At 36.6% G+C, this 270,709-nt stretch overlaps 3 protein-coding genes and 2 pseudogenes across 5 annotated transcripts; 3 read left to right on the forward strand and 2 right to left on the reverse strand.

Annotated features, from left to right (window-relative positions):
- Positions 1 to 15,572: 15,572 nt before the first annotated feature.
- SNX13 (sorting nexin 13) lies at positions 15,573 to 135,463 on the reverse strand. Of its 3 annotated transcripts, none has more exons than XM_047751956.1 (26): positions 135,336 to 135,463; positions 96,250 to 96,362; positions 91,347 to 91,449; positions 88,725 to 88,814; positions 87,291 to 87,412; positions 69,587 to 69,708; positions 69,395 to 69,496; positions 67,484 to 67,572; positions 67,064 to 67,147; positions 62,571 to 62,709; positions 62,086 to 62,174; positions 59,299 to 59,398; positions 57,764 to 57,957; positions 55,089 to 55,193; positions 54,370 to 54,502; positions 49,558 to 49,595; positions 44,725 to 44,794; positions 39,122 to 39,261; positions 33,354 to 33,461; positions 31,358 to 31,468; positions 25,420 to 25,581; positions 24,981 to 25,052; positions 22,235 to 22,380; positions 21,935 to 22,003; positions 20,270 to 20,382; positions 15,573 to 19,095 (listed from the first exon to the last, which is right to left on the reverse strand). In XM_047751956.1, the coding sequence occupies exons 1-26, from the start codon at positions 135,345 to 135,347 to the stop codon at positions 18,848 to 18,850; spliced, it is 2,874 nt and encodes a 957-aa protein (XP_047607912.1). In that variant the 5' UTR covers positions 135,348 to 135,463; the 3' UTR covers positions 15,573 to 18,847. The 3 variants fall into 3 exon arrangements, with proteins under 3 accessions (XP_047607912.1, XP_047607911.1, XP_047607913.1); XM_047751955.1 differs by having other exon boundaries at positions 39,122 to 39,294; XM_047751957.1 differs by lacking the exons at positions 96,250 to 96,362; positions 135,336 to 135,463 and having other exon boundaries at positions 39,122 to 39,294; positions 87,291 to 87,329.
- LOC125111279 (phosphoglycerate mutase 1-like) lies at positions 83,221 to 85,567 on the forward strand (annotated as a pseudogene).
- Positions 135,390 to 136,724, forward strand: LOC125110595 (uncharacterized). The gene has a single exon (XM_047751958.1). The coding sequence runs from the start codon at positions 135,390 to 135,392 to the stop codon at positions 136,053 to 136,055; it is 666 nt and encodes a 221-aa protein (XP_047607914.1). The 3' UTR covers positions 136,056 to 136,724.
- A 30,673-nt stretch (positions 136,725 to 167,397) lies between these two features.
- LOC125112164 (acyl-CoA-binding domain-containing protein 5-like) lies at positions 167,398 to 168,479 on the forward strand (annotated as a pseudogene).
- A 40,401-nt stretch (positions 168,480 to 208,880) lies between these two features.
- On the reverse strand, positions 208,881 to 209,984 carry PRPS1L1 (phosphoribosyl pyrophosphate synthetase 1 like 1). Its single transcript, XM_047752987.1, has one exon. It carries the CDS (start codon positions 209,881 to 209,883, stop codon positions 208,927 to 208,929), a length of 957 nt encoding a protein of 318 aa, XP_047608943.1. The 5' UTR covers positions 209,884 to 209,984; the 3' UTR covers positions 208,881 to 208,926.
- Positions 209,985 to 270,709: the final 60,725 nt, after the last annotated feature.

The following is a 270,709-nucleotide window of genomic DNA, read 5'->3' on the forward strand; positions in this document are numbered from 1 at the left end:
AGTACCCAGTTATTCTTTTTTGTTTTACTAAGTTGTAAATTGGCTCTTGGTAGACTTAATTCCATGACTACAACTCAGCAGAAGTAAATCAAGTGACTCCATAAGTTGAAGGCTCTATTGTTGTAACCTTCATAGCAGCAACATGATAAGGTGGCTCTAAGTACCAGTGGCCAATGGACTGAAGGAGAACAGAATCATGACTTCTTTACCACTTATTATTTGAAGCTATTCTATCCATGTAAGAAAATCTCACAAATTAACATGTAAAACCACAAATAATTCAAGAAATAGAAATGGCTCTGAAAAAGAATGTGTGGACATCATCTAGAAAGCCTAGCTCCTGGAGTTCCCACTGTGACTCAGCAGTAATGAACCCAGCTAGTACCCGTGAACATGTATCAATCCCTGGCTTTGCTCAGTGGGTTAAATGATCTGGCATCGCAAGCTGTGGTGTAGGGCGCAAACATGGCTTGGATCCTGCGTTGCCATGGCAGTGCCGTAGGCCAGCAGCTGTAGCTCCAATTCAACCCCTAGTCTGGGAATCTCCACACGCCTTGGATGCTGCCCTAAGATAGACAGATAGATAGGTAGATAGATGATAGATAGATAGATAGATAGATAGATAGATAATAGATAGATAGATAGATAGATAGATGAAACAGAAAGCCTCGCTCCCAACAGGTGAAAAGTCTCAAAGGGAAAATAAATGACTTAGGCTAACAAGAAAGTAACTCCCACAGGAATGCACACAGGGAGAGCCAGAGTCCAAGCCCTGCTGGGCCTCACATCCACCAGGGCTGTGCTTGCCAACAGTTTGCAGGTGCTCAAGATGTACACCGAGATTCAGAGCCCCAGGGCACCAAAGTTGCCCTGATGAGGTGAGGAGAATCCATCTCAGCTTCACCTCTGAGCTATGCTCTCATTTACACGAGTCCCAAATAACTGCTATGTGACTCCAAGGCTTTGCAGAGATGGTGGGAAGGCCCCTCTTTGAGACGCCCTCTGTATTGTTACCCCTGTATGATCACTTGGCCAGTGCTACCTGACTGAGCTTCTAATCCAGACCCATTCTCTTCCAGCAAGTTCTTAGGGTCTCTCCTTATCAATTACCTGTGCCTGAAAGCATCTGAATTTCAGAGTGAGCATAGCAGCGGCTCAAGGTGGCTCCAGCTCCAGAATGACTTTGTGAGTGACCAGGGTAATATGGCCAGTGGGCTATAGAACTCCCTCTGAGTCTTATTGCAATTCTCTTTCTCCCTCTGCTTTCCCTCCCTGCATAGTGCCTCCCTCTGTGACACAGCACAAGGCAAGTACAAGCAGGAGCAGTAGTCAGGAAGGAACAAGGTCTCACTATAGCTAATGAAAGATTATCTTTCCCCTCAATTACCCTTCAGCAGAGGGGATTAATTAGTGAATTCCTTAAAAGCTGTTTTCTATGTACCGACTTCAGACAAGTGTAGTTTTGGCGGGATTCCTCTTGCAGTAGGAAACCAGACCTGGCATCTAATCTTTAGTATATTATTAACTACAGGATTGTATGTATCATTTAAATTTTCCTCTCCCTCCTCAGAGGTAACTCTCTCTTATTATCATATCTCATAAATCTCATAAATGTAAGTAACTGTCTCCTATGAAGATATGGATGCCAAGAAGTTGGATAAGCTTCTCCAGAGCACTCTGGGATTGAGGCCTGGAGTATGAAAATTATCTTGACTGCCCTCTCTCCAAAAATGCTTTTCCTACTTTGCCCTTGCTTGTAACCTGTACTAAACAGGGGTTTGCCATACTTGGGATGTTGGCCATGCCTCTGACGTCTATGAGGAATCTCTGTGCCTCTGGTGCCCAGGTGAGACAATCAGCTGTAGGTATCCATGCTCTAGACCACAGGGCACTGCCAAAATGACTAGACAAAGACTGGCTCCTGACCCAAGGGTGACCTCTCAGGTGGTCTGTCCTGAAATTTCCATCCAACAGGAATGCCCCAAACTGGATGCTCTCTCCTTGAGCTGATCACAAAGAGACCAAAGAATAGAAACAAATCCCATAAATGTAAGATGCCATCAAAAGAACAAACTGAAAAATAGAGGAAGAAATGAGAAATAAATGAAGATTTTTTCCAACAATAATCAATACATAAAATCATTCCAAGCAAGATGAAAATAACATGTGTGTACACAAACACATGCACACACACACACAAATCTGGACAAATCAGTCACAGATTGCAAAGCCAATCTTGAAGGCAGCTAGCATTTAAAAAAAAGGGTGCAGGAGTTCCCGTCGTGGTTCAGTGGTTAACGAATCCGACTAGGAACCATGAGGTTGCGGGTTCGGTCCCTGCCCTTGCTCAGTGGGTTAAGGTTCCGGCACTGCTGTGAGCTGTGGTGTAGGTTGCAGACTCGGCTCTGATTCCGCGTTGCTGTGGCTCTGGCATAGGCTGGTGGCTACAGCTCCGATTAGACCCCTAGCCTGGGAACCTCTGTGTGCCGCAGCAGCGGCCTGAGAAATGGCAAAAAGACAAAAAAAAAAAGGGTGCAATGTATACAAAGAACCAAAGAATTACATCAGACCTATCATCACAAACAATGCAAGACTGACAATAAAGTGACATATTTTTAAAAATCATTAATAGATTTTTATTTTTGTTAGCAGTTTTATATTTACACAAGTAGATATAGTACACAGAATTCCAGATATCCACCCTCTCTCCAGTCTGACCTTCCAACTCTGCATGCAGTTTTCCCTGTTATTAACATCTTACATCATAGTTTATATTAAGGTTTACTCTTAATTGTAGTTCTGTGGGTTTTGACACATGCTTGTGACATGTATCATTATTGGATATATAAAAAATAGTTTCTCTACCCTAAAAACTCCTTTGCTTCACCTATTCATCCCTCCCTTTCCTCCTCCCAAGTTCCTGGCAACGACAGTCACAGGGATATTTAAAATTCTGGGGGAGAAAAGAAGCATAAGCAACCCAGACGTCTATGCACAATGAAAATACTGTTCAAAAATGAAAGTGAAATAAAGACTTTGAGTTCTCAATGATAGGAGATGTGTATCACAGGAATGTTAATTTAAATTTTTCAAGCAGGAGTATTATTACCAAAGAGAAACTTAGATTTGCATAAAGAAGTGAAAAGTATCATAAATAGTAAAAATAAATATAAATATACTTTTTCTTTTTTTTTAACTCACCTTAAGAGATGTTTGGCTAGCCTAAAATATTTAACAGTTTACTGATGGGCTTATAGTATATGTAAAAATAAAATGTGCAACAATAAAGGCAGGAGGAATTGAAAATACATTGTTGTACAGTTCTTACACCATACATAAAGAGGTTTAGTATAATTTTTAGGCAGCTGTGCTAAGTTAAAGTTGTATATTTTAAACCTTAGAAGAACCATTAATTTTTTTAAGATATAAAGATAAAAGTCACAAAAGAAGATAAAATGGAATCATAAAAATAATCCAAAAGAAGAGGAAAATGGAAGAAAAATCAAATGGGAAAGATAAGAACAACAAGTAAGATGATAAATTTAATTTAAATTCAGCCATTTAAGAACTAAAGTAAATTAAAATAGTCTAAATGCTAAAATTAAAAGGCAGAGATAAAATATAATACAAAGAAACCAACAAAAACAGTCAACTACGTTGTCTCAAAAAGAAACCTCTTAACACAGGGATCAACATACTACAGCTCATGGCCTATATCTAGCCTGTAGTATTTATTTTTTTTTGAAGACCTTTATTAACATCAGACAAAGTAGACAACAGAACAAAGAATATTAGCCGGGGTGAAGAGGAACACCCTTTGGCAATGATAAATGGGTCAGTTCACTATATAGACATAAAAATCTTAAATATGTATGAACAAAGCCTCAAAGACATGAAGCAAAACCTGACAGAACAAAAAGGAAACACAGAATCACAACTGTAATCGGAGACTTCAAAAAACAACATTCCTCTTTAAGTAAGTGAAATACAAAGCAGGGGAAAAAAGTAAAGATAAGAAACACTACAACCAAACAGCTTGACCTAGCCAACAATCATTGAACATTCCACCCAATTACAACAGAACATACATTCTTTTCAGATGCACAAGAATGATTCATCAAGATAGATCATATACGGGGCCATAAAACAAACTTCAACAAAGTTAAAAGAATGGAAAGTATTTAAAATATGTTCTTTAACTAGAATGGAAATAAACTAGCAATCAATAGCAGATATATGGAAAACCTCAAAATGTTTAGAAATTAAACATACTTCTAAATAACCCATGTGTCAGAAAAGGAGTTAAAAAGAAATAAACTATCTTGAACTGCATGAAAATGAATAAAAAATACAATTCCAAATTTATGGGATGCAACTAAATCATACTTAGAAATTTATAGTATTAAGTGAATACATTAAGAAATATATTAATGAAGTTTTCAGATTAATAATCTAAGCTTTCACTTTAAAGAACTAGACAAAGAACAGCAAATTCAACCTAAAAGAAGCTTAAGAACAGAAACAGTAAAGAGCAGAGGTAAATACAACTAAAGGCAGAAAAACCAATGAAACCAAAAGTGGCTCTTTGCAAAAATCAATAAAATTAATTAAACTCTAGCCAATCTAATGAAAGAAGAGAGAGGAGGCAGAGCAGGAAGAGGAGGGAGAGAAGGAGAAGACACAAGTTAACAACACCAGAAATAAAAGGAGAAACAGATCCTGCAGATATTACATACATTAAAAGATAGGGGCACTGTAAACCAGCTATAATGGAAAAAATAAAAATCATTATATTAAAAAAAAGATAGCAGGGGGAGTTCCCGTCGTGGCTCAGCAGAAACAAATCTGACTAGAATCCATGAGGATGCAGGTTCGATCCCTGGCCTCGCTCAGTGGGTTAAGGATCCCGAGTTACCGTAAGCTGTGGTATAGGTCGCAGACATGGCTTAGCTCTGGCATTGCTGTGGCTGTGGCGCAGGTCGGCAGCTATAGCTCCGATTCAACCCCTAACCTGGGAATCTCCATATACAACAGTTGTGGCCCTAAAAAGACAAAAAGATAAAAACATCAAAGATAGGAGGGGAATACTATGAGAAAATTTATGCCAGGGAACTTGACAACTTAAATCAGTGGCTCCCAACCAACGAGAAACACTTAGCAAAAATGTGAAAACACAATTGGAAGATTTGGTCTTGGCATCTAGTGAGTAGAGATCTAGGAGGCTGTTAAGCACCCTACTATGCACAGAACACCCTCCCACAACAAAGAATTATCCTGTCCAAACATCACTTTGGTTGAGGAATCCTGACTTAAATGAAATGGACAAATTCCTTGAAAGACTAGCAATCACTAGCAGATATACAGAAAACTTCAAAATGTTTATAAATTAAACACACTTTGGTTTATCAAAAATTTAAGAAGAAACCAATAACTTGAATAATTCTTCTATGAAAGATGCTAAATTCACAGTTCAATATTTTATACACACACACACACACACACACACACACACACACAAAACCCACAAGACACAAAAACTCCAGGCCCCTGTGACCTTACAGGTGAATTCTAATATTAGGAAGAAATAATGCCAATTTTTATACCAGAATAGAGAAACTCATTTTATGAAATCATTACCCTGTTACCAAAACCAGACATTACAGGAAAAGCAATGACTAATACACTTCATGATAACAGCCATAAAAACATTGAATAACAGTGGTTCAAATGCAACAATTTAAAAAGGATAACAAATGATGAGCAATGGGGATTACTCTCAGGAGAGCATTATCAATGCAATTCACCGTATCAATAGACTAGAAAACAACAATCATATGATCACTGAAAATAATGCGAGCAAAGCATGTGAAAACCTTCCACATCCACTTGTGATCAAAACTGCTAGCAAAAACAAAAAGAATTCCCCTCTGTCTGATTAAGAGTATTTACAAAAAGCCTACAGCCCACCTCCAAACTTAATAGAGAAAGAACAGCACAGGTGTATCTGCTCTCATCATTCCTATTCAGCAATATGCTGGAGTTCTTGGTGAAGTAAAGCTGGTTAGGGTGTGGGGGGGAGGGAGTGGGAGGCATACAAAGTGGAAATGAAGACTTAAGACTGCCATTATTAGCAGATGACAGGAATGTCTATACAGAAAATCTCAAAGAAACTTTTGAGTAGCAAGGTCACAGATATCAAGGTCAACATAAAACATTGTTTCTCTATACTAGCAATGAACAATTGAATGTTAAATACAGTACCAACGATTTGTGTGACATCAAAAAAAACCCCAACAAACTATTAAATGTAACAAAAATGTAAAACATTTGTTCAATGAAATAAGGAAACACTGAGAATTCATATCGGTTCATGGATTGAAAGTTTCAATATTAAGATGTCAATTCTCACCAAACTGAGCTATTGATTATATACAATTCCAATCAAAAGTTTAGTAGGGTTTGGAGAGGTGGGGGAAGTTATTTTGTTTTGTAGACAAGCTGATTCTAAAATCTGTATGGAGAAGCAAAGGAGTCCAAACAACTAAACTATTTTGAAAACTAAAAACAAGTTAAAGGACTCATACAACTGAATTTCAGGACTTACTACAAAGCCATAAATTATAGTATTGACAAAAGATAGATATAAAGATCCATGGAACAGAAATTTAGAAATAGAACCACACAGGTATGGTCAATTGATATTCAACAACATTCAGCTAAAGTGCTAAGGTAATTTAATGGGATACAGAATACTCTCTGCAACAATAATGAAGGATTAACTGATCACTGATATACAAAACAAAGAATCTTAACTCACACCTCACAAAAAACTTAATTTGAGATTTACCGAAGACCTAAATGTAAAGCCTAAAACTATAAAATTTCTGAAAGAAAACACAAAAGTATCTTTGTGGTATTGATTAGGCAAAGTTTTCTTAGACAAGAAACAACAAGGAAAATTTAATAAATTATACTGCATCAAAATTTTAAAATCCTGTTAGTTGAAAGGATTGTGAAAGAAATTAAATAAGCCACAGACTGGGAGAAAAACTTTGCAAAACACACATCTGTTAAAAAACTTATTTCTATAAACAACCTAAATGAATGAATTAAGATGTTATACACACACACACACACACACACACACACACACACACAGCAGAATACTACTCAGTCATAAAATAGAAAGAAATAATGCCATTTGTGCCAACATGGATGGAACTAGAAATTCTCATACTATGTGAAATCAGGAAGAAAAAGGCAAATGCCATACAATATCTCTTAGGTGTGTAACCTAAAATATGGCACAAATGAACCTATCTACAAAATAGAAACAGACTCAAACATAGAGAACAGACTTGTGGTTGCCAAAGGGGAAAGGGGCAGGGGAAGGATGGATTGAAAGTTTGGGATTAGCAGGTGCAAACTATTATATAAAGCAGAATGGATAAATAACATGATCTTACTATATAGCACAGTCAAATATATTCAATATTCTGATAAACCATAATGGAAAATATGAAAAAAATGTATATATGTATACAGTGAACATGTATGTACATGTATATACACAGTACAAATTTATATATATATATATATATACAGCGAAACTGCTGTACAGCAGAAATTAAAACATCACTGTAAATCAACTATACCTCAATAAAATAAATTTTAAAAAAAGTGTTTTCAGGAGTCCCCGTCATGGCGCAGTAGTTAACGAATCCGACTAGGAACCATGAGGTTGTGGGTTTGATCCCTGGCCTTGCTCAGTGGGTTACGGATCCAACATTGCTGTGAGCTGTGATGTAGGTCACAGATGCAGCTCAGATCCCACATTGCTGTGGCTGTGGCGTAGGCCGGCAGCTATAGCTCCGATTAGACCCCTAGCCTGGAAACCTCCATATGTTGCAGGAGTGGCCCTAGAAAAGGCAAAAAACCAACCAACCAACCAACAAAAAACTTGTTTTTAGAATGTAAAAAAAGAATTTTCAGGACTCATTAATAAGAAAGCAAACAACCCTATTAAAAAGAAGTGAGCAGAAGATTTGAACACACACTTTGCCAAAGAAGAGATAGGATGGCAAAGAAGCAAATGAAAACATGTGCAAAATATTAGTCATCAGGAAAACACATTAAAGTTACAAAAAGAGACAGCTATACACCCATTAGAATGGCATCACTTAAAAAAACAAAAGTCTTATAATATCAAATGCTGACAAGGATGCAGAGAAACTGAAAATCTTCTACATTACTAGTGGAAGTGCAAAACAACTACAACTGCTTTAGAAAATAATTTGGCAGGAGTTCCCACCCTGGCTAGTATCACTGAGGACACAGGTTTGATCCCTGGCCTCGCACACTGGGTTAAGGATCTGGCGTTGCCATGGGCTGTTGTGTAGGTCACAGATGAGGCTCGGATCTGGCATTGCTGTGGCTGTGGCCTAGGTTGGCAGCTACAGCTCTAATTCAACCCCTCACCTGGGAACCTCCATGTGCCATGGGCGCAGCCCTAAAAAGACAAAAAGAAAGAAAGAAAATGGTTTGGCAGTTTCTAATAAAATTAAATATACACTTACCATATAACCTAGCAATCTCTCTCCTAAGAATTTACAAAAGAGATTGAAAGCATATGTCCACACACACACTGTACGGCATGCTTGTTCTAACACCAGCTGGTATACTACAACACAATTCTGATGCTACCCTCTAGGAGTTAACATCACATTCCACAAATTTAAAGGCACATCTCCAACAAGACTGCCCTTACTCCTGATGCTGGCCACATTTGGAAGTGCCCAAGTCAGCTGTACTTTTAATTGTCTTAAATATCTAGGAGTTACCACAACACCCTCAGGTTTGATGAGGCACTAGAACTATTCACAGAATTCAGAAAGGCAATAAATTATGATTACATTTTTACTGTAAAGGATAAAATTCATGATCGGTCAAATGAAGAGACACAAAGTGTGAGGTCTGGGGAGATCCCACTATGGTGCAGTGAGTTAATGATCTGGCTTGTCTCTGTGGAGGCACCTGTTCAATCCCCTGCCCAGAACAGTGGGTTAAGGATCCAGCGTTATTGCAGCTGTGGAGTAGGATGCAGCTCTGGCTCAGATTTGATCTCTGGTCCAGGAAATTCAGAAAAAAGGGTGAAATCTGGGAGGTCCCACAGTGTGAGCGTCCATGCTTCCTTTGCACGCATCAGGGTGGGTGGTAAGACTACTGGCACAGCAATGGGCTCTCCAGCCAGGATGATCTACTGAGCTTTGATGTCCAGAGTTCTTATTGAGGTTTCAGCACAGAGATATGATTGAAATCATTGGCCATGTGACTGAACTCAATCTCCAGTCTCTACCAACTCCAAACCTCTATAATCACTTGGTTGATCTTTCCGGTGACAAGCCCCACCCTAAGTCAACTCATCTCCTTAGTATAAGATGATTGAAGGAGCGCATGAATAGTAAAGACAATTGCTCATGAAATTCCATGGATTTAGAGTATGCCTTGCAGGAACCAAATTCTTTATTATACGTTTATAGCAGCTTTATTCACAATTACCAAAATCTTGAAATAACCCAAACGTCCTTCATCTGGAGAGTAGGCAAAATAATTGTGGTATAGCCACACTATACTACACTATATGGAATATTACTTAACAGTAAAAAGGATGAGTTATTGATATATGAAGCAACAGATGAATTTCAAAAACGTATGACATGTTTTATTTTGTTACACAGGCATTGTAAATTCATTAACATTATTTTATGATCTGTAACATCAGAGGATTAAGTCCTTGTTTTTCTATAAAGCCATAATAATTACATTTAGTTCAGTGTTTTGCAACCTCAGCACTACTGACACTTTGGACCAGATATTTCTTTGTTGAGGAGTGCTCTAAGATGTTTAGCAGCATCCCTCCTTAAGATGCTAACAGCAATTTCTCTAGCCCTAACAATCAAAAATGTCCAGCTACTCACAAATGTTCCATGAGGATAACTGCTAATTCAGTCAAACACAGTTTTTACGATCTTAAATATGTTGTGGAGACAAATGTAACTAACTTAATCCATTAAATCAGTGTAGGAAATTTATGGCATTCAAGTTATGCTTTCTAGAGGAACAGTCATCTGAGTTTTGTATAAATTAGAAACTTTAGTGTAATATTACTTTTGCACTAAGGCAAAGACCTATAGTTGTTTTAAACCAAAATTATTAAAACTATCTGACTTGTCCAAGTATTCTCCTTGTTTAGTAATATTATCTGATTTTTCTATATTTATAAACCTAATTATTAAAATAAGGACTAGCATTTTTCCTGGTGTTATTTTTTCTTGTTAAACACATGTAACATATGCACAACTTTGTTTTTTTTATGTTTTATCCTAGCAACCAAGGCCATTAATTTAAAGAATGGATTTTTCACCCACCTCCTTCCATAAATATTTGAGTTTCATTAAAGAGCTAGCAAACTTACACACTGGACTATTTTTTTACTTTCTAAAAATTAATTCATTCTCTTTTTTTAATTTATGTAAACCCTTAGTCTATTTATGCGATCAAACTTAAGAGTTCCATTAAACTTTATAATCTAACATTAATTATCTACGGAGATAAGCAAAGGTATGTAAGTCTATCAACAAATACATTTAGAAAATATTTCATACTCATGTGATAGAAGAATTTTATCCAACTCTTGAGCAAGCTAAGGGAACTCTGGAGTTGAGTGGTGAACTTCTTGCTATTTTAGTATATATGTGTGTGTGGTTTTTGTGTGTGTATGTGTGTTTTTAGGGCCACACCTGAGGCCTATGGAGGTTCCTAGGGTAGGGGTCTAATGGGAACTATAGTCACCAGCCTACATCACAGCCACAGCAATGCAGCGCCTGAGCCAAGCCTGCAGCAGCTTACGCCAACGCCGGATCCTTAACCCACTGAGCGAGGCTAGGGATTGACCCCACGTCCTCATGGATACTAGTCCAGTTCGTTAACCACTAGGCCACGATGGGAACTCCATGTGTTTTGTTTTTAATGTAAAGCACTTTTTTGAATCTTTATCTGGTTCATCATGAAGTTTTGTTTGTTTTTAAAGAAACGAGAAAGAAAAATGAGGCTATTCAATATCCATCAGGCTGCATAGGAGGTCATGAAGCTTGTAACAAGCCAGAAGTAGTATTTTCCATTCAATCTGCAGTCCTATTCCAACACACATTCAACTCATTGATAAAACTGTTATAAAAACCAAGAAAAATTCTTAATTTCAACCACTCTTACTCCATAACTATATGAAACTCATTTCACTTTTTCAGAAATTCTTGTTTAAATTCTCTATTTGATGGTTAATCTGTGTATCTGAATTAGATATTCTCAGTACTGCATGTAAGTGATCGATTTTTGTCCTCAATTTCTAGAAGTTGAGAAACAATAAAGTGGCTGAATGCCAGCTGCAAAGTACTACTTTATAAACAGACCATTTGTTAAAGGCTAGCTGCCTCTCTTTTAGACAGAAAAGATTTTCCCCCATTTATGAGCAAACACACAAACACACAGAAGTAGCAGCCTCATTTAAACAACTGCTTGTCTCTTGAATCAAAAATAAAGAACGAAACTCACCATATTGTTGCAGCAGCTTTGGAAGGAGGGAAGTCAGAAACACAAAGGATTGCAGGGAGCCACTATGTTTCATGCAGGCACAAAACCTTTTTTTTTTTTTTCAGCTTATTGTACTATGTAAATACGACAAACACGGAGGCTTCTACCTCTGGCAGAAGAAACACCATTATTGGTGTAGACTACAACGTGAACTTAATCCCACAGGTGAGACCAGCAAGTGGCCTGCTAAACCTACTCTGAAAAGCCAGTTAAGATATTTAAGAATCCTCAGGACAGGCAAACAAAAAAGGCAAATGGCTGCTTGAGAGAGAATCACAAGGTCAGACTATAAAACATCAACTTCCCAACATTGCTTTCACCAATCGAGAAACACAACAGTTGTGCTATGGGCTAAATCAAAATCAGAACCAGGTAGTTGCCATAGTGGTGGTTCAGCAGTAACGAACCCAAATCAGATCCATGAGGACATGGAGTTCTATCACTGGCCTTGCTCAGTGGGTTAAGGATCTGGCGTTGCCCTGAAGTGTGGTGTAGGTCACAGATGCAGTGTGGATCTGGCACTGCTGTGGCTATGGTGTAGGCCAGCAGCTGTAGCTCTGATTAGACCCCTAGACTGGGAACTTCCATATGCTAAGGGTGTGGCCCTAAAAAAAAAAGCAAAATCAGAACTAGACTTGACCAAGACTCAGGAAAAGAACCAGAGAAAGAATGGGGGTGGGGGGCAGGAGTGGAGAGGGGAAAGGAAGCAATCAGCAAGGGTGAAAACACCAATTATTGAATGAGGCTCATCCCTGGAGGTTAAGTCAGTGCAGGTGAGTCACCTGGGCATCCAGTGGAACCTTCACTTGTCGAAGGAAAACTCAAGACACCAGAGCATTTTAGGAAAGGCTTTTATATACTTGCAAAGAAGTCTGCAAGGTATTTTTAGGCTCAAGGACTGGCTTACAGAATTAAAAGGACAATAGTTATTTGAAAGAAAAATATCCCACGAGTATGTTGCTGAGTTAACAACCTGGTCATTGGAGTAAAACAGCAATTTTCCCATATATATCATTAATCTCACATCTTTAAACATCAAGAAAAACCTCATTTTTCTTGTTTGTATCTCAGTTGAAAAGTCCTTCTCTTCCCCTCCTATTCTCCCCTACTATGGGATGCTTATTTGAATCAAGACAAGATAGAATATTTTGCTTTGCTGCTTCGAGACTTATTGCCCTCTTAAAGCAGAGCTAGGTATGCCACTGTTGTTGCTACAAGACCAGCCACAAATCTGCCAGGTGACTGATTTCAGAGAAAAGACACAGATACCCAGAATTAAAGCTTTTGGTCTCTTTATCTCATTTTTGTGACTGAAAGCAGAGATCAGTGGTTCTCAACTGGTGGAAACTTTGCCCCCAGACATTTTTGGTTGTCACAATGGAGGGTAGGGAGATGCTACTGGCATCATCTAGCACGTAGAACATAGTGATGCTGCTAAACTTTTTAAGGGTCAACAGGACAGCTCCCACAAAACAATTATGCAGCCCCAAACATCAATTATGCCCCTGGTGAGAAACTGGCACCAATTCTAAAGTGAGAGCACCTGAGATTTCAACCTGATCACTTAACCAGGTCTGAAATGTTGGTGTGCTTGAGTTTTCCCATCTATAAACTGGAGAACATAATAGCAGCTACACCTCCAAAAACTGTGATAAGTGCTATAGAATTGTTTGCTATGAAAATCTTTATTGGAAATACCCAAGTATGTTCCTCCAGCTTCTTGGATTGCAATATATGTTCATAACATGACCACAAACTTTTTTTCCCTTTTCACCTGCATCTAAATTTTTTTTTGCTGTGTTTCCACTTCTGGGTGAGAGGCTTCTACACAGGATAATGACCTGCAGTGCAACTCATTACCTCTATTAGCCATTTTTTTTGATCAATATAGTCAACAGTTGCACAGAAGTAAGTTACCACAGTAGTTACGACTGCTATCCTTTGAAAGGCCTGCTTATAAGGTGCCTAAGAACTTAGATTTGGGGAGTATTCCTACCATTCCCCAAACTGATTAAAACTGTAGGCAGAGTTTTGAATGAGCTTCCTTGGTTGGCCATATTGCACATGTTATCACAACACATTGCTGGGGGGAATTAAGTGTATCCTGCAAGATTGCATTGGGAGAGGAACTTTGGAAGCTAGTGCCTAGTTCCCCTTAAAATTTTGCCCAATACACCCTTTTCCTTTGATCATGTTCTCTATCCTTCAGCTATAAGAAATCTTTGCTGTATGACTTTAGACCAAGTCCCGAGAGCCTTCTGGTGAATCACTAGGGAGTAGTCTGGCGTTTTCCAACAGACCTACTATTTTATTGCACTCAATGACATGTAAAAGGTCATGTTTACCAACTTGAAATATATCACATTTCGTACAATTCTCATACACTGTTCATTGGTCATCAGAAATGAGATTATTAAATAAATTCGTTCTATTAATTTTTTTTTCTTGTGAAGTACTGGGTTCTTAGCTGTTGCCATTGTTCCAAGATCAAACATAGTATTTGCTATTATGTATGGGTCAATGTCTGCAACCCTTTTTTTCTTTTTTTTTTTCGGTCTTTTTAGGGCCACACCCACTGTATATATGGAAGTTCTCAGGCTAGGGGTTGAATTGGAGCTGCAGCTGCCGGCCTACACCACAGCCACAGCAATGCAGGATCCGAGCCATGTCTGCGACCTACACCAAGCCCCTGGCAATGCTGGATCCTTAACCTACTGAGTGAGGTCAGGGCGAGAACCTGCATCCTCATGGATACTGGTCCAGTTCGTTGCAGCTGAACTGAGCCACAGTGGGAACTCCTGCAACACATTTTAAAAACTGAACTGTATGATGTTTCTCTCTCCTCTCTATTTACTCCTAGGTACTATTCTTGGGCACATCAGCAAGATCCTTGGCAAGTATCTTTTTCACTTCTCATGAAAGACATTTATCCTTCACTGAGTTCATCATTCTGGTACTCAGGGACAATTTCAACTCGAATATCTGCTGTCAATTTTTCAAAGTCTCCTTTTTCTTTCAAACACTGAACTTTCCATTAGAATGGACAGGCTAAAAAAAATACACAACACCCCCCCCCCCCCAAAAAAAACACTGTGTCCCATTGGTTTCTCTGTCTAGTTTATATTCCCTAATTAAAAATGCTTCACCTCTTCGCTCTCCCCTAAGATTTTTTTAAAACCACATTCCTTGGGAATACTGTTCTCGAGCTATTAATATGTGTTCATGACAAAAATACATATTAACTAAGTTTGGGAAGTCAGGAAAACAAATTGAGCTATTACAGAATTTTTCAAAATTTTTGATACGATCACTTGAATTGTGAAGGAACATTTTATGGTTTTGGGTAGTATGTAGATTTGCATGAGTTACATGAAAGCATAAAATTATTCCTCCAGGAACATTTTAAAGGGACTAATATATTACAGTATGCATTTTGAGAAATATTCTGCCTGCTCCTGGTAGGGTAGGAGTAATACACTGATGTCTGAAGAGTCTGTGGATAAAGATTCAAGAAGGCTGTAAATCCTATGACCGACTAGGCATAGCTACATTGGTGAGTACTGAATCTAATTGGCCTTAGAACCAAAACTTTTAATATCACGCAGACTATGAATTTAAATTGAGATTAAACAAATATCATTAATGGATTATTTACTGAACCTTCCCTCTATGAGAAAACTATAATTTGGTATGTAAGGAAGTATTGTTTCTTTAATGTTTTGATGGTATAAATTACTTGCCCCAGAAAAAGAAAAATTAAATTCAGTCAGTTTTAAATCAGTAATCACTCAAGAGTTCATCTATCAACCTGGAACTCGAATTGCTTGATTTCTAAAATGAAAAGAAAGGAAATAAATACAGTTGCTAAAAGTAAGGAAACTGGGCAAGCATTTTTAAAGTAATAAAAATGCATCACTACTAAATAAATTCAACAAAAAGGTTTGTTAATACTTTATTAGTATTTTCTAATGGACAGAATATAACGCAAACCAAAAAAATCTTTAATCTTTTTAGTTCAATAAAAATAACTGACATTCTGATTGTTGTTTCTTCTTTGTTAAAGAAGTATTGATAGAATAGTTAGGCACACAGTTGACACTTACTGTACAATGATATGCACAAGTTATCTTTTAACAATTATAACCCTAAAATGTGCTCTTTGTATTTTTCCCTTGTAATAACAGGAGCCATTCTCCTATAAGCAAAATTTACTAATAACAAAAGAATTTTACAAGGAGTGACAAAAAGACTTTTAAAACAAGTCCTTAAATAAAAGGATGCAGCAACAACGGAATGTAAGTTGTTGGGTTAAGTAGACAGTTTAAACTAGATCTCAAAACATTAAAAATTCATTTATTTTACAATTACTCAAATACACATGCATTAAATGAAAATATTGCACAAATTAAAATTTTAGATTGTGTAATTTTACATTGTTCTTCATTTTTAAAAAGTTGGTACACTTTCTGGGTAGCACTTAACTGATTTTTTCCAAACATCAGCAGCACAAACTTTAAATTAGGGAAATGAAATATTTAAGAAAGTTTTAAATGTTTTCTTAAAAAAAAAAATTAAGGCTAACGAAGTGCATCCATTGGTCAATGGCACAATTACTTTCAGCAACTATTCAGAACACTCTAATTGTAGGAAATGCCCATCTGTTATATTTAAATCATACAATCAATTTCTTAGGTGAATGAAGTTAGTAACTAGTGACGGTTTCTAAATAGTTTACGTTACCTGAAAAATCAGAAAACCCAAAGAATGATTAATTCTGAAGTTTCTTGCCTAAAGGCACCACTGACTTAAAAACACATTCAAAAATCAAATATCAGAAGACATAAAGCCTCTTCATGTATATATCGATATATGCAAATGCATTAAATGTAATGACTTTATTAAACATAGTACTCTGTACTTGACTTATGGGTTAAATATTTTACACACAACATGACCAAGTCATCCAAAAAGTATCTCTAATTTTAGCATGACCATGGCTCTCTGATGTAAAACACAGATGTGCAAATGGAAGATGCACAACCATTTACACAGACTACCATTTGACATTTCTGCTTTTGAAATATAAACTCTTTTAAACAAAATTATTTAAAAAATCCATTTACTCAATTTTTGGTATGATCACAGTTATCTTGCAGGGCTTTATGAAAATTTGCAATCCTGCATGACCTTTCTTTCCCTGGTTGATGGCCAGCATTCCTCCCATTATCTAGAAATGCTTTTTTACATGTACATGCTAGGCTCTTACATGAATTCTTTATTCTTAGATTTATTTATGTCAAAAATATACTTGAAATGGACATGGGTATATTTAAAAATCATTGCACTTATGGCCATGCTGATGCTTCCTGTAGACATATTTCACATATCTTTTCTTCCAAAGCCTGAGGCATGGGGAGGGACCAGGGCAGGAAGACACACTGAGAAGAAATATTATTTCTTCCACCAGAGTAGATAAGGATCTTTTTTCATTTGCAAGTTTAAATGAAAGGGATTTCATTTATGTAATTCTGAAGACATGCAACACAGGCTGAGTATATGCATACTATAAGTATGCACAACAGCATTATTAATAAATATGATTATTATTATTATTATTATTATTATAAAGCTTTAAAGGAAGGCTTTATGCTACTAGGCTTTGCTTTCAAAGTAGGATCTCACTGAGAACAAGACAATAATATCTTGTTCCAACCTTAAAGCTCCCAAACAACTGGGATACCAATACTCTGTCCCTTTATCTAAGCACCTGGACGTTCTCTTAATACCAGGATCTTGGCTCAGTGGTCTGATAAATAGCTTCACTATTTTAAGGTTTTAGTGTTAAATTTTTTTAAAAGAAAAAATGCTGACACACCCAAACCCTTGGTCACTCGAAGTATTTAAAACGATGCAGAAATCCTACATACAAGGGATATGAAGACTTCCAAGATGGACGAGTGGAGAATGCGAAACTATAGAAAATGCAGAGGTTTCAAAACTGCAAAAGGTATTTTGCTGTTGGTATAAAATTATTTTAGGGACTTAATGTATACACCGAGGGATTTTGCCAACTTGCTTTATTTTGTAGAGTTTTACATTATGCAAAATATAAATAAAAGCATATTTTAAAAAATATTATAGTTCTGTTTTCATTATTTTCATATATGTACACTGTAATAGAGTTAGGAATTTGTTCACATATGACTAATAAGCTCATTTAATCCTCTGATTTGCTGTTTTTGCAATCACCTAACGTATGTCTAGATCACACAATTTAAAATTAGCATATAGTAACTTTCAAAAGAGTACTAATTTTTAAATTTCCCTATTTTTATAAGTATTTGGCAGTTCTTTCAACAAATTAACCCCCATTATGTAATCAGTAATCTCTTAAAGAAAACTGTAATAATTTCAAAACTTAAATAAGAGCCACCATATGCTTCTTTTTGCATACAGAATATCAAAATAAAACTTATAACTGAGGACCATAAGAGCAAAATAGAGCCCTTAAGACACATAGCAATCAATTAAAATCTGTTTTCTACCAAAGAATAACAAATCCAATCAAATTTTGGTTTTGATTGGTTTTACTACATACTTGGTTTTTATTTTATGTCACAAAACTGTAATTTTGGTATAGTGTTACTTCATACTTTAAGGGCATTCTGTCACTTTCCCCAGACCTGAAAGAGATGTTCTAAAGATCGTTCACCTAGCTAATCTACACTCTATCAAAATTCTGACAAGACCTATAAAATCATTATGCAAAACAAATCCTCCCAAACAGAACATTGCACAGTTTCCCACTGTTAAACAAATTAGCCAATTTATCTGTGAACCATTGTTTTGTGCTTTCCTTAGCTCTCATATATACACTCTGGCACTTTGTCACTGCTGGAGAATGCTGATTAGTTTGAAACGGAAGAGACCAACGGCATTCTTGCTTGAGATGGGGGCAGTATCCTCTCAGTGCTGCAAAAATATGCACCAAATCATTTAAGACACAGAAATCTCTCTTGGTAGTGGCTGGATTATAGACAAGGATGAGAAGAACCACAGTCTTATGGATGTATTAATAATCTATTTTGAGACACTAAAAGACTGGTGCAGACACAACAGTATATGAATTAAGCCCCAGAAGATCTGTTCATACCATTAGTTCTGGACAAAATGAACACCAGCTTCATAGATTGGAGTGTCACCTTTTCTGTAAAGAAGGCGCTTGAGTAGTCTGAAGTTTCTGTTTATATTTCTGCATCTGCTTTGACCGTGAATGCAGTTTGTTGAAAAGTTCACGGAATTTATACTGTGGAAATAAGGTTTCCAAAAAGCCTTCCAAAAAGACATAAACCATTCTCCTGTTTAACTGGTTGTGTTGAAACATTTCAAAAACACGAAGAATACCCTTTCGTGTGGTCTCAGCCCCAATAATGTGCTTCAGTTCATCTAAATGAAGGGGAGGGGAGGGGAAATATACATAATTCATTACTCAAAGGAAATACAAGGCCTAAACTATGCTAAGTTAAAGCATGTAAAGTACACAGCAGGTAACTGATAAATAGTAGGTGTTCAGTTAATGTGTTTCAGTTATTTAACATTGACTTAAAATGTGTATACATTTGCAAGCATGCATGCATGCATCCACTTACGCAATAGATACTGGGAGATAATACAGCACAGGGAGAAAGTAGGACCCAGGCTCGGAAACCCCAAATTACAGTTATAATCTTGTCCCTTAAATATCTATAGGATAACTTACCTACCCTGAATCTCTCTCCTCATCTTTAAATGGGGATTTATAACAACCAATATCTTTATAACTGCAAGTTTATAAAGCTTTGTTTAGGGGGAATTCCATTTGGCGCAGTGGAAATGAATCTGACTAGCATCCATGGGAATGCAGTTTTGATCCCTGGCCTCACTCAGCAGGTTAAGAAACCCAGCATTGCTGTGAGCTGTGGTGTAGGTCAGAGATGCGGCTTGGATACTGTGTTGTTGTGGCTATGGCTTAGGCCAGAGGCTTTAGCTCCAATCTGACCCCTAGCCTGGGAACTTCCATAGGCCCTAAAAAGACAAAAATAAAAAAATTAAAAAAAATAAAGCCTTCTTGAGATAACATAAAAAATGGTGTGTGAACTCTAAAACACTATACAAATCTTACTTTGTCTAATAAACAGTGAGAAACACTATGAGGAAATAGGTAAAAGCTGATCTATTACCTCAAAAAACTCGTAGGACTGTAACAGTACCATTAAAATACGAAAAGCATAGAGATGTTTACAGAAAGGAGAAATGTTCCCTTCATGTAAGTAGACTTTGCTACCTGGGAAGAATTTTGATAGGTGCAAACAAATGAAGGATTGAAGTCCATGAATGAGCAAATGAGCACCAAATGAAAAAAATTAAAAACAATAACCAAAAAACAGTTAATGGTGCCTAGGCTTCATGATACTGTTAAGAGGATTAAAGATATATGAGAAATGCCTAGCACAGAGCCTGCTATATGATAAGCCATCAAAAGATAGTTATAATGAAAAGACAGCTAAATTTAGCATGCTCAATGCCATAAATTCAGAATAACTACAAATCAATGAAATTTAAACCAATAATGTTTACTTACCTGGCATAATGGAAAGTAACTTAGTTTTTCCTGCAACTCTTGTTCTCATTCGAATAGCTTTATCTCTGCATGGAACAGACTCTGCTAAAATGCCATTTGGCCAAAAGGCATCTCTATTTAAGAAGATTAAATAAATTTTGTAAACATTTTCATTTTCTAATGATACAAGTTGGTAAAATTATTCCAATTTTCTACAGAAAACACAAATGTAAACAGAAAAAGAAAACACTTCTGAAATTTTATATAGGTGTGATAGTCAACAAACATAAACTAAGTGCAGGGTTCAATTTTAGAGGTAAAAAGATATATATGAGAAAAAAATATGAGTCTGCCCTAGAATAATTAAGCCAATATAAAAAAATTCTGTCCCCGCCATCTTATCGCTATACTGATTACAATGTTTCTTTCACATTTATAATCTATTCTCCATTACTTTCACAGTGTGCTTGATTCCTGTTCTCCAGTTCTCAGGCTAAAGGTAAGAATTGAGCACAATAACTAAGCTTCCATCTGGGAATCTGGTCTGAGAGAGACTCCCCAGAGCAGTCATTCCTGACTCTGACTACACATTAGAAACAACTGGGAGTTTTAAAAGCTCTTAATGTTCAGTCCTTCCACCAAGTTAATTAAGTCAGACTCTTTAAAGGTGGGACCCAAGCATCAGCATTCTTCACAGCTCTCCAAGTGATTCCGACACGTAGGCAAGGTTGAGAATCGCTGCTCCAGAGCAACGTTTACCCACCCTGAAACAGAATGAACGTGCCCAGGCAGGTGGTCCAGATCTTAGAAACGGTATGGTAAAATGAGGAAAAACTGAGCCTCAGATTAGAGACACCTATTTCCCCACAACCCTTTCGGCTTAACTTCACTAATCCTCAGTTTCCCCCAATAAAATGGAAAAATCCCTATCTTGTAAAACAGGATAAAATCAGAAAGTGTACATTATGTAGTTGTTGAACAGTGCCAAGTTAATAGTTAGTGTATGGTATTGATAGTTCTGTTCTTATTTCTGTTACTTGAATGTCTTGAATATTTATGCCTTGCTTATCTCTCCCTTTTAGAAAAGAGGTTTATTTCTCGGCCATGCCATGCTTTCCTTGCAGGGACTGAATCTTATCTCTCAGTCCCCAGTGTGGGGGCCAGACACAGAGGAAGCGCTCAGGATATTTTTGTGGAATGAACATATGAATTGGAGTATCACTGCTCTTAATTTGTACTCTCTTCAGAGGTTCAAATAATTAATTAAACATTGGAACCTGGCCAGGGACATACAGATTTCTAACATTTTTCATTTAAAATCGAGGTTAGCAAATACAACTTAGAAAAATTAATCCCCAAAACTAGGTCATCTGATTACATGATCAACATCATGTCTACACTAATATTTCATTTTAAAGCCACATTAATATTATAAAATGTAGCCTAATATCTTAAAGATTTTTCATTTACACTTTTTTCTATTTTGGTTTAAAAAAACAAAGGTTAATAGGTGCATGGGACAAATGTTTATTATAATTCTTACAAGTCTTTTTGCTCATCAGCGATGACTAAAACCAACTTTAAGGCCAAGAAGAAAGGGAATGCAATCAAAGTTAACTGTTCATCAGTGATAACAATGCTCAACTCTGTACTACCTGAGAGAAGTGACTGTGTCTTAAGATATACCTGAAACGTTTCACTAAGTCGGCTACTTGCTCAGGTGAGGTCATCCAATCAACATGGTCAACTATTTTCCTGAAAGCAGAGAAATTTCAATGAGCATGGTCATGATTTTAGAAGGTGAATAAAATAACATGACTTTCATTGAGTAGGCAATTTAAACTGTATGTAAATTATCTGAGAACAACAGACTGTTTTAATTATCTCTTTCTTTTAAAAGCTCCAAAGAAGGAAATTCCCATACAAAAGGTTGAACCATCTACTTCCAGAAATAACACTCTAAAAGCTCTTCAAAAAAAATAGTACCTATTAATAGTATCACCATATGTGGCTCTAATAAGTTGTTGAAGTAGGTTTTTGATATTCCTTCGCAACCACTGATTTCTCTCTTTTAAGTCGAATACTTCATCCATGAGAAGCAGCATTACCCTAAGTGGAATATTGTCATCCACCTGACAAAATATGGGAAAAAATACAGATACGTTTATTTGAGTTGACCATCTACTGTGAATGGCTACTTTTGCAGCTTTTAACAAAATGACTGCTATTATTTCACAATCGGAGAACAAGTTATACTAAAGCCTTCATAGGCCAACATTTCATTCTAATTTAGAAAAAATACTTTTAACAGGCATTTGACAGAACACAGAATCTGACAACGCTACATCCATCAGTATGTATTACTTCATAAGGCAAATGCTAGCTCCTCTGCCTACTCTCTGGGACACCGTTTTCAAAAGGACAAAATATTTTCAGTATTTCTCTTTATTTAATAGAACAAAACACAATTTACACAGAATTTGTTTTGCTTGGTTAGTGAGTTGTATGTATTTAGGTATTTTTAGTATAAAGAAATTGAAATAATATCCAGTCACAAGCTAACACTACAAAAGGTGCCTAGATTACCTGAATTTTCTTTGAATTTTTACCAAGTAAAATTTTGCATACTTTTATCATGGGAATATACAATTAATGATATTAAATGAAAGAGACAACTAGAATGCTTTGATGTGGAAATACATACATAAAGCAAAAAAAACAAATAAACAGGTGTAGATTTAGAACTGCAACAACACTGCCTAACTGCAGTAATTTTATAATTCTTTCATCACTAAGGTAGTCTTTCCAATCATTTCCTCATCAATGTTGTAATTTAAATATTGAGAAAACAGCATGATTCATACATTTTTCACTGTGTTGTGAACATTTTCTTAGTGCACCTTCTCTTTCGAATATTGAAAGCTTACAGATTAACCAAACTGGGGTGTGGGAGGGAGACCCAATTTTGAAGGCAAAAATCATTACTGTTCTATTCTTTAAATGTATTCCTGAGTTTGGTGCAACATGACCACTCTAATAAACAGTTAAATTGTAAACACTCTTTTTTTTTTTTTTTTGGTCTTTTTGCCTTTTCATAGAGCCACAACCACAGCATATGGAGATTCCCAGGCTAGGGGTCGAATCGGAGCTGTAGCCAGTGGCCTACGCTAGAGCCACAGCAACATGGGATCCAAGCCGTGTCTGCAACCTACACCGTAGCTCACGGCAATGCCGGTTCCTTAACCCACTGAGCAAGGGCAGGGACCGAACCTGCAACCTCATGGTTCCTAGTCGGATTCGTTAACCACTGAGCCACGACAGGAACTCCTAAATTGTAAACACTCTTAACAAAAGGCATAACATTATGGACATCATATGACTATAATGCATAATACACATTCTAAAATATTCTTGAAAAAACAAAAATATCTTTGTTTAAGCAGTTCACTATAAAAAATCCAATGAGAAACTAAAGGATGATAATTATAATTATTTAAAATAAAATAAATCTGCCCAATAGAACAGAATACAGACCTCAGACCCAATACATAAACTATGTGATTTGTGATAAGGAAGAAACATACTCTGGGGAAAAGAGCGCCTTCTCAATAAATGGTACTTTAAGTCAACTGGACTCCTACCTCATGCCATACAATCAGTCCTACATGAATGGCAAATCTAAGTTCTGGCATGGTAGACAAAAACGATTTTTAAAGAAAATCATAGGACATCTTTATGACACTGCAGTAGGTGCAGATTATATATAATGTATCAAAGCACACAAAGTAGAAGATACTCACAATACGCAAATAGTTATATCTGACAAAGAACAGATACTTAGATTATATGACACACTCTTATTAATCAAAAAGACAAAGACAGACAAACCAAAGAAAACTGAGGGAAAGAGCTGGAGAGACAAGACAGGACGCCTAAATGACCAATAAACATACGAAAAGGGGTTTAATATTTCAACAGTCATCAGAGAAATGGAAATCCACATGTGACACAACAATCAGAATGGGTAAAATTAAAAAGGTATAACATATTGAGTTTTTGGCAGGCTATGAACCACTGATATTCTTTCTCATGCATTGCTGATTGCAGTATAAATGGAACAAATACTTTGGAAAACTATTTTGACAGTATGTATTAAAACTGAATGTATCTATAACCTCTGACCAAGCAATCCCATTCCTGTGTATAGACAGAAATGTGTATTTAGTTTTTTTTTTAATCAAAAAACATGAACCAGAATATTCACAGGAGTACTATTAAGCAAATAGTATAATACAGCAAATAAACTGTATTTCCAAAATGTAGTACTATAAGGGCCACAAGAATGAAGAAACCACAACCGCACAAAACAATATGGAAGATCATCACAATGTTGGGCAAAAAAAGCCAGACTTAAAAGCTACATACCTTACTGTTTCATTTATATAAAGTATAAAAGCAGGGTAGAAGTCAGGATAGTGATTATCCTTGGCAGGGGAGAGGATAGTGACAGGAAGAGAGCATTAGGGACTTTCTGGGGTACTGGTAACATTTCTTGTTTAGAGTGCTGATTACATGGGTATGCTCAGTTTGTAAGAATTCATCAAACTTAATGTTTACAATATATGTACATTAATGATAGGTATACATATTATATACTTTATTAAAAGTTAAAATGATCTGTCAAGTACGATTTGAATTTCAACAGAATGCTACCAAAATAAAATTAACTCACAGTATCATCAAGTTGAGCTGAAACTCGACAATGTTCAGGATCTGAATCAGTCTTCGGAATTAAAGGAGGCACCTAATATTTAGGAAAATCAAAGGAAAAAAAAAGTAAAGACATTAAAGCAGAAAATGAAATAAACCAAAACAAGTATCAAATATAATGAAGAGCATTTGATGTGATTCGGGGGACAATATATAAACAAAATGTATATGGTATTAACAAAGTATTAATAATTTAAAATTTGAAATTAAATATAAAGGGCAATTATTTCATTATCAAAAGATTTTTTTCCTTTAGTTTTTTTATTCTATATGAGAATATGTGTCTAGAAAGCTCTGGATTTTTGAAGAGATATTTCTCTTAGGTATACCTAAGTAAAAGCTCAATAAATCTTGGTTGACCTAAAAATAGTTTGCTTTAGACATTACTGAAAACATCTTACCTTGAAAAATGATTGCCTTATGTCTTGACCTAATCTTTCTGACATTTTGCCCATGTTGTCTGACATTTTAGTCATTCCCTCTGCCAAGCTATCAGGAAGGGATTTAACTGCATTTGAAACATTCCTCATAGAATTTCGAAGTGGATTTACAAAAGTGTCCATCTAAAGGGGAAAAGATATTATATTATACCATAACTTTATTCAACTGAGAAGCCTGAGAAAATATGGAAAGCAACACATGAAGATGTAATGATTTTCCAGTCTTTAATATTTCACTGTATTTTAAAAGAACAGAACTGCTGTCTTCAGTATGTCTTAAAAATGTATTTTGAGATACAAATATATCATTAAAATTTTTGAATGAATGATATGGTTATTGGTAGAAAATGAATATAAACTTTAATTGCCTTCTTAATAAAAAAAAAAACTCTGAAAAAAAAATTTTTCCAAAATAGAATTTGATGCAAGTAGAAATAGCCACAACATACTTCTGCCACAATTCAAGGCAACAATGACATAGATATTTTGAGGGGAATACTGAAAAGAAAACAAGCAGATAAAATAAACGGAAAGCTCAAATAATTAACAAGTATCTAAGATTTATTTTTCAAAAAAAGAACTTAGGATATATTACAAGCTCAATTAGAACCTATGGAAGGAATCTGGAATTTATTAGGAAGAAGAGAAGCTGCAAATCAGACATGAAGCCACATTTTAGTAAGGCAGATCAAAAAAAAAAAATGAAAAAATGCTCAACATCCCTGAGTATTAGAGAAATGCAAATCAAAACTACCATGACTTACCACCTCACACCAGTTAGAATGGCAGTCATTAAGAAGTCCACAAATAACAAAGGCTGGAGCGGGTGTGGAGAAAAGGGAACCCTCCTGCACTGTTGGTGGGAATGTAAGCTGGTACAACCACTATGGAGATTAGTATGGAGATACCTTAGAAATCTATACATAGAACTACCATGTGACCCAGCAATCCCACTCTTGGGCACATATCCAGACAAAACTTTCCTTAAAGAAGACACATGCACCCACACATTCACTGCAGCTCTATTCACAATAGCCAAGACATGGAAACAACCCAAATGTCCATCAACAGACAATTGGATTAGGTAGATGTCGTACATATACACAATGGAATACTACTCAGCCATAAAAAAGAACAAAATAATGCCATTTGCAGCAACATGGAACTAGAGACTCTCATCCTGAGTGAAGTAAGTCAGAAAGAGAAAGACAAATACCATGATATCACTTATATCTGGAATCTAATATAAGGCACAAATGAAATTTTCCACAGAAAACAAAATCATGGACTTGCAGAATAGACTGGTGGTTGCAAAGGGGGAGGGAGTGGGGTGGTTGGGGAGCTTGGGGTTAATAGATACAAACTATTGCCTTTGGAATGGATTAGCAATGAGATTCTGCTATGTAGCACAGGGAACTCTGTCTAGTCACTTATGATGGAGCATGATAACATGCAGAAATAGAATGCATATATGTATGTGTAATCGGGTCACCATGATGTACAGTAGAAAAAAAAATTGTATTGGGGAAATAACTATTAAAAAAAAAAAGAAAAATAAATGTGATAAGAGATATAAAAAGGAATAATCTCAGAGGGATATAGGAAGCATTAAAATTGACATTCTGAGTGCATGAATGTCAGATAATTTCAGTTAAAAAAGGGAGATCCGGAGTTCCCGTTGTGGCACAGTGGTTAATGAATCCGACTAGGAACCATGAGGTTGCGGGTTCGGTCCCTGCCCTTGGTCAGTGGGTTAACGATCCGGCGTTGCCCTGAGCTGTGGTGTAGGTTGCAGACGCGGCTCGGATCCTGCATTGCTGTGGCTCTGGCGTAGGCCGGTGGCTACAGCTCCCGATTAGACCCCTAGCCTGGGAACCTCCATATGCCGTGGAAGCGGCCCAAAGAAATAGCAAAAAGACAAAAATAAATAAATAAATAAATAAATAAAAAATAAATGTGCTTTAAAAAAAAAAGAAAGGGAGATCCATCTAAAGAAACCCAAGTAGATACATATAGATCCTTCTGAGATTTGTTAAAAGACAAAAACAAAACAAATGAGAGAAAAACAGGGGAAGAGGAAGGAAGGGAGGGAAAGGGAAAGAGGAAAGAAGGGAGAAAGGAAAAAAGAAAAAAAGAAAAGGAGACTCAAAGCTAAAGTTAAACAAAACTATAAGAATATCTTCTACAATATGTTGAATATTAAAAAAAAAAAACTACCACAGAAACAATGTTCCATGCAAAAAGAAAAAAAAACATAATAGCAAAAAAAATTGAACCCCACTGATTAAGGAACACAATGTTAATAGATGATATCAAGAAGACAGAATTCCGGGGAGTTCCCGTAGTGGCGCAGTGGTTAACGAATCCGACTAGGAACCATGAGGTTGCGGGTTCGGTCCCTGCCCTTGCTCAGTGGGTTAACGATCCGGTGTTGCCATGAGCTGTGGTGTAGGTTGCAGACGCGGATCAGATCCCGCGTTGCTGTGGCTCTGGCGTAGGCTGGCGGCTACAGCTCCGATTCGACCCCGAGCCTGGGAACCTCCATATGCTGCAGGAGCGGCCCAAAGAAATAGCAAAAAGCCAAAAAGCCAAAAAAAAAAAAAAAAAGACAGAATCCCTTCACTTTAATATGCATTCATGGTTTCCAACAAGAAAAATTTTTAAAGGTGAAATAGGTACTATAATAAAAATAAAAAATGAATTTCAAGATAACTGTAAATGTTTCAGTAATTCCTTCGCTTAAACCAAGCCAAGAGTGATACAGATATATATACACACACAGACACAGCCACATTTATGTGTGTGTGTGTATGTATATACATATGCATGCTAGAATATACAACCTTTAAAAGGGACAAAATTCAAACTAAAACCAAAGTACAGAAATTATAATGAAGAAGGGCTTGAAAACACACTACTACTGGTGAAGAGAGATATGGAGACCAAAAAGAGTGAAAAGATGATATTAACTCTCTGATGTGTGCACATGCACTTGTCTGTAAAATTACATATGTGTACATATAATTACAATATATGTGTGTATGTGTTTGTATGTGTATGTAATTCTAATTCCATACATAGCAGTTTTCAGTCAATCATAACAGTGTGTTCAAATCAGGATATTACTTCCAACACTGACATTACTGCCAAGTTTTTGATTTTGGTTTTTTTTTGTCTTTTTTATTTAGGGCCACAACCACGGCATATGGAGGTTCCCAGGCTAGGGGTCGAATCGGAGCTGTAGCTGCTGGCCTACACCATAGTCACAGCAATGAGGGATCCAAGCCACGTCTGCAACCTACACGACAGCTCACGGCAACGCCGGATCCTTAACCCACTGAGCAAAGCCAGAGATCAAACCTGTGTCCTCATGGATACTAGTCAGATTCATTAACCACTGAAGTCACAACAGGAACTCCCCTGCCAAGTTTTTTTTTTAATTGTAGCAACCAGATAAATAATCTAAGTCATGCAAACACAGCAGACTTATTAAGAGAGATAAGCATGATAATACCACATTTAATATGTACAACTTGAGGGAAAACTGCCACCTCTCTACTGAGTCATTATGTTCACAGATGAGGTAAAGTATCAGAAGCATACAAGCATGAAATTCACTTTAATCCATAACCTACATTAAAAATTGTTTGAACACCCTCTAAAATATTTTAGAGTTTTATACATCTTACACTTCACAGTAGAAATGTGGGTTCAGCTAATATAACTTTAGTTAGTTAAATGAATAAAACATCAAATGCTGTCTGTGTATGGAACTAACTTACCACCGATACTCTTTCAAAATAAGAGAACCTAAATCTGTATCATGAATTAGATAATAATTAAAAATAGTTGCTTGTGCACCAATCCCAGACCTACAAAGTGCATTTCTTTTTCCGTTCTCTTTCCTTTTCTTTCTTTCCTGTTTATTTTCACTCCCCACCCCGTCCCAATTTCTGAGGGTGAAACTTCAGCATCCATATTGGGGGTAGAGAATCAGGGAGCAAAGGTGGGGGAGGGGTGGAAAAACCTCCACAGCTGACTACGATGCTCAATCCTGAAAGAATTACAATTTTAGAAGCATAAAAGCAGTCTATCACACTACAACACTTCCAGCAACATGACCTGTCTTAAAAAAGATGTTTAAAGTGAGAGAAAAGTTGCAAAGTACCAAGTAGAGGGGTAAAGTACTAGCAAAAGTGTACACTTAACCTGACTTACAAACATTTTGTCTATTCATTCAATTATCACCTCAGTTGAGTTATCTGTATTGGTACAACACAAACAAAGGAATTTTAACTTAAATTTAGGTCCCTAACTATAGCTTAAAAACCATCACACCACAATACACAACGGGATAGAAAGATACTCTGTGCACAAAGGAAAAATGCTTGTCAGTTACTCCTTCTAGGAATTGGCCAATAGATTTTGCAAAGCTAGACAAATTGTGTGACCAAGTTAATGTGTTATAAAGTATTATTTCTCAGGCTCTGAATAGTCACTGATAAAATGTTTGCAGATTATTTTCTCTAACAGCTATTTCATTTCCAGTGAAACATAATTAAAGAAAAAAATATTAAACTAAAATTTAGCCAAAGAGGAAATGTAGCTGAAAACTCCTAACTCTTGATATGCATGAAAATTATTCTGACAATCTAAAAGAGCTCCAGATGAACTTGGTAACTACCAATATGATTTATGAAAAATGCGTTACTATGGATTTTAAGAAATGAATCTGAAATACATCTCTAATGACAAAATATCCATTTAGAGTTGGAATTTAAACTTAATCACTTCAATCATGAAATGCAAAGATAAAGCCACTGTACTGTGCTTCAATCATTAAAAGGTACATAACCTGTAATTTCTTACTGAAACAAAACATTCCACTTAGAAATGTTAACATTCACTTGGGTGTTAAACCACAGCATCATGAAGTTCTGATGCTTTACAGTTGTTAATTCCTACTCATTTTGTAACAATTCCTTAATCTTTAGTACACAAGTTAGTCTTTTCAGAGGGGACGAATGGTGAGGAAGTCTTTTTTTTCAAACTTTCATTTTGAAATAATTTCAAACTTTTAAAAAGTTGCTAAAATAACAAAGAATTCTGAATATTCTTCACTCAGCTTCCCCAGCTGCTGCTACCACCCCTGTTACTACTGCTACTATTTCTAAAAGCCAACATTTATTTAGACATGCACTGTAATGAGATTATCTCATTTGACTCAGCATGCTCTAAGCTGAGGATTAACACCTTCAGACTCAAGAAAACTGAAGGACTAGAAGGTTAAGTAATATTTTGCAGGCAACAGCTAATTAATGACAGAGTGGAAATCTGAACCAAAGGCTGCCTGCTTCCAATGTCTGTGTTCTCACCCACTGAGCTATCCATGCCCAATTTGAGCAATGAATCTTTTAGTGTCTTAAGCTAGCATCTTATTTCAAGTATTGGCCTTATATCCCCAAAATTTTAAATAATAAATATTTCACTCAAATGCATAAAATACTTTTAGGAAGATAGCCTGTCTAATGTTTTTCTTATCCATACTCCAAGTAAAAGACATTCCCTCCCAATAAAAAATATCTCTTCTCAAGTTAATGAAAGCTTGTGACCTTAAGGCAAACCCTCCTTACTGCATCTTCTCAAAAGTTGGGTTTTTTTTTTCCTTTCAAGCTTCTGCTGGATTTTAATCTACATACAAAAGCTGGAGATTACACTTATTAGACACGCCTATCAATAGAAGGCTTAATAAAGCACAGAAGATAAACATGCCAAGGAGCATTTCATAAAATTTTCTAGTTTTAAAACATACACATAAATATAAATTTATTTTCTTTTTTTTGAAAACCAAGTATGAAAACAAGACTCATAAAGAAAACCAATGCAATGGTCTGCTTACCTTGCGAGCAAAATCCCCTTTCCCTTTACTGTAGGCTTTGTTCTCAAGAAAATCATACACATAGTGAGCCAAAGCTGGAGATGCTTTCATCATCTCAGGAGTTAACAGTAACTTAATGGGGAAAAAAAAAGAGATATCTTACATTAATAAGGTACCAGGAATGAATTATTATTTATAATTTCATCTGCTAAGAATGTAGACTAAAAAAATGTCACTTATTTTTCTACTTCCAGGTTTTATAGCTTATTTTAAGACGTTCTACATAAGTAAATTGTTATTCACATTCTAATTCTAAAGTTAACATTAACAGAAAGTACGTAAATAATTCAAACAAAAACTTTTAAGTGTTACAAAGAAGGCCCAAAACAAAATACTGCTTTAACACTGTTAATGACATAATCTAATATTCTAGCTTAATTCCTTCAATAAAACATGTTTTGACATAATAAATCATTAGCCAAGAGGTATACAGTACAGCCACAATTAAAAAATACATTTATGGCACCAGATTTCAAAAAAAGGTGTTTATTTTCTAAATCTTATAAGTAACTGATAAAGATTTTAATGCAATTGAAGTTAATACATTTTAAAAAAATCAAAATGTTTGGAGTTCCCGTCGTGGCTCAGTGGTTAGCAAATCCGACTAGGAACCATGAGGTTGGGGGTTCCATCCCTGGCCTTGTTCAGTGGATTAAGGATCCGGTGTTGCCATGAGCTGTGGTATAGGTCACAGACATGGCTCAGATCCTGCGTTGCGGCTGCAGCTCCCATTAGACCCCTAGCCTGGGAACCTCCATATGCCACTGGAGGGGCTCAAGAAAAGGCAAAAAGACAAAAAAAAAAAATCAAAATGTTTAACAAGAGTCATATAAATGATACCAACTATTTAGCCTTAAGCCAGAAGATAAACATGAATGATAGCAGAGATTTATATGTTTTTCCTATCCTTCCAGGAAATAATAACACCATGGAATTACAATCATGATTATAAACAAACCCAATCAAACTTACAAATGTTTAAGAGAGAGAGAAACCTTCCAAACAAAATATCAAGTATAGTATTAGCTAAGTTTCATTAAATACTAAGGCATGGTCAGCAATTTTTTTTTCTGTAAACATTCAAATATTAATTACTTTAGGTTCTGTGATTCAGAGCATCTCTACTACAACTATTCAACTCTGCTGTAGTAGTAGTGCAAAAACAGTCATAGGTAACAGTAAACTCAATAGGTGGTTTTGCTCTAATAATACAGTAAACTCTTCATAAAACAGGTGGCAGACTGGACTCTGTCGACCCCTGCTGTAAAGTATGAAGTAGGAAGCTAATAGATGAGAAAACTTTATAAACCATTCATTAATAAAAAAAAACCATAAAGTGATATTATTAACATCTGGCATCTGGGTAACCAGGTCTAAAACAAAATTAGTTCTGACAGTCCTAACAGCTTAACTACCTTAATGAGACAGGTTTTATTATTCCATAAGAGAAACCTACATGATTAGGATGCTACACTTGAGAAAAGTCCCTTGAACCAATTCTTCTCTTGAATTATCCCAAAATCTGAGAAGCCTTAGATCCATTCCAGACCATGTCAGGCAGTTATTTACTTTATCTGAGAATAAAAATCTACAGCACAGGGAATTATATTCAATGGAAAAGTGAATTAGAAACATTTAACTGTCCACCATAAACTATCTAGACTTTACAGTAAGGAAGAATGGATGTGTACCTGCCAGTGTGTGTGTGTGTGTGTGTATGTATTCATCCAAACCTGAAGAAGCAAAATTTCTAGCACTGAGGGTCCAAAAAACTTCTAAGTTAATCAGTAAACACAGAGAATATTTATAAATTAGATTGCATGTCACATCCCAGCACCTCAAAAATGGCTGCTATCACACTATTATAGAGTGAAAACATTTCTTAATAAAGAAATCAACTATATTTGTGTGCTATATTAAAATGAAAATCTATGAGTAATAATAAACATGAACTTACCTGCAAATATGCATTTAGATCCTTTTTTCTCTTTTCTAAAAAATCTCTATCCATATTATTAAAAGTCTTTTTACCAGGAAGCTTTAATATGCTTGACAGATTTTCAAACTAGAAAACAAAATGCATTTAATAATCTTAGTTTACAAAAAGAGAACAGTATTTTCCAAGTGACAATTTCTTTACATATCAAAAGCATCTTGAACAGATTATTTTGCAATGTACTTTATTATATTAAGTCAAAATCAGAAAATATAAAAAATATTGTCCAAATACATCTAAACCACAATTCTATTATTTATTATAAAGAAGTTATTTTCTAAGAATGATAAATGTGGATAACTGATGAAGATGGATGATGTCCACATGGAGTTTCATTTTAACAGTCTCTCTGATTTTGAGATAGCTCAAAATTTTCACAATAAAAGGTTTTTAAAAATATTTTGCTTAAAAGTTCCTGTGTGGGTTAAGGACCTAGCATTGCCACAGCTAGGTGTGGTGTGGGTTCAATTCCTGGCCTGGGAAATTTGACATGCCACAGGTACAGTAAAGAAAAAATTGTTTTGCCTAACCTTTGACTTATGAATAAAGTATTAGCAAATATATTTTTAATAATCAAAGTTACAAATTCCTGGGTTGTTAAAAAAAAGTCTCATAAAGATTTTTATATTGATGAACTCAAATCACTTACTCACTAATAGCTAATTATTAAAAGTATAAATGGCAAATTTCAAAATATAAATTACAGCTACATTACAACTCTACATATGCAACTACATTACAACACTGATATTTCCTCCCCTACATGAAACATGAAAAATAAACTCATAAATTAGTCATAAATGACTAAGAAAAAAAACTGAAGAGCTACCAAGCATCAAGCATGTATCTTCGTAAAGCCACAAAGTGTAGATACTTGAAGTCTAACACTTACAGACTTAACTTTCAAGAGTCCAGCTATGTAGTGATCTACTGCACCTTGCTGAAGCACAGATTTTAACCATACTAGCCAATAACACAGTGCAAGAGCAAGTCATTTAGGGAATGATTGTGCTGGGCCAACAATACCTAGCATCTGAAACTTGAGAGAGAAGTCTCAGTGTGATGTATACCCAGAAGTGCAACAAGCCTTCTAAAACCACTCTGTTTAAAAACGACAATGCTTCTGTAAAGAAAACTAATCCCTGGTGCAGATATTAAAGAGAAGAAATGAAAAGGTGTAAGATAATTTTTATCCCCAAACTGGAAGATTCTAATAAACTATTATATGGAATGGTAAATCAGATGGTTGCCTGGAGCTGTAAGGTGAACAAGTTCGGCATACGTTAGGCGTGAAAGTTAAAAGCAGTTCTTTTACCCCAGCCAAGGCACAAAAAAACAGAAAAGAGGAGAGGTAATTTACAGAGAAAATGTTATGCTCTAGTAGGAATCACAAGTTTGGTGGTTCACAGAAGTCTTCAATGGGCCCTCAATGAATATGAAAGGTCCAATATAGAGCACCTGGTTTTATGAATTAATTTTTTTTAAATCACTACCTTATAGGAGTAAATTTACATTTTTCAAGATGTCCTAAAAGACATTCAGTTTCCTGGAATAGGACTTATCCACAGTATCTTAAACTACTGACTCAATTTTGTAAAATGCCGGTTTATTAAGGCATTATTTTGTTAAGGGCTGACTTTTACTCCCACAAAATTCATATGCTGAAGCCTTAACATCCAGTACTTCAGACTATGACTACATTTGAAGATGGAGCCTTTGGAGAGGTAATTAAATCAAAATAAGCCCTTTTAAGAGGAAATGTGGACATACGGAGAAACACCTGGGATGCAAGCACACAAATAAAAGTCATGTGAGGCTACATCAAGACAGGGGCCATCTAAAAGCCAAGGAGAGAGGCTTCAAGAAGAAACAAACTTGCCAAAACACCTTATCTTGGACTTTTAGTTTCCAGAACTATGAGAAAATCAACTTCTGTTGTTCAAGATACCCAGTTCATGGTGTTTTGCTATGGCAGCCCTAGCTAACTAATATACTGAGAAAATGTAACAGTACTCAGTAAAACAATGATTTATTTCTGAAACTTTAAAATATTAAAACTTACTAATAAAAACATAAATGTTGCAATAACAATTATTTCCTTTCTTTCTTTGCTTTTTTTTTTTTTTTGTCTTTTTGCGATTTCTTGGGCTGCTCCAGTGGCATACAGAGGTTCCCAGGCAAGGGGTCGAATCGGAGCTGTAGCCACCGGCCTATGCCAGTGGGATCCGAGCCACGTCTGCAACCTACACCACAGATCATGGCAATACTGGATCCTTAACCCATTAGCAAGGCCAGGGATCAAACCCGCAACCTCATGTTTCCTAGTCGGATTCGTTAACCACTGAGCCACGACGGGAACTCCAACAATTATTTTCTTAAAGTCTAAATTATCAAGCTCCTTTTTAAATTATCTGTCTGGAAGAGATGCACTATTAATTTTTCTCAAATATTGCTATTTTAAAAGTAAGGAAAAAGTGGGAAAATTTATAACCTATATTAACTTCTTATAAGCTTGGTATTTAAAAGAATATTTACAAGTAGGGGTGTAAGCACAACTAAACAGTAGCCCATTCCCTAAAAAGTAATATAATTACCTCTGCCAAAAATTCACAGAAATATTTTTAAAGGCATGTAAAAGAAATTAGAAATTTATTTAAAGAACTCACATAAATTAAAAAGTATTTCAATGTTCACAAAGAACTCAAATACTATATAAATCATAGACATTCCAAATCAAAGATCTTTCAACATTGAATATGTCAGGTTTAGGATCCTAATACACTTCTAGAAAAGCACACTTCAAATTTTTTATCAGGATTCAAACTTCATTTCTATCTAGGCACATAAATACTATTTTTACTCAGTTATCTTAAGGCATATTTAATGTTTTTAAATCACTAGTCTTTTTATTTATCAGTATGTTGTATATTTATAAACAATTCACTCAATAAAATAGGAAAGCATAGTTATCCACTGGAATGTAAGCTGCTAGAGGCAAGGACTTGGTCTGTCTTTTTCATAGTCATAAACTCAAGACTAAGAACAGTGCCAGGGACATAGGAAAAGCTCAATAAGTATATGCTGAATAATGAATGGGCAAAATTCAGACCATTTCTAAAATAATACATTTAACATTTTAATTATTTTCTTTTAATCTCCTAAATCTTCATCCATGAATATCAAATTAGACTATAAAACTCTTAAAAGAAAATAAATGATAGTTCATATATTTAGACTGGGGAAAAAAGTTTACATCACTAAATCAAAGAAACAAAATGAAATCTATTTTAAAATAATTTTAATATTTAAAGATCTCTATAGAGTCAAAATTTGTGTCTACAGGTTGTACCGTTGCCAACTGGTGATAGCTCACTTCATTTTCTTGTGCTCTTTTATAGCAAAAATATAACCCCATATTTTTATATAGGATTTGAGTTTTTAAAAATATAAATAAGGCAGAGCTAAAAGGCAAATAGTCTGAGTCTTATTTACAGATGTTTATTATGTTCCTTAAACCTAAATTTTCACCTGAACTTAGTTTTTCAATTTCTTAGGCTCTATAAAGCATTCTAGATACTTAAGTAATTACATACCAATGTGAATTTAACAGATCCACTTTACCTGCAATGAGCACTTCAAAAATGAATTATGCTTTATTCATTTCATTTAATTTTTGTGCTGTACTAAAAAGGAAATTTTCTGTATGAATTGTTCTATCAATAAAGTTTGTAAAAAGTATGTTCTTCACTTATATTTGTTAATATGTAAACATAATATTTAAAGTCCTAGCCTTGAACATTTAATATAGGCAGTGACTATGTCTCTAAGCAGTAAAAAAATTACAACTATTCACATAGGAAAATTTCCTCTTATACCAAATTTCCATTAATTTGCAAATAAATAAAACTACTCTCAGAAATTCAAATTATGTTAAAATATCTCATATTTGGTTGAAGTGTGAGGATTAAAAACAGAGATATTTGAGGTATTATGATTTTAAAACAATATCAAATGGGTAATATTTGAAAAAGTAAATAAGGCAATTATTTCTCTATGTGGGAAATTCTTTCACCCTGCAAACAAATCAAGCTAAATATGAAGAAAAGATCCATTTGACAAGAGAAGAGATATATCCAAAGTGATGAACTTTCTTACAAATACAATATAAAACAGTTCTCTTAAAATGAGCTTCTGAAGTTAACACTAACATGGTTTCTAAATACTATTCCTAAGCTATTAAAAGTTTATCTCACTTTATTCATAAAATATTTCAATCAGATAATCATGTGGTTTCAATCATATATTTTCCACTATCCTAACTAAAAAATTATTTTCCAGTTACTAAAGTAATAAAATGTTATTTCAAAGCTTTAGTCCAGCCAATCAACTGTCATTATTATTTTACTGGTTTAATAATAACTGTATATTTAAAAACCTTGAATGAAATAAAAGATGCTCAAGACAAACTTCTTAGATCATCTAATCCAATTTATCCAGTGATAATTTACTTTCTTCTAAGTTAAAAAGAAGAAAAAATATTTAATAAAAATATCAGAGAAATAATTTGCTTACATTTGTTATGTTTAGGAGTCCTGATACTTCTATGAAATAAGAGGGTTATATGTGGTAAGAATTAAAAACATTATTTGGTTAAGACTTCCTGTGTGGTTCACAACATAACTACTCAGCATTGCTTCTACAGTGGCTGTGGCTCGACCCCTAAAAACATTATTTGGTTAAATTAATTTGGTTATTCAGTTTTTTTGTTTGTTTGTTTGTTTGTTTCTCTTTTTGCTATTTCTTGGGCTGCTCCCCCGGCATATGGAGGTTCCCAGGCTAGGGGTCTAATCGGAGCTGCAGCCACCAGCCTACACCAGAGCCACAGCAACACGGGATCCGAGCCGTGTCTGCAACCTACACCACAGCTCACGGCAATGCCGGATCGTTAACCCACTGAGCAAGGGCAGGGACCGAACCCGCAACCTCATGGTTCCTAGTCGGATTCGTTAACCACTGCGCCACGACGGGAACTCCCCAGTTTAAATTATTAAATTTAATTTAGCTTACGGTTGTTTATATAACAATAGATTAAGGATTTAACTGTTAACACTGTTGGAAAAGGATGCCATTTAAAATAACCATAGCCTGAAATTTTACTGCTAAAAACAAAAACCACAAAATGTCTCACAGTGAAATTAAACCCAAATACCTCTGCAAAACAAAACACACACATACACATACTCTTAAAATTAGAAATACACTTTTTTTTTTTTTTTTGGTTTTTAGGGCCATACCCATGGCCTATGGAAGTTCCCAAGCTAGGGGTTGAATCAGAGCTGTAGCTGCCAGCCTATGCCACAGCCATAGCTATGTGGGATCCCAGCCACAGCTCGGATCGTTAACCCACTGAGCAAGGCCAGGGATCAAATCCACATCCTCATGGATACTAGTCAGATTTGTTTCCACTGAGCCATGACGTGAACTTCCTACACATTTATTTTAATTTTCCAATTTTTCATTGATATTTTAGTCCTCAATGGTTAGGACTGGTAAAAATTTGATTAGTTACATGATCAAAATCATTCCAACATTTATGTTGATTATAAAAAAAAAATCTTAACCTTATTTTCTTAGCTTTTGTCAATACCTTAGCACCACTCAGAACAATTTAAAAATCCAACATGGAATCTGAAAAAAATGTAAAGCACACAAACTGAAAACCTCATTACCTGTTCAGTGATCCTCATGTGGAAGTCATGGAAATCACTATAACGACGGTAGGTTTTCCACATCTCCTCACTGTTTAGATTGCGCCGGTGTACAGTGATGGCATATAATGCATACGTCTTGCCATGATCATTACAAACGCCTGCCACAGCATATGGGTCATAGTCAGCATATACTAGTCATTTAAAACAAAATAAAGAGGAACAAAAGACACAAAAAGGAGGAAGATGAAGAACAAAAACAAACAAAAAGGACAAGGTGAAATGAAGAATTTGAAATGAAAGACTGAGACAAAAGGATGTCACCAAAGGATAGAGATTCCCATCTTCTGTACTCACAACCATAGGGTGTTACATAGGATGGCCCCATTACAAAATAAACTATAAGTTTGTGATGATCATACCAACCACATAGTGACATCTACCCTGGACTCTCTTCCCAAAGAACTTTCATTTATTATTAGTTATGATAACACAGTACCACCTCATAGCACAGTATTAGTCTCTTAAATTCAAAAGAGAAAAAATAATAGAAACAAAATAATATCCTTCTGTACCAGCCTTCACTATTCAGTTGTATTTCCATTAGTATCTCTTTAAATAGAAAGCAACAGCTATGGGATAAGATTTATCTGCTCTTTCAGCAAGTTTCTTTCCTGTTTAGATATTCAACAACTCACAAGTGTAGTTTATTTGGAAAACTTTTTTCAGAAGTCATTGTCCTACTGAATCACCACAAATTGTCCGAGTCAGGTACTCTCTAAAATCAAAACCTATTCCTATTTTGCACTAATCTTAAGAGATAAACTTTGAATTATTTTCTTTGTCTTTCTGATTTTCCATTTTTTTCTCTTTCTCTGTTGTATTATATTCTCTGTTGTATTATATTGGAGCTCTCCAAGTCTCCAAAAAGTTTACTGAGTCTCAACACATCTGTATCTGGTTTATTTATTTATTTATTTATTTAATAGGCAAGAAATAGATTAAGATAGGATGCTTGTGAGAGAAGCAAGCAGGCAGGCAAGGAAGACCTTGGTCTATTTCTAAATTCATTCACTCACCTTAATTTCTTTTTCTTTTTTATCCTAAGGGCTGCATCTGCAGCATATGGAAATTCCCAGGCTAGGGGTCAAATTGGAGCTGAAGCTGCTGGCCTATGCCACAGCCATGTCAACACCAGATCCAAGCCACATCTGCAACCTACACTGAAGCTTGCGGCAGTGCCAGACGCTTAACCCACTGAGCAAGGCCAGAGGTCGAATCCCCACTGTCTAGAATATTAGCTGAGTTTAAACTGCTGAGCCATGGTGGGTGCAATTTTAAAAGGTACTGTATTTTTGTATTCCTGTTCTAATATTTGATTGCTAGTACACAGAAATGTGACTGATTTCTGAATGATCACACAAAATCTGTGGGATGCTGCAAAAGCAGTGCTCAGAGGGAAATTCATAGCAATACAGGCTTTCCTCGAAAAAGAAGAAAAATCTCAAATTGACAACTAACCCACCACCTAAATGAATTAGAAAAAGAAGAACAAACCTGGTCATGGTGTATCATATTTTTTATATGTTCTTAGATTCAGTTGGCTAATTATTTTGTTGAGAATTTTTGCGTCTATACTCATCAAAGATATTGGCCTATAGCTTTCTTTTTTGGTGGTATCTTTGTCTGGTTTTGGAATTAGGGTGATGGTGGTGCCATAGAATGTCTTTGGGAGTGTTCCTTCTTCTTCAACCTTTTGAAAAAGTTTGAGGATGGGTATAAGTTCCTCTTTGTACGTTTGATAGAATTCCCCTGTGAAGCTATTTACTCCTTGACTTTTATTTGTAGGGAGTATTTTTATGACATATTCAATTTCATTTCTAGTGATCAGTCTGTTCAGTTGATCTGTTTCTTCTTGATTCAGTTTTGGCAGGCTGTAAGTCTCTAGAAAGTTGTCCATTTCTGGTTGTCAAATTTGTTGGCATATAAATTGTTCGTAGTATTCTAGCATGGTTTTTTGTATTTCTGGTAGTATCCATTGTGACTTCTTTTTCATTTTTTATTTTATTTTGGTTTCTTCTCTCCTCCTCTTGGTGACTTTGGCAAGAGGTTTGTCAATTTTACCTTTTCAAAGACCCAGCTCTTGGATTTATTGATTTTTTTTCTATTGTTTTTTGAATCTCTATTTTATTGATTTCCTCTCTAATCTTTATGATTTCCTTCCTTCTGCTGACTTTAGGTTTGTTTGTTCTTCTTTTTCTAATTCATTTAGGTGGTGGGTTAGTTGTCAATTTGAGATTTTTCTTCTTTTTCGAGGAAAGCCTGTATTGCTATGAATTTCCCTCTGAGCACTGCTTTTGCAGCATCCCACAGATTTTGTGTGATCATTCAGAAATCAGTCACATTTCTGTGTACTAGCAATCAAATATTAGAACAGGAATACAAAGATGCAATACCTTTTAAAATCACACCACCAGAAATCAAATACCTGGGAATAAACCTGACCAAGGAGGTGAAAGAATTATATGCCAAGATCTATAAAACATTAATTAAGGAAATTAAAGAAGATCCAAAGAAATGGAAAGATATTCTATGCTCCTTTGGTTGGAAAAATTAATATCGTAAAAATGGCCATACTACTGAATGCAATCTACAGATGCAGTGCAATCCCTATCAAATTACCCATGATGTTTTTCACCGAACTACAACAAACAATCCAAAAATCTATATGGAACCACAAAAGACCCAGAATTGCCAAAGCAATCCTGAGGAACAAAAACCAAGCAGGACGCATCACTCTCCCAGACTTCAGGCAATATTACAAAGCCACAGACATCAAGACAGTGTGGTACTGATACCAAGACAGACATACAGACCAATGCAACAGAGTAGAGAACCCAGAAATACACCCAGACACCTGTGGTCAATTAACCTTTGACAAAGGAGGCAAGAGTATAAAATGGGGAAAAGACAGTCTTTTCAGTAAGTGGTGCTGGGAAAACTGGACAGCCACATGTAAGTCAGTGAAACTGGAACACACCCTCATACCATGCACAAAAATAAACTCAAAATGACTGAAAGACTTAAATGTAAGACAAGATACCAACAAACTCCTAGAAGAGAAGATAGACAAAATATTCTCCGACATCGACCTTACAAATTTTTCTCAGGTCAGTCTCCCAAAGCAACAGAAATAAGAGCAAAAATAAACCAGTGGGACCTAATCAAACTGACAAGTTTTGCACGGCAAAGGAAACCAAAAAGAAAACAAAAAGACAACCTACAGAGTGGGAGAAAGTAGTTTCAAATGATGCAAGTGACCAGGGCTTAATCTCTAAAATATGCAAACAACTCATACAACTCAACAGCAAAAAAGCCAACAACCCAATGGAAAAATGGGCAAAAGACCTGAATAGACATTTGTCCAAAGGAGATATACAGATGGCCAACAAGCACATGAAAAAATGCTCAACATCCCTGAGTATTAGAGAAATGCAAATCAAAACTACCATGACTTACCACCTCACACCAGTTAGAATGGCAGTCATTAAGAAGTCCACAAATAACAAAGGCTGGAGCGGGTGTGGAGAAAAGGGAACCCTCCTGCACTGTTGGTGGGAATGTAAGCTGGTACAACCACTATGGAGATTAGTATGGAGATACCTTAGAAATCTATACATAGAACTACCATGTGACCCAGCAATCCCACTCTTGGGCACATATCCAGACAAAACTTTCCTTAAAGAAGACACATGCACCCACATGTTCATTGCAGCACTATTCACAATAGCCAAGACAGGGAAAAAACCCAAATGTCCATCGATAGACGATTGGATTAGGAAGATGTGGTATATATACACAATGGAATACTACTCAGCCATAAAAAAGAACGACATAATGCCATTTGCAGCAACATGGATGGAACTAGAGACTCTCATCCTGAGTGAAGTAAGTCACAAAGAGAAAGACAAATACCACATGATATCACCTATATCTGGAATCTAACATACAGCATAAATGAAATTTCCCACAGAAAAGAAAATCATGGATTTGGAGGATAGACTTGTGGTTGCCAAGGCGGAGGGAAAGGGAGTGGGATGGATTGGAACTTGGGGTTAACAGATGCAAACTATTGCCTTTGGAATGGATAGGCAATGAGATCCTGCTTTATAGCACTGGGAACTATGTCTAGTCCCTTATGATGGAGCATGATAATGTGAGAAAAAAGACTATATTCTTGTATGTGTAACTGCGTCACCATGCTATACAGTAGAAAACTGACAGAATACTATAAACCAGCTATAATAAAAAAAATTAAAATCATTATGAATTCTTAAAAAAAAAAAAGAATTTTAAAATCTTGAAAAAGTAAGGCAATTGTATCAAAAGCTAGAAAGAAAAGCAACAAGACCCTCTGGTTTTATTGAGAAGAGTGTTACCTAGTGATCTTTAAAAGCAATGTATGCAGTGACTATTTGTAAAATATAAAGGAAAATTTGAAAAACAATTATAGATAACTTATTACAGAAATGTGACTAAAAACAGAATGCAAAATGAGACTCTAGCTCCGGTAAAAAGTGAGAAAACAAGATTTTAAAAAATATAGATGCAGGAGGTCCCATCATGGCACAGCAGAAACGAATCCGACTAGGAACCATGAGGTTGTGGGTTTGATCCCTGGCCTTGCTCAGTGGGTTAAGGATCCAGCGCTTCCATGAGCTCTGGTATAGCCACACACACAGCTTGGACCTGGCGTTGCTGTGGCTCTGGCATAGGCTGGCAGCTACAGCTCGGATTAGACCCCTAGCCTAGGAACCTCCACATGCCGCGGGTGCGGCCCTAAAAAAGCCAAAAGACAAAAAAAAATTTTTTAATTAAAAAATTTTAAAAAGAGTAAATTCAAATGATCTAAAACTACATTTATACTATTGAACCTCTTTTCAAAGTATCTAAAATATAAGTATGAAATTGAACTGAGGTATTTACCACCATGTTCATACTTTAGTATGTCATCTGACAAACACACTCCTATATTGAAGGAACAGTGAGAGGCTGGATAAGAAAACAATCATAATCTACTACTCACTGGAATTATCTAATAACTCAATAGCAATGACAGAAATTGATTTTTTTTCACCCTCAATTCACTATTTTGTACATATGCAGATGCAGTCACAAATCTCACCTCATCCAAGCATTTCTTGAACTTCTATAAACTCCAATACCAGAAAGCTTCAGCTATCCAGATAGCTAGTCTGACTGTGCAAGTATGAAAACAAATATTAAACTAAAATCTGCCCCCAAACAATTAATAGGAATTATACAGACAACTATCAATCAGCTAGACTCAAAAAAAAAAAGAGATTGCTTTCAAAATTTATTAGCAATGACAAAATGCTATGACTTTAGGCTACTTCAAAATGATAATAGTGATAACCTTAAGGCAAGGAAACACCCATATAAGAACAGACATCACAGAATTTAATGAAGAACATGCTGCAGGGGGAAAAAGTAACATAAATATATGACTACAGAACAGAAAAATGGTTTATAAAAATAAATGTGGAAAATAATGTAATAATAATATTATTATTAAGTAATAATTAAACCATAGAGTCTCTTACCAGTGTCTGAAATGTAAGCATGAAGTTGTACTGAGTCATCAGAAGATACATTTGAAAGGTCATCTAAAGACTGGGGAGAAAACATACCAGAAGACAAATTTTTTTAATTTTATAGGAAAAAAAGTTTTAAAAGAATTCTACATCATATACACATTATTAATCTTTGCCCTACGTAAACTTTATATTATTTGTGTCTTCCCTTCCAAACAATAACCCTCTTTATTTATACTAATAGGAGAGAGAAAAGCAAAGATTAAGATACTTTAAAAAAAATTGTGATATCAACTTAATCATTAGATTATTTCTTCCTTTATTACCTATCCATATACTATAATTTGCTTCTTCTCATTTATATTCAATATGTGGCAAGAAAAAAAATGCAGATAAAAATAAGTAGACATATTGTTAAATTAACATTTCAATTTTTTAAATGCTAAAATGTACTACAGCCAACTGTGCATTCTTTAACACTTTTGTTAACTCAGAAATAATTTCAGTTAATTTCAATTTCTTATCTGTAAAATGAGGATAATCATACCTTTATCAAAGGGTTATGTGAGGATTAAATGGAAACATGTAAAACATTATAAGATTGCCTACCAAAAGACATGCTAGCTATTACATAGTATGATGATTACATATTAAAAGAAGTGAATCTATAGTTTAAGATATTTTAAGTAATTAATTTTCAAAAATGAATTACTGATTGATTCAGAATTAATTTTTTTAACTATGGACTTTGGGGCTAAATTAAAAACCCTTCTGTTACATATCCAACACCCACACATACACAGAAGGGAACATAATCATATCATAAGGCAGACTGTATGGAAAAGAGTTAAGTCAAAGGATTGATGTTGCTCTCCTTAGAGATGGTTATTTGTAAGACTGGCCCTTGAAGGTACTCAGGAACTTAGATTTAGGAAACATTTCCACCATTCTCTAACTGCTTAGAGTGGCTCCCTCTACCTCAACTATTTCTACTAAACTACTAGAAACTTATGCCTGTATTTCTCTGGACTTTGCCCCTTGCACCTTTTCCCTTTGCTGACTTTGCTTTATATCCTATTTTTTTTTTTTTTTGATAGGCAAGAAATGGATTTATTAAGATACGATGCTTGTGAGAGATGCAAGAGGGCAGGCAAGGAGGCTCTACACAGCTTTATATCCTTTTGCTATAATAAATTCTAGTCATGGGTATGGCTATGCTGGGGCCTGTGGATCCTCTTAATAAATCAATGAACACAGGAGTGGTCTTGGGGACCTATAAAACACAGACATTACCAAACAAATTTTACACTTTAAAAACCATGGGACCTAGGTGAACTTTGGAGCCCTTAATGTGATATTATCAGTTATTACTAAAAGAAAATGTCTTAAATGGAGCCATCACATGACAAAGTCATTTAAATTAAGGCAATTACATTCTAAGAAAAAAGCTAAAATTCTACCTACTAATTCTATCTACATCAGGAGAAGCAAAATTTGGTAATTCAATACAGATGATCCACAAGTCAAATGGGAGAATCATCATACTTGAAGAGCCATAACAACTAGACTTTCTCGTATCTTAGTTTTCCCAGTGGCGTAATGGTGTAATACCTGTTCTACAACTCCATCAGGATACAATGTAAAAGACAATACTTTGAAAAAAATTAGAATGCACTTACTTATTTTTTAAAGACTCATTTGACCTATGTCATTTTGATAGAAACAGTACAACTTTGTATTACTATTACTTTTATAAGGAAGATCGAGGTCCCAGAGGAAATGGAATACCTTACAAAATTTAAGACTTATCTACTACAATCTTCTTCTAACTATAAGGTAGAACAGGAACAATAAAACATTCACCTTTTTTTTCAAAAAAGCATTATTACTGGTAATCTTCTCTTGTAGGTAACCATTTAAAAAGCTAAATGTTACTTACTTATTACTTTAAACTTACTGGCATCTTACACTTTGCAACACAGAAACTGGTGGCGGGTTGTTTTTGGTTTTTCTTAATCTTTTGTCTTTTGAGGGCCGCACCAGCAGCATATGGAGGTTCCCAGGCTAGGGGTCTAACTGGAGCTGCAGCTGCCAGCCATAGCCACAGCCACACCAGATCCAAGCAGCGTCTGCAACCTACACCACAGCTCAAAGCAACACCAGATCCTTAACCCACAGAGCGCAGCCAGGGATTGAACCCACAACCTCATGGTTCCCAGTCGGATTCGTTTCTGCTGCATCATGACGGGAACTCCACAACACAGAAATTGTTTAAAAAAACTTTGTGTATAAATGTCTTTTTAGCATATTTTAAATATGGAATAAGTACTATTTTTGTTAAATATGAAAAATGCAATGACGTCTCTTAAACATGAGTCACAGTTATAACATACAAATATCAAGTAGACTATATATAAAGTTACAACTGATGAAATAATATTAACTACAGAACTACACTGTTATTTAGACCTATAAGTACTGATTAGTAAAACAAAACTGTGATTTCAAAACAAGTGCTATTACTGTTGTCATGAAATAAAATACAGTTTGTAAAATAATGCTTGAGGTAAGACTCTTGAACTTCTCAGAAAAAAAAAAACAAAACTTTTTTTTTTGTAACATTATACTAAGATAAAAACTAAAAATCCAAATCTACTATGATAATCATTTCAGCAAACACAACTACAATGGCACTTCCAGAAATCTTTATAATTTATCTGCCAATCTTAATCATGAAATGAAAACTACTACACTGAATATTTTCTTTGCTTAGTAAACTGGAATAAACTATCATGATGTAGTTTATAGTTTTAATACAATAAATATTTTCATTAAATATGAAAAAATATGACCATTTTTGAAACTTTTTTTTATAATTCAACTTTTTTTTTTTTTTGCCATTTCTAGGGCCGCTCCCATGGCATATGAAGGTTCCCAGGCTACGGGTCGAATCGGAGCTGTAGCCACGGGCCTAAGCCAGAGCCACAGCAATGCGGGATCTGAGCCACATCTGCAACCTACACCACAGCTCACAGCAATGCCGAATCCTGAACCCACTGAACGAGGTCAGGGATCAAACCTGCAACCTCATGGTTCCTAGTTGGATTCTTTAACCACTGAGCCATGACGGGAATTCCAATTAAACTATTTTTTAAATTCAGCCATTCATTAAAATCTGTCTATAGATTTTTTTAAAAAAGAATCCAAAAGACTTAGCTATTCAAAAGCTTGGATTCATCAGATTTATGTGAATAACAAAATACTGTACGTCACTGACCTCAAGTGTAATCTTTTTTACTCCAGAGACTGTTCTGGTTTATATTACTATGTGATCAAATGGATCCCTTTATTTGAAAAAGCATTTATTCCAGATAGGAAATAAAGACAAAATTATGTCTTAACTAGTGCTCAAACACTTGCAAAAGCACTACAAATATACTAAAAAAAAAAAAAAAATCCAACCAAGAAGAAAAACTTTCATCACATTTAGCAACTTTTTCAATATAATGAACATTATATTGCTAACATTCTTCATGCTCTAGGAGCCATTCGTTTTAGTTATAACACTATGGAATATTACAAGTAAATGGCAATGATACCAAATAATTCAGGAAAATATTTAAAATGTTGTAAAATATCTGACATAACGCCATGGCTGATTGGGCTTTAGTGTTTTGTTAAAGTTTATGTTTTGCACAAAAATTGAACATTTATACAGTAAGGTAACTTTAGAAATAAATGTAGTACTAAGGCACATAGATAATGGACCTCTAAACTATTTAGCTATTACAAAAAGTTTGAAAGAAAATGTAATGTAAGGAGTAGAAGGAAAAACAAAGCGAAAAATCTCCCCCATGCCACATGAACTCTGGACTGAAACATTCATAGAACAGTAATATTTCTTTCCGGCAGCATTTTTATGAGATAAATTATTCAATGACAAGCAAGGATATATAAAAGAATTGAAATGTTCACTATTTCACACTTCACCTTAAATATATGAAATGTTAATGACAGTTTATATACTAAAAACATGTCATTCTTAAACCTGTAATCTTAATTCCTGTAAAACTGACCAAGCTTAAAAGATGGGTTTTTTTTTTTTCACAATAACCTGAATTTATTATAGTGTAGACTTTAAGAAGTATCTTTAAGTTGTCAGATATCCCAGTTAATTTTATATCTCTTTTCTAAATATACTAAGATAAAACTAATTCCAATGGAAATATTTAAATGTCACGAATTTACTGTCGATTATAATACTAATCAGTCATCTTCAAATACTCAATATTCAGGTTGATCATAATGAAATCATTTTTATTACATTGAATTTAGTCATGCAGGAGTGGCCTAAGCCTATTTTTAAAAATGAAAATAAATTTCATTTAAGTTCTAATTCACAGATCCCCATGTGAATTTTATATTTCTTTAAAAGCATAACAACTTTTTGGAGTTCCCGTCGTGGCACAGTGGTTAACGAATCCGACTAGGAACCATGAGGTTGCAGGTTCGGTCCCTGCCCTTGCTCAGTGGGTTAACGATCCGGCGTTGCCGTGAGCTGTGGTGTAGGTTGCAGACGCGGCTCGGATCCTGCGTTGCTGTGGCTCTGGCGTAGGCCAGTGGCCATAGCTCCGATTCGACCCCTAGCCTGGGAACCTCCATATGCAGCGCGGAGGGAGTGGCCCAAAGAAATAGCAAAAAGACAAAAATAAATAAATAAATAAATAAAATAAAAGCATAACAACTTTTTACAAAGGATCATTTGGAAGCTCCTAAAATATCATTTATTTATGTACATTAAGGCTTTATCTTTCATATTAAAGTACCCATAATAGTACTTACCAAATTTATGCTTCCTGTAGGAGACCCATTAAAAGATTCTATAGGAAGAGAAATTCAACTTAGTATACACTCAAAAAGCTTCTGAAAATACTGCTTTATCTATCTAAGGTTCAAACACTAGAATGAAAATCACACAAACCAAGACATAACAGAACTATAACCTGTGGTACACTATGCCCAAACACCTGTTCCCATTTTCCAAGCCATATATTTCAGTGAAATATGGAAAGGAATTATTATGTATTTTTCCTCACCGTATCATATTAAGTTCTCTAATATAAACATGAGGCAAACACTGCAGAGTGAAGTCCACTAGGAAATGTCAGAGGAGTTCTGTTATTTCTATCTCACTAGATGAAGAAATATTACAAATAAAATTATTCTCTAATATGAAGGATAAACAGATTGATTTTTAATATATCTATGAAGGCCACCTGTTCACAGATATGGATCAGAAACAATGGAGTCTAGATTCTTGAATCAACATAAAATTAACAACAAAATATATGTAAAATTCCACGTGTAATCATTTAATTTAAAAGCAATTAAAATTATTTTTAAAAATTAATGTCAATTATACATTATGAAAATTAGTATCTTCTCCTTCAGAATTTGTCTATCTATCTGATCAAATTAAAACCAATTAAGATGCCCCTTTGGGAGTTCCTGTTGTGGCTCGGCAGTAACAAACCCAACTAGTACTCATGAGGACGCAGGTTCAATCGCTGGCCCTGTTCAGTGGGTTATGGATCTAGCGTATAGGTTGCAGATGTGGCTGAGATCCAGTGTGGCTGTGGCTGTGACGTAGAGCAGCAGCTGCAGCTCCAATTCGACCCTTAGCCTGGGAATTTCCACATGCCCCAGGTAAGGCCCTAAAAAGACAAAAAAAAAAAAAAAGATGCCCTTTGTTAAAAACACAAATTAATATATGGTAAAGCAATTTTCATGAACAGTTTAAAAGATATGGCTTCTAGCACTTAAGAGATTAACTATGGATTTGGATCTCAAAATAGGTCTTTAAAGCAAACTTCTATTATTTTTCCAACTTCAACAATTCTCAATGCCCAACAGCATTTCTTGGTTCCTCAAATTTTTGGCCACAAAAATAGGAAATTCCATCTAGGATTAACAGCAAGGTAATAATTAAAGTGAGTAAACAAACAGTTCCCTATCTTCCTTATTCAATTATATGCCTCCTACCTCCTTCTGTGGTCGGCCCACCTCTTAAATCTTCCCACCAAATACATGTCATATCAAAGAAGACTTTAGGAGCAAACAAAGCATAGTTTGCTTTCTTGATCAACGATAAGATACAAAAAGAGACTCTAAAGCCAATCGAGGTCCAACCTTAACCAAGAATTCAGTAACTGCCTCTAAATATTAGAAAACAAAAGAAACTATTGTTTGAAAAGATGAGAAAAATGATGTGATTGAAATTTAAAAGAGAGTATAATTTAAATATTCTTAAAACACTGTAAGACCCAGTTATACATATATATACATTCTTTTTCTCACATTATCCTCCATCACGTTCCATCACAAGAAATTAGATATAGTTTCCTGTGCTATACAGCAGAATCTCACTGCTTATCCACTGTACAGCAGAAATTGACAGAACACTGTAAATTAACTATAAAAAAAATTGTAAAAACATAAATAAAATAAAACACTGTGAGAGTATGTTTTAGTAAAGGAGAAAATAGCTACTCTTAAAATAATTTAAAGCTGAACTACCTAAGAAAGCAACCATGAACAAAGAAAAAAAGAAGGAAGAAAGGGGAGGAGACTAGGAAAAAGAGTATGGGTAATAAGCAAGTCATCCAGCTACCTACCTACTGAAGTTTAGTTAAATAGATATGAAATCTCTTCCCCAGCAATAAAAACCACCGGAAGATATTATTACACATAGTAAGATTTGAACCATTAATTTGGGGCTCAACTGTGGGCTGCATTTTTCAAAAATCAGCTACATATTAAACACTAGATTACAAAATTATTTCAATGTATAAAAAATAACCAAAATTTCAGGACTTTAAAAAGTATACAATGTGTCAGGAAGCTTAATTTTAAAAATCAGAAAATTAATTTCTATCAAAAAAAGTGGGGAATGTCAGTTTTTAATTAAAACAATCTTATAAAAAGACAACAAAATCATAAACATTATTATCTGAAAAAATTGTAAGCAATTGCCTAAAATCTAAACACCAACAAATAAACCTAATAGCCATTTTTAATAATAATGTTTCAAATTACAGCCGTCATTCCACACACTTTTCTCAAATGCCTTAAAAAAAGTTAGGATTTCTTAGTTATAAAATACATAAAAATTCATCAATTAGGACACTGAATGTTAAAAAAAACAGCATCTTAGACAAAAAGTATATATGTATGTACTAATTCCAAGCTACAATCAATGATTCCAGTGTAAGGGACTATTCAATAAATGATATATGAGAAGTACACTTACTTCAGATAAAAACCAGTTGCAAAAAAAACGTTGTCTTTTTTTTTTTTTGTCTTTTTTAGGGCCACACCCACGGCATAAGGAGGTTGAGGCTAGGGGTCTAATCGGAGCTACAGCTGCCAGCCTACGCCAGAGCCACAGCAACATCAGTCACATCTGCAACCTATATACCACAGTTAATGGCAAAGGATCCTTAACCCACTGAGCGAGGCCAGGAAACAAACCCGCAACCTCATGGTTCCTAGTCAGATTCTTTTCCACTGTGCCCTGACGAGAACTCTGAAAAAAACTTTTAATCTACTTTATGTGTTAAATAGGTATGTGGTTTAGGCAAGTTTGAGATGACATAAATAATTTGCTTCCATTAGTCATATATAAGAAAAATATGAATGGAAGCTAAAAGTTAACTTAGGAGATTCTGGAAGAGTTCTGACACTATAGTATCAAAATCTACTCCCAAAGAATATATTGCTACTATCATCATTTTAAATTATAAAATATTTAGATGCTCATAAATCAGCTGATTATGATTCAATTTATCTTCTTTCATTCTGAGTCAAATCCATTTACAATATTAAGGAAATTTCTAAAACAATTAAAATAGACACCAAAAACAATCACAATAATCCTTTTTTGAATTAGAGTTTCTACTGCAAATTTCACAGCAGCTCTGTAAAAGAATTTCAACACCATAAACACAGATACATAAGCTTAAGATACACTGAATTTTACTATTCAGCTCCCTCGGAAATGCTCTTAAAAAACAAAACAAAACAAACAAAAAATCCCAGGAGTTTCCATTGTGGCTCAGCGGGTCACTAGGATCCATGAGGATGTGGGTTCCATCCCTGTCCTCGCTCAATGGTTTATGAATCTGTCATTCCCATGAGCTGCAGCATAGGTCACAGATGTGGCTCGGATCTAGTGTTGGTGTGGCTACAGTGTAGGCTGGCAGCTTGCAGCTCCAATTGGACCCCTAGACTGGGAACTTCCATGTGCCACAGGTGTAGCTCTAAAAAGAAAAACAAACTTCTTCAATTATGCAATCAAATTCAGTTAATACAATATTATACCAATTTTACAAATGACCAAGATACTAGCTCAGTGATCAATATGAGTTATTTAAACTCAAATGCAAACTTTTGTAATTAGATTTCATAGATTATTTAAAAGGTAAAATCTCACTATTATAGACTAGGAAGTGGGGAAGAGTCAGGAAAAAAGGGGATACAAGGAAGCTTCCATAATAGAGGCATTTTTAAAGCAGTACTCATTACCAATACAACTCTTATGTCACCACCTTCAAGTAGTCCCATCCATAAAATCTATTTATAAGTAAATGCACTTATAATTTATAATTAAATTGTAATTTATTTAGTAATTTATAAACCAGTATATTATAGTAGTAATTTACAATTAAAGCGCTCTCTTAAAATAATTATTGAGTCAAATCTTTCCCATTTACTTTGAATTTACATTGCTTATTTGCTAGAAAGTTTGTCAATGCCCAGATAGTGAATTAGAGTTTAAGGAAGTATTTCTGAACTGGATCACAAGTAAAATGGTCACTGGGCCTAAAATCTGCAAACTGTGCTCTACTATTCTTAATAACTGAATATTTATTACTAATAAAGACTGATTTTTGTGTTTTTGATTATAAATCATTTTTATACATAGAATTCCATTAAAATCAGATTCATTCTGAGGAACATTATTCATTCTGAGAAGAATATTATTCCAAATTTACATTTAAGAAAAATGAGGCTTAAAGAGCCATTTGGACAACATCACACAAGTAATGATGTAGTAGGAAAGGAGTAAAATCATTAAGTCTGATTTCTTCATTATACCATGTAAGAGAAAAAAACCAAAAGATTGGAATAAATGACTCCTGTAGCTTCTTCTGGCTTATACTGCACAGGATGTGGAAAAGGATACAATTAAAGAGAGAAAAAAAACCATTTTTTTACAATGTTTTATTTTTTATGGTACACTTTCAGAATCAATACTTGTTATTTAATCTTCTCAATAATCCTCTTGTTAGTCATGAATATTATTACTTATAATGAAAGGGAAACTACCATAAGATATCTGGGTGACATAATTAAAAACGAGCTTTAAGAATTGAAGGTTTCTATAGTTAACGTCTAATCCCCTACTAAATTTCAACATTTTAACTTAGTATAGTAAGTAAATTCTGTCATTTACTATAGATTTTAAATATATTACAATTTATATTTGGTCTTCAAGAACATTTTTTAATCTTGTTTGAAAGGACTTTCTTTGGTAAGCAGAACACACATAGAAATATATACATATATACAAGTGTACAATGTGTACCACCTTACCTCCATCCCCATCATCTGATCCTCTGAAACTAGGATCTTTTAACATATCCAGCTCAGCTAACATACGCACATAAAGTGCATTCTGTCTGAAGGAAGGATAAAATCTTTCGTCTCGTAGCATCAATTCATATACCTTATTCAAAATAAACGAAGATATTCAGTCATTAATACAGATACTGTACTAATTCCCACTAATAGGATTTCAACAAATCTAGAGTTCTTTCTGTAATGAAATATAGCTCCATATTTACAAGCTGTCAGCAATAAGACTATGTCACCACTAACAATTTTTTTCTGGTCCCTCCGGTACCTGAATTGCACTAGAAAGGGTCCTACTGCAACACAAGTCACATGACAGCCGGTTATATATAGGAAGTGGTGTTCTCTAAGAAACAAGTCCACATAAAGGCTCAGGGCACACAATGAGTCATGTTTTTCATACATCATCAATTCATAAAATTCTAGGATCTATACCTGGCCCTTCAGCTAGATTCAAATTTAACAATCCAGCATAATGATTTTCCTCACTTGTCAAATGAATAAATAACAAAAATAAAAAACTAGCCTGCCTTTTTTGTAACTGTGAAGTATTATTAATTCATCTTTTGAGTTACCACTATACTTTTCTTGTTTCAAAACCTTTTTATAAATGATTCATAAATATAAAGAAAAAAACCATTTTTAAAGAAAGATATAATGATCAATGTTGTATATAATACCTTCCTTTGAATGTCATCAAAGATTTCAGGAGTTGGATCTTCATGATTCAAAGTATCTGCTAGTTTTGCTACCAAATAGTCATCAACAGTAACCCTTGGAGACGCCTGACAAACAGAAAAAAATAACAGTAGCATTATTGCTCTTTGGAATTTTTAAATACAAGTTAAGCCTTGACAGAAAGAGAATTAAATAACCGAATCATATTATTGAAAGTAATTGGCAGAAAATCCTAGGTTTGTAAATGACACTTTGATGTTTAAGGCTAAAATGTGAGTAGAACCTTCTTGTCATCAGGCACTACATAGTAGACTATTAGACAAACATGGATTTAAGTCTTGACTTTTTCTAACTTTGCTAAGTGAGTTACCTCTCGTCTTCATTTACTCAATCTGCAAAGGAGAACAGTACACATGGTTATTATGGGATGAAAAGAGATTTACATAGGTATATGTGTCTAGCACACAGAAAACACTGTCATTAGGAGTTAGTGTTGAGGAGTTCCCATCATGGCACAGTGGTTAATGAACCCGACCAGTGTCCATGAGGATGCAGGTTCAATCCCTGGCGTTGCTCAGTGGGTTAAGGATCCAGTGTTGCCGTGAGCTGTGGTGTAGGTCACAGATATGGCTGGGATCTGGGCATTGCTGTGGCTCTGGCGTAGGCCGGCAGCTACAGCTCTGGGAACCTCCACATGCCGTAGGAAGCAGCCCTAGAAAAGGAAAAAAGACAAAAAATTAAAAAAAAAAAAAGAATTAGTGTTGAGCACTCTGTAGACTTGGATGTGTATTTAATATAACTACCAAAAGAATAAGCCATTTGTAACTTCTTTAACACTAGAAACGATCCTTTTTGAATGGCACTTAAAAGAGATTATCTTTATCCTAATTTGGTTTTATAATACCACAGTAAAGTTCCAGTGTGATACAGGAGGGAATAAATCTGAAAGGTTAATTTGTTCCAACAATTTCCATCTCAAAATGCATATTGTGGCAGACACCACACAGAAAGATAAAATGTGATGTTCAATACTTTATTGAAAAAAAATGCTGAGAAGCTAGAAATACGGTCATCTTTGGCATATCAACTTTTGAATTTTTAGTTCTGAAGACTCTGAGTGATAAGGATGGTAACTTTCAGAAAAGTACCATAAGAATGCATTGTTTAATTACGCTATCTCACAGAACAGCTAAGGAACAAAACAGATAAATTAAGAAAAAGTAAACAGAAGGGTCTAAATGTGAAGCAAAAGGCTACACAATTTCTAATGCTCCCTTGATAATTCAACACTCTTAGTAGTAAACCCAAGCAGGTTGTGTGATGATTGTTTTGGGTTTTATGGGGGTTTGGAGGGGAAGGAGGATACTTGTTACTTGTTTGTATAGGTGTATGTTTATCCTTAACCCACTGAGTGAACCCACAACCTCATGGTTCCTAGTAGAATTTGTTAACCACTGAGCCACGACGGGAATCCCTGATTCACTTTTGATGTAGACACTATTTAGAAATGTATTAATTTTCTTTTTTTTTTTTTTTTTTTTTTTATCCAGCACAAATGAACGTCTCCTCAGAAAAGAAAATTATGGACTTGGAGAAAAGATTTGTGGCTGCCTGATGGGAGGGGGAGGGAGTGGGAGGGATCGGGAGCTTGGACTTAATCAGACACAACTTAGAATAGATTTACAAGGAGATCCTGCTGAATAGCATTGAGAACTTTGTCTAAATACTCATGTTGCAACAGAACAAAGGGTGGGGGAAAAAAATGTAATTGTAATGTATACATGTAAGGATAACCTGATCCCCTTGCTGTACAGTGGGAAAATAAAAAAATTTAAAAAAAATGTATTAATTTTCAAATATGTACAGATTTCCCCCAAATTCCTTCTGTTCTTGATTTCTAATTAATTCTTTCATGAGAAATGGTCATGCTTATATATGACTTCAATGCTTTTTCAATGACAGTTGTTTTATGTCTGAACATATGATCTATCGGAAGAATATTCCACGTATGCTGGAAAATAATGTACATTCTACTATTCTTAGAAGTACTCTACAGATGTATTATGTCTAATTGGTTTATAGTGTTGCTTAATTCTTGTATACCCTTGGTTATTTTCTAACTGTTTATCAGTTTTTGAGAGTGGGTATAGAATTCTCCAGCCATTATTGGTGAATTATTTATTTGTCCCTCAATCCTGTCAGTCTGTGTTTCACATATGTGTGGGCTTTGTTGTTTTATCATCCAGATCAATTGACCCTTTTATAATTATAAAATGTTTTTCATTTTTCTACTAACAATTTTTTTTGTCTCAAAATCTATTTTCTAATATTAGTATACCCACTCCAGTTCTGTTTTGGTTACTATTTGCATGGTGGACCTTTTTCCATCCTCTTAATTTCTACTTATTATCTAAAGTGTGTGTGACCTTGAATCTTAACTCTGTCACTTAGTATATGCATGACTTTGGCCAAGTTAATTCAATTTTCTAATCGAATCAGTTTCTTCACCTATAAAATGAGGATAATACACAATAATACTATTATCAGGATTAAATAAGGCAATACAAGGCAATTGTGCATAGCAGCATAATGGATATTTACAAACTTATTAAAATCATTATTAATGATACTGCCAAAGAAGAAAAAAAAAAAAACAGTAAACAAAATATATCCTCACCTTTTCTGATAAATATTGTTCATAAATTCCAACAGCAGCTGCTCTTAAAAGACCCTTGGTTTGGTTGGTTTGATGTTTTCCATCTTTCTGCCGACTTGATAAAACTTCCAGCTGCTGTTGGGCTGTAACGCGGTACCCTTCCACTGTCATCCAGAAGAAGAGATGTGCTTGACCTCCAGTTTGCTGCATGTAATCTACCAAACAAAATCCATAACAACATATATATTAATGTCACATTTTGAGACACATACACCTGTATGACAAATTAAGAAGGATTAAACTTTCAAATACTTAACACTTCACATTTCAAACATTTAGCAAATGATGCTTGAGGTTAAGAAAAGTTATAGGAGTTCCCATGGTGGCTCAGTGGTTAACAAATCCGACTAGGAACCATGAGGTTGCAGGTTCGATTCCTGGCCTTGCTCAGTGGGTTAAGGATCTGGCATTGCTATGAGCTGTGGTGTAGGTCACATATGTGGCTCAGATCTGGCGTTGCTGTGGCCGTGGTGTAGGCCGGCAGTTACAGCTCCGATTAGACCCCTAGCCTGGGAACCTCCATATGCTGCAGGCGCAGCCCTGGAAAAGATTAAAAAAAAAAAAAAAAAGGTTATAAATTGATTAAACTAAAAAGATCAGTTACAGAGAAAAAGATAAATGAAGTGCATATTACAAAAAAAAAAAAAAACTGATTTTTCCTGATCCAATCTCTATGGGAGAAGCCTTCATCAGAAATACACTGCTTCAGGAGTTCCTGCTGTGGTACAGTGGGTTAATGATCTAGCTTGTCTCTTTGGAGGTGCCGATTTAATCACAGGCCCAGCACAGTCAGTTAAGAATCTGGCACTGCTGTAGCTATGGTATAGGTCACTGCTACAGCTCAGATTCGATCCCGGGATCCCTGGCCCAAGAATTTCCATATGCTGCAGGGGCAGCCGAGAAAGAGAAAACAACCTACTTCACAAACATTCAGCTTCCATTCTCAATATAGATGATTAATCATAATATTACTATCATCATAAATATTAGAAATAAGGTTTGGGCTTCAATAAGCCATTCATTTGTTTTTGATAGTAAAAATGAAGAATTGGGGAGTTGTGCTGAAAACGTTCCCCAGGTAAAAGCAATTTTGATGTAATATTAATAAAATTAATAAATATATTTTAAAATGGCATAAAAACAAAGTCCTTATCCCATTCATGCACAAAAATGATATAAAGAGGTTACATATGTATTTCTGATAAAGTACTCCTTCTCAAATAATTTTTTTAAATCAAGTAGAATCTCCTGGGGTTTATTTAAAAGGTTAGCAAATGCACATGTTAGCAAATGCACATGAATTATAACAAGCATTTTTTCCTTGAATATAAATCTCACACCCCTATGGTTTCCAAAGAAAAAGGAACATTTCAGAAAATGAGGGGAACAGGACAGATATATATGGGATGCCTAATATCAAGTACTTAAAATTTAATATTTATAATAATTAAAAATGTCAAGGTTTATTATTATTTTTATAAAATAGATTTACCTACCCATAAAAAATTGTAGTGCAACATTGTCTACAAGAATGCTGTCCAGGGGGACTGTGCAAAGTTTCCCAAAGTTTGCTGCAAGTTTCACAGTATTTATTTCCTACAAATACAAGTGAATGCAGGTTATTATTTCATCTATTTACTCACAAGGTAAAATTAGTAAACCCTCACTACTGCCCTTTTCAAAAAAACCCTGAGCTTCTGGGAACAATTTCACCAGCTTCTCTCTATTCCCAAATTCTTATATCACAACCCACTATTTTATAAAAAGATGCAAGTTTTCTGAAAGTTAGATAGGCTGCTTTATTCAGGGGCAGATATTAAATTAGGCATAAGTGGCACATAAAGGAAAGGAAGACTATTTGAAAAAAGGAGAAAAATACTTCCTCTGTATTTATTATTTATTTCCTCTTCATGTAAGTACTTAATAATAACAGATCACTGACCTAAAATGTGCGGCGTAAAGCAATCTAGTACCAACACGTGATTTCTCCTATCTTAGTCTTCCTTCCTCAAATTTTATCACCTCTTTCTCCTGCCCAGCAGCATCTCTATGGATACAGGATGGGGAAAAGTATTCACTATAACTCTGTTTGTATTAAAAAGAATAAAGAGTCTCTTAAGATTTTAAGATGAGGGGCTTGGTTAAAAAAACTACATCTCTGTGAAGATTCTGAGTTTTCTTCCGAAGGAAAACCTATGATTGAGCTATTAAAAAGTAAAGCTTGATATTCAAAATGATAAGAATTGATGGGCTTCCAAACAGGGTATCTAAATTTTAACAGGCAATATCATAAAGTGTTTAGGTAAGTAGACTTTAAATAACGATGCTTAAAGATCATTAATCTAATATCTAGATAAGGTAACTATATAAAGAAATACTAAGCACAATGAGATCATATTATTCTTCCATTCAGAGTTTACATGGGTATATAAACTCAATTTAAAATAGTTACTTGAAACAAGGACATACAGACACACCCGCACACACATGTATGACAAATGTGGGTCTCAAGTAATAATTAAACTAGCATACTAAAGTCAAGATTTTTAAAAATAAGTCTTCCATTCCTTAAGGAATTTAAGTACACTACAAAATTACAAGAGAGTCACAAATTTCCAATAGAAAACAAGCATGAAAAAGGCGACTACACTAAAAACTAAAGGTAGTAAAAAATTTTTTTTTTTCCCGTTTTAAAGGCCCAAATTTCTGCTTTTCTTTACAAAAGCAAACAAATAGCTATCTATAATCAGTTTCTAACTCATCTCTTCCCATTTTCTACTGGACTGACTTCAATCAGGGTTTCTCTCCACCATTCCACCAAAATGCTATCATTAATCACCAGTAATCCCCCTATAGGCAAACCCAATAGTCAATTCTAATTCTTAATATTACTCAACTTATTAGTAGCCTTTGACATATCTGATACCTGGTCCCACTTCTTCCTTTTCTCTCTCTTTCTTTCTCTCTCTTTCTTCCTTTCTTTCTTTCTTTCTTTTTTTCTTCCTTTCTTTTTTCCATTTTTCTGCTTTTTAGGGCTGAACCTACAGCATATGGAAGTTCCCAGGCTTGGGGTCAAATTGAAGCTACAGCTGCCGGCCTACACCATAGCCACAGCAACACCAGAGCCGATCCATGTCTGCGACTTACACCACAGCTCATGGCAATACCAGATCCTTAACCCACTGAGCAAGGCCAGGGATTGAACCTGCATCCTCATGGTTACTAGTCAGATTCGTTTCAGCTGCACCATGATGGAAACTCGAGTCCTTTTTTCTTTATCATCCCATATTTAATTCATTAACAAATCCTGTTAGCACTATATCTAGTCTCTAATTACTTCTCCCAACCTCTATGTACAGCTCTTACTGAACTAAAACAAGAGTCTTATAAATCACCTATCAGTTTTCATTCTTGCCCCCACCACTCCACCACAATCTATTCATCACAAAGAGCCAATGTAATCACTTTAACTTACAAGTCAGATCATGTCACTCACCAGGGCAAATCTCTGATGGATTCCTATCACCATCAGAATATTAAAAAAATCTTACTAAGGCAGGTAAAATTATTTATGTTCTAACTTCCAAGGTTTCTCTCCAATTTTATTGCTACCACAAACCCCTCTCATCCACCCTATCCCAGCCACAACGATGTCCTCTAACTCAACAGACAATTTTCTATTTCAGGGCCTTTGCATGTATTCTAACCTTTGCCTGAAAAGATTCTTAAAAATAAAAAAAATTTTAAATTCACATGACTCTAGCATATTATGCAGATCTCTCTATGCTCAATGTCATCAAACCTCTCAACATCTATCTAAAACACTCCCAGATATTCTCTATGACTTGACTTTGCTTTAGTTATTACTTTTTTCATATTTTACTTATTTTTACATTATATATCAATTTATTTACTGGTTTACTTTCTGATTCTGCAACTAAAATTGAAGCTCCATGAGAGAGATTTGTCTATCAAGTCCATCTAAAATGGTAACCAATGTACAAAATTCAATAGAAACTGAATTTTGAATAAATAAATAATACATGAGTAGATAAATGAATTTAGAAATAAAATCTTTAACTGTTTCAGTATTTTTCATGTATCATTTTAATCTCTTTGGTTTGTTTTAACAAATACTTCCACTATATTGTATAAGAGAAATTTTTTCCTAAAAGTTGTTTTGTAGAGTGCCACACTGGTTAATATTCCACCTCTAATCATTCACTAGACATTTTAATCAATATAAAGTATTTATAACTAAATATTAATTCAAAAGTACTTACTTTGCCTGACTGCAACCGTTGTATTCTTGAGTCACATACTTTTTTTACAAATAATAAGCTATTGATTTGATTTTTGATAGTGTTGATATCTAAAAATAAACAAATTGATTATGAAGTAGAAAGTGGCCATGTTACTTTGAAATACTTTAAACATGCACTTACTGTAATTTTACATAATAACCAATGAATAGAGAAATTACTTTAATGGAATAATCAGAAATTTTATAGTGAAATTAATTAAAATTAAACCACTGGAATTATCTTTACTTTAGAGATAATTGCAATAATAACAGTCTCACATTCAGAAAATTATTGTACCTTATACTCAGCACATACCAGCATAATAAGAGGCAAATTTAGTTAAGGTAAAATCAACTAATAGCATAAAATGACATTAGGTAAAGTTTCATTTGAAGAGATTATAATCATTAAAGAAGTAAAACACTCTTATACTTAAATACCATCACCAGAAATAAATTACTTACCATCACCAGCTGTATCTAGAGATCGAAGATACTGTAATTCTTCTGCTGCTTTATCTCTGACTGCTTCTAGCTCTCCAATATTGTCACTCAATTTAATAATGTTCATAAAGGCCTCATAATTGCAATTAGAATCACGGATCTGAAAATAAAGTTTAAAAAATAGATGGAAGGGGGACTCACTTAAGGGAAAACAGAATCTTGAGTGCCTACCCTGGGCCAGGCATATCTTTCTACATACTCAGTATTTATAACAGGACACAATGAAAATCTCTATATCACAGCATTTAAATTCTCATGGGTCATAGACTATTAACAAAGTAAGTGAAATATACAGCACACTAGCAAGTACAGAGCATGTTCAGAATGTCTGTTGATAGCCAGGAAGCCATGATGGCTAGAGCTAAACCAAAGGAATGTAGAATAGTAATGGAAGTCGTAAGGAAGGGCAAATACGGTAGGGTTTAGTATATGTTTTGGCTTTCACTCTGAATGAAATGAAAAGTTCCTGGAGAGTTTTAAACAGAGGAGTGGCATTCTCTGACCTATATTTAACAGAATCACTGTGATGACATGAATAACTGTTATTTTATCTTTTCTCCAGCCACTTGCTCTTTAAATTGTTATGGAGTAAAAGGTTCAGTTGGACTTAAGCAGAGTGTGGTTTCACTAAGAAAATAATAGTGACAGAGAGAAAGAGAGTTCAGGATGCTGTGAAGGAACTAATCATATTATGACTGCCAATAAAATTTGAGCTAAGTAAAACAGTAAGGGGATATAAAGAGGCAGCCAGCTTAGGATACTGTCCATTCTCAAAAGGGAGTCAAGGTATTCGGGACTGTTTTAAGTCCAGAACTACGGAACAAATGGCCAATAAACACATGAAAAAGTGCTCAAAATCATTAGTCATCAAGGATATGCAAGTTAACTGCAACAAAATGACAATGCCAAATGTCAATCAGAATATGGAGAGACCAAACTCTCAGTGTGTATGGAAACACAAAATTATAACACAACTTCTGAAGACTATTTAGCTTCTTCTCTCAATAAAAATTGTACTTCAATAATAAGAGAAAAGAAGTAGGTTAATAAAGACCTATTTTTTTCAAAGAAAACTTTAAAAAACAACTAAATAGCTGTTCACTTATCTGCTCCAGGGGGGATAAACAATGTGAACCAATTAGGTAACCTATTCCACAGTCAGAGACATGACTTAACATTAACTAGTTTGTCTTAAAAAGAAATAAAATATACATTTTGAGATGAGAAAGGCAAATATATCCATACTGTTTTTAGAAATGATTTAATAGCTTAAAACTATTGTTGGGTAACATGAACACTTAATATAGAGAGAATATACGTTACTACTACACTGCTCTAAACTTTTCCTTTCAAATAGAAATAAACTATACAATTAGATACCATTAATATGAAAGTTACCTGCATGAGAGAGTAAGAACTGAACCAAATTTAATATTCATTATTAATAATAAATACCTATGCATAAAGGATTTTCCATACAAATATCGAGTGTAAAACCAGACAACAAAGCAGCCCAAAGATCTTTTGATGTTTTTACCCTTTCTGATTTTTCTCATATTTTATAGCAAAGTACAACAGATCAATTCCTGTTCATTAAAATAACAAAAAGACCCAACCACCATACACAATAATAATACAAGCCTACCTATGGGGAAAACAAGTAAAAACTTAGCTGCCTGAATTCTCTGAGTATGTGTTAAGTCTGCCCAAAATGTTTTTAACATATAACTAATTAACATAAGCTAATTAACTAATTAACATAAGCTCAGCAAAAGAAAAATACGAATATGAATAAAAAATAATTCCTAATCCCAAGAGTGAGAGATAATTATAACATTCTGGTAAACATGCATCCATTTCTGCACTATAGTTAAAAGATTATACAGTATTGTACCCCAGTTGTTTAAAGTTAGTATACAATATCCATTTTTGTGTGTTACAATTCAATTTTACTCTTAAATGTTTTTAAATTTTACCCGTTTTCCTACTTAGAAAATTACTTTTTGTTACATAACCAATACTCCGTGTAAGTAAAATATATAAATAAAAGAGAAAAATTAAAACTTTCATGATCCCATCTATTAACAATTCAGTCAGTATATATCCTATTAAAATTATAGTCATTCAAAAATATATAATTATTTTAATATTTATTGTTAAAGGATTAGATTTCCACACACATGACATTTTTAGTTTTCCTTTTCACATAAAAAATATAAATATCTTTTCATATTCGTAAAGATACACTACTTTTTTGTTTTGTTTTGTTTTAGGGCCACACCTGCAGCATATGGAAGTTCCCAGGCTAGGGCTCGAATCAAAGCTACAGTTGCCAGCCGACACCACAGCCACAGCAATGCAGGATCTGAGCCGCGTCTGTGACCTACACCACAGCTCATGGCAACACCGGATATTTAACCCACTGAATGAGGCCAGGGATCCATCTCGCATTCATGGATCCTAGTCAGGTTCATTAACCACCGAGCTATGAAGGGAACTCTCTACTATTATTTTTAATGGCTGCACAGTACTCTACTGTATCAATATAGCTAGACTATCCATCTGAGTAAAACATTTAAATTGCTTTCAATTTTTTAGTATTATAAACAACACTGCCACTAATGGCCTTAAATACACAGTGTTGCACACTTGCTTCTTATCACTTTACAATAAATTTTAGGAGTAAAATTCCTAACCAAAGGATATGTATTTTTTTTAATTTTAATAAAGTGAATATGAACAATTTTAAAGCTCTTGGTAGAGCCTAGTAGGACTCTAAAGAAGCTGACAAAGGAAAGGAAAAGAGCTTCCATGAAAGGCCCCAGGAATACAATGCTAAGACAATTTCTGCCTGGAAGAAACCCACAATCTGGTTGGAGGGACAAACAATGCAACAGTAACAACAATAATAAAAATAGCAAGTCCATAAAAACAAATGAAATAATGTCATTTGTGGCAACATGATTATTATGCTAAGTGAAGGCTGACAAAAGAAAGACAAATATCATATGATACCACTTATATGTGGAATCTAATAAAAAATGATACAAAAGAACTTATTTATAAAAGAGAAACAAACTCATAGATCTCAAAATCAAACTTTGGGTTACCACAGGGGACACCACTGGGGGGAGGGGTAAATTGGAAGAATGGGTCTAACATATACACACTACTGTATATAAAATAGATAATTAACAAAGACATACTGTATAGCACAGGGCAATCTACTCAATATTCTGTTAATAACTTATATGGGAAAAAAGAATGAATATATGTATATGCATATCTAAATCATTTTCTATATCCCTGAAACTAACATAACATTATAGTCAATCATACTCCAATAAATTTATTTTTTAAAAAATAGCAAGTCTGATAATGAATATGATAAAACAAAAAACAATCAAGTGGTTCCTTCCTAGGAAAGCTAGACTGAGTGAACAGAAGAGACTGAGGGGAAGAAATTCCAGATTCAAGGAAATAAACGCTAGACCTAGAAACACCTACCAAAGTAATTCCAGCAATAGCTTACTTACAACTCTTCCTCAACTATGAATTTATTGAGGAAAAGCATGTATAACCAGAAGAGATACAAAGTGAGAAAAGAAAAAAATCAGAGCTAGTAAACTTAATAACTACTAACTCTTTGATATGTCTGATGGATGAGAAAACTATGAATTATTCAACTTATAGACATACAAAGCAACTTAGAGAGATTTAGAACACAGATCTCATTCTCAATCTAGGTTCTTTTCTCCGTATTTTCCTCCACTATTTAATATGAAGAGTAAAGTACTATTTAAGTAGTTCAAATCACAAGTTGTAGTTAAAATCAAATAGCAGTTTTTAAAAATGCTCATCATCTATACACACAGGCAATAAAATATCCTTTTTTCAGTGCTCATCATCTATATACACAGGCAATAAAATATCCTTTTTCCAATTTAAATAAGTAGTAACAGCACCAAAATTGCAGGGAAGATTATCCTATTAATGAACTTTCTTAAAGAGAAGCTGGCTGGTACATTCAACGTATTAGCAAACAGTAATATTGGAAATACAAAAATTAGATATAATTTTACTTAACTTCTTTAATAAATTATTGCCTCATCATCCTGACTTCCAAATCATATTTGTACACTTTAATAAAGTATTTTAAAAAAAAGAGTTGTGGAGTTCCTGTCGTGGAGCAGCAGAAACAAATCCAACTAGGAACCATGAGGTTGAGGGTTCAATCCCTGGCCTCGCTCACTGGGTTAAGGATCCAGCATTGCCATGAGCTGTGGTGTAGGTCGCAGACGCGGCTTGGATCTGGCATTGCTGTGGCTCTGGCGCAGGCCGGCAGCAACAGCTCCAATTAGACCCCTAGCCTGGGAATCTCCATATGCCGCGGTATGGCCCTAAAAAGGCAAAAAAAAAAGAAAATAAGAGTTGTAATTTTAGAAAATACATACCATCCATATGATATATTGATTAATATAATCAGGATCACTGAGTTGATTTATTAATGGAAGAAGAATTCCTCGTGCAATGATTTCCTGGACAAAAATTTCAAAACACAAAAGCAAATTTAATCTTATATACTTCTCAAATCAACAGCATAATATAAAATTCCGAACACAATGCTGCTCCTTGAGAAAGGAACATGATGCTGTGATATCATTAATGCAATGAGTGCTTGTGTATTCCTGTATTGCGTAATTTCTTAGTTTTAATTTATAATGTGGTAAATATTGACAGATAAAAATAAACAGAGGCTCTTTGGGGTTCTCAATAATTTTTAAGAGTATAACAGCATCTTGGAACCAAAAATTTTGACAATTACTACTCTAAACTGCTTTATAGCCATTTATTTGATATGAGTTTAAACTTACCCTGACAAAGTATCGCATGGTCTTGTTCTGAAAATCTCCAGGAGGTAGCAATAAATATAATAAGACCTCACATAAATCCCTTAGGAATCCTAGAAATAAAAAAGTAGCTATAATAACATTAGAAAATATGAAGTCCCCACCTATTCTTGATATAAAACACAAATAACAGTAGAAATAAGCGGAGTTCCCATCATGGCCCAGTGGTTAACAAATCCGACTAGGAACCATGAGGTTGCAGGTTCGATCCCTAGCCTTGCTCAATGGGTTAAGGATCCAGCGTTGCTGTGAGCTGTGGTGTACGTTGCAGATGCAGCTCGGATCCCTTGTTGCTGTGGCTCTGGTGTAGGCTGGTGGCTACAGCTCTGATTAGACCCCTAGCCTGGGAACCTCCATATGCCGAAGGAGCGGCCCTAGAAAAGGCAAAAAGACAAAAAAAAAAAAAAAAACAGAAATAAGCAGTCTCCTGATTACATTGCTTATTATCTTAGTAATTAATCTATATTCATTAAAAATTCCTTCATTATTCTCCAAATAGCAACTATTCATTAATCAAATATTTTTTATTCTGTTCTGTTCTACACCACATTTTGAATTGTTGAGAAACTTCAATTACAAGTGTTTTCCCCAACAAAATTTTAGTTGTACCACATATTCTACACTTCTACCACACACTACTTTTGCATAGTTAATAGTTACCAGTGCATTTAAAAATATACTAATTCCTTTTTCAAGAAAGAAACTCCACTATTCTAGCAGGGAATAACAAGATGAACATGCTCTTCTATTTTACTTATTAATTAGGGCTTGATTTACATAAAAGGACTACACATCTTTATTTCTTAAATTTAGTTATTTCAGACTAGTGCTAATGAAGCAGCAATTAAAAACTTAATTACACAATAAATATAAAAAGGAAAGAAGAAAATAAGGGAAAAGAGGAAAGAAGACAAAGAAATAAAAAAAGCTGGGCACATTTTAAAAATCTGACGATTTCCACAACTAGAAACACTTTTCCGTAGTTGTTCATAGGCTGACACATCCTGGGAACATAATTACATAGCTGATCTTGTTAATCAAAAAAATGTGCCAAGTAGCACAGATTCTTAGTTGTTGTAAAATTAGGAAAAGGCAACATCCTCAGGTAAAGCTTATCTGGTTTAATCTCTCAACAAAGAAAAGACAAGCCCATTCAACTCTATAAATTTTATTTGAAATTATTATAATCATTCCCTTAGAAAATATTTTAGGGTAGCAGGAGCTCTCTTGAAAAATTAATAAATTCAAGAGGAAGATAAATGACTAATAAATTATTAATAAGTTATAAATAACAAGTAACCTGACAATTATAAAACGTTTGGGCTTGCTATATTTTAAAAGGTAACAAGAGAGGTACTCTGCAAATGCTATCTTTAAATTGTATAGATGACCTTTAAAAACAAAAAAGAACCGGAGTTCCCGTCATGGCGCAGTGGTTAACGAATCCGACTAGCAACCATGAGGTTGCAGGTTCGATCCCTGGCCTTGCTCAGTGGGTTAACGATCCAGCGTTGCCGTGAGCTGTGGTGTAGGTCGCAGACATGGCCCAAAACCCGTGTTGCTGTGGCTCTGGCATAGGCCGGTAGCTACAGCTCCAATTTGACTCCTAGCCTGGGAATCTCCATATGCCGTGGGAGCAGCCCTAGAAAAGGCAAAAAGACAGGGAAAAAAAAAAAAAAAAGAACCTGGAAACTATTTCTAAGAGTTAAAAAAATAAAATGGAATGAATAGTAACAGTGTTTTACTATACTGCCTGTTGTAAGAATAATTTCACCCTTAGATTTTACCCTTCTATTTGTTCACTAGTTCTGCTAATTTGTTTCTAACCAACTTGAACAGTGACTATTCTCAAAAGAGTTAAGTTGAAAAGAAAACCTTCTTCATCTTTGGGAGAGGTGCACACTAGATCACGGCAAACGTCCTTCTCCATTTCTACTTCAACTTCAAAGAAGGTATCTATAAGATCTTCTGCTGTACCTGGACAAAGAAGAAATAATTCCAGATATACAGAATGACAAAGAAAGACAGATTTTAAAATCCTAATTTTCAACAGAATAAAGACACTACCTTTCACTTGATCATCTTTCTCTGTTATCTTCTGTTGAGCCTTTCTGAATACTCTTAAGTGTGTGCCAAAATCGTCTACGATGCGTGTAGTAAAATAAGGTTGCCAGTCTATTTCTTTTGACCTTATAAAAAACACATTACATAAATGCATTAAATAAATGCTTTTTAGTCAAGATCAATTTAATGACTAATGAAAGACAACATTATCACAGAGACTAGATTTATTTATACTGAGATTTTGCTCATTTAATTACTATTATATTTAGCATTCCCTTCCACAAGATCCAAGGTACATCAAATCTACCTAAGCCCTCGAACAGTATTATTTGAGGTACTTTATGTACCAAAGTTTAACAGTACTAAGTGCTTAAAAGAAATTTTTAAAAATCCAGTTAAATCTGAGATGAGTCTGACAACAGGTATATCATGCAATTTCTCATCCTGCACACAATAATAAATTAGGAATTCAGAATGGTTTTTCTTGCATTTAAAAGAGCAGTTGGGCCATTTCCTGGTTCCTTCTGAACCCTTTTTGACTTCTCCACATTCTTCTTTTTAGTTACAAATACCTTTGGTATGTGCCAGAGGAGTTTCTGTTTGCATATAAAAGCACTTAAAAACGTGATTATTAGAAATAACTATAGTCTTAAAGAATGACGTAAAATACCACATTTAACCCACGAAAAAGGTGACTACAAATTTTATTAAGTTACCTAGTACTAGAGTAAAAGTAACTGACCTTGAGAAACATTGCTAATTTAGTATACCAGTGAGACAGATAACAAACACAGCAGATAATCAAAAATGGTTTATACCTTTCCTTGGATTGAGTGATATATATTATATATACTATATTTATAATGGTGACATATACTTCATATATATGTATGTATGTGTGTATACATATATATGTGTGTGTGTGTGTATATATATATATATATTTTTTTTTTTTTTTTTAATGTTCGCACCAGCAGCATATGGAAGTTCCTGGGCTAGGTAGGGGTCTAATAGGAGCTGAGGCTGCAGGCCTATGTCATAGCCACAGCAATATCAGATCAGAGCTATACCTGGGAACTATGTAGCAGATTGTGTCAACGCTGGATCCTTAATCCACTGAGCAAGGCCAGGGATCTAACCTGTATCCTCAAGGACACTATGTAGGGTTCTTAACCCACTAAGCCAAATGGGAACTCCTGGATTGTTATTTTTAAACAAACATTTTTTTTTCAATGCTGTTTTTCTTAAATTAGCACTAAAATTAATTCACCCCTTTAGGAACATACCAGATAAAAGACAAAGAGTCTATTCATAAAGATGCTGGGAAATGGGAGAGCAAAAAAGTATACCATAATTCACTATGCTAATCACCCCACACATGTACAATAAAGAAGCTGGTGAAGGAGTTCCTATTGTGACGCAGGAGAAACAAATTCAACTAGGAACCATGAGGTATCAAGTTTGATCCCTGGCCTCGCTCAGTGGGTTAAGGATCTGGCGTTGCAGTGAGCTGTGGTGCAGGTTACAGACGTGGCTCGGATCTGGCATTGCTGTGGCTATGGCACAGGCAGGCAGCTAAAGCTCCGATTCGACCCCTAACCTGGGAATCTCCATATGCCGCACAGGTGTGGCCCTAAAAAGCAAAAAAAGAAAAGCTAATGAATAAACTGACTTGATTACTATCTTCTGAGAAAAAACTTTTTTTTTTTTTGTCTTTTTGCCATTTCTAGGGCTGCTCCTGCAGCATATGGAGATTCCCAGGCTAGGGATTGAAATCAGAGCTGTAGCCACCAGCTAAGCCACAGCCACAGCAACACAGGATTGGAGCCCTGTCTGCAACCTACACCACAGCTCACAGCAACGCTGGATTCTTATCACACTGAGCAAGGCCAGGGATCGAAGCCGCAACCTCATAGTTCCTAGTCGGATCTGTTAACCACTGAGCCAGGAACTCCGAGAAAAAACTTTTAAAGGTGGTGATGGCATTGAGGAATACAGTTGTCTATTTTCAATTAAAAACGTAAATCACTAACATAACTTTTAACACAATTATGATTTTGTTTTATATATGTATAATATAATGGAAAGAAAGGGTAAATCATAAGTACATGAACACAAATCAATTTAACAAAAATAAAGGTAATCTAAGCACAGGGAACTAAGGAGGGGTTACCATTTTTTAGAATATAAGAGCCATGTATATAAACATATGCTAAGTTATTAACAATACTCAGCCTCAACATAAAACCTAAAATAGGGAGTTCCCATCGTGGCGCAGTGGTTAACGAAGCCAACTAGGAACCATGAGGTTGCGGGTTCGGTCCCTGCCCTTGCTCAGTGGGTTAACGATCCGGCGTTGCCGTGAGCTGTGGTGTAGGTTGCAGACGAGGCTCGGATCCTGCGTTGCTGTGGCTCTGGCATAGGCCGGTGGCTACAGCTCCCGATTAGACCCCTAGCCTGGGAACCTCCATATGCCGCGGGAGCGGCCCAAGAAATAGCAAAAAAAAAAAAAAAACCTAAAATAAAAACTTAAAACCTAGAAATCTCTCGTCTCTTTTTTCATATTTTAAAAAGAAAATCACAATCTATACAAGCATCTTTCAACAATCTTTACATGAATATTTGTACAAAATCACCCGAACTTGAAAATTTCATAAAAACAAAATTTATTTGGTATAGGCCATTAGCTCATTTAATTCTTAAAACGTTCATTCTAGGAAATTTAGAGGAAAGTAGAATATATAATCTTTCAAGTTACATGTGCTCTGTTTCATGGTAGAGTGCTATTTATAGAGTTTACTGAAAGTTTCAAACAAAATAAAATTCATTAATTTTTATTTTTTAAAATTTTTTTTTTGCTTTTTAGGGCCACACTCAGGGCATATGGAGGTTCCCAGGCTAGGGGTCAAACCAGAATTAGAGCTGCCGGCCTACACCACAGCCACAGCAAAGCAGGATCCAAGCTGTATCTGTGACCTACACCACAGCTCACAGCAGCGCCAGATCCTTAACCCACTGAGCAAGGGCAGGGATCAAACCTGCGTCCTAATGGATACTAGTCGGGTTCATTTCTTCTGCTGCACAACAGGAACTCCATAAAATTCATTAATTTTAAAAGGCATTTTTATTTTTTTCAGATTTAATTTTTCTTAATTACTTAATAAATTTTATACATTATACATTTATAGATGTATAACAATCATCACAACCAAATTAAAAGGCATTTTTAAAACCTATTATAGAAGATGTAATGACATTTAAAACGAGTGACAGTTAACAAGTGACATAGAAAAGTATAAAAATTATTTTAAGTTTTAAATATAGATTTCTACACTCAATATACAAATACATTGAAAGTGGGGAAAACAGGGAACACAGTGTCATATCCAAGGTCATTATTTTCCCTCTACATTGAATACATGCAAATCTAATGTAAATCTCAATTCAAAGGAACCTTTCTAGGTTAGGAAGATAAAAGCAATAGTAGTACCTGGCTTCCCGTTTATAAATTAGGAAAATATATATTAACAATTTCTAGTAGTTTCTGTCTTATAAAATTTGAAAATATTTTGGTGACAGTTAAGTACTTTCTAAAAATGGTACATAGCCCATGAACAAATATTCAACATCACTATTAGAGAAATGCAAATCAAAACTACAATGAGGTGCCACCTCACACTGATCAGAATGGCTATCACTAAAAAGTTTACAAATAACAAATGTTGGAGAGGAGTGGAGAGAAGGGAACCCTTACACTGCTAGTGGAAATGTAAACTGGGTACAACCATTATGGAAAACAGTATGGAGGTTCCTCAGAAAATTAAATAGAGAACTACCTATGATCCAGCAATCCCACTCCTGGGCATATACCCAGAAAAAACTTGTATTCAAAAAGATACCTGCACCTCTATGTTCATTACAGAACTATTCACAATAGCCACATGATATCACTTATATGTGAAATCTAAAATATGGCTCAGATGAACCTATCTACAAAGCAAAAGCAGACTCACAGACATGAACAGACCTGTGGTTGTAGAATAGCCACGTGAAATACCGACAACAGTTGATTTTCCACCCCTTAAAGTTCTGACATATATTGAGAAGCTCTTTTTGCCTCTCCAAACTCTAAAACTACTTAATGCTAATGCCTATAAAAGGGCAATGAATGTGCCAAATATGTGGCCTGAGAATGAGATTACATAAATTGCTTCATTGGTTCCAGCTCATCATCAATAACACTCACATACACACAAACATGTAAAGAGCAATGGACTAGCACACATGTTTTTGATTCAAGTAAAAGATACACCATTCCATTCATTGTGAAATTCAGTAAGTCACATCACCTTCCAGGGTTTTTCTCTAGGGACACTTACAGCTTTAAGAATTTCTGATTAAATTTCCAACACACACACACACACACACACACAGGAACACAGTACATGGAAGAGTGGCAATTGCTAAGTAAATCAAAATATTTGATCAAAAGAGAGAATCATGAACTATGTCATTTTAACTTAAATCATATAAATCTTTCAGCATAAGACTAAAATAAGACCATTCATTTGACTAATGTTTTGCTAAGTGCTATTAATGAGGCCTTTGTCTTGAGGAAACCATTCTCATTGAGAAAGTTATAGTTTCCAGTTTCTTTTAAATGGTATAACAACAAAACACATTTGTGAACAAATCCAAATGCAGAGTCCTTCAAGGCTTTTTATGGCTGCCTTTTGCACACCAAATTCAACTGCAATCTATTTAGCAACTATACCCCGTTTTCATAGGCACAACTCTGCCATACTCATATTTCTTCAATCTATGTGGGAGTAAATTAAATCATATGATTATAAAAAATATATAACTACGGTACACAGGCTCAAAACCAAATACAACTTCCTTTTTTAACACACCTAATTGTCCTCCCCCTCTAAATTAAGCGCAAACCACAGACCAATTATGTCAGATTTTATGAGCCCAGGAATCCACCAGCAACATTTTTTTTTTTTTAACAGCTGCACCCACAGCATATGGAAGTTCCCAGACCAGTGACTGAATCCGAGCCACTGCTGCACCAAGGCCAGATACTTTAGTACAGGGCTTGAGATTGAACCCACACCTGTGCAGCGACCCAAGCTGATGCAGTCTTATTCTTGACCCATTGCACCATAGCAGGAACTCCCTATAAGCAACTTTTGCTAAGCTCAAATTCAAAAGATGGGGAGAGAAGTGAGCAGAGGTACTAGAAAGTAGTCTATTATTAGCTTAGCTTTAATGCTAGGGGCATGAATTAGAACATCCTATAAAGGGAAAGGAGAATACTGGCTATTATGTATAACATACAATACATATATTGAATACATATATAATATATTAAATATATACAGAATATTATTATAAAGTATAATACAGAATTGGTACCATTCCAAAAACAGCTTAAAATTTTGTTGACAATACACACAGAATTAAGTATAAGTAAATGCTATAAGTCAAAAAAGATTAAAGAGACCACATTTTTAAAAAATATCTTAATGAATATTATTTCAATAGGAAAAAGAAGGATATAGTAAAAGCAAAAGAAGAGAATGATTATGGTATATGCAAGAGCTATCATGTAGACTTGCCTAACCAGAAACCAGGTGACGCTTGGCAGTAGAGGCAATCTTCACACACTTAGCAGACTACTTACCCAGAAAAGGTCCTTTATATCAAAGTGATAAAAGTGAAAATTGATTTTCCCTCAGAAACAATCTTATAATAAATGTTGCTCCAGATGCTATATTATTTTTTCACAGAAATAACTACTAAGACCTTATTTACAAACAGTAAGAGTGACACAGTATACTGTATACTGCATAGCATTTGTGTTTTATATATGTACATATACACACTTACATAGAAAGGCTTTTTAAATGTCTATTAATCGATAAGAGTGATATAATAACCAATGGCATAAAATTACAATAATATGTATTAATCTCCTATATAAGGTCTTTTACCTCTGTGTAGAAAAATCAGACATTTAAAAAAATCATTAGTATAGTAAAATTCCTAGTTTCTCTGTGTAGATTTTGACAAGCATGTTTGAAGAGATTTGGAGAAAAGTTTTATTCCATTCAAAGGTTTTTTGATCAACTGACTCAAGACATCTTTTGTTGCCAAGAAAAAAATTCCTTCCTTGAGTCATTGAATCTGATAGTAACTTTCCCCTCAGAATTCACTACTATAAAGAATATACTCTCTAAAATACATAAACCTTTATATATTTTCCATTCTTCAAGAGTCCCTGAGGGAGTACTCTGTTAGCATCAAAAGCTTCAGCCTAAAATTGAATTTGAGCAATATTTTAAAAGCACAGAATTATAAACTTGCTCCTAAATACATTAAAAGATTTCCTCTTCTTCTGGTCTCAATATGCTCATAAACACTTCACGTTACCGTAACCACCTCCCTATAGCACCATTGCTTCCCTTTTTAATTCTACTTTAAATAATTAGTTGTGAGGATTGAGTGAAAAATAATAAAACCAATTTTCTTCACAACATTCCTGAATTTACATTAAATTTACTATTACTCTCTACCATAATCCTCAAAAATATACAGAGAATTCCTCTGTCATGGAAGCTAAATTAGCAACCACAGGAGGAAACAAGTTTCATTACTTCATGGTTACTAATCTGTCCTTTCCTTTCCTTCAGCTGGATCTCCTCCCCTTGGAGTGCTGAGGTGGGAGTGCCAACTGCACATCTCTTCCCTAAGCCCAAGTTCAGTGACTTCATGCTGACAGCTTAAAATTAACCATGGTGGGAGTATTTACACTTTGCAAAACATAAAGTAGTAGACTTAGGAAACTACAAATTTGTTGTTTTCAGTATTCTATAGAGAACAGCAGTAGTCTGCATAAAAAAGTTTCATTGATACAAGACTTTTAACAACAGAGAAAAGAATAATCTTTCATGTTTGAAAGCACGCATTCTTTCTGATCATGTAGAAATATAATAAAAAGTTCAGGAGTTCCTCTCTGGCTCAGTGGGTTAAGGACCCAACTAGGATCCAGGAGGATGTGGGTTCGATTCCTGGCCTCACTCAGTGGGTGGGTTAAGGATCTGGTGTTGCTGCTGCTATGGCACAGGCTGGCAGCTGCAGCTCCAATTTGACCCCTAGTCTGAGAACTTCCATATGCTGCAGGTGTGGCCCTAAAAAGACAAAATAAATCAATAAAAGGTTTAAATAAAGTTTATCATCATCCTACTCTAGGATCTTCTACCAATAAAACAAAAGACCAGAGCAGTACTTTAATCCCAAAGTAAATTAAATCTAATTAGCAACCCCACACACTACAAAAAAAATCACTCCCCAAATGGTACTCAAAATGTAGGTGTAACAGAGAGTGTGAGTGAGTGTTTCAAAGAGGAGGAACAATAGAAAACAAACAAATCAAGATGTCAAGGAGTTCCCGTCGTGGCGCAGTGGTTAACGAATCCGACTAGGAACCATGAGGTTGCGGATTCGGTCCCTGCCCTTGCTCAGTGGGTTAACGATCCGGCGATCCGGCCGTTGCCCTGAGCTGTGGTGTAGGTTGCAGACGCGGCTCGGATCCCGCGTTGCTATGGCTCTGGCGTAGGCCGGTGGCTACAGCTCCGATTAGACCCCTAGCCTGGGAACCTCCATATGCTGCAGGGGCGGCCCAAGAAATAGCAAAAAGCTAAAAAGCCAAAAAAAAAAAAAAAGATGTCAAGTACCAACCTGACCAGGGAATCTTAGTATTTTAGAACTGAAGAGATCTGAAATAATTACTACAAGCCCCTACAATTACAGAGTTAGAACTTAAATTACTTATTGTAGATTATATAGTTATTAAGTTCAAGGCTATGTTAACAGAGTTCCTAATTTTTAACACGGTGTCTTCTCTGCACTTTTAACATCATGTAACCCTGCAACTCATAAAAGTTATAAACAAATTGGTAGAAACAGAAAAATTTAGGCATGCTATTTTATATAACCATAGTAAAGAAAATGGTATTGAGTGAATTCCACATAATAAGTCCATCCAGTTCTACATATAACAATGCTTCAAAGAGGTCAATGATAAAGATTTCTAAGGAACTTGGATCTCTGAATATAAAGAACAACTCAGAGGAACACACATGAAACACACTCACCTATTTTAGGGGTTGAATATAAACAACACAGAGCTAGAAGCTTTAATTAAGCTATAGGAAAAGAAAAAAAAAAACCTGGGGCTAAGTGTGAATCCTCTTAGGTATAATGTTTACAGTAAAGTGTTAACAGTTAAAATCATGCTATTAAGTATTTTAATAAGATTTTCAGTGTAATTTACATGATAAATCGAACATTCCTAGACCGAACAGTGAAATATATTAAATTTTGTGGGAAAAAATTAATGGGGAAGTCATAAGTGAAACTCAATTAATAAATTATTGAGTATTCACTATCCTAACACACAAAACACTACATTAAACATTAATTTCAAGATCACTTCCCAAGGAAATAAAGATACAATGGCTGCATATACAAAACCATGTGAACTATAGCTGAAACAAAGATTCTTATTTATGGTGTTCATGAGAATATAAGAAACAGAAAAACTGGAAAATGAATTTAGTTGAAAAAAGACATCCTAGATATTTTTATTGCTAATCACCAAATGTTTCTATCTGTCTTGGGCTATAAGATTAATACATGCTCATTTTCTAAAATGTAACTTCCTCCTTTAGATTTTCTGCATCAGCTATGAATCAGTCATAAACCCACAATCCAAAGCTCACTTTTAATATTTTAGTCTCTTTGCTATGCTCACATATTTAATAGCTAAAATCATATACTACTGTGCATGATTTTTATTCTAATACGTTTCCTATTTTTAAAAAAATACTTAGTATTTTAATGGATGTAAATCTATGTATTCCAGGGGTCAACGAACTCTCTAAAGAGCCAAATAGTAACTATTTTAGGCTTTGCATGCCACTTCCTCTTGATCATCATTAGTCAACCCTGCCATTGCAGCAAAAAGCAGCCATAGACAAAATGCAAACAAATGAGCATGACTGTCCAATAAAACTGTCTTTACAAATCCTAGCAGCAGCACAGTACACTCAAAAATAAAATGACAAGTAACCCAGTTTTAAAATAAGGAAAAGAGCAAGTTCTCTGATGGCCTAGCGGGTTGAGGCTCCTGAGTTCTCACTGCTGTGGCTCTGGTTGCTGTTGTGCGGCATAGGTTCAATCCCTGGCCCAGGAATTTCCACATACTGCTATGTGGCAAAAAAGAAAAAAAAAAAATCCAAAAAAAAAAAAAGAGAGGGAGTTCCCGTAGTGGCTCAGTGGTTAACGAATCTGATTAGGAACCATGAGGTTGCAGGTTCAATCCTTGGCCTCACTCAGTGGGTTAAGGATCTGGAGTTGCCGTAAGCTGTGGTGTAGGTTGCAGACACTGCTTGGATCCCGCATTGCTATGGCTCTGGCGTAGGCCAGCAGCTACAGCTCTGATTGGAACCCAAGCCTGGGAACCTCCATATTCTGTGAGTGCAGCCCTAGAAAAGACAAAAAGACAAAAAAAAAAAAAAAAGTCCAGATCCATACAGAGAAAAAGTATGTAATTGACTGCCTAAAGCTAGAAGCTTTGGGGGAAATCTGAGGAGAAACTGATAGAGAATATCAAGTTTCCTTGTGGGGGTCATTAAAATGTTCTTAAATTGACTGTGATGATGACTACACAACTCTGTGAATACACTAAAAGCCGCTAAGTCTAGGTGGGTGAATTGTATGGTATGTAAATTACAAAAAAAAAAAATATATACAATTAACCACCAAAGGTCTATTCTATAGATGTAACTTTAACTTATTTTCTCCCTTTTAAATATTTAGATAGTTCCAAAATCTTTTTTGCATCTTTCAGATTAACATCTCTTTTGAGCTAAGTTTTCAAATGGCAAGAATACAAAATGACAAGAGGAAGAGTTCCCGTGGTGGCACAATAGGATGAGTGGCACTGTCTCTGGAGTGCTAGGATGCAGGGGCAATCCCTGGCCAGGCACAGCAGGTTAAGGATCTGACACTGATCCAGGAAATCCATATGCCTTATGGTGGCAAAAAAAAAAAACAAAGAAAAAGAAACAAATAAGGAAATAAAATAACAAGAGTGTAAAACTTTGTTGTTGCAAATGTTCATTATTTGGGTTGTATTTGCCTTCTGGACAAGCCTAAGAACATATATGATTTATATTTCTATAGCAAAAGGTAGTGAGAAAATTAGAAAACTTCCAGAATGAACAAATCAAGCAGGACTCTATGGGGAAAGAATCCCCTGGCCCCATGTCCTCTGTCTGCCCCTTGTCTGTAAAAGAACTTTAGCCAAAAACTAAACTTAATCAGATAAACGAGAAAATACAGAAACAAAGAAAAATAGTCCAACATGACAAAATATAATAGCTTGGTTATTAAACAAAGTTGAGAACCTTTCATTCTTCCTCAAGGGCTAAAGATAACATCAAGCCATGTCCTTCAACCTGTTTTACAGATAGTAAAAGCCCCATCAGGTGGAAAAAGTTAACTACATGATGACCAGACTGCCATGATATAAACTGCTCCATCTTACACAATTTCAAGAAATAGCCTCAAGCAAATGGAACAGGAGTTCCCGTCGTGGCTCAGTGGTTAACGAAGCCAACTAGGAACCATGAGGTTGCGGGTTCGGTCCCTGGCCTCACTCAGTGGGTTAAGGATCTGGCATTGCCCTGAGCTGTGGTGTAGGTTGCAGACACAGCTCTGATTAGACCCCTAGCCTGGAAATCTCCATACGCTGCAGGAGTGGCCCTAGAAATGGCAAAAAGACAAAAAAAAAAAAAAGAAAAGAAAGAAAATGGAACAAACAGACCCTGACTAGCCTTAAAACAACGAATATTATGCCCATCAGACCACATGACAGTTTCCAGATGACTGTCAGAGCTGACGATGCTGCTCTGCACAAAGCCCCCCTCTCTCCACCTATAACCCTGGAACTTCCTTTTAAAAGCTCTAGCCCCCAGATCCCTTGATCAACAGTGTGCAGTTTGCTTTTGGATGGGAGTCCACTTTCTCCCCAGGTTGCTAGCTTAAATAAAGCAGCCTTTCCTTTCCAACCAACATTTGTCTCTCAATTATTAGCTTTTAAGCACAAGCAGACAGACCTGAGTTCAGTTAAAAAAAAAAAAAAAAAAAAAAGCCTGTCATTCCAGAAATATACTATCAGTAGCAGAACCACTGAATCTTAGAACCTACATATCCATATGTCCTTCCTCCACGGGAAAAACCCTTCAAGAAGGAACAGAAAATCATTAGAATACATACTCTTTCTGCAAATCTTACAGTTCAGAGGAACAGAGGTGTAGAGTTAGCAACCACATTTCACTTTCAAGAACAAGGTTCCCTTTCACTTGTACCTCCTCACACACTAAGCTTATCCTCCTTCTAAGAACTGTGACCATATTACTCCTCCTTCCTAAGATGTCCTCTCTATCTCAATATACTCATTCCTAAGTCCAGTTTTGGTCTCAATCCACATGAGGTCTTCATCAGTTACTCTGGTCCATTCTATTTCTAAATTAAATGCTCTAAATACCACACAAATGGCTACTTTATTTCTCTCCATTTCATGTATTTCAATTTTGTTTCCCTTTCCTTTCCCCCTTAAAAAGAAATAAAGCTAAGAAGACAAGTTCAAAAAAATCTGTTATATCTCCTAGGAATACAGTAAGTAATAAGAACAATAACAACAACAAAGTTAACATTTAATGAACACTTACTATGTGCCACTTACTGTGGTGTTTTACATGTCCTTTCCCCCCACATGATCATTACAACAACCCTATAATTATCCCACTTTACTGATGTAGAGATTGAGGCAAAAGAAGTTAAATAACTTGCCCAAGAAGTCATTTATTGGTTGACGAATACCTTATGAAATATTTCACCCATATAATCTCCTTTGCCCCTCAAAACTCAGAGTTTATTACAAGTATCAGTACCACTGTTTTACAGAGATGTTACGACGTTTTCTTTTAAGACCCTGTAAATTAACAGTACAGGGAGAATTATAATACAGATCTCCCAGGGCTGTCTATCCTATGTCATGATATCTTATCTGGAGAGAGAATTTAAAAAAATAAGTTATCACAGATTCATCCCTTAAAACTATGGTCTAAATTATACTCAGGTTCCAGAGAGAACTCAAGAAGGTTTCCTTCTAGGAAGGTTTCCTTCCCCAAACTGCCACTAGAATATCAGGTACTAAGGTTAATCTGAGGTGTTTTTACAAAGTACCCTCTCACATGTGATATCATTTAATCCTAACAGCAACCTGTAAATATGGGTTATCACCAGACTCAAAGAATTTATGTTTTTTACCCATTCAAGACCATAGAGCTTAATAAACAGGGCTGAAGCTCAAAAAATCAGAACTTCAGACTCTAAGTATATCCTTTTCTTCCTGTTATATCTCAAAATTAGCATTTTGTTTTATGCTTGTATCATCCAATTGCTTTCCCAAGTTGATAAATAAATTTGGTGGTTCTAAACCTTTTCTGGGTTCATAGGCCTTTTTCGAAAATGAAGTCTATGGAACCACGCAACAGGAAAAAAGGCAGAGACAATTTTGTATACATCTGCAGGGCTTTCATGGACCCCTGATGAAGAATCCTACACAAGACTGTAATTTGAAGGAGAGCAGTAATAACATGTTTCACAGTACACAGCAGACAGCACAGAACAAGAATTTTAAAAGTATTTAAATAACCATAACCAGATCTAAATCTCTTGATATTGGTATTGAAAATAGTCATGGAGTCTCAGTAAAGAATACATTTTAGTAGTAACAGAAAAAAAACAATTAAGGACAAAAAGTCATTCACAGAGAAGGCACAAACAATAAGTGAACTTCATGTATGCTACTGACTTTGTCTTATCACTTTTATCCTGAAAGAAGCCTCAAAATTAACTTAATTATTATAAGCTTTTTAGAAATAAGGAAACTAAAGCTTAAGAGAAAGTGACTAATTTGCCCAAAAACTTAAGACCAATGACAAATCAAAGATATAAATTCAGATCAGTCTAAGATGGAAGAAGCTTGGCTCTTCCTATAATCACTCAAATATTTAGCTTGATAGTATAGAATGTTAGAAAAGGGGAAAAAAAAACAGGAAGTTTAAAGACAAGGTGGTTAGAAGATTAAAAACGGCAAAGATATTACGATGAGACAAAAGAAAGGTGGGGAAAATCAAGATGAATAATCTAGATCATAATATACCTGATCGGGAATGAAGGAAAGAACACTGTTAACAACAATCTGATTCTACTTCTTACCCAACTCAAAGGATAATCTTGGACTACACCACTTAATGTTCCTGGAATTTAGCTTCCTTGTCTGTGAGATTACAGATGCTGGATGACATGAAAACTTAAATTTTTAAATGCCTTCATAACTTTAAAAATATTTTCACAAGTATTATTTTCATTACATTCCTCTGAACAGGGATCTTGTCTTATTCACTGCTATATTCATGGCACCTACCTGGTTCAAACTGACACAAAATATTAGCTGAATGAAGAGATGAATTTGATCCTGACAATAACTGTGAGGAATGCGGCAGGTATTATTATGCATATTATGAGAATGAACAAGGTCATATGAGAACAAGGCCATATGAGAAAAAACAAGGTCCAAAAAATTTTAAAAACTCACTCACAGTCCCACTGCTAGATGGCAGAGAGGGATACAAACAAGTCTTCCAATTACTAGTTCAAAATTCTTTCCTGGTCTAAAATTTATTACATTTTAATATACTCTTAAGCAGTCAGACATAAAAATAATGTATTCTTTTTATTCTCGCTTTTCCAAAGGGAAAAAAAATCATTAGGATGGTGTTACTATAAAAAAGCTGTGAAGGACTGATTCAGAAGAGTTCTTAAAAAATACCTAACATTCAATAATGTTACATATGTGAAATATTGGAAATAAAATACAATTTCTGACTTTACTATACTTTATTATATTTTCTGTGTTCCACAGTGAGTCTAGACTCATAATTATGGCTGGCTACTTTACAAATGTTTGCTGTTAGTTGTACGGTGTTAATCATAAAGGAGAAGGAGCTCAAATCTATCTCTCTAAGTAAGGTTATAATTCAAACCATGAATCTTACTAAAGGCCTCTTCAGGCACCTGAGGCTGAAGAACTCACCTCCCATTCTAAAGCTTAAGACCAACTGAATTATAGAAAGAAGTCCTGACAGGGCAGCATGAGCTAGAAATATCTAAGTGGACAGAGCTGAAAACACAGTTAGAGCCCTAGGGCAAAGCTCTATTCTTCAAGACTCTCAGAAGTATAAAACTATAATTCGGGGGGTAGGGAGCTGTGCTTGGGCTGTGGGATGGAAATCCTGTGAAATCAGATTGTTATGATCATTATACAACTACAGATGTGATAAATTCATTTGAGTAATTAAAAAAATGAAAAAATAAATAAATAAATAAATAAATAAAACTATATTTCAAGAACCTAAGTGGAGAAGAAGGCGAGTTAGCTGGAGAATAACACCTTCAGATTTGAGAGTTTAGCCTCCTGCCTTAAGTTGACAGGCTTGTAGGAAAATCACTGTGTGTATTGGGTAGCAAAATCTTTTACTTAAAAAAAAAAAAAATTCAAACTTATCCAAACAAAAAATCCTTTATTTCAAAAATAATTTCTGGGAGTTCCCTGGTGTCTCAGTGGGGGTGAGGATCTGGCATTGCCACTGTTGTGGCTTGGGTCACTGCTATGGAATGGGTTCAACCCTGGCTCAGGAACTTCTGCATGCTGCAGGGACAGCCAATAGATAAACAAATAAATAAATCTGGATATGACATGGCCCCCTCAAAACTCAAATAGCTTAAATACAAGGATATAGACCAAAACATTTTGTCATATAGGAGGCAGTGTATAAGTAGGTTTTGTAAAGTAAGAATTTTAGTCTATTTCACAAAAAAAAAGTTTCTTAAAGGAAACACATCAAAATAAATTTCTCTTTTCAAAGTAAATAAATAAAATTATTCTCCACTGATCTATGTTCCTTTGGTTTCTTCTTCCTCTAAAAGGACTCCATTAGGTATGTGCTAAAAATAAGTGAGCAGTTATAATGAACTATTTCTATAGCACTCATATAAAACAGTATCGGGGTGATTTCAGAATCTCAATAAGCTCCATGCTGAGCCCAGAGCCATTTCCATGGCCCCCTAATCAAGGTGGTGCTGAGCTCACATAAGGAAAGTACACAGAACCTGAAGAATGGCTTCAGGGGCTGGTGCAAATCCAATCTGAGCCCAATGGGCATGAAAAAGTGCAACACTACACACAGGTACTATAAGATGCTGGCTATGAGTTTGACATCTGCTTCACCATGGTGCAGAAGGAAGCAATATGGACCCTCTGGACAGTGCTGGATGCCACTGACCAACGGTGGTAGCCTGTAATGAGGACTTGGCCTCAATAAAGCAGAAACTGCCACCAAGCCTAGGTAAAGATCTGGAGATGCTATCATGTCCCACCACCTCAGATGAAGCTCAGCCATCCCTCCTATAGCAACATCAACAAGGACTGCTGGCAGGAAGATCTCACTGAAGACCAGTTACCCTCCTGCAATTATCTGAAGGACACTACTGCCAAAACTGTGCCCTTGTGGAATAAAAAAAAAATAGGTTCCCAATGGAGGAGGAGAAGGGCATACTGAAAACGGCCCATGGCAACAGCCTTCAAGACAATGTAAACCATCTGGATTGGAGGGTCTCTCTGAAGAGGCTATCACAGAACTGCACCTGCCCACTGATATTCCAACTGTCTATGAATTGGACAAGAATTCAAAGTCAATCAAGCTCATGGAGTTCCTGGGAAATGAAATGCCCATGTGTAAAGTCATGGAGAATATGGCTGCCCAGGCCAAAGCCAAAAGGTAAAGGCAAGCAGGCAGACTACTTTTCCAAGGACACCCTCCCTACCATCCCATCCTTTGCACCTGTTCTTAGCACATGTCACACTGACCACATGTGTAGGCATCTTAAGTTGTAGTTCTAGATGGAGATTAGTGGCTCCCAATTTCATTTCAGCCGTTTTGTTTATTACTCCTACTCCCTTAATCAATCTAATCAGAACAGCATCTATGGGGCATGGGTCCTCAGTCCAAGACAAGGAAAGACTTAATCAAGAGGATGGAGAGGCAGTAACTCAGGGGTTTTTTGCTAGTGTTTTGCCTATTACTAAGGCCCCATTTGATTAGCTGATAGGGAGGAAATATGCTAATGTGTGACCAATGAGGAGGAGCAAGACAGCTTAGTTGTGTTCCCAAAAGCCAGTCCTATAACATTCTGTAGTCAGATGACTGTTTGGGAGGCTTTAGCTACTCCAGTAGATGAATGCAACCTGCATGGTGATTCAAACACATGTTTCTTCCCTTATTCCAGGGGAGCTGGCTCCAGAAGACTGGAATCAATCCTAAATGTTTTATGTGCTGCATTTACTTTTACCAAAAAATACATGCATGCATACATACATGTACATTATGTATACACATGTATACATGTGTATGTGCATATGTGCATACATACATATACACATATATATGTCTATATTTGTATATATATTTTAGATATTAGACATATTAAGTAACATATCGTTCATATGGTATTTATATATAAATGTAAATACTAAAAAAATACGAACAACAAAATAAACCCTCTGGGGTTTTTAGTGGTGGTTGACATCAGAAAATAAGCCATTCCTTGTATCAACACGAGATAAGCCCCTTGACTTCTAAGGTATAGGACTTCATCCTGCTGTGTGTTTTAGAATCCCTTCCCCATATTACTATTTTTTTTTGTCTTTTTGTCTTTTTGTCTTTTCTAGGGCCGCTCCTGCAGCATATGGAGGTTCCCAGGCTAGGGGTCAAATCGGAGCTGTAGCCACTGGCCTACGCCAGAGCCACAGCAATGCGGGATTCCAGCCACTCCTGCAACCAACACCACAGCTCACGGCAACGCTGGATCCTTAACCCACTGAGCAAGGGCAGGGACCGAACCTGCAACCTCATGGTTCCTAGTTGGATTTGTTAACCACTGCGCCACGACAGGAACCCCCACATTACTATTTTGTAACAGTGAAAATGCCTCCTGATCATGTCCAAGTGTGTGTTTCAATATGTCAGATTTCTGAATCATGTTCCAGTTTTTCAGCCCTGCGGCTCAGCCCAGTACTCATTTTGCACATAACTGTACTAAATTTTATTTCCAGAACAGTAAAATAAAGGAGGGATATGCACGTAAAAATAAAACATAACTAGAGTATCTGGGTAAGAGGGGAAGAAAGTATTATCAATAAGTGGGATGAAAGACTGCGAACAGTCACATGACTGGACAATTGGACCCTGAGGAAGAAACTGACATACAGACTAAGAGAACGGGGATTAATCAAGATAAACATTCTATAAATGGAAAGGTTAAGTTTAAAGGTGTAAAGGCTTTTAGGGCTCTAGTTCTATAATCTAAGATTTATCCCACAGAATAATCCATAATTATACTTACCTTGTAATAAACAATTTTCTCCTCCCATTTAAAAGTTATTTTCACTATTGATATAAACAATATATTTAAATTTTTCTGCATAAATACAATGCAGTGACCTTACCTAGTAGCAAATTGAATGAGTGCATTTTGAAGAGTCTGCCTAATTTCAAGAAGAAAAGATTCATCGTCACTTAATGTATAATACCAATACTGGACATAATCCCTTAAGGAAAACTGGATAACCTAAAACAAAAATATGGGGAAAAAATACAAATTTTTAAGGCTTAAAAAGTAACAACAAACTAAAACCTAAAAGAGTTCTTTGCAATTTACATTTATTCTCTACATACTAAATTGTGGTGGTAAATAACTCCCTTCATTACAAAAGCATCAATATGCTAAAAACCATTTCAAAAACATTTTAATTATCTTGGTAGCTCAATTCATCCACAGCCCAATTTTTTTAAAAAATTAAAGAATTATTTATGGCCAAGCACCACCCAAATTCAGGTAAAGAAAGAGCTTGCAGAAAGAATAAATTTCCAATGCTATAATATAATGAATTTTAATCAGCTTGATGGATCTAGAGGCAAAATAACATAAAAAGACCCTAATTCTCAAAAGAAAACATTTTTCCAAAATTATGTCATCAGATTCACTGTAGTCAAATTACAAAAATGACATAGATCACCTAATTCTAATACCTCTGATAACTGCCAACAGCATTAACTTAGCCAATAAACAGCAAATACTACAACTTAATGCATAATGTTTTTACAAATGAGATAAACTAAATATGGGTTCATCTATACAATATCAGGCTATTAAGGTACACATTATTTGTAAGAATCATATAATAAAGCATCAATGAAAAATATTTTGGGAGAGAATAATTTTAATTCTAATTTTTTAAATATTTTTGGATCAAACCAATAACATCCACTTTAAAAAAGAATAAAACTAGTAGGAAAAATCGCTGATTTATCAAACCACTAAGCTTATTCATCCATTAGAGTAACATTTTAACTACAGAATAATTAGAAACATTATCAAACATCAGTAAAAACTTTCTTAAATGCAAATTCAATCAACATGCCTTAATATTAAGCAAAGACCTTATTATAAGTAAGTTCATATATACAGCAGCATCTTTATTACAGAATCAAAGGAGGGCATTATAATAAATTCCCAGTATATTACATAATTACTAAAATTTATTTCTTAGTATTTTCTTTTTTCTTTTTTTTTTTAGGGCCACACATGCAGCATATGGAAGTTTCCAGCCTAGGGGAAGAATGAGAGCTGCATCTGCTGGCCTATGTCACAGCCACGGCAACAAAGGATCCAAGCTTCATCTTCGACATACACCACAGCTCATGGCAATGCTGGATCCTTATACCACTCAGTGAGGCCAGGGATGGAACCCACATCCTCATGGATACTAGTAGGGTTCATTACCGCTGAGCCACAACAGGAACTCCCTATTTATTATTTTTTTCAAGAGAAGTACACCTAGCACACAATAAAAATTCAAATACCACATACTGAAACTCACTTGCTGGAGAGGCTCATCAATTATATTGGCACCTGTCAATCTTCTATCAATCTTTATAGTCCTGGCTTCCCGTTTCATTTCTTCTAAGCACTGAAAGGAAACCATAATGTTTTATTGCATAGATTCTTTTTTGGTTTTTTTGTTTGTTTTTTTTAGGGCTGCACCTATGGCATATGGAGGTTCCCAGACTAGGGGTCCAATAGGAGTTACAGCTGCCAGCCTATGCCACAGCCACAGCAACACCAGATCTGAGCCATGTCTGTGACCTACACCATAGCACACAGCAATGCCAGATCCTTAACCCACTGAGGAGGCCAGGGATACCAGCTGCCAAATGAATATACTCTTAATTGATTTCACTTAGGCATGGTTTTTAGCAACTAAAGAAAATGAATTTCTTTTTCTCTGTAGCCTTCAGAAAGACCAGTGACATAGAAACAGCGTGAAAAGTAGTAGACAACGCCTCAATGAAAAATGTACAACAGGAGTTCCCGTTGTAGCACAGTGGTTAATGAATGTGACTAGGAACCATGAGGTTGCAGGTTTGATCCCTGGCCTTGCTCAGTGGGTTAAGGATCTGGCGTTGCCGTGAGCTGTGGTGTGGGTCACAGACGTGGTTCAGATCCTGCGCTGCTATGGCTCTGGCATAGGCCAGCAGCTATAGCTCCGATTTGACCCCTAGCTTGGGAACCTCCATATGTCTCTGGAGTGGCCTTAGAAAAGACAAAAAAGAAAAAAAGAAAAATGTACAACAAAGCACAAATACATATTTAAAAAAAATACACTTCAAGTTATCACATACAACCTCTAAGATTTTCTCATAAAACATACTTACAAATAACTTCAGAAACAGCAAATCAAAATCACTATTTTTATACCATGTACTAAAAAACAGATTATAAAGATGTAACCAGTATTGAATATGATTTATTACTGCTTAGGATTTTTTTTTTCCTCTTTTTAGGGTCACACCCATGGCATACTGAGGTTCACAGACTAGGGGTCAAACCGGAGCTGTAGCCACTGGCCTATACCACAGCCACAGCAACACAGGATCCAAGCTGCGTCTGCAGCCTATACTACAGCTCAGGGCAAGGCCAGATCCTTAACCCACTGAGCGAGGCCAGGGATTGAACCTGAGTCCTCTTGGATGCTAGTCAGATTCATTTCTGATGAGCCATGATAGAAACTCCACTGTTTAGGATCTTAATTTTTAAAATATTTTGCATCCTCTCTATGTATCACTCAAATGAACGGAAACTATGAATGAACTTCTTAAGAAATGATTCTTTTTTTTCTTTTTGCTATTTCTTTGGGCCGCTCCCGCGGCATATGGAGGTTCCCAGGCTAGGGGCTGAATCGGAGCTGCAGCCACCGGCCTACTCCAGAGCCACAGCAACGCTGGATCCGAGCCGCGTCTGCAACCCACACCACAGCTCACGGCAACGCCGGATCGTTAACCCACTGAGCAAGGGCAGGGATCGAACCCGCAACCTCATGGTTCCTAGTCGGATTCGTTAACCACTGCGCCACAACAGGAACTCCAAGAAATGATTCTAAATAAAGAAAAGGTTCATTTCCTCAGAAAGATTTGTGAGCAAAACCTCAAAGAATACAGTTTAATGCTTTATAGAAGGATAGAAATATGTTTCAGCGATTACGAGTTACAGTAGGTATTAAAAATATATATATTTATCAATATGAAAGTCTTACTAGCACATAATGGACAAGTTAATAATTGTAAAATTAAGTTACTGGCATCAACTCCAAACCATTTGCCTCTCTTCATAAAAGAAAAACCGGAGTTCCCATCGTGGCTCAGTGGTTAACGAATCTGACTAGGAACCATGAGGTTGCGGATTCGATCTCTGGCCTTGCTCAGTGGGTTAAGGATTCAGCATTGCTGTGAGCTGTGGTGTAGTAGCAGACACGGCTCAGATCTGGTGTTGCTGTGGCTCTGGCGTAAACCAGGGGCTAAAGCTCCGATTAGACCCCTAGCCTGGGAACCTCCATATGCCATAGGAGCGGCCCTAGAAAAGGCAAAAAGACCAAAAAAAAAATAATCATAAAAGAAAAACCATCTTAATCCCACAATAATAACTGAAGGCAATGAGAATCTGAAGCCTACCTCTATTACACAATTCTAATTTTATTTAAAAAGTATGATTTTTTATAGAGAAATAGCAACATGAAAAATTACAAAAAATTGGGCTTGAATTATTAAAATTACAGACACTGCATAGCCTAAGTGCAAGCTCTATTTCTCAAGTGAGCAAAAGAAAAAGTGCCCATTTTTCTTCCTCTGGTTCCTATGCATTTATTTCATTCAAAATAGTACATTCATTGACATTTCCACAAATTATACATATGATGCTGCATGCTGCTTTGAAACTCTATGTTAAGACTGCAGAAAAAGACCTCAAATTTCTCTTTTCTCCAATCTGCACTCACACTTTTAACATCTAACACAAATTTTCTAAGCTTGATCAGATAGTCGCTCATAAATTTAGAGTGAGCATTACTGAATTATAGGAAAATCTGCCAAGCCACACAAAGATGACCATATTATCACCATTGCATACAAAAGGACTTTAATGTTTCACACTCCTTTACACTACTTACCTTAGGAATCCCTGTTGATGTTGGAGGAAGAAATGAGTGTTCACACTGTTCTAGGTACTTCTCTGAGTTGGTTTTCCCAAATAGGAGAGTAACCACAAAACCCCTGAGAAAAACATTAATTATAGATACAAAAACAAAATTTTACTACAACTTAACATATCTATTACCAAATATATTTTTCAGATTTAATAGATAGCTTATCATCCAATAAAAAGTCAGTTTGTGACTTTAACAAAGCAAGGAAAACAGACAGATTTTGTTATGTTCTTAAGTTTAAAACAACTATAAACATTTTGTGAATTTATATAATAATGCCATTCCAAATTTTCATCCAATATATTTCATAAAAACCTCAGGCAAAATTTTTGAACTTTAGGAAAATAAGCCTTCATTAAATAAAGATAATAGCCAAGGATAAAGATAAACAAGATATACATCTATATAGCTAAATCACATATTTCTACAGTTCTGTTAACTAATTAAAGATATAACTTGCCACTATGAATACAGAATAAACAAATAAAGGCAATAGAAGGAAAAAAAAAGATCCAATTTACAACTTCTTTAAAATAAGCCTGGAATTTTAAAAAGAAGTATAAATATATCATCCCAAAGGGTAATTACTTTCAAACAATTAATGGAGTCAAGATAAACCCTGGTTTAGAACTAATATAAGTACTGACTAAATGCAATCAGTATTTCTGATATTTAAAATTTACCAAATAAATAAAAACACTACTAAGTAGACAGGAAATCTAGAAAATAAAATTAAATTTTGTTTGGGTTCTTTTTTTGTTTTTGACTTTTTAGGGCAGCACCCACAGTATATGCAAGTTCCCAGGCTAGGGGTGGAATAGCAGCTTTAGCTGCTGGCCTACACCACAGCCACAGAAACTCGGTATCCAAACTGCATCTGTGACCTATACCACAGCTCACAGCAATGCTAGATCCTTAACCATTGAATAAGGCCAGGGATTGAACCCATGCCATCATGGATACTAGGTGGGTTCATTACTGCTGAGCCACAACGAGCACTCCCTAGATTTTAATTTTACAAGGATTTATAGCAATATTACAATGACTGACAGTGTAGTGACAACAAAAGAACAGTGAAAAATTAAATATGGTCAGTCTCAGCCACTGAAAGTAAGATTATCAAGGTCCTTTGTTCTTTGGAGCTAACTGCCACTTCACTGCTCTTCATTCAGTACAGGCACCACAAAAACAGGGAGGAGGGTGTAGAAACAGATCAAGTCAAATCAACTCAAGTCATCAATTCTGTTTCTTTTTAAAAGGCTGGTCTCAGAATTATCAGTGAATTTCACATGTCTGAACTGTATCTGATATTATTATTAAAAAACAAAATTTGTCTTATATTTCAGGTTTACCTGGCTATAAGCTTATTTACAAAGACACACAAAAAATGCTTAAATTAAGTTAACAGTGTACTCTGAAATACATGATCATGAAACAGACTGATAAAACATTAACTTCTGCCCACAGTGTGACTTCAGGAAAGTAACCTAAGGAACAGTCTGATCTTAGAAAGAACCTAATTAACAGCTTCAGCTTTGAGGTTTAAGTAAAAACAGGTGCTACGAATGACTGCATAACCAAACAAATGTAATGGATAGCATTAAATAACCTATATCAGTATTGAAGGTATCCCAAAATGACAACCAAAAACCAAAACCAAAAAAAAGAAAAACCAAAAATAATCCCTGAGTGGCATTTTTCTTCCCAAAGATTTTCTTTACATTAGAAAATAAAGGATTGGCTTTGACTATAAGCAAACCATATACATTATCAACACTGTCTACAGGGTAAACTGCAGCACCCAACTTAAAAGTTTTAGTAGCCAAAAAAAAGGTAGTTTCCATAAGAAACTGTATTAACTCTTTTCTGACCTGCACTTCATGTAGAAAAAAGAACAAAACACATCCTTAAAAACTTACACAAGAACAAAAAATTCCACTAAAACTAAGAAATTTTTAATTATATGAAATGTAACTGTTACTTAATATTGATATTTAAAGCCTATTTTTGCTATTAAAATCCATAAGGCATTAAACTGTACTAAGTTATATTAAAACAGTAACAAACCCGACTAGTATCCATGAGGATGAGTGTTCAATCCCTGGCCTCGGTCAGTGGATTAAGGATCTGGCATTGCCATGAGCTGTAGTGTAGGTCACAGACACGACTCAGATCTGGCATTGCTGTTGCTGTGGCTGTGGCGTAGACTGGCAGCTGTAGCTCCAATTAGACTCCTAGCCTGGGAACGTCCATGTGCTGTGAGTGCAGCCCTACAAAGCAGGGGAAAAAAAAAAAGAGAGGGACACAGGGAGGGAGGAAGGAAGGAAGGACAATCATTCTTCATAATTAGTGCCAAAATTGGAAAGATCTCTGACTCAGGGATTATGATATTCATTGACAATAACTGAGTAACCTAGGAATGCTTAATTAACTAATCCCCTGAGATGATTTTGAAAAGATTGCTAGTATATAAATTGAAATCCTGTCCCTTACTGTGGCTGTGAGTTTCATGGAGATCAACAGTCTGGACCAGAATGTCAAATCCATTTATGATATAACATGAACCTGAAACTTCAGACTCTTCCATGTGACTTAATATTACCCAAAGAATTTATAGTGGCTTTCCCATACCTACCAATACTCTATCTTATCTCAAAGAATTTATACAATTTTCTAAGTATCTAAAAAAGATTACAGAACTTTCCAAGTATCCAACAAATTTTTTTGAAATTATTCCTTGATAAATTAGCAGACTCAAAGAGGGAACAACAAAGGGTCCTGTGATTTTGAAATGATGGACTCATCACCCTTTCCCTTTCCTAAATTTTATATGGAGGAGTTCAGTCTCAGAGACATGATTCTCTAGCCCTCTATCTTCGAACAGTTCTTAGGGCTCCTATCTTCATCTATAAAGCTATGATTTCCTTCCTTTCTAAAGTATTGAAAAATATTCTGAAATCCTTCTTCACTTTTGCCAAAGGCTTAGTCAACTAGCGAAATGAAAGAAATCTTTCCTTTTCAGACAAACATTTCAAGACAATTTCCTTTCCAATCAGTGAAAGTAGCCATGACCTTGTGAGAGAGTAATGCAACCATGCAGCTATGCAACCATGTAACTTTGGCCTTAATTTGTGACTAAGGAGTGTAATTTAGGAAGCCAAAATGGCTGCAATCTATTAAGTCTTTGATCATCTTTATTATCAATAAAAATATTCAGAATTTCATTTATCTGGTTCCTATGATTTATTTCTTAATTGTTTTAGTACACAGTACCATGCCCAAGCAATTATAATGAAAATATTAGGTCTAAAATAAAATGCAGTTTTAGGAATAGTCTTTGAGGCACCTTTTCAGTTTAATTACTTCTCACCTGTTCAACAATCAGCAGGTGACCTCCCTATAAAAAGGTGACACAAGACTTTCAAACCCATATTCTGAAAGAGGTGATAAGTGGTAGATACGTCCAGAAGCCATCCCTTTAGTGTCTGGAATATAACCTCTCAGGCCACAGTTTATATCTGCTATTTAAATCAGCTAAGTCGGAGTTCCCATCGTGGCGCAGTGGTTAACGAATCCGACTAGGAACCATGAGGTTGCGGGTTCGGTGCCTGCCCTTGCTCAGTGGGTTAATGATCCGGCGTTGCCGTGAGCTGTGGTATAGGTTGCAGACACGGCTCGGATCCTGCGTTGCTGTGGCTCTGGCATAGGCCGGTGGCTACAGCTCCGATTCAACCCCTAGCCTGGGAACCTCCATATGCCGCGGGAGCGGCCCAAGAAATAGCAACAACAACAACTAAATAAAATTAAAAATAAAAATAAATAAATAAATCAGCTAAGTCTCTAAACCTATAGGCTCAAACAACTTCTCCAGATGTTTGGGGTCTCGAAAGACTTTGTTTTCTTGGCCATGCATGCGGCATGCAGAAATTCCCAGTCCAGAAAACAAACCCATGCCACAGTTACGACCTGTGCCACAACTGCAGCAACACCAGATACTTAACTCACTATGCCACAAGGGAAATCCATCAAAAGACTTTTTCAAAAAGAACTCATAGGTATCACTTCACAAATAATTATATAAATGTATCCTATATATACATATACATTCACACACCCACACAAGCACATATACACACACAAAATATTCACTTCAGTGAAACTACCTTGTTCAGAGTATCTAAGTAGCATGCATCTCTCGTGTCTATATATTGTCTCACGTACAATTCATATCTGATACCAAATACTTCTACATGGGAAGCTATACTAAATCATGACTGAAACCTTTCCTGTAAAGGTTTATCAATTCAAGGTAAAGCATAAACATTAGAAGCCAAATAACCATGAAGAGAAAACGGTAAAATCAAATGTTTGTTGGAATTTTCTGGAACATAATGACAGCCTTAAATGAAATAATTAACACTACTGTCTGAACTCTAATCAATGAAATAGTATGTTCTAATACATAAAACTTGATGAATCATCTCAATTTAACTTATTAATTATTATAACGGACAAGTATATTTCAACCTTAAAGGGGCAAATAACACCAAAAGGAATTTTAAAATCTCTAAAACTTTTCGAATTATACAAAAATGTTTATAGCATCATAAATTGAAACTTATTTTTGAAGATGACTACTCATAGTACTAGTATAAACAATAAGCATCGTCGCTTTTATTTTTACAAGTATCTTAATTTTACTATTTTTAACTTTGGTAAAAAACAATGTGCAAAAGCAGCATTCACAAATAAATTATACTGCCATTTCTCATGGTCATTTTTTTTCTTCTTGAGGTCTCATGGTCATTTGTTTCAATTCTGAACTGAACATGACATAAATTATAAAATTATCAATGAGAATACTTACCCACCCACAAAGCAGAGGATATAAAATGCCAAATAAAATATTACAAAGGGTCCAAATGTTATTAGAGAAAGGACAATGCCAAGGCTTCCCCATCCCCATATGGATAGACTTGTCTGAAATAAAGCAGGAAAAAAAATTAAGAAATAATTTTTCATATGAACTAGAAAAGAACAAACCTTACACATAGTTTATATTTCTCCTTTTAAGCATTTATGGTACTGTTTCAGTTAACTGAAGTATTAAGTACACTCTTGGAAATTTATCTCCAAGAAACAATATACGAAATCTATATATAGAAACAAATTCATAGCATATCAGCAAAGATTTTTAAAAAAATCTAGTGGCAACATAAATGTACAATAAGAAGTTGTTACACAAATCGTTGAATGAGGAAGTTTCCATGTAGTACAGTGGTTTAAGGATCTGGCATTGCCACAGCTGTGGCACAGGTCACAACTGTGGCATGGATTCAATTCTTGGACCAGGAACTTCCATGTGCCGTAGGCGCAGCTAAAAATAAATTGTTGAATGATATGCTGGTATGAGAAGTGATAACAAAGCATTTATGAAAACATTTATACATTCAAAAGCATGTAGAAAAGGTAAAGTACTCACACAACTCAACATCAAAAAAAAACAGCCCAAATTGAAAAAAATAGACATAAATAGACATATCTCCAAAGAAGACCCATAGATGGCCAGTAGGTACATGAAAAAATGCTCAATGTCATTAATTATAGAGAAATGCAAATCAAAACTACAATGAGCCACCACCTCACACTGGTCAGAATGTCCATCATTGGTAAGTCTACAAATAACAAATGCTGGAGAGGATGTGGAGAAAAGAGAACCCCTCCAACACTGTTGGCGGGAATGTAAATTGGTACAATCACTATGGAAAACAGTATGGAGGTTCCTCAGAAAACTAAATATACAACTACCATATGATCCAGCAACCCCACTCCCAGGCATATATCCAAACAAAACTATAATTCAAAAAGATACATGCACCCATATGTTCATAGCAGCACTATTCACAACAGCCAAGACATGGAAACAACCTAAATGTCCATAGACAGATGAATGGATTAGATGTGATACACATATTCAAAGGAATACTACTCAACCATAAAAAAGAATGAAACAATGCCATTTGCAGCAACAGGATGCAACTGGAGATTCTCATACTAAGTGAAATAAGTCAGAAAGACAAATACCATTATGGTATCACTTACATGTGCAATCTAAAATATGACACAAATGAACCTATCTGCAAAACAGAAACAGAGGACAGATTTGTGGTTGCCAAGGGGGGAGAGAGGAGGAAGTGGGATAGACTGAGAGTTTGGGGTTGGGAGATGCAAACTATTACATTTAGAATGGATAAGCAATGAGGTCCTAAGGTACAGCACAGGGAACTATATCCAATATCTTGGGATAGATCATGATGGAAGATAAGAAAGGGAGTGAGGGAGTTCCCATTGTGGCTCAGTGGTTGACGAATCCGACTAGGAACCATGAGGTTGCGGATTCGGTCCCTGCCCTTGCTCAGTGGGTTAACGACCCGGCGTTGCCGTGAGCTGTGGTGTAGGTTGCAGACACGGCTCGGATCCCGTGTTGAGCTGTGGCTCTGGCGTAGGCCAGTGGCTACACCTCTGATTCGACCCCTAGCCTGGGAACTTCCATATGCCGCGGGAGCAGCCCAAAGAAATAGCAAAAAGACTAAAAAAAAAAAAAAAAAAAGGGAGTGAGTGTGTGTGTATACACACATACACATATGTATATATGGATGACTGGGTTGCCTTGTTGCACAGCAGAAATTGGCACAACACTGTAAATCAACTAAATAAAAATTAAAAAAAAAAAAGGTTAAGTAGACTCCAGAGTGGTACCTTTTTAGAATATTTTATTTTAAAATTTAATCCCAATACAACTACAGCATGACTTTTTAAAAGTTAAAACTTCAAGGTAAGAAATCCATATCTCACTAAAAATTGTTATTTTACTCAAACTGAGTGCAGAAATTTGTGAAATTATAATTGCACAACTTAGAACTTTCAGTTACCAAAATTAACCCTGAGTTTGACAAGACATCTCTAAAAACCCTATCCTTAAAAGTAAACAAAAAACCCTTTCATTTAGAATTATACTGTATTATCTACTAAAAATACTCCTTTTGTTCAAGGCAAACTGGACTTTAGCAATTTAAGTCATTAGGAATAAATAAATGTATTCAGTTCCACAAGTTCCTACATCCATTTGCCTTGTACTGTGAGGTATACAAAGAAAGCATTTGTCCCCCTCCTGCCATCAAGGAGCACAGAAAAGAATGTCTTATAGGAATAAAACAATTAGACACTGAACCAAAAGAAAAAACAGAAATCATTATAAGATGCTAAACTGACAAAATTAATGACCAAAAAACTATGGAATAGACATTAAGTGCTGCGGATTATGAAAGAACAGTTTTAATTTATTCCTTTGATCATTCACCAGTCACTGACTGCTCTTCCTTTGTGCTGTTAAGTTTAAGGTGCTAGAGATACCACAATGAATAAAACATACCTTCATAAGCCTATATTCTAAGAAGGGAAGAACAAGCACACTCTCATAAATTTACACACCTTCATACACTTGCATTCCATAAGAGGAAAAGACAAATAAGTAAACAAGCAGTTATATGAGAGGGGGTTAAGTGCTATGGAGAAAAACAAAGCAATTGCATATGGTTGGCCTAAGAAGCTTTCCATAATTACATGACCACATGAACAGAAATCTTAAATAAGATTTATCCAAGGAGAATTTACAACAGTGAGTCTTCCTACCCTCAAATAATATATTTTTTCCATTTATTTATACCTCCTTTTATATCCCTTATTGAAGGGATTTTTTTTTATTTCTTCTATATAAGCCCTACACAACTCTTGTTCATTCATATTTTTATAATCTTTTTTTCACATCCTCACCACTCATCTTTTTAACTAGAAGACAGAATGCCTGCTAATGAAATTTCTATTCTGCCCTCATGAGCTCCTCTTTGAATCAGCTGTAAATACTATTTTACCTACACAAGTAAACTCCCTGATTTCTTTCCAAGAGCTGTAAGTAGGTTGTGAGGTTTAGAATAAAGTACAGAGCAGTCTAGTCCTTCTGATACCTCTGCTGGACATCCCGTACCTGATCCACACTATAGTACTACCACATGACCAGCTAGAAGAAACAGATGGTATTTCCCAAGAGTCACTCAAAACCTTTTCCATGAAAAGAGTTCTACTAAACGTTCAAGAAAGCTGAAACCAGACTATAACCCAGATACTTTATCCTACCTACCCTCATCGCTGAGATTTGACCTTCTATTAGCAATATTACTCTTTCTTTAAAAACTTATATTTAGCTTGCTAGACAGTTTTCAAAGCTAAGCAACTTATTTAAGGATATATTCAGAGGTTTTAAAAATGAAACCAAGCAAAACGGCTCTCTGGAGATAAAGGAAAAAAAGGAGAATGTAACTGGAGGATAAAACACAGGGGGCTTCTCAAATACTCAAATGTTCTATTTTTTTAACCAAGTGTTTGCTTGAAACTAAATAAATGTGTTATTTCTCCATTTGTTTGAATCATGTCTTTCACAATCAAGGGAATTTTCAAAAAAGAATCACAATTATATAACATAGGAAAGATTATTTAACTCAATTATTTAACATGAGGGAGATGCTCAAGCAAGTCAGGGGCTGTTTTGCTTTGTATCTAACTTTATATCTAACGTTGTATTTAACTTCAAATATTCAATTATTCAGTGAAACATCAGAATAAAAAAATTTTCCAAAACTAAGAAATTTCATGTTATATTTAGTGTTCCCCTACATACATCTAGCTAATATTATAACCTCATTATGTGGTGAGATTAAGAAAAACTTTTTTTTTTTTTGTCTTTTCTAAGGCCGCTTCCTGCGGCATATATGGAGGTTCCCAGGCTAGGGGTCGAATCAGAGCTGTAGCCACCAGCCTACACCAGAGCCACAGTAACGCGGGATCCGAGCTGCGTCTGCAACCTACACCACAGCTCACGGCAATGCCAGATCCTTAACCCACTGAGCAAAGCCAGGGATCGAACCTGCAACCTCATCGTTCCTAGTTGGATTCGTTAACCACTCAGGCACGACGGGAACTCCCGAAAAACATTTGATCTAAAACCATTTAAAATTTTTGAGTTCTAATTAATTCCTAAGATGCTATAGGATGATAAAATTTAGGATTATTTTGTACTACAACAGAAACTTTACAAATTGAAACAGGTATTACCCCAAGAGTTGACCTAAAATGGAAGCCAAAAAATAGAAATAAATCTACAATACAGTGAATTACATTAAAATACTTGATACATTACTATTTTCTCCTCCAAACACTCCAAATACAATAACCAACACTGAAATTATCCATGAGACTGGTTCCCTAAAATCACCAACACATTAACTATGAGATGGTAGAAAACTTCAGATCATCTACTGCAGTACTCCTCTAAGCTAAATGGTCTTACATGCAGATTCTGATCCATTATGTCAGCAGTGGGGTCTGTGATACTTTCATAAGCAAGCGAACTGTTCCGACTAAGGACAACTATATATTTATAATTTTCCTTAAATGAACCTTAAGGCCCACAAAATCTTAGTCACAATTCTACAACCCCGAAACATCTGAAAATCAAAACTGTACTAAGCATTCCATATACATATCTCATTTATTCTTCAAAGTAACTTATGAAGTTGTCAAGAATATAGCATAATGCTCAAAAGCACTGTGAAATTAGACTGAGTGCTAACCTCACCTTTACTATTTTTAAGCTGTGTAACCACTCCATGCCTTCACTTCCTCACTTATGGCATGTAGTTTTCATGGGAAGTAAATGAGACCATGGTGTAGTGGTCAATTTTAGCTTATTATTATTTCTAATATAACAACAGAGAAACTGAGGTAAAGAAGTTTAAGAAAAAAATGATCCAAGGCCACACAGTTAATAAGAGTGGGATTTTATCCTATTCAAATCCTGACTCCTTTATGAACCTTACAATTTGTCAACTGACAACACCAAAGTTAAAAGGCACGATAAGAAAATCATGTTAAAATCATGAGTGCTTTACCTAAATATTAATCAACTTAATATGTCTCCCAAGAAAATAGGCAGAAAACTACTTGTAATGAGTGTAATAAATTCCTGGTTTGACTATAAAGTACATAAATAAAATTCCAACTTTTATTAGTTTATCCACATATACTCTACATAAATAATGGAAAGAAATTTGGTTTCAAAGGATGTTAGCATGCCCTGATACTTATATGTATCAGTTTAGCCTTGAGCAGAGAGACATACAATGTCATAAAAAATGATCCCTGCTGCCAAGATGCTTAAGAATCAAGAAATGACAATGCACAGAATCTTAACGCCTCCTGATAGTAGAAAGTAGAAATAATTTACATTGTGATATATTATGCCTATCAAGTCATACTGACATTCATCTCATTTGATCCTCATCACAGACTTTTAGAAAAGGTAGTATAACAAAGTACTAAGAACAAAGAATTAAACATTACAGGTTCCGGTGTGCCACTAACATTGCGTAACCTCTACAAAAATCCAGAATTCACACTAGCACAATGAAGGAGCTGAGTTGTGAGATCATCTCTCAAGTGAAGTCTATCTAAAGCAGACTGATTAAGTAACTTTGGTCTGACACAGCTAATTTGATGTAGAGCCAGGCACAGACTGTTCTGGCTGCACGTGGAAAGTGGGGCTAAGTGGAAACAGCTATTTTATTTTTTATTTTTTATTTTATTTTTTTGTCTTTTTGCTATTTCTTTGGGCCGCTCCCGCGGCATATGGAGGTTCCCAGGCTAGGGGTCAAATCGGAGCTGTAGCCACCGGCCTACGCCAGAGCCACAGCAACGCGGGATCTGAGCCGCGTCTGCAACCTACACCACAGCTCACGGCAACGCCGGATCGTTAACCCACTGAGCAAGGGCAGGGACCAAACCCGCAACCTCATGGTTCCTAGTCGGATTCGTCAACCACTGCGCCATGACGGGAACTCTGGAAACAGCTATTTTAGATCACATGAAGAACAGACTGTCAGAGCTCCCAGAGAATGGACCTTGGACTCTCATGAGTCTCACTGAAGTGAGTCAACCACTCTTAAGTTATATTCACCTGGTGTGTCTCAACACATTTCATAGCATTGAGCCAACACAGAGGGGTGAGAATTTTATAGCAGATAATACCTCAGGGCCAACTTGTATAAAACAATTAAGAGTTTAATAAAAAAAATAAGTACCCATAAGAAGAGCCTTACTCCAACTATAACTTGTTTTCCTTCCACCTTATTCCAGCTATAATTAATTGGAAGTTCTTCTCCAAGTAATTTCAATAGAATCTGCTTGTGACATTGAACTTTGGCCCACTCAACATTATATAATAATTTAACCAAGGTCTGCTACATAGAAGCTGCTAAGTATGGAACTAGTTAATTTATACTAACTAGAGAAGCGAAATGAAGGGGGGAATGGAAAGAGAACGGAGGAGGGAAAAAAAGAGGAAAGGCGAAAGGGCAAGAAAAGGAACAGAGAAAAGGAAAAAACGGCATTTAAGTCCTCCTCTCACTCACACCTTAAGACTTTAGGCAGAGTACACATTCTCACCAGCACAACCCACACCAAGCCCCCACCCGCAAAAAGAAAAAAAAAAAATTTCCCAAGAGTTTGGTTCTTTTTCTCCTACAGGATTGATGTATAGAAATAATGTTCTGTTGGCTATCTCAACATACCCTACACCAGCCTACATCACTACTTCCTTTTCAGGGAGGCAGCCACACAGGGATCATCATTATGTCTGTTAGCTAAGCTGGTCCCAAAACCCTCTTTTCATACGCCTGGGACTAGGAAATAAATATCCTTTTCCATTCACACCTATCTAAGATACCAAGTATCCTTGAGAAGATGACTAAAGACTAGTGTGATATGTATATCTTCTTTTGAGAGATGTCTATTCAGGTTTTCTGCCCATTTTTCAATTGGGTTGTTGATTTTTTTGCTGTTGAGTTGTTTAAGATGTTTGCATCTTTTAGAGATTAAGCCCTTATCAGTGGCAACGTTTGAAATTATTTTCTCCCATTCCGTAGGTTGTCTTTTTGGGTTTTGTTTTTCTATGGTTTCCTTTGCTATGCAAAAGCTTCTAAGTTTGATTAGGTCCCACTGGTTTATGCTCAGCATCACTATCACTAATTATCATCACTAACTATTAGAGAAATGTAAATCGAAACTACAATGACCTCACATCAGTCAGAATGCCCATCATTAGCAAGTTAACTAATAACAAATACTGGACAGAGTGTGGAGCAAAGGGTACCCTCCTTCACTGTTGGTGGGAATGTAAATTGGTACAACCACTGTGGAAAACATTATGGAGGTACCTTAGAAAACTAAATACAGAACTACCATATGACCCAGCAATCCCACTCCTGGGCATGTATTCAGACAAAACTTTCACTGAAAAAGACACATGCAGCCCTATGTTCACTGCAGCACTATTCACAATAGCCAAGATATGGAAACAACTTAAATGTCCATTGACAGATGAATGGATTAAGAAGATGTGGTATATATATTCAAAGGAATACTACTCGACCATAAAAAAGCACATAATAATGCCATTTGTAGCAACATGGATGCAACTGAAGATTCTCATACTAAGTGAAGTAAGTCAGAGAGAGAAAGACAAATACCATATGATATCACTTCTATCTGGAATCTAATATACAGCACAGATGAACCTTTGTACAGAAAAGAAACTCATGGAGTTGGAGAACAGACTTGTGGTTGCCATGGGGGAGGTGGTGGGAGTGGGATGGACCAGGAGTTTGAGGTTAGTAGATGCAAACTATTGTATCTGGAGTGGATAAAATGAGATCCTGCTCATTGTACAGCACAGGGAACTATATATAGTCATTTGTGATAGGACATAATGGAGGATAATGTAAGAAAAAGAATGTACACATATATGTATGACTGGGCCACTTTGCTGTACAGCAGAAATTGACAGAACACTGTAAATCAACTATAATAGAAAAAAAAATAAAAATCTTTAAGAAATAAAAAATTAAAAAAAAAAAGACTAGTGTGATATGGTGCATGCTTTCCATCCAGCTATTGAGCCAGAAGGGCTAGAGGGCCTTATCTCCAATAAGACTAACTGTCCAGCTGGCAAAGATAAGGGCCACTGGATCCCTGTGGAATTGCTTTTCTCCCTCCTAACTAGGGCTGCCCAGAGTAAGTTATATACACAAATATATATCAGCCCCTATATTTTTAGTTCTTTGGTAACAAAACTCACTCCCTTACAAAGGAAGTCTATTGTTTAATTTTTATATTTTTTTCACTTGCTCAATTTTTATCTATTTTCAAAAATGAATTATGTGCACATATGTAGGTAATTACTTTAACAAACACTTCATATTTTTTAGAGCAGTAGTTATAAAAGGTCATATATTACTATATAACTAGGACTCCTGGCATTCAATGACCAAGAAAATAGAAGAAAACAAAAAAAGGTGCAATTAATGCAGTGTTTTTTAAAAGAGATTGTATCAGTCACACAATAAACATACATAGTTTGAAGTAATAGCAGATACATTCATATGCATTTGTTTTTGGGTTTTTTTTTGGCCTTTTTTTTTTTTTTTTGTCATTTCTAGGGCCGCACCTGCAGCATATGGAGGTTCCCAGGCTACCGGTCTAATTGGAGCTGTAGCCGCAGGCCTACGCCAAAGCCTCAGCAACTCGGGATCCAAGCTGAGTCTGCGACCTACACCACAGCTCATGGCAACGCTAGATCCCCAACTCCCTGAGCAAGGCCAGGGATCGAACCCACAATCTAATGGTTCCTCGTCAGATTTGTTAACCACTGAGCCATGAGGGGAACTCCCATATGCATTTGTTAATTCAGGATACAAATTAAGGCTGAACAATCCCTCCCCATCTTTACAGCTCATACACTGGGAATCACTGAATTAGAGCCTAGAAAAAAAACTACAGTGTTGAAAAAACAAAAAGATCATATTTACTGAATGCTATTCCTTATATGCATGATGGAATATTTAAAGATGAAATGGCGTGTCTGGAATATGCTTCAAAATAATATGGAAATAAAAAAAGAAAATAATAATAATATGGAAATAGAAAGTAGAGTAAAAATGAAAACGGATATAGACAAAAATATAATTAGCAGTGAGTTGATAAATGTCCAAGCTGTGCATGACAGAGGAAGTTAATTACACTCATCTACTTTTAATGTTTGAAATTTTTCACTAAAAATTTTTTTAAACACACACAATAATCACAAAATTCACTTACACAATAAGTGCACTTGCATTTCTTAAGTAACCAAGGGATGAAATAAACAGCCCACAAACAGGCTACCTGTTCACAGCCCAGAAATTAACTTGGAATTAAAAATTCCTATGATTAGCTGCTAGTAGACCAATATATACTTTTCTTAACTGAAATTTAAAAAAATTATTTTAAATATGTAACTACTTTAAGTAATGAGTTTTAATATCCTATTTTATGTGTGGGTTTTATATTATTTTACATAAGAATTACTCTTTCAAAATAATTATTTGGGGATTATAATGATCCTATAATTAGGTAGCTATGTACTGGGCCTTAATTATACAAGGATGAATTGGGAAATTTCTGCCCTCCATACGTTCACAAACTAAAAAGGTAAAATACACATGTAATGATAAAATAAATGTGATAAGTGCCATAATAAAAAGATTTACAAACTGGAAATAAGAAAGATGATGCCTCCAGAGCGTACACAGTATTGACACGCATTTCAACTTGTCTTCAAAACACAATTTTGCAGTTTCAAAGAAAAATCAATCTCTTGTCTACAGTTATCCACTTCTTTCCACCAAAATGATATTACTCAAAACTGATAGCAAAGTTTATTTAACAACGTTTCGGTATTTTCAAAAATAAAAATTCTAAGTGAACAAAGATTCATAAATGCTAAGACTAAACAAAAGTGTGCCACAGGGGAAGTACTTTTTGATTCAAAAGTAGGAAAGAGAATATCATTTGTTTATTGAACTTAAGCCCAACCCTCGAGGCTATTTATACTTTTATCTCTAAATATATTTAAAGATTCCATTTATAAACAGCAACAAAGTAAGCTGTGAGGGATAAATGCACTATTCAAGAGTTTCCCAAATACTAAACATAACCAAAGACAGTCTTTTCAATGAATGGTGCTGTTATGTTAAAACACCCACAAGCAAAAAATTTTAATCTGAGACAGGGATATTATACCTTTCAGAAAAATTAACTCAAAATGGATCACAGGCCTAAATGCAAAACATCAAACTATAAACCTCCAGAAGAAAAATTAGGAGAAAACCTAGATGAACTTGGACATGGTGATGCCTTTTTTAAAAATCTATTTTATTGAAGTACACTTGGTTTACAAAGTTGTGTTAATTTCTGCTGTACACCAAAGTGATCCAGTTATATTTTTTTTCATATTTTTTTCATTATGGTTTATTACAGGATATCAAATATAGTTCTCTATACTCTACCTGTTGTTTATCCATTCTATATATAATAGTTTGTATCTGTCAATCCCAAACTCCCAATGCAGCCCTCCCTCACCACCAATCCCCCTTGCCAGCCACAAGTATGTTCTTTAGGTCTGTGTGTTTGTCTTGTACATAAATTCATTTGTGTCATATTTTAGATTCCACGTATAAGTGATAATACATGGTATTTGCTTTTCTCTTTCTGACTTTTTACATAGCATGACAATCTCTAGATCCATTCATGTTGCTGCAAAGGCATTATTTCACTATTTTTTATGGCTGAATAATATTCCCTAATATAGAAGTACCATCTTCTTTATCCATTCATCTGTTGATGGACATTTAGGTTGTTCCATGTGTGGCTATTGTGAACAGTGCTGCAGTGATGAACCCAGGGGTGCATGTTTTTGAATTACGGTTTTCTCCAGATAGATGGCCAGGTGTTGGATTGTAACATCATATGGCAACTCTACTTTTAGTTTTTCTGAGAAACCGCCATACTGTTCTCCATAGCGGTTGTACCAATTTACATTCCTACCAACTGTACAGGAAGGCTCCCTTTTCTCCACACCCTCTCCAACATTTGTTATTTGCAGAGCTTTTAATGATGGCCATTCTGAGTGGTGTGAGGTGGTACTTCATTGCAGTTCTGATTTACAGTTCTCTAATAACTAGTGATGACAAGTATCTTTTCATGTGCCTACTGGCCGGGTAATGACTTTTTAGATATAACACTGGACAAAATCTAAGAAAAAAATAAGTGAGAAAAGCACTTCATTAAATTAAAAACTCCTCATCTGTAAAAGCTAGGATTATGAAAATTAAAAGACCACAGGCTAGTGAAATATTTACAAAAGATACATCTAACAAAGGACTTTTATCCAAAATTACAAATAACTCTTAAAACTTAACAGTAAGAAAACAAATAACGCTGATTTTTAAAAATGGGCCAAAGACTTTAACAGACACCTCACCAAAGAAGATATATAGATGGTAAATAAATACATGAAAAGATGATCCCCATCATATGGTATCAGGAAGATATAAATTAAAACCACTACACACCTATCAGAATAGCTAAAATCCAGAATAACAACAACATTAAATGCTGGTGAAGATGTGGAGCAACAGGACTTACTGGCAGGAAGGCAAATCACACTGCCACTTTGGACGACAGTTTGGCAATTCCTTACAAAACTAAATATACTCTTACCATACAATCCAGCAATCTTACTCCTTGGTACTCACCCAAAGGAGCTGAAAACATGCCTGCACAAAAACTTGCACACAAATGTTTAGAGCAACTTATTCACAACTGCCAAAACTGGAAGCAATATAGATGTCCTAAAGTAGGTGAATCGATACATAAACTGTGGTACATGCTGACAATGGAATATTATTCAGTGCTAAAAAGAACTATCAAACCATGAAAAGATACTGAGGAACTTTAAATGCATATTACAGAGTGAAAGAAATTAATGTGAAAAGGCTACATATTGTATAATTCCAACCATATGATATTCTGAAAAACACAAAATTATATAGACAATAAAAAGATCAGTGGGTTTATGGAGAAATGAAGAGGCAGAGCACAGAACTATTAGAGTGAAAATACCTGCAAGATACTAAAATAACAGATATATGTTGCTATATTTTTGTCCAAAAACATAGAATGTATAATACCAACAGTGAACTCCAAGGTAAACTCTGGACTTTGCGTGGTTATCATGTATCTATATAGGTTTATCCTTGGTAAAAAATTTACCACTCTGGTGAGCGAGGTTGATAATGATGGGGGGGGGGGGGGACTATGCATGCATGAGAGCAGGGAGTATAGAGAAAATCTCTATACTTTTAATTTTGTTATAAATCTAAAACTACTCTTTAAAAACTACATACACAGGAATTCCCGTTGTGACTCAGCAGTGAGCAAACCCGACTAGTGTCCATGAGGATGCGGGTTCGATCCCTGGCCTTGCTCAATGGGTTAAGGGTCTGATGTTGTTGTGAGCTGTGGTGTAGGTCGCAGATGCAGCTCGGATCCCACACTTCTGTGACTCTGGCATAGGCAAATGGCTACAGTTACAATTGGACCCCCAGCCTGGGGAACTTCCGCATGCAGCGGGTGCAGCCCTCAAAAGGCACAAAGACCAAAAAAAAAAACCAAAAAACGAAAAACACTACATACACATACTAAGTGAAGTAAGTCAGAAAGATAAAGACAAATATCTTACAATATCACTTACATGTGGAAAATAAAATATGGCACATACTAACCCACCTACAAACAGAAACAGACTCACAGACATAGAGAACAGACTTGAGATGGCCAGGAGGTGGGTGGTAGAGGAAGTGAGATGGATGGCAGATGGGGATTTTGGGGTTGGTAGATGAAAAATATTGTATTTAGAATGGATAAGAAATTGGGTCCTACTGTACAGCACAGGGAACTATATCCAATCTTTTGGGATAGAACATGATGAAAGACAGTATGAGAAAAAGAGTGTGTGTGTGTGTGTGTGTGTGTGTGTGTGTGTGAAAAGACAGAGAGACTGGGTCCCTACGCTGTAGCGGAAACTAACCCAACACTGTAAATCAAGTATAATAAAAATTAAAATATTTTAATGTTTAAAAAACTACATACAAATAATCACAAATATAAGATGATTTATTTTACAAAGGAAGAGAATGACAAGATGCCACCGGTCATGAATTTCAATAAACTAGTAAACAGTCAGCCTTATCAATACCCAAAAGTACAAAACCTGAACAGGAGGTCCCGTCATGGCTTAGTGGTTAACAAATCCAACTAGGAACCATGAGGGTGCAGGTTCGATACCTGGCCTCACTCAGTGGTTAAGAATCCAGCGTTGCCATGAGCTGTGGTGTAGGTCGCAGATGTGGCTCGGATCCAACGTTGCTGTGGCTTTGGCACAGGTCGGCGGCTACAGCTCCATAGACCCCTTGCCTGGGAACCTCCATAAGCCGCATGTGTGGCCCTTTAGGAGAGACACACACACAAAAAAAAACCTGAACATCAAACCGCTCAAAATTCATTCAATTTTTGATAAAATGTAAAGAAACTTATTTTTACGTGATGTTAAAATTTATTTAGATTCATTTCTCAGTATAGGAAATAAAAGAGAAACATCTCTGATACAGAAACCCTTAGGGAAAACTATAAATACATATTATTTGGATATAAAATATACATAATCAAGGAAAATTGTTAGATGATCAGAATTTTAGCTGACAAAATATATAAACACACACTTCCACTAGCTTCACCTAGCTTCACCTTCTTCCAAAGAAAATTACACTTTCATTATTCAGGATAATGAATATACCGTATATAACCCTCTCATAATCTAATCTAACATGGGCAAAATCAATCAGATAGAGAATCAACAATCAAATTCTAACATTTTGTGGCACATTTTTTAAATAGAATTTTTAATTCTAAGATCTAATTTTTACACAAATGGAATTTATTTACAAAGAAAAGTTGTTGCTAAAAGGGAACAAGCATGCTCAAAACTCTGACAGTTCTACCTGCAGGAATCATTACTTTTCCCTCCCACAGAAAATCAATAGAAAAGCAGTTCTAGTCTGTTCCAACCTATCTCTCTGATTTTCCAAAGAGCAAGCAGCAGATTTCCTATAAAAATTCTTTACTTCGACTCAACAAAAATAAATAAAAGGTAACACAGTAAGCCTTAATAAATTACACCTTGAGTACCTTCAGGAAATCAGGTGTTCACAACTTGAAACCCACTGAGTCTCAGAAACATTATTTGCCACTGAGTTCTGGTTGCAAAACACCAAAGTTGTGTGTGTGTGTGTTTTAATTTTGTACTTAAATATGCATGATGCAATAACAGAAAAATATTCCTCCTAATTAAACACTCCAGTTTCAAGTCACTGATTATGGTGCCTTGATCAGCACATGTGAGGATTCACTACCAAAATACTTAGTGCAGATGGGCTAGGTCTCAGCTATCTGATTTCAGGACCCCATTATTAATCAATCTTCTAAATCAAGGGTCTGAGCCTGTCTCCTTTTCCACTACAGTCTTCTACACTTTCAGTCAGGTCTCCTCTCTTACCCTAGGATGCCAAAGAACCAAAAGCATCTCAAACATCGCAGTAGGTGCTTGGTCACTTTTACAAAGAATTTAAGGTTTGAGAAAGGGATCAAAAATTCGTATGTTTTATTTGAACAATATAATATTTTTTTAAATTCTGAATATACATTTTTCGGAATAAATGTTTTTTTTAAAAATCACATAAATATCAGGATTTCTGGCTTTTCTTGAAAAATAGAAAAATCTAGAATCAGTGGAATAACATCCCTGCAAGGCAATAATGGGATAAAAGTTGAGTGGCAACAATGCCCATGAAAATGAACCATGAATTCTTCAATACTGTCACAGTCCCAACACTTGCATAAGGTTTACCTGATATGAATCCAAGATGTGATTTACCATATCTTTATAGGTGTTTTAATGAAAGAAGCAAAATATTTATCTTTACCTATGTCACTATCAAAAGAGAAAAAATAAAAGATAAATAAGAGAGTAATGTTTAAAAAATGACAGATAACCCATTTCTTAATAGAAGTAAAGTTATAAATATATATATCTATTTCATGAAGAGATCTAAATTCACATATCTGATGTTAAGTATTTCCTTTTACCCTAATTTAGTCTGACAAGAGACACTTCAAAGAGGAATAAACTAATATCCTCAAGAAGAATCCAGTGGAGTGAAGAATGGAAAGAACAAATGGGGGCTGCAAAGGGGAAATTTCTCATATCTGTCAGAGTGGGAAAGAATAGAAGGAAATTAAAGAGATAAGGAAACTGGCACTACTTTCAGTATACACTGATACCTTTAAGCAGAAGAAAGCCTGCAATTCCCAGGATTTTGTTTTCATTCTCCTACAGTCCTACTACATATGCAACCCCTGAGTAATCCTGTTTTCTAATCCACCACTTTAACTACATCGTATGTACTGTTACTTCTGAAGCTGTGCCTCCAGCCCAGATACAGCACTTCCCTAGTATCTAAAACTTATATTCTTAAACATACTGAAAGCTTCTGTCTGAATTTCTCATGGGTACCTAAAGCTCATCAAGTCTAAAACTAAATTCATTCCATACCCCAAGTTTTCTATATACCCTTATTTAAAGTAAAAGGAGGCATCAGTGCCTAACCAAACACTGTTAAGAGAAATCTTAAGAGTTATCTAGAAATGCCCTCAGAACTCTCACATCGAACAAATTAGTTATATTTTACATCCAATATTTCTTGGGCCCCCTCCTCACCACCAAAGCTTTAGACAAGGCTTTCATTAGAGCCTGCAAGACTACAATTCCTGTCTGTCTTCTATTCCATCCTTATTGCCCAAATGACCTTTGAAAAAAGATTCTGAAATACCTGACTTTTACATGAGTAAGATCTGTTCTCTTGCTTCTGTCATCTAGGATGGATTACCTCTTCTGTCTAGCAAAACCTCCATCAAGTTCCCTTCAAGAACCAGCTCAAACTTAGGTCTTCCATGAAGTGAGTCATCCCTCATAAGCAACTCTCCTTCTTCCCAGATATAATGTCAGTGCTTGCATTGTCTCCCTTCCCCGTACTATTTAAAGTTCTACAGTAATTGGTGAGGGTTGCAGACAAGGCTTGGATCTGATGTGGCTGTGGCTATGGCACAGGCAGGCAGCTATAGCTCCGATTCGACCCCTAGCCTGGGAACACCCATATGCTACAGTGCGGCCCTAAAAAAAAAAAAAAAAAAAGGACCAAAAAAAAAAAGTTCTACAGTAATTATTTATATATATCTCCCTGACTAGACTAGATATTCTTTCATTCATTGATCAAGCATATATTACAGCCTAGCATGTGTGCCCTATAGCCAGCCCTCCAATTTTAGTAAGGATTGTTCCCAACCTCAAGAAGCTCATAGCCTTTTAGAGGAAGAGAATTGCATGCAAAATTATAAAACAACACAGTAAGAAAAATGTTAAAACAAGCATCAGCTATTACAAGGCACTAATAAGAAACAGCAGGTAATGTGACTCAGCCTAAAGGGGAGGAAGGACAACAAATGAGAAGAAGCATCCTGAAAAAGGTGACACCAAAGATTAGTCTCAGAGGATAATAGGACACAGCCAGGTGAGGTAGAGGGTAACTGATAAATAGAAGACAACAGGAGCAGGCACTGAAGTAAGAAACAGTATTCCATGAGGAAGCCACTGAAGGCTGTGAAAAGCATATGGGACATTCAAGTTTAAATCATTCTATCAACCATATGCAAAATCTGAAATAGACAGGAAAATCTATGAATAGCAATTATGGTCATATTATCTAAAAACCAGAAAGAGCAGAAGTAGTGGGGATGAAAAGAAGTCTTCATATTGGAGAATTATCTAGATGACCCAATCAAGAGATCAATAGATTGCATGGAGCATATAAGAAAGAGCCATCATCATTGCTTTTTAAATAAGCTTCAGTAATAACTGGCTGAATAGCTTGTTATCCCCAACAAGACACAAAAGAAGAAGGTTTGGGGGACAGTATGTTGCTTTGTGAGTGAAGAAGTGAAATTCAGTATGGGACATGTTCAGAATAGATACATACAGACCTCAAGTGAAGGTAGCCAGCAAGCAAAGTTAGTAACACAAGTTAGTTTCAAGGGAGTACTCAGGGCAAGAGAAATGTAGAATCTGAACTGATTACCATACAGAGAGTCATCTAAAAAAAAAATGAGAATGAAGGGTCATCATGAAGAGAGCAGTAAGTTAAGGATGAAATATTGGTAACATCAGCATTTCAAAGGGTAGAAAAAGAAAAATGAAGCCCATGAAGATGTCTCAGAAGGCAAGCTCAGAAAGGTATAAAAAGAACCAGTAGTAATGGATGAAGTCCTAAAAGCCAAGAATGATCAACATATCAAAAGCAAGAGAACAGTTCACAAAGATTAAAAACTAGTAAATGTCCAGGGGATTTGACAATAAGAAGGTAACTGCTAATCTTACAGAGAGTGACATCAACAGACTAATGAACATAAAACTAGACTACATTAGTTTAGGGCTAACTGGCAACAGATCTGTGTAAGTGCCAGACTCTAGGGAAGGGTCCAGTAAAGAGAGTACAGGACTCATGGAGCAGTAGGTGAAGGAGTCAAAGGTACAAAGGTATTAATTACCTCTGATAACTGCATGAGAGCTCAGTTTCCAGAGCACAGACTTCTTTAAGGGCTGAGAATATTTAACCTTATCTGCCCATAGCTAGCAAAATTCTTTTTTCTTTTTTTTTTTTTGTCTTTTTGCCTTTTCTAGGGCTGCTCCAGTGGCATATGGAGGTTCCCGGGCCAGGGGTCTAATCAGAGCTGTAGCTGCTGTCCTACACCAGAGCCACAGCAACGCAGGATCCGAGCGGTGTCTGCAACCTACACCACAGCTCACAACAACACCGAATCCTTAACCCACTGAGCGAGGCCGGGGGATCGAACCCTCAGCCTCATGATTCCTAGTCAGATTCATTGTCCACTGAGCCACAAGGGGAACTCCCAAACTTCTTGAAACATAATACGAGCTCAAAGATTCTGTGACATGCATGAACACATGAATAAATTCATGAGTCTCCCTTTCTAATATACTAAACACTCATTCACAAAACAACGGACCATAAAATATTAAAAACAAGCATTAAAACAAACAATCTGACAGGGCAGAGGGTAGCTAAAAAGAAATATTCTGGGGTTCCTGTTGTAGCTCAGTGGTTAACGAATCCGACTAGGAACCATGAGGTTGCAGGTTCAATCCCTGGCCTCGCTCGGTGGGTTAAGGATCTGGAGTTGCCGTGAGTTGTGGTGTGGGTTGCAGACCTGGCTCCAATCCTGCATTGTTGTGGCTGTGGTGTAGGCAGGAGGCTACAGCTCTGATTAGACCCCTAGCCTGGGAACCTCCATATGCTGCGGGTATGGCCCTAAAAAGACAAAAAGACAAAAAAAAAAAAAGAAAAAAGAAATATTCCCTAGAAGCATGTATCTGCACCTTAAGAATTACTACTTTAGGGAGTTCCCGTCGTGGCGCAGTGGTTAACGAATCCGACTAGGAACCATGAGGTTGCGGGTTTGATCCCTGCCCTTGCTCAGTGGGTTAAGGATCTGGCGTTGCCGTGAGCTGTGGTGTAGGCTGCAGACGCAGCTCGGATCCCGCGTTGCTGTGGCTCTGGCGTAGGCCGGTGGCTACAGCTCCGATTCAACCCCTAGCCTGGGAACCTCCATATGCCGCGGGAGCGGCCCAAGAAATAGCAACAACAACAACAACAACAACAACAACAAAGAAGACAAAAGACAAAAAAAAAGAATTACTACTTTAGACATTCAGTTACAGCTAATGAACTTAAAAATACACAAATGCATGATAGGGAGTGATGTACCATGATAAGATCTGTTCGGTCTTTACCATCCAAATGTAAAATCTACTTAGAAGTTTACTAAACAAATGACTAAATAAGAAATTAGTGTCACACTGTAAAAGGTCTGTGCCTATCCCATCCTCTCATCCACAGCCCTGAAAATACTATTATCCTACCTACTTTTCCCTCCTTCATCCCCAACCTTGCCCACACCAGAATGTACAACTGACACAAACACAGCCAACTTATGTTTAGCAGACAGTGTATATTTTGTGACACCAGGCTCTATCAATGATCTGAGCTGGATCTCAGTAATGTGAAAAGTTAAAAGCTGTTGCTAGCCAATGATGGGCAATGAACCTGAAAAAGGATATGTATATATCCTGGGACTGGAGGAGCCATTTTAAGGGGATATACAGGCCAATCAGTGAGCAAGGAAGCCAACTGAGAAAGTGAAATGAAGCAAGTACACTCTGAAAAGCGAAGAAGGGAGACTGCAGTTCCCTGAAAGAGAGAGAACTAACACTTTAGTCAGCTTTTTCGTTCCCATAGCTTTTTACTTCCCTAAATCCTCCTTTTAATGTGAGGTAACTGGGGTATATTTTTATTCCCTACAATGGACTCCCAACTGGAAAAATTCCTAAGCAAGATTAGATAAATGCCAAGAACACAGAAGTCTTTTGTTTTTCTAAGTCAATAAATAGATACTGCACACTGTAACAAAGAAATAATTAGGAATTCTGGTTTCTAATGCTAGCTCTGCTCAAAGATATCATGTGAACCTGGGCAATAAAAATGTCTCTCAACCTTTATTCACTCACTGCTAAAAGAAGGAACTGGATTATAGACTTCTTCTGCTTAAATGGCTTAAAAATTAATTTGAGATGATAGTGTGAGGAGTGTGTGTGGTTTTGTGTATACACAAGAAATCCAAAGATAGACTCAAAGCAACTCTTAGGAAGTCACTTACGAATGTAACTCCAAGAAAAAAGTAAACTTTGAGTATAAAATGGCTCTTTCCTAAAACCCTGAACTGGGTTAAATGTAACAAATTATTTTGCCATTAGGATCATCACTGAGGCTACTAGAAATCCAAAAAGCAGTACCTGAAATAAATGTAATATATCTATGTGAAAATATGAAACTGACATTCAGGACAAAAAAAAACAAAAAATACTAACCTGATACAGTACCTGCCTTCTTGGACTTCTTAAAAATGCTTACCTGATAGGAGTTCCCGTCGTGGCGCAGTGGTTAACGAATCCAACTAGAACCATGAAGTTGCGGGTTCGATCCCTGCCCTTGCTCAGTGGGTTAAGGACCCAGCGTTGCCGTGAGCTGTGGTGTAGGTTGCAGACACGGCTCGGATCCTGCGTTGCTGTGGCTGTGGTGTAGGTCAGTGGCTACAGCTCCAATTCGACCCCTAGTCTGGGAACCTCCATGTGCTGCAGGAGCGGCCCTGGAAAAGGCAAAAACACAGAAAAAAAAAAAATGCTTACCTGATATAGCTTAAACCATCTTCCAAGGGATTCCTTAAATATAGATCATCATCCTCTGAATAATAAGAATGTCCCCAACCACACTGGGCCACAGTTCCAAGGGTGGATTTCTACAGATGGCTTAATGGTCTCTGAGACAACCTGACAGAATAGTGCTATTAAATAATATAGGTACCTTAGAATAAATAATGACTCTAATATAACCAATAAAATCTTCTCTTGAGACTGTCAGTTGATGGTGATGGGAATAAAAGCAGCAGTGAGGAGCTCCCATTGTGGCTCAGCGGAAATGAACCCAACTAGTATCCATGAGGATGCGGTTCAATCCCTGTCCTCAGTGGGTTGAAGATCCCGCATTGCTGTGAGCTATGGTGTAGGCCAGCGACTATAGCTCCAATTCTATCCCTAGCCTGGGAACTTCCATATGCCACAGGTGCTGCCCTAAAAAGACAAAAACAAAACAAAACAAAAAGCAGCAGTGAGACAGTCACAGAGTTGATCATAATGGCATGACACCAGCATAAAGACTGACAAAAGCCTAATGGTAGCTAGAATTGTCACAAGGTAACCACATAGTTACTGCTATATACTGCTATATATATATATATATATCTCCTTCTGGTGGCCAGATATATATATATATATATCTCCTTCTGGTGGCCAGATACGTGTTGTATCCATAATTTCAGTCTACATCTCAAACTATCTGAAACCAGGCAGGGCAGCCATTTCTGCTGAATTGTGAAGTCTTACTATCTAATAAGGCTCTTCCTTCACTGACTGTACTGGTACCTTATAATAAAATTTGCATCACCCAAGGTAATTTCAGAATCCCTCTGTGCAGAATCCATCCTTTAAAAAAAGAGAGATAAAAAAGTCTAACATACCTAATACTTTTCATAAAACTATCCTATGTACCTGTTAGTAGGTCTCAATCTTCTAAAACTAAAGAAATAAAAATAATGACCTTGATTCTTTCCTCAGTACTAACGATACAAGTTTATATATACTATAGATTTCCCTCTTAACAGAAAAACTCAATTAGGTCTTCCAGAGTTGACATTAGCTTCTTAATTTTTTTTTTCTTTCTTGGCAAAGAGATAATTTGGTGAGGGTCATTTAATGATTTAGAAAAAAACAAATTAAAAAATGAAATACTTAAAGAAATAAGCAGACTTCAATTATGTCAGAAGGTCATTATTTAGTCCAAACTAAATCAGAATGGGCCTTACCTCAAAAACCTAAGAGATCTGATAACTATTTAACCTATCTTAAACCATTTAAATTTTCTACAGTATCCATTTATCAAGTGTTAACACAAAGCATTGTTTTCATAAAGATTCCATAGTGATAGGATGGCTCCAGATGTAAAGAGACTCTAAAAACCACTGCCAAGCCCTACCAATTGACTTCTATAGCAAAAGTAGGAGACAAAGAAATTTGACCGGCACTTAAGTAGATTAAAACCTATAAATAACTCCTTGAAGAAACCCAAAACTATTACATTACTCTTTTTTCCCCTATTTTTTCTTTATCATTATTTTCATTTTATTTTGTACAGTAAATAGATTTATATTTACTTAGACCTCTAAAACCATTCTCATAGGTTCTAAGGATATAAATACAGTGAAAGAAAAGAATGAAGGAGCACAACTTTACCTCAGTTTGAATGAAATGAACAAATCAAAACCATATTCAAAAAGCCAATAAACCACTGGGAAAAAACATAAACCTGTTTGAAAAATCTATTGCATAAGATATACCAAATAAGAGTTGATTATCTTAAAAAAAAATTGATCTTTGTCACTTTCTTTTTCAAGTCATCAGTATCTTATATAGGGGAGAAGGAAAACAAATTAACAAACAAAACTGGAAATATGTTAAAATGGTGCAGTCACTGTGTAAAATGGTTTGACAGTTACTCAAAAATTTAAATGTATAATTAGCATAGGACTGAGAAATGTCACCCCTAGGTATATGCCCAAAAGATCTGAAAACTCAAACAAACATATGTACATACATGTTCCCAGCAGCATTCTTCATAATAGCCAAAAGATGGAAATAGTCGAAATGTCCACCAATGAATGAATGGACAAACAAATTGTGGTCTCTACTTATAACAGAGTATTTCTTTAAAGGAATGAAGCGGTACTGACACATGCTACAACATGGATATAGTACATTATGCTAAGTGAAAGAAGCCAGCCACAGATGGTCAAATATCATATGATTCCATTCATATGAAATACCCAGAACAGACAAATCCATAGAGACAGAATGCAGAATGACGGCTGCCAAGTGATAGGGAGAGAAGAAAATGGGGAGCAACTATAATGGATACCATCTTCCTTTGGTGATGAAAATGTTTTGGAACTAGACAGAGGTGATACTTGCACAACATAGTGATTGTACTAAATGCCAATAAACTGTTCACCTTATTTTTTTTAATTTTTACAGCCATACTTGCAGCATATGGAAGTTACCAGTTTAGGGGTTGAATCAGAGCTGCAGCTGTGGCCTATACCACAGCCACAATAACACTGGATCCAAGCTGCATCTGTGACCTATGCCACAGCTTGAGGCAATGCCGGATACTTAACCCACTAAGTAAAGCCAGGGATTGAACCCACATCCTCACAGAACCTTTATCAGGTTCTTAACCTGCTGAGCCACAATAAGAACTCCTGAATTGCTCAGTTTAAAACAGTAAACTTATGTGATAGCAATTTCAACTTCACCTCAATTTTGTGAACACTCAAAAAAAAAAAAGAAAAAAAAAACTGGGTCAGTTGTTAGAAGACCCAATTTCTAGACCCAGGTTCTAGGCCAGCCACTTATAGCTGACCTCTCTTGAGCCTCAATTTCTTCATCTGTAAACAAGGTGGGAACAGATGATATCCAAGGTTCCTCTCATTAACTGGTGCTCTATATCTGTAGCTCTGATTTTTTAAACAATTGTACCATATAGGAATTTATCTGAACAACAAAGCATGAAGTACTGGTTAATGTTTTTGGCAGTTTTTACAGGAAAGTCATTAGAAAGTTTAACAAAATTGCTTCTCACAATGACTTTAAATAAAGTGGACATAAACATTAAAAGGCAAGTCAATGAAGAGCAACTCTGCAAAAGGTAAAACAAATGTGTTCTAAGATTACAATTTTCTAGCAGTCAAACTATATTCAAGGATAGAAATTAGAGAATCTAACCATAATTATAAATAAATAAATAGATGAAATTCAGAATCTGAAGAAAGGTTGGAGTAAATAACTCTCGGCGTTTTTCCCTAATATCAGTTCTTTTGGGCTTTGAGAGGTGCTAAGTATCATACAGTCTGCAGTCACTGAGTGTTAACAGTCTGTGTTTCTGATTTTGATTTAATCCATATACACCTAAAAATAAGGTAAACCACAAAAAAACTAAAGAGTCTAACTAGTGTTCTCACAACGCTACTTTTACAAGGGGTCAGACTAAAGCCACATAAGCACGCTTTCCTCAGGAAGCAGCCTTGGATATAGTCTAACATAATAAATATTGACCTGAGTTATCAGAATCTCCCACCCGACAGTACAGCAAAAGTAATTTTGGCCTAGAAAATTTAAGCCAAATGACTTCACTTGCTACAGCCAAAGAAAAATCTTAATAACATTCCTATGTATAGTGCGACTCCGTATTGGCAAAACTAAACTATGAAATGTGCCCACAAATGACTGAGAAATGACTAGCTGTGTACAGTTTTTTTAAAATAAATATCAACTGAGTTTTAGAAAAATGGGTACCATTCATATCCACCTAAACATAGGTAAATCAATGCATGCAACCCAAAAAGACAAAAGAAAAACAAACACCCTTTGGCATAATTACTCTTCAGTTTTCCTGCTGCTAAACACATTTGAAAACTATGAATACAAAAGACACATAAAAAAAAGTCAAGTCATAACCCAGCTGTTAAAAGCATCCTTTTTACATAAACTAAATCACTAGGACCCTGGAGTTCCCGTCCGTGGCAAAGTAGTTAACGACTCCAACTAGGAACCATGAGGTTGCGGGTTCAATCCCTGACCTTGCTCAGTGGGTTAAGGATCCGGCGTTGCTGTGAGCTGTGGTATAGGTTGCAGATGCAGCTCGGATCCCACACTGCTGTGGCTGTGGCATAGGCCAGTGGCTACAGCTGTGATTAGACCCCTAGCCTGGGAACCTCCATATGCCATGGGAAGAGGCCCTAGAAAAGGCAAAAAGACAGGAAAAAAAAAAAAATTCGCTAGAGACCCATCATGGGCATCATCTGTTTGGTGGTATAACCTCAAAAAGTTACTTTCATAATTCAAACACATATGAAATAAGGTCACTGTATATGAAATCATCTTTTTTTTGCAGGGGGGGGGGGGGAGGGCACAGCTTGCAGTGGCTGGCAGTGGGATCTCAGTTCCCAGATGAGGGATTGAATCCGGGCCACAGCAGTGAAAGCACTGAATCCTAACCACTACAGTACCAGAGAACCCCCCAAATCATCTAATTTTAAGTATAAAAGCTTTAATCACGGACATATATTTTGCTTAGTAAGAGCATACAGGTTTAATATGATATACTGTAATTATGCAAAAGTATGTTTTTCACTTAGCATACAATTTCCTTATTTCTACATCAAATTGTTACCAAATTTACTACTTTACTATTTTCCCTATTCTGACCAAAAAGAGATTTAAAATTTTTGTTCATGTTTTAAATGAACTATTCATTCAAAAGTAACTTCATAGTTCATTTGCATAACGAGGGTAGCTTTTGAAGCCTTCTATAAAGAGCTCTCTTTAAAATAGTTTTCTTTGTAATAAAAATAAATATCTATCATTCTCATTTTCCAAGTTTAACAATGCAAAAAAAATCAAGCGTGTCAAATTAATCAAATGAGGTGCGGTTAATCAACTTATTCTGACAACAAATTTGAATGAGTGGAACAATTATTAAATTTCAAGTCCCATATATAGTTAATACTTTAAATAACGGAGGCTGAGTGATTTCTTTGTAAAATTCACTTCAATTCTCTATGCATAAAACTCTAATCTATAAATAAGGGAAGTCTTGCTAGATAACATACAAAGTCCCTTTTCACTGATTCTGAATCTGTACCATTTCTTCAATATTGACAAAAATCTGGAGTTGGACAATTAAAATTGTTCATGAAAAGAATCAAGAGTAAAAGTAAAGAAATAGCAAAGGCTTTGCCTTCGTTAGGTACAGCACTGTTAAACCCATGCAAAACGGGGGAGGGGGAGACCAGGCCTCTAACCACTCCCCCGGAAGCCTGTGGAACAACAATATGAAACTCTGGGCCTCTCCCAGATCTTACACAATCAAGTCAAACCCCTAAACAAAAAAATATATATAAGACTAGGACTTCCTATGAAGTTCAACCCATCTAGATGTTAAAGTGTCTCCTGAGAACCATTTACCAAATTCCCAACTGTCGTCCACCCTGAGACAGCTGAATTGTATTTTCCAGACTAATTATGAACCCACTATGCCCTGTTACTTTTGGTCACCACCAACAGATAAATTTATGCAGTTATTAGTCCTCTCCTCTACTCTAACCACTGGGTCGTCCTCCTTATTCCCTCCTTTATCCAACTTCCCTCTGCTTTCCTTCCTCCCAAAACCTCCCTCTAGGTTTACTCTGTTCCATGGTAAAAATAAACACATCTATATCCTTAACAATTTCACTGTTTGCTTTAAATAAAAACTGCTTTTCCTACAGCATTCTCATTCTTTCATTTATCATATACCCCAATTTCATCATGCAAGGTCATGGTCCCAACCATAATTCCCAGCTAGTTTCCTGTTTAAAAAAACCCAGTGTCTTGCTGTGCAATTGCTGAATTGTTGCACATTAGAATTACCTAGAGGCATTTTAAAGTCCCAGTGCCCAAGTTACACCCTGTACAAACTAAATGAGAATTAACAGAGGATGGGAGCTAGCCACTGGAATTTCCAGCATGCAGAAAAATTGGGGTAAGAGCATTAGTAGTTGGTAAAGTTCCCCGGGTGATTCCAATGTGCAATCACAAGTGCAAATCACTAATCCCCAAGGCACTCCTCATCATTCACTCAAAATCCTTTGACACACAGCAGACTATTTTTCTCTGTCCTAAATACTACATAACCCTGAATTATTTCAACATACATCCATCCAACACCACTTTTAATATCACAAGCATTTTGCCTCCACCAACTTTCACTGCAACTCCACTTTAGCCACCAAAGTGGAATTTATAAGACTACACTCCAGACTTCATCATCACTTTGTCTTCTCTGAATGGGAAATGTGAAAAGTAAACATCCAACTCTCTGACCACAATCTTCCAGTTCTAAATTAGTTATACCTACTGCATCTATTTTTCATTATCATTTACAGTTGCAGACATTTAATTCTTCTACTCTCTCCTTAGCCCACTTCTGTATTCCCTTCCCTATCCAGATAGGACTCCACAGTTCACCATTTCAACCACTCTCTTGCCAGTATCCTCATCTATCACATTACGCTGGAATTGCCTGTGTATTTTTCTGTATATAACATATGCTCTAAGTCTCATGAGGACATAATTTGTGCCTGTTTTGTTCACTGACATATTCCTAGTGCCAAGTATAACATTCGGCACATCCAGTACATTCTGAGTTAAGTATATATCAAATACACAATAGATCTTCGCATTAATCATCTAAATCAAGAGTATATATACATCAATTCCTTTCTCATCATTAATTGGCATCATAATACTTAGATTTCACTTGTCCCTGGTTTCTGTGTCAAATCAGTTCAGTGAGCAACTACAATTTACCAAGCAGAGGGAAGGGGGAAGGATAAGAATATCAAGTGTAACAATGTGTAACACTCAGACTGTTTTCAAAACAAAAAAGGCAAATACTTTCACTTTTTACTAAATACACTTCTATACTAGTCTACTTTTCAAGCAGCATAAACTTTTAAATATATATATTGCAACTACTACTTTATTGTTTTTAGATTACATTCACTTTTCCTACTAAAGACACACCATATCCTTTAACTCATTTCTTTTTCTTTTTTTTTTTTTTTGGTCTTTCTAGGGCCACACCCTCGGCAAATGAAGGTTCCCAGGCTAAGAGTCTAATCAGAGCTGTAGCTGATGGCCTACACCTCAGCCACAGCAATGCCAGATCCGAGCCAAGTCTGCAAACTACACCACAGCTCATGGCAATGCTGGATCCTTAACCCACTGAGTGAGGCCAGGGATCGAACCTGCAACCTCATGGTTCCTAGTAGGATCTGTTAACCATTGTGCCACAATGGGAACTCCTAACTCATTTTATTTATATTCAATTAACAGTCATATAAAATATTTAAGTGAATACAATATTATGAACATTTATTTCTATCAAGCAATGATCATAAAAGGCTGTCATAAAACTTGTACTCCACCAAGTGAAAAATATGAAACTAACATCCTCTTTGAGAAAGCAAGACAAAACAGGTGGTCAAATGATGGTAATAACAAGGGAACAGCTTAATGCACACCTTTAAAATGGATTTGATATGGAAAATATTAAAAAATGACAGTATTTTTATATTATCAAGTTCTAATTATTAGTAAATAAAAATTTTAAAACGAGTAAGTTTAACACTAAGAAGGTGGAGGTAATGAGCAAGAGACTGCTCCAAGTGACTGTGAAGAGGCAGCTGGACCATAATCAGAGTAGATCCTCAAGAATATCATGATCTGAGCTATAATTCCTGGACAAGGAGTGCTGCTGAAAAAAATAAGCCAGCCAGTTAGGGATCTGCAAAGTTAAGACCCAGAGACTCAGAATGGGCTGGGAGAAAAAAATAATGCATAAACTCACCAATTTGTGATTAGAAGATACATATGTGTGGGGTAAGAAAGGGGGAGATGATTAACACCAAATCCCAGCACAAAGACAATCTCACTAACTTAGGTAGTCCTATAAATTTCCCATTAGTAGTGCCTATTATTTGACTGAATATTCTTAGCTATCAGATATTAACTTGTAGAGCTTTTTGATTCAAAAAATATACTTTTATAAATTATAAAATACTCTTCAACCTAATTGATTTTTTTAAAGTTTTTATATAATCAACACACCCACTATTTGTAAAGTTCTTTATTTGTTTATTTTTCTGTACCTTTGTTGTGTTCACCTTTCAAGTTGTCTCCAACCTCCCTCTAGTCCATTTTCTCCTATTTGGCTAACTCTTACCAGGATTAGACTACTGCAACAGTTTAACTGTTGAACACTTAGGTACTATTCAGGAAAAGAGCATCAGATATTAGTAATACTAAATGTTAAAATAGCTGAGTATATTAACAGTTGCAATCTGATTCAACACCTTGAGGAAAATTCTAGGAATAAAAATGCCACCTCAAGTAATCTCAAGAAGAGAAATCAAGAACAAATTCTAAATGTACCATAATGTGACTTGGAGAAAATACTGGATGACACATAATATCACACTATCTTAAAATCAGACCATTATTTCCCAGAATCTATGTAAGAACTAAATTGAGGCAAAATTTCATTTCAGACTTAACTCTTCAATTAAAATTGTACAAGCTCCATCAGTTTTATAATTTTCAAGCCTCAAATGACAGTGAATCCAAGAACCATTCTCCATACATGTCCTGTTGTGACACAACTCTAGCCTGAAAATAAAAGATGTCACAATAGGAAGAATCACATACTCTCTCACGCACCAAACCACAGCCAGGCTAAAAATAGCTTCAGGGTTCCAGGAGCAAAACCAATTCAGGTTTAAATGTAGTAACATCCAAGGACTCTCCAATAATGCAGGGCTAAGGTCAAAAGTAAAGCAGGACTCACATTATGAGTTTCACAGATGCATCAAAATTAAAAGATCTCTCAGGAAACTGGAGAAAACAGTGCAGTAATCTAACAACGGTGAATTATTACAGTGAATTATTCCAGTTAACTCTATGTGAGCCTCTGGTACTAACTGATAGACCATTATTTTAATTTTCACCACTGAACACAGTAGAATTATTTTACTGAATTTTTCTGGTATGTATTATTTTTGAATATACAATGTAATTATAGATGAGTGAAATAATCTAACAATGCTCTAACAGTGACATGGAGAGGTATTTTAGTTAAGAGATTGTAGTAGCACAAAAATCTGCATTACTGTACTATTATAAAAGTTTTCTTTAAGTTCAGTTCAGGAATACACACAGAGTCACAATAAAATTCAGCAAGAGATACAAAATGAAATCCAATTTACTCTTACACTACAATCTGTTACATGAAAATAACATCAATCTAATTAGGTTTTTCCCTATAGGAAAAATTAAAACAGAATTACATTCTGTCTGGTAATCACCTTTTTTCCTACTTGTTTTTGTCTGTACTGTGATCCCAACCAAAATATTCAACCACAGTGCCTGATGGGAGTTCCCATTGTGGCCCAGCAGGTTAAGAATCCCTAGTATCCATGAGGATGCAGGTTCGATCCCTGGCCTCACTCAGTAGGTTAAGGGGTCTGGTGTTGCTATGAGCTGTGGTGTAGGTTGCAAACCTGGCTTGGATCTGGCGTTGCTGTGACTGTGGCACAGACTGGCAGCTGCAGCTCTGATTCGAGCCCTAGCCTGGGAACTTCCATAAGCCGAGGGTGTCACCCTAAAAACAAAAAAGACTAAATAAATTTAAAAAAAATTTTAAATGCCTCGTGGACATAGATGATAGCCAATCCTAGAAGGGCAATTAGTGTGACAGTTTAAATTTATCAAAGACAATTTTTAACTTAGTAATATTTCACTTTTACTTTTATTTTACCAGAGGGAATATTTGACATTCTTTTATTCAAGAGATATTTAGTGAAGACTAAGTGTTAAATGTTAAACTCTGTTCCAGGCACTGTGACTATAATGGTAAGCCACATATTCAGGAGTTTACATGAATATGTAATATATGGGAGTAGTAACCAAGCTAAATCTTTCAGTAAAATTTGGTACACCTCTAAGGAGATGTAAAGAGTCTTCAGAAAAACAAAACGAAACAAAAAAAGGCAGATTCACAGTTTAGTGTGTGTTTCAAATCTCTATTCTCCTTTTTTCCCCACTTTTCACTGTGAATTAGCTTGGAGCAAACAATGACAGCAGAAATGAGGTGACTCTTCAGTTGCAAGAAGCTCATTTTAGATCTGCCATCTCATCCAAACTGGTAAGCTTTACCTGGAGTTATAAAGCAAAGGGAAGTAATTACCTTTTAATTACATTCTCCAACCTTTCCTTCCTTTTAATTTTTCACCCTTTAATTATGTGATTTGTTTTATTCTGACAAAAGACCTCAAGGCTTCAGGTGAATGATGGCCAAGCTGGCACAACTCAGCTCTAACAGTGAATTTTCTAAGGGCAGGTTTCAGCACCAGAACTTAGCATGTGCCTAAAACACAGTAGGTATATTTGGGGGATAAAGTGACCCAAAAAATTTATCACCAATGCAAGCTGCAACCAAAGCCTAAAAACTGTACAAAACAATAGCTTTTAAGAATTTACCAAGGTTGGAGTTCCGACTAGGAACCATGAGGTTTCGGGTTCGATCCCTGGCCTCGCTCAGGGGGTTAAGGATCCGGCGTTGCCACGAGCTGTGGTGGAGGTCACAGACTCAGCTCGGATCCTGCATTGCTGTGCCTCTGGCGTAGGCCGGCGGCTACAGCTCCAATTAGACCCCTAGCCTGGGAACCTTCATATGCCGAGGGTGTCGCCCCAGAAAAGGCAAAAAAGACCAAAAAATAATAATAACTTACCAAGGTTGATTAAAAATAAAAGTTTTTTTCTCACAAATATTTCATAATATGTACACCCAAAATGACTACTAACCCTCAAATAAGTAAACTTTTCAAAATATTTTTGGGAACTTACCTTTCAGAAATTACTTGGAATCAGTTTACCAATTACACAAGAAAGTACCCTCGTTATTAGTTGGCAAGGCATGCTTTTTTTTCTTTTCTTTTTTCTTTTAGTCTATTCCCTGCCTCTCTTGTAACTATACCACCGGCCAGGGACCTCCTTTTTCTACTAGGATCCCCCCACTCAACCACTGAGAAGCTAGCAAAGCCATAAAGTTAGATGGAGCCTAGGAGTTGAATTCATATTACTGCAAGATATACAGATTAAAAAACTGATGTTTTAGCCACTAATACTTGTATTCTGATTGACAGTTTACAGATTTACTCTCCTTTTATTTGATTTTCACAACAACGTGAGAATAGCTAGGAAGGTGCTGTTATTATCCCGATTTTACACAGTAGGAAACTAAGGCTCAGAAAGTTCAAACAACTTCTCCAATATCACATCATAAATAAGCAGTGAAATTATAATGCTTAACATACAGGTCAGATTTGGGTAGCCTCACTACTGTGGTAAATATACATCACCATGACTCCAGCCCATTATTCAATTTTGACCGTCTTTAAACATGACTTAATCAAAGTTCCCTCTAGTCACAAGAATATAAGACAACCGTAATATCAAAATTAAATTTGAATTATCACACTGTACAAACTATACTTCAATAAAACTTTTAAAAATGGGAAAAAAAAAACCTTGACTCAGAAATAGTCAATTGCGTGGCACTTGATAGTCCATGAAAACAAAGAATTTCAAAACACAATTTAAAAAGCCAACCCTGAAAACCTCACTCAGGAATGCCATAAAATCACTTAGCTTTGCCACCAAATGGCTAGTTGGTAAGAAGCCAGCATTGGAAACTCCTTCCCATGCTAGAACCTGTTTTATTCCTCTTCCAGAAGCTAATGCTCCCCCTTTTTCCATCATTACTCAGCTAACAGAAATTAGTTGATTCCACCTAAAACAATCTATTTCAAGCATCCTCTCAAACTCTTTTTACTCCATAAGCATACTCTTTAGTCCACAGTTAATACAGAAATGACACGAAATATATAAGTAAGCATGAGCACATCTAACAGTGTAATGAAATTAAGAGATAAAGCACCATTTACATAAAAATCTTTATATGTTGCTGGTAGTTACTACATACAGAAATAAAAAGCCATTCATTTTGCAGTGGCCTTATGATTCACAAACCAATGCCTTGTATCTTTCTTTTTTATTTAATTTTTTTGCCTTTTCTAGGGCTGCTCCTGCGGCATATGGAAGTTCCCAGGTTAGGGGTCCAATTGGAGCTGTGGCCACCGGCCTATGCCAGAGGCACAGCAACGCGGGACCCAGGACGAATCTGCGACTAACACCACAGCTCACAGCAATGCCGGATCCTTAACCCACTAAGCAAGGGCAGGGATCGAACCCGCAACCTCATGGTTCCTAGTTGGATTCGTTAACCACTGAGCCACAACGGGAACTCCTCCTGCCTTGTATCTTTAAAAGTACAAACATCTGTACTTATTTCTCAGTTCTCTCAAATTTAATTCCCTATTTCCTCAAATAAAATAATTTTATAACTTGCAGTAATTAATTCAAAACTTTTAAACCATGGACTAGTTGTAGACTTTAAAAAAAAAAAATCACACATATTGCTTTTGTTTGCAGTTCTAACAACCAGCTAGCTTCTTGCTAATGAAATGTGATGAAAATGGGCTAGAATAATAAAATATAATAAAAATAATAACTAAAATATAATTTATTTATAAATTATCTGAAAAGCTGTAATCAACGGGGAAAAAAAATAAAACAAAGGCCCTATAGAATTCCTGAGAAATGGCTGGCAATATTCAACTTGGCTTGGCAGAGTGGCAAGCTAGACTCATTCTAGACAGTGATGTCCTTTCACTTCCCTTATAAAATCTCTTTCCCAACTCTTAACATCCTTTAAATGTCAATGGACCTATGGTTCTTGTTCTGGTTAGTAGCCTTTATAATGTCATTAATTAATAATTAAAGAAATAGCTCATGTAGTCATCCCATGAGTATTTCTCTTAACAAATATATTAACCAACAAAATCAAGTCACATCTTTTTTTTTTTTTTTTTGGTCTTTTTGCCTTTTCTAGAGCTGCTTCCAGCGGCATATGGAGGTTCCCAGGCTAGGGGTCTAATTGGAGCTGTAGCCACCAGCCGAGGCCAGAGCCACAGCAACATGGGATACGAGCCGCGTTTGCAACCCATATCACAGCTCACGGCAACGCCGGATCCTTAACCCACTGAGCAGGGTCAGGGATTGAACCCACAACCTCATGGTTCCTAGTCGGATTCCTTAACCACTGCGCCACGACAGGAACTCCTCAAGTCACATCTTTTTACTAAGCACTTAATATGGGAATGAGTGTGTGTGTGTCTTTCAAAACAGCTATGAAAGTCCAAAGACTCTCCCTTGACTCACAACTTACCATATTTCAGGATCTCCCAAAGTGAAATACAAGAAACTCTATAATTCTCTATGTTAAGAGTTCTCAGAGAAACAGAACCAATTAATTTTCTTTAAAGGAGATCTTTTTTGGAGTTCCCATCATGGCTCAGGGGTTAATGAATCTAACTAGCATCCATGAGGAGGGAGGTTTGATCCCTGGCTTTGCTCAGTGTGTTAAGGATCTGGTGTTGCCGTGAGCTATGACATAGGTTGAAGACGAGGCTGGGATCTGATGTTGTTTTATGGAGTAGGCTGGCAGCTATAGCTCTGTGTCGACCCCTAGCCTGGGAAACTACATATGCCGCAGAAGCGGCCCTAAAAAGCAAAATAAATAAATAAATAAACCAGATCTTTTTTGGCCGCACCTGCAGCATGCAGAAGTTCCCTGGCCAGGGATCAATCCCGTGTGCCATGGCAGTGGCAACACCAGATCCTTAACTCACTGCACCACCAGGGAATTCCTAAAGGCAATTTAATTTGAGGGACTATCTCACAAGATTATGAAAGCTAAGAAAGTTCCATCATCTACCATCTACAGGCTGGAGAGCCAGGAAAGCCAGTGCTGTGATTCAGCCCAAAGGCCTAGTAATCAGGGGAGATGATGGTATAAATCCCAGCCCAAGAGCAAAAGAAGAAATAAGATGTCCCAGCTCAAACAGATATGCATACAAAAGGGGCATATTCCTTCTTTCTACTGTTCTATTCATGCCAGTGAATAGAAATTCTCAACAGATTTGGTGGTGCTCACCTGTAAAGGGCAATCTACTTTAAGGCGTCCACCAATTCAATGCTAATCTTATTTATCCTCATCCTGCTACACCCTCCAAGCAATACCAAGAAATAACGTTTAATGTGGCACTCCATGGCCAGTCAAGTTGACACAAAAAATTAACCACCACAGTCTCAGTGGATAAACAACTTTGCAGTACAATGCAAATTCTATCTCCTGCTCGGAGAATAAATCACGTTTCAAAACGGAGAAGTCCTATTTAACTTCCTTTAGGCAAATCTTCCAAATTTATTTGAACCACAAAATTTTACTCCCTTAACTATTAATCTGGGACTTCTTAAAGCGCAGTTTATGCCTTACCCATCTGTATCATATTTGTTAACCACAAAATCAAAAGTTAGTGTTAGTATATAAAAATCAATAAATCTGGAAGTAACTTAATACTACAAACAATTTTTATATATTTATTAATGCCCTACATTTACAACCCGAACACTACTAAGTTTAAATAACTACAATTTTTATTAACTACAATTTTCATTCACTATTTTTAAAAGCACAAATGTCAACAGGCTAATAATTGGTTTTTATATAAAAATAACCTCCAGAACATGCACTGGTACAAATTCAGCCTATTTTCCTACATCTTCTATACCTTTCAGTTTTCTGTTATATTTCATTATATTCAAATGCTGTGAAAATTCAGATTAAATGAAACAAATTCTCAGTTAAATATCCCATACTCTAAATCTGATATATGGAAGTTTACGCCTACTTAAAAAAGAATAGATGGAGGTTGAGTGGATAAGTAGTAAACAAATAATTTTCAAGTATATTATGGCAGATTTTTGGACAAATGTAGGAGGAACACTAAGAGTAACAAGTGCTGAAAAAATTTAAATGGACATTGGCAGGGGTAGAGGTAGGTGGGGGGGCAGTGTAGAGGAGGACACCTCTCAACCCTATATGATTAAAATGAAAAAGATACAAGCACTTTAAAATAGCTAAGTCTCCTAAATATTTCAATAATATTTGGAATGAAAGTAATACAAATTGAAGCCCAAAAGTTTAAACTGAGAACTAATGCCTAATGGGGCTGTACTTTCAATTCACACAATTCTATCATCACACAATTCTATAATATCTCACAGGTTTCTAAGTTCAATGTACATATTAATTTCCTCAACTGAGTAATTTCCCCTTTTAGTTTAACTTAATGTAGCCCTTAATTGATCACTCACATGGTTTCTTAGCTCTGAAAAGGTTTCAAAGATCTATTATGACAAAATGCAAAACTGAAAAGTTTCATGTTTATCACTATCACCTCACATGAATTTTATTATTATGTATCTATATATTTGATATCCCTACCTCCGTTTAAAAAAACAAACAAAAAAAAGTATACTGATGATTACCAAGTACCAAAGAAACTTTTTTTTTTTTTTTTAGGGCCGCACCTTCACTATATGGAGGTTTCCAGGCTAGGGGCTGAATCAGAGCTACAGCTGCCAGCCACAGTCACAGCCACAGCCGCAACAGATCCAAGCCACCTCTGCAACCTACACCACAGCTCATGGCAACGCCGGATCCTTAACCCACTGGGCAAGGTCAGGGACCGAACCCTCAACCTCACAGTTACTAGTCGGATTCGTTAACCACTGAGCCACGACGGGAACTCCAACAGCACATAATTTGGAATAAGAGGTCCCATGGTGACTCCTGACTCTCACAGTTGTATGATTTTTAAGCAAGCTATTTTAACTCTCAATCTCGTGTTCTCATCTGGCTCGTGGGAAAATTTCACCTACTTAATGCTGAGATGTAAAAGAACCAATAACGTGTATGACTCCCCACTTTCTGAGCACAGTAAATGGTTGTTGAACATGAAAATCTTTCAGAGCATAGCTCACCATTATACATTTTGAGATCTAACATAAAACAAATCACATCCCCAAAACCTGCTGATGTACATTAGCACTAAGGGAAGTAGTAAAAAGAAATCCTATGCTACAAATTTTTTAGTCATCAATATTGAGTAGTTTTATGTCCAAAATATTTCAAAATAGTACTATTTCTGAACCTGGTCCAAAAAAAAAAGCTAAGGTAAAGCAAAAAGTCTTTATCAAGTAATGATAATTTTCAGTTTATCTACTACAATATTCGGACAAGGAAGTAGTATGTTTTAAAATCTAACAAGAGAGGAGTTCCCATCGTGGCGCAGTGGTTAACGAATCCGACTAGGAACCATGAGGTTGCGGGTTGGGTCCCTGGCTTTGCTCAGTGGGTTAAAGATCCGGCATTGCCGTGAGCTGTGGTGTAGGTTGCAGACGAGGCTCGGATCCCACATTGCTGTGGCTCTGGCTCCGATCTGACCTCTAGCCTGGGAACCTCCATATAGGTTCAAGAAATAGCAAAAAGACAAAAATAAATAAATAAATAAAATAAAATCTAACAAGAGAGCTGAAAACTACTCATTGAGAGCAAAATGGTTCTGCGCTGAGAGTCAGGAGATGAGATTCTAGTTTCACCTTTGCCACTGAAAATTGTTTGGCCTTGGACAAGTCTCTGGGCTTCAGTTTCCTAATCTATAAAATGACTACTAACAACCATAGATAAGATCCAAGTACCATTCAATCTGGACCTTACTTTGGAGAGGCAATCCAGCTTAGTGGTTAACAATAAACTGGGCAGAGACAGGTGAGGGTAGAACCATGGGGCTGCCACTTGAAAGCTATGCATGGCACACACACACAAAACACTGAAGCACATCTAACTACTGTCATAACTTACTGTTTAAAATACTTCTCTGAAACATGAAATTATTTTAAAACATAGAAGCTTTGAAAGTTCAGCTTTTCCAAATCAAGACTATCATTTTACTAGCCCGCGCTGAGTTCATGTGAAAGCATTACAACTCCTCTAAGTGTCCTAGCCTAAGCCAAAAGATCCTTAATCAAAGATCTTTAATCAAAAGATCATCTCATAAAATAGTGTATTAATATACACTATCAAAAATGTATTAGAAGTCTAATTATTCTCATCAAAATGTCACACTAAAGGTAAAAATAGAACTTTTGCTACTTCTAAGTCTTTTTTTTTTAAACTAATACTGCTAACAACAACAGAAGCTTATGATATACCATAATCCTGAAAATAAAACTAACTACAGGAATGAAAAGTTTGTAGAATTTAGACAATAAAGTGCAGTACAAACTACTAGAAGTAGCTTATGAGTTAAAATTAGCCAATAAGTATTTACCAGGCACATAATATATCAGGCTCTGTGTCGTTATTAAAAACAAATACTAAAGTATTAAGTTCCTCAGTGTTAATAAAGTTGGAAAGCCAAGTCCCTTATTACCACAATTTCACACATCAACAACCACTCATTTACAAACGTTTATTTCCTTGTTAGCCCAAGCAAGAATACTTCCCTTTGTCCATTAAAATTGTTTCCTATCCTTAGTTCAGCCCTCAAAGATGCCCAAACTAGTCCCTGACAGCTGACACTGGAATCTTCACAGGACTCCGAGTAGCTTCTAAGATATTTCCTCAAATCTACAAGCGTATACCACAACACGTAACTGTTAACTGGGATCAAGTACCTAGTTACATCAATTTCGTTCTTCCCCTTAAAAGTACTGCTAATAAAGGCAAACTTCTTCAAAAAGTCTGCTTTTTGCAATGGACATCAAGCACTAGAAAGAGAAACTGATTGGCTCGTCATAGTTGCCCTACTTCCATTTCAGGACCAAAGCAGAAAAACTGTCCCACTGAGAGTACCAAGGGAGCCTTGAGCAAATCAAGAGGAGAGATGCTAAAATGAACTTTCTCATACCCACAAATTAAGCGAAAAATGACGGGGTGTGGGAGAGGGAGGTGACATAACTGGGCTATCCAAGTGTCCCCTGAGAAAAAGGTCCTCTTCACCAAGTAGTCAAAGTAGGAGGTGGGAAACAAGCCAGTCTGGCTGAGTGACAAACCCAGGATGCTGACCGAGCTTGGAGGTGGAGGGCCCTGGAGGCCAGGACCCGAGAAGGCAGAGACCTCGGACAAACCGTAAGGGAACAGGAACCAGCAGCAACGCAGAGAGACCTAACGCTGCCACAGAGAGCGTGTAAGGAGACGCCACGAAGGGAGCGGCAGGTTAGGCAGTAGCGACAGCAGGAGGAAGATCAGTGCCAGGGGCAAGTGGCAACTGCGAAAGAGGCACAGGAAGCCAGAGGTGGTGGGACTCTGTTGAGTCAGCACAGCTCTTATTCAGGGGGCACTTGTAGGACCCCCGCTGCTCCTCCGGCCCCAGGGCCTGCTGCCTATGGTCCAGCCTGGCGGCGGCAGAAATGATGTTATCTGACTAGCCGGGGTCGCCCCTTCCCCATTTCACGGGTAAACACTGGCCGCCGTCGCCGCTTACCTCTGTTAACATTATTACACCCCGGGGAAGTGAGCTCCTCCCTAGCCTCGCCGCATGGCAACAGCCGTAGCAGCAGCGAAAACTGCCCAAGCCGCCGCCAACGGCGGCGACAGCTCCTTCAGTCCTCTCCCGGGCGGCGGCTTTACTCGGCTTCGCTGGCTTCCCCCCGGCCCGGCTGCTCGCGACGGACGCGCCGCCATCTTGGAAGAGCGACGTCCGCGTCTCCCCGCGACGTGCGCTCCCATTGGCGGGCGCCGGGGCAGCTGGCGTCTCGTGACTGTCGCCATAGCGCCGGCGCGCGAGGAGGCGGAGGCGGACGGCCGGAGATCCACTAGGCGCCTGCTTCAGGGGTTCCGCCGCTGGGCTCACGGGCCGACCGGGGACCGTGGGGAGTTGAGAGACGCCCCAGCGCTGCGTCCGCCTGGGAGCCGGCGTGCACGCCTGCGGAGGCCGCTCTTCCTCCGCTGCACCCCGGGGTCGGCTGACCCTGGGGTGGAGCAAGACCGGCGGCGGCCAAGACTTGCACTGATGGCGCTGTGGACCTCCAGCGTCTCGGGGACAAGGCGGCAGATGTCCAGTAGAAAAACTTCCCTCTCGCATTTCCCTGGCTCCGCGGCGACCAAAGAGCAGAAAGGGGATGTTCGGCTTTCTCCACGGCCTGGGCTTAAATGTGATCTGACACTTCTCCCCGCTCAGCCGCTCTCTCCTTCTAAACTTTGACAGAAACTTTCCTTTGTCTTTACCAATCCTTAGCAACTTCTCTACTGGGGTGCGCGACAGGTTGTGGAAGTGATACCAGCATATCAGCTTTACCCAGATCGTAGCACTTACACTTTCGCTGATTTGGTGATTGGCCAGCACCTGTATAACAACGAGGGCTTCGTCTTGCTCCTCATAAAAGACCTCTTAAAAAAAAAAAAAAAATCTAAGTCTAAACCTATTTTGCTTTTTAACCGCAATCTGTGCTTTACTAGTTTCTTGATACTGTGTGTGTGATGGTGAGCAAATTTCAGCAGGTATTGACACAAATAGTCCCAACTTAATGCAACAGTGTGCGTAAAAGCCCCTGAATCTGTCGCTAGATGAGTTACAATGTGTGAAAATAAATGCAATCAACTATACCTGAATTGTAATGGTTGTAATTTACCTGAACCTGCTGTCAAAGTGTGTGTTGCCCTGTTGTACGTTAGAAACAAGGAAATTGACAAGTGAGTTTTCAGACTTGACACACAGAATCCTTCCATCTCTTTTAAGGTGAAACAAAGGCATTCTGTAAAACAGAATCTCCCGCTTCCCCTTTCTTAACAATAGTACTATTGTGTAAAATGAAATTTACTTAATACATTACTTTTAAATTCTCAAAACCTTAAGTAAAGGCGTTACAAACCTGTGTTACCTCCGTTGTGTCTTCATCAAGGAAGCCGAATGGTTCATTTTGGTAGGAAGGAATTCAAAATAAATCCTGATTTTACTCAGTTCAACTAATTGAGGAAAGTAGTTTTGCTGCTGTTTTACTTTCAATTTTTTTTTTGTCTTTTTGTCTTTTTGCCATTTCTTGAGCGGCTCCCGCGGCCTGTGGAGGTTCCTAGGCTAGGGGTTGAATCAGAGTGGTAGTTGCTGGCCTAACCCACCGAGCAAGTCCAGGGATCGAACCGTCAACCTCATGGTTCCTAGTAGGATTTGTTAACCACTGAGTCACCACAGGAACTCCTTGCTGTTGTTTTAATCTTCATCTGATATATAATTTCCATATTACTGGGCCGGCAAGATTCTGACCTCTGCAACAGAAAAAAACCTGTTACTGGTATTGACAGAATAAGCCACAAACAGAAAATAAGATTGGAAAATACTATCTGGCCTAAGACATTAAGGGAAATGAAGAGATACTAGAGACCACAAGGAACCTGGAAAAAGATAACTGTTCCAACCTATAAATAAGAAAACAGAGGAGGCTTATTAATATTTAAGACACCAACTAGTAAATTAAAACTGTAATTTAGGTGTCTGGCCTGAGTAATCTTCTTTCACATTTTCCTCGTGCCAGAAGCAAAGCATTTTTACTTATTTTTAAGGTAAAATAACTGTAGACACAACTTGAGATCTGTACCAACCTGTGAAATGACATTAATATGCTTTTAACATTTAGAAGTTTGTCCATAAACCTAGAAGCAAGCCAAATTCATTAACTCCAAGTTTTCTCAGCCAGAATTCTTTCTGTGACCTAAAAAAAAAAGCCGATGCTGACTAGCCTCCCTAGTCCCAACCCACATCCACCTCTCTGACCTCATTTCTAATAAGCACTTGGTTCTAGCTATCTTGCTCCTGTAACAGTAAGGCATCCTCTAGCCTGGGGCATTTTCACTGACTTGTCTCTTTATCTGGAAGGATCTTTCCACCAAAGACCTACAAGCTAGCTCTCTCACTTCTGTTTCATCTTTGCTCAAATGTCACCCTTTTCAAGGAAGCCTACTAGAACCATCCATTTAAAATGTTGCCCCTACCCCAGCTTCCTCCTAAAAGACCCAGAAAGGAAAAGGCCTAATTAAAACATTGAAAACAAAATCCTTGGTGTTGAAAGAATTTTTTTAATTGACCATTGTGTGTTCTTATCTTGAAATAGTGGGGGAATTACTTTTACTGTCACAAAAATGCCAGAGAAATTTATAATAGAATTTTAAACTAAGCCTTTCCCTTCACCTTATATCACTGCTGACATTTTCAGTGGTGGTAAAAGGATGGGAGGGAAAATACAGATTATATATATATATATATACGTTTTTTAAAAAAACTTGTGTATGTGTGTATATATCGTGGACATTAGTCAAAGTTAATTTGCTAGTGACAAAAACAACAAAGTAAATAAGATATGCCATTTCAGAGCATTTTGGAAGTTGGGAAGGAAAATGCTTACAGAAGCAGCTAGGAAAAAAAAAAGTAAGCACCTAATTTGGCACAGATTGCAGTTTCATTCCATGTAGTCTTAAAAACATCCTATCAGTTATTATAGAGGAAACCTGGGACAGGCTGACCTGAGCTGCTGGGTTCTTTGGCTATCAATCAGAAATTTAAAACAAAACAAAACAATCCATCTTAAGAAACACATGATAAGGATACATCTGTAGCTGTTATGGCAAAAGATTTGATTCCTGAACAGCAGTGTCCAGTCTGTCCAATTAACACAGGAAATGATGACAAAAAGAGGTCAGAGGCAAAAATGAAGTGTGTTGCTTTTAAACAGGCTACTGCCAGTGATTTCTAAACCTCCAAGCGACAATTCAGAATATCCAGTTCTTTTTTTAATTTTAAAGCAAAGCCAAAGATGTTCAGGTTGTCAAGTATTGGCTATAATCCTTCTTGAGAAACTGGAAAAGTATAGCATCAACCTCCCAAGCAAACTTCATCTATCAAACAGTTGTCACATTTAATCTTCTGGTTTCTTAAGCCATTTTATTAACTCCAGTTTCTTCATAATGCAGTATCATCAGTGTCACCTACCACTGCTGCTGAACACTAAATAGTATATACACTCATTAATAAGGTCCAATATCAAAGCCAATGAATCAGTACTGAAATAACGCATTGCCAACAGAGGAGACACATTATAAGAACAGACAACAGCAGGATATCTTCATTCTTTCTTAAGCTTTAGTATGGCAATAGTAAGCAGAAATTTCAGAGCATTTAAGAGCGCTCTGAAGTCTAGCTTCAAATAGCTCAGCATGTGCTTTTTTCTTACATGGAATTTTTTGAGGAAATACTGAAGCAACTCTAGACTAAGAGAGAGATAGTAATAATATGAAGCTTTCCTAACAACAGATGCAGCTATAAAATAATATTCATGTCTCTAAATTAATAGCTCCACAATGGTACCAATATCTTAATAGAAAGAAACATTTTATAAATATGTGCAGGTCTGTGGTATATTTCAGAGGTTTTACCAGACTACTGACAACCCCAGTCAATAGTTACACCATAAAAATTAGACCATGAGTATTTTTTAAACAGTTAATTCTCAATCATGAGTACTATTTTTCAGTATATGAGCTAGGTGCTGTGGAAGGCATTTCACATACATTTAACAATTGAAAAAGACTGTCACAGTAGATCTTAGTACCCTCCTGGCCATGAGAGATTTAGTAATTTTTCCTGGGACATCAATCGAGAATACATATTATCTGCATGCCTTGATGTTGACCTTGATCACCTGATTGAGATGCATTAGGTTTCTTCACTGCAAAGTTACTATCCCCCCCCCACACCCTTCTTTACTATATTTCTTAGAAGGAAGGCAATATGCACAGCCCACACTTAAGCAGCAGTATCTTATGCTCCTCTCTGAGTATAAATCTACATAAATTTTTTCAAATTATTTTGCATAGGACACTTATCGATTCTCCATTGTTTATGAGTCAACCATTTGTTTATATGAGTATGTACGCATAGATACTTATTTATACTTTGAGTTAAATCCAATACACTTTTATTTTGTGCTTATATTGTCTTAGCTTCGGCCATTGAGAGCTCTTTCAGTTGTCCTATGTCCTTTTAGTATATTCTCATCAATGTGGGAAGGGTTTTTGTTTTGTTTTTGAGCACTGCTTTATATTCAGGTCCTTCAAGGTACTCCAGGCTCATCACACCTCAGGCCTAGAATCAGCCATTTCTCTAAGGAAGTTTGGTTCCTTTATTGGGAAATGGTGTTAGAAACCAAGATCTAGGCATTGAGATATGTTCTCTGCTCACCATAATGTCCTGTCTTTGAAGTTGAGAAAGCAAGGAAATATGTGCATGAACACTATCTAATTTCTGTATGGAACCACCTGTACCTATATTAAACTAAACATGAATTCATATTGATGTCTCCAGCTCAAACCTATTACCAGATAGATCATTCTAGTCTTCCTTTTCTTACCTATAAATTTTCATTCCAACCATGAGAAAGCTGGTTTCTACTGTTAGCCATCCATTTATTTACTTGTTCAGTTTCAGCATACATGGATAGCAGTATTAGAATTGCTAACCCATAACCCCTTGTAAAGCAACTTTATAAATTAGAGTACAATGTCTAAATGTAGTTTCTTTTATCTTTAGTCTTACAAAATTCAGTCGTTTTCAAAGTTGCTTAGTTCAGCACCTATTCCTCTGCCTCCTTCAGTAAGATAATTTTTTATATGTTAAAACAGTTAGATTCTCTTGTTGCAGTCTACTTTCCTTCTTGAGATTCCCCCAACCTCCTAAATAATTTGAATTTTTAAATTTGCATAGCTTAAGTTTCATTTTTTGTGCTGACCTTTGACAAAGGCATGTCACATCATACAGAATAGTTTCATGGCCTTAAAATGTAAAGCAAAAGAGAAATGCATAATGAAATTATTTTTACATTTTTTTCTGTAGATGTAAACAGCTAATGATTTTATGCAATAAATTTCACTTGGACAAAGAGATATCAATAAGTATATATGCATATATATTATATACATATATATTATATTAGATATATTAAACACGTAATCCTCTATGATACCTGATATTAAATTCTTGCCATGTGCTAGAAATTCTAAGTGATTCACAACAACCACAGAAGATAGGAACTGTTATTATTCCCATTTTACAAATGAGGAAATTGGGGCCCGGAGAGTCAAATTTTTTGTCTAAGTTATGCAACTAGTAGTAGAGATAATATTTAATGAAAAAATTTAAAATATACATACATATGTGTATATATATACTATCGATGCCTGAAAGATGTTACCAGAATACGGGTTGTTATTCATGTAGTCGAAGAATGAACTCTGTGAACACACAGGCAGCAAGCAAGCAAAATATTTATTAAAGGAAAGCAAATAGCTCCCAGGGCTGCTGGAAGAGGGGAGAAGAGCCCTTGCTCTCTATTGTCCTATAGGGGTTTATATCCCTTAAAGATGGGGGGATACCAACGTGGAGTCCAGAAAGATGTGGTTTTCTCCCATCAGCCTTACTCAATTACCTATATCAGTCCTTATCCAATAAGGGCTTTAGGGGTGGAAATGTCCCACAAGTTTTATGGTGTCTTTGTCCTTCTCTTCCCTGTAAACTGAGTCACAGGGGATTAGGGATTAATGTCCATCTGGGTTTAGGTACATTCCCTATCATAAACTAGGCCTGTGGGGATGTTACTCCCTGGAGCCCTTAAGGCACAAATGTTAATCAATGGCCATGTCAAAGAATACATCAAAGCCCATGCTCCTACACTGACTACCTGAGTTAGTATTCTGCCTCACTATATAGTTACATAATTCAGAATTGTGTATGTATGCTATGTCTTCAAGTACATGAAATCAGTTAACTTTAAAAACTAAATGTTTTCAATGACCTTGTTCCCAATTTCTTTCTTTTCTTTCTTTTTTAGGGATACACCCAGGCTAGGGGGTCTAATCAGAGCTACAGCTGCCAGCCTATGCCAGCCACAGCAACACTAGATCTGAGCCACGTCTGCCACCTACACCACAGCTCACGGCAACGCTGGATCCTTAACCCACTGAGTGAGACCAGGGATTGAACCCATGTCCTCATGGATACCAGTCGGGTTTGTTTCTGCTGTGCCACAACAGGAACTCGCTTGTCCCCAATTTCTTATGTGAATAATAAGAATAGTGATTATATTTTGACCTTCTGTTTCTGCCTTCAGCCAAAGGAGGAAATGAGAAGAGGAATTAGTAGTCATAGACAGAATCTAATATGTCCCCACATTTAAGGCTTACTTCAGCTAGTTCCACTTTTACAGAGTAAGGGTGAAATCAAAGACTGCTATTAATCTGCCTCCTACTTTACTAGCTTAACAACTAAGGTAAAAAAAAATAAATGAGATTGTTCTAAGAATCACCAGTGTTTTTAAATAGTAACATATGACATTAATTGGCACAAAGTTAATAGATCTGCCTTCAGCCTTGCATATATGGTGATCTTTCTGTCTTCAACAAAAATTTTAGATTTTAAAATAAGTATAATAGATGTACACACAACTGAATGGAAGAAATGTTAGACATATGCCTCATAATGTTGGCTGTGGAATGAGAAGAATAGAAAGAAGCCTGGGAAGATTTGCATTGTGGTATCTGCTGTTACATAGGATTAAAACATTGAAGTGAACATTCATCATTTTTTAAGTTTTAATGTCTTTTTCTGTAAAGTTAAGAAGTTGAAACATATAATTAAATTACACTAATATATTGTGTACATTTAATGCAGTCAAGCTGTTATTTGAAGCATTGGACAATGCACAGCCGCTCAAAATCAAATACTCTAAGCTCTCTTTCAATTTTAAAACTGTACTTCTTATGATAGCAAGTAAGTTGCAGTTCATTTTCCTATCACTTTCCTTCAACAGGCATATTCATCATCACCTTTTCCAAAAACCTTGCTACCGAGCAGAGGCTGCTGTGAACTATTCTGCATGTAGTAAAGAACTCGAATTACCACATTTTCATTTAAAATGAGACACCTCCTACCATATAATAGCCATGTACGTAAATATCCATGAACAGAGAAATCAGCAGAAATGTCAGGAAAAGCGCTGGTGTATAAAAAACAAAGCAAATAATCAAAAAGTATGTAAAATCTGGTTATTCCTGAAATCTATAGGATGTTCACCTAATTTGAAAGGATAAGATTTATCTTATTCACTAAAGCAGCAAAATGCTTAGTGCTTCACATTTTATTTTTAAAAATAGATGTCCTTTTCGGGTTTTCCTGTTGCTGGGGAAGTGTTCTTTCTGTTGCTAACAGAGAGCTAAATGTTCTGCTCTGAATGGGACATGTTTGTTTTTATCAGTAGAAGTGGCAGAAGGATGAATGAAGGAATCTCTTTTTTTAAAAAAAACTGTTTCTATAAGTGAGATGTCTGCCTTCTGGGTAAAGGCATATGATTGGCTATTTACCAGAGTATCCTTTAATAGAATCATGGAATTTGCTCATTTGTTTACAAATTATTTTATTCACTAAACCTTGAATGAGCTAACTATTCAATTTTTAAAGATCATAGGGTTATGGAATTCATATTGAAACAGCTATTACCGCTCAATCTCTAATGGTTAGAAGGTACAAAGAGCTTATTTATCATCTTCCGCATTTTTGCCTGATAAAATTTAAGCTCAAAGCAGGGAGAGGGACTAGAAACAGATGAGATCTGGTTTCGCCTTCAAACCTTATGATCATATTAAAATACAAGCCATCTTGCTTTTCATCATTATATATTACTCTGCACTATTTAGGGCAGGAAGCTGAAGGGGGAAACAAGACAGACAAGCAAATTTGAACCAAATATTTCTTTGGTGTATACTATGCTTAAAAACTGCGTGAAAAAAAAAATTCCATTTTTGCTGTCCTAAGCTTAAGGTAAAAATTACAAAATTATTTTTAAATGTAATTCTCTTAACCTGAAACTAAATTCTATATGATCACAACCTTAATTGTATTGTACTACTCCATGAAAGACTACTGATTTCTTAAACAAGAGCTTTTATTTTACTTGAAGCTGTGTCTCTGGATAATCCATCAAGTTCTACTTTACTGTGATGCTGGAAATTTTGGTAACAATGAAACTATGTGCTGTAAAAAAGTAATTGAGTTCCTATCTTCCAAATTTTTTTTTTTTTCTTTTCTAGGGCCGCATATGGAGGTTCCCAGGCTAGGGTCTATTCGGAGCTGCAGCCACCAGCCTATGCCACAGCCACAGCAACTTGGGATCCGAGCTGAGTCTGCGACCTATACCCCAGCTTATGGCAACACCGATCCTTAACCCCCTGAGCGAGGCCAGGGATTGAACCCACAACCTCATGGTTCCTAGTGGGATTCGTTAACCACTGAGCCACCACAGGAACATCCCAAATTTCATTTTTTGTCTTTAGAAGTAAACCGTTAATCTATGAACCACTGGCTTTTGGGAAAAAGGGAATATTTCATATCTCTAAATCATCCTGTGGCCTGATGATGTTGTGTTGGCCTAGTGATCTCATTTTCCTTCAGGGCGGTGAAGGAGATTACAAATCCTGCCTAACTAGGTGGGGTGGAGTAACCAGCTCAATGGAATGTACCAATCCTCCACTCTCTCCCTCTTCCAAGGTGACCTTGGATGCTTGAGTTAACAGAGACTGCAGATGGAAGGAAGCACACAGGAGAATCTGTCCACTAGATCCAAAATAATAATAACAATAATAATAATCTTGGACTTTGCACAAGTGACAAATTTTTTATTATTGTGGGCTGTTGTTACAGTGTTAAAATGCAACACTTTCTCACTCTATTTACTGACGGTAGAAAGTGTCTAATCTAAGAAATCCCTGTTCTCCTTCCACCTTTCCCCTGCCAAATGAGGGGACTGTTTTTTAAAAGTGATATTACTTAAGTAGATCTTCAACAATTACATGTTTTTCTTAAGGAGAACCACTTTAATAAGTCACAGCCTGGGCATTACATATTAGATAGACACACAAAGATGGCTCCCAGAAATTTCTGGGGGGTGGGGCATGGGCTTGAACACATTGATCCATCCAGCCTTCTCAGAAAAGAAAACCAAGAAAGTTAATGGAATAGAAAAAAGAAAGAGTGAGTAAGAGACAGGCATGAACCAGAATCAAGGACCAGTTGCTCTGAAAATCCTGAGAACATTCTCAGAGAGTTCTTAGAGCCATTACCCAATATGTGGACCAATTAGGAACTAAGGAGGGAGTACAGACTGCTGCTTGCCTCAGGAATTCCATCAAAGAATGACTTCCTGGTCACTTGGAAGGTTTTGCCCTGGGGACATCTTACAGGTACTCCTCACCTCTGACAGGAGTCTCCCACACTGAACAGGGAACAAGGGAACACTTGGGAACAAGGGAACTAAAGTTTATCAAATGTCTCCTCTCTGCTAGGTGCATTATATACCCTATCTTTAAACTTTATCTCCATTTGTAAAATGAGTAAATTAAAGCTCAGAGGTTATTTAATTAGTCTAAGAGTTCTCTGCTAATAAATAGCAATCAATTTCAAGTTTCTGACTTGAAAGACTCTTTTTTCCCTTCTATACCTCCCACAAGCTCAGTCTCAAATCTAAGAGATAGTATGCCCTTTGAACAGCCCAAAAAAATCCTGTCTCTTTTCCCAAAGCATTTCTGGCTTTTTACAGTCCAGATCTCTTGAGGAGCTCTTGACTATCATTTATTTATCTAATGATGATTTGCTTTTCCACTTTACCCACTTTGCCCCCTGCCTCATATTAGAAGAGACAATCGAATGAGCCCAGCAATTTTATCTGATTTTTTTATCTGATTTTTTCTGTTAATTTATCAAAATCTAACCATAGTTCTTCTCTAATGTAAACACTCTTTACTTCTCCTGATTGTAAAATACTATCCTCACATATTTATTGAATTTTTCTTTTTGATTGGCATGCATTATACATTCAGCTAATCTCACAGAGCCCACTATATCACTGACAGCAGTGTGATCTTCATATATCTGCCTTGGGCCTATTGGCCTCTGCCTCATGCCCATACTGTAAACCAAAGGGTATCTGGTCTGTTTCTTCCTTCTGCGTCTCTTTCTACATGAGGTGCCAGACTTCAGCTGTGTCAATCCTGTTCTCCACTTTTTCCCCTCAGAGACTTACGGTTTAGTGCTTTTCCAGTTTAAGTACACCTCCCTCTCCTCATCTGCTTCTAATATTGACAAATCCATCATTAATCAACTCTTTCTCTTTCTCCTTAGGCTTATCCCTAGTCCCTAAAATGTCGTTCATGACCATAGTCATAAGATGCCTCTGAGCCCCATTAGAGCAGAGGGATAACCCTGGGATCTATAACCATGAATGCCTTTTCTGCTCCTTCACTGATGTGTGTGAATAAAATCTACAGAAGGAACAAACCACAAAGTCCAGATTGTAACTTGTTAGCAGGCCTATTTTGCTGAAGCACATGGATGTTTATGAGAAGTCCAGTTGATTTGCAAAGTCTCCCAGTAGTGATCACAGACCACTAATGTAAATTTATTTTGTCATTTCTGATGATTTTTATCCTAAGCACCAGATTATCTTTTCATTTTTTATTAGTCTCATTCATTATCCTTTTCCTTTTAACCAGTTCCTTAGAAACACATTTGTTACGTTGTATCTCACATAATTGTATGTTTTTTCTTTGCTTTGCTCATTTTGAGAAATAAAGACACTAAAATGTAAAATGTACACTGAGAAAACCAATGTTTTTACAACTGTGCAATTTTAAAAGCAACAAGACTATACTCAACATCAAAGACAAAATAATTACTAAATGACACAATTACTATCAAGTTTTCAACTTAATTTACTCAATAATTACTTTCATTTATCCATTTATTTTATTGCTTAAAGCACAAGAGGTTTTTGAACATTTCTGTGTTCAATGCTAAGTACACAAAAGTAAAGTAAAATATCAAGTGTTTCTCACTATTTTTCCTTTATTCCTACTTCTTAGCCAAATCATATTCACTGAAAGCCAGGAGTATATCTGAGATAAACAGCATATTCCTAGTGTTCCTTGTCCCACTTTGTCAAATACTGTTTTTTAGGAAATTATGAGAGTGTGAAAAAGATTCCAATTCAGTTTATAATGTGAAGAAATAGAAGGCAGATTTTAATCACACACATCAGTGAAGGAGCAGAAAAGGCATTCAGAGATTCTGTTTTTGCTTCCTTTTCTAACTAAAGTGTAAAGCTTATGGAAAATATACTTTTTGTAAATGTGATAAAAAAAAAGTCAATCACTTACACTAATAAAAGAGAAGATGGATTTGAAAAATCCAAAATAGAGATTAACCTAAAATTTGTCAAACTATAAAAGCCACTGAAATTTGAATGTACTTAATACTGGATATCCACATGGCTATCTTCATAGAATATACTACATTGTTTTTAATTTTTTTTTTTTTTTGGTCTTTTGTCTCTTTAGGGCCACACCCGGGGCATATGGAGGTTCCCAGGCTAGGGGTCTAATCTGAGCGACAGCTGCCGGCCTACACCACAGCCACAGCAATACCAGATCTGAGCCGTGTCTGTGACCTATACCACAGCTCATGGCAACGGATCCTTAACCCACTGAGTGAGGCCAGGGATCGAACCCGCAAACTCACGGTTTCTACTCAGGTTCATATCCACTGCGCCATGACGGGAAATCCTTAATTTTTTTTTCTTTTTATAGTCACACCTGCAGTATATGGAAGGTCCTGGGCCAGGGATTGAATCCAAGCTGCAGCTGTGGTAACTCAAGATCCTTTACCCACTGCAGCAGGCCAGGGATCCAACCCACACCTCTGCAGAGACCAAGCTGCTGCAGTTGGATTTTTCACCCGCTGCACTGTGGGAACGCCATAGAATATATTGTTTTAGATAAATCATCAAGATGCCAGAGCAGGACTTTGATTTCACATGCTAGCTCTCTATTTACAATGACTTCAAGTTATTATTTCTTAACTACCCATTTCTTCATAGGAATCATGCAGACCATCACTAGTGGTGTGCTGGATCTGATTCAGAGTGATTGTTTTTGAGGTTATTTATGCTTAGGCCATGGTGAAAATACCATAGAATAGTGTTCTAGTTCTCATTTCTTCCCAACTCTTTATTCATTGATGTCCTTTTTAATAGCATAAAACCGATTGTGGTGGGAGTATTTACATCATGGAAATTGGCAGTTATTACAAATCAAGGCTTGAATTACCATTTTGTTGATTTTCTAGAATTAAGGAAGTGATCGAGAACATGTTAATAATGCATATTACACTTTAAAAGTGTCATGACTAGCTGTTACATTGTGAATAACACAAAAAATTGGGAAACTATCCTTCCAGTATAAAAAAATTATTAACAAGTTCAAAAAAGAAGTTGTTCACACCACTGACAAATGAATGAAGTTCTGGCATATTACTTGTTAACAAAAAAGAAAATATCAACCAAAATTCATGTTCATAAAACTCTTGTCAGTTGCAAGCACAATTTAGCCAGAATAAAAGAAGAGCAAAAATCAACAAAAGCATTAAAAGATAATCAATTGGCTATACTCAAATAATAAAAATCTTGAATGTTGTATCATTTTTAATAAGCTGTATGCCACCCATTCTTTATATCAATAAAATATATAATACATTTGTATGCATCTATAATTATACACATGCTTTTTTTTTCCCCCAGAGAGCCAGTTTAGGAGCTCACTACTATTTAGTACTGAGGCTCTGACTGTCTTCACACAGCATCATTTTATTAATTGGTTGTCAGCTTATTTCCCCTTCTCCAGTCTCACATTTGGTTGGTTATGACTTGAATGAGAAAGTCCTTCTCTGATTTTGATACCTGGATGCTCAAGAGGGCTGTTTTCCCTGGGATTGCTAAGCCGGATCTGCTAATAGGTATGTTCTCAGCCCCATAAAGAAGGCATCTCTGCAACAAGAGAAAATGAAATTAATATGCCGAGAGAAGTAAAAGACAAATAGAAATGAGTGACAGAGTGTCTTCCGGTGATCTTGAGTTTCTAGATCTAGTTCCTCTGAAAGGCATTGCTTTCTATAGCTATTTCTTTGAGTAATTTCAGTATCTTCCCAGATACATGGACCAATACATTTACTTTGACTTAAGATAATATGAGCTGATTTTCTCCTATCTTCAATATTAGAGTTCTGGACTAATACAAATTCCAGTGCAATTAATGGACTGACTTCGGTGAGTCTATCAATAGCCCAAAATTGTATGCAAGATTTTGTGTTTGTGTATAAGTGCATCCCTCCTCCAATAATAGGGTTTATAGCGTCCCTTAGATTTCTATAAACCCGTAAAAGCTTACTTAAGTTAATGTGCATCAAAATAAAATAACCAATAGATTTCTGTGTCAAAATTTGCTCAGCATATATACTACATCATCCTAGAGGTGGTTATAGTCAACTGAGGGTGAATTTGAGTTTGTCTTTGCCTGATTTTTTAACCTAGATTTTAAGGTATCCTAAGAGACTTGAATCCCAAAGGCACTTAATTTTCATTTAATTCCTTCATTGTTGTTGCTTTCTTCACATACTAGCCTATTTCTATATGTGTGATGTTAGCATATTTCTCAAGAGAGACTAAAATGGTAGGCACTTGTTATTCACTTGACTTATGAAACTTCAAAGAAGTCAGTATCTATATAGTCTATCAAAATTTTAAAAAATGACTTTTACATACCTTTGGAAATAACTTTCAAGGAAATAATATCAAACATTAAATTCTACTTTGATAAATATATCTCAGTTGTTTTACGATTACATTTAAGGAGATTTCTAGAGTAAGAGGCTAATGAAATTAAATTATAGGGCAGGAAGCATCTTTGTTGGGGGCAAATTAAAACTGGGCTCAACATGAATGAGAAAACAGTAAAATGTAAGAAACCCATCTTGTTCTCTTGTGATATTAGCACTCAAGTGGAAGATAATTGTGTTTGATCAAAAGAAAATAAAATGTTCCCAACACTATGTATTCAACGTATTCTGAAAAAGCTAAAGCAATTTCCAAGGATGATTTTTGTCTAAGAAAAGTAATTTATTGCTTGGATAAGCATGACAGAGAAGGCTGGGCAGCTTCCACTCACCTAACTGAAGCAATATTTTATTAGCCTTTGCAAAGGTTTTGGTTGATTGTACCAATTGCACTGAAAAGAAATTATTTAAATCTCATTTAAAACAGAATGGACATAATAAAGTAATACAGTAATATAGTAAGTATAGTGATATAGTAAAATGCCTTTAAAAATAAATCTGGTTTGAATTAAAATGTGACACATTTAAATTTTTTTTTTCTTTGTCTTTTTGCCATTTCTAGGGCCATCCCTTGGCATATGGAGGTTCCCAGGCTAGGGGTCTAATCAGAGCTGTAGCCACTGGCTTACACCAGGGCCACAGCAACTCAGGATCTGAGCTGCGTCTGCAACCTACACCACAGCTCACGGCAACGCTGGATCCTTAACCCACTGAGCAAGGTCAGGGATAGAACCTGCAACCTCATAGTTCCTGGTCGGATTCGTTAACCACTGAGCCATGACGGGAACTCCAACACATTTATATTTCTAAAAAATAAAAACACTTTGTCATCAGAGCCAATGGACAACATTACAAATATTTTCTCAGTGAGTAAGTGAATAAACAATGTTTAAGGCTTATACTGAATACAACTGTACTAAGATATCAGCCTGAAGACAGTTATAGACTCCACTGTTCAAGTTATTTATTTATTTATTTATTTATTTATTTATTTATTTATTTATTCTTTTTACAGCTGCACCTGCATGTGGAAATTCCAAGGCCAGGTGTCAAATAGGAGTTAGATCTGACGCAAGTGAGGAAAGGCTTCTTGGAGGAGGTCACTTATGAGTTAAGGTATAACACATACGAGGAGAAATTAGCTAGAAAAATAAGGGGCAGGGGGGCTCAGGAAAGAAGGTCACCTCAGGCAGTGAGAACATGAGATGCAAAGCTAGATTCATGAAGTCCAGGACAGGATACACTGGTGACTCACTAAATATAACAATATACAAATCAGTATTTTTGTTTGTTGTAGCTTGGCCTATCAAGTTGAGCCAAAGACCAGTTAACTTACAGGAAGTGAATTCAAATAATAAGCTAATTCATGACCTAAGGCAAATGACTATTTTACCTCACCGAGTCCTAATTACCTACTCTGAAAGATAAAGGTACTGACCTGCTTCATAAGGTTGTTGTTTAATTTTAATTAATATTTGAAGTTGCTTTGAAAATACCAAGTCCCGGGAGTTCTCATTGTGATTCAGCTGGTTACAAACCTGACTAGAATCCATGAAGATCCTGGTTTGATCCCTGGCCTTGCTCAGTGGGTTAAAGATCTGGTGTTGCCGTGAGCTGTAGTGTAGGTCCCAGACGCACTCAGATCTGGCATGGCTGTGGCTGTGGCTGTGGGGTAGGCTCGCAGCTATAGTTCCAATTTGACCTCTAACCTGGGAAATTCCATATGCCAGAGGTGTGGCCCCTAAAAAGAAAAAAAAGAAAAAAAAGGGAAAATACCAAGTCCTTCTTAAATGTGAAGAACTAGTACAACTTCCTTGCAAGCTGTGTCAACAGAAGGCATCGTGATTTTTAAATCTTTAGACTGGAATAAACGTAATGATGAAAGTAATTGTTGGTTCCCTTTCCCTGACACTAAAGGACTTCCTACTGCCATGGCTTTAATGATCTCGGATGAAAGAAAATAGAAAAGGCATGATCATTCCATCACAAGGTTGAAACTTGACAGCAGATGGGAAAATTTTAAGATGGGAACATTTTCAAAGTGACCTTCACTGGAAGGAGCTTCCAGGGAACAAGTATTCAGATTGTCCATTTTAAAATTTAAATGCAAAGGATGATGATGGTGATGAGGGTGAGGATGATGATAACTAACACCTAATAAACAAATACTGTGTTCTGGAAATTGTTCAAAGTGCTCTTCCATGTATTATCTTTTAAAATTCTCTAGACAACGTTATGCCATAGGTTTATTACTATCCCTGTCTTACAGATCATGAAGTGCAGGCACAGAGAGTTTATGAACGGGACCAGGGCCACTCAGTAACCTCCGCAGCTCATGGGTCTAGCAGTATGCCCGAGTACTCAGGTAGCCCTAAACTCTTTCTCTATATTTTCATGCCACCCACGATTTCCCTATAAGTTTCATGGGCACAACAATGCCTTTAAAGTACCACCGTACTTAGGGTAAAACTTTTGTATGTGTGACTGGATTAATAAAAATCATTATTGTATTTTGTTTTACTATATTTTTTGCATTTTAATTTATTTTATTTAATTAATTAATTTATCTATTTATTTTTAATTGTCATTTCCCCAATACAATTTTTTTCTACTGTATAGCATGGTGACCCAGTTACACATACATATACACATTCCATTTTCTCACATTATCATGCTCCATCATTAGTGACTAAACATAGTTCCCTGTGCTACACAGCAGGATCTCATTGCCAATCCATTCCAAAGGCAATAGTTGCATCTATTAAGCCCAAGCTTCCAATACACCCCACTCCCTTCCTCCTCCTCGGCAACCACAAGTCTATTCTCTAAGTCCATGAAAAATCATTATTTTAGAAGGCAACTCCTATGGAAAAGGTAAGCTGAATTGAGTTTTTCTCTGATCACTTTTGCTGATAATGTTTAGTTTCCCCATCTATTTTCCAATTCAACTGCCGGGAAGATCATGAAGGATTTCTGACTTTTTCCTGAGGAACAGTCATGAATATGCTTTTTTTTCTGGTGCATAACTACTTCTGAATTTCTTTTTTTTTCTTTTCTTTTTTTTTTTTTTTGGTCTTTTTGCTATTTCTTGGGCCGCTCCCGTGGCATATGGAGGTTCCCATGCTAGGGGTCCAATCGGAGCTGTAGCCACCGGCCTACGCCAGAGCTACAGCAATGCGGGACCCAAGCCGCGTCTGCAAGTTACACCACAGCTCACGGCAACGCCAGATCCTTAACCCACTGAGCAAGGCCAGGGATCGAACCCGCAACCTCATGGTTCCTAGTCGGATTCGTTAACCACTGCGCCACGACGGGAACTTCTACTTCTGAATTTCTTGTCCAAATTCGATGCCACTTCCTTGAATTTAGAAACTGCCATAGGCCCATTTTACTGACCAGACCAATCCCCAGTTTCCTCTTTGCCAGGGTTAGGATATGACATTAGAAAATAATACACACCTAAATAATCCCCTAGAAAAATACTTTTTTGTTTTCTAAGTACCTTGAACATGCACCTTCTTGTAGTGCATTCTCATTGTTCTCAAAAATATTAATGGAAGCAAATGATTTCAGCAATATGTTTTTTAAGCAATATCGAGATTGGGTAAAATTTCCCTTTAGAGGATATACTCTGAAAGCCCTATTCAGACTATGGCATTTAAAAAAAGGCAAATATAGATCAAAATTCAAGTAAATTACAATTGGTTGTCTGTGAGTAGTATAATCTAGTACATATATCTGAAAAGACAAAATTGTTAGAGTTGTCTGCTTCTCAAGTGGGCATCCCCAATTGTTTTTATTTGCATAGAATATTAATCAGACTTTTAATAGTCAAGTGACAGGCTCATTGGACTAGGAGTAATGAAAACAGTAGCTAATATTTTTTGAGCACTTACTTTGCATTTTGTCACTAGCGAAGTCCACTGGAGTCTCCTGGAAAAATAAGAAGGAATTTAGTTAGTAAGATAAGGTCCAACCTCTTCTTTTGTGCTTAGTCTAGTTCCACTTGCCAATAGGGGGCTGTGTTCTGAGGCCTTCACCTGACGTATGGGATTAGAGGTCCCAGCACAGAACAGCTGCCCCAGACACCTCAACTCTGAAGCCTGATGCAGAAGCAAAACATTGCACACACACCTGGATTCAAAAGGGTGAGCTGAATCTGTCCCTGGCAGCCAGGTCTGGAGTGCAGCTGGCCCCACCCACTAAACTCCACCCCTTATAAAGCAGCCATGCCCACAGCCTGTGAAGAGAGTTGTGTGCTCTAAAGCCTGAGCTCACACCTCTCCATTCCCTCATCAAAGAATAAGACTTCTCTTTGCTTCTGAACCAAAAGGTGTGAGCAACCAGGAAGGAGGACCCTTGATGGGATCCAACTTGAGAGAGTCAACAACAATTTGACTTAAAAAAGAAAGAGAATTAGCTCTACATTAGAATCATAAGCTAAGCTAAAGACAGATACCTATTTCCATTTCACACAAAAGGAACTGGAAAGGTCAAACAACCACACAAAGTCACACAGGTGGTAGACTCTGGAATTAAATCCCAGTCTGTCTGATTCCAGATCTTTCCTACCATTTTTCTATTTACAGTAGTGCTGCCTGAACACTCGGTGCTCCTTTATTGCAATTGTCTGAGGTGAGCTGACATTCCTGGCCTTTTCCCAAAGCAACCTAAATCTAGATTGTCTGATGTCTTTTGAGATTCAAGGCTAGTGTGCAAAAGGACTAATTAGGAAGAAAAGTTAAGAGAAGTGCTGAGGCATGGAAGCAATAGAGTCTAGTGACTAGTCTATAGACTCTGGAGCCTAACATTTCGATGCTCAGATTCCTACTTTACTGCTTACCACCTGTGTTCCCTGGGGCCACTTACTTTCACTTTTCATGAATAAGTTTCCCTATCTGCGAAATGGGGACAATAATAACACCTACTTCATGGAGCTTTGTTTTTTCTTTTTTGGCCGCCTTGTGACCCACGGAGTTTCTGAGCCAGGTATCAGATCTGAGCCACAGTTGCAACCTAAGCTGCAGCTGAGGCAATGCCTGATCCTTAATCCACTGTGCTGGGCTGGGGATCAAACCTTTCTCCCAGCACTCCCAAGACGGTGCTGATCCATTGCGCCACATGGAGAACTCTGAGGGGGTTTTGTCTGTCTGTCTGTTTGTTTGTTTGTTTGTTGCATTAAGTAATAAACATTGCAAAGCCCAGAGAATACTACTTTTCATACAGGGAGTGTTCAATTTGTGTCGTAAGAGATTTCAACATAAATATCAAGACCCTAATGTTATGATTGGACATGGGAGTAGAAACCAAGAGGGCAATGAAGACTGAGGATTGAAATCCTCCAAAACAGGCCAAAATGGCTTAGTGGTAGCAGAAGAAAGAGAAAAGTGAAGGTACAAAGAGACTCTAGGTAAGTTGAAAGGAAGGACTAAGGTGCAGATTTCAAATACGGAGAAGTAAAATAAGATTTAACAACATAGAAATTGCTAGGGAGTGAGGAGGAAACCTCCTTTCTGGCTGATTGTGAAAGCAGTGATGGCAAAAGCTTCCTAGGGGAAGTTGTAAGAGTTGCAGAAACACCTATTGAGGACTCAGAGAAGATGGAAAGTTACAAAAAATAGACAGGATTAAGCACAAATATGCTCTCAGTGGATTGGGCCATGGAGGTCCCAAAGAGAAAAATGGAAAAGGGGCGGGGAATGGATTGTTGAAAGATAATTTTATGGAGAAGAATGAGGATAATAAATTTGGGCTGGAAAGTAGGTGGGGAAAGTAAGAATGAGGAAGTACTGGAGCAGGAGAAAAGAAGTAGATGTTATACGAGGCAGAAAAGAGTCAACAACCTATTTTCCACGCACCAAGTGACTTAAAGATAAATCAGGTAAGTGGCCAGGATTGAAAGTGAGAGTAGCAGGTGATAAACACGCAGTCAGAGAGTTGTACAGGCACAGAGTTACATGGCTTACTTTTAAACCCTCATCTCATAGACATTCTCTGCTTGACCCAGAAAATGCATACTCGAAGAATGACACACACACAGAATTATAGCTTGATCCATGCTGCATACGAGCGGTTAAGATGAAGCCCTTTTCACACTGTGGGTAGGTACAATTTTAGAATGAGAATGAGCTGTTCATCATTTATTAAGCTGACTGGGTTCTATTATGGCTACTGTATTAATTTCAAGGTTTCTGACAAGGGTATGATTTTAGAACAACCTAGTTAAGGAAGTGAAAATTCAGCTTTCCAGAACTTAGAACAAATAACTGTCATATTCAAATCTGAATAGTTCACCCAGATTTTGACAGTGCTCCTGGTGTGCAGTAGAAGCCTCTGTCCCCCAGTGTGACTTTATGTGAAGCAGGAAATCAAATAGGTTATGAATGGAAGAATTGGGCTAAATATATTTCTGTTCTACGAATTTATAACATAAGGCATTCTAAATAATTTGACTTTTTTTGGAGAATATACATACGTTAGTATATTAAATATATTTTCCCAGAGACTCATTTTTTCAAAACCATAGCCAATAAATATCAACATATTATACTTCTAGTAGTCTTATATTTTCTTCATAAAATTATTTCTTTTTTTGGAATAATTTCTGACTATTTGGAGACATTAACTTTCAGAAGTAAAGAACTTCTGTGTACATGTAAATATTGAGACATTAAAAGATCTCAGATTGTTAGAATCATTTTTATATTGTATTTTGAGCTGAATTAAAATCTTAACTCTAGGTGGCAGTTTACTCCATCACTTACTTATGTTCATTTAACAAGCAGTAGATTCATTCACAGTTTTTCCATGAATGCATAATTTTGTGTAAAAATTAGTCCCTGGCTCTCAGTAGCTGTTAAAAATAGATTTGATTTTAGGAATAAAATCATGGCTTGAGATGCAGGTTTCTGTGTATCTTGTCATTCTTGGTTTCATCGAGTTGATGAGATGAAGCAAAAAAGAATAAGGATGAACATTTTAACAAATTTTTTGAGGAATATAATCCTCAAATCATGGGAACCATTCTTTGGCAAAGTTGTATTTCTATCATGCAGAATAGAATTTAGAATGAATAATTTTTTTATGAATATACTAATTTTCAGAAATATCAAGGATGTCCATGACTCTGAATTTTCTCAGATTTTTTTAATGATATTAATTTAGTTGAAGGAAAAATATACTATAAAAAAGGTAAATGACTCATATCTGTGTTTCCCTTTGAATTCCATTGATGGAAATAGCTAAATCGACAGTTTATTTGGATCACCAAGATTCAAAACAGTCAGATTGCTCGATTAAAAACTATGCTTTCCCTAAATACCTCTGCATGATGAATTTTATTTTGTCTTACATTCATAAGGACCCTAACAGTGAATTATGTCGAATAACTTTTTTTTTTGTCTTTTTGTCTTTTTAGTGCCACACCCACGGCATATGGAGGTTCCCAGGCTAGGGGTCTAATTGGAGCTGTTGCTGCCGTCCTACACCAGAGCCGCAGCAACGTGGAATCCGAGCCTCGCCTGCTACCTACACCAAAGCTCCCGGCAACACCGGATCCTTAACCCACTGAGCAAAGCCAGGGATTGAACCCTCACAACCTCATGGTTCCTAGTTGGATTCGTTTCCACTGCATCACGATGGGAACTACCAGAATAACTTTTTATGCATTTATCACCCAAATGATTTGCTACAATTCATAGTTCTTTTTCTTTTCTTTCTTTCTTTTTTTTTTTTTTTGGTCTTTTTGCCATTTTTTGGGCCGCTCCCCCAGCATATGGGAAGTTCCCAGGCTACGGATCAAATTGGAGCTGTAGCTGCCAGCCTACGCCAGAGCCACAGCAACTTAGGACCCAAGCCGCGTCTGCAACCTACACCACAGCTCACGGCAACACCAGATCCTTAACCCACTAAGCAAGGCCAGGGATCAAACCTGCAACCTCATGGTTCCTAGTTGGATTTGTTAACCACTGAGCCACGACGGGAACTCCCCATAGTTCTTTTATTTTTTAGTTTTAGCAAGTGAAAAATGGATAAGGACTTAAACTGTCCCAAAGTTGTGTTTCCTATAAAGTAGGGATGATGATAGTACTTCCTATTTGACTGCATGAGTAAGATTATGTCCATTCCCAGTGCTGGGCACCAAACAATTAGTTATTCTTACTAATTTCTTTTTTTTAATTAATGAAAGTTATCAGCTAGACTCTCAAAGAGACTGGTCAATGTGACAAACTCATGAAGAGTTTTTACTTATGGAGTTATATGCCTTTGGCTCCCCTGGGCCTAGCCCTGTCTCCATACTCTCCTACATGTAAAAAGAAACATAGGAAAAAGCCATATGGCATGGGCATACAGGGTAAGAATATTAGTCACCGAAGTGAAAAAATGAACAATTTCCAAAATGTGTCTAATTGTTTAGAAAAATGAATAATAAAACTATATATGGTAAAACTAGGTTTCTGTATTTCTCCTTGATATATGTATATGTCTATATATATATAAGGTTTGTGGATAGAGAGAGATATATGTGCTGTAATGTCATCATCATCTGCACTCTCACTTTTTTTTTTTTTGTCTTTTTAGGGCCACACCTGCAGCATATGAAAATTCCCAGGCTAGGGGTTGAATCTGAGCTGCAGCTGCCATTCTACACCACAGCCACAGTAATGTCAGATCCAAGCCACATCTGTGACCTACACCATAGCTTTCAGCAATACCAGATCCTTAACCCCCTGAGTGAGGCTAGGGGTCGAACCTGCTTCCTCATGGATACTAGTCAGTTTCTTAACCCAGAGCCACAAGGGGAACTCCTGCTCTCTCATTTTATTGAATGATATTTTTCAAGGTTTATACAGAAATAAGAAATACTAACCCTAATAGAAAATAATGTTTTATTTCACTCAAGTTCCATTTCCAAATTATTCATGTAAATATGTCTCGATAAAACATTTGTATGGCAGAGCTTCCTAACTGCAGTACCACAAAGGGAACAGATAATAATATGCCGACATATTGATCCTCAAAGGTGTTCAGGGCTCCCAGGTGGGGCCTGGAGCATCTCTGCATGGAGCCTGTTGTCCTTAGCATATGCAGCCTCAACCATTTAACCCAGGATGTTATACAAATATTATTCCTACATGAAAACATTTGGGAAGAACTATTCTAGCATCACCAGGTATTCTCACTATCACATGCTGGATATGCTCCATAATTGCATACAATCTCTCAAAAATCTTCCAAAAGAAGAATACTTTTATTTTTTGTCTTTTTGCCTTTTCTAGAGCCACTTCCCGCGGCATATGGAGGTTCCCAGGCTAGGGGTCTAATCAGAGCTGTAGCCGCCGGCCTGCGCCACAGACACAGCAATGCAGGATCCGAGCCGTGTCTGCAACCTACACCATAACTCAGGGCAACGCTGGATCCTTAATCCACTGAACAAGGCCATGGATCGAACCCGCAACCTCATGGTTCCTAGGCGGATTCGTTAACCACTGTGCCCTGATGGGAACTCCAGAAGGTACTGATCATATGCAAAAAGCTTTTGATGACTCCCAGTTGCCTGTTGATTCCAGCCCGTACACTGCCTGGCTATTTCCTTCCAGGTCTATTTCCCATCAATTTCTGTTTCCCACCTGACATTGGAATGCAATTTCTTCACCTTTTCCTTCATATCCAAATCCTGTGTGGTTCAAATACAACGGTCTCTAAAAAGCCTTCTTGATTTCTCCAACTAGAACTAACTCCTTGGTTTTCTGAGTAACCTCAATTTTTTTTCCTCTCTCTATATGGCCGTTCTTATGTTCTATAAATGCATCTTGTATCCCGGTGTTAACTAGGATTGAACTCAGCTCTATGTAGCTAAAAATTACCAAAATTACCCCAAGTAATAAGATCTTAAGCAAATAATTTTGTTTTCTCATTCACATAGATAACGTCCAGAAGGAGGCAGCTAAGAGCTGTTTCAGTGCTACACAGTGTCACCAACTTAAGTTCTTCTTTGTTGTTGCTTTGTTTTACTTAGCACATGGCCCCAACCTCATGGCCCAAGATGGTTGCTCAAGCTGGTGCCATTATACCAGCAATCTAACCAGCTGAAGGAAGACGAGCATAACCTTTGCACTTTAAGGACGTTTTCTGAAAGTTGTATATACCATTTCTACGCATATTCTATTAGCCGGGATCGAATCAAGCAACCAGGTCAGCTGAAAAGGCACCCTTTATTCCACATGGCCATATGCGTAATTTAAAAAAAGAAAAAAACAAAAACACAAAACTAGAGGTTATATTACTAAAGGAGAAAGACAGGATGATAAAGGGAACCAACTATTAATCTCTGCTTCATTCATCTATAAGGAGTACGAACTTTTTTTTTTCTTTCTGCTTTTTAGGGCCAAACCCTAAAATATGGAAAGTTCCCAGGCTAGGGGTCTAATCAGAGCTACAGCTACCGACCTATGCTACAGCCACAGGAATGCCATATGGGACCTGCGGGGCAACATCAGATCCTTAACCCACTGAGCAAGGCCAGGGATAGAACACGCATCTTAATGGATGCTAATCAGGTTTGTTAACCACTGAGCCATGAAGGGAACTCCCAGAAATACAAACTTTTTGAAAGACAGATCCATATTTGACTTAACTTTGTCATTCTGGAATAGAGAAGAAATATATGTTATACACATTCATGTTGAATAAATGTGTGCATACATAAGAGTAAGATATGAGGATATTGGTCATCTATTCTTTTATTGATTGCATTACTTCAAGTGACATTGAATTTTGAGTTTGTGTATATTTGGAGTTTATTTTGTTTTAATATGCACACCTGACTGCAGGACAATGAGAACCAAAGTGATATTTAAATGTGGGGTAGTACAATGGAAAGATCTCACTCTGAACATTTGGACAATGGAAATCTGAAACTGTGTACATCACAGTCTTAATACCGTTTTGTTTTGTTTTGTTTTGTTTTGTTTTTAAATAGCCGCGCCTGTGGCATATGGAAATTCACAGGCTAGGGACAAATTGGAACTGTTGCTGCCAGCCTAGCCACAGCCATGGCAACACCGGATCCTTAACCCACTGAGCAAGGCCAGGGGTTGACCCCTCATCCTCAGAGACAACAGGGTTTGAACCCGCATCCTCATTAGGTCCTTAACCCACTGAGACACGAAAGGAATTACTTAACACAAAATTTGAATGTTATTATTGGCAAGTTTATTGTCATTGCTCTATTCCAACTACCTGCATGGGCACAGGTACATATACAAATGTCTTTTTCCTGATTATTGGGAACATTGGGATTGTCAATTACATATTAAAAGGAGAATAAATCTGGATCACTCTCCTTGTTCTTTTCTGTCTGAAGCTAGTGACAGGTTGTGCCATTTTGTCACTAATAGCTACTGGAAGATGTTGGCTTTGGAGAGGTTAAGACATATCATTATAAGAGCCCCCAACATCTCCCCCACATTATAATTTATAATTTGATGTCCCTAGCTCCATTCTTACACTGTGATTTTGGTAGAAGGCTGTTGAATTTCACTTCCTAGTTCTCTTTCTATGGGTCAGTATGTATGCCTCTAGAACTTTCTGTCATGTTTTACATCAAGGTTTAAAACATTTCCTAAACAACACACAGACACATTATCGTGAGAAGAGGACCTTTCATTTGGGCAAGAAAAGGGGAATAGAAACTAAAAAACTATCAGAACTTAAAAATAAGTTGTACCTTTGTCTCTTACATTCTGTCAAAAATGGCTGCAATCTCTTAATTTCCTCTGAGGTTTGTTCTTTGTTGTTTTTTTTTTTTTGCCTTTGTTTGTTCTTTGTTTTTTTTTTTTTTTTTTGCCTTTTCTAGAGCCGCTTCTTCGGCATATGGAGGTTCCCAGGCTAGGGGTCTAATCAGAGCTGTAGCCACTGGCCTATGCCAGAACCACAGCAACACGGGATCCAAGCCACCTGTGACCTACACCACAGCTCACGGCAACGCCAGATCCTTAACCCAGTGAGCAAGGCCAGGGGTCAAACCCACAACCTCATGGTTCCTAGTCAGATTCATTAACCACTGAGCCACAACAGGAACTCTCACCTCTGAGTTTTTTTGGTGTGCCTATTACCATAGAGTAGACTTTATCATTAAGACTTAGAATTTACTGGGTTTTGATTAAGTTCAGAAACTCAATCTTCTGTAAGCTGACAGGGGGATTTTAAAATCAAATCCAGACATCCATTGAACAAATACTTGAGTGGCCATACTACGTAAGGTACAAACATCAATATCTAGAATGAAATCCCATATCAGGCTGGCTTTCAGGAAGATGACAAGATAACCACTCAAAATGAGCATCATATAAGAGGTATTGGTCAGCATTAGGTTTAAATGTGAGTAACAGGGAAACTCAAGACAGCAGTGGTTTAAAGAAGGTATTTCGTCTCCATTTTAAGAACTGTAGAGGTTCCAACAATGAACCGTGGTGGCAGGTTTACTATGCTATGCCACCCCTCCATTTCCAAGGTTCCTTCGTGGTACACGTTGCTTTGGGGTTGCAGCCTTTGTTACCGGTCAGCGGGAAGGGGAAGGGAAAGAAGAACACGTACCCTCTGTATTAGTTTCCTAGGTCTGCCGAAATAAATTGCTACAAAATTGGAGGTTTAAAACAAAAGAAATGTATTCCCTTACAGTTTTGAAGACCAGAAATTTGAAATCAAGGCATGGACAGGGCCATGCTCCCTCCAGAGTTCCTGCTGGAGAATCCTTCCTTGTTCTACTGCTTTCTGATGCCTCTGGGTGGTCCTTGGCTTGGAGCTGTAAAGCTCAAATCTCTGCTCTGTCTTCACATTGCCTCTCCTTGGTGTGTTTCTGGGTCGCAAATGATTCATCTGCCTTTCTCTTATAAGGACACTGTCATTGGGTTCAAGGCCCATCCTAAATCCAGGGTGATCTTGTCTCAGGGTCCTTCACTTAATTGCATTTACAAAGACCCTTTTACTAAACAAGTTCACCTTTACAGTTTTCAAGTGGACATACTTCTCAGAGAGTTAGGGTTTAACACACTATCCCCTCAAACTTTAACTTCGCTTCCTACAAGTTGTGCTCATCACTTCCACTTTTATCCCATTGAACAGATCTTACTTAGTAGCCATACCTATCTACTTGTACAGATGAGAAATGTAGTCTTTATTCTGGGTGACCACATACTCAGTTAAAAACCAGGAGTTCCACCAATAATCACAAGTAAACATGGTATGATTTTAATAAAAATTATTTAGCAATGCTATGGATTAATAAAACACACTTGTCCATTTGGGCCAATGTTAATTTTAAGAAGTTAGACTTGTATGCATTATAAACACTTTAAATAGTAATTACTTCTAAGGAAAAAACTGTAGAAGCCCCTCTAGGAATTTGGTGCACGACCAACTCCATAATTGCCACATTTTCCTAAAGTGTTTGTGAGACTTAGATTTTCCTAAAGAGTTTGTGAGGCTTACTTCACAAGAGCCTCTTCAGCTCCTCTTGCAGTTGCTTCTCTGTGCCTTAACTCTAGCTCCTAATAAAGTCTGAGAACCACAGACTGGTTTTTAAATCAAGAAATAAATCAGTTTACCTTTGAGAAGAAAAATCTGTTAAACTCATAGACCTATAATTTGAGGGCAATAAAATGTTTCTTATTGTAAAGAGGTAATGGACTGTATACTCAGTTGAATCAGAACATTTTTCTGTCACGTTGAGAAAGATAGATAAAGCCTGAGGGTTTAAAATGAACTGCCCTGGATGAAGGGGATCTGGTCAGAAACCAGTCTGATAGTCAAAAGTTCTGGACTGTGGATCTTGGTTTACGAACTGGGAAATATAAAGCCCCCAAGATACAAGTGAGGATCTAAGGGTTCCCAAACATACTAAATGAACACATTGCTCTTGTAATCTTAGAATTTTCTCTAATTGCTAACAATTCTTTTTTTGGTTTGTGGGTTTTTTTTTTAATTTCCTTTGTAAGCCAATAATGCATTTGGAGTACAATATCAGTTCAAAATTGTGTGTTCATATGTCCCCCTCTGCTTGGCTAGGGATTCTTTTTACCACTCTCCTGAGATTCTATTTTTGTATCCCAAAGCAGAATGCCTCAAGGAAAAGAAAAATCTTGCATTTGGTACACGTTGTTCATAGAAAACTGGTTTTAAATGATACATATGAGGAACCGATTAGGAGAAACAGAAACCTTTCTCAAGGTACATGAAACAATTTATTTAAATAATTATTGGCTGCCAAAACGTTACCAATCAGATATAGATTTCTAAGCCCATTATATTGTTCTTAACTGTAAAACTGCCCATCAGGGTAGACTCTGATGTAGGAAAGGGAAATGAACGCTTAGCTTTTTGTCCAAAGTATCCAGCTCAAGGATGTTAGCCATCAAAATTGCAAAATTTCCAAGCTGTAAGGCTACCACTCCCTGAGTATAGTGTATGCTTAGTTTTATCCACATGTATTTCGCTTCTTCCATTTAGAAAGTGCAGGTGATGTTTATAGATGAGTTTTGTAAGAAATTTTCCATTTAGTAGTTAATGTTCTACATGGGCAAGTCTTAATTTTTAAGAGCCTATTTAACTTTCGGTATCACTAGACTGTGGTATTAGTCAGACTTATGGGAAGGGACTGCTAGAAAGCAAGTCCAGTTTTCTTCCCCTGGCTTCCTTGGAAATACGTAAATTTTCAAAATTAAAAAAAAAACAAACTTCTTGATTCCCTTTTAGTGGTTTTTTTTTTTTTTTTTCCATTGTCTCTTCCTGGTCCACTCAAATTCACATTGTCTTCTTTCTGCCCAAGTGTCTTTTGTTAGATCTCTCTGAGGCCATTCTATTCTCCAGGGCCCACTGTTTCCAGTTATCTTCCCTCCCCTCTCTGAGTCCAAACTCTTCTTCTACATCCTTTCCTTAGGCATTATGAGAACAATCAGATTGGATTAGTCTGAATTCTTGTGTCATTGAATTAATAACTTCTTCAGTCTCAAGTTATTCACATTATTAAAGGAGAATGCTTGTTACCTAATAAGAACAGCTCCAAGGAAGAATTTCATTAAGGACAACAAAGCAAAGTACATTATATTGTTCCTACAATAAGATGAAGGAGTTAAATTGGATGACTTTTAATACCCCCTTTAGCCCTGACAGTTTTGGGGGGGTTTTTTTGTTTGTTTTTTTGTTTTTGTTTTTTTGGTTTTTTCCGGTCTTCTGTCTTTTTAGGGCCGCAGTCATGGCATATGGAGTTTCCCAGGCTAGGGGTCGAATGGTAGCTACAGCTGCCAGCCTCTGCCACAGCCACAGCAACGTAGGATCCGAGCTATGTTTATGACCTACACCTCAGCTCATGGCTACGCCAGATCCTTAACTCACTGGGCGAGGCCAAGGATCGAACACACATCCTCATGGATACTAGTAGGGTTCATTAACCACTGAGCCATGATGGCAACTCCTAGCTCTGATGTTTTTTAATTTTGTGACAAAATAGGGGTCATTATAAGAGACAGAGATTTTTGGCTACAGGCCTTTTTCCCTCCTCAGGAGTTGCTCTATCATGTCTATCCCAGGATTAGCTCATTGCAATTCTTAGGACCAATTAGGACTTTGGGCTGGAAACATGTAAGAATCTCTGTCCAACAGACATATAATGAGTCACATATATGATTTTGAATGTTTTAGTAGCCATATTTTAAAAAGTGAAAAAAGTAGTTTCTACTGTGGCACAGTGTGTTAAGGATTCAGTGTTGCTACAGCTGTGGCATAGGTTGCAGCCACACTCGGACTTGATCCCTGGCTTGGGAACTTCCATATGCATGGGTGCAGCTGAAAAAAGAAAAAAAAATAGTGAAAAAATTAAATTTAATTTAACCCAATGCATTTAAAATATTGGCATTTCAACATGTAATCAACATTAAATTATTAATGAATATTTTAGGTTATTATTTTCCTAGTATATCTTTTAAATTCAATGTTTATTTAACACTCAAAGCACATTTCAATTCAGACTAGTAACATTTCATGTACCTTAATAGCCACATGTGCCTAGGAGCTACTGGACAGTGGAGCTATTGGACAGTGTAGCTCTAGACCATGAATTTCCACCTTCACTGTACATTATAGTCATCTAGGGACATTTTAAAAGCCCTGATGTCCAAGCCAAACCCCAAACTCATTAAATTAGAATCTACTTGGGGTGGAACCCGGCCTCAGGATTTTTTTTTTTTTAAGATACTCAGGTGGTCAGTGTTCCCACTGAGGCTCAGCAGGTTAAGGACCCAATGTAGTCTCTGTGAGGGTACGGGTTTGGTTTGATCCTTGGCCTCACTCAGTAGGTTAAGGATCCAGTGTTGCCACAAGTTGCGGTGGCTCAGAGCCAGTGTTGCCATGGCTGTGGCATAGGCTTCAGCTGCCACTCCATTTCAACCCCTAGCCCAGGGACTTCCATATGCTACAGATGCAGCCATAAAAATCCCACTCCTAAGCAGCTAGTGTTTCTCAACTTTGGCTTAGAACATTTATATAGTTTTGATTTAAATAGCAATGCTCCATCTCCGTCCCTCAGAGTTTCTGATTTTAGATTCCCTCAGAGTTTCTGATTTTAGATTTGGTATTAGGCAAAGATATTTACTACAGTTTCCCCCAAGCAATTATAATGTACAAGCCAGGTGGAGAAACTTTCACAGACACCTTCATTTAATTTTTAAAACTGAAGTATAATTGACTGGCAGACACCTTTGAATTCAGTTTTCTACCAGCAAATTTATGATCTTCTTGATCAGCTGATAATAGATTTCCACCTTGGTTTCAAGATTTACTTTCCAAAGTCTACCAAGAGCCTCACTCTTCGATTCTCATTTTTGTTTCCCTACCTAGGTCCCCACTTAATACCAACATACTATTCCATTTCCCATAGAGCTGTAGTCCCTTGCCTTATTAGTTTCCCCTTCAGGCACTAGAATTCTCTCCCAAGACTCCACCCAGTAAATAGGTCACCTGCTGAAGGACATCCTTTGAAACAGTCGTCTGCCTGCCGAGATACACAAATATTACCCTTCTCTGAATTTTATATCATTGTTTGGTTGCCCATAGGACACTTTTCTCACCTCACAATAGATTTTCTCATTAGCAGGGATTTGTTCTACTACCAGCTACTTATTGTCTCAGGTGCCACAAACTTCCTCAGCCTTCCACTGTGTTTATCACCTCAGCACAGGCCTCACCCTAGTATTATATCCAGGTTATATATTCTCCCACTCTGCCCCATTCTGAGGCAACCAAAAAAATCTCACCAAACCCATGAGAAGGAATGTCTTAGTGATTTGTCAGTGCTCCTTTCCAGGAAGCTCGCACTAAATTCCCTTTTACTGTACATGATTATGATTTCTTCCCCTAATTTTATTCTTATGCCAAATTACACTTAGAATCCCGTGATTCTCAAGTTGGCCCATTCTCTTATGGGCCTCATCTCAGGCCACACATTTACCTGAGCTAAGAAAATTGGGAATGCTCTTTTCTCTTTTACTCCAGTTGGTCACCATGTTCTTTTCAGATTCTATCAATTTCCTTCACATTGCAATATTTCTCCACTGCATGTATCTTTTTAAAATGCATTGAAACTATAATCAAAAAGGTACATGCACCCCCATGTTCATAGAAGCACTATTCACAATAGCCAGAACATGGAAACAACATAAATGTCCATCAACAGAAGAATGGATTAAGAGGATGCAGTACATATATACAATAGAATACAACTCAGTCACCAAAAAGAATGAAATATGGTGATGTTCTAATTTCTATTCCAAATGCCAAAACTGTTCATGGGAAAGCTGAAAGCAGTGATAGTGGAGCTGAATCTGAGGAAGAAGAGGCCCATGACGAAGTGAAAGGAGAAGAACAAAGTGATAATGAAAAGAAAATGATGAAGAAATCTGCAGACCATGAGAATTTGGAAGTTGTTGTCAATAATGGCTATGATAAAGACAGCTTGTTTAGGGTTTATAGATCGACATTCATGCCAGTTCCTCCCTGAATAGCAGAGGCACTGAGGAAGTAAAACCTGTAGATCAAAACTTGGAGCCAACTGGAAAAACTACTGTCTGCCTCCCTCAAGAGATAAATGATGATCATGTTGAGGATGTTTCAGCAATTCAGCATCTGACTAGTGATTCAGACAGTGAAGTTTATTGTGATTCCATGGAACAATTTGGACAAGAAGAGTCTTTAGTTAGCTTTATGTCGAACAACGGACCATTTTTTGTTATTATTTGGCCGGTAATCCCAGTCAGCCCTTGGAAAGCTCTGGTTTTCCTGAAGATGTTCAAGTATCTTCTGGAAATGGCAGCATTGGGGATATGAAGGCGGAAGGAGTCGAAGGAAAAAGTGAAGAAAAGCGTGGAGGAGACGATGGCGGGAGTAATAGCAAGCACTGCACTGAGAGAAATGGGCTGGAGAAAGTGAGGAATTCCCTAATGTCAGAAGAGGGAGAGGGCACAGGATGCAACATTTGAGCAAAGGAAGCAAGGGTCGACAAGTGAGAAGTGGAGGTGATGGGGACGCTGGGGTTCAGACAGAGGGTTGAGGGGCAGCCTCAATGAGCAGATGGTTCTCGTTCTCTTGTGTCTGCAGGAGGACATGCAGAACGTCCTCCAGAGACTCCACAAGCTAGAGATGCTGACAACTTCGCAGGCAAAATCATCAGCGTTACAGACCAGTAGTCAGTTCCCTTTACCGAGACTATCTTGGTGGCCCTTGAAGATGTCTCCTGGTGCATTAGTTTTTGCTATCATATGGCCTTTTATTGCCCAGTGGTTGGTGCATTTATACTATCAAAGAAGAAGAAAACTGAATTGAAGAAAATGATATTTTACTGAAGAAGACTCCTGGGTTTGGATGACCTCAGGATGAAATGGATTGTGGAGCTCACACGAAAATCCTAGTTTGTGATGATTATACTTCTTTTTGTTGTCCAGTAGTTTGGTTTGTGTACATATATACATACATATTTTTTTGCACTACACAAATGATAGCATTTTAAGGACTAATGTTGCTGATACTTGAATAATCAATCTCAACTAGGTTATACATAGCATGTGAAGATTTACCCTACCCTTGAACTTGAAGGACATTAAATTATTAATTATTGTTTGGTAACATGTTTACCTGATTATCTCCCATAGAAAAATATAAGCTGCTTTTCCAAGGTACAGTTGTGATAATGAGAACAGATTTATAACTGAGCATTTTAAATTTTCTAAATATGAGAAATATTGCAAACCAGGAGTGAATTTCAGATGAGATTAAATCAGCTTTCTTCCTTAGTCACTGAATCGCCATGCCAAGGAGCAAAAAACAGCTAAAAGAATCTTTTCCACGTTCACTTGTGGGCTGCTCAGAATCTTTCCTGGGCATTCATAACCCTTAATTTAGTGTTCATGCATCATTACGGCAAAGGAGAGCCCTGCATCCCAGGCTTAGTTTTTACAAATGATTCACAGAATAGACATAACCTGCTAAGGGAAATGAAGAAGAATGGCTTAAAGTAGATTTGACAGTGTATTCTGAACCTACAGATTATTAATAACATTTATACTCAATCATACGCATGGATTCCTTTGTAATCAATCATACACATAGATTCTTTTGTTTTTCTTTAACTGAGGATATCTTGTTTCTGCTTCATAGGGTGCTTTGAAACATAAAATGAAAAACTTATTTATACTGTTTTTACAAAGATCAAAAAGGAAACACACAAAAATCACTTTTCTGCAACTGGTAAACCACATAGACTGGACTCTTAACCTCTTAGTGCCTCAGTCTTTCTTCAGGTATAATATTTGAGATATACTAATTTCACAGAGGTCTTGGAGGGATGTGTAAGCTAGCCAGCATATGCTTCCATATGAATAAGACATACCCAACTAATGTAAACATAAGTATCTCTCTCCTACCTTGCACATTTAGACTAAGAACACTGTAATTTGGGTACTTGAAGGCTTTGTTGGGAATTATTCTTCCTGTCTACCTTTTAAAACACCCTGCTCATGTAAATGTACCTGTACCTTAAAGATTCCTCTGATTCAAAGGCTAGGTATCAAACAATTTTTAAATATCCTTGGTATGATGTTGGGTTTAGCATCATGTGTTCAGAGTATTTTCAGTAAGAACGTACTCCATCCCCAGTATAAAGGGTGGTCCTTTGTTTACCCGAAGAAAAAAGTGTAAGAATTCAATTTGCAGAAGACTCTTTTTCCTTTTTTTTCTCTTACATGTAACTGGATTTTTTTTTTTTTTTTGTCTTTTTGCTATATCTTGGGCCACTCCCACGGCATATGGAGGTTCCCAGGCTAGGGGTCAAATCAGAACTATAGCTGCCAGCCTACGCCAAAGCCACGGCAACGCAGGATCCGAGCCACATCTGCAACCTACACCACAGCTCACGGCGACGCCGGATCGTTAATCCACTGAGCAAGGTCAGGGATTGAACCTGCAACCTCATGGTTCCTAGTCGGATTCGTTAACCACTGCGCCACGACGGGAACTCCTGTAACTGGATTTTTTTAAAATCCAATCTTGATTAAAATGTATCTGTCTAAAGGAATCTACTAATATTTGCTTTTTAAAAGCTGTCCTCTCTTTAAGGGAACAGAGTGAAGCAAGTAACTGAATTATATGTAAAAATAAAATTTAGACCTGAGGGTTGGGGTTGTTTTCAAAACTTAGCTGTCAATATGGTATCAGAAAACGGTGGCTTTTCTCTTAATACATAAATAAATAAGATGCAAATTAAGAATGTAAAAAAAAAAGAATGAAATAGTGCCATTTGCAGCAACATGGATATAGCTAGAGATTATCATACTAAGTCAGAAAGAGAAAGACAAATACCATATGATACCACTTGTATGTAGAATCTAAAAAAAATGGCACAGATGAACCTATCTACAAGGCAGAAACAGACTCACTGACATGTGGTTGCCAAGGGGGAGGGAGAAGGAATGGAATGGACTGGGAGTTTGGGGTTAGTAGATGCAAACTATTACATTTAGAATGGATAAGCAAGGAGGTCCTACTATATAGCACAGGGAACAGTATCCAGTCTCCTGGGATAGACCATGATGGAAAAGAATACAAAAAAACAATGTATACATATATGTGTATGTGCATATGTTTATAACTGTACTTCAGAAATTGGCCCAACATTATAAATCAACTGTACTTTCATAAAAAGTAAAAATTAAACACACACACACACACACACAATTAAACAAAACTTCCTGGCATCCATCTGCCTACAAAAGTTAAGTACAAGTTCCCAAAGATGGTCCATAACAATAAAATTAACAATGTATATGATTGCCAGAATGGTTTTAAGAACCTCCCATTTTTCAGTCTGTCCTCAGTCTTTGTTTCAGCCTCATCTGGTTGCATTTCTGCCCTGTACCTTCTGTTTAGTAATTCTAATGCACTGTGCATTTGTGTACTTTTCCCATGTTTACTATTCCTTCTGCATGGCATACCCATCCTCATTCTTTACCTGGGAAACATTTTATTTTCAGAATTTAAATGGAGTAGTAGCCTTTCTGAACTTCTGAAAATTGACATTCTTCCTCTATGGATCTTTATCTCTTTGTACTGAATTACATTACTAGCATGTACTGAATTATTAATTATTATGTCTCTCTACCCAGTTAGGATGTGAGTAGAAATTTCATATCTATAACTGTGTTCTTATCCCTGGCACCTGTTAGATGATCAATAAATATTAGACATAGGTAGATGTAGTACTGCATAAAAGGATCATGGTTTCATTTATACAAAACCGTGTGAATCCTTTTATTTCCACCTACTTGAAGAGTTAATTGTTGGTATGCCTTCTGAGACCATTTAACTGGAAAATTTATGAAGACTTCGGTCCCAAGTTTCTTTTTTTCTTCTTTTTCTTCTCATCTCAAGCATCTTTACCCAATTTTCCAGTGCTATTCATTGCCTTGGAGGAAGATGTGATAGGAACTAGAATAAAGCACTAATACTTATTTCCACAAATTTATGTCAAAGGCTAATAATAAGGTAAAGCACTTGATTTGCTAGAACCACCTTGATTTGCTAGAACCACACAATTCGAAGGCAAAAAATATTTTAGTTTCCCCAAAGTCAGAGTTTGGAGAAATGAGCATAGTTTATACTAGAGTCTTTCAAATTTTTTGGATAATAACTCACAGAAGTAAATATCTATTACATTTTGATCCAATATACAACACACACACAAACATACACACAGAGAAGTAAAAGAGAAATTTCACAAAACAATATTTACTCTTATTATGTGATAGAGTAGTATTTTCTATTCAGTTCGCTTCTGTTTAATTTTTTAAAATATTATATACCCTATTAATGAGTAACAATTTATCCCTTGAAAATCTGTGACTTATACTCTAAATTCTAAAATGGGAAGAATTAACTCTTTAACGTGGGGACACCTTTCTCACCATTAGGAAAAGTGATAGGAGTTCCCGTGGTGGCTCAGTGGTTAACAAATCTGACTAGGAACCATGAGGTTTCAGGTTCCATCCCTGGCCTTGCTCAGTGAGTTAAGGATCCGGCGTTGCCATGAGCTGTGGTGTAGGTCGCAGACATGGCTCGGATCCCGAGTTGTGGTATAGGCCAGCAGCTATAGCTCCAATTCTACCCCTAAGCCTGGGAACCTCCATATGCCGCAGGATCGGCCCTAGAAAAGGCAAAAAGACAAAAAAAAAAAAAACAGGAAAAAGAAAAGTGATAAAATTTCAGCTAGCTGTCAAGAAGTGGATGAGAGGGGCATAACAAAAATTTAGATCCTGTCTTACCTAGAAAACTCAAATAGATTTAGAGGAAATTCAAAGAAATCAGTGAAGAGGAACACGGGTCCCTTAGAGAAGCTTTACAGGAAGCTAGCTGCTCCAGGGCTTTGATGTCTGAGGCTGGAGGAGGAGATTGAGCAGCAGAGGTTGAAGGTGCACTTACAGAGGTCCATACACCTGCTAGCATGGGCAGGGGAAATAGCGGCATGTCCTGGAAGTCTCAAGCTATTTATGGAAGAGCTGAGAGATCTGGCAGACTAGAAAAGGCCTGAAATTCAGGTGAGGGAACTCCAAATGCCTGAGATCTTGCGACCAGTCATCATAGCAGCACCATTTTGTTTCCTCAACATTTGGATGGCTCCCTTCAACTTCGAGGATACCTCATTCTCTCAAAGCCTCCACTTTAAAAAAATTTTTTCTACTGTAGTTGATTTACATTGTTCTGTCAATTTCTGCTGTATAGCAAAGTGACCCAGTCATACATATATATACATTATTTTTCTCATATTACCTTTCATCATGTCCCATTACAAGTGATTGGACACAGTTCCCTGGCTATGCAGCAGGACCACATTGCCTATCCATTCTTTTTTTTTTTTTTTTTTTTTTTTGCCATTTCTTAGCCCGATCCCACGGCATATGGAGGTTTCCAGGCTAGGGGTAGAATCGGAGCTGTAGCTGCCGGCCTACACCAGAGCCACAGCAATGCCAGATCTGAGCCGCATCTGCAACCTACACCACAGCTCACGGTAATGCTGGATCGTTAACCCACTGAGCAAGGGCAGGGACGGAACCCGCAACCTCATGGTTCCTAGTCGGATTTGTTAACCACTGAGCCACGAAGAGAACTCCTGCCTATCCATTCTTAATCTAACAGTTTGATCTATTAGCCCCAATCTCCCAGTCCATCTCCCTTCCTCCCCCTCCTCTTTCGCAACCACAAGTCTATTCTTTATGACTGTGAATCTGTTTCTGTTCTGTAGATAGGTTCATTTGTGCTGTATTTTAGATTTCACATACAAGTGATATCATATGGTATGTGTTTTTCTCTTTCTGACTTACTTCACTTAGTATGATAATCACTAGTTGCACCCATGTTGCTGCAAATGGCATTAGTTTGTCCTTTTTATGGCTGATTAGTATTGCAGTCTGTATATGCACCACATCTTCTTAATCCATTCATTTGTTCATGGACATTTATATTGTTTCCATGTCTTGGCTATTGTGAATAGTGCTGCAATGAACATATGAGTGCATGTATCTTTTTTAATCAAAGTTTTGTCCAGATACATGCCAAAGAGAGAGATTGCTGGATCATATGGTAGTTGTATATTTAGTTTTCTGAGGAACCTCGACACTGTTTTCAATAGTGGTTATACTGATTTACATTCCCACCAACAGTGTAGGAGGGTTCTCTTTTCTCCCCAACCTCTCCAGCATTTGTTATTTGTAGATATTTTAATGATAGCCATTCTGACAAGTGTGAAGTGGTACCTCATTACAGTTTTGATTTGCACTGCTCTAATAATTAGTGATGTTGAGCATTTTTTCATGTGCCTCTTGGACTGAAATATCTTCTTGGGAGAAATGTCTATTCAGGTCATTTGCCCATTTGTCAGGTAGGTTGTTTTTTTGCTGTTGAGTTCATGAGTTGATTGCATATTTTGGTGATTAAGCCCTTATTGGTTGCATCATTTGAAACTATTTTCTCCCATTCTGTATGTTGTGTTTTTTTAATGCTTTTCTTTGCTGTGCAAATGCTTTTAAGTCTGATTAGGTCCCATTGGTTTATTTTTATTTTTATTTCTGTTGCCTTGGGAGACGGACCTAAGAAAACATTTATACAGTTGATATCGGAGAATGTTTTGTCTATGTTCTTGTCTAGAAGTTTTATGGTGTCTTGTCTTATGTTTAAGTTGTTAAGCCATTTTCAGTTTATTTTTGTGCATGGTGTGAGGGTGTGTTCTTATTTCATTGATTTACATTCAGTGGTCCAGTTTTTGCAGCACCACTTTCTGAGGAGACTTTTTCCCCATTTTATATTCTTGCCCCTTTTGTCGAAGATTAATTGACTGTAGGTGTCTGAGTTTATTTCTGGATTCTCTATTCTGTTCCATTGGTGTGTATGTCTGTTTTGATACCAGTACCACACTGTCTTGATTACTGTAGCTTTGTAGTATTGTCTGAAGTCTGGGAGAGTTATGCCTGCTGTTTGTTTTTTTTTTTCCCCTTAGGATTTGTTTGGTAATTCTGAGTCTTTTATGGTTCCATATAAATTTTTGGATTGTTTGTTGTAGTTCTGTGAAAAATGTCATGGGTAATTTGATAGGGATGGCATTAAATCTGCAGATTTCTTTAAGTAGTAAGGCCATTTTATGATACTAATTTTTCCAACCCAGGAGCATGCAATATCTTTCCATTTCTTTGAATCCTCTTTAATTTCCTTGATTAATGTTTTATTAGTTCTCAGCACGTAAGTCTTTCTCCTCCTTGATCAGGTTTATTCCCAGGTATTTGATTTTTTGGGGAGCAATTTTAAAAGGTATTTTTGTATCTTTTCTAATATTTCATTGTTAGTATACAGAAATGCCACTGATTTCTTTTCCTTTTTCTTTTTTTTTTCTTTTTTGTCTTTTTTAAGAGCCACACCCAGGGCACGTGGAGGTTCCCAGGTCTAATTGAAGCTGATGCTGCCAGCCTATACAAGAGCCACAACAATGCCAGATCTGAGCTGCGTCTGTGACCTACACAACAGCTCACGGCAACACCAGATCCTTAATCCACTGATCCAGGCCAGGGATCAAACCTGAAACCTCATGGTTCATAGCAGAAATGCAACTGATTTCTAAATGTTAATCTTATATCCTGCTACTTTGGTGAATTTGTTGATCAGTTTAAGAAGTTTCGGGGTTGAGTCCTTAGGGTTTCCTATATATAGTATCATATCATCTGCATAGAGTGACAGTTTTACCTCCTCTCTTCCTATTTGGATGCCTTTCATTTCTTTTGTTTGTCTGATTGCTGTGGCTAGACTTCCAATACTATGTTGAATAAAATTGTTAAGAGTGAGTATCTTTGTCTTATTCCAGATTTTAGCAGGAAGGCTTTCAACTCTTCTCCCTTGACTATTATATTGGCTGTGGGTTTGTCATAAATGCCTTTTATTATGTTAAGATATATAAATTCCCTTCATACACACTTTGATAAGAATTTTTATCATGAATGAATGTTGGATTTTGTCAAATGCTTTTTTGCATCTATTGAGACCATCATGCAGTTTTTGACTTTTGTTAATGTGGTATATGACATTGATTGATTTGCATATATTGAACCAACCTTGTGAACTTGGGATGAAACCCACTTAGTCATGGGGTATAGTATTTTTTATGTGTTGTTGGATTTGGTTGGCTAAAATTTTGCTTAGAATTTTTAGGTCTATATTCATCAAAAATATTGACCTGTCCAGAGTTCCTGTTGTGGCGCAGTGGAAACAAATTTGACTGGGAACCATGAGGTTGCTGGTTTGATCCCTGGCCTCGCTCAGTGGGTTAAGGATCTGGTGTTGCCATGAGCTGTGGTGTAGGTCACAGAGGTGGCTCAGATCCCAAGTTGCTGTGGCTGTGCTGTAGGCTGGCAGCTACAGCTTGGATTAGACCCTTAGCTTGGGAACCTCCATTTGCTGTGAGTGTGGCCCTAAAAAGCAAAAAAAAAAATGTATATATATATATGTATATATATATGTATGTATATATGTGTGTGTGTATATGTGTATGTGTATATATTTGTGTGTGTGTGTGTGCGTGTGTGTGTGTGTATATATATATATATATATATATATATATATATATATACCTGTAATTTTCTTTTTTGGTAGTATCTTTTTCTGATTTTTGTATTAGGGTGATGGTAGCTTCATAGAATGTTTTTTGGAGTGTTCCTTCTTCAATCTGTTGGAAAAATTTAAGAAGGATTGATATAAGTTCTTCTTTGTATGTTTGGTAGAATTCGCCTGTGAAGCCATCTGGTCCTGGACTTTTGTTTGTAGGGAGTGTTTTTATTACATATTCAATTTCATTTCTAGTGATGTGTCTGTTTAAATGATCTGTTTCTTCCTGATTCAGTTTTGGCTGGCTGTATGTCTCTAAAAAGTTGTCCATTTCTTCTAGGCTGTCAAATTTGTTGGTATATAATTGCCCATAGTATTTTTTTTTTTTTGGAATTTCTGCAATATCCATTGAGATTTCTCCTTTTTCATTTCTTATTTTATTTTTTGTGTGTGTGTGTTTTCTCTCTCCTTTTGGTGAGTCTGGCCAGAGGTTTGTCAATTTTGTTTACCCTTTCAAAGAACCAGCTTGGTTTTATGGATTTTTTTTCTATTATTTTATTAATCTCTGTTTTATTGATTTCCTCTCTGATCTTTGATTTCCTTTCCTTCTGTTGACTTTAGGTTTGTTTGTTCTTCTTCTTCTAATTCTTTTAAGTGGTAGGTTAAATTGTTTATTTGAGATTTTTCTTCTTTTTTTAAGGAAGGCCTGTATAGCTATGAACTTCCTTCTAAGAACTGCTTTTGTGGCAACCAATAGAGTTTGTTTTTTTTTTTTTTTGCCCTTTGTCTTTTTAGGACTGCACCCTTGGCATATGGAGGTTCCAAGATTAGGGGTCTAATTGGAGCTACGGCTGCCAGCCTACACCAGAGCCACAGCAACTCGGGATCTGAGCCACAACTTCAACCTACACCACAGCTCACAGCAACGCTGGATCCTTAATCCACTGATTGAGGCCAAGCATTGAACCAGCAACCTCATTGTTCCTAGTCAGATTCATTTCTGCTGCACCATAATGGGAACTCCATACCCATAGATTTTTAACAACTTCACTTTTATCTGCCCAGGACACTCGCTTCTCTATAGGCAATATACCTCACAGTAAATGACAAATCTCTCACTAGCACCCTTAAAGTTTCTTTTGCCAACCCTTCCAGCAAATTCTCAACTCTGTGTACCAGTTGTATGATTTTTTGGCTGTAAACCATGGCTATAAAGTATTGCCTAACTGTGTAGAATGGGGTAATTCCAAATGCAGGCCACCCAATCTCAGCTGGTCTTTTAATACTGTATGAAATTCCTTTTAAAAATGTAGTGTGTTAGTATACATAGTCTCCAAAGCTCTGGTAATCTGTCATCTCATTTACTTGTATTGAAATAAATAATAGCTAGTGTTTATTGAACATTCATTCTAATTGGTGTTCTACAAGCATTATCTCTCTCTCTCTCTCTGTTTTGTTTGTGCTTTTTTAGGGCCTCATCCGCACCATATGGAGGTTCCCAGGCCAGGGGTCTAACTGGAGCTACAGCTGCTGGCCTGTGCCACAGTCACAGCAGTGCCAGATCTGAGCTGCATCAGCGACCTATACTACAGCTCAGAGCAATGCTAGATCTTTAACCCACTGAGTGAGGCCAGGGATTGAACCCACAACCTCATAGTTCCTAGTCAGATTGGTTTCTGCTGCACCACGATGGGAACTCCAGGCATTATCTCACTTCATTTTCAAAACCACTTTAGAATGGGTACTATTATTGACCTCATCTTTCGGGTGAATAAATTTAGGATTAGAGACATTTTCTCCTGGTCACTTTTAGTATATGAAAGAGTCAGAATTCAAATCAATTCTTTTTTGTTGTTGTTGTTGTTGTTGTTGTTGGTTTTTTTGGTCTTTTTTTTTTTGTCTTTTTTGCTATTTCTTGGGCCACTCCCGTGGCATATGGAGGTTCCCAGGCCAGGGGTCCAATCGGAGCTGCAGCCACCGGCCTCCGCCAGAGCCACAGCAACTCGGGATCCGAGCCGCGTCTGCAACCTACACCACAGCCCACGGCAACGCCAGATCGTTAACCCACTGAGCAAGGGCAGGGACGGAACCCGCAACCTCATGGTTCCTAGTCGGATTCGTTAACCACTGCGCCACGACGGGAACTCCGAAATCAATTCTTCTCTGATTTGGAAACAATGTATTTTAACCACTAGGCAGCTCTGCACACTTTTCAACAGGCTATTCTTTTTTTTTTTTTTTTTTTTTTTTAACCTTTTAATTTTTAAAAAAATTGAAGTAGGAGTTCCCGTCTTGGCTCAGCAGAAACAAATCCGACTTGGAACCATGAAGTTGTATGTTCAATCCCTGGCCTTGCTCAGTGGGTTAAGGATCAGGTGTTGCTGTGAGCTGTGGCATAGGTTTCAGACATGGTTTGGATCTGGTGTTGCTGTGGCTGTGGCGTAGGCCTGAGCTGTAGCTCCAATTTAACCCCTAGCCTGGGAACCCTCCATATGCCACAGGAGCAGCCCTAAAAAAAAAAAGCAAAAAAAAAAAAATTATTAGCTCAGCAAGCTAATTCCATTTTTCACTCTCATAGCCAAGTTTTGTGAAAGAATAGTCTATACCTCTGGTCTTAACCCTTGAAATTGTGAGACCCATGAGGACAGAGACCACATCTATCTTCTTTACTGCTCTCCCCATTCACCCTCCATGCTTAGTACTGTTGAGGCACTAATACGCACTTATTAAGGTTTTATTCACTTAATGATTGAATGCATGGAAGAAATAAGTAAAATTTGAAAATTTTGGTCATCCTGATTCATCTGAAGTCAAATTCATTATTTTCCTTCCGCATGTCTATTTCTCCTTTTGTAATAATTTCTTCTCTCTTAACTCATATATGCAACAAGTTACAGGTACAACTATTACATCAAACTAGTAGATTAATACAAATTTACATTTGTCTACAACTCTCCTTTGAAAAATTTTTTTTTCTGGGACTGGTTTCTCCCTAGTTCTGGATAAGATCTAGGTCAAGGTCCATGATTTTCTGATCCCTTTTAGTGAGCAGCAAACTCCCAGGAGTTGATTAAATACATTCCACACAAGTGGCTTTTTCCTTAAAAGAGATTTTTAAATCAATTGCTAATATGTATATAAGTATCATGTACATCTATATCTATATATTATATGCATCATGCATATGATAAGCATGATATTTAAATTAATTTATATGCAATTATATGCCATGTTGTTATATTCTTTGTTCCTGATTCTTGGTCCCGATCTTTTGGATTCATGCCCTTTAGTATGAATTTTTTCAGAAGACCCATTTTCTCATCAGTCTACCTATGTTTGATGCATCCAAGTCTATTAATTTGTTCTAATATATTTTTGTTCCATGATCTTAATATTGGTGGGCCCATTTACTTTGGAAGAGGTAGGTTTAATTTGTATTTATTTGGGAGTACTTTAGTGGATAGCATCGTATTCTTTCATGCCCTCAAAACGTAACAGTCCTCCTGGCCTCCTGATGTTGCTCCCATTCTACACTTATTCCTTAGGATCCAGCAGAATATAGAACCTTGAATGGTCAAGCTACATATTCGTGTTCGAAGTGTTAAATGTGTGAGACATTATGCTTGAACCCAGATAATCAAAACTCAAGTTGCATAGTCCATTGTCTCCGCAATGGGAATGACACAAACTCAGAAACAAAATTTGCAAAATTCAAGATCTGAGAGTTTCAGTATTAGAATTTTATGAAGTTATTCCTGCCCTTACCCACCCTACCCAGTGAGGGCTTTCTTCTTACTCCTCGCTCATCCCACCTCCATGTATTCGACCCTCCTGTCACTCGCTTTTTGGCACAAGTAACTCTGCTTGTGCCTAGGTTCATGATGTGGCAGCTGTTTTCATTACCATCTCATTATTTCACTGAGAGGGAGATGTTTCCATGGTGATGCTGAATTGAGTAAGTAGAGATTTTACTACACAGAGCTTTTATCTACTCAGTGTTCCACTTACAGGGGAATTGAGCTAGAACCTTTCCAATAGGAAAAGGGATTGTAAATGTCTCTTCTGTTTCCTATTATATGTCTGTGCTTTTTATCAGTGAAAGTATGTTTTAATTATGATTCCTAAACAACAAATGGAAGCTGACGAAGAAAACTAGTCGTTGTTTCTTTTTATTCTAATTAATTTTCCCTTTTAACATATCCATGGAATTTTCCAGAGTAGCATTTCATGGGGTTATTGAATAGTACTCTTTAATATTTTTAAAATATCTCCACAAGAAAAAGAAAACTTGGAGTCCAAAGGAAAATTCTATATGGCAAATAGACCCAATTACTAATATAATTATTGAGTAAGCTTTGATTGCTTCTAAAGTTGTTGGAACAGCACTGAAATGACTATTCAATTCTTCTTTCACCTGTGAATGAATGATGCTGTTTTGCATTAATTGCTTTGTGGTTAATCCTACGTTTGCAAGAATACTGCTATTAATACATTTTCCCTTGCAGTAAGCCTTCAATAATTTGATCTTCACTAAAAGTAAATCTATCCACATTGGCAAGTTCTTATTTCACCATTTGCCTTTGAACTTCTAGCCAAATCAAACCACGTTTGTTCATCACTTAAGTTCTTAAGCTTTATCTTCCAATTTTTTGATGTAACAACTCTGTGATAACTAACGTCCAAAGACAATTACAAAGTTTAGAGTAAATAGCACTGACATTGACAGAATTATTAAGGACATTCATTAAACAAACACACCCATAAGGTAAGTGCGTTGGAGCATATGATGGTTAATACAGAGCACAGTATAATTACAGCCTGGAATTCAGTTTAACATAGACATTTCTGACCTAATCCAATGGACTTTTGATGAAAAGAATATTTTTTTTCACAGAGTTACTGATATCTTAGCATTAATGCTACAGAGCTTCTCCCACGGCTAATTTTTAATAAATGTAACATAATAAGTAGCACAGTAGAATGCAGTGTGACAGAACAATTCTTAAAGAATTATTATTTATTATAAACAATGGTAGATATTTTCCTATATTACCTCATTTATTCCTTGTACTAATGTGAGGTAGATATTACCATTTCCACTTAAATGATGATGAAACAAATGTTTGGGATGTTTAAGTAACTTGTCAAAAGTTAAACAACCAGTCAGTATTATTAGCGTTGGGTTTCAAATTTTGTTGTTCAAGTCTGTTGTTCCTAACACGTCTGGAGAAGTAATTGGGGAATTATGGTAGTCACTGTTGGTCTCTAAATAATCTAGTGAAAGTTTGTGAGGTAACTGTGTAAATAATTTTAGAGTGAGAATATGATGGAGATCCATAGTTGAGATAGGAAAATCATAGCTGAGATAGCTCAAAAATCTGCTGTTATGAAGAATTTTGTATATTAATAATACCACAGGGCAATAAATCATATATTAAAATGAAAAATCAATTTTTTTAATAGGTGAGGATTAGTTTGGTAGGCAGTTCAAACTTGGTACAGTTTCTCCTCTCCATGAGCCCTCATTTCAGATCAAAGGGCATTAGAATTGTTCATCACTGTTTATTTTAAGCTACTTCTATTTCAATCAAAGTCCCACTTCTAGGGGAGTAATATCTCCTATCTCTACATGAAACTCAAGTGCTCTCTCTTCACTAAGTGTTTAGATATAACAAACAGAATGTCATACATTTGAAATAAGTGTAAGTTCAAGACATGATGGTCTTGCCTTAATATCTATTGGCATTCAAAATTCTATTTCATTAACCCACTGAACTAAATTAAGTAAAATTCCATCTTTCCTTTTAGAATGCTTTTATTAGAACATTCTATTTTATTAGAATGTAGCTTATTATAGTTACTTACATCCCCTGTAAAACTTTGTTGTATATTTTAAGTTAAGGGGAAATTGTGGAGTTGAGGAAAGAGACATATATTGATATATGGTTATCAGGATAGCATCTGGTCAGGATATTTCCAAAATATGCAAGATGAAACTAACACGAGTGAAGTATTTAGTCAAATATTTGTAGAATTGAGTCCTTTGAAAATTGTAGTTATAGACAAAGCAGAGTTCCATTTTGACTGGGAGCCAAGTATCACCTGGTACTATTTTGGTACAGTCTATCATTATCAAGAAATGTCTTTACAGAGAGTGAAAGTATAATGACCTTTCAGTCCTCTAAATGTTGATAAGAGCTCAATGTCAAAATACATTGCTATGCTTCACCACATAGCTAGAAAGAAAATTAATCAAAAATTTATGTGTGCAGATGGAAATGCTTAAGCCAGTTTTACAAACCAATTACTGCTCAGTTCCAAAATTCTGTAACTTGTTCAAGATTTAATACACACTGAACAGCCTCAGAACTCCTTGAAGAATAATAATTCCCACTTAATGTAGAATGTAAGTTGACTACTATTTCTGTGTTGTTTAGTTTCTATATTTTTCAGTTAAGATAAGTTATAATTCAGGACCATGCAGGAGGTGACTTTATCGAATATGTTTTCTGCTGATTGGCCTTTTTACAAAGATTTATGCAGCATATTTTTAGAGATGTAGTACCATAGCTACTAGGGGGCCTGATTTTGTGTTCCTTGTTCAGAATAAATGTCCTGAGAATCCTAGATAAAGACACCTGAATTTAGTATCAAGAGTCAAGCTTTTATTTTAGTATTTGTCAGGACTAAACTTCAGAATTACTATTAAAAGGTCTAATTCTGTAGGGATTTTTATCATTGTTGTTGTTATTGCTTTTGCTTAGAAAAGCTGTTGATGTCCAGATCAAAGAATACACCTTATTGTTTTATTTTAAATAGTTTTTGTTGCAATGTAAATAACATGTGCTCAGGGTATAACAATTAGGAAAAGAGATAAATAAAAGTGAATATAAAAGTCACTTGTAATTTCAACACCCAGAGATAAATATTGTTAACATTTAATATTTAATATTAACATATAATCTAATGAACATTTTTAAGTAATTGACATAATATGCTAGGGTTGACAACAGTGTTAAATTTTTAGTATTTTCTTCTAGATTTAAAAAGTTACAATGTATCATATTATGACCGTCATTTAGTAAATAATATATATATTTTCAAACTCAATGAATTTTATTATATTTATAGTTGTAGAACCATCATCACAACCTAATTTTGCAACATTTCCATCCCAAACCCCCAGCCTCCCCACCCAAATCTGTCTCTTTTGGTAACCATAAGTTTTTCAAAGTCTATGAGTCACTTTCTGTTTTGCAAATAAGTTCATTGCATCATACTTTTAGATTCCACATGTAAGTGATAGCATATGACATTAGTATATTACTATTTGACTAACTTCACTTAGCATGATAACCGTGTTGCTGCCAATGCCATTATTTCATTCTTTTTATGGCTGAGTAATATTCCATTGTGTATATGTACATATTTTGAATAATCTTTCATGTGTTCAATAAGCCCATTTGCGATAGTATGAAAATATTAAAGGCTAAATGTAAAGTGTTCCATACATGAATCTTCAATTGTTTTTTATTATTCTCTAAAACTGTTTTGAAAAATGTAGATACCTAATTACTCATTTTAAGTCAGTATTTATATAATTTTTTGAATTTATTACATATATTGTTGTACAATGATCATCACAATCCAATTTTATAGGATTTCCATCCCATGACATCAGGGTATCCCTCCACCTCCCCAAACTATCTCCTTTGGAAACCACAAGTTCTTCAAAGTCTGTGAGTCAGTATCTGTTCTGCAAAGAAGTTCATTCTATCCTTTTTTCAGATTCCACATGTCACTGATAGAGTTTGATGTTGGTGTCTCATTGTCTGATTGACTTCACTTAGCATGATAATTTCTTTCTTTTCTTTTTTTTTTTTTGTCTTTTTGCCATTTCTTGAGCCTCTCCTGTGGCATATGGAGGTTTTCAGCTAGGGGGTCGAATTGGAGCTGTAGCTGCTGGCCTATACCACAGCCACAGCCACGCAGGATCTGAGCTGTGTCTGTGACCTACACCACAGCTCACAGCAACACCAGATCCTTAACCCACTGAGCAAGGCCAGGGATTGAACCCGCAACCTCATGGTTCCTAGTCGGATTTGTTAACCACTGAGCCACGACAGGAACTCCAGCATGATAATTTCTAGGTCCATCCATGTTGCTAAAAATGCTGGTATTTTGTTCCTTTTAATGGCTGAGTAATATTCCATTGTGTATACGTACCACATCTTCTTGATCCACTCCTCTGTCGATGGACATTTGGGTTGTTTCCATGTCTTGGCTATTGCAAATAGCGCTGCACTGAACATTGTGGTACATGTGTCTTTTCGAGTCATGGTGTTCTCTGGATAGATGCCCAGGAGTGGGATTCTTGGGTCAAATGATAGTTCTATTTTGAGTTTTCTGAGGCATCTCCATACTGTTTTCCACAGTGGTTGCACCAATTTACAATCCCACCGACAGTGTACTAGGGTTCCTTTTTCTCCACACCCTCTCCAGCACTTATTGTTCGTAGACTTTTGGATGATGGCCATTCTGGCTGGTGTGAGGTGGTAGGTACCTCATAGTGGTTTTGATTTGCATTTCTCTAATGATGAGTGATGTTGAACATCTTTTCATGTGTTTTTTGGCCATCTGTATGTCTTCTTTGGAGAACTGTCTGTTTAGATCTGCCCATTTTTTGATGGGGTTGTGTGCTTTTTTAGTATTGAGTGGTAGGAGGTGCTTATAAATTTTGGAGATGAATCCCTTGTCAGTCGATTCCATTGCAAATATGTTTTCCCATTCTGTGGGTTGTCTTTTTGTTTTGTTTAGGGTTTCTTTTGCTGGACAGAAACTTTTAAGTTTAATTAAGTCCCATTTGTTTATTTTTGTTTTTACTGTCATTACTCTAAAAGGTGGATCTGAGAAGATGTTGCTGTCATTTATGTGTTTGGCCTATGTTTTCCTCTAGGAGTTTTATTGTATCTGCTCATATATCTAGGTCTTTAATCCATTTTGAGTTTATTTTTGCGTATGGTGTTAGGGAGTGTTCTAATTTCATTCTTTTCCATGTGGCTGTCCAGTTTTCCCAGCACCACTTATTGAATGGCTGTCTTTTCTCCATTGTATATTCTTGCCTCTTTTGTCATGGATTAGTTGGCTGTAGGTGCGTGAAAGTATTTATATACATTTTTTATCATGAGTTTAATAGTTACTAAATGTGCCATTTCCATAATATAAAATACTAACCTTTTAGTTTTTATTTTATTTTATTTTTGCTTTTTAGGGCCATATCTGCGGCATATGGAGGTTCCTAGGCTAGGGGTCAAATTGCAGCTATAGCTGCCGGCCTACACCACAGCCGCAGCAATTCAGGATCTGAGCCTCATGTGCAACCTACACCCCAGTTCATAGCAACACTGGATCCCCCAACCCATTGAGCAAGGGCAGGGTTCAAACCCACATCCTCATGGATACTAGTTAGATTCATTTCCACTGCCCCACAACGGGAATCCAAAATATTAATATTTTAAATTAAAACTGTTACAGAGTTTTAAATACAGCTAACAGAATCTAATATCGTGGTGATTTGGTGCCCACACAGTCCTACATTTGAAAGATACTCAACAAGAACTTTTTGTTGGAAAGTATACATTGCTCCTTTCCTTCTTATACTCATTTTCCATTACATTTTCACTGCTTTTTTTTTTTTTTGTCTTTTGTTGTTGTTGTTGTTGTTGCTATTTCTTGGGCCGCTCCCGCGGCATATGGAGGTTCCCAGGCTAGGGGTTGAATCGGAGCTGTAGCCACCGGCCTCCGCCAGAGCCACAGCAACGCGGGATCTGAGCCGCATCTGCAACCTACACCACAGCTCACGGCAACGCCGGATCGTTAACCCACTGAGCAAGGGCAGGGACCGAACCCGCAACCTCATGGTTCCTAGTCGGATTTGTTAACCACTGCACCATGACGGGAACTCCTCACTGCTTATTTTTTAAACTAATATAATCTATTTTTATTCTTGAAGTATTTTTAAAACACTTATTGATTACATCTTTATACCTCTCAAAGTATGTCCATATATATATAAGGACATTTGAAAATTCATTTTTTTGTCTACTGCCATTTGCTAAACAAGTCTTTTGGATTGAGTTATAATTATATTTAATATTAAATGACTGATCAAAAATAGATAAATGTGTTGTGCTTTTTATAATTTATTATTAGACATTAAATTAAGATTTTCAGAAATGCATTTCTTTTTTCTTTTCTTTTCTTTTTTAGGGCTGCACCTGCCGCATACAGAAGTTCCTAGGCTAGGCAGCAAATTGACCACAGCAATGCCGGATCTGAGTTTCATTTGTAACGCCAGATCCTTAACCACTGAGCGAGGCCAGGGATCTAACCTGCATCCTCACAAATATTAGTCAGGTTCTTAACCCACTGAGCCACAATGGGAACTCCAGAAATACATTTCTTAATAACATGCATGCAAATTTTTTCAAAAAAGGGCATATCCATGCCTTATTTTTAAATGAGACAAGTTTTAGTGGAAATTAAATATTCACTTGTAAGGGTATGGTTTACATAAATTTTTTCATTATTATTTCTAAGAGCATTACTTATGAAAGAATCCACAGCACATCCCCTCTACAGTAGTCTGAATTGAATAAGCACAAGGCAGGAATGTAAAAATAAGTAGAGAAGTGGTTGACATGTGACGGTAAACAAGAGACCTTCCCCCCAAAAAGACAAATATAACTTTACAGTATCAATAATATTTTAGCAAATGTTAATAAAAACATATATCCTGTGAGTCTGAGGGTATGCTAAAAAAACTCCTGAAACCCTATTAACTTACCTCCACCATTGCTCTTTTCACCCAAACCTGTAACACTCATCAGGAGTAGTAGAAAGTAAATATATATATTTCACTACCTCCTCCTTGAAATCATTTTTAAAAAAGTAACAGATACCCAAACAGTGTCTTGACTGAAGGAGGCTTCACAGACAACAAAATTTTGAATTGTCCTTTGTTTGGCACCCCAAAGTGTTTATAGAATCTGAGGAAACACAGCCTTCATAAATTCAGAATAGGAGAGAAGTGCATTTTTTTTTTTTTTTTGGTAAAGTAAACAAAGGCATTAGGGAAAGTGAAGCTATAGAAGGAAAATAGACATGATGTTTCAACCATAAGCACTTTAACAGGCTTAAGAAAAAATTCATTTAAAAAAATAAAGATCTGGAAATTGATTTTGTATGTGTGTGTCTTTTTGCCTTTTCTAGGGCTGCTCCTGTGGCATATGGAGGTTCCCAGGCTAGGGGTCTAATCAGAGCTGTAGCCGCCGGCCTATGCCAGAGCCACAGCAATGCAGGATCCGAACCTCATCTGCAACCTACGCCACAGCTCACGGCAATGCCGGGTCCTTAACCCACTGAGCAAGGCCAGGGACCGAACCCCCAACCTCATGGTTCCTAGTCGGATTTGTTAACCATTGCGCCATGATGGGAATTCCTTAACAGGTACTGTCAATTCCTGTGTTCCATATAGAGTGCCCTCAAATATCCCCAAAGATACTGAACCTTGGGTTTAACATTGTTGGTGTGCTGAGGCTTTAATATTAAATCATTTACGTAAATATACTTACGAGCGGGAGTTCCCTCTGTGGCACAGCAGGATTGGTGGCATCTTGAGAGTGCTGAGACACATGTTTGATCCTCCTGGTTCAGTGGGTCAAGGATCTGCACTGCTGCAGCTGCAGCTTAGATCGCAACTGCAGCTCGTATCAGATCCCTGGAACTCCATATGCCACTGGGCAGCCTAAAGAAAAAAAATACACCCACACACACTTAAAAATGATTAATATTAAAGCATAGTTGTTTTTAAGATGGTTAATCAGAAAGAGAAAATTCTAACCATTCTGCATTTAGTTATATAAAAATTGAATAATAATAGTTTATGTCTGGTGAAAAAAACTAGCTCATTCTTCTGGTTATAGATGGAAAGCTGAGATGCCCTGGAAAGGAAATGATTCTTTCCTTGTCATCTACATAGTGCAAAGAGAGCAACTAGGATCAGAACCCAAGTGCCTTTTTTATGGACCATGGTGCTTAGGAAAGAAATTGTCTTTTATTTATTCCTTAAAGCCCAGCCTTAATATAGTTTCTTTTTCTTTTTTTGGCCATACATGTGGCATATAGAAGTTTCAGGGCTAGGAAAGACTAAATCTGAGCTGCAGCTGTGACCTAAACCATAGCTCAGCTACAGCAATGCTGGATCCTTTAATCCACTGTGCTGGGGGTCAGGAACTTAACCTGCCCTGCAACAGAGACAATGCCAGATCATTAAGCCACTGTGCCAGGATGCGAGCTCCAATCAAAGTAGAATTCAAAAAATGCCAAGTGCCAGGTACAGATCACCTGGTGAAGGGGTTCATTGCAAACAATGTTTGCCTTCTTGGTCTTTGGAGGCTTTAGCTTCTGCACTCCTGTCTAGAGAATTTCTTCACCATGTATTGCACTCACTCTGATAATTCTCTTTGGGATTCTAATGGGTCTCATAGAGACTGGACACATGTGGGTCTCTGAATCCAAGATAACTCTGAAGACCCTCAACAAGTGTTTGTGGAGCTGAACTAATGCCGCATTTCAGATATTCTCTTGGTTTTTCCTCATTTTGCAAGTCTTTTAAAACTTGTCTCTCCTACCACCTGCTTGCTTATCCATCAGTCTCTCTTTGAGTACTTTAAAGCTTTTGTTACCTAATGCCTTCTGCTTTCTAACTACTTTGATTTTCTTTTGGCCCCCCTTCTCTGTCTCAGTACATTTCTTTATACATCCCTTCAGCTTCAGTCTCACTGCCTGATTCTTTCAAAAGTCACAATTGCCATTTCCTTAGAGCAAGGTTCTATTGACTCAGCTTATTTCTGCTTGGTCAGAGATTTTGATGCCAAGCTACACTGAGCTTTTGGCCAGCTCACAGACTGCCTGCCTAGTCAGATATGGTAAAGAGTGGGCATGTCACTAAAGGCTTGAGATTGTCCTTCCAATAAGATGATCCACCTTGCTCATAGAACACCTGTCTTTCTAAAGAACACTGCTTTATATCTTCAATAATACTATTTTGCATCTTGATTTTTTTTAAACAAAGCAATATACTATAAACATCCTTTCATAATTTTTTTGACCACCCTGCGGCATATGAAGCTCCCAGGCCAGGGATCAGATCCAAGCCCCAGCTGCAAACTAAGCCACAGCTGTAGCCATGCCAGATCCCTAACCCACCGTGCTGGCCTGGGATCGAACCCGAAACCTGGACTCCCACGATGCTGCTGATCCTTTTTTGCCACAGTGGGAGCTCCATAGTAATAATGTTTTGATATCACCTCAATGTAATAGTTTCCAAACAACATTGCACATTGCTGGGGAGCTTAAAAAATAATGATGCCTGTGTCTCATTCTCAGAAATTATGATTTAAATTGTGTGGAATGGGACCCAGGCTTTGGAATTCTTAAAACACCTTAAAATGATTCTGAATTGCAGGCAAGTTTGGGAACCATGACTTTAATGGCTGCAGAGTGTGCTTAAATGAATGTACTTAATAAATGTTTTCTCAATAGATATAGTTTAAGGTTGTTTTTAGATTTTCACTACTTTGAGAAACACTAACAAGAATATCCTCTTAGCAGAATTTTTTTTTTTTTTTGGTGTCTTTTTTTTGTTTGTTTATTTGCCTTTTCTAGGGCCGCTCCTGCGGCATATGGATGTTGCCAGGCTAGGGGTCCAATCGGAGCTGTAGCTGCTGGCCTACACCAGAGCCACAGCAATGCCAGATCCAAGCCGCATCTGTGACCTACACCACAGCTCACAGCAACGCCGGATCCTTAACCCACTGAGCAAGGCCAGGGATCAAACACGCAACCTCATGGTTCCTAGCTGGATTCGTTAACCACTGCGCCACGACGGGACCTCCCCTCTTAGCTATTCATCTGCCCCTTTAGAATCCGTCTCGGTGGACACCCCTATCCCATCCCCCAAGAAGAGAATGAGGTTTCTGGAGTCTGGATGCGTTGCAGCTTCTTGGTGACATCCAGGGCCTGGGCTGCCTGGCGGTTCCAGAAGGCTGGGTCTTCATCCTCAACTGGGATGAAGCCAAGGGAGAGCCGTAGCTGCAGGCCCAGCAGCAGAAGCAGCAGCACCCAGGAGCCCTGAATCCTGTGCGGGGTGGAGGGCTGGGACCCTCAGGAGGCCAGACCTGGAAGTATCCATGTTTTTAATGTATTTTGGAAATCAAGGTATGATTGACACATAGCATTAGATTAGTTTCAGATGTACAACATAATGATTCAATATTTGCATGTATTGTGAAGTGATCACCCCACGATAAGTCTAGTTACCATTGATCACCATACATAGTTATGAAAGTTTTTTCCTTCCTTTTTCTTGTGAAGAGGTTTTTTTTTTTGTTTTTTGGGTTTTTTTTTTTTTTTTTGTCTTTTTGCCATTTCTTGGGCCGCTCCCGCAGCATATGGAGGTTCCCAGGGTAGGGGTCGAATTGGAGCCATAGCCATTGGCCTAAGCCAGAGCCACAGCAACGTGGGATCGGAGCCGAGTCTGTGACCTACAACACAACTCACGGCAGCGCCGGATCCTCAACTCACTGAGCAAGGCCAGGGATTGAACCGGAAATCTCGTGGTTCCTAGTCGAATTCGTTAACCACTGAGCCACAACAGGAACTCCTGAAGAGGGTTTTTAAGATTCACTCTCTCAGCAACTTTCAAATTTGCAATACAGAATCATTAAGAATAGTCACCGTGCTGTACATTACATCCTCATAACCTCTTCGTGTTTTGTTTGTTTGTTTGTTTGTTTGTCTTTTTGCCATTTCTTGGGCCGCTCCCGCGGCATATGGAGGTTCCCAGACTAGGGGTCGAGTTGGAGCTGTAGCTGCTGGCCCACACCACAGCCACAGCAACGCAGGATCCGAGCCGTGTCTGCGACCTACACCACAGCTCACAGCAACACCGGATCCTTAACCCACTGAGCAAGGCCAGGGATCGAACCTGAAACCTCATGGTTCCTAGTCAGATTCATTAACCACTGTGCCACGACAGGAACTCCACCTCTTTGTTTTATAATGAGAAGTTTGTACTTTTGACTCCCTTTACCTTTTTGCCCACCTTGGCAACTACCAATCTGTTCTCTGTACCTGTGAGCTTGAGTTTTTTTATTTCATTTTTTTTTTTCAGATTCCACATATAAGTGAGATCATACATTATATGTCTTTCTCTGACATTTCATTCAACCAATTGCCCTCAAGATCTACTCATGTTTACAAAAATGGTAAGATTTCATTTCTTTTAAGGCTGAATAGTAGTACAGTGTGTATATGTGTGTGTGTGTGTGTATGTGTGTGTGTGTACGTGTGTGTACCATTTTCTTTGATGGACACTTAGGTTGTTTCCAAATCTTGGCTGTTGTAAATAATGGTGCAATGAATATGGGGTATGAATATCTTTTTGGAATAGTGTTTTCATTTTCTTCAGGTAACTACACAAAAGTAGAATTGCTGCATTGTAAAGTAGTTCCATTTTAAATTTTTTGAGAAAACTTCATATTGTTTTCCTTAATGGATAAAGGTTTTCTTTTCTCCGCATCCTTGCCAACACATCTTAGTTCTTGTCTTTTTGCTAATAGCCAGTTTAACAGGTGTGAGGTACCACCTTATTGTGATTTTGATTTGCATTTTCCTGATAATTAGTGATGCTGAGCAATTTTTTATGTGCCTATTGGATATCTGTATATCCTCTCTGGAAAAATGTCTATTTGGATCTCTTACCCATTTTTAATAAAAAAATTTAAATTGAAGTGTTTGAGTTCTTTGTATTTTTGATAATAACCTCTTATCAGCTATATTATTTGCAAATATTTTCTTCCATTCAATAGATTGCCTTTTTGTTTTATTGATGATTTCTTTGCTGTGCAGAAGCTTTTTAGTTTGATGTAGTCCCAGTTGTGTATTTCTTCTTTTGTTGCCTTTGCTTTTGGAGTCAGGTTCAAAAAATCATTGCCAAGACCAATATCAAGGAGCTTACTGCCTATGTTTTCTTCTAAAGGTTTTATGGTTTCAGGTCTTACTTTTAAATCTTTAATCAATTTTAGGTTAATTTGTGTGCATAATGAAAGAAGTAGTCTACTTTCATTCTTCTGCATGTGGCTGCTCAGTTTTCCCAACACTATTTATTTGAGAGACTATCCTTTCCCTGTTTTATGTTCTTGCTTCCTTTTTTGTAGGTTAATTGACCATGTAAGTATGAGTCTATTTCTGGGCTCCTTATTCTGTTCCATTGACCTATGTGTACCAGTTTCTTGACTTAAAAAATAAAATTTTTCATTATCAATTTTTTGAACCCTCAGCAAATAACCTTTAGCAAGATTAAAACTGGTTGTTATTTTTACGATAAATAAATGAGATCTGAATGATATAACAGGTTTGTATATTTAGCCATTATTTGCATCCATTTCTTACTGTCACCAGCCAGGGTTCTTGGCCTCCTTAGTTAATAGATATTGGTAAGAGGCCAGACAAGGAATTCAGGCAAGGCTTTATTGGGAGTTATGTTGCAGTACAAGGAAGCAAAAACTAGTAACAGGTTCCCTTGCTTGTTCTCTGAGGGTGGGTGTGCTGGTTCCTTATATGGGGTGAGAGTAGGGTGGGTTCAGAGTTCGGACCCGAGGGGTGGCTTAGGTGGTTCGCCCACCCCCCTTGGTGCTGCTGTGTACATGGTGCATGCACAGTACCCTGCTTTTGCTCCCAGCATCTCAGATGTGGGCAGTGGTGGGTTTTCAATCTTTTTGTCCCTTGTTCTTCATAATTTGCTCCAATTGCACATGCATTCAGTTATTTTTAGTCCCTTATAGATTTTTTTTTTTTGTATTTTGTATTTTCTTGCTGAATGAGATGTTTTTCCAGGTGCAAGCACTGCAGCAAAGGGTCCCAGGTCCCAGGTCCCAGGTCCCAGGTCCCAGTTCCCAGTTCCCAGCCTGCCTTATTATCAGAAACATAAGCTAATAAACACAAAAGACATGCAAAAGTTCAAATTCAGAGTTTTTCCTTTTTGCAACACTTCTGCCATTGAAACACTGAAATTTTCCTGGGTATACTGAAGCAACGGGGAAACAATAATGGTATAATAAAGCCAGATGATATTCAACTGAAGACTCTTGCTCATTTTATTTCATAATCAAAATCCCAAAAAGGGTTTAAAAGGGATTTAGTTCCCCATAGTGTTACCCTAATATTTGTGTTTGTCTGTAATGCAATCCTTAGATATAGATCTCAAGTCCTGTGGAAAGTTAGCACTAAATTACTAGTTAATGTAACTCTGGAAGAATCGTGTTCAGTACAGCATGTCTTTGAACCAACTTAAATATCCTTATAGTTGTCCTTCAGTTTATGATGCTGAACGTATGGTGCTCTAGCCCTATAAGAAAAGAGCAAAGATGAGATTGCCTTGTAGTCTCATTTAGACAGTTAATTTTATCTTTGTTTTCTTAAGTCACATTTCATTGTTCTTCTCGATGGTGCAAAACTAATTGGCTCTTATCACAGTTACATTACCTTCAAAGGCAGATAAAATTAATGCAAAGTAAAAGACCACTACAATCAGAGATATCTGGTTAAAAGGGAGACAGGCTTGCATAAAGTGGCTGCACAATCCACAGAAGACTCTGGCAGAATAATAAATCATTACTTTCTCCAGGTTATCATCTTGTACTCTAGTTCATTATTTTGTATCATTTGTTTTAACCTTGGATTGTCCCTACTACATCTGCTCTGCTGTGATTAATTCTGCTGATGGAAATAAACTGTCGAAGGGCAATGCTGTACTGCATGACTAATTAGCCTACCGAATTATGTCCATAAATTAACATTTTGTTTTTATTCATTTAAATAAATCAAAGTTGTCCAAACTTATTTTGCAGAGATCACTCCAGTACCAGTTTATTTTTGTAACCTTTTAGCTCGATCAGATTACCTATTTTTGGTCAACTAATTCTTAAATGGTTTCTTACTTTTCTACAACTACTATAGCTAGGTTATTGTCCCTGTTGGCTCATATGGAAGAAAAAAATTTTTTTTCAGTTAAGCTGAGCTCCCCATCAGGCTCCTTGCTTTAGTTTACCCTTTCTCTGATTCCTCCTGTCCCCAATCCTGACTGCAGCCCCTGATCTGCTGTTTCTATTGGTTACATGAAAATGGCTGTGCTATGGATTGAATGTTTCTGACTCCCCCAAACTCATACTTTGTGGTCCCAAACTCCAGTGTGATGGTTTTGGGAAGTGTGGCCTTTGTGGGGCAATTAGTCTTAGATTAGGACATGGGGTAGGGGTGGGACCTTATGATGGGATCACTGTGCTTATAAAAAGAGGAGGAAGGGTTCCCACTGTGGTACAGTGGGTTAAGAATCCGACTGTAGCTGCAGCGGCTCAGGTAGCTGCAGAGGCACAGGTTCAGTCCTGACCAGGTGGAATGGGTTAAAGGAAGCAGTGTTGCTGTGGCATAGGTTGCAGCTGTGGCTTGGATTTAATCCCTGGCCTGAGAACTTTCATATGCCATGTGTGCAGCCATTTAAAAAAAAAAAAAAAGAGGAGATACAAAATCTCTCTCCATGTTGTGACAGAAAGAAGGCTGCAAACAAGGAAGTATGCTCTCACCAAACATCAAATCTGCCAACACCTTGATCTTGGACTTTCCAGCCTCTAGGAATGTGAAAAATAAATGTTTGTTGTTTAAACATCCCAGTCTATAGTATGTTGTTATAGCAGCCTGAATGGACTAAGATAGGTTACCACTGAAAAAAAAAAAAAAATTCTTCTCCTAAGAATCCTCTAGAGCCTCTATCAAAAGAAAGACTTTCTAAGATACTGAGGTGGGTATCGAGCCATTGATCCTTTTAGGTTTTCACTTAGAACAACAGTTGGGACCATGCAGGCTCACAGTAAACTTTAAAAGTCCTCTCAAGGTTGCTATATGAAAGATTATTATTAGTTTTAAAAATTTATTCTTAACAGTTTACTTATAGATATATACTTGATCTACAATATTGGGCTAATTTTTACTGTATAGAATAAGTGATTCAGTTATCCATATAAATACATTCTTTTTCACTATGGTTTATTATAGGATATTGAATATAGTTCCCCGTGCTATACAGTATGAACTTGTTTATTCATTCTGTATATAATGGTTTGCCTCTGCTAATCCCAAACTCCAGTCCATCCCTCCTCCACTACTACTCCCCCTTGGCAACCACAAGTCTGTTCTCTATGTCTGTGAGTCTGTTTCTGTTTCCTAGATAAGTTTATTTGTGTCATAGTTTATATTTCGTATATAAATGGTATCATATTATATTTATCTTTGTTTTTCTGACTTAGTACGATAATCTCTAGATCTGTCCATGTTGCTGCAAGTGGCATTATTTCATTCTTTTTTATGGTGGAGTAACACTCCATTGTATATATATATCACCTCTTCTTTATACATTCATCTGTCATGGACATTTACTTTGTTTACATGTCTTGTCTATTATAAATAGTGCTGCATAAGACATTTTAAGAACAGAAAAATTAATGGGAAATGTTTATATTCTGAACATTGTGTGGCTTAGCTCCAAAGACTGTTTGAAGATTAGGACTTAGTCTTTTAAAAACACGATTTCATTGGTGTTATTTTAATAAAAGCAATTAGGCCCTTTTCAATAAAGTGTTCACTAGATACCATCTCAGGAGACTGAATAATATAAGCGAATTTATTAACCCTCAAGTTAATTTTAGAAAGTTCTCTTAGTGATTATCCTAAACTTATATGCCAGAGTGAACTGGAGCCAGTTCTTACTTACTGCCCACTGGACCTGAATGGGCATATTCTTGCCAATTTCCTGTTCAGTGAGGGCATACTTGTAGCTTGAATTTGGCAATAGGAGTATTTATTCCATGGAAATGTACAAACAGTACAAATCAGGACTTTTGTTTTCTGAAGAGTTGGTTATTAAACCTCTACTAGCACCATACTTTTCCAAAGCCAGTAAGTGTCATTAGGCATAGCTCTCCTATTGTGACTGTTCTGATTAAACTCTTTACTGGTTCATAGGAGAAGAATCTGTATATTTATATATTCTTTCTTCTCCACCCATCCTCCTCTCTCTCTCTCTCTCTTTCCTCCTGGGAGTATAGACCATCCTCTTCCACTTTTTCTCAGTCCTCCACCCTGTTTGAAATAAATATACCAAAACTTCTCTCCAAATGGAACTGCCAGGAAACAATTTTTCCCAGACCTTTCAACTCAGTTGAGTCATGAACCATCCCAGTTACCATTCCAAACATGTTTCCACAATTATAACACCTGTTTATTCTTTACACAAGCAGAGTCACCTTATGTTTTCTCTGATACTTAGAAGGCTTTGACAGAGGAAAGCATCACATAATTGCATCACTATATCATACATAATGAATCACTTCTCAGCTAAGTAACCGGTGTCTTTTCAATGGAAATAAAAGATTTGCCTAAAGGCACTTTTTAAACCAAATGAACTTGTTTAATCAGTTTATTTCATGCCTACTATTACTACCCTGAGCACTGTAAGGGAGCCAATGGTCATTTCTTATGGAATCCTTCCAAACTTTTCAGGAAAGTCAGGACAAATGAAACATATGAAGCAAACAGGAAAGAATTAAATACTAAATTGTTAAAAAACTGGGTCAATGTCAATTGCTGGAGGGATCAGGATAGAATTGTGTTGGTATTTCTTCTTGAACTGGCCTTTGACTAGGACTGAGGTGTGCAGAAAGGAAGAAGTAGTTCAGTCTGTGTGGGACCAATAGCAGAAGCAAAAGACTTGGCCTGTGAGCAGGTCATATTTGACTCTAGGGAATTATTAGGAAATTTGGATCAATCTTGGGAGGTTTTTAAAAGCCAAAACAATAATTTTTTAAATGCAACAGGAAATCAGAAACTATTATAGGGCTTTTGAATATCAGAATGCTGTTTAAAAGGAGGTATTTGAAGATTAATCTGTCAGCTTTATGACAATAAAAGGTAAAGGTATAGGAAAAGACTGGTGGCAGAAGAACAAGTAGATGTAACTTAGGTGGGCCTTGTTAGAAAGCACATGGGGAACTTGGCAAGGAAAAGGTCAAGGTCAAGACTGGGTGGCAAGCTACTTATTCACTGTGACAGAGGTAAAGGTATGGGAAGTGGGACAATAGCTCCAATGAGGTTAGAATCGAGGTCCAAAAGCACAGAATCCAAAAGTCATGCCTGGGCATGATATTGGTAACCACCAAAATCAGAAGAGTTGATTTGATGGACAGAACACAGTGATAGGAAGTTTAGTTGATGGTGCAAGAGAGTGAATTAGATGTGCTAATGCAGCAGGTGTGGGAGAAACCATTGCAGGCTTCTCCTCAGGAGGGAAGGTAGACACCAGAGGCAGCATCCTTCTAAGGCCTTTATATGACTTGGGGTGCAGTGTAGGGCCCTAGTCCACATAGGAAGTGGGGCACAGAGAGGATGGAATATGGAAAAGAACAATAATGAAAGAAAATGCTGGTCTAATGGCTAGCACAGGAAGAGCGTCAGAGTGTGCCAACCCAAGGAATGCCAAGACCTGAGGGTTGTCATTCCTCAGGACCTTAGGCTGAGCTTTTGTTGATGGTAAAGAAGAAATGGAGAACATATGGGAGCCCACCCACTGGGGGTGGCTGCTGTATCATTTGGATTAATTCTGGGCCTATGCCAGTTTACAGATTCTGATTTTTTTTAGGATTAGTTCAGAAATTAGCAAATCCTTGTGAGAATAGCTAAGGAATGAGAGGTGAGAGACATAAAATAAGGATAGACCCTTGGAACTGATGCAATAATATAGGTAGTAAGAGCCAGTAATTTAACTTTTTGATATTTTAACTGAATGATCCACTATTTGAAGAAGTATACATGCTTGAGGGCAGAGGAAGCAGAGAAGTTGGAAAAACTTGAAAGGCATTACATTCAACTTCTGTACAATGTTGAATAACTGTCAAGTTCAGAGATTGGATTATTTTGATTCATTTAGATTTCCGGTTATATAAGATGTGTAGGAAACTTTTTGGGGCATAAACTCTTCTTGTATTTATTTTGTTAGGTCAGCTTAACTTTATTGACTAATCCTGATAGTATGATTCATAGGACTTAATATTATTTTGCCAATTGGAGACTGCATATAACTCATAATCATTACTTTTTTATGAAGTTTTGGATAATACTTTATTAACTCCAGCACATACATTTTTGTAAATGAGACCCCATTTTGAGCTTATTTTTTCATCATTTGCCAGGAGGAATTCAGTGTATTTTACTAATGATGTTGAGGGTCCCATCTAATTTTAAGGGACTGATTCCTTGGTTTCTTTACAAGTCTAGGGCATACACCTATACACACACACAAAAAAAAGGTTAATTGAGGATTTTGCTTGTGTGAATACATGTAAGTTATCAAACTTTGAATAAATAGAAATTTAGAGTATTTCTTAAAATTTCCACATTATACTATCCAAATTCTGTTACCAAATAGAGGAACACAGGAAACAGTCTTATAAGCAAGTCTATTAATAGAGGGAGATTTCTGTTTCAAGCAAAGGAAAGGAGGAAATCTAGGCTTTATTTCATGTACACACCATGTGACCAAAACTGTTCTAGCTGTTTCACACATGTTCATCTTGAATCACAGCATTTATGTGAGATATTTCATCTCCATTATGGAGATGAGAAATCAGAGATTCAAAGACATATATTAACTGGGTAGTAATATAGTTGCCCCAGGATTGAAATTAAGGTCTATTTAATTCTCAGGCTCATTTTTATTTTCAATGCCCCATACTTCAGAAATATGTCTGTGTATATAAACTTTTAAAAAGGAAATTTCAGAATCTATTTTTTCAGATACTGCAGCTATGAAATGTATGTCAATATACATATATATATGAGTCAATAAAACAAAACTATCCCTACAGACTAATCTGCAAACACACAAATACATTTTTTTCTATGTAGTAATTCAGTGTTGTTCAAACTAAATATCAGCTAAGAAGTCTCCCTGGTCTAGAGATAACCCAATAAGAGGGATGTCATATAAGTTTCATTTTCTGTATCAGGTCTCATCAATTGGTAGTGGCTCCCTGGATCTCTACATGGAGAGGAAATCTGAGGTTATTTCTAGAGTTAGTAGGAAGGAGCATTGGGATCCATTAGAGATGACGATCATGGTCACAGAGAGGACAGTGGCAACTCATGTACCATGTATTAGCTATAACTGCCACATATATTACTAGAGTATATGACTTCCACATTCAAAATTCTCTCTATCAATCTCACTTTTGGTGCTTAGTGTTTCCTAAGCTTGTCTGATCATAAGAATAATTCAGGTTAATTGTTTAAAAATATTGTTTCTCAGGCCACCTCTGAAGATTCAAGAGGTTAAGAACAGGAGATCAGGGATCTCCCACTATGGCGTAGTGTTAAGAATCCGACTGCAGGAATTCCCACTGTGGCTCAGTGGTGACAAACCTGACTAATATCCATGAGGGCATGGGTCCATCCCTAGCCTCACTCAGTGTGTTAAGGATCTGGCGTTGCCGTGAGTTGCGGTGTAGGTCGCAGAAACGGCTCAGATCTGGTGTTGCTGTGGCTGTAGGGTAAGCTGGCAACTATAGCTCTGATTGGACCTCCCTATGCCATGGGTACACCCCTAAAAAGACCAAAAAAAAAAAAATCTGACTGAAGCAGCTCAGGTCGTTTCAGAAGCATGGATTTGATCCTTGGCTCAGCTCGGTGGGTTAAAGGGCCTGGTGTTGCCACAGCTGCAGCTCAGGTTCAGTCCCTGGCAGGGGAACTACCATGTGTTGTGGGTGTGACTATAAAATTTAAAAAAAAAGAAAAGAATGGGAGGTCAGGAATTTTACGATCTGGCAAGTTTGGGAATATTTGAGTTGCTTTTACATTCAGAAAGCCACTGTGAAAGACAAACATTAACTAATTAAGCAGCAATAATTTAAGATGTAATCTTCCTAGTAGAAATTTGAGCACTTACAGGCAGGGGTAAACAACAGATCACTTTGAAAGTGACTGTTGATTAGAAAAATTCAGAACATGGAATAGCTTCTCTATTTTAGCTGGCTCTGCCCAGCTTACTGACTTAACCTCATTCTGCTTTTCCTCTTTTGCATTCTACTCTAGCCATACTGGTCTTTCTGTTGCTCTAACATGTGCACGTTCCCACCTCAAAGTCTTTGCCCTTGATGTTCCCCTGCATGGTGTGTCATTCCTGGAGAACTTCACAGGGCTAATGCCCATAATCCTCTCTTAAGTGGGAGGGCTATTAAGTGAAAAAGCCAAGTGGTAAGCAAAGAGGAAGATGAAAAGCACAATTTTAAGTCTGTGAAGCAGAGTTATTGCCTTTCTGACAACCGAATTCTTTAAAGTTATAAAAGGGAGGCGCTTATCTCTTCCCTAGCTCTAAGCAATGAGTTATGCCAGTCATTGAATAGTGTCTGCAATGAAATCAGGATAAAGAACGTAACGGTTTTCCTTGAAAAGAAAGAAACAATGACAAGTATTAAAAACAGAGAAAAGAATCACTAGTTGCATACGAATTAAATCTGGGTAAAATGTATTATTTAAAACCATTCAATCACTGCCTTATCTTTTCTGATTCTTGCAGGGTTCTCATAAGTATAATCATCTGACTGTATCTTTGAAATAGCATTAGAATTTGGGAAGCATCTTAATAAACACTAACTGAAACCACTCTGAAGAAAACATCATTAATCATGTCATCTGATAAGATATTGTCAGTGTTAACATCTAGAAATTTATACTCAGACTGAATTCCAGTAAACAACCCTTGTGTGCATTAGGGATTAGGAAAAGTGAAGACTTCTTTGTTTACTGTAAGTCTAAAAAATATTATTTAAACCTAATTTCTCAAAATGGAACCCACCTGGACACATTTGGTCTGCCAATTGCATAGGCTTTCTAGTCCAGTTCACTTTGCACAATACTGATACATTCTCTTCAGAAAATACTATTTTCACTGCAACAGCCATTTACTGAAAAAATACTGAAAAAGCTACAAGAATTCTCTATTGCCTTTTTTTTTTTTTTGGCTGCACTGTGGAATATGGAGTTCATGGGGGGCCAGGGATCAGATTAGAACTACAGTTGCAACCTGATTCACAGCTGTGGCAATGCTGGATCTTAACCCACTGTGTGGGCCTGGTATCAAACCTGCATCCCAGTGCCCCAGAGATGCCCCCATCCCATCACACCACAGTGGGAACTTTTCCCTATTACTTTTTAAACAAATAAAAACCTTTAGGTTGGTATTTAAGTATTTCTAGGTTTATCCATCATTAAGTAAGGTTTATATCAATTTACATAAATTATACATGATCATAAGCATAATACATGACTGCTTAGTATTAAAATTATATGAGGCAACTTGAAGATGAAATATTCCCAGTTCTTAATGACTATCCCAATTAATCTCATAAGAGTAGGCAACATTTTAGAGAACGATAAAGACCACGGGAGTTTACAGGAGAAATAAAGAGATCAGATACTGGGATGTTTATGTAAGAAATGGGCCTTGAAGAAAAGTAAGATTTAGTCAAATGGAGGATCACAAAGAGGCTACTGGAGATTAGGTGAGTGATGAAGAGGAATCACAGCCAATATGTGTAGGTATTTTCTGGGCAATGACCAGACCAATAAGAATGGAGTGAAAAGTTTATACTGGGAATAGTGGACCAGAAACGAATCCAACTAGTAACCAAGAGGTTGAAGTTTCGATCCCTGGCCTTGCTCTGTGGGTTAAGGATCCAGCGTTGCTGTGAGCTGTAGTGTAGTTCGCAGATGCAGCTTGGATCTGGTGTTGTTGTGGCTGTGGCATAGGCCAGCAGCTATAGCTCTGATTTGACCCCTAGCCTGGGAACCTCCATATGCCACGTGTGCAGCCCTAAAAGGACAAAAGACAAATTTTATATATATATATATATATATATATATACATATATATATATTTTATAGTGTAAGAGAAATACCACCTCATAGATTTGAAGAATGTTTTTTTAAAGTAATTTTAATCATGTGGGTTTTTTTTTTTTTTTGTCTTTTTGCAATTTCTTGGGCTGCTCCTGTGACACATGGAGGTTCTTAGGGGTCAAATCGGAGCTGTAGCCACCAGCCTACACCACAGCTCACGGCAACGCTGGATCTGTAACTCACTGAGCAAGGCCAGGTATCAAACCAACCTCATGGTTCCCAGTCAGATTCGTTAACCACTGCACCACAATGGGAACTCCTCATGTGGTCTTTTTTAAGGGAGTGCTTTTTGGGCACTGAAAGGCCATAGATCCAGTGGTTTACCAAGATTAGAAATTTCTGCTTTGCACAATAAGCATTCAGTATATCACAGTTCTGTTCTCTAAATTCATGGATGCTGAGCTGTACCATGTTACTCTGTTACCCACGGAAATCAATTTTCCCATAAAATAACTAATGATTGCATCCCAAGATGCATTGCAAAATGCTCCACTTAAATAGAATGCCTGCAGCAAGTCCAGAATGTCATAGTGAATGATGCTGGCTTCACCTTGAAGTTTATATAGATTGTCCAAACACAACCTAAGTTTGAAATTTATCTTCTGTTTAACTTTTTAAAAATAAAAAATGCATTAAAATAAAAAAATTTCCAAGCCTATTCCCAATACCTCATTCCACAGCTGTGTCTGTATTTTTAGGTATTTGTTACAGCAGCACCCCATTTCCTGGTATAAAATCTGTATTAGTTTCCTATGACTCTGGTAACAAATTACCATGAACTGGATGGCCAGAGATGACAAAAATTTATTCTTTCATAGTTCTGTAGGACCAAAGTCTGAAATCAAGGTGTTAGTAGACTTAGCTCTTTCTGGAAGCTCCGAGGGAGAATTTTGTTCATGACTTTCTCTTATCTTCTGGTGACCGCTGTAATCCTTGACATTTCTTGGCATGTGGCCGCACCACTCCAATACCTGCCTACATCTTCATATCACTTTCTCCTCTGAGCCTCTCTTTCTGTGTCTCAATTCTTCCCTCTGCTTTTCACTTATAAGGACACCTGTCACTATTTTCAAGGCTCACACTAAATCCAGGATGATCTCATCTGGAAATCCTAAACTTAATTACATCTACTAAGACGATTTATCAAAATAAGGGCACCTTATCCAAATAAGATTCTGGGGGTTATGACATGGATATATTTTTTGGGGAGGAGCTCTACTCAACTCATTACCATCTGCTCTCTAGCCCCTGCCAAATTCACTTCTCTCCCATATGCAAAACACATTCACCTAACCCAAACATCCTCCTAAGTCTCAGCCCAGTACAAAAAGTTCAAAATGTCATCTAAATATCAGCTCAAACATCTCAAATCTCATGTTTAAATCATCTGAATCAGGGATGAGTGAAACTCTGGGTATGAACTACCCTGGACTTCTCTATCTGTGGACTTGTGAATGTAGAAAGTGAGCTACCTGCTTCCAAAATACAATGGTGGGACAGGTGTGGGATATACACTCTCAATTCCAATTAGAGAAACTGGAAGGAATAAAGGGATTGCCCACCCTAAGAAAGTTTGAAATCCACTAGGGTAAATTGCGTTAGGTTTTAAGGCCTGAGAATAGTTCATTCTCTGTGGCTTGATGCTCCACTCACAGGTCCACAGCTCCAGCCTCCAGCTAATGGGCCTATGACAGTGGCTTCATTAGCCTCTGGGTTCATAGCAGTGGCTTAGCCAGCCTCTACCCCATTCTCCATGATCCCACTGACCTCTGCACCACTTCTTGGCACTCTGTCCTTGGAATCAGTCTTTCTTCTTCTCAAAGGATGACACGTGTTTGCAGTTGAGTACCTCTATCAGCCTGTTTCCTACCTGTAGAACCCCTGAATCTATGTCTCAATTTTATTTTTTTATAAATTTTTAGAAATTCTCCATTACAATAATATAAAAGTTATTCCACATTTTCTTCTGGTGCTTCACAGTTTTGTTCTTTACAACCATTCCTCTGGAATTTATTTTTGTGCATCATTTAAAGATGAGAAAAAAAATGGTATCCCAGTTAATAGTCAGTCATCCAACATCACTGACTGATCAGTGCATTATTCCTATAATGGCATGAAATGCAGTTTTACCATTTATATATGAGCTGGTATGTAGTATGATTGACTGTATAAAATAGTTTTTACCCAAAAAACATAAGCACATTATAGCTTTCAGCTAGGGAAACTGCTACTTTGATAACCATGGGATAAATATATTCTACAGTGTGTGTTATTTGCTATGCTATGGCCTCTTTCATCTATTTTGTATTCTGAGAACTGTTTCTCTAAAATGACTGCTTATATGTGTAAAAATAATATTGGCTAATGACTTCATATAAACAAGGTAATAATGTTATAAAATATTTGAAGTAGAAGTTTTAAAGAGGCTAGAGGTTCTTTCCAGGGTATAATCAAGGAAGCAGAAAGTTGGGATCATCAGAGAGCTAGATATTGATATATGAAAACTGAAATTAAGAAGCCCATTATAAGCATCACTGTCATCTAGTTGATCAACCACTGTATGAAGATACTAGGGGAAAAAATATGGCAGGAATCTCAACCCCCATTTCAGAGAATCTGAGTAGATTGCAGGAGTGGTTGCCAAGGCAAGGTATCAAGAAAGCATCTCCACAGGGACTTTGTAATAGTGATTCTCCTATAGAATTGATTCAGTCACACTCCTTTTTCCAGTAACACAGTCCCTCCATTAGATAGGGTATGCGTGTACTAAATTCCCGTAAAGTATACATAGGTCTGTTTCAGGAATCTAAATTCTGCAATATTAATTCATGTGTTCAATCTTGTTATCAACACAACAATGTTTCAACATATTTAGTACAAAAACATTTTCAAAAAAAATCTTGAATATTTTTGATTTCTTGTTTTTCTAGATCAACTTTAAGAAAAACTTATTAAGTTCTCTTTAAAAAAAACCCTCTTTGGATTTTTACTCGTTTTACACTGAGAAAATAATTTGAGGTGTCTCATACTGTTCATCTCCAGGTTCATAATATATTTATTCACATATTTTCTGTATTATTTAGTAATTTTTCTTCATATAAGTCTTACAGTTTAGGAGTTTATTACTGGTTATTTTGCAGATTTTATTGCTCTAGGTTGTGAAAATTTTTTTCAGTTATATTTTTCAATTATAACTTGTTGATATTTAGGAAAGGCAATTATTTTATGCATCAGATGTACAGTCACTTTACTGACCTCTTGTAAAAAGTATTTCTTTTGATTGATGGATTTTTTGTTGACAGTCATGCCATCTGCAAGTAATCACAGTTTTGCCTCTTTTTTCCCCCAGTATCTTTTCTTTTTCTTGACTTATTCCACTGGCTTGGAAATTTGCCTGATTTTAATGGGAACATTTTCAATGTTTCATCATTAAGTATATTTTTGTTAAGTCTCCAGGAAATTTTTTAAAAATCAGATCAAGCCAAGTTTCATTCTATTTCTATTTTACTGGGAGTTTTTTTAAATAATATATTTGGGATGATTGTAGTAAATCCACTTTATTACATATAGTCTCATAAATCCCTTTTAAAAATATATGGGTTTTTTTTTTTTTTTTTGTCTTCTTATGGTCGCACCCACAGCTAATGGAGGTTCCCAGCTTAAGGGTATAATTGGAGTTGCAGCTGCTGGCCTATGCCACAGCCACAGCACCACGGGATCTGAGCCACATCTGCGACTTACACCAAAGCTCATGGCAATGTCAAATTCTTAACCCACTTATTGAGGCCAGGGATTGAACCCACATCCCTTATGGATACCAGTCAGGTTCATTAACTCTGAGCCATGACATGAACTCCTATGATGATTTTTTATATTTTTAATACTATGAAAGTTTTCCATCATGCTGGAAAAATGTGAATTATCTGTTTTAGTTTCCATGTTCGGTATTAAATTGTGATATGGAGTTATTTAAATCCTATATTTTTTCTTGATTATTTATTTGAGTTTTGTTATATTTCCCTAAATTAATATAGATTATATATTTCTACTTATATTCTCACTGTTTTATTTTTCTTATCTTTCTTCTTATTCTTAATGTTGAATTGTTAGGTGCATAAAGCTTCCTAATCAGCAGAACACTTCTATGCTTTTACTTTGACTGGAAGTATCATTCTTAGTTTCTCTTTTCTAGCATTTACTTGGTATGTTTTTCATCATCCCTTTATTTATGTATTTATTTATTTGTTATTTAATTATTTATTTTTTTGTCTTTTTGCCTTTTCTAGGGCCGCTCCCACGGCATATGGAGGTTCCCAGGCTAGGGGTCTAATTGAAGCTGTAGACGCCGGCCTATGCCACAGCCACAGCAATGCAGGATCCAAGCCGCGTCTGCGACCTACACCACAGCTCACGGCAATGCCAGATCCTTAACCCACTGAGCGAGGCCATGGATCAAACCGGCAACCTCATGGTTCCTAGACGGATTCGTTAACTACTGAGCCACGACAGGAACACATCATCCTTTTATATCCAAATTTTTATTTAGATGTGTCTCTCATGAAGAGTATATCATTCTGATAATCTATCTCTTATAAGATTAACTTAATATATTGACTTTAGTTATATTTGGTATTTTTCATTTGATCTGTTTTCTTCCAATTTTCTGTCTTCAACTGAATTTGTTTACTTTGTTCATTGTGCCATCATGCCATTATAATGGCCATTATGCCATTTTTTTTTTCTGTCTAGGAGTTTGGAAGTAATTTATTACATTATTTTTTTCTCTGGTTTGTCCTTGAATTTTAGAAAACATATTTAAACTCAGTTTTGTTTTTTTTTTTCTATAATGTCAATCACTGGTATCAGTAATATCCTTTCCAAATTAAATAAGACAATTAATATATGTGGACTAATCCTAAACTCCCATCTTTTGTGGGTGTCATCAGGAACTTTACAGATCTTTAAATAATTTGCTTTACCTTGTGACTCAATTTTTATGTGAATTTTACTTTAATAACTGTGATAATATTCATAATAATTTTATGAAAAATATTTTCTATCACTTCTTTCTTTTCACTTGTACTTTACTTTTCACCCTTTCTTTGCATATCATAATCTCTTTTATTTCATGTGTTCTTAGTTACATATTTTTAATTTTTGGTATCCTCAAGTGATACTTTCAGGAAGCATTCATGGTGGTAAAGCTTCAGAGTCTTAATTTTGCCCTCAAATTTAAATGATAGTTTGGCAGAACACAGAAATTTAGGTTAAAAAAATATTCCATTAGAACTTCAAAAATATTGTTCCATTGTGCTTATTACCTGAGGGATCAAATGAGAAGTCTGATAACAATCTTAACATTCTTTAAAATTATCTTGTTTATGCTTTGCCTTCTAGAAACGTTTAGGGCCTGTCTTTTCTTGAAGATCAGAAATTTCATGATATATCTAAATGTGGATTTTATTTTTGTTTCATACATGAAGACATTTTGTTGGTTTTCACCCCAAGAGAGAATAACATAAAATTTTAAATATAAAGGTGCAGTCATCTGAGAGGCCAAACAAATGCAAAGAAGAAAGATTAAAATTAAATGCCTAAACAAAAGGCACTAAGCACCACCTAAAATCTACTACTATGGTTAAGTAGTAGGTTAAGATCAAGCTATAGCAAAAACATCTGGTGCAAATTTTAGAGATTACAGGAAGTGGACTTATTTTCCAGAAGACTAGTACACTGATCATTTGTATCCAACAGGATGTTTAGCCAGGAAAATGTCAAGATGGTTGGAAGTAAAGCTAAGTAAAAGAGAACAGGTACAATGGAGAATCTAAAATTCACAGCCTCTAATCAGATGTTGGCACATTTATCTTTTTCCTCTCAAAAAGCATTTGCTGCACTTTTGTTGCCTCATGAGCCTACCCAATGGATATTCAAGCTGAAAGGTGAAGCTCTTGCCTTGCAGGTGGCTCAGCAATCACATGAACTATATTTGGGTTGTGCAGGACTCTTGATGCAATTTAGCATAGATCTTGGGGAACTTGTGATAAATGGGGCAGGGGGTGTGGAATAGAGGGCATTTGAAGAGGTTCATGGATGGAGATATGGCGGTAATGGTGGAATGGGTTGGGTGCAGAGCTAGTTCTAAACAAAATAAACCCTGAAGCATTCACATGTGAAGTAGTCTAAGTTTCCCCCATTTACTTTCAAAAATCTCCCCACACCACCTTCAAAGTCCGAAATCAGTAGCTGAACTGTAGTTAAAGCTTCAAGGCTCACAAAATCATCAAAGCCATACTGAGACTACCCAGATAGAAAATCCCAACAATTAATTCTCTATCCCTCTCTCTCCAATCTAAAATAAAGACCTAATATACATGATGTGGGATGTAGAAAGCCACCCTGGAGAAAGCAAGGTCTTCTGCTGAACATTTCATTAAATAACAAAAGAAACCAATGATCAGGGTATATTTTTATTTTATCTTATTTAAAATACAATAACTCCAATATTACTCTATCATAATGGGACATGGCTGAACAGGTAGGAGACAGATTCCCCATTGTGAGTTCTTCTGATGGCTTCTGCAAGGATCATGGAGATGTCGATAACCTGTATTTTGGAGCAACGCTTCATCTTATCTTCCTGAGGTATGGTGTTGGTGACTACTACTGCTTCAAAGCATGCACTGTTGATGTGAGTAATGGCTGGACCAGAAAAGACTCCATGAGACAAGATTGCATAAACTCTGATGGCTCCAGCTGAGAGAAGTTTGTCAGCTGCATGGCAGATTGTGCCACAAGTGTCAGCTATGTCATCCACAAGGATAGCCACACGATCTTTCACATCTCCCACTAGCACCATTCGGTTTACTTCATTGGCCTTCTTTCTTTCTTTGTGAATCAAGGCAAAGTCCACATTCAATCTGTCTGCAATGGAAGTCACTCTCTTAGCTCCATCAGCATCTGGGGAGACAATTGTGCAATTCCTCCACTCAGAGATATTCTCCTTTATCCACTTCAGGACAGCTGGCTCTGCATACAAATTGTCTACTGGGATATCAAAAAAGCCCTGAATTTGAGAAGCATGTAGATCCATGGTGATGATGTGATCTGCTCCTGCTACAGACAGCATATTTGCAACAAGCTTGGCGGAGATTGGGGCCTGGTTCTTATCCTTCTTATCCTGCCGGGCATACGGGAAGCAGGGGATGACTGCAGTTACCCGACTGGCTGAAGCAGTCTTGCAGGCATTAATCATGATCAAAAGCTCCATCAGATTGTCGTTGATTTCACCACAACCACTCTGCATTATGTAGACATCCTCTCCTCGCACACTCTCACCAATTTCCACACAGGTCTCCTGGTTGCTGAATTTCTTCGTCACCACCTTGCCCAGCTTCAAACCCAGACGGCCAGCAATTTTCTGGGATAAATCCTGGTGGGAGCTGCCGCTGAAGATTTTGATATTTGGCATTTTGGTCAACTGCCTTAGACTCTCTTAAGTCCAGTGTCACCCAGCTGCTGCCTTGGGAATGGAAGTCAGCCCAGAAACTACTCTAAGCGTTATCCCAGACGCTCCACAGCACGGACTCTTAACTAACGGCTTCCTGTTGTTATTCTGCTTTCACAGTTCCTTCCGGCAGCGCGCAGCTCTAAGCTGCCCCAGGTCTTCAAATAAGTTCCTGCTTGTCACACATTCCACACTTCTACACTGAAGTCAAAATATTTTTTCAGTTTATGGATTTTTTTCCCCCTTCTATTAGTGCCTGTACTAGTTTTCAAAGGCTGCTTGAAGAAATTTGAATACGTGAAAGTGTAGTATTTCTGCAAGTCAGAAGACAGAAGTTTGAAAGGTAAGTTTCGGACTGGAGGAAGTGTTTAAAACGTGTTTTTGAAAGAGTCCTTCTAATTGAGTGAGAAAAAGATAACCAAAAAGAAGTTTGAAAATGGTATAAATATGTAATTCATAGGGAAAATAAGTAGAAATAAACATTGAAAAAATGCTAGTAATCGAGAAAAATGTCAATTATTTTCACACACCAAGAAGGCCAAAATTACAAGATAGATAACTCCTTATATTCTAATGAAATGTGTAATGTGTAGATTTTGCAAGGAAAATTAACCTTTGACTCACTGTGTTTAGCTTTAGGAATCTACTCAGAAATATTCACAGGCACCTCTCAAATATATTGATAACAGTATTTCTTAATCCATTCAGTCAGTATTTTCTGAGGTGTTCTGTGTGTCATGTGTTGCACCACTTACAGAGCAGAAGATGGTGAATGACAAATAATGACCTCTCTGGAATTGTTTATAAAAGCAAAATTTGTAAACTAAAAAATGTCTTTTAATAGGTTAAATTATCGAAAATGTTTTTTGCATACAGAGGCAGCCATTAAAGAGACGATTTAGGGAGTTCCCGTCGTGGCTCAGTGGTTAAAGAATCCATCTAGGAACCATAAGGTTGTGGGTCGATTCCTGGACTTGCTCAGTGGGTTGAAGCATCTGGCATTGCCGTGAGCTGTGGTGTAGGTCGCAGACGCGGCTGGGATCCCGCGTTGCTGTGGCTATGGCTGCGGTGTAGGCTGGCGGCTACAGCTCTGATTCAACTCTTAGCCTGAGAACCTCCATATGCCCTAGAAAAGGCAAAAAGACAAAAAAAAAAAAAAGAGACGACTTATGTGTAGTCATATGGAAGTGTCTCCAAGATATTTTTAAATGTAAAAAACCCATTCACAAAATTATACATAGTATGATATTTCTGTATTTAAAATTAAGTAATAGTCAAAGCATTAAATCATTATGGAAGTCCTTTTTATTATGATTATCTTTGCAGTGGAGAATAATAGGTTGGTGGTAGTCAAGAATGAATATGTCACATTTTATTGACATCTGTTAACCTAGTATTTGAACTTTCACTACTTTTATAGTGAAGTTAAAAAAAGACTATCAAAACTATATGATGATTAAGTCTTTGTTGCAAATATTAAATGCATAGTTTTCAAAGTGAATTGGGGGTTGGAGTAATGGGCTAAGACGTGAAAGAGATCATAAGTACCAGGAATTTCAACAATAAACTGTGTTATAAAAATAATTGAGGCATCAGATAGAGATCAGAATGTTTTATCCTGCTAAATATGTATCTGCATTTGGTTTTGGTATATTTTGATTTAGCCTAAAACCATCATTTAGGCTAAATCAAATCATCATTTTATAATATTTTGAAATTACTAAATAACTCATTGAATGTATTTTCTCACCCCACTTTTCATCTTCTCCACTGGGTTCGATTCATGGATAGGATAAGCTCAGGAATGAGATAAGGAATGGGGGTGGCAACAGAAATAGGTTAAGATTTGGCAGTGTCTATGAAACACATTGCTAGAAAACAATGTTTTTATATATTGAATGTGCTCTTATTATAAAGCTGTATAAACAGCTATGTCAAACAGGCTAAATCTGAATGTCCTGCTGATCCAGTCACATCTCTCAAGATATCAACATGATTTTCTCTTCAATTCACACTCTTCATGGTTGACCCTGTATGCTGGCTCATTTCAGTTTACAACCCTTCATTCATGTTCTTTCGTATCATAAAATCAACAGACCCACCTATAGTATATAATTCTCATCCTCAGCCAGACTACATACAGTGATTTCTAAAGAAAATTCTGTGGCTTAATTTAGCAGCACTTAAAAAGTACTTGCAGCTTTGATTAAAATGATTTTTTTTCTTAGTGTTCTCAATGTGTCACACATTTTTCAGTTTTTGAAGAAAAACAAAACAGATTTTTAAATAGACTTATTATTACCTAAATAGGACTGAATGCTAATGTAAACATTAAAAACCCCATAGTTGGTTGCATTTTACTTAAGGTGTTAAGTAAGAAAAATTTTTGTGTTGTGCTATTTTTGCTCCATGCTCTGGCTGTTGCAACATCTTACAGTTTCAGGGATTTGTCTAGAATTATAAAATGTTAAAGATGGAAATGGCCTTAGAAACCACCCAGTCTAACTAATATCCCAATTCACAGACAGAAAACTGAGACCCAGAGAAATGAAGCAAGTTGCCTAGGATCTAAAAGCCAATTAGAGGCAGAGTGTGAATTAGAACTCAAAAGACTCCTGAATTTCCAAATATATTCCAAATATTTCTCACTGTGTCATGTCTAGGCCTTTTCTTTGAGGCTTATTAAAGAAGGAAAAATCAAAAGATTGTGTGGAAATTTTTGCACAAATTTTTTACTCTTTTATTAAACAACTACAACAAAGAACAAAGCCCCAAAGCTGAGATCTGACAATTCTTTTACTTTGAAAAATTATTTCCAGAAAAACAAGTGAACGATTAGTCATGCCATGGAAACATCTTTATTACTCTCATATTTTTGTTACATGGATCTATTGTAAGAGGATTTAGCCTCTGTTTATTTTAGTCTCTAGGTTGAGAAAGACATCTATCTTATCACTATTTTCAATGAAAGTTACAGGTAGGAATGATGCCCACTGAACAACACATTCCATATAAGACGTTTCTTAATAAATTACTCTGGAAAAAAATTGTGGAATAGAGAAAATGCCTGATCTTTTTCCTTCCTAGGGCAAGCATATTTAAATGTCTACAGAGCTGCAAGAATTGTTGTATCTTGAAGGTCTTTTGAGTCAATACCCAGAATATATATATTACCTTGGAAATAGTTTCTTGCTTTACTGATTATTCTTTTACCCTTCACCGTTCCCACATAAATAATTCGGAGAGCCCTGATGCAGCTTGATAAGCTAAGGAGAAGAGAAATTCAGTCAGTTCTTTCAGAAAGTGGAGAAAAATTGTTGTTGTATTTAAGTAAAATAAATGCTTTCACTAAATACACTTGCAGTTGACAAAATGCTCGATGTTTAGGTGGCAATTATAGTTCTTTGATAAACTGTCAAATCTTGTCACAACACATGTTACAAACAAGGACAGATTTAGATGTCCTTTATGACAGCTTTGTGTAGGTTGAGAATGTTTGGCAGTTAATTTCAAAAAAGGAACATATTTTTCTTTCCAGCAGTTATCTGCTTGTTTATTAGGAAGAGTTTCTTTGTGCCTTTAATCTTCCTCATTTGACTCACAGTTCCAGATCATTATTGTAACATTACCTTACCTCATTTATTTTGTTCATAATAATCATCCACAATACTTTGAGAAAGCAGTTTCCCACAGAGCTTCACATTGGTAGAAATGCTTTAAAGTTTGTTTTGTGATTGTTTACAATTAAAGTTGACTACTGTGTGTGTTTACTGAACTTTTAGTTGGAAATCTTGTCATTTTATACAATAGATGTGAAGATGGTGATTACGTAAATAAAGCTGAGTGAAACAAATAGGGGAAAAGGAGAAAGTTTTTTGATTCAGAAATTCAACTTTAATTCTGAGTACTATGTTAGACTCATGAGGCTATTTCTGAAACACATTGGAATTTAAGACAAAAAATTCTAGTGAACTTAAAAATCTTAGTGTGAAATAATAGCCTTGAAATAATAATGAGGTTAGATGTGCTAAATAATATATAATTGTAATAACAGATGAGGCAAGCATATGGAGAGTTCCTATAGCTAGTTCATTGCAAATAAGAAAATATCTTCCTAATATTTATGTGAAATGTTTTTAAGTAGTTATTGATAATGGATCTTTCCCTTTTGGTATAGAGTATTAGTTTCATGAAATTAGTAAAAAGATACTCATGTTGGAGTTCTCTGTGGTGCATTGGGGTAAGGATCCAGCATTGTCACTGCAGAAACTTGGGTCTCTGCTATTGCGCAGGTTTGATCCCTAGCCTGGGAATTTCCACATACTGCAGGAACTGCCAAAAAAAGAAAGTAAGAAAGAAACTCATGTTAATTATATTTTGAAAAATGCAAGCTCCATTTATGCTATTCAAACCTATTTTTAAGACTTTTATCTTCCATTATGACCATTGATTTAATCTTCATAATAAGCATAGAGGTAGTTGTCTAGTCACATAAGTAAAAACCAAATGTAGTGTGGTTTGAAATGATTCTTTTATTCTCTGACTTAAAGGGCAGTGGGATCACTGGTAGGGAGTGTTAGACATAACGTCTCAAGCCCCATCCCCAGAGTTACTGATCACTAGGTCCAGAGTGGGGATCCAGGCTTCACGTTTTTTTATAAGACGCCATGTAATGCTGATGCTGCCATTCTGGTGACCGCACTTTTGAGAACTACTGGTTGGCATCATCGATATTTATTTATTTTGCTTTTATTCATTTCACTAGACCTTGTAATGTGGCATATTTTATTTTGCTTCTAGATCTTTTCATGTTATTTTCTATGTTTGAATATATCACTTTCAAATATCAAATAATTCTTTAAAAATTGTACACATATACAGTTCCACTTAAAATACCGGTATTGTGTTCCAGAAATACCTTGACAAATACATGTTAACAGATGAATTCTTGTTATATGGGGAGATTTAAAAATCCATTAAACATCTGAACATTTAAAAATGAATTTCTAGGAGTTCCTGTCGTGGCTCAGTGGTTAATGAATCCGACTAGGAACCACGAGGTTGCGGGTTTGATCCCTGGCCTTGCTCAGTGGGTTAAGGATCCTGCGTTGCTGTGGCTCTGGTGTAGGCCTGCGGCTACAGCTCCGATTAGACCCCTAGCCTGAGAACCTCCATATGCCACGGGAGTGGCCCAAGAAATGGCAAAAAAAGACAAAAAAATTAATAAAAATTAATTAAAAAAATGAATTTCTACCTATTAGCAAACTAAGAGTTGAATGAAACTAAGAGGGTCTCCTATTTACTATCCTATTTACCTTCCTTGAATCTCTTACAGAATTCATCACTGAGAAAGACCTTTTTCAAACTCTGGAAACCACTTGGTTATCCCTAATGATACTAAATGTTGTACAGAGTAAATATTTGCTAATTTGATTCGATGTTGCCCTTTAGGAGGAAACCGTTGTATAGCCTGTCTCCAATTTACAGTGATTCAACTAACAATATTTCAACTTTACCACTGCAAAAGCAATACACATTCATTTGAAGCTGAACTTTGAATTCTGATTTTTTCCCGGGGTTGGAACTGTGGGGTATGATATGATACTCTCTCCTGATCCTGGGCAGGGGCAGCAGCTGCAGCTCCCAGACATCCACAAGATTTAAACACTTAACAACCATTCTGTTCCCATGTAACCGTTCAGTTTTTCACTTTCAGTGCAGTATTCAATAAATTACATGAGATATTCAGCACTTTATTATAAGATAGACTTTGTGTTAAATGATTTTGTCTGTAGGCTAATGCAAGTGTTCTGAGAATACTTCAAGTAGGCTAGGCTGAGCTGTGATGTTTGGTAGGTTAAGTTATTAAATGCATTTTCGACTTGATATTTTCAACTTACAATGGGCTTTGTCTAGGTGTAACCACATCATAAGTTGAGAAAGATCTATGAATCAGTTTATAAACAAAACAAGTAAAAACAAAAGAATTTCTCTATTCAAATGCATGTTAGAATGAGTAGAACCTTAAGCACTCCATATTGTTTTTCCTTAAGGGTACCTTGGCTATTTATATTCCCACATACTTCCATGTATATTTTATTTCTTTTTTTCATTTTTAAAAAAGTTTTATTGCAGTATAGTTAATTTATAGTGTTGTAATCATTTCTGCTGCACAACAGAGTGATTCAATTATACATATATACACACCCATTCTTTTTTGGATTCTTTTCCCATATAGATTATTACAGAATAATGGGTAGAGTTCCCTGTGCTATACAGCAAGTCCCTATTGGGCAACCATTCCATATACCACTGTGTACATATGCCAATCCCATGTACTTTTTTTTTTTGTCTTTTTGAGTTTTCTAGGACCGCTCCTGTGGACATGGAGATTCCCAGGCTAGGGGTCTAATTGGAGCTGTAGCTGCAGGTCTACTCCAGAGCCACAGCAACACGGGATCCAAGCCGCATCTGCAACCTACACCACAGCTCAAGGCAACGCCAGATCCTTAACTCACTGAGCAAGGCCAGGGATCAAACCTGCAACTTCATGGTTCCTAGTCAGATTCGTTAACCACTGAGCCATGACGGGAACTCTCCATGTACATTTTAGAATCACCTTTAAAGTTCCACAACAATTTCTGTTGGAATTTGATTGGAATTACATTAAATCTGTAAGTCAGTTAGGAAAAATTGGCATTATAATATTGTTTTCCAATTCATGAACATGCTATTTCTCTTTTAAATTACTCTTTAAAATGACAATAAGTTCTTATAATTTTTCCATAGAAATATTTTTTCAAATATACTGATTCAAACTAGGTTGAGAATAAAATCTTGGGTTGTTAAGGTTTCAGGGAATTTAGTCTTTAAATATTGCCTTTAATAAACTCTTCTAAAGAGTAAAAAAAAAAAAAAGAAAATCTTTTCTCAAATATCCTTTTTTACATTTTTAAAGATATTTCCAGGCACTTCATTTTTATGTGATTTCAATGGTATCTACTAATTTATTGTATTTTCTGTTACATAGTAATATATTTAATATTCTAAAATTTTATCCATTCTTAAAATTTGTGAATTTTAAGTTTCTAAATAAGCCATCATATTATCTGGAAATAAATGGCAGTATGGCTCTTCCTTGCACTTTCCCCCTTGCCTTGTGGTGAGTTAGGATCTCTAAGGTCAGGTTGTCTAGAAGTGGTGACAGTGGGCATTCTTGCCTTAATCCTAATCTCAAAAGGGAAAACTTTTAATATTTTACCATTATGTGTGATGTTTGCATGTTGTATTTTATCAAGAAATACTGTATAAGGTCAAGTCCTTCTTATTATTTGTTGAAAGTTTCTTCTTTTTTTTTTAACAAGGGCTTGAATTATGTCAAGGGCTTTCGGGGCATATTTGAAGATTATAATATGATTTTTCTTATTTAACCTCTTAATATGGTAAATTACAATGATTTCTTATGTTAAACAGATCTTATATTCATGGGATAAACCCAATTTAATCATGATGTATTGTCCTTTTATATATTACTTGATTCGGCTGGCTAATATTTTATTTAGAATGTTTTCATGTATCTTTATGAGGGAATTTGGCCCATAATTCTCTGTCTATACTTATTAGGTTAAGAAAACAAGATTAAGTTAGCTGTGTATGAGTTGAAGAGCATCTTATCTTTTTCTATCCTATGGAAGAATTGTATAAAATAATGACACTAAATAAAATAAACACTACTACTAAATAAGTAGACATTTGACTACTTATTCAATTTCTCTCAGTTACATTCAGGTTATAGATTATTGGTTATATTCAGGATTTCCGATTTTTTGGTCAGTTTTGTTAACTTTTATTTTTCTAAAAAATTTCCTATTTTAACTAAATTTTCAAATTTATTGACAGTGCTTCCTATGATAGCCTCTTTTCATATCTGCAACATTTTAAAAATTTCCCTTTGTTGTTGCTGGTATTGGATTTTTGAAACTATATTCTTTCTTTTTTGATCAGTTTCATCGGAAGTCTATTAATTTCATTAGTCTTTTCCAAAAGAACTAAGGGTGGAAATTGTTGATGATGCACCCTTACTGGCTGCTTGTTTTAAACTTTGTTGATTTTCAGATTATTTTTATTGTGTTCTTTCGACATTTTTTGTGTTAATATTGCTGTTCTTTTTAAAAATTCTTAAAGCGTACTCTTAGCATATTATTTATTAAGATTCAAAGCTATTCATTTTTCTTCTAAGTACTGTTTTAACTAAAGATTTATGTGTAATATTTTTGTAGTATATCTATTGGTATTCTGGTAAATCTATTTTCCAATTTTGATAACAATTTTTTTGTTTGTTTCAGGGATTTTTTTAGTTTCCTTCTTAATTAACTGGATAGATAAGGAATTTTTAGATGTCTTATTGGTTTTGGTTTTCATTTCTAGATTATTTGCACTGAAGTCAGAAAACATTCTCTGTGTGATTTAAGTCCTTTGAAATTTGTTGAAACTTTTATTTTAGTCCTAAGTGGTCACTTTTTATAAATATTCCATGTATGTTAGGAAAAACATGTGCTCTTGAATGATTAAGAGCTACACACACACACACACACACACACACACACACACACACAAATACACACATTAGATCTGGTTTTGTTTGTAGTGTTATTTATATCTCTTCTATCTTTACTGCTTTTTAAATTTATCTTATTAAATATTGAGAGAAATTTGTTAAAATTTTCACAGTGAGTGTTGGTCTATATCTATCTCTCCTTATACATTTCTCTTTTTTTATTTTTCCATATTTTGAGGCTTATTGGTTATCTACGATTCGTTGTATCTTTTTGATGAATTGAGATAGCAGTTTAAAGTAACACTATTGTTTAGTAATGAATGCCTTTTGCCTTAAATTCTGTTTCTGGTGTTAGTGTAGTTATATTAGTTATATTTTAAGTAGCATTTGGTTGAGTTTCTTTTTTAGTTTAACCTTACTGTGTGTTTATGGTACATGCATTGCTTATAAATGTCATTTAATTTTATATTAATTTATGTCACTTCACATCATTTAACCTCATTTATCCTCTTCTGACATAGTGTGGCCAGGTATTATCATTTTGCCGTCCTTTCTTCCCTTTTTTACTCCTACAATCATTATTATTATTGTTTTATAAAATCTGTATTCATTTATATATATCTACCTATGTATTACTCTTTTTGCTTCACTTTTATTCTTGCATCTTAAACCTTCCATTTGGGATCATTTGCCTTTGCTATCCTTAAATTTTTTTTTCCTTTTTTTTGTCTTTTTGCCTTTTCTAGGGCCGCTCCTACGGCATATGGAGGTTCCCGGGCTAGGGGTCTAATCCGAGCTGTAGCTGCCAGCCTACGCCAGAGCCACAGCAACGTGGGATCCGAGCTGTGTCTGCGACCTACAGCACAGCTCACAGCAATGCCGGATCCTTAACCCACTGAGCAAGGCCAGGGATTGAATCTGCAACCTCATGGTTCCTAGTCAGATTTGTTAACCATTGAGCCACGATGGGAACTCCCTAAAAATTTTTTGAGATATTGCTATTGAGAAAATTTGGGTTTGATTTTAGAAGTCAATCTCTTTTAATGTTATTCCTTTGAAGATAATACATTTTTTTTTTTTTCTCTCTGGGTGCTTTTTAAGATTTTCTTTCCTCCCTCCCTCTCTTCCTTCATTACTTCTTTCCTTCCTTCCCTCTTTCTCTTTTTCCTTCCTCTTTCTCTCTGATGCAAATTCACTATTATATACCTAGATGTGGAATTTTATAAAGTAATTACTTTCTTCGGATTCACTTGATTTTTTGAATCTATGGGTTGTTGTTTTTCATCAGTTGTGAAAATTATTTTTATTACTTCTTCAGATATTACCTCTGTCTAATTCTCTCTTCTCTTACTGGAACTCTGATGAAACACAAAATATATCTCTCATTCCATTTTCCATGAACCTCTCTTTCAAAGTTTCTTTTCAGAAATTTGTGTGTGTGTGCTCTATTCTGCCACCCTTCTTCTGACCTATCTTCCAGCCTACTCATTCTCTTTTCATAAAGGTCTCTTCTGCTATAAGACCAGTTCATTGATTTTTTTTTTACATAACTTTTTTTTAAGAGCAGGTTTAGCTTTACAACAACATCGAGAAGGTTAAGATATCCCAAGTGTGTGGCCCCCCCCCCCCCACGTATAGTCTCCCTTATTAGATACCTCATTCACAAGAATGGTACTTTTTTTTTTTTTACCAAGCGTGGACCTACATTGACATCATAATTACCCAAAGTCCACAGTTTACCTTTGGGTTCCTTTGTACTGATCTACATTCCATGGGTTTGGACAATGATATGTATCCATCATTATTGTATCATACAGAGTATTTTCACTACCATAAAATCTTCTGTGCTCTGTCTACTCATCTCTCTCCCCCTAACCTGCCTCTGATCTTTTCAGTGTCTCCATAGTTTGCCTTTTCCATAGTTTCATATTGTTTGACTTATGCAGTATGTAGCATTTTCAGATTTATTTCTTTCACTTAGGAATAAATATTAAAGTTTCATTCATGTCTTTTCATGGCTCTGTAGTTCACTTATTTTTAGCACAGAATAGTATTCCATTATTTGGATATACCACAGTTTATGTATCTCTTCACCTACTGAAGGACATCTTGGTTGCTTACAAGCTTTGGCAACTATGAATAAGACTGCTATAAACATCCGTGTGGAGGTTTTTGTGTAGACATAAATTTTCAACTCGTTTGGTTAAATATAAAGGAGTGTGATATCTGGATCATATAGTATGAGTATATTTAATTTGTAGGAAAATCACCCAGCTGTCTTCCAAGGTAGCTGTACCATTTTGTATTTCTACCAGCAATGTATGGAAAGTTTGGTTGCTCCACATTCTCACCAGCGTTTGGTATTGTCAGTGTTCTGGATTTTGGCCATTCTAATAGGTGTGTGTAACTGTTGAGTTTTAAGTTTTAGGTATTACATTTTTCATTTGAATATATTTTGTTTAGTCCTTGTAAATTCTACTGGGGCAGTTTTTAGAGTTCACTGCTCTCTGAACATTCTTCAAACTTGTTCTTATTTCAGACTATTTTTAAAAACATAGTATGACAGCTGTTTTATAACATGCATCTGGTAATTCCAATGTCTGAAGTTTGGGGATCTGTATCTGCTGTCTATTTTTCTTGCTCATGTTGTCTTTTTTCTTGTTTATGCTTTACTATGTACCATTATGGCATATGAAACTTTGAGGAAATTCTCTGATTTTATAATGAAAGTTTCCTCTTCCAGAGCGCATTGCTTCTGACTTCTGTATGGAGTTGCTGTTAGTCTGGGACTACCTTAAGTTTCCTTGGACTGTCCAGGTGCTATAACCCCAGACTGCAGAACTATGCAAGAGTATCCTAAGGTCATCATACTAAGTGAAGTTAGATAGTGAAAGAAAAAACATATGATATCACTTATATGTGGAATCTAAAAAAAGGATACAAATGAATTTATTTGCAGAACAGGAACAGACTCACAGACTTCGAAAAACTTATGGTTACCAAAGGGGACAGGTGGAGGGTGGGAAGGGATGGACTGAAGGTTTGGGATTGGCATATGCACACTGTGGTATATGAAATGGTTGGCTAATGGGGACCTGCTATTTAGCACAGGGAACTCACCCAATATTCTGTGATCATCTATGTGGGAAAATAATCTGAAAAAGAATGGATGTGTATACATGTATAACTGAATCACTCTGTTATACAGAAGAAATTTTTACAACCTTGTAAATCAGCTATACCTCAATGAAAGTTTAAAAAATGGAAAAAAAAAAAAGAGTAGCCTAAGGTCACAACTTCTCAGGGAGCCACATCTCCCAACCTTTTCACCTCCATATCTCACGCTATTTTTCTCTGTTGTCTGCTGTGTTCCCCACCAAACCATCCCTCTCTTTTAGACCGTGGAGGCAGGTTTACTTCTGGGTCCCCATTATTTTGAAGACAGAGAGTTTTGGGTCCCAATTTAATGAGTAGAAAGAAAGTCTCCTTTGGGACTGTTCACTGTGAGCAGGCCCTGGGCCTTAACTTCTTTTATAGACTTCACCCTTGACCCATGAAGTCTATAAAACTGAAACCTTAGATAATCATAGCTAGTCTTAGCTCTTGTATCAAGAATTTAGGATGAGCTGGTGCTTGTATTCCCTCCCTGAGAGCAGAGCGGTGGAGGTACCAAGCAGCAATTGCCACTGGCAGAGAACACCTGTCTTGGGGGAGAGGCCATCTCTGGAAGGTTAATGGAAACAAGACGCTGTGCCATGGAAGCTGATAGAGACTGGAATGGACTACTTGCAGGCTATTTATAAGTAACAGAAGCCAGTAGTCTGAGAAATTGTTAGAAATAGCTCACTGTGGGACACTTTGAGATGAGGTTTATTTTCTGAATTAGCTAAGGTATGCTTGTGCCATGGTACTAACTACCATTTATGGTTTCAGCCTGGTTTTCCCATCTTCTAGGACCTTTGAAATCATGGTTATTCTTATATTTATGATAAACTTGAGGTCAGTGAGAAGACTAAAAATATATAATAAATATATATTCTATATAATACCTTCTAGAATTGTGTCTTTAAAAAAGTATTACTTGTGGTTATTGTTGACTTTAGCAGTTTACTTCACCAACAGTCATTTTTTGTGTAAATACATTCTGCTTCACATCCTTATATGTTAATTTACTTCTTATCAATTCAATTCATGATCTCACTTTTCAAATCAACTACAGTGAAAAACAAGAGACAGCTTATTAATGTCAATCTGTCTTGTTCCTTTTGTATACATAAAAAAGAGATTTTTGCCAGTAGATAAATGAATTTATGACAATGAGCTATTATTTTATTTCTTGAAAATTATATACACATTCAAGGCAGTATTTTATTTTCACTAACTTTGGAGAGTTCTGCTCTGTGTTTGGTGCCCAGAAAAGTAGAGATCAATAGTGTTTCCAAGTACAAGGAGGAGAGTGGAAATAGTTGATTTTTAATTTTCTGTATGTTTAATCTACTTCAGAGGGGAAGTTTGAGGTTATGGATTTGCATGCAGACTGTGGTGCCAAACTGTTTGGGTTTGAATTCTGGCTTGATAGCTTCTTAATATCTGAGTGACTTTGGGCATATTACTTAGCATGTCTTTGCCAAAGTCTTTTCGTTTGTAAAAGGGATGATAATAATAGTACCACCATCTTAGGAGTGTGAGGAATAAATGAGTAGAGCAAATATGAACCATCATTAGCAGTGCTTTATATATTATATGTATGTCACATGTACTTTATAAATGTTACTATTTATGTGTATAGAATACAGATAAGCATTGACAAGTTTGAAAAAGAATAGCAGAAATGGTCTGCATGGAAGCTTGTTCTATGCTCTGCTTTTCCTTTCCATTTATCTTCTTCCTAGAGGAAGTTGGGGGGTTTGATAACAGCGTAGTATAAGCGGCAAGTTATTGCTGTGTCCACATCTCTCCCATGGGGTTAGAGAGAGCTATGATGAGAGGGTCCCATGCTGAAGGTATTCCTGTTCCAAAGAGAGCATGGCTCTACACTGAACTGGAGTGAGTCTTTACCCAAGTACTCCTAGGCCAGGTGAGAGTTGGGAAGGTACTGACATCTGAATGCATCTTTATGATAGCAGGTTTTCTCCATATATAAGGATAGAGAAAGGTCCCTTGAAAAAAAAGAAGGCCATATAGAAAATTGCTGGTTAACTAAAAGGTGGTTTCTCATTTTCCTTATGTAACAGTGATTAAGCATGTTTTAACTACAGGTCATAAAATCTTCTGAATATTTCAATGTTTAATTCTTATAACTATATCATAACTCTCTATTTTTAGAATATTTGAAAGCAATAAATACCAATTGGGACACATGATCCTCCTCTCCTGAGGGACTATGATGGTAGACTATCCCTCCCAGCAAGATGGCACTGAAACATTTTGGATGAGAATACATACCTTATTTATGCATATCCCCAGGGATGGAAATTCCACAGACCCTTTTGATGATTTTTGAAAATAGAACTCATTTGAGAAATTCTTTTCTATTTCATGTCTCTACCCTCCTGAAGTTTAATCTTATTCTTGCTTATTCATTGCTCAATAAAGATGGAGAGCAGCTGATATCATCCTCTTCATGTATGTGAGAAGCATTATTAAAAAATTCCTTTGCTGAATAATCTCATTTTGTCAAGGCTTTTATTATAGGTTCTGTTTTAAAATCCTTTGATCATTTTTACTGCTCTGCACACCTCTCTCTTAAATCTCTGAATCCGAACAATTTGTGCTTATTTGGGTCTGACCAATGAGGTATTATTATGGATGTGTCACCTCACATTCCTAATGCTTAACTACTATTTATGCATCCCAGTATCACACTTTCTTTTTTAAGAACAAAAGCATTTCAATGGAGGTGATACATTATCTCCAAGCATTTATTTGTGCCACAGGTAAACTAAGGCCATTTGAAAATAAACACCCTTCCTCCATACACACACACACACACACACACACACACACACACAATTCTCTTGAGTGAGAATTTTTTCTAATTAACCAAGTATTTGGTTTTTTTTTAAAACAGTTGTTAAGAGAATGGCACTATGTTCCAGAGCTTCTTGGAGTTAATTCTGGTTTATCACACATTCAAGGAAAAAAAAAAAAAAAACCACAGGGTGCAAAGAGAATTAAAAGAATGAATTTTCAGCAATTAATTGAACTACATTCTTCTTAAAAAGACAATACATTTGAAATTAATAAGCAGATTTGGGGTTGAATTGTTAGATTTTACCAGTGGTATTCTTTTTCCTTCTTCTTCTTCTCTTTTTCTTTTTGGGGCCACACTTGTAGTATATGTAAGTTCCCAGGCTAGAGATGGAATCGGAGCTGCAGCTGCCAGCCTGTGCCATAGCCACAGCAAATGCTAGATGAGCTGCATCTGTGACCTGTGCCATAGCTTGCTGCAACACCGAATACTTAACCCACTGAGTGAGGCCAGGGATTGAACCTGCATCCTTGAGGACACTATGTTGGGTTCTTAACCTGCTCAGCCACAACGTGAACTCCACCAATGGTATTCTTTTAATTTTTCCACTTTATAAGTTTATAGGCATAGTGTTTGTATTTGAAGTCTGCATCTGTCGTTAGTATAGTTAAATAAAATTGTATTACATTATGAAACTGGAACCAAAATTGGCAAGGTAACTCACTGAAATTTAAGATTTCCTTCATTATTGTATCAGCTCTCAGATTATATCTTGAATTTATGATTAACCCAAAGAGTACATGACAGATTTTTTTTTCTTTAACTCTGCATGATGGGTTTAAAATGTTGCTTTGTTGAATGACAGGCTTTTACTTGCCTCTTTCACTGTGTCTTTGTGTCTTTAAAGAGATTTTAACCACTTTCTGAAAACATTGCAATCAGAGAAGATTTTCATTAAATCCTTCTTTCCATAGTTACTCCTTTGTTTTGCTAATGAAATCTTTGTTTACTTTTCTTTGGGAGGTTAAGATTAGGGCCAACTGTTTATAGCATGTTCATAATTTATGTATGACTCAAACTAGGACCAAAAAATAGTGAAACTTAACACTTGAAAGGTTCCATATGTTTGGATATGTCCAGATTATTATTTTTTGCCTATAACTGAGTTACAAATCACTGAGATATAACTTATGTGCAAGCACTATATGGGATTTCATGAATATTTAGTGCTTTGTTTCTATTTCTAAGTCTGTGAAGTTTCATAAATCAGCACTGTTTTTGCTTGGTTGCTACATCGTCGTGATTTTTGTGCTGCCTCTTCTGTATTATAGGGCTGATTTTCATATACTTTGCCTATGGAAATAATTCCTGGTAGGTGAAGGACAAATTACATTGGTTCAGTATTAAGGGTTATGGTTTAAGTGTAATGGGAGTGGGACATACACATTTAAATTTCACCTTTAACCTCCAACACGTTTATGTTGTTTATAAGTTAGTAAATAGTGAAATCTTAAGAATCTATTTCCAACTTTGTGATCTGGAATCCAAATTTTTACCAACTGTAGTTTGAAAGCTTTATTGGCAATGTTTCTTTAAACTTCATAACTGTAAATAGAGGCCCTCAGCTATTTTATTAGGGTGATATGTGTTTTAAACTAGTGATTCCCAGTATGGCCAATCATTGGTATGACCTTTGTTTTCTGAAAATACAGATTTCCAGACTCAACCTTAGGAAATTTTTTTTACTTGGTAGCATTAAATCAGAAATTCCCAATCTTGGCAGCACATTAGAATCCTCTGGGGAGATAAAAACAAAACAAAACAAACCCCCAAACCTAATGCCTCAACACCATCCCAAAATGTGAATATATCTTATTCTGGGTCACCCTAACTTTAAGAGCTTTTCAGGCTAACATCCACCCACTTTTGAGAACCACTGCTTTGAACAATGTTTCTTTTTTAAAATTAATTAATTAATTTTTTATATTACTCAATGAACTTATTACATTTATAGTTGTACAATGATATAGCATCCCCCAGCCCCCCAAACTGTCTCCTTTGGAAACCATAAGTTTTTCAAAGTCTGTGAGTCAGTATCTGTTCTGCAAAGAAGTTCATTTTGTCCTTTTATCAGATTCCACATGTCAATGATAGCATGTGATGTTGGTGTCTCATTGTCTGACTGACTTCACTTAGCATGATAATTTCTAGGTCCATCCATGTTGCTAAAAATGCCGGTATTTTGTTCCTTTTAATGGCTGAGTAATGTTCCATTGTGTATACATACCACATCTTCTTGATCCACTCCTCTGTCGATGGACATTTAGGTTGTTTCCATGTCTTGGCTATTGCAAATAGCGCTGCACTGAACATTGTGGTACATGTGTCTTTTCGAGTCATGGTGTTCTCTGGATAGATGCCCAGGAGTGGGATTCTTGGGTCAAATGATAGTTCTATTTTGAGTTTTCTGAGGCATCTCCATACTGTTTTCCACAGTGGTTGCACCAATTTACAATCCCACCGACAGTGTACTAGGGTTCCTTTTTCTCCACACCCTCTCCAGCACTTATTGTTCGTAGACTTTTGGATGATGGCCATTCTGGCTGGTGTGAGGTGGTAGGTACCTCATAGTGGTTTTGATTTGCATTTCTCTAATGATGAGTGATGTTGAACATCTTTTCATGTGTTTTTTGGCCATCTGTATGTCTTCTTTGGAGAACTGTCTGTTTAGATCTGCCCATTTTTTGATGGGGTTGTGTGCTTTTTTAGTATTGAGTGGTAGGAGGTGCTTATAAATTTTGGAGATGAATCCCTTGTCAGTCGATTCCATTGCAAATATGTTTTCCCATTCTGTGGGTTGTCTTTTTGTTTTGTTTAGGGTTTCTTTTGCTGGGCAGAAACTTTTAAGTTTAATTAAGTCCCATTTGTTTATTTTTGTTTTTACTGTCATTACTCTAAAAGGTGGATCTGAGAAGATGTTGCTGTCATTTATGTGTTTGGCCTATGTTTTCCTCTAGGAGTTTTATAGTATCTGCTCATATATCTAGGTCTTTAATCCATTTTGAGTTTATTTTTGCGTATGGTGTTAGGGAGTGTTCTAATTTCATTCTTTTCCGTGTGGCTGTCCAGTTTTCCCAGCACCACTTATTGAATGGCTGTCTTTTCTCCATTGTATATTCTTGCCTCTTTTGTCATAGATGAGTTGGCTATAGGTGCATGGGTTTAATTCTGGGCTTTCTATCCTGTTCCACTGATCTATATTTCTGTCTTTGTGCCAGAATCATATGGTTTTCATGACTGTTGCTTTGTAGTACAGTCTGAGACAGGAAGCATGATGCCTCCAGCTCTTTTTTTCTTTTTCAGGATGAATTTGGCTATGCTGGGTCTTTTGTGCTTCTAAACAAACTTTAAAATATTTTGTTCAAGTTCTGTGAAAAATGTCCTTGGTAATTTGATAGGGATTGCATTGAATCTGTAGATTGCTTTGGGCAGTATAGCCATTTTGATAATATTGACTCTTCCAATCCAAGAGCATGGTATGTCTTTCCATTTATTTGTGTCATCTTTGATTTCTTTCATCAGTGTCTCATAGTTTTCAGAGTACAGGTCTTTTGTCTCTTTAGGTAGGTTTACTCCTAGGTATTTTATTCTTTTGGATGCGATGGTAAACGGGATTGCTTCCCTAATTTCTCTTTCCGATCTTTCATTGTTAGTGTATAGAAATGCTGTCAATTTCTGTGTATTAATTTTGTATCCTGCACCTTTGCCAAATTCATTGATGAGCTCTAAAAGTTTTCTGGTAGAGTCTTAAGGATTCTCTAGGTATAGTATCATGTCATCTGCAAATAGTGATAGTTTTACTTCTTCCTTTCCCATTTGGATTCTTTTATTTCTTTTACTTCTCTGATTGCTGTGGCTGGGACTTCCAGAACTATGTTGAAGAGTAGTGGCAAGAATGGACATCCTTGTCTTGTTCCTGCTCTCAGTGGGAATTCTTTCAGCTTTTTGCCACTGAGAGTCATGTTAGCTGTGGGTTTGTCATATATGGCCTTTATTATGTTGAGGTAGGTTCCCTCTATGCCCACTTTCTGAAGGGTTTTTATCAGAAACGGGTGTTGGATTTTGTCAAAGGCTTTTTCTGCGTCTAATGAGAGGATCATATGGTTTTTATTCATCAGTTTGTTAATGTGGAGAATCACACTGATTTGTGGATATTGAAGAAAGCTTGTATTCCTGGGATAAATCCCACTTGATCATGGTGTACAATCCTTTTAATGTTTTGTTGGATTCTGTTTGCTGATATCTTGCTGAAGATTTTTTCATCTATGTTCATCAGTGATATCAGCTTGTAATTTTCTTTTTTGTGGTATCTTTGTCTGGTTTTGGTATCAGGGTGATGGTGGCCTATAGAATGAGTTTGAGAGTGTTCCTTCCTCTGCGATTTTTTGAAATAGTTTCAGGATTGGTGTTAGCTCTTCTCTAAATGATGTTTGATAGAATTCGCCTATAAAGCCATCTGATCCTGGACTTTTGTTTGTTGGAAGTTTTTTTTTTTTTTTTTTTTTTGTCTTTTCAGGGTTGCATCAGTGGCATATAGAGGTTTCCAGTATAGGGGTCTCATCAGAGCCGTAGCACTGGCCTGCGCCACAGCCACAGCAACACCAGGTCTGAGCCATGTCTGTGACCTACACCACAGCTCACAGCAACGCCAGATCCTTAACCCACCGACCAAGGCCAGGGATCGAACCCACAACCTCATGATTCGTAGTCAGAATCATTTCCACTGTGCCATGATGGGAACTCCTGTTGGAAGTTTTTAAATCATAGTTTCAATTTCGGTACTTGTGAGTGGTCTGTTCATCTTTTTTATTTCATCTTGATTTAGTCTTGGAAGATTGTACTCTTCTAAGAATTTGTGCATTTCTTCTAGGTTTTCCATTTTATTGGCGTATTGTTGCATGTAGTAGTCTCTTAGGATCTTTTGTATTCCTGTGATGTCCATTGTTACTTCTCTTTTTACATTTCTAATTTTATTGATTTGAGTCCTCTCTTTTTTTCTTGATAAGTCTGGCTAAGGGCTTGTCAGTTTTGTTGATCTTTTCAAAGAACCAGCTTTTCGTTTCATTGATCTTTTCTGTGGTTTTCTTTGTTTCTATTTCTTTGATTTCTGCTCTGATCTTTATACTTCTTTCCTTCTGCTAATTTTAGGTCTTGTCCATTCTTCTCTCTCTAGCTGCTTTAGATGTAAAGTTAGCTTGTTTACTTGAGCTTTTTCTTGTTTACTGAGGTGGGCTTGTATTGCTGTAAACTTTCCTCTTAGAACGGCTTTTGCTGTATCCCATAGATTTTGGAGTGTCCTATCTTTGTTGTCATTTGCTTCTAGGTATATTTTAATTTCCTCTTTGATTTCTTCAGTGATCCATTGGTTGTTTAGTAGCATGTTGTTGAGTCTCCAGGTGTTTTCGTTTTTTGCAGTTTTTTCTTGTTGATTTCCAGTCATATAGCGTTGTGGTCAGGAAAGATGCTTGACATGATTTCAATTTTCTTAAAGTTACTAAGGTTGGATTTGTAGCCCAGGATGTGATCCATCTTAGAGAATGTTCCAAGTGCACTTGAGAAGAATGTGTATTCTGTAGCTTTTGGATGGAATGTCCTATAAATATCTATTAAGTCCATCTGGTCTAATACTTCATTCAGGGCCTGTGTTTCCGTATTGATTTTCTGACTCTATGATCTGTCCATTGCTGTAAGTGGGGTGTAAAAGTCCCCCACTATAATTGTGTTATTGTCGATTTGTCCTTTTAAGGTTGTTAGCAGTTGCCTTATATATTGCGGTGAACCTGTGTTGGGTGCCTAGATATTTAAAATGTTATATCTTCTTCTTGGATTGATCCTTTGATCATTATATAGAGACCTTCTTTGCCTTTTAAAATATTCTTCATTTTAAAGTCTATTTTGTCTGATATGAGTATTGCTACTCCAGCTTTCTTTTGATTCCCATTTGCATGGAATATTTTCTCCATCCTCTCACTTTCCATTTGTATGTGTCCCTAGAAGTGAAGTGGGTCTCTTGAAGACAGCATATATATATGGGTCTTGTTTTTGTGTCCATTCAGCCAGTCTGTGTCTTTTGGTTGGGGCGTTTATTCCATTAACATTTAAGGTAATTATTGATATGTATGTTCTCATTGCCATGTTATTGATTGCTTTGGATTTGTTTTTGTTCCTCTTTTTTCTTCCCTTCTTCTCTTATTCTCTCCTCTTGTGGTTTGATGACTGTCTTTAGTGTTGTATTTGAGTTGATTTTTCTTGTTTGTTTGTGTATCAATTGTACATTTTTGGCTTGCAGTTATTCTGAAGTTTTAATATAGGAGTCTATATATATAAATGAGATTGTTTTAAGTTGCTGGTCTCCTAATTGCAAGTGCATCTCCAGTGTCCTGCATTTTTACCCTTCTCTTCTCATGCTTTCTGATTTTGGCAGCATAATTGTACATGGATGATTTCGTATCTTTACTGTATATATACCTTTACTGGTGATCCTTGTCATTTGTGGTATTTTTGTTTCTGGTTGCAGCTTTTTCTTTTCTGTCTAGAGAAGTTCCTTTAGTATTTGTTGTAAAGCTGGTTTAGTGTTGCTGAATTCTCTTAACTTTTGCTTATCTGTGAAGCTTTTGATTTCTCCTTCAAATCTGAATGAGAGCCTTACCTGGGTAAAGTAATCTTGGTTGGAGGTTTTTTCCTTTCATCACGTTAAGTATATCATGCCACTCCCTTCTGGCCTGCAGAGTTTCTGCTGAAAAATCTGCAGATAACCTTATTGGGGTTCCCTTGTATGTTATTTGTTTCTTTTCCCTAGCTGCTTTCAATATTTTCTCTTTGTCTTTAATTTTGGTCAGTTTGATTAAAATGTGTCTCAGAGTATTACTTCTTAGGTTTATTTTATATGGTACTTGTTGTGCTTCCTGGATTTGAGTGAGTGATTCCTTTCCCATGTTAGGGAAGTTTTCAGCTATTATCTCTTAGAATATTTCTTCTGTCCCTTTCTCTCTCTCTTCTTCTTCTGGCACACTGATAATACAGATGTTGATGTTTAACGTTGTCCCAGAGTTCTCTGAGACTCTCTTCATTTGTTTTCAATCTTTTTTCTCTTTTCTGTTTTGCATCCATGATTTCTATTTATTTATTTATTCATTCATTCATTCATTCATTCCACTGTACAGCATGGGGACCAAGTTACACATACATGTATACATACTTTTTCCTCCTGCATCCATGATTTCTACTAATCTGTCCTCCATCTTGCTTATTTGTTCTTCTGCCTCCTGTATCCTGCTGTTAGCTGCTTCTAGTGAATTTTTTATTTCAGTTATTGTATTTTGCATCTCGTTTAAGTTTTATATCTTGTATCTGTTTGCTCAGTGTTTTCTGTGAGTTATCCAGCTTTGCGTCCAGTTTATTTCCAATGTCTGGCATCATCTTCAGCATCAACAGTCTAAAGTCTTTCCTGGAGGCTGATAATCTGATCACTTAGCTGTTTTTCTGGGGTTTTTTTCCTTTCTCCCTCTTCTGAGTTATAGTTCTCTTTCATTTTTATAGGTTTTTGGTGTGGTGACCTTTTCACAGACAATAGAGTTTTAGCCACTCTTACTTCTGGTGTCTGCCCCCCTTGTGGCTGAAGTTGGTTCTGGGACTTGCTGTAGGCTTTCTGATGGGAGGGACTGGTGCCTGCCCACTGGTAGGTGGAGCTGATTCCTGTCCATCTGGTCGGTGGGGTTTTGTCTCTGGGTGAGATTAGAGGCAGCCGTGTGCCTGGGTGGTCTTTAGGTAGGCTGTTCACTGATGGGTGGGGCTGTGATCCCACTTGGATTGTTGTTTGGCCTGGGGTTTCTCAGCACTGATGGGTGGGCCCAGATTTTCCCAAAATGGCCACCTCCAGAGAAAGGCATGCTGCTGAATATTCCCAAGAGCTTTGCTTCCAATGCCCTTCCCCCATAACAAGCCAAAGTCACCCCCTGTTTTCCCAGGAGATCCTCCGAGAACTGCAGTCAGGTCTGACCCAGATTCCCATGGAGACTTTGGTTTGCCCTGGGATCCAGTGCACATGAAAGTCTGTGTGTGCCTTTTAAGAATGGGGTCTCCATTTCCCCCAGTCCTGTGGAGCTCCTGCACACAAGCCCTACTGGCCTTCAATGCCAGATGCCCCAGGGTCTCTTTTTCCCAATGCCAGATCCCTAGGCATGAGGGCTTGATGTGGGGCTCAGAACTTTCACTCCTGTAGGTGAGTCTCTGTGATACAGTTCCTTTCCAGTCTGTGGGGCTTCCCACCTGGAAGGTATGGGGTTGCTTATATCACATAATCACCCTTTGTACCTCTTGATTTGGCCCCCTCTTTGTCTTCTGGAGTAGGATGTCTTTTTGAAAGTTTCCAGTCCATGTGGTTGAAGATGCTCAGCATTTGGTTGTAAACTTTGTTGTTTTTAGGAGAGCAGAGGAACTCCAGTCCTTCTATTCTGCCATCTTAATCTCGTCTCTAAATTTGTTTTCTGATATATATCTGAAAAATGTTTCTTGATTGGAAGTATGATATTCATTGTTTGTTATAGTGAATATTGATTTCGTTTACAGTTTTACAATTTCATTACCATCTTCAAGTATTTCCCTCTTTTTTTCTTTTTGTTTATAAAGTTATACTGATAACCCCTGGGAGAAGCAAAGGCTAATACCTCCCAGCAAGTTCTGTCATGGGGAGATGTCTGAACCATTTTACCTCAGCAGAAGAAATATATGGCTTCTGTGAGAAATACTACAGAGGCTAGGTTGCCTTCCTTCTACCAGATGGAGAGTCTGCAGACAGATTAAGCATGGTAGAATTTAATAAGTTGATATTGCTGTGCCTAGGGCAACCAAGAGGCCTGCTTTAGCTTGAGTTGATTCCTTGACCCGTAGTAATCATACCTAGCATTCATTGAGTGCCTACTATTAGGTCAATACTTAGAGTTCCTCACTATGGCCCTATTGTGGTTTTTTTTTTTTTTTTTTTTGCATTTTGGGGCTGCACCTGTGGCATATGGAAGTTCCCAGGCTAGGGGTCAAATCAGAGCTGTAGCTGCCAGCCTAGACCACAGCCACAGCAACATGGGATCTGAGCCACCTCTGCAACCTATACCATGGCTCTTGGCAGCACTGGATCCCTAACCCACTGAGCAAGGCCAGGGATCAAACCCACATCCTCATGAACCCGTCAGGTTCGTTAACCACTGAGCCACAAAGGGAATTCCCCCAATGCAATTTTATAAAAAGGCAAATGGCAAACACAGGGAGATTAAGTAACTTTTCCAGAGTCATACACAGTGCATACACGTTTGTATGTAGTAAAGGCTGGCTTTGAACCCAGGCAGCCTGACTCCATGGCCCTTAAGACTGCCTATAACATTACCTTGACTGACTTGCTAGACCACAATATGGTATAACAGATATGAATGAGGAGTATATAAGCACAGCGAAGTCTGATTTCACGTTAATGTGTACAACTTTACTTCTCAATTATGACATCTATAAAATGGGGTTAATAATAATATCTTCTTCACAGTGTTAATTATGAGTCTTTAAATAAAAGGTTAGCTTGGTGCCTGGATTATACATGTGTAAAGGAAATGATGTCTTTTTTTGGGGCGTGGGGGGCATGTCCACGGCATGCAGAAGTTTCCTGGGCTAGATATAAAACCTGCACTAAGCAGGGACTTGAGCCACAGCAGTGACAACACCAGATCCACAACCCGTTAGGCCACCAGGGAACTCTTTTCATAAGTTAGCACAGTTTACAAGTCCAAAAGCACAGAAATTTTGGGTTTGGATTCATTGCCATTCTTCCTGTGGGTAGGCTAGATTATTTCAGTCTGTGCATCTAGATTAGTTAAGGTTTATTCTAACCCTGAAATGCTCTAATTTTCATAAATTGCATCACTCACCTAGATACATTATCTCTTCTTGGAAAAATTGCTCTGGTCCTACTGTTATGGTTAATCATTTTAGTTTATTGAATCTTATTTTTTTCATTGATTTGCATAAGAAAAGCAGAGCTTCATTCTTGCTAAATATACTACTTTAGGTACTAGCTAAAAGACTTTTCCAGAGGAATTAGTATGGTAGCTCACTTAAAAATCTCAACATGGTGCCACATAAAATTACTGAAGTGGAGAAGTTCCCACTGTGGTGCAGCAGGTTAAGGATCCAGCATTGCTGCAGCTGTGGTATAGGTTGCAGCTGTGGCTCAGATTTGACCCCTGGCCCAGGAGCTTCCATATGCCAAAAAAAATTACTGAAGTGAGAGTCAGAACACATGGATTCTATTTTTCCTAGGGTTCTTTCTCTAAGTACCAAGTAGTTTCAGGCATGTTCACTTAACCGCTTAAGTCTTTAGTTGCCATATATGTAAATTTCAAAGATGCATTATATGATAGTGATGGCTTCTTCTTGCTCTAATATTATGTGATTCTGGATATTATAAAATTGCAACAAGAATATATTTATATATGTAAACTGTATTTAATGGGAACTGCAGTTCTCACCCACCAGTTCATCTTTTTAGTTCTAACATTCTTGTCCTTATTCTGAGCTCATCTGTCAAAAACAAGCAATCAGATTCTATGAGTGCTGACTTTTTTTTACTGATTCTATTATTCTTTCCTCCAATATCAGCCATTTGACAAAAATGTAACAGTTGCTGTTACTAGAGATCTCTTCCTTGGTTACTCTTTAATAATTCCTGGAAAATTGCTTTATCCTCTCTCATCCAGTATTTTATTACCTGATTATAGTGGATACACATTTTATTTCCTGATTATTCTTGGATACACATTTGATTACACAAATAGTGGAATTCTTTTTTTTTTAATTCACACATGTAAAATAATTACTGGATAGATGACTTCTTTCATAAAATATTTTTAAACCTCTGGCACCTGGTGCCATTTGTTTGTGTTAGAATAAAATATGACAGAATATACCATTTAACACAAAATCATTTATATTACAATATAGTGATTCTCAAACTAAATGTATTGAAAGGATAATTCTTTTTTTTAATATCCAGTTCATTGTAGACCAATTCTTTTGAAAAAAATACAAATTAATTACTAGAAAAAGGACTTTTTTTTTTTGTCTTTTCTAGGGCTGTTTCCCGCGGCATATGGAGGTTTCCAGGCTAGGGGTCTAATCGGAGCTGTAGCTACCCGCCTACGCCAGAGCCATAGCAACACTGGATCCGAGCCGCGTCTGCGACCTACACCACAGTTCATCGCAACGCCAGATCCTCAACCCATTGAGCAAGGCCAGGGATCAAACCCGCAGCCTCATGGTTCCTAGTCGGATTCGTTAACCACTGCGCCGCAATGGGAACTCCCGAGAAAAAGGACATTTTTGAAAAACTGAGAATGCAAACATAATTTTTAAAATTATTTGTTGCAATAGACATAAAATCATTGTCAAACTTCTTTAAAATTAGTCCTCTCAAATTTTTATTCTCAATGTCTATACTTGTCATAAAGCAAAAGCAAAGCATTCATAGAATTGTACTGATCTGTGGATAAGACGCTGAATTGCACTGGTCTTGAAAAGCAGGTTTGACTTTATCTTTTCATAAGTTTGAAATTTTTTCACCAAAATAAGCAAGTTCCCTTATTCTGCAACCTCAACTTGTTGTACATCTTTAAGAGGCTAGATGTGGCCAGCTTCAGACAATCAGTGACTGGATCCTTCCGGTTCTTTGCTAGGTTTAAATCTAAGTAGATGTGTATTAAGCCTCACCCTGTATTTAGCCTCAGTGTTGATCAGATCCTTTCTTGATAATGGCTCTTAACAAAAAGGAGACAAGGACAGCCTGGGGGGAACTGAGTGATTCAGGGGTAGAGAGGGGATACCACCAAAGTAGGCCCTGTCTGTCTGGGTTGTATGCCTGCTAATAGATCACCAGTAATTTTATCCATGATTTTAACACCAGAATCATTGTCCAAATGGAAAACAATCCAAAGAGTTGATGATAAGGAAATACATGTAAGATGATTGTGCTGTGAAAATATTTGAGTCTTTAAAGGTGTTTTTTTTCCCATTAATTTATTGTAAAAAAGAATACAGAAATTAGTATTGCTTTAAAAAAGTAATTATACTGGAAACTTCAAGTAGCAAATTAGAATTATATATATATATATATATGTATGTATGTATTTGGTTTTTTTTGAAAGATAGTTGGTAGGCAGATAGATTTTCCAGACCCCAGTGCAAGATTCATTCCACAATCAGCTTAAGCCTATATTTTTGAAACTTGAAACCTTACTCATCTGGCAGAGGAAAGACTCATAACCTCTGAGAGGAAATAGGAAGATCTTTTAGAGCACCCAGATTTTACTTTTAAATCTTAATCTTCAAGGACTTTTCCCTACACTTTTAAGAAATCTTATTTATCTGCCAAGGAATTTTCTGCATTATTTCACAACCAAATTAACTATTATAATGTAAAATCTACCTTCATAAAGACTCATGAGGGATATTTCTCTCTGACAAGGTGTTAAAAATACTGTGCATCCCCTGAGTTATTCATTTGTTTTTATCTTTTTCTTAGCTCTGTCATTTATTAGATTTAAGTCTTTGATAATATATTCAACTTTTATGGTCCTCACTTTCTCTCATTTCAAAGGTGGGGACAAAAATTTTACCCACTTTATAGAGTTGTCCATAGATTAAATGAATTAATATTTCATAAGTGCTTAGAACAGTGCTTGGAACGTATGTATTTAAGTGTACGCTATTATTATTGTGGTTGTTACTGTTTCGTTTCATGGAATTGGTGATTCTTATAACTGTTCATGTTTTCTTTTTTTCCTTTTCTCCTAGGAAATTTAAGGATCAGTCTGTTGTTCTTCTAGTAGCTGTTCACTACTCTTTTATTCCCCTTATTCTCAATTCTCCATCAGTTTGATCTTTATTCTGCTATTCCGCATGCATTTTTTTTCTTTCTAGGGCTGCACTCACAGCATATGGAAGCTCCCAGGCTAGGGGTCCAATCAGAGCTATAGCTGCCTGCCTATACCACAGCCACAGCAAGGTGGGATCCGAGCCATGTGTGCAACCTATACCACAGCTCGTGGCAACAGCAATGCAGGATCCCTGACCCACTGAGCAAAGCCAGGGATCGAACCCACATCCTCATGGATACTAGTCAGATTCATTTCCTCTGTGCCACGAAGGGAACTCCCTGCATGCATATTTGCAGGCTGCCTCAAATTCTTTTTGGAATAATCAATTCATCTTCAGTCTCTGGATTATGAGTCTACCTAAATACAAAAAAAATCTCAGAGGCATTTTAAAATCCTGATTTGTTTAAATCTGGTTTCCTGAACCTGTCACTGAAAGGGAGATAGAATTACTGTATTTGACTTGGCAAATGATTATGGCATAGTGACGGGGGCCAATCCTCAAAGTTACATTATTCTCACATCAATAGGGAGTGCTGGGATGGATGATGGAGAGTCAACTTCATCAATTACAGAGTATTCCAGATAGGAAGGTATATTACCCATCTTTATATCCCCAAGTCATTTTTGCCTGGGTGCCACATTTTTCAGGTGGCAACTTGAGCTTCAGTTATAACCATAGAATTCCCTTAAATAAAACATATTTTCTGGAAACAAAAAATTCTAGGAAGTTTTTTTGTGGCTTATTCCCTGCCTAATTTACCTTACTGTCATTCATCCATGCTTACTTTTTATTTTAACTTCCTCAAGTCACATATCACAGGCAAGTCTCTAAAACCTTTTTACTCATATTTGTCTTTGAACTAGCTGATCTCTCTGTCTAGTAAAGTACTTATCCTTTAAATCTGGACCTGGATCTCTGTCTCTCTGTGAGATTTCTTTGCTAACTGAGTCCGTTAGGCAGAACCAGACATGCCAACATTTATGACTCCTTCATGCCTGGTATATACCCTCACTGTAATCCTCTGTACTTTGCTTTTTTTTTTTTTGTCTTTTTGCCTTTTCTTGGCCTGCTTCCCCTGGCATATGGAGGTTCCCAGGCTAGGGGTCTAATCGGAGCCATAGCCACCGGCCTACACCAGAGCCACAGCAATGTGGGATCCGAGCCATGTCTGCAACCTACACCACAGCTCACGGCAATGCCGGATCCTTAACCTACTGAGCAAGGCCAGGTGTCGAACCTGCAACCTCATGGTTCCTAGCGGGATTCGTTAACCCCTGGACCACAACGGGAACTCCTGTACTTTATATTTTCTTAACTTGATGCTCAGGTAACCCATGACAGAAGAAAAGCACAGGTTTTTAATCAGGCAAAACTGGCTTGGGTCCTTTTTAGCTGTGTAACTACGCTCTGTTATTTAACCTTGCTGAGAGTCAGGTTACTTGTTCTAAAATGAAGATAGTAAAGTCTATCCCATTAGGCGTTATGAAGATTAAATTAGGTACTATGTGTAAAGATCAAGCAGATACTTGGTGCTCAGTAAGTAAATAATAAAGTAGGCACTTGATATCTAAAATGTGTATGGCATTATTGGGGGATTCTTGAAAAACTGAAGATCATACACCAGATTTATGATGATAGCTTAAAAATCAATTTGAATTTTGATTTAAGGCATTAGATTTAGAGTTAAATTCATTTGGGGATTATAAATGTGAAAAGGAGAGAGTCATGTTTTTAACTGCCTCCTGAAAAGCACTTAGTATATATAGCATGTGTTAACTGACACTCACTAATGATTTTAATGAATGATCAGCAAGCAAATTTGCTTCTTTCTCCACATCTCCTTAAGGTTCTATCCAGAATCAAATTTAAGAATGATTAGCCTGGTAGAAGAGCAGTAGTCCTCCAAAACCTCAGCATAAGCACTGGTTTCCAGATGAGGCTATTCTTGAAAGACTTAATTTAAGCTTTTCCACTTAGCATTTAATGTGACTTATTTTGTACAATGACAAAGCTGCAGGTGTTAACAAAATCTAAGAGTTTAAAAATGTGCTTGTGGTATATTTAAAGTGACCAAAATAACTTTTTTTAAGATTCAAAAATAAACTGTTGACATAAATCACAGAAATACCACTGCTTAAGAAATAAGATTTGTCACATTTCATCCTTTTTACTTGGAATTAAAGATCCTCCAGAATCTAGCCCCAGTTTACCTCTCAGACACCTCCTGCACCCACCCGTTTCCCAGACCCTCTACACTCCAGTCTTAAGATGGATTTTTCCCACCTCTGTCTTTAATTCCTTCTTAGCCTCTGTTGTATTCTAGTGTAGAGACATGCCTTTTCCATCTGTTTATTCCAACTTGATCTTAAGCTTGGACCTTGGCACATGGTGAGTGCTGGAGGGGATGACTCAGAGAGGCCTAAGCTAGGCTATGGAGAAATCAAACATGTCTTGTCCTTTATGAGAAAGCCAATGCCTAGAATTGTTAAAATTGATGGCTGCTCTCCTCAGGCTGGTAATAAAAGTAATGTTTAAACTTCCCTGGCAGAATGCTTGTTGGAGAATGAGTGCAGCCTGAATGGCAGGGGAGCTGAGATTCACAGAGTTGGTCCACAGATAGTGGATGGAAGTCAGAAGGGAAAGTCAATTTCAAATGAATCAGAAAGCATAACGTGTAGTTGGTCCTTTGACTTAGATCTTCTCTCCTTACCTTCTACCTTTCTCAGGGTTTATGGCAGAATCCTGGGGAGATGTCTTGTAAGTGAGAACCACCAAGCAGGTGGTAGGCAATTCATGTCTTTAGTAAGCAATGCAGGAGGGCAGCACAGTTGGAAAGCTAAATAGGAAGAATAGGATGCTTAAAAAAATTATTGGCATCCCTGTCTCCCTGATTCTTCATACTTCCAAACGACTAAGCCTAAAGAAATTTCTAGAACCTGGGCTCATTCTTAGAGAAACAAGGTAACAGCGTTTAAAGTGCCTTGTAACTGCTTAGAAGAGATTATTTCTCTGTAGGGTCTCTCAGAGAGAAGAAACCAAATGTGACATTTCACAATCTGGGAAGGGGGAGGCATCTCGCTAATTGAGAAAACATTTCTATTCACAGTCTCTAGACTGAGATTTAGACTATACTATCCCCCAGCTAACATCTGTTCTTGGTAAAGATAGCATGGCTAAATTCAACCCGTCCATTACTTAAAGGATACGGCATGTCTCCATTTTACCTTGGTGGGTCTATGGAAAAGGAAATATGATCGGGAATTTTTATGACCCTGTGACTACATCAACTATTCTTTTTACACAGAATAACTTATTCCTCTGTTGCCTCCAGGAGGAAGTCTGAAAGGTTGAACATTAATCTTAAATACTGAGCAATTAGTAAGAGTTTAAGAGACTGAGAAACCAGTATTTGGTAAGTTTGCATCTCTCACCTATAGCACTTTCTCCCTACCAACTAACTCCCTGCAGTATTGGGCTTAAGATTCACGAGCATTATAAAACACAAAGAAACTTTTTTTTTTTTTTTTTGCACATCTGGGTAGTAAGTTGTTAATTTTCAACACAGTTATATGTAAATGATGACTACTATATATGAAACTCTTCCCTTGATTTTAGTCAAATATCTCACCGCCAGTTTATTAAATTTTCTTAAATCACTGTAGCACTCTTTTTTTTTTTAAATATCTGAATTTAAAGCACTATTATCTGTATTTTGTGTCCATTTGACAATGGATTAAGCACACATTATGTGATTGGTTAGCCTTTCATTAAAAACTTGATCACCTTAGCCACTGATTTGTTCATATTCGATTGAGTTAGACATACTGTAGCCCCAGGAGCTAGAAATTTGGGACCTTTATTTTAGTCTGTGAAAAATTTCGAGATAGTTTTTAAAAAGGAATAAATGTATACTTGTCAGGAAATGCCTATCACAAACACCATATACATCAAAGAACATTTGAATGGGAGTTTTTCATTGGTGAACATTAGTTCCTAGTGTTTTTACACAGAATTCATGTAAATATGTAAAACTTTCTGTTTATTTCCTATTTTTAAATTAATATATGTTTGTTGTGGAGATTTTGAAAAGTGTGAAAAGGTTTAGATTAGTAGGAAAAAAAACCACTTGAAATCCTACTACTCATTTTGGTGTATTTCCTGAATTTTCTGTTATATATTTGAGATTTTAATGTACATACGATTTCATATTCTGCTTTTGCATTTAGTATTAAGACAAGGATTTTCCTTAGTCATATGAAATACCTAGCAAAAATAATTTTTAAGGCAAAAATGGATATTTCTTTGTCTTCTATTCTCATTATATGAATAATTCCTGCTAGTTATAGAAATTTCAAATAATACATAAGTGTATATAGCAATACTAATCCACCTTACAGAAATAAATGCAGTGAAATTCAGTGTATATCCTTCCAGATTTTTGCCCATGCATTTAAACACAAACCTGTATGCACATATACAGATAAAACAAATACACATAAACATGCAGCCCTGGGTTTACACTGTTTATACAGTTTGGCAACCTACATTTTTCACTTAATACATTTTTTTAATATTTTAATATTTATCATCTGTATGTTTATTCTTTACCCCATTAAACAGATGTATGGTATTATATCATAAAAACAATTTTAATGTTTATATAAAATTCCATTGAATTGATGTGTATGGTGTACTTAACCTCTCCTCACTGCTCACTCCCACTTTCCCACTGATGGAGACTTAGTTTGTTTTCTTAACTTTTAAAACTAAAGATAATTCTAAATTAAAAATAATGCTGTGTGGAGTTCCCATTGTGGCACAGCAGAAACGAATGTGACTAGGAACCATGGGGTTGCAGGTTCTATCCCTGGCCTTGCTCAGTGGGTTGGGGATCCGACATTGCCGTGGGCTGTGGTGTAGGTCACAGACGTGGCTCGGTTCTGGCATTGCTTTGGCTGTAGTGTAGGCCAGGTGGCGACAGCTCTGATTAGAACCCTGGCCTGGGAACTTCCATATGCCATGGGTGCGGCCCTAAAAAGATGAAAAAAAAAAATGCTGTGATGAACGTCTTTACTCATAAAGAGTATCCACACAAAATTATTTCCTTTATAGAGCTCCACTATGAAAAGCTTAAGATTCTTGATAAAAATAAATTTTCCATAGTTTTAATTTTATTTTTTTTAATGTCTTTTTGCCTTTTCTAGGGCCACTCCCGCAGCATATGGAGATTCCTAGGCTAGGGGTCTAATCAGAGCTGTAGCCACCGGCCTCTGCTAGAGCCACAGCAAAGCGGGATACGAGCTGCGCCTGTAATCTGAGCTGCGCCTGCAACCTACACCACAGCTCAGGGCAACGCCAGATCCTCAACCCACTGAGCAAGGCCAGGGATCAAACCCGCAACCCCATGGTTCCTAGTCAGATTCGTTAACCATTGAGCCACGACGGGAACTCCCATAGTTTTAATTTTAAAATTTCTCCTCTATTTCTTATTTTATGTAAAATTCTTATATCTACCTACCTTTTACTTTTTTTGACCCCCTATATCCTAAAAATCTTTTACATTTAAATTTGTAATTATCATTAAAGATGTTGGATATGCTTTCACAGTGCTTTTGTTAAATTTGAATTCAAGAAAGACAATTGGATAGATAGCTGGTGTGTGTGAATGTTTGTAGATTGATTTAATGGTAGTTTCTAGCCCTATCTTTTGTCTTTTGTCAGCCCTTTGAGAAGGTTTATAGCACTAAACACAGTGTAGCATACCCAAAGTATGAACTTGGTTTTTTCGAATGGCATTTCATTCTGTAATAACGGCTACTCAGAACTGAGGTTTTATTTAGGAAAGTACTTAATCCTGAAGTCTTTTGCAATATCAATGACATGTGTGCATGCAGAGTTAAAATTTTATGAGAACTTTGCTCAAGGAATTACTTTTCACCAGAGTTCAGTGTTAATTTACTTTACTTGTAAGCAAACAGAATGTAGCGATACTATTTCTATCCTAAGAACATATGCATGTTGTTCCATTAGTAGTAATATTTTCATCAGAACATTGTTGAACAGTAGCAAGTGATAACATTTGTAGGCAGTAATCAGAGACTTGACAGCTTTCCTCACCACTAACATTCATCCTTCTAGGAGGCGAGATATATAAATTGAACAGAATACTTCAGAAAATGATTATTAGTTGATATTAACTCAAATACCAAGTTGAAGTTGGATTACTCATTTAAAAAAAGAAAAAGTCATCTCCTCAGGTTGTATCCTAATGGCTTCATTTTATAGCTGACAGCCATAATAGAGTGGGGAAAATAGAATTATGCAAAATTTCTTATCTTGCACAGAGAAAATGAGAGTTACCATGTTTGAGTTTCTTCAGCTTCCCGCTTCACACCTAAAATTTATGAGCCTTTATCCCATTTCCTTCTTTCTTTATCAGTTGTGAAGAAAGAAGTTCCTCTCCTACCTAAAACTAAACTTTCCTGCTTCCTCTAGGAACTTTGTGCCTCCACCAGAACGTGTTCTTTCTCATCTCTTAACAGCCAAGCTTTTGAAAGCCTTTGAAAGATATCATTTCCACTCCTTTTCCTTTTATCTTATTTTTTAAAAATTTACTTTTACCTTCCTGTCCATCTATACAGATGTTAGATGGACAGAAGTTACATGAGAGAACTAAGCCCTACAGAATATGATTTGAGAGACTATTTTTTTCAAATCTCCCATGGCCAGTAGAGCAATAGTACCTTTCATGATGCATGGGAGAGATTAATTTACAACATACAATGGATGCTTTAGGGCATTAAGTCTTACATCTCTACCTTAGTAGAACCCTGGCTGAGAATGGCCTCCTCACTATTGTTTCCCTTTCCACAGAGATAGCCACTTTCAGTCTTTTTAGTTGATTCTTTTGGTATTTACCTGCATGGCCCTAAAAAATATGCTTGTGTTGTTACTGCTTGATTATTTGGCATTAGACATTATATGCTGCTTTATCACTGTGATTCCTATAAATGTTATCTTATTTGGAAAAAGTGTCTTTGTGTAAATGATTAAGGATTTTGAGTTAAGGATTTTGGTTAAGGATTTTGAGATAAGATTATCTCAGATCATCCAGGTGGGCCATGCCTATCCTGAGGGTCTTTATAAATGGGAGGCAGAGGGGGATTACACACACAAAAGCGAAGGCACTGAGGCCTTGGAGACACAGATTACAATGATGTGGACCACAAACCAAGAATTGCCAGAAGCTAGCAGAAACTGAAAGGGACAAGGAGTAGATTTTCTTCTAGAATCTTTGGAGGGAAAGCAACCTTTTCCAAACCCTGATTTCAGCCCAGTGAAACTGATTTCAGATTTTTGCCTTTCAGAACAGTTGGCCCCTCCAAATCCAAGTTCTATACTTCTCCTTTCCTCTTCTATGCCTTGTGAGGCTACTCTGTATGTACTATAACTATGGGCTTCCCTGACCACTTGCTTCCAGTTGGGTTCAGCCAATGGGAGTCTCATCAGGAGTCAGAGGGAAGTGAGTTTGGTATGTTTATCTCCCTGGTCCCCTCCCTGGACCATCATGATGGTGATGATGTTTCACAATCAAAGGATATAGTTCCTTTCAACATGGCCCTCTCTACAGAACTCTTCCTGGATTACAGGGACTGTATCCTTATCTTGAGTCTTTAGGCTTCTCAGTGGTAACACCTCACTGTTGCTAGTACTGGGGAACTACACTATTCTACCTTTGTAAAGAATGCCTTTAAACCTTACTTAGATTATCCTAATTTGAAAGTACCCCCTGTTTGTGGTTGGAATCCTGACTAAATTACTGTGGCTGGTAGTGGCTCTCTGGCTTCTTTTCCATGATTTCTGGTAATGAAGTCTCCCTGCTGCTGATTCCTGGGTACTTCACTATCCACTGTTGGTTCCTTAGCTACCTATAAGTCCGTAAAAAGGCATCCACTGAACTCTTCTCAGTTAAATTCTTTGAGTATGCCATTTGTTTCTGGCCAGAACACTGACTGATTCAGCAGACAATACCTATTGAATGAATGAATGAATGCAAGAAACTTCCATTATCATTTTTGCTTTTCTTTTATCTCAAGACTAAAAACCATTTAAAGAGCAAAGAGTAATTACAACCTTAAAACTTAGCATAATACTTTGCACATAATGTATGCTAGATAAAAAGTTACTGAATGCTAAGTTTAACTTAGAATCTGAATCTGGTTCTTGTATTTATTAGCCATTTGAAGTTGGCTTAGACCCTTAGGTTATCTAAGACATAGTTTTAAAAAATATTAATATCTACTTTACATGGCAATAATATTTATCCCTTACTTTATTGAAATAATATATGCAAATACTTACTGTAAATTGTGGAAAGTAGGAATTCACTTTAAAAGAGAATGATATATACAAACTACTGCTGTTCTAGAGAAAATAGTTGCTGAACAATAAGTACCATAAAGTCCTTCTTTTGTAAGTGACATTGTAGCCCTTTTAACTTTCTTTTGTCAGAAAGTAAAGGCATCTGGACCGTTTTCCTTGCTTATCATAAAGGCAAGAATTTAGTACTCACTTGATTGTGTAAGTGCCTATGGATTTTATTTCAGGGAATAAATGTCTAAGGCTTTGACTCTATTGATGAAGGTATAATTTATTTCCTTTACTCAACACTCTGAAAAGAGTCTTTAAGACAAAGATGGGCATCTATAGGTAGGAACCTATATTAAAACCTTTACTGTATTACTGACTATAGCAGTCTTATTTCAGCAATCATCAATCGCAAGCTTGTCCTATCCAGATAGTGAATACAGGTTCACACAACTTTTAATAGCTTTTAATTGTATGATCCTGTTTTTTTTCTCTCTTGATTTATTATCTCAGTGTTTAGTATTCACCTTCCATTTAACAGACTGAATCCAGCTTGCCTCCATGAGCCTTGGCTACATTGCTGTCCTGCCTTGAAATGCAGGTGTGTGATAGGAATGTCGTCATCACCAAGAACATGAGGAAAATAAACATAAAGATAATGAATAAGTTATAGTCATAATAACAATAGTAGTAATGATTAATGATAACATTTATGGAGCACTTGCTTTGTGCCAGGGTCTGTACTAAGCACTTTATAGGCAATAACTCATTTAATATTGACAGTAACAACCTATGAAATATATGCGACTCTTAAGCCTCCATTTTACAGATGAGGAAACTAAGGCACAGAGAAATTGTGTCATGTCTGTTGAGCTAAGGGGTGAAGCCAGCAACCCAGGATACTGGCTCTAGAGCTCTTAACCACCTATACTATGTTGCCACTCAAAAATGATAAGTCGAAAGGTTAGGACTAAAGCTTCTGGCTTCTAGTCCACTGTTTTTCTTAGATAAGAAGCCCTAACTATGCAGCATGTTTAAAACTATATACTAATAGGGGATACAAAATATGTAAATTACATGGTACTCATCTTTGGGAAAATTTCCAGACCAGCAATAAAAGCACAAAGTATCTTTATTTGGAGGATGAATTGAAGGAGATAAAACCAGTTCTTGGAGAGCTTTGACTTTCAAGCTAAGTAATCTGTGGTTATAGCATGGTTAGTTATAGTTATATCAAATGTAATGTTAATGTATGTGGTCAATGACTTTAAATCTAACACACTTTCTTCCTTTGTTTCTTTCTCCCTCCTCTCTTTCAATATCCCTTTCTTTTTTCCCCACATATATAGCATTTGGGTGTATTTCTCTATAACTTCAGTTAGTTATGAGAACATTTAAAACTTGTTATAAGTATAGAGAGAACACTCATATTTACTATGAGAGATCTTCAGCTATATTTATGAGGTCTGGAGAAAATATTTACAAATAATTACTGCTGCTTTGCTCTTTTAAGGAAGATACTATAATGAAGTCTGAGAGAAAAGTTGCTGATTGGCTTCTAGTAAACAGAGCAAAATCAGGAGAGTTCCTGTTGTGGTGCAGCAGAAACAAATCTGACTAGGAACTGTGAGGTTGTGGGGTCAACGCCTGGCCTCGCTCAGTGGGTTAAAGATCCGGCATTGCCTTGAGCTGTGGTGTAGCTCACAGGCTCGGCTCAGATCTGGCATTGCCGAGACTGTGGTGTAGGCTAGCAGTTGCAGCTCTGATTAGACCCCTAGCCTGGGAACCTCCATATGACACAGGTGTCAACCATAAAAGACAGAAGACAAAAGGAAAAATAGCAAAATCACTTCTAAATAGCATAACAGTAAGTCATGTGTAAATAAATGTTCTTAAATGCTTAAAGGTAATTAACATAGTTTAAACAGTTTTTATGAAATTTTGTGGAAAATTTATTTACTTTTAAAATAAAGACTTTCTTTAGAGATAGTATAAACATTAGCCTGGCCTTCTGAGTAATTACAAATTCACCTTTAGTGGAGTGTGAGTTAAAGAAGCATTATTGCTTTTCCAATGCTCCTCATTCCTCTTGGAAAATTAAGGAGAGTAAGGAAAGCGTTGTCTGATTCTTTTTAAATACACCACTGTATCTGCTACCCACTAGGTGTTGACTGATGAGGATGAAAGGACAGATGTGCCCCAGGAGTGCATTTACCAATGTAGATAATCCCTTTTGGGGGATGAAATCTCAGGAAAGGGAAGCTGCTTCTACCAAAGAGGACAAAGAAAAACAAAGATTTGGTTTGTAATTTTTTTTTTCCTGGTTGTTTTAGAATTTCCATTTTTAGATGAATTTCTCACTTGTGTGAATTTATGAAAGGCAAATTATGACTTCCAATGTTTTTCTCTCAAGCAATCCACTTGGTTTTCCATTCTACATACCTCAAATGATTCCATTCTGTTAGAAATGTTATATGTAATTCTGCATTTACGCAAGAAGTAACTTGCCAGAAGGGGGTTGAGATTTGGATTTTGGACCACAAACATATATTATATTGCCTCCTGCATATACTCAAAATAAGATTATGTTCAGTGGGTAACCTTCCTTAACAGCAAACATGAGCAACTTGGAATTAAAACTACTAAAGGAGTTCCCATCATGGCTCAGCAGAAATGAATCTGACTAGCATCTATGAGGATCCAGATTCCATCCCTGGCCTTGCTCAGTGGGTAAAGGATCTGGCACCGCTGTGAACAGTGGGTATAGGTCACAGAAAAAAAAAAAAAAAAAAAAGGAAAAAAAATACTAGAAAATGAAGTAGACAAATTAAACTTATAGAAGGATCAGTTAGAAGAATCAGAAGATCACTATAGTATTGAGACTTGATAAAAATCCTCAAAGTAAAGGTCAAAATGCAGCCATTAACATCCTCAAATACTCAGTGAAAAATTATTTATTAAATTCATTCATTCAATTTTTACCACATATCTACTATCTACTAAATACTCTTCCAGGTGGTTAGGGATACAGCACTGAACAGAACAAAAATCTTTAACGTGGAGTTTGCATCAAGTAGAGGTAAGAAAAGACATAGTACTCAAAAATGAAGTAAAAAATATAGTACATTAAATGGAGATAGGTAATATAGATACCATAGAAATAAGGAGGGGAGGGATATTAGGAATGACAGAATGTGAAGGGGGTTCAATGTTAGTAAGTGACTTTTGAGTAAACATTAACTCACATGATTGAATGTGTTGTGCATATATTTGGGAGAAAAGCATTGCTGTAGGGGGTCTGGGCACTGGTGTGCCTGGTATGTTCGAGGGAGCCATAGAGCCGTAAATCATGAGGTCAGAAGTCAGTGGGAAGGAGGTCATCTAGGGATCTTGCAGACCACTGTCAAGAGTTTGATTTTTATTTGTGTTGGCTTCTGTCTTGAAACTAAGCTGTATTGTGTCAAGATTGCAAGCAGAGAGACTAGTTAAGAAGCTGCTGAAGCAATCCATGTGAGAGGTAATGACAGCTTTAAGAAATGGTGTAGGTGGAGACATGTGGTCAGACTCTGGACATATTTCGAAGGTAAGGGTACTTTGCTATCGATTGGCTGTAGTTTATAAGAGAAAGAGAGCTATTGAGCATGAATCCAAATTTTTAGCTTGAGTACTTGGAAGTTTGGGGGTTATTATTAACCAGGATGAGAAAAACTGTAAGTGATGCTGGATTGCGGAGGGAGGATCAGATGCCTGGTTTTGGACATCTAAGTGAGGTTGTGGAGTAGCAGGTGCAAAGCCTAGAATGAGAGATGATATCTGGACCAGGATATAAATTTCATAATCATTCATATTTAGGTGATATTTAAAGAGACAAGACTGGATTTGCTTATGAGATTAAAGTCTCAGTTCCAATGCTCTTGTCTTTTCCGATGGTGGTGTAAACAATTTGATTTTAGGTTCTTTGACACACTTAGAGTTGGTTTGATGAAAATATTGAACACAGATCCTTTCTCTGCTTTTAGCTTCCAACTGTTACCATTACGTTCTTCACTATGAGAACATTTTTTTTTTTTTGCAAGATAGGGCTGGCCACTAGTGTGCAGTAGTGAGCCTTCTAACCTCAAAGCCTCTAGGAGACCATACTGCTCACATTTTGTTGCAGTTCAAAACAAAACAAAATAAAACATAGCAGAAAACATCCAACCCAGGATGTATTGACTGATCATGAAAAATTTATTGCTGATTTTGTGGTCTGATGGAGAAGAAAGTTGACACTGCATACTACATAGATAAAATTAATAAAAATTCCTCCTCCTTTGCCCTTCCCCCTCAGTTTTTCTTAGACTGCCAGCTGTCACATTTTCATTCTCTTTCCCCACCCCCTCCACTACTTCTCAGAACCCTCCTTACTATCCAAACTATTCATTTTTGGTTTTAGGCTTGCTTACCCTTCACCCTCCACAGAACAAAACTGCTACCTATATTTAACCAAATCTACTTTTCTTATAAAGCCGTTTATGAACTTTCTACTGTAACTCAAGTTTGTCTTTTAGGTGACCAGCCATCCGCAAGTACTTATCCAAATAGCTACCAAAATTACCAGGTCTTCTTAAGTGTGTGTTTTTGCTTGTGTGTGTTGTAAGGGAGGTAAAGAGAGAAAAAAAAAGAAAGAAAGAGACTGAGTATTGAAGAGGTAGCTCTCCAAATCAATGCACATTTGTTCCCAAGTTTGGATAAGAACTACAATGTAGGCTGAGAATGTATTATTTTTATTTGGTCATAATTTGAATAAGGAACAATATAAAATGCCAAGAAAATTTTGATCATATCTTCATAATCTTTTTACTAATCTTTACCATCCTATTACTTATTCATGTTAATATAATTATTTTCAAACTCTCTTCCTCTGCCATATAAATATGCATCATTGGATAATTGGATATAAACCAGTATATGTTCTATTTTAACATTTTCCTTATACTAGTTCTCTCTGCTATCATGGATATTGTACTGTGCTGTCCAAATACCCTTTTCGGAACAGAGGGACCTATTTCCTCAGCTGATGGGAAGAATTGTCCTCTGTTAAAAAGAGAGATTCCTTAATCAAACTCATGCCTTTGAACTAAGGATAAAAATGGCTCAATTTCCTCGCCTAACTCAGGCCGACTCAGAAGGGCCAGGGCTCAGTCTGCAAAGGCTGTATTCTGGCTGCATCACAGCCCAACTTCCCCTACCCCATCCTGCTGTCTTCCCTTTCCCAAAAGGCATTGGTTCTGAGAACTGTGCTTAAGAAACCTTCTGCACACTAATCTCCATCTCAGTGTCTGCTTTCTGGGGAAGCCGACTGCAACACTCTCTCATTGTCACCACCTTCCAGAATATTTGAGGTTGAGAGAGTTTTGCTCACACCTTTTCCTGAGCTGCCTGCCCTCAGATGCTTCTCCTCATGTGCTCCTCTCTGTCACCACTTGCTTTGCTGCTGACCACTTCCTGAACGACGCTGCTATTCTCTCCCAGCAGGTGCTCTGCGAGAGGATTCCACGTGGGGCAGGCATCACTCCCTTTGCTGTCTTATTTTTTTCCTCTACAATATCACGTGTACCAGGCTATAAGCAGATATCAGAATTATTGAAGCATTGCAGGCAACTAAAAGCTATCACAAGTAAATATGACTGACTCCACAGTGCAAAGAAGAGAAGCGCAAAATGTTAAACCCATCATTGGGGATTCTCATGGACACAAACCATCTTTGTTTTCAAATCCTTGTCTCTCTCCTTCTCCCACCACTACACACACACTGCAATAAGGGTCTCCTTTTTCAAACATCCATAGTATACCTCTTCTTTCTCTTTTAGGGAAATCCCATTCTTCAACCTACAAGATTTCTAGGATCATCTCCCTCAGTTCTTTTAAGGGAGTGTTAATATAATCCTAAATCTGGGCGTCAGTTGGACAGTCTCACGTGGGCACTGGCACATCAAGTAAGTTTACTGTGGAGTCTAGTTATCAATGTAATGTACAGATCTGTCTCAGTTACCCTAGTCTGAGAGGTTCACTATTAAATCATCTCCTAAGAGAAAATGAAAAATTTCAGAGCTGGTATTATCTAACTCTGTAGTACTGTGTCCACTAGCCAGTTCCACTTAGAGAGGTACCTGTTACTTCCAGTTCTTGAGTTTTGAGTTGACTTATCTCTGGTTTTCATTTTCTCTTGGCTTATAAGTTGGTTTCCGACCTCGAAAATTGTGCTGTCATCTTTTTTCCCCTTCCTTTTGTTGTCATGGGTTTATGCTTTAAAAATCTTTGTGGTCATTTTAATGGGGTTTTAGGAGAACCCAAGACAGATGCATGTTCAATCCACTATGTTTAAGTCAAAATTCCAAATAAAATATTCTCAAACAGTTAAACTTTGTCTCATAGATGCTAGGTCTATATTAAAATTTTAGAAAAGTCATTATAATGAAATATAGGAATTGGTCTCAAAGAATTTGTTGTAGAATATTTTGGCTACCATTGAGGTTAAATCACATTGAAAGAAGAGGAAAGAGGATTTTCTGTAATTCCATATGAAATATATTAAAATAGCATTTCAATATAAGGATTTGTGAATATAGCCTATCAGTTCTTCTAAAATTCCCCAGTCCTTTCTGGGGAAGGCTTCTTCATCTTTTTAAACTCCTAAGTAAGAAAAGCAGTCAGGAAAGAATATTTTCCACAGTAAGCTTTTTCTTAACATTAATTTATGTCTCTTGTGTCCTATTTTTTACCTCTGTCTTTGTCAGGCCATAAAGTAGCGTATTTTTAAAATCATGGATGCATTTCATATTTAAAAATGACAAAATATGCCTTTATTACCAGAAAGCCAAAGAATTAGGAAAAATAGCCCTTTGTTCTTGAGTATTAAATGGACAAGTCTGAGCAATAGACAAGGCAATGGGAACAAAAGATATATATTTAAGAAATATATACCATATCTAAAATGCTTTTTTAAAGCAGTGAAATATGCAACTGCTATGAAGTGAGTAATATCCCATAAAATATAGTGTGATTTCTATTTTTCAAGGGTTTTCAACAGACACTAGACAATTTTTGTTCTAGAACAAATGCTGCAGTGAACATAGGGGTACATATATCTTTTCAAATTAGTGTTTTTGTATTCATTGGTTAAATACCCAGAAGTGGAATTGCTGGATAGTTGTATTTTTAGTTTTTTTGAGGAACTTCCATACTGTTTTCCATAGTGGCTGCACCAATTTACATTCCCACCAAGGTGCACGGGTATTCCCTTCTGTTCCCCTTTCTCCACCTCCTTGCCAACACTTGTTTCATATCTTTTTTTTTTTTAGGTTCATTTGCTTTCTTTTTATTTTTTTATTATAGTTAAAAATAGTTTTTTATTATAGTTATAATATAGTATAATATAATTTTATTATTTAATTTATTTATAAATTGTTCTGTCAATTTCTGCTGGGCAGCAAAGTGTCCCAGTTATGCATATGTATACATTCTTTTTCTCATAATATTTTCCATAATAGCTATTCTAACAGGTATGAGATAGTAATTCATTGTGGTTTGATTTGTATTTCCCTGATGATTGGTGATGTCGAGCATTTTTTTATGCGTCTTTGGTCATCTGTATGTCTTCTTTGGAAAAGTGTCTACTCAGATCCTCTACACATTTTTTTTAATTGATTTTTTTTATTTCTTTGATATTTAGTGTTCTTAATATATTTTCAATATTAACCCCTTATTAGATAGATCACTTTCCAAATACTCTGCCATTCAGTAGGCTGCCTTTTTATTTTACTGATGGCTTTTTCATTGTGCAAAAGCTTTTCAGTTTGATATAGTCCCACTTTTTTTGTTTTTTCTTTTGCTACCCTGGCCTGAGGAGACATATACAAAAAATATTGCTAAAACAGAGTACTGCCTTTGTTTTCTTATGGGAGTTTTATGGTTTCAGGCATTACATTTTCCTGTAATCCTTTTTGAATTTATTTTTGTATATGATATAAGAAAGTGGTCCAGTTTCATTCTTTGCATGCAGCTGCTAGTTTTCCCAACACCACTTATTGAAAAGACTGTCTTTTCCTCATTGTATATGCTTTCCTCCTTTGTCATACATTAATTGATTATATAAGCATAGGTTTATTTCTGGGCTCCATTTTGTTTCAGTGATCTATATGTATATTTTGTGTCGTTATCATACTATTTTGATTACTATAGCTTTGTAGTATAATTTGAAATCAGAGTATGATTCATTTAGCTTTGTTCCTTTTTCTCAAGATTGCTTTAGCAATTCAGGGTCCTTTGTGGTCCCATACATATTTTAGGATTATTTGTTCTAGTTCTGTGAAAATGTCATTAGTATTTTGATAGGAATTGCATTGAATCTATAGATTGCTCTGGATAGTATGGACATTTTAACAATATTGATTCTTTTAGTCCATGAACACAGTATATCTTTCCATTTATTTATGTAGTCTTCCAATTTCTTCAATGTCTTATAGTTGTAAGACTACAGGTCTTTTACCTCCTTGACTAAAGTTATTCCTAGGTGTTTTATTCTTTTGATTAAATTGTAAATGAGATGGTTTTCATTTTTGTTTTTAATACTTTATTGTTCATGTATTGAAGTGCAAGAGATTTTTATATATTAATTTCGTATCCTGCAACTTTACTGAATTTGTTAGTTTTAGTAGTTTTTTGATGACATCTTATGGGTTTCTATTTGTATTATCCTGCCATCTGCAAATAGTGGTAGTTTTATTTCTTCTTTTACCATTTGGATACATTTATTTCTTTTTCTTGCCTAACTGCCATGACTAGGACTTCCAATACTATGCTGAATAAAAATGATGAATGGGAGTCCTTGTTTATTCTAGAGGAAAAGTGATCGGATTTTGTTGTTGAGTATGATGTTAACTGTGAGTTTGTCATATATAGCCTTTATTATTCCTTCTGTACCTTCTTTGTTGAGTGTTATTATCATAAATGAACATTGATTTTATTTATTTATTTATTTTTTTAGGGCCACACCCACAGCATATGGAGGTCCCCAGATTAGGGGTCGAATCAGAGCTGTGGCCTCTGGCCTGTGCCTCAGCCCTAGTAATGCTAGATCCAAGCCACATCTGTGGCACACACCACAGGTCATGGCAACACTGGATCCTTAACCCAGTGAGCAAAGCCAGGGATCAAACATGTGTTCTCATGGATACTAATCAGACACGTTTCCACTGAGCCATGATGGAAACTCTGGAATTAATTTTTTTCTGCCTCTATTTAGATAATAATATGATTTTTGTTTTTTTGTTTTTTTAATTTAGTGTATCATGTTGTTTGATTTGTGGACATTAAACCACCCTTGTATCCCTAGAATGAATCCCACTTGCTCATGGTGTGTGATCCTTTAATATATTGTTGAATTCCATTTGTGGATATTTTATTTTATTTTATTTTATTTGTCTTTTTGCCTTTTCTTGAGCTGCTCCTGCGGCATATGGAGTTCCCCAGGCTAGGGGTTTAATCGGAGCTGTAGCCACTGGCCTACACCAGAGCCACAGCAATGCGGGATCTGAGCCACGTCTGTGACCCACACCACAGCTCACGGCAATGCCAGATCCTTAACCCACTGAGCAAGGTCAAGGATCACACCTGCAACCTCATGGTTTCTAATCAGATTCGTTAACCACTGCACCACGACAGGAACTCCATTTGTTGATATTTTCTTGAGGCTTTTTGCATCTATGTTCACCACATATGATGGCCTGCAATTTTCTTTTTTCATATTGTCTTTGTCTGGTTTTGGTATCAAGGTAATGCCTTGTAAAATAAGTTTGGAAGTATTTCCTCCTCTTCAATATTTTTTGGAATAATTTGAGAAGGCTAGGTATTAACTCTTTAAATGTTGGGCAGAATTTACCTGTGAAGCCATTTGGACCTGAACTTTTGTTTTTGGGGAATTTTCTGTTTACTGATTCAATTCTTTTTACTAGTAATTGGTCTATTCAGATTTTCTGTTTCATCATGATTTAATCTCAGATTTTATGTTTCTAGAAATTTCTAGATTGTCTAATTTGTTGTCTAATTATTTTAATATTCTCTTATGATCCTTTGCATCAACTGTAATTTCTCTTCTTTCATTTCTGATTTTATTTTGTCTCTTTTTTTCCCTTGATGAGCCTGGCTAAAGGTTTTCAATTTGTTTATCTTTCCAAGGAAGTAGCTTTTGATTTTATTGATCTTTTCTATTGTTTCTTTAGTCTCTGTTTCATTTATTCATATCTGACTTTTATTATTTCCTTCCTTTTACTAATTTTGGGCTTTATATTTTTTTCTAGTTCTTTTAAATGTAAAGTTAAATTGTTTGAGATTTTTATTCCTTGAAATAGACCTGTATTGCTATGAACTTCCCTCTTAGAACTGCTTTTCCTGTGTCTGATAGATTTTGATTCTTTTTGTTTCCATTTTCATTTGTCTTAAAGCATTTGTTTGCTATTCTCTTTGATTTCATCATTGGCCATTAGTTGTTTAGTGTTATGTTGTTTAGGCTCTGCATGTTTGTGTTTTTTACAGTTTCATCTTATAATTTATCTCTAGTTTCTACTATTTGGTTGGAAAAGATGCTTGATGTGATTTCAGTCTTCTTAAATACCTTGAGACTTGTTTTATGGTCTGGAATGTGATCTATCCTGGAGAATGTTCCATGTGCACTTAAAAAAAATGTGTATGTATTCTGCTACTTTTGGTAGGAATGTGCTTTATGTACCTATTACATCTCTGTGGTCCAATATATTGATTAAGGCCGAAGTTTCCTTATTGATTTTCTGTCTTAATGATCTACCCATTGATGTGAGTGAGGTATTAAAGTATCTTACTATTATTGCATTGCTGTCTGTTTCTCTCTTTATTTCTGTTAATATTTGCTTTGTATATTTAGATTTTTTTTTTTTTTTGCTTTCTGGGGCTATATCTATGGCATATGGAAGGTCCCAGGCTAGAGGTTGAATCAGAGCACTGGAGCTACATTTGCCAGCCTGTGCCACACCTACAGTAACATGGTATCCAAGCTACATCTGTGACCTCCACCACATCTCATGGCAAGCCAGATCCCTGACCCACTGAATGAGGCCAGGGATCACACCCACATTCTCATGGATACTAGTTGGATTCGTTTCCACTGTGCCCCAATGGGAACTCCTATTTAGATACTTCTATACTGGGTGTGTAAATGTTTACAAATATTGTATCCTCTTGTTGGATTGTCCCATTTTTCACTATGAAATGCCCTTTTTTGTCTTTGAACTCTTTATCAGGTGGATTGTTTATCTTCATTTAATTAAGGTCTTTTTCTGTGGATTTGCCTTGTTCTTTGGCTTGGAATATATTCCTTTGTCTCATTTTACCTGTCTCTCTGTGTTTATCTGTATGTATTAGGTGAAACATCTACCTCCCTCAGTCTTGACGGGGTGGTCTTATGTATGAGCTTTTCTGTGTGACCAAGAAGCACAATTGCTCCTGGCCAGCAGAGCCACCATGCCACTCTATGGGAAGACTTGTGAAAATCGGGGCTCCTGATGAGTGCATAAGCTCTTTTCTGGGGAGTTTTGTCAAACTGTAGGGAGGTTAAGGGAGTGTGCAAGGATGGTATCTCCCTGCTTATGTTTCTTAAAATCAACCTCCTTAACCTCCATATGTGAGGCCAATGTGAAGCCTGTCCTGCAGGGTGAAGCTTCAGGCTAAGTACAAAGATTTTTTTCCCATAGGAAAAACATGACTGGGGTTATGTTTCAGTCTGCCATCTGTCCAGTGTCCTTGGGGTAGTGGCTTGCCAAGAATTCTCTTTCTGATTATTACAGTCCTGTAGAGCTCACAAATGGGGCCCCTTGGCCACTGGGACCAAGAGATCAAGGTGTGTCCCTTGTTGTGAATTGGAGGCACCTACTGGCCTTAGCTAGGTAGCTAGAGAGTATAGGGGGTGGGATTTGTTTTCTTGCTTCAGAAAGGCAGCCAGAAAATGACCTTACTATGTGTACCCACTGTGCACTATGCTGGCAGGTTAGGTGAGATACAACAATAGTGTCTGTCAGTGTCTCAGTTTCCAGGGAGTGTTTCCACCATCCCTGTCTCTCTATCTGATGCTTTTATATTCATAAATGGATCTCTTTCATATATAGTGTTGGTGCTTTTCAAACTACAGTTGTTTTACTGGGTCCCAGGGTGTGTGAGATTGCATGAGAGCCCTTTAAAAGGAGAGTCTCTATTTCCTATTGCTCTTTGGAACCCTTGGATGGCAGCCTCAGTGGTTTTCTAAGGTAGGCATTTTGGGTGCCCTCTCTCTGGTGTAGGTTCCAGGGGCTGGGATACCTGATGTAGGATGCCAGTTCCTTCCTTCTCTAGGAGAAGTATCTCTCTGGCGAGATTCCCTCCCTATTGTGTGTCACCACTGGGTGTGGGAGATGTATAGTAAGGGCGTTTAATCAGTTTGATGACATCCTTTTATTCTTTGTTCTGGAGTAGGTGTTCAGCTAATTTTCAGGCTTTTTTCATAGGTGTATGTCTATCATGTTCTTGAGAGGAAGTAAGTTCAGTCTGTTCCTATGCCACCATCTTGAATAATAGCCTCCTCCAAAGTCTCTTTTTGAAGAGTAGGAAGATATCATTGATGGAACTGGGGATTACCGTATTCTGGATTAGTTCAGAGGAGGTCACTTTCTTTAAGGTATTAAAAAAAAGCATCCGTAAGAGGTATAATGCTGATGTTACTTTTAGAAAATACAGATAAATACCAAGACTGGAGGAGTAATATGGAAGCATGTAGTTCCAAACCAACAGAGTTTAAATTTTTCTTCACTGTTTTAGGGGACTGATCCCCATTCCTTGAGTTATCTGTACTTTGCTGACTATTTTGAATTCATTTAGGACTATTTTTATAGGTTCCTTTCATATTTTCCCAACACACTGCCCTTTTTCAGTAGTCAACAAATTGTAGAGAAGAACCAGCAATAGCCAAGTCCTTAATTTCCCTCAGCCTGGTAAGTTGAGGGGTAAAAGCAGTTGAGCAGAACCTTATGAGAACTACTTCTGTGGGATCTGCAGGCTGATGAATGCAGTCACTACCCAATTATGGCCCAGCAGGCAGAGCTAGACTGATTGGACTGAATATGGTGTGACTTCTCTCTCTAAGCCTCCCACAGGCAACATCCAACCAGGAGCCCAAAGGCAGGGAAGCCCAGGTGATACTGTCTGCAGAGACCAGCCTTCTGGGCACAGAGCCAGAATGAGAAGAGAGTGGGCCTGGAAGGAGTAGATAAAATATTCCCTTTAAACGGAAACTGTGACCCGATTACTATGAAACCAAAATCTACATTGAGATTAAACTTAAAATATGACGCAGTAAATCTCATGTATTAATTACTGGTTACACAAAAGCACAATAATGAAGAGCAAAGTATAAATGAACAGTTATGATTGGAATGCAAAATGAATTGACATGTTTAATAATGTGCTGTGTCAGTATTTTGTTAATTTATTTATTCATTCAGTCATCTATTTGTCTATTCAAGGTGAGTGGTTTACCATAAAATGTGATTTATATTCAAAGCCTAACTTAAATTTTAATTAAAAACAAAAACTTTTCCCTTTTCTTTTTTTAGTTTATCAGAGGGCCAGGATTAGAACTCAGGAATAATAAAAATAAAACAAATACAATTGACCCTTGAACAACACAATGCTATTCAGGTCTACTTATATGCAGATTTTTTTCAACAAATATGTAATATAGTATCACACGGTCCATGGTTGGTCAAATTTGTGGATGTAGAATCAGGGATGGGGCTCTGACTGCACAGAATTGGTGCCCCTAACCCTCCTCTTGTTCAAGGGTCAGATGTATACAACATTTGTGATGTATACAGGGGTACGTGACAATTAGGTTCTAAGAACATATGCAGACACACCTGGACAGTTTTTTGTTGATGAGCTAGAGAAAGAAGAAGCAACGGAAGCTATTGAGACAAAAGAGAGAGGACTGGGCTGATTTAGGTTAGTAGGGAGAGAGTGGAACCAACAATCCGGAAAAATGGGTAGCAGCATAGCAGACATAGTCATTGGTCTACACTTAGTTCTATAGTACAAGTCTATACAGTAGCAGCAGTGAAACAATTCTATAGTAACAGCAATTCTTTAGTAACAGTAGCGAGTTTATCCTCTCGATGGAAATCTATTTGTGCTAGAATATAATCAATATCAGATTCTTTCTTATTTTGATGGATGTGGGACATAGTGGAAGAACCAATGGTGTGAAAAGAAGAATGAAAAGTAAAGTAGGTTTGGAAAAAAAGTATTGAATTGATTGACTCTATTTACCTTTCATATCGTGTAAATGTGGGCTTTAATTCTATGCACTCTTGCCTCATCCTCTAAACTCATCTGGAGTAATACAAGGGTGACAGTAGAAGTGACTGCCTAGGCACTTATGTAAAAGCTGGGCTCTGTAGGCTCAAACAAAGCTAGTCTTGGCCCTCCACTTACCAGCTCTGTGACCTTAGGCAAGTTTCTTAACCCCTGAAGACTCAGTTTCCTCCAGTGTGGAAAATGGGTAATACTGGTATATTTCTCCTAAAGTTGTTATTTGAATTGATTGAAATAATGATGTAGAGCAAAGTGCCTAATACTTACTTAATCTCACTAAATGATACAAATGTGGTTACAATGGGAATGCCAGAATCGTGCTTTCTGATGATTATTATTGCTAGGAACAATAGCAGCTACATTTCAGATTTGATAAAATGGTGTCGTTTGAGAATGAGTCACATGTATGTATTATAGACAAAACTATTACCACATTAAGATTACTAGGCATCCATATCTTAGTTAATTTCTTGGGTCCCTTTGGTCTTGATCTTTGGTTTTGTTTTGTTTTTTTCAAAAGTGTAATCTGTCTCACCCTGTCCCTCTTGGTCTTCTTAGCCTCAATCTCCAGAAATTTCTCTTTCTATTCTTCTATGGATGTTGCAAAGGATGCATGGATTACTTTTGCAAGTATTCAAGTTTACCGAATATGTGTATTACCAGGACTTGCTGACTTAGTGTTCAAGTCTTATGAGCTTCTTTTGTTTACCTCATATTTCTCAATACTGCATCTTTTATTTCTTTCCTTCCATAATCAGTAAACTGTGGACTAGGACTTTTGTGTGCTACTTCAGCACACTGGTTAGGAGTTAGGCTCTGGAGTTAGACTGCCTTGTTTGAACTTAGGCTTCAATATTCACTTGTTAGCTGTGGGATTTTAGCATTAATTAACTTTGTCTCATTTTCCTCTGCTTCCTTGGTGATAACTATTAGTACCCAAATTTTAGGGTTGTTATAACAGTTAAACAGGACAGTGTGTATAACAGTACCTAGCCGAGTGCCTGGTGTATAGGAAATCCTTAATAAATATTATTATTATATTATTATTAATACTACTTGAGGCTTCTTCCTGTGAGAGGATTGTACTTTTCTACTGCACTGAAGTTAAACTTGGCTAAGTGACTTGCCTTTGCTAATGAAATATGAAGGTAATTGGTGTATGCCACTTTTAAGCAGAAGCTTTTAGAACCAGTGTCCACCAGAGCTTTGCTCCCTCTGCCAAGAGTATACTTTTGAGATGACTGTGCTCCATGTGACCAGAGCCAAGAATAGGCACATCATGGAGGAAACTGGCAGCTGAACTGCCAAGGACCAATTTCATGAACATGAAATAAATCTTTGAGATTTGGGGAAGCTGTTTGTAATTGTGCCTAACTTAAAGAAAGAAAATATGAAAACAGCTATAATGGAAAAAATTTAAAATCATTAAAAAAATTAAATTAAAATAAAAAATGGAAAATATGCCAATAGAATTCATTGTCAGGATGTTATTTGTTCACTATCTTTATATCTGTAGGGATTTGTTTCCTTTTTTTTTTTTTCTTTGCTTTTTAGGGCCACACCCGCAGCATATGGAGATTCCCAGGCTAGGGGTTGAATCCAAGCTACAGCTGCCAGCCTACACCACAGCCATAGCATCAGATCTGAGCCAGATCTGCAGCGTACATCACAGCTCACAGCAACGTCAGATCCTTAACCCACTGGGTGAGGGCACAGATTGAACCCGTAACCCCATGGTTCTTAGATTCTTCTGCGCCACAATGGGAATTCCAGTGATTTGTTTCCTTTTTTATAGAGTAAAATGTATGTTTGCTGCTTAGTGAAGTTAATCATTTGTCCAGTAAAAGACTAGCCCTCAGACCAGTGCCGCCCTTAAGACAAGTTCATGTTACCCTCTACTTTGTTCCATCATGTCTTAAATACTTGATACTCTGTTCATAGTAACATTGCAATTTATGAAAATTTGATTATCAAATCTTGGTGTTTTCTTTCAAGAATTTTCTGCCAGTGATGCTCGGATAATTTAAAAGCTGTTTATTTCTATTCTTTTGCTTGGAAGCAATAATGCTTAAATATTTCAAACACAATTCCACATTACCATGAATTATTTAAAAAAAAGACAATAGCTTAATGGAAATTAATTTACTTAATGCTTTCTATGTGATTCTGAACTGCATGAAAATCAAAATTGGGAAGTTTGAAGTCGCTAGAAAAGCTCATCATGTAACAAAATCCAGAGATTTGTTTTTTAACACTTCATAAATTTTATGGAAAATTCCTATAGATTTTCCAGTTATACTTAACACTTACATGACTATAGATTTCAATGATCAAAACTATTATAAAACAGGGAGTTCCTATTGTGGCTCAGTGGATTAAAAATCTGACTAGTATCCACAAGGATGTGGGTTTGATCCCTGGCCTTGGTCAGGGGGTTAAAAGATCTGGTGTTGCTGTAAGCTGTGGTGTAGATCATAGACATGGCTCAGATCTGGTGCTGCTGTGGCTGAGGTGTAAGCTAGCAGCTGTAACTTGGACTGGACCCCTGGCTTGGGAACTTCCATATACCTTAGGTAGTGCAGCCCTAAAAAAAAGCAACCCCCCCCAAACCAAAACCAAAACCAAAACAAACAAAAAAATTTATAAAACAAATAATTCTTTTATTAATAACTCCTGAAATTAATTTTTTTCTAAATTTAAACTTTCTTAAGACTATTTTATGGTTTTATCCTATTTTCTTCAGCAGCCATAGGAACTAAAGAAGAAAATGAACTCCTTTATAGGCAATTACAATTTTCTATAAAAAAGGAAGTTGCATTACAGTATTCTGAAATTCAAGAAATAATAACTGCAAAGTTAACAGCAGGAGATTTAGAATGGGACAGCACAAAAGGAGGGCTATAATGTTAAACTGTCTTTAAATGGTAATCTAAATAATATGGAATTTTGGCTCTGAAGAAGGGAGTAAGTTAGAAGAGGATAGTAGGCATACTCTTCCTCCCTTCCTGCCTCCCTCCCTCTCTCCCCTTTCTCTCTCTCTCTCTCTCCCTCCCTTCCCCCGCTCTTTCCTTTTGCTTCAACAAAAACGTCAGAGGGGAAAAGAATTACACTTGGTGGGGGAAGCTGACATAGAAGGTGTATGCTGGATTAGTTCTAAAGGCTTGTTAGTTCTGGAATAATTAATACCTGACAGCAGGTTTGGGATAATTACTTAAAACTTCTGGATCTCAGTTCCCCTACTTGTTAAACTGACTTAGATTAGATGTGATCACTAAAATCAAGGTAATGGACTTCTGAAACTCCATGAAATTCTGAAATAAGCAGTCTTTTAAAAAATATTAAGTAACAAAAATTTTCTAGTAGCATAAATGTCCTTTTTTTGGAAACTTAAACTTGGAGCTATGGCAGATATTATAGGTTGGTTGACTCACCCATTCAAAGTCTCCTTCCCTTGTCATTCTCTAGTATAGAGTCTGGAAAAATAAATAATAAATACATATGAAATAAAATTTGCTATCCCAGTCTCCCTTGCAGATAGGGTTGATGGTGTGACATTGATGTGGCTAGTGAGAACTAAGTAGTACTCTGGGACTTCTGAGAAAGGCTCTGTTTCCTTGATACATGTGGTGCCTTTGTTATATTTTGCCTCACCCTTGCCTTTTCTTACCTTGTAGAAAGTAGATTTGAGAGAAGGAGCTACAACAGCCATTTTGACAGTAAGGAACAGGCCTTGATAAATCAGAAACCCTTGGCCTTCTGTCCTTGAGCTATCAAACCAATACTAGCAGCTTCCAGTCTTCAGACTTCTATGTTAAAAATAATAAAAAAAAAATTAGTTTATTAAAGGCACTGTTCATTTAGGTTTTTTTTTTTTTGTCTTTTTGCCATTTCTAGGGCCACTCCCTCAGCATATGGAGGTTCCCAGGCTAGGGGTCGAATCGGAGCTATAGCCGCCGGCCTACACCAGTGCCACAGCAACTCAGGATTCGAGCCGCGTCTGCAACCCACACCGCAGCTCACGGCAACGCTGGATCCTTAACCCACTGAGAAAGGCCAGGGATCTAACCCGCAACCCCGTGGTTCCTAGTTGAATCGTTAACCACTGAGCCATGATGGGAACTCCTTTATTTAGATTTTTCACAGCTGAAAGCAAACCTTAACTCTTAGAGGACTAAAAATAGATTCCTTTAAAAAGGTATCCTAAAATTTGTATATGTTTATTTATCTGGCAAAAAATATTATGCAGCTGGTTGAACAGCCGAAGTTTAAAAGGCAACATTAAATTTATACTCTCACATCATAAGGTAACATTTTGTAAGGGCTAAAATATAACCTAATGATTAGTTTAAGCATACTGAAAAAAATCCCATGAATAGCATTAATTTGTTCAAGTTCTCCCTTTAACTTAATTGACATAAAACTTACTTATGTTAAGGATGATTTTCTAATAAGGACTTTAATTTACCCACCAGTATTATGTATGAATACAGGCATATACATTTAATATATATCTAGATTTTGAAATCTTTTCTTTCAGTGTAAGCTGATTAATTATAAATTTGAGGTACATAGATCACTTTAATATGGATGTAAAAACTGTTCTTTTAAAGGAAACTCACAGTGAAAGAATAAAAAGCAAAGGCTTTTCTTTGACTGTTTCACAATTCAAAAACTTGGTTTGACAGCCTGCTAACATGCACGTGATAGCAGCACTTCACATTTGTATGTGACTAATTGCAGTTCAGAGTATTTCATAAATGAGCAATGGGTTGTGATTAAACGTTACTATGACCCACACATTTTTGCATAAGAAAGGAATTATTAAAAATAGAGGCAGCATATTCATCTCGTTCCCATTCAAAATTTAGTAAGGGGAAAAAAGTCAGTCCTTAACAGGTCACATTACACCCTCTTTTACTGCACAGACCTATCCCTTCAATGGGAAATTCCTGAAGAGATGATGAGCAATACAATATCCATTGTTGCAGACCTAGAAATGGACAAAATTAATTCAGAAAAAAAAATAGTCACTTAAACCTCCTGAGGAGGTATTACCAGCAACCATGAGAAAAATTATTTTCAAAATGGAATGACTTCTAGGAAAAAATGATTTCAGTGAAAATTGCAACTTTTATGGAGAGGACTAATAATGTACTCAAAGATATTTTGGGGTTACAAACAAAATGAAAGCCACATGATAGGAAAATGTTATGGTGGGAATAATTGGCCTTGCAGGTTGGGTAATTTCTGAGTTCAGGTACCTCTGCCTGAGGCTGAATATATCCTCTTATAATCGACAGCACATGCTGACTTGGGGAACCCAATCTTCAGGGCCACTCAGCATGGAACCCTTTCTAGGGGGTCAGATGCATAAATGGCAATGTACCTGTTGTTCCTATAACTTTTTTTCCATCCTTTCATATTTGGTAGTATACAAAGAAAGAGCTAGATTTGGTGGTGCCTCAGGAGTACACGTATTTGGGGCCCTGTTAAGTAAAATATTACTTAATTATGAATACAGGGACTAGAAGGCATCTGTGAAATAAGGGTCTCTGAAGCCTAAGCCTCATTAGCTTCATAGTAAAATCCACATCTGGTATATCATTCTAGCTAAATGTCTTTATCTATTATTTCGAGATATTGTGTCTTTTACATGCACCTCTCTGTTCACAGCAACAAGAGATGGAAACAACCTAAATGTCCATCAATAGATGAATGGATAAAGAAGATGTGGTACAGATATACAATGGAATATTACTCAATCATAAAAATAAGGAAATAATGCCATTTGCAACAACATGGATGAACCTAGAGCTTCTCCTATTAGGTGAGGTAAGTCAGAGAAAGACAAATTCCATATGATATCACTTATATGTGGAATCTAAAATATGACATAAATGAACCTATCTATGAAACAGAAACAGATTCACAGACATAAAGAACAGATTTGTGGATGCCAAGGAAGAGGGAGGTGAGGGAGGAATGGATTGGGATTTTGGGGTTAGAAGATGCAAACTAGTATATATAGAACAGATAAACAACAAAGTCCTACTGTATAGAGCAGGGAACTATGTTCAGTATCTTGTGATAAACCATAATGGAAAAGAATATAAAAAAGAATGTATGTATATGTCTAACTGAACCATTTTGCTCTACGGCAGATATTAATACATTGTAAATCAACTCTACTTCAATAAAATATTTTAAATGTTTAAAAATTAATTAATTAATTTTGCTTTTTAGGGCCACACCTGTGGCATATGGAAGTTCCCAGGCTAAGGACTGAATTGGAGCTACAGCTGCCAGCCTATGCCACAGCCACAGCAATGCAAGATCCAAGCCACGTCTGTGACCCTACACCACAGCTCATGGCAACACCAGATCCTTAACCCACTGAGTGAGGCCAGGGATCAAACCCGTAACCTCATGGTTCCTAGTTGGATTCATTTCTGCTGCACCATGACGGGAACTCCTTAAGATGTTTAAAAAATAAAATATCTTTACTTTTAAAATGGCATCACTCTAAAATTAGTATTCATAAAAAATTTACAGGGTTTGCACATAGTGGGTGTTCAGTTAATTTTGTAGACTGTGTTATGACTAAAGGATGAGTTTTTTTATTCACAAGACAAATTTATTTATAAACATAATGGAACACCATTTGTAAACATTTGTGTCATAACAAAACACAAACATGTTCTAAGAAGCTGTACTACAAAGGCTATCACTGAGAGAATTGAATCAAGCACTTGGTAAGTCCAATTTTAGGAATGCAGAAAGGGCTTTGCAATCAGACTGGATAGATTAGGTGAAGGTGTGGTCACAACAAACCCCTAAATCTCAGTGGTTTATTTCTTGCTCACGTTTATGTTCTCTGTGATTTGGTAGAGGGCTCTGTGTGGCCTTCATTTCTGGAAGGGGCTGTACTTAACTGGAAAAATGCTGATCTAGTAGTTGAAGGCAAAGGGAAATAGAAGAATGACAGGAAGTCTGTTCAAGATTCCACTTGAGAGTGGCACAAGTCACTTCTGCTAACATTTCATTCGTCAAAATAAGTCATATGACTAATAAATGGAGTGGTAAGTCTAGTCCTCTGGAGGGTGCTACAATCATTTTAAATAATAATAGAGCTATGCAGTACTTTTTCCTATAAAAAAATTACAAAACATGTACCATCATCACCACCACAACACCTCATTTATCTTCTCTTTTATGCTTAAGTTAACATTAAACAAATGGAGATTTAACATAATGCATTTTTTCTGCTAAAATGCAGAGACCATTTTACATTTCCTTTCTTTCTTTCTTTCTTTTTTTGGCCATACCTGTGGCATGTGGAAGTTCCTGGGCCAGGGATCGAATTTGTGGCACAATAGCAACCCAAGCTGCTGCATTGACAATACCAGGTCCTTAACCCACTGCACCAAAAAGGAATTTCTATTATCCATTTCCTCAGAGGACAATTTTTGTTTAAACCTCGTCTTGCAGTCCATAACAGCCTATAGTGTTGAGGGTATTATGCTAATCCCTAGAGAAGAAAGTATATATGAATGCATAAGAATTCCCCCCAAATTATGTAGAGACTCTTCCCTAAAGAAAGCAGGACTAACTCACCACTTCATATGTGTGGCTGTACATAGTGATTTCCTTCTAAAGTGTATAGTATGGAAAGGAGGAGAAAAAGGGTAAATTTACAGTGGGGAAACCTAGCAAACACCATCAACAGTGATAAATCATGTTGCTAGTATGTCCCATTTATATAAGGTGTAGAAAAGGCACTTTATGATCTTCCTCCCCAAGCCCATAAACCTAGTCTCATCATGAGAAAAATGTCAGGCAAATTACAAAAGTTGGATGTCCTACAGTATACCTTATCATTACCTCTGAAAACTGTCATGGTCCAGAAAAACAGGGAATGCCTGAGAAACTGTTATAGCCAAGGGGAGCCTAAGAAGACATGATCATTAAATATAAAGTGAGATCCTCCCATGGGATCCTGAAACAGAAAAAGGACATTAGATAAAAACTAAGGAAATATGAATAAACTATGGACTTCAATTAATGCACTAACATTAGTTTACTAATTGTACAAGTATACAATACTAATGTAATATGTTAATAATGGAAAATTAAGTGTATATGTGGGAAAATACATGGGAATGTTCTATTACTATCTTCTCAATTTCTCTGTGAAACTAAAACTGTTCTAAAATATAGCCCCCCCCTTTTTTAACTACAAAACATGTGAAGAAGTTATCTGTATTTTCCTGCTGCTCAGTTGAGAAGAGAGTAAAACCAGAAAAAAAAAGATAACACAGTGTCATGAATGCTGTAGTTTAGATTGGAACAGAGACTTATGGAAGTGCCATCAGGACTTTTAAGAGAAACTAAAGTCTTTTCTATTAAACCATACCTTTAAATTATTTGAATCTTCAGTAGCACCTTGCTCCAAGTCTGCATTCAAATATCTAAGAGAATAATGAGGAATTCACCTTCTTGTTGCTTATGACCTAGATGAAGTAGACATAAATAATTGGAGATAAGTGAAGCTTAGCTATGCCCTATACCACCTTCAGAAAAGGTGAAAACAAGTTCAGTTCAGCCATATACATCTTTATTATATAAATATCTAGTGAAGTTCCAGCAATCTATCACATGAAACTTTTATTGAGAGAAAATAGAGGGAAAATTGTTTCCATTTGAGTAAGTAGTAGGCCAATATAAACATCATTAAAAAAAAAAAAAAAGGCTGGACATTGGACTATTTCAGAAAGGGCTCCATTTTGGAAGGTAAAGGGTGAAAGGTTGCTAGATGTTTACATCTGATTCTAGCTAGTTAATATAAGACTTTCTCTAAAATATTTTAGTCAACACAACAGATTTCACCACTGAGAGTACATTACTAAGATTCTTCATGGTATGAATAGAATCCCTAGTATAGACAGAAAGTTAGGCCAGATGAAGCTGTAGCACCAAGGGCCTTAGGCCTTAGGAGTGTCACTTTTTTTTTTTTTTACTAAAGGTAGCTGACCATGCTTGGAGTATAAATTTTTGACTAAAGTGAGGGTTAAATCTAACCATAATATGCCTTCATTTTACAATGAATGCTGAAATATTTTTTATTGACATACAGTTCATTTACAATGTTGTGTTAGTTTCAGGTGTATAGCAAGTGATTCAATTATATATATATATTATATATATAATATATATATTAATATAATATATATTATATATAATATATATTAATATAATATATTATATATAATATATATTAATATAATATATATTTATATATTAATATATATATATTATATATAATATATATATTAATATAATATATATTATATATAATATATATTAATATAATATATATTATATATTAATATATATATTAATATATATTAATATAATATATATAATATTATATTATTATATTATATATATTATATAATATATATATATAATATATATATATAATTTTTTCAGATTCTTTTCCCTTATATGTTAGTACAAAATATTGAATATAGTTCCCTCTGCTATACAGGTCTTTGTTGGCTATTTTATTTGTAGTAGTGTGTATATGTTAACCTCAAATTCCTGATTTATTTCTTCCCCACCACCTTTCCCCTTTGGTAACCATAAGTTTGTTTTCTATTCCTGCAGGTCTATTTCTGGTCTAAGTTCATTTGTATCATTTTTTTAGGTTCCACATATAAGCAATATTATATATTTGTCTTGTTTTCTTACTCCACTTAGTATGATAATCTCAAATCCATTCATGTTGCTGCAAATGGCATTATTTCCTCCATTTTTATGGCTGAGTAATATTCCATCGTTTATATGTACCACATCTTTATCCATTCCTCTGTTGATGGACATTTAGGTTGCTTCTAAGTATTGCACTATTATAAATAGTGCTAATGCAGAATATTTTAAGTTAAATTACAGGCACCATACCACCAACTTTATCAAGAGTTATCCCGGTCTTATGGCATTGATAGTTTTGTTTTAATCCTAGGGTTACACTGAACTCTGCCACTAACTGAGAGACCTTGGTCAAATCACATCACTCCTCTGGATCCATTTTCCCCCCTCTGAAAATGATGGCACTGGGTTAGGTCTCTCTTGTTCTCTGCATCCATATCATCCACCAGCCAGCTGTGTTTTAGATGGACACTGGTTATAACATAAATGCACATATAGAGACACTAGCTTTATTTTATGTGAAGGTCAAATTAGACACGGGGTACACCATTAATATAGCCACTTCTAGTGGATTACATGTTGGCATGAAATAAGTGTTTAGGATTATATTTTTAAAAACATCTAATCAGTGTTCTATGCTTTATAAAGGATTCCATAGGTATTAGTGATAGGTATGTACTAAATTATACAAGTTAAAAATAAAGTCCACAAATTGAAAATACTACACTGAAGGGGGTCACATCATCAATTCTTGAACTTACTAATTCAACATTCCTTCTCTCAGAGTTGGTTTCAGAGTG

Source organism: Phacochoerus africanus, chromosome 11, assembly GCF_016906955.1.
Source record: "Phacochoerus africanus isolate WHEZ1 chromosome 11, ROS_Pafr_v1, whole genome shotgun sequence".
NCBI classification, from domain to species: Eukaryota; Metazoa; Chordata; class Mammalia; order Artiodactyla; family Suidae; genus Phacochoerus; species Phacochoerus africanus.

Coding starts and splice junctions, on each gene's coding strand:
- SNX13 (XM_047751955.1), bottom strand. Junction 49,596..54,369: donor ATCAGATGATGGGGATGGAG/GTAAGGTGGTAC, acceptor CTCTTCCTATAG/AATCTTTTAATGGGTCTCCT. Junction 22,381..24,980: donor CAGCTCAACTTGATGATACT/GTGAGTTAATTT, acceptor ATATTTTGTCAG/GTGGATGACAATATTCCACT.
- LOC125110595 (XM_047751958.1), top strand. CDS start 135,390: ATGGCAACAGCCGTAGCAGCAGCGAAAACTGCCCAAGCCGCCGCCAAC.
- PRPS1L1 (XM_047752987.1), bottom strand. CDS start 209,883: ATGCCAAATATCAAAATCTTCAGCGGCAGCTCCCACCAGGATTTATCC.